Source organism: Hemicordylus capensis, chromosome 6 (assembly GCF_027244095.1).
Source record: "Hemicordylus capensis ecotype Gifberg chromosome 6, rHemCap1.1.pri, whole genome shotgun sequence".
NCBI classification, from domain to species: domain Eukaryota; kingdom Metazoa; phylum Chordata; class Lepidosauria; order Squamata; family Cordylidae; genus Hemicordylus; species Hemicordylus capensis.
Window position 1 is genome coordinate 105,106,692 of NC_069662.1, and position 288,358 is coordinate 105,395,049.

Below are 288,358 nucleotides of genomic sequence, written 5' to 3' on the forward strand. Positions count from 1 at the left end.
CCCCTCCCCAAGTAATGCTCTGGGCAAAGGATGTGACATGGTTTCCTTCCCTGGTGCATTGTGGGCTAGTTGCTGGGGTGGGGGAATGTGGTATTTAATTGGGGTAGTGGTGGTGGGGAGACTATAGCTGCTGGAAGGCAACCAAGTTCTAGTTGGATTCAGGTAAGCCCCCTTTGATGCCCTGATTCAATCCGATGAATTGACTTGAATCGATGCATTCCTCCATGCACTATCAACATGATGTAAAATTAACAGTACTGGACCAGAACTAATACCAATACAGATATTTCCTCAGTGCACAGCAGAGCATACTTTGAAATATCCCTGGAACAAAGCACAGGAAAAGACACCATGAGTTGCCACACCTTCAGATGGCTCCCAGGGCAGGATCTGAGGGCAAAGGATAGAGCCACTTACTGAAGACAAGCAGATCTGGGAACCTGTCTTGGGATCCATGATGGAAGAAAGATGAGATGTAAATATAATATTAGTTGAGGAGAAACAAAATGAGGAGTTTGCCTGAAGATTACCCCATGCATACATACGACATTTAAAAGAAGTTATGATTTGTTTGATCTAAAACAGTTTATTATACAAAAATATGGTAAGTGCTTGAAACATCTGATAAACAAGGGTATATGTTCAGATTCCAATGTTCATACATGTACAGTGAAAGTGTTTCATTGAAGAGCTGAGAAATCCCCTTTAAGTGTAATAGTACAAAATGTTAAAAGAGTTGCCAGGAGCTACTGGATGTTCTCTCATGATACAGTTTCAGAGTGTATACCCAGGGCACATGTCCACTGAACATTCAAGCCAGGTTCGAACTGCTTGTTACAGCTGTCTACCAAGGAACTCTGGAAAGTGTTCTAGTTTGTGCCTTCACAAAACTATGATTCCCAAAGTTCCCAGGAAATCCAAGTCTCACCAGCTTGTGAAGACCAAGTTTTAAAATCAGTGGTATGAAGCCCGGTTTTTGAGCCACTGTATTTAAAGGAGCTTGTTCCAAGGTAAGTGTGCATGAGATTTAAATGTTAAATTTGCTGCACAGACACACCCTCAGTTCCAGTTTGTGATAAAGCTCCTCATTCTCTCCTATGCAGCTTTTTTCTAGGATGCTACCCTGGAAAGTCACCACTAGAGGACACTAGATCCCAACTCTGATTGGAAACCTTATCCCAGTATACTTTTGCCTTGCCAGTAGCTCCCCAGTTCAGTACATAGTTTGTTGCTACTAAGTTGACAGTATGGCCTGAATTCCGTTTTAACTGTTAAGCATCTGTCCCACTTAATGCTTAAATATTTCAAAAATATTTTTAATATAAAAGCAGATGCAAAAAGCTTTTTTTTAAAAATAAATATTTTCACCATAAAACTTTAACTCCTATGTGAAATATGCTCCCCCTGCTCCTATTGGATACACAAAGCAACAATTCCTAGAAAAACAACAGTGTCCTGAATGATAAAACAATTTAGGATTGCACTTTATATACATCTTTTCACTCTGCAGGATTGTTTCTGGTATGGAGCAACTTACAATGTACCAGAGTAAAATTCCTGGTCTCTGGTTTGAAAATGAGGCGTAGATGGCATCTGAAGTCAGACTTCCTGGTCCTCGGACCCGACACAAACTCCACAGTGCAGAGGGGGATAGGATGATCGAGCAAATGAAGTCCGACTGCTGAAATGCCATCATTTAAAATTCCTCAAGAGCCAGCTCCAAATCTAAATATTTTGGAAGACTAAAAGAATGTAAGCCATGCCTGGGGGGACCCGTGGAGGAATGTACTCTTATTGCCAGCAGTTCCGAACGGGCTGCAGATAGGCTACAGCACACACGGAGGAGGACTGATCATGATGCTGATGCTTGCTAGTAGTGTGTGGCAAAGCTTTTCCACAGCATCACAGAAATCCAGACACTTTGGAAGGGATTCTTGTGCTAGCCCTCCTTTTGCACTGGGCATGAAATCAAATGCGCACTTAAGGGCTCAAGAAGCTAGACATGATGTTACTGATCCCAGAAAGGAGGGAGGGAGCCCGACTTCACATCCAAAGGCACAGCAAATGCAAAACATCTGTTTCAGCTATAAGAGTCCCTGCCTGATTTCATAGAGTGGGGGGCTGGGAAACCCATTCTTCTCTCACAGTAAGCAGGCTGCTGACATGAAGTGCAAGTTCAGAGAAAGGGAGGGGATACGTTAGCCTTTCCTTTCTATAGGCATGACAAGACAAAAAGGGTTCTGTGAAGTCTGCATGGAAATCAGAGCAGCAATGGTCCACTGAACCTACATATTATTTTTTTAAAAAAACACATTCAGGAACCAGCTGAACCACCATTACATAGTTACAACAATGTGTTAAAATGGGCTCTAGCATGGCCAGCCCTGGTCAGTGGACAGGGGTTTTTTCTTGTCCTTTGATTTAAAAAGGTAGTGCAGCGATGCACGGTTGGTTTGGGGTGGGGTGGGGGCAGATAAGGCACTTGCTGCTGATATCACAGCTGACATGTTAACAATCCCTTTTAGGGTTTTCCTATTATGAGTTTCCTGGAAGAATCTTTGCAGATCTTTGCAGGGTGTGTGTGTGTGTACGTGCACATGTATTAACACACACAAAAATTTTCTTCCATAGTTACAGGCATTGATAAAGTGCAAACATTATTGGCATTTTGTACAATCTCATTTTCCGAGGAAGCACCAACATAGCTTATCCTATGACATGGTCAAGGCAGTCACTCCAATGACATGACACATTGCCCCATCATGGCTACCTTACAGAAGTAATATCTTGCTCAGGAGCTGCAACGTAGAGGAAGAGGTGGGATCCTCAGTGCCGCAGGAAGTACATCCAAAACTCAGGACCTCTTCTTGTTCCAAACTTGTGCACAAACCCAAAAGCAGCTATTTCTCTGTCATGCAATTTTCGCCTTGCTGGTCTTTACTTGGCACTGTTCACAGAGCCATCCTCAGGAATCTTCTCCTCCGAACTGCTTCTCCCCGACAGTCTGTCCTGGTATTCGAGATCATTGAATCGCTCAGCTACGCACTGCGCAGTAAGCCGGGCCTCAGGGTCATGGTCCCAACACTCAACAAGAGTCTCACACACCTTCTGGATGCCCTGAAAGAGGCAGAGAAAGCAACAGAGACCTGAAAGTTGCAGCACTCGGCAAATGGTAAAAAGCGTGAAATAAGGTATATGTTAATATATGATCTGCTCAGGTGGTACTGGTGTTTAAGTGATGAAAGAATGCTAGCAACACTGATGCAGCTTCAGCATGCCAAAATTACACCATGGGCACTTAACACCATATAGGACGGATTGTGTTTGTCATGGATGGAAGTAATTTAACTTGTTGATTTTTCTGGCCAGTTTTTGCGTCCGAGAAAAGAAGACTGCACTAGAAGCTCCTGAATTAATTTTCCCTTTACAGAGAATTCAGGCAGCTGACAGAAAGCAACTTGGAGGGAGCATTACATTGAGTTGAACATTATATCAAGGCACAGTTTTGATTGGATAGTAAGAATTTTCCAACACACACTCAGTCACAATGAAAAGGAGGTGTGTGTGTGTGTGTGTGTGTGTGTGTGTGTGTGTGTGTGTGTGTGTGTGTGTGTTGGGGGAGGGCATACAGAGCTGCTTGGGAGTTACAAGGTCCGGATCTGTTTTGCCTATTTAATAGCAGGGCCAAAGTAAAGGATATCCAACGATGTCACGGGAACTACACTCAACAAAGATTTGTCTGCTTTCCAGGTATGGAGAGATCAAAGGAGCAAAGAGATGTAATCATTTGGAACTTTTATGTATTTATTTATTTATTTATTTTATTGTTGCATTTATATACCGCCTTTCATTAAAAACAATTGCAAGGCGGTTTACAAAAGTTAAAAAACATACAATAAAATGAAACTTGGGTGGGGGGAGGAAACTATTAGGAAAGACAGTGGCTGATAGGATGCACAATGCAAGGCTGGTGTTGCTCATCAGTTGGCACTGCTGCGCATGTGATAGGCAGCCCTGATGGTGTTGCACAAGCAGGCAGTTGCGCACCTATATAAAACTCCACACTAGGGGTGTGCAAGGTTCGGAGGCCCCCCGGACGGGCACAGGGGGGGCCTGTCGCTTTAAGCGGGGGGGTGGTAGTACTTACCCCCCCGCCGCCGCTCTTCCCCCTCCGGCGCTGTTCCCATCAAGGAATCTTCTTGGGGCGGCGCATACGTCACATATGCGGCGCCGCATACGTCACAGCGCGCGCGCGGCAGCATCAGAGACGGGCGCGCGGCGCGCAGGGCGCATGCGCGCCGCTAGCGCTCGTCTGTGGGCTTTCGCAACAACGGGGGCAGCATTGGAGGTATTTTGAGACAACGACGGGGGCAGGCAGGGGCGGCAGAGAGGAACTCTGCCACCCCAAGAAGATTCCTTGATGGGAACAGCGCCAGAGGGGGAAGAGCGGCGGCGGGGGGGTAAGTACTACCACCCCCCCCGCTTAAAGCGACAGGCCCCCCCTGTGCCGGACCGCCGGACTGCCGGACCTCCGGACCGGTCCGGCGTTCTATGGAATGTTGCCGGACCGAACCGTGCACACTCCTACTCCACACTCACAGTTGCAGAGCACAACTTCCATTGGAAACAAAGGTGCAGGAGTTTGAAGTAGTTGCAAGTGTCCACTTGCACAACACTGTGAAGGCCTGCCTGTCACATGTGCAGCAGTGCCACCTGATGGGCAATGCTGGCATTTGCATAGCACAGCATAGCATGGTGGCCAATTTCACTATCAGCATGACTTGACTATAATGGAGGTCACAGAAACATAGGAAAATGCCTTAAACTGAGTCAGACCATGGGTCTGTTGAGTTTAGTATTGTCTTCACTGACTGGCAGTGGCCTCCCAAGGTTTCAGGGAGGAGGCTGACCCAACCCTACCTGGAGATGGTAGGGATTGAACCTGGGACCTTCTGACTGCAAAGCAGATGCTCCCCCACTGCTGCTGCCCTGTTCTGTAACTCAAGAGTTCCCTCGGTCCTGTTTGAGACTGGATGTAAAACAGGACCTTCACCTTGTGAGCTTTCATGTAGTTTCTTGCCTCTGCTTAGACATATTAATTCATTAGGTTATGTGTTAAGTGCTTGGCCTTTATTTCAACAGAAGAAATTATGCAGCAAAACCTAGCTATTATTAGGAAAGAAAATGGTTCTCACCATGGTCACAAGAAGTGACATTAAACAGGATTAAGATGAAAAATTTTCTGCTGTTTTTAAAAAGCTTCAAAGTCCCGTTTTAATGGCAAAATTCACCTAATGGGCGATGTTGACGGATATCAACAATACAATGATATTGTAGGTATACCAATAATATTCATTTTCTGCTCGCACTGAAATTACTGGCATTAAAGTTAAATTAAATATTAAACATTAACTTGAAATCAGTAGTGCAACAAATCTCATTAAGAGAAGGGGGAGGGAGGAGTGCTGTGTACACTCCATTTCAGAATTTAGCATTATGAATAATGGGTTCATTACAAAAACGCCACTGCGGAGGAGGAAAATGAATATGGAAGAGCTAATACAGCATAAACTGCTCAGGATTTACAAGTTTTGCAAAAGTACTTAGAGCCTTGCGCAATGAATAGCAAATACCAAAGGCCAATTCGCCCTGCGAGTTTGACTGATGTTTGACATGACCAACCACTAAGCTGACCAGCTGCCATCTATGGTCAAGTGCATGCCCTGTAACTGGAATGTAGCAAAACACAAGATGCCCACTCCAGTGCAATGAGACCAACTGGAAAGTGCAGAGCTCACTGAGAAAATGCAGAGAAGAAGGAGACAGGGAGCTGTGGCTTGCAGTCCTGTCACCCAGAGCTATAGCAAGGATTGCTGCAGCCGAATGGGATGCTCTTACCTGATGGTTCAGCCAGGAGTTTGGGATCTCCGGTCGCCCTCTGTCCCGCAAAACATTGTCCTTCATGCTTTCCACACATGGGTGTTCCCGTACTTTGGAGCCAAATGGTGGCTCGTAGTCTTTCACCTCTGCCAGGAGAATAAATGAACACAACCAGACTGAAATCAGGCTTGTGGGCCAAGATCATACAAAGACAGAAGCCAACTCTGCTGGCTGCTCCTCTCCTCCACCCTCTGAAAGCAAAGCACTGTCGTCGTCGTCTTTTTTTTTCTTAGCCCAATTGCCCCCACTTTTAAGATTGTCTATTTCCTCCTCCAGCATTATCTGCCTTAGGGAGACATACTGACAACAACAGAGGTGGGCCGAGGTTGAACTTCCAGACTAAAACTTTGGACCTGGAAGCCACTCTCCTGGGGATACAAACATGAGTTTGGCCTAATCAAGAGATGGATTTTTTAAAAAATAAGAACACACGTGGGACAGAAAAGAAGCCAGGACTCAGCTCGGCCAAAAGCAATCTATGCCTCATTTCTGTTTGCTGAGGGACGGGAGCCGGTTATGACATCTTCTGAATCAACCAACAAAACTAACCTCTAAAACAAGAACATGCCAAGACAAACCCATAACAGGATCCCAAGCAGATTAAAGTCCCAACTAGCTCCCCATGCACAAAGCACTAAATCCCAGCAAAACTGGGAGGTCTCACAGCACTTCAGATGAATGCTAAAGCTTGGGTTTGAGGAGATTTTGCCAAGCTCTGGAACAGCCATCAAAACTAAACTAAGACAGATGGAGCACAAAGTGCTTTTTTTGTTGTTGAATGTTGTTCACCATGCTATGCACTTCATGGTGAAAAAACGGTGTGAGTTTTAAAACAATATAACAAGATTAAAAAACATTTTATCACCGGAAGTGGAGATATTACAGTTGATTTCAATAATCTAGAAATCACTGGGCTCTCTGCAAACACACACAGAACTGACTCACAAGCCGAGTGACTCTCTGCCATTGGGAGCAGATCGGCCTTGTCTACTGCTTATTACTTTTTTCTAGGAAAGAACTGAAGGGAGTTGGAAATGCAAAAAAGAAAAAGAGGACGATGAAAGGGAGCCTTAGGAATGCAGTTAAGCAATAAAGACATTAAAAGGCTGTAATCCGGAATAATTTGTATTGGCAAACTCTTTGTTGGCCAATGCATATCAAACATCCGCCACATATTTTCTTCAAGTCTCAGCTGGAGCTCAGATGAGTATTCCATGCACAGCCATAAGATGTGACCAATAATTTCAAATGCCTAAACTAGTAGGGCTTGAGTCCATTGATCTAGTATGCCGAGATAAACAAGTAGGAATTAGATCTTTCAATAAAATACAGGAGAACTTAGTTACTTGTGTAGGTTCCATTCCTCATCTACTACCATGAGGAACGGAACTGCAAGGAATGAAGCATTATTCCTATGGGGAAAGGGGGGTTCCAGGCTGGAGGGAAAATGGCAAAAAAGGGCAAAAACCTGTACTTTGGCGTACTCTGTAATGCAGGGCTGCTCAGCTTCAGCCCTTGTGCAGATGTTGGCCTACAACTTCCATAATCCCTGGCTACTGGCCACTGTGGCTGGGAATTATGGGAGTTGTAGTCCAAAACCAGCTGGGGGTCTAAGTTGAGCAGGCCTGCCATAGCGTCGCCATATGTCCTGGAATCTCCCCATGTACCCAGGAATGCACCAAAAAGGATGCAATGCTCTCCAAAACGGCAAAAACTCATGGATAGAAATAAACCACAAAATGGCTCCTCCTGTCTCCTCTTGGGCTCCTGCAGACAAAATGGTGGGCGGAAGTGACCTCTGAAGTGTCTTCTGGCCCTCTAGGAACTGTGGATACAAAAGTTTTAATACTTTCGTATCCATGGATACTGGAAACGGGTGTCTATTAGACACCCCGTGGTTACGCGGAACTGCAAATAGCAGTTTCGTGAATAACAAGGTCCTACAGTAGATGTCATTTCAATAGCATTAAAAAGGTAAAGTGTGCCATCTACCAAGATTAAAATAGCACACTGGATCACCCCGAGAAATGCAGAAGACAGCTGCTACAATGGCATCTCTTCTAGGTTAAAGACTTATGGGCAAAACCATTGATCCATTGTGGCTTATGTAAGGAAGGATTGGTGTTTTCTTAATTTAACCCTGTTTTATGCGGTTCCTGTGCATTCACATGATAAAGCATAGATCAAGTCCTATTTTAATTGGCACCATGCAAATACTGCACATTGTAACTGCTGCTGAGTGCTAATCATCTCGGTATCAGGCAGGCTGTGTGAGATAATTCCACATTATTTATTTTTGTCAGGAAAGGACATGGGACAAAACGGAAACAGACTTTGGAGACGGGCAACAAAGACAGACACAACCTCTATTCCCTGGAGCTGGTCTAAGGAAACAAATGGGTTCTGAAGCACAATATAGGGCAATTTACAAATGTCAAGCTTTCTCCTGACACAAAGGAAGATGTTGGTGTTTACATTTTTAAAAAAATTAATCTGCAAACCTGAGTAGAGGTAGTACCTAAGAGTAACTTCCATAGAGCAACGGGGGTTATGTGCAGGTAGCCAGGAGGAGGACTGCAGCTTATGCACTTAAACTGGTCTCAGTTAAAGGCAGGAGTTACACATTTTGAAAACAACATTATGCAGAAAAACTAGTGACTCTGCCCTCCCACCCATCCCTATAATTGTGGTATTGACAGAACTGCTGGACGAACATGTGCGTATTTGTGCCTTTTGTTCTTCTGCCATGCCAGTGCAAAGTCTGGCTGAGCATCTTCCTAATCCTAGAGACAGGCCATTCCATTTGCATCTGAAGATGCGCCAAAAGGTGGCTCTCTCTTTCCCACTGAATCTGGTCCTGGGCTTACTATGCCCAGACGACAACAGTCGCTTTCGCACATAGGAAGTTGCCTTATACCATTGGTCACTTAGCTCTATGGCAGGGTTTCTTAACCTTGGGCCCCCAGATGTTGTTGGACTACAACTCCCATCATCCCCAGACATGGCCTTTGTGGCTGGGGATTCTGGGAGTTGTAGTCCAACAACATCTGGGGGTCCAGGGTTAAGAAACCCTGCGCTATGGTATAGAAACATAGGAAGCTGCCATATACTGAGTCAGACCATTGGTCTATCTAGCTCAGTATTGTCTTCACAGACTGGCAGCGGCATCTTCAAGGTTACAGGCAGGAGTCTCTCTCAGCCCTATCTTGGAGATGCCAGGGAAGAAACTTGGAACCTTCAAATACTCTCCCCATCCCCTAAGGGGACTATCTTATAGTGCTCACACATGTAGGCTCCCATTCATATGCAACCAGAGTGGACCCTGCTCAGCAAAGGGGACAAGTCATGTTTGTTAGCACAAGACCACTCCTCCTCCCAGAAGTGGCTCCCAAGGTTTGAGGCAGGAGTCTCTTGCAGCCCTACCTGGAAATGCCAGGGATTGAACCTGGGACCACTGAGCTATGGCCATCAGTCTTCAAAACTGTGAAGTTCTCTCTCTCTATCCCTGAAACACACCCAAGCCTTTCTCCATTGCCTACGCCTCTTCCCCTCTGAACTGCTATACTTAAATCAAAAGACTTTGTTTCAATCAAGCCAGCCACTCTCCCAGGCAATATGATATTCCTTAGAACAGCTCAGGGAACAGAAGCCATTTTGAAAGGTATGTTCCAAATTATTGCCTGGTAACTCTGCTTGTTTGGACTGATGTCATGTACTGGCAACAAAGGTCTTGAAAATAGGTGGCTTTTAGAGGGCTGTCAGATCACTTAACGCACTTGCTGCTTTCCTTTCTCACAGTATCCATGTCGGTTGCAAAGGCAAAATGCCTGGATGGAAATGAGATTTCTCACAAAGTGTAACATCTGGTACACAGCTGTTGTACCGACCAAAATACCAAGCTAACAGGGTAGTGGAGGAGTTCAAGTTTCCCCCAAAGCAGCATTGCTGAGTTTCTAAATATGACTTCTCAATTATACTCCAGCGAAACATCAAGCAAACTATAGCCTCCTTCCCACACACGCTTCTCGGCACAGAGTTCAACAAGTAACAGGATGGCCTTTCCCTGCCATCCCCCCCCCCCCCAGGCCGACTCTTTACCCACAACTACACTACTATTTACAGCTGCAGTGTGCAGGTTAAATGCCATGTGCATTTTCGGCAGCCAGTGCTGGCTAAAAGGGGCCGAGATATGTGAAGATTGTTTCCAGCATATCTATGCTTCACCCCACAGACTGTGTAGAATGGGGGTGGGCACTGGGAAGCTTGGGACCTGCAGGCAACCCCCAGGCTCAACTGAAGTAGCTCTCCAGGTCTATGGGCTTGTTTCTCTTGCTCTCTCCTTCCCATCAATAATACAAAATGGCAGAATGAGAGCATGGGCACGCCACTGTTACCCATTCCCCCCACCCCGTTACATGGGTTTGCTTTGACTTTCTCTCCCATTCATCTCTCTCTCCATCTGCTTTCTTCACAAAGCAGGACTACCTTGCTCCCCTCCTGTAGTGAAATTATCCTGGAATTCAGGGGGTATGAGGTTGAAAATCCCTTAATCTGTAGATGCAAATTTCTGTACCAACTGCCATTTTCTGACAAGCTTTGCCTCCCCAAATGTGCTGATGGCTCCTAAGACTCTGGCAAATAAAACGTTGCTCCTGGAAGCCTTCAATCTGCCTACCCCTAGTGTAGAACACTTCATAGTTTTGTTCCCAAGCAACCCCTAGAGCCCCTTTTCAGGCAAATATGCACCTTACTGAGAAAACCCAAAGCCATGCACCCTGGGATGACATCAGATACAGGGGGCATGGCCACTGCCCAGGAGAGGGTCTGTTTGGACCCTCTCTCACCCTCCCCATTTAACATTTCATTGAAATGCTGGCTGGGCTTTCCCCCACAGCCTAGCCAGCATTTCACTGAAACATCAGCTGGGGAGGAGAGGGGTGCACCTCACGCTCCCAGCTGGCAAGCGCTTCATTTGAGCCAGTGTGGTGTAGTGGTTAGAGTGCTGGACTAGGACTGGGGAGACCCGAGTTCAAATCCCCATTCAGCCATGATACTTGCTGGGTGACTCTGGGTCAGTCACTTCTCTCTCAGCCTAACCTACTTCACAGGGTTGTTGTGAGGAGAAACCCAAGTATGTAGTACACCGCTCTGGGCTCCTCAGAGGAAGAGCGGGACAGAAAATGTAAAATAAATAAATAAATAAATTTGCTGGCTGGTGCGGGAGGGCGCAATGGGGTACCCAGGCTGAGGGCAAGGGTGTACCTTGGCGGCCTCCCTTCCAAACTCTGGCAGCTGTCCTCCCTTGCTCAATGTTCCCTACACCCCTGGATGAATGATTCAACTGTGTAGACATGAAGACACACACATTTGAGATCTGGGAGGATTCTCTTACTCCACTGGGATGGCACGTTCATTATGTCTCTTACAGTTCACACCAAAGAACATATTCCCAAAGGTTCTACTACATTTTGCATGTGTACAAATACTTCCTGAGAACATACCTTTTCCTAAAACATGCATTTTCCTAAACGTATTACTAAGGTGCATATTCCAAGCATCAGTTTTTATGTGCTGCTGGTTAATATTACAGAGAAGAGTTGAGGCTTGCTTCGTGTTTAATAATCCACACATGATTTTAGTTGTTACTTAGTAAAGCTGTTCTAGTTCGAATATGTTTAAAATTGTCCTCTTCTGTGTATGCTTTGCACACATATTGTGTAATGCGATAGCTAACTTCTACCATAGATCATTTCCACCCAAGAAAGATTGGTAAGGGACTCCACCCTTTTCTTGCTAACATAACACATTTTTCCTTCCTGATAGAATCCTGGCTATATTAATTTTAGGCATCTCTGTAACTTCCTGAGTAGAGCTGCTGCAAGGGTGGTTCCTTCCCTAGGCACTATTCCAGTGTGCTCATCAAACAGCAACAGGAAGAGACCTCAGGCATTAGTAAGGATGAAAGAGTCTTCTTAAGCAGTACATGCTTTTAAAAAGGCAAACAGCTGAATACAAGATACCAAAAGTTCCAAAAAGCCAGTCAAAAATCCTATCAGCTTGTAAATATCTCCCTCACAAATGTTTACCAATCTGAAAAACGTACACAGACATGCAATAACTTCGCACAAACTAAGTTTATTCACAAAGTCCCCAGAACTGATACCATTTAAAAATAAATAAATAAAAATAAAGGTTAAGCAATGGACATACACACAAATGAGCAGAGGTCAAAGGAATCTTTGTAGTGGCCTAGAGTCATATTCCACTGAGGGGAGAAGTCTTTTCTGTGCTATGTGATTCCCCTCCTAGATGCCAATCAAAGGAGTAGACCAACTGTACAGCAACAGATGTCATGGAGATGCTCCCGTCTTCCTAATGTTTCCTAAAGATGTGGGATTCTGCAGCTTCTGGTGTGTCAGCACAAAGTTAATATTTTTTGGCTTCTTTGAGAAATCAACATGCCATACTGGTTGTTTTAGGGTGAATGTATACCACCATAACCCAAGAATGTGTCTGATTAATTCAGATGCAGTTTGTGAGGCCTAAGCAAAGAGATCACTTTCCCATGCAGAACCCAGATGTGACAATTACTGTTGCATCTTGGTTCCCTTTGCTAAGGTTTTGCCAGATATGGAAACAGAAACATAGGAAGTTGCCTTATACTGAATCAGACCATTGGTTCCTAGCTCAGTACTGTGTGCATGGACTCGCCAAGATATCAGGCAGGGGTTTTCCCCAACCCTATCTAGAGATGGTAGGGATTTAATCTAGGATCTTCCGCTAACAAAGCAAAAGCTCTGCCGCTGAGCTATATGGCCCCATGCATATAATCACCCAAACAGACAATACAATTAAGGAGCCATTGGGTATTACTCTCACATCACATTTGTTCTACTTTGCTGCACTAGTGTTTTTTAAGGTAAAGATAATACAATAACTGGATTAAGAAGATATTATAAGTGTAATGGATGCTCTTAGTTCATATTAAAGAGCAGGAGAAAGACTAGAAACAAAACTGTGGAATCAGCATACATCGTCATGCTGAAGCAATCACCAATGAAACCATTAGCATTTGGATATTAGGTAGCAGGGATGTGGGCTGGGACTCCTCAACACACTCCCTTGAAGAGGTCTGGTTGTCTTTTATACTTGGTAGCTTGGAGGTTAGATTGCTTACTACAAGGGGGGGGCTCCTCCCACCTTCTTACTAGAATGCACAACTCGGCTTACTTGTTGAGCCATGCAGAATGCTCAAACTACTCCTCACCTACAAGCACACATCTGGAGTGGCACGGCTCATTCCCTCCTTTTCTTCGTGTGTGGCATATTACAATACAGATAAGGTAAGCTAATCTGTCAAGGGGTTAAGCGTACTGTGGACATTGCCAAATGCACAACTGGCTTATCCAATCAAATTTACACCCCTACCCTTCTTCCAAAGCAGCTGAGGAAATTACACAGGTTTTCCCCACCAGCAGTCTCCTACTCAGGCTGTGCTCAGGATCAGACCTATTTGGTTTTAGCAGTAGAAACACAGGAGGAGTGGTTTGACTAGGTAATAGGGAAATGCATGGAATGGGATTTGTGTCTGTTCTGCCCTCTGAACGGAACACAAATGCCCAGAACGTTCCATTGGAACAATCGGTCGAACTGGTTGTTCCGATGGAATCAGCTTGGAACATTTTGAGTGTTCCAAGTGCCATATCGGACTCCTGGCAGCAGGAGGTGCTTTCAGGAGTCGTTACCTGATTACCGCTCGTACCTGCGAGCAGCAGTGCTCACCCAGCATCTTGCACCGAGGCTGACCCACCTATGGTGCTCTTTTGACCGCTGAACATGCACGGCAGCCATCTGTGTGGTGGTGCTGACTATGCAAATGGATGCCATGCTTGTGCAGAGACCAGAAGAGCACTGTAGGTGTGGCAGCCTCAGGATGAGATGCTGTGCAGGGTGCAAACAGGGTGCAAACGGCCTTGTAGGTGCAAACAGTAACCAGGCAATTACTTTTAAAAGCACCTCCCACCGCCCCTTGCCAAGAGTCCAAAAGAGTGCTTGGAACATTCAAAAGGGGACCATGCTATTCAGAGCTTGAAACAGACCCCTCATTCGAAGGGCGTTTGGTTAGGAGTTCAAAACACTCAAAATGGCCCATCCGGAGTCAGAATGTTTCGAGCTCAAAATGTTCTGCACATCCCTACTAGATAACCTTCTTTCTAGCTGTATGGTGATAATTGGGTAATAACTGAGTTTTTTCTCCAGTTAAACCTCCATTTAAGAAATGGAGAAAGGGATCAAAGCGTAAGTTGGTTATACTGAAATAACTAATCAGGTCTGGTCCTGAGCACTGCCTTGGTGGGAGACTCCAGCAGGAAACTGTATAGAAGTGTCTTTCTAGGCCATTTCCCCACTTCACTACCCAAAGCGGCTTGCAAATGAAATAAAAACAAGTAGCAGAGTGAGCAAGAAACCCCAAAGGCTTTTAAAAGTTTGAAACACAGAGGAGATGGAGGGAAACCTAACAAAATCAGATATAAGTAGCAACAACAAAACAAAGCATTAAACTAGTGTTCAAAATGATAAAACTGCAGGGAAGGGCATTCCACAAAAAAGGTGTCACTACTGAAAAGGCCCTCTTCCTGGTTGCCACCCACCTGATTTCTCAGGGCCTCGGATATAAATCTCACATTATAGGCCACTTCAGGAAATAGTCTAAGTACGACACAGGGCCTCAGGCCATTTGGGGCTTTAAGGTCAGAACTAGCACCCTGAACTGTGCCTGCAGATCTTTTAGAATGGGAGTTCGATGTTCAGAGTGCTGGACTCCAGTCACGTGTCTAGTTGCCATACTCTGAACCAGTCAAGTGCCTGAACAATATTCAAGATAGTTCATCGCACATTACAGTAATCTAACCTGGATGTTACATGAGCGTGGATAACTTTAGCAAAGATTTTTCTGTTTAGAGGTAATTAAAGATAGTAAACCAATCTTTGCTGATGAACACATATGAAACTGCCTCATTCTGAGTCAGACTTTTGGTCCATCTCAGTAAGTAAGCACTGTCTACACTAACTGGCAACAGCAGTGCTGGGTTTCATAAAGCGATCTTTTCCAGCCTACCTGGAGATGCCAGGGATTAAACCTCAAACCTTCTGGAAGTAACACACACAACAATGTACATCCCACTTTCTGATGAAAAGTACTTTGTGCTGCGGATGCTATTTGAGCATCTGCCAAAGTAAGAACTGTATTGAATATGTTGCAGCAGTGTGAACTGGTAACAATTGTATCATGGCTACTATAAAACTGAAGGAAAATTCATTTGTGCAAATGACTTGGGGAGTGTTAAAAGCACATGGCACATTTCTATCCATCCAAAGCTGCTCAGATGAGACACTACCTGGGAACCAGATGTTAACTACTGTAAGCTCCGTGTAGAAAGAGCAGGTATCCACAAAAGAAACACATTCCTGCAGCCTTTAGATTCAAGTAGTATTCAATCACATTTTATGCTTGTGTTTTAATTTAGTTTTTAAAAATCAAATTTTGTTTTTATATTTTTTAGCTCAATATTTTAATGTGTCTTTTTATAATTTTATTGTGAGCCGCCTTGGGAGTTCCTTAATGAAAGGTGGGGTATGAATTAAATAAATAAATAAATAAATGTGCTGGGGGGGAAATTCCCCATGAGTTCTAATACGGTGCATCACACATACCTCCAACACCGTTGCAGCGAGAGGTCATTTCCCACAGAACCAAAGCCATGGAATACACATCAGTCTGCTTGAAGGATTCAACGTTATCCAAGTTCATTCTGGATTCCAGGACTTCAGGAGCCATGTACCTTGCTGTGCCAACCTGTAGGCATTTACAAAAGAACAGTTAAAATGCTTTTGATGTTACTCAGCAATCTAGTCAGGAAGCGAACATAGTATGACAGCTCACAGTAAGGTTTCTGCCACTCTGAAGGTCTCTCTTTATTAAAAAGCTACTTCCCAACATTCCATAGCAAGCAGAATCCATGATGTAGATACACGGATAAGAGGGGCAGCTATGCAGGAGTAGGTTCGATTTTCAATGGCAGCAGGGTCCCATTTACTTTACTTTCTTCCATACAAGTAAATTGTTGACATTCAGTCAAAAATAAAGAGCAGCACTTGGGGAGACCCCTACAGCAGGAGCAAAATCTGCTCTCCACCAGTCCTTACTGACAAGGGTACCACAGGTGAATGCTGCACATCTCCTGCACTATACGGCAATATACAATATGCCCATAATGGTGGGCATTTTGATAGCCTTATTTCAAACACTTTAGCTTTTCTACCAGGCCACAGCTCACCTGCCCACTATTAGCCAAGTCGTCTACAGAGAGAGTAGGATCCAGCCTCAGCGACAGCCCAAAGTCACAGAGGCAGCAGGTTAAGTCATTTTTCACCAGGATATTGGAGCTCTTTAGGTCTCTGTGGACAATAGGTGTTTTGGGTCGGCCACAAGGTGTGTGGTCACTGTGAAGGTGGGCAATCCCTCGGGCCAAAGATCCACCCAGTTTCCAGAGGTCCTCCCAGCTAATGATGTGTTTTATGAGGTATTCCTGCAAGTTGCCCCTGGAGTGGAAGGCTGTGATCAGCCAGTACTGTTTCCCAAGATCAGTCTTGCGCTCCTCTGCTGTCAGGAACTGTAGGATATTCTCATGTTTCAGGTTTATGTCAGAGAAAATGTCTTTCTCTGTCTTCCAGGAAGCATATTCTTCATAGGAGAAGATTTTGACAGCCACGGTTTCAAACTGTTCCGATGTGTTTTGCTTCAGTTTAGCCTTATAGACTTCAGCAAATCGCCCTTTCCCCACAAGAATGTCCAGCTCAATGGGCAGCAGTTCAGTATTATGGTTAATATTGTTGGCACAAGTGGAACTGATATCCGAGCGGTCATCGTCCATCATAATAGCACAGCCATCACTACAGTCTTTATGTTTCTTGGACTTCACATTCTTCTCCCATGCCTTGTTGAGCTGCCTCCTCCTCTGAATACGGTAACAGTAAAAGATAAGGATCACGGCAACGGCAATCACAAGCAACGGGACAAGACTGATTACTGCAACTTTACATATAACATCTTGAGGACTTAAGCTTGAGGACTTATCTGGAAGAAAAAGGCAAAAATAGATCGGCATTTGAAGATATAAACATGAAGCAGCTATGATAGTGTTTTTATTTATTTATCATATTTCTATACTGACTGATACATAAATCTCATTTTAAAAAGAAAAAGAAAAAAGGAGATTTAAAATGAATTCACACTAGCACTGTAGTTCATTTTAACATGGGATGAGTAACCATACAACTACATGCTCAAGGTGCGTAATGACTATTTCTCTGACAGCAGTCTTCCAAACTCCATGGCAATTCAAAATCCCACTTGATAAGCAACAGATGGGCTCACCTAAGTTGGTATTTGGATCCTGGATTTTACAGCTGAGAGAAACACTTGCAGACACTTCAGCAAAAAACCATTTCAGACAATGCTGTATTACTTTCTCACTTCTGCATTTCAGAATTGAAGCACCAAGAGAACTCTTGCTTACGTGTGAATCCTCATTGTGTATGTATGCATGCATATGCATACATTCTTATGCATGCATGCATTCTTATGCATGCATGAGTATGCATGCATGCATGCATGCATGCATAAGAATGTAGTCTGGGCCAGTTTCTTATTTCAGCTCAACCACTATTGAGCCAAAATAATTACTGCTAACACCAGTACCAGCATAGACTACTCACCAGTCTTGTAGCCACAGCCCTGGGGCCTTATTTGGTAAAAGAAGAAAGTGGCACGACTAGACTATGTTTCACAAGACTGGTAAAAATACACAAAATAATTTCAGTCTAGAATAAAGGATCTTCATTTTTATTTCTATTATCAAATTAATATAGTACTATAGAGTAAGATGTATGCTTTCAGACTACTGCTTGCTGATGTGTGTGTGTGTGTGTGTGTGTGTGTGCGTGAATGAGTGACTTGTATAATCATACCCTTGAGTTGTCTGTCTATATAGCAACTTTGTTTACAGCAGGTAGTTCAAATATTGGAGAAAAAAAGAACCACCAAGCAGCTGACAATGGAATCTGTTTTGCAATGTAGGGAGACTATTTCTTTTAAAGAATACTAAATGCACTTTTTAGGAATCCCTTAATGTCACCAAGTCATGGGCGGCGGGGGGTGGGTACTGAATGCCCTCAAATCCAGGGAGTAAAAGTAAATGCTGCCAAGTCTGCAGCTCTCTATACAATGACAAAAATTGGGTCAAAAATTTTATCAACGGCTCTTTTTCATTTTTTTTGTTTTATATGGTAATTAATTGTTTGTATCCAATTGTTCTTGCCAGCCATCCTGCAAGGATTTGCCTTAATGTGCAAGGTATAAATATTTTAAATAAATAAATAAGAAAGGAAAAGAGGAGTCAATCTGTCTGCAGATTAGGGCCAAGTGATGCATCACAAGCACAAAAAATCCCTGCGCCTGGAGAGACAATTGAGAGTGGAGAAACAGGGGGAAGGGTGCTTAACCCTTTCCCAACCCACCATGTTTCAACTCCAAATCCACCTCAATGGCTTTTCCCATTTTAAAAATGCATTTGAAACTTCGTGGAGGAAGAAGCTGCATCGCTTCTCTAGGACAAGAATATACAGATGGTGGAAGATTTCAAGACGATTGCCCAGATGCTGCTGAAATTTCTCACAATGAGAGAGCTCACGCTGGTGGAAGGAAAAATGTTTTTAAGAGTTCAAAGGAGCTGTCAAAGATATAAGCAGGTGAGAGAACAATGGTTAGTAGGGATATGGAAGAAGACACAGAGGAATAGCAATAGCAATAGCACTTACATTTATATACCGCTCTATAGCCAGAGCTCTCTAAGCGGTTTACAATGATTTAGCATATTGCCCCCAACATTTCTGGGTACTCATTTTACCAACCTCAGAAGGATGGAAGGCTGAGTCAACCTTGAGCCCCTGGTCAGGATCGAACTTATAACCTTCTGGTTACAGGGCAGCAGTTTTACCACTGCGCCACCAGGGGCTCTGGAATAGACCAGAGATATGAAAGTTAAGAATATGAGACTAGCAGAGACACTGGAGGGTAGAGAAATGGGCAGGAAAAGGCTGTCAGGGAAGCAGGAAAGGAGATTGGCAACCATCAGATTGGTTAGCAACAGAGGACAAGATCCACCAAAAAAACCACAGCTGGGATATTTTGTAGCATTTGAATGTCATCTAAAAAGTGAGAGTACACAACATTTAAAGGGCTAGTGAACATATTCATTCAGCTGCCTTAATGGGAAGCTTGAACAGTCTAACCTGAGTCTCCACAAGATTTTAGCATGCCAGCTGCTTGAAAAATGCCAGAATGGAGAGTTCTCAACCATCACCATGACATTTGTCCAGTACCAGATGGCCCACAATAAGTAGCCTGCTGCATACAGCCAAGAAATTGTTGGCTAGGCCGAGGACATTCCACAAAACTCATTCTCTTACTTACCTGAGCTTTATGCTTTTTGGGGGCGGGGGGAGAGGCAGGCAGGAAGAAACAGACTGAAAAATAACTCATCAGACAGGAATAAACCCCTACTCCAGTAACATCTTGGAAATATTGAAGGTTTCCTCTACTAATGCTAACTAATCGGCCACAACACCTCATACAGCTAGGATGCTGAAATCCCACTGAATTCAAGGAGACTCAAAGCAATGCAGTTATGGATGATTATAGCTCACTATAAGTCATAATTGTAATGAATGTACTGACATGGATGAAAGGACATGGATATAATCCACAGCAACTGATTATTTATTAAAACATCAAAGGACATTTTGTGAAGGCTGATACAATATTTGCTTGTGTGTGACGGTGGGAGACCTTAATACAAAATAGATCCTCTACTTTTAAGCTGAACATTTAGTATATTTGCTACTGTAAGCTGGCAGCTTTTCTGGAACAAATAAATTACTCAGGCTACATTCCTTCAGACAATACATTATAATATCAACACCATTATAATATCCAGCACTTTGATCCTACCTAAGTGCTCAAATTATTTTGTTGGTACAGTATTAGTTACAGTTTATATCCATGTGCAATTACTGTACTGAATGCTCTTCTTCAACAACTTGATAAGAAGTTGGTCTTGCTCTCACACAGTTAAAATTTAGAATTAGCAATGCAAATTCTAACACACATCAGCCAAGGTAGTAAGATATCAAGGGCACTCAGTTACCAAGCTTAGCTCTAAAGGTAAAGTGTGCCATCAAGTCGATATTGACTCCTGGCGCCCACAGAGCCCTGTGGTTTTCTTTGGTAGAATACAGGAGGGGTTTACCATTGCCTCCTCCCACACTATATGAGATAATGCCTTTCAGCATCTTCCTATATCTCTGCTGCCTGATATAGTACCAGCAGGGATTTGAACCGGCAACGTTCTGCTTGTTAGTCAAGCATTTCCCCGCTGTACCACTTAAGGTGGTCTCTCTGCAAGCTTGCATTTCTAGGACGATAACAATAGTTATTATCAATGAATTAAATGAGAATCTTCATCATCCTCCTTATTTCAGTTTTTATCTACATGCACGAAAGGATTCAGATACACATTGGTACACTGATGACCTAATTCAACAGTGGTCTTCTTAGGGACCTTCTTCAATTATGCCCCATTGTAGACTTTTTAAGATCATCCCTATAGCAAAACCCTATAGGTAACATCCAGACTAAATTAATCATAACTAATGCCCAATCATTACTACCTTGTCCCATTGATTTCAGTGAATCACAACAATTTAGACCAGTTGATACCCAATATTTACCATAAGATTATATTAAAAATTCCTAAATTCCAAAGGTATAATTCCACTCCAGCTATAGAGTAATTTAGAACCTTCCTTAAAAACCAATAGAGCAGAGTTTCCTAAGTTTCTGATTACTAAGGTAGTTTTTCCCCCCTAAATTCCATTCTTATGGTAGATAAACTTTCAACTCAAGGTTATATGCATAAACATCCTCAGAGAAAACATTCCTTAGGTTAGTTCAGTCATAACACGAGGCCATGTTTTACTTAGCTGAACCATGGTTTTGCGGCATGTCTGAACTGAAGTCTTAGACAAACTGTGGCTTATTTGGGGCTGACAAATCAAGATATGAAACCATGATTTGAAACCAGCTGTTGCTTCCCAGGAGATTGCTTCAGACATACTGTAGAACCACAGTTAAATCTTGGCTCCTTGCAAGGTTTCCAAGCTCTGGAAGCATGCACTGCACCCCCCGCCCCTCCTGCTACAGAAAACAACAATGACAAATATTTATATACCACTTTTCAACAAAAGTTCCCAAAGTGGTTTAAATAATAAAAAAAGAAAGTAATATGGATCCCTGACTCCAAAGGGCTCACAATCTAAAAAAATGCCAAAACATAATGTAAATGCCAGTAACAGCCACTGGAAGAATGCTGTGCAGGGGTTAAATAGGGCCAGTCACTCTCCTCCTGCTAAATAAAGAGATCATCACTTTTATAAGTTGCCTCTTTACCCCTTGGAGCCTCTGAAAAATGCTACTTCCAATTGTGGTTTAAAAACAAGTCAAAAACAGTCATGACATCTGAACCAACTGCTCTTGGCTTATTTTAACCTTGAAATAACAACAACAACAGTAGTTATATACCGCTTTTCAATAAAAGTTTCCAAAGCAGTTTACACAGAGAAATAATAAATAAATAAGACAGCTCCTTGTCCCCAAAGGCTCACAATCTAAAAAGAAACATAAGATAGACACCAGCAACAGTAACTGGAAGTACTGTGCTGGGGATGGATAGGGCCAGTTACTCTCCCCCTGCTAAATAAAGAGAATCATCACATTAAAAAAGTGCCTCTTTGCCCAGTTAGCAGGGGTCAAATAAAATCAAGATCTGAATCCAAGGTTTGAAGTGGGTTTCAGATCACTATTTGTTTCAAGGAAGTTGGTTAGAATAAATCAGGATCAGTCAATTTGAATGTCATGACCTTGGTTTTTCAACTATGATTGTAAGTAGAATTCTCCATGCAGGCGAGGGCGGGGGCACACATGCACACTCCTGAGCTTTGGGAACATCATGTGAAGCCAAGATGTAACTATAGTTCTACACATTGTCTGAACTGGTCCATTATACAGTAGCTGAATTTCCAGACCACTGACAAACCACAGTTAGGGCCATTGTTGCCTCAAGATTATTGCTGCACCATAAAGACAGAAGTGAACTTATGAAGCTGATTTCTGAGATAGAAAACAAAAGTGGACAAGAAGCTCTGAAACACTGGCCTGCTTCACATAATAATTTGAATCTAGGTCTAGTGTGGGTTACCAACATTCACATGATTATATGAATCCACCCCAAGTTGGTTAATGGTCCAAGATGAATGCCAGACTGCCATTTTAGGACTCAGATGCACATTTATTTTCTTGATTCTTGTAGTACACTAGGATGCTGTGGAACACAGTTTTGAAATTACTAAAACATAGCGTCACTTAATACAAGTATTCATGGATTGTATTAAAAGTAGTGTTGGAAAGGTTCAAAATATTGGAAGATAGGAGGTGTTCAGAAGTATTTTTCTGAAAGTACTGTATTTTATGAGTTCTCTATGATATGACACTAGACATACTTGGAGAGGAACTACTTATTATGCCCTGCCCACATGGTGGTTTCCAGAAAGCTAGGAATGAATGCGCCTAGGAATGAATGCACACCATAAAATCCAGTTTTGAGAAACATTTTGGTTTGACAGTTTTAAAAGTTAAAAACAACAACAACCACCTGCATACCTACGAGGGTACAGTTTGTGGGGAGAGTACTCATCACTTTCAACTTGTGATGAGCAGACCTCCTGCCATTCTCCTTGAGCTGGTTCAGAAAAGGTTGAGCTATTTTCCCTTTAAAACTGGGAAATAGCTTGGAATAATTAGAATTAAATTGGACAACTGGGGATGCAACAAGGCCCAATCTCTCTTGCTAACCCCCTCAAGCCTCCAGTCTCTTTCAGTTCTTCCTCGTCTGGAAATAGTGTGGTCTGGAGTGATCATTGCTTATGCATATAAGCATGTTCATTTGCACAGATGCCCATTCACAGCATCTGCAAATTTTTTACAGTTGCCCATTGATCAGAAGTAGCATTGACCAAATTTTATTATAACAACTTTCCCCAAGAATGCCATCTTTCAATCATGACGGCTAGATACATAAGGGACAGAGTGGAAGTGGGAAGAGAAAGGCAACAACAACAAAATATTACAGTTGCCCAGATGACCCACTGTTCTAAGTTAAGCTAAGAAAACATACACAAAAGGAAAACAGAGACTTCTAAAACATGATAATTTCTGCTTGTTCATATGTGAATGCAGCTGCATTCAGTTAGCTCTCTCACCAGTGTAACCTCAATTTAACCTTGAGGTTAAATCTTATTTTAGTTCAAGCTCATCAATGAAGACTTTTCTTGTCTTGAGAGTACCAGACAGAACCTCTTGCTTTGTTTACTACCCATTTGTTGTAGGCAGAAATTTTCTTCCTGTACTGATCTTTCCTCCTCCTCCTCAAATCAAACATTTGTATGAAGGGTAACTGAAAGCAGGCTAGCGTAGTATGATCCTCACAGCATTATAACCACACTCAAGTTCCAGTTTATGCAGGCGACTTGCCAGCCTGCCACAATGTCATCTGGCAGAAGGCAACCCATAACCTAACCACCATATGCCAGTCAGTCTCAAATCTGTTTCTTCTCAAAAGTCACCCCCCACCCACAAGATTTTAATTTTAAGTGCTCATGCAAGTTAAAAGAACCTATCTCTGACCCAGACTACGATTCAGAGCTGTAGTCATCAAAATGAATTATATCCATTTTGTCAGACACATAGTGGATTCCAGTGAGGTCCTTCAGTTGTGGATTTGTATTTTTAAAACTGTCAAATGGCAGCCAGGCCCAGGGGTGTGGGGGGCAATATGGCAACTTGAAAATAAAAATCCACAACTGAAGCAGGCTTTGGGTTTAATGCTACCCACTGCAAATATTTTCAGATCCAGGTTTCTCGGGGCTCTCAATAACTACCATTACTGCCAATCCTGTTTAAATATGGAGAAATGTGCCTTTAGAGACTGAGGTTAGCAATCTCAGCTTTCATAAGATTAAGGACGACAGTTCCCTAAACTAACTTGCCTGTAGCTAAGAGCCATTTCATTAGAAGCTAGTGTCTAGCCTCCTCGGGAAATTAGAACCTGCTGCTGCTTTCATGATTTTCTGTTTTCAAGCCTCAAACCAAACATGTCTCTTCTTTGGCTATTTAGATGTAAACCCGTGTTTCAATGAATCCTCAGCACTGGCTGGCATTAAGGGTGTGCACGGAACCGGCTGGTCCAGTTCGGTTGAAGTTCAGACCGGACCCGAACTGCACTGGGTCAGTTTGGTCCAGCACCCCCTCAAACCCACCCACCCCGGTTCGGTTCAGTTCAGTGGGGGGGAGGGTTCCACATACAATTTAAAAAAAAAAATTCACACTTAACCCCTTCAGGGGAGTTTTTGGAGGCATCAGGAAGATCTGTGGAGGTTCCCCCTCCCCCCGCCGGACTCCCTTTATGCCCCCACCGGCCATTCATTCGGGCCTTCCCCCTCTGGCGCAGTGGCCATTTTGGAGGCTGCCACGCCTGCGCAATTGTCCTCTGAATGGCCTGGTCATATAATCATGTGAATGCTGGTAACCCACACTAGACCTAGATTCAAATTATTATGTGAAGCAGGCCAGTGTTTCAGAGCTTCTTGTCCACTTTTGTTTTCCATCTCAGAAATCAGGTTCATAAGTTCACTTCTGTCTTTATGGTGCAGCAATAATCTTGAGGCAGAACAATGGCCCTAACTGTGGTTTGTCAGTGGTCTGGAAATTCAGCTACTGTATAATGGACCAGTTCAGACATCATGTGGAACTATAGTTACATATTGGCTTCACATGATGTTCCCAAAGCTCAGGAGTGTGCATGTATGCCCCCCCCCCCCATCGCCTGCATGGAGAATTCTACTTACAATCATAGTTGAAAACAAACCAAGGTCATGACATCCAAATTGACTGATCCTGATTTATTCTAACTAACTTCCTTGACCCACCCCCCGCTGCCTCCCCCGAAGGGGTTAAGTTTTTTTAAAAAGTAAACTTTTTAAAAAGTTCACGAACACCCCCCGCAATAGTCGGGGGATGTTCGGTCCGGGGTCGGACCAAACAGGGGATGGTTCAGTTCGACCCCAAACAGTCAAACCGAACAGGTTCTACATCAAACACATTTGACGTTGAACCTGTTTGCACATCCCTAGCTGGCATTACAAATGATGGTAAGGGGGTAGGGGTGGGGGTGGAATCTCCTAACCAATGAAAAAAAATCAAGTACATGGGCACAAATTCAAAATCCCTTTACATTAATGCAACTCCTTCTACTGACATCTGTAGGGTATAGCATGGGCCACTCTTATCTCAGTTAAATAGGGCAGGAAGAAAATCTACATAAACATACAGGAAAATCCACACTCCACAAAACTAGAAGCAGCAGCATGCATACATGGGACAAGAGCCACATGAAGGGTGCATCTGGATGGCAGTCCAAAAGACAAAATTATTACAGGCTATTATCTAGTTGTCTGGAGGAGCAGTGGACCAGCTGGCCATGATGTTCTGCTCAGCGTTAAACACAGACAGGAAACCGCATGTCTGATACTGTAAAAATCGTTTGTCTTCCTGCCATGGCTAACCAGGCAAGCAACCCAAAGGGGCTGTTTTCATTTAAAAGGAACACTAATCCACAACAATAAAAAGGGAATGACAATGAGTCAGTTGTGTATGGAACAAGGGCAAGTGTTACAAAAGGAAGTTTTGGATTTTATTTGAACAAGTTCTAACTAGCCAAGTACTGCTTGGGAGGCAGACACCCCACTAGCAGCCACCTCCACTCCAAGTTTGAGCTATGAGGTTTGCAGACAGCAGTTTTTGAGTACAAAGGGAAACATGTAAGAGGACATCCTGAAAACCACCCAGCAAAGGTAACCACATCGTTGAAAACTACCTCAGTTCAGTTAGGTATGCTGGACCACTGCACTGTTTGGTCTAGCAGGCTTTTATATGTTGGAAGGAGGAAGATATTTGGAGGGGAAAGAAAACCAAAGCAACAGTGTGCAATGGATGTGTGCAATGAATCCTGGAGGTCTTGCAAGACTGCCAGTCAAAATGCTGCAACTACTATTTCCCCCTGAACATTATATATCCGGAATGAAAACTGAATGGGGTGGAGCAGATGGTTGATTCTCATTCCACCCAGGCCATCTGTCAATGCCCAACAACCACCCTGTGCAGACCCAGCTCCTGCTGACTATCGGCCCATCACTATCTTCAAACACACTTTTCCTCCCAGGTCAATATCTACTCACCCAGGAGTTGTACTCTAAGCAGAAACAATATATGCTTGTTTCTTTATTAGAAACCTTTACAGAAGTATTGCATTTGAGATATTTTAGATGTAGGTACATGTGCAGGGCAATTCACTACATAGGAGCTACTACTTCTACTACAACAAATATTTATATACCACTTTTCAACAAAAGTTTGAGAAGCAGTTTACAAAGAGAAAATAAATAAATAAATAATACATAAAGATGGATGCTGTACAGGGGATGGGTTGGGCTAGTAGTTCTCCCCCTGCTAAATAAAGAGAATGGCCACTTTTAAAAAGTACCTCTTTGCCCAGTTAGCACTAAGCCCCACTGTGAGCTAGTCTCATGTAAGTGTAGACATGGTACTAAATGATCCTAAATGATCATTTAGTCTAAATGAGTCACTGAATCCTTGCCAACAACAATAAATATTTATATACCGCTTTTCAACAAAAGTTTCCAAAGCGGTTCACATACAGAAATAATGCATAAATAAGATGAATCCCTGTCCCTAAAAGGCTCACAATCTAAAAGAAATGTAAGATAGACACCAGCAACAGTCACTGGGGGTACCGTGCTGGGTGTGGATAGGGTCAGTTACTCCCCCTCCTGCTAAATAAAGAGAACCACCATGTTAAAAAGGTGCCTCTTTGCCCAGTTAGCAGGGGTAAGCCTCTGATTCTGTAAGATCAAACATAGCTTATCAGTTTAGCTATATTGTCTTGACTCTTAAGACAGAACAGAACTTTTTTACTGGACATAAAAATATCATCTTTGGTATATTCCTCTGGCATGAAATGGAATTCTATTAACTTTTGTAAAACCCCTAGAAATAAGCTTTATGAAAGGCAGCATATAAAATAAGCAAATTATTTATTTTTTAATCCATTTGTGCGAGTACAGGCATGACAGTGATCAAGTACAACCTGAGCAACGGGAAAAATTCACACTACATTCAGAGCATCATTAACAAAGGGAAATACATTTAGCAAGTCTAGTCAAAACAGCTTTAACTGTTTTGCTTTAATGCTAAAATCAATATAATCAAAATCAATACAGATATTAAAGCCAATATACAGAAAAACCTCGATTTTCCTGAACCCAATATTCCAGATTTTTCTGGACATCAGTCATAGAACCAGAAGTTGGGCCATTTTGCTTGCTCATTCTGCTTTTGACCATTGTCAAAAGACAGGAGGGGAGAGCTGGTCTTGTGGTAGCAAGCATGACTTGTCCCCTTAGGTAAGCAGGGTCCACCCTGGTTGCATATGAATGGGAGACTTGATGTGTGAGCACTATAAAATATTCCCCTTACGGGATGGAGCCCCTCTGGGAAGAGCAGAAGGTTCCAAGTTCCCTCCCTGGCATTTCCAAGATAGGACTGAGAGAGACTAGGAACATAGGAAGCTGCCATATACTGAGTCAGACCATTGGTCTACCTATTTCAGTATTATCTACACAGATTGGCAGTGGCTTCTCCAAGGTTGCAGGCAGGAATCTCTCTCAGCCCTATCTTGGAGATGCCAGGGAGGGAACTTGGAACCTTCTGCTCTTCTCAGAGCAGCTTCATCCCCTGAGAGGAATATCTTACAGTGCTCACACTTCTAGTTTCCCATTCATACACAGGGTAGACCCTGCTTAGCAAAGGGGACAAGTCATGCTTGCTACCACAAGACCAGCTCTCCTCTCTAATGACTCTAAGACTCCTGCCTGCAACCTTGGAGAAGCTGCTGCCAGTCTGTGTAGACAATACAAAGCTAGATGGACCTATGGTCCAACTCAGTACATGGCAGCTTCCTATGTTCCTATGTCCTGGGCTACGTCATGCAGAAAAATCACTTTCTGTGTCCCAAAGAGTTCTGTGTCCCAAAAGCTGCATGTTTTGTGCTGTGGAAACTTATTTTAGTAATTTGTGACTATGTGCATTTCCCCTTTATTTTCTGGACAATCGCCTAATCTGGACTGACCTTTCCCCGCATTCATTCAGAAAAATGAGGTTTCTTTGTAGTAGCACATCAGCATGAAATAAAGTAGTGGCAATAATTGCACCCAATAATCCAATTAACCCAAGGCCTAATACTACATCCAAGGTTGCAAAGGCCTGGAGGAGTACACAGGTCAACTTTTCACGAGTAAAGATTTACCACTATTGGTAGATGGCAAATGTTGCTGGAGAGACTGGAGAGGCCAAGGTGGCTTGACCCAAGACCTCCTGTTATACGGACCTCACTTATAGGCTGGACCTCAAGTGGTCACTCTCTAAATCACTGATCTGCCACAGAGGCTCAAATGGGAGAATGAAGGCCAAGTTTTTAAAAGAGTTGTCTTTCCAAAGCTTAGTAGGCTAGAAAACAACCTCAGCTAGAATGGAACCATTTTAAAGTAGGTGAGGTTGCAACTGTGCAGAAGGCATCTGTCAACTGTGGCAGACTTTAATTCAGTCAGATTAATTCTATTAACCAAAAGGTCCTCTCTGCATTGCAGTAGACCCTAGAATCACCCTGACATATAGGGGCAACAGAGCAACACGTCCCACACAAAGGTGTTGTCAAAGTCTAAATTGTCATCAATTTTTTAAATGCTATAATTCTCATTAGTTTCTGTAAGCACCTTTCCACTCCGTTTTTGCAGAGGTGAGTAAACAAGGCATGAATGAAGTCATTAGAGTCAGCTCCTACCCCATTATCTACTTGACTGCCCTGCCAGCACCAAGATAATGGACTTCATTAAACAGGCAGACAAGATAAAAATGAGAGTAAAGAAAATTACAGTAAAGATCAAAGCCAAAGCCTCCCTAAGGTAAGTCTCATCAAGTGTCTCTATTGGCTGGGTAAATATATGGGTTTTATACTTCTCTGCAGAAAGCTTACACCAATCCACATAAACCTGACAATTCTCCATTAAGCCCATTTCCTACCCCAAAAATGTAAGTTTACTTGTGATAATATTAGTTGATTGAAGACTGATAATTTATTAGGTGAAAGCTGTGTAAGTCTTTTTTAAATTTTGTCTGTTGTAGACCTTGTACTGTATTAGACTGTTTAACATATCTTGGTCATGATTTCTCTTATTGGAGAAAGAAGTTTTCTTTGGAGGGCATTTGCATGTTTATATTTGAGAATTTAATACATTTAAAAAAAAGTATAGCAGAGTATTAGTCTCTACTAGCCTGTACGGATGTGCACAAACCGGTTCAGCACTCCTTTTACGAACCACTGAACTGGTTAGGAAGTCTGGCGTTCCAGCTGGTGCAGAGGCAGGTGGGACCTTTAAGGGGCAGGAAGGGTGCCCTTACCTACCCCACTGCTTTCCCCTTGCTGGCACTTTCCCCAAAACCACAGGTATGGGGATGCAGTGTACCTCGTTGCAGCCCCGGTCAGCATCATACCGGAAGTGGCCGATACGCATGCATACAGAACAAGGAAACTAGTCTTATCTGGAAAGCTACCTAACTGACCTTCTTTCTATCTTCCCCAATGTTTATACAGTAGTAGGCAGCAATCTTAATGCCAGTCTAGGCCCTGAGGATGATACTCTATATACATGCTATCAGTGCAACCTGCCTAACTCAGAAGTAGATATACTCCCCTTCACACGCCACTCAAAGGACAGGAAGCCAAACTACACAGGACTCTGTCTGGCCCAAATGGCCAATAGACTTATCCTCTACGTCCTAAATGGCTCCCTCAACATTGACCACCCCACCAAATTTACCTTCTGGGCTGGGAACAAATGAGTGTCATCAATTATGTAATAGTCTCTGGAAATCTACTCCATTTGTAGACTGCTTTGAAGTCACCCCCAGTTTTGACGATGACCACTCCCCATCTCCCTACACCTAAAACCCTTTGTTCAGCAGCCCCACACCAAGGCTCTATATGAGCCACCAATTCTACCAGAGGGAAGAGCCTGCCGCATCAAATGGTTCCCCCAACTGGACAAAGCAATAACAGAGCTCACCTCAGGACACTTCCAACACTTCCTCCATTTCCTGCTCTCAGCAGAACCCTCCAACTCAGCCCTAGAGAACTACAGCTACCTATTCCAGATACTATGGAAAATATGACCTAAATGGAATGTCAAATGTCTAATGTAAGAAGGCAGGCACTCATAGACACTTCCCACTCAGAAATTACAAAAGCACCTAACCCACAAAATCCGTCATCACCCCAAAGAGCACCTGTGCCGCTCCCATCCATGGATTGACTCTGAAAGCACTGACCTCCCAGCACTGCAAAAAAAAAAAAAAAGAAAAAAAAAAAAAGCTCATTGCCCACTACAACACCTACAAACCTAATGCAGGACCGTCTTCTGCTCAGGACCTCCTTAAGAAGAGGCAGCAATACAAACAACTTCTCAAACACAAGAAAAGAGATGCCATGAAAGACACCTGCTCACATCTCATACAAGCAGTCAGAACCAATGACTTGGCCCTATTCTGGCAGATCTGATCTATTAAGAATTCTTAACGCAAGATAAAATTACTTTTTCCTTGATGTCTGAGGTGTTCAGTGCTAAAGCAAATAAAAGCAACCCAAGTTGCACACTTCTGGAGATACTATGGAACATATGACCTAAAATGAATGTCAAATGTCTACTGTAAAAAGGCGGGCACTCATAGACACTTCCCACTCAGAAAATGGTGCTTTAAAATTATGTGCAATAGTGGGGCTGGTGGTGGTGACCTACAATGTAACACAGGAAATCACATTTTAACATCAGGTCTTAGCAGACAAGAAAATCCACACTTTCATTTCCATTGCTGGGTGAAAGATTAACATGGGACCAATTCAGGGCTGGTAGGTAGTGAACTCAATTCCCTGTTCATGTAGTGAACTCAATTCCCCGAAAAAAGGCCTATGTAGACATTCTCAGAATGTTCCCCAAATGAACGAGTTCCCCACACAGTTCATCAGCTATTTAAAAACAGGGTATTTCTCAACTAAAAAGAAATAATCTGAATGTATAAGAACCAAATGAAGATTCCATGAATGTTAGGAAATACATGCTTAAAGATGAATTTGAAGGCATTCCTTCCAATAGCAGAATTGGTTGCAAACCTTTAACTGACACAATGACTTATCAACAGGATTCCCTCTAGAAGACCTCTGCCCTTTTTAGCATAGAAAGATCAGCATTTTTCAGAACAGGAAGTTCTATATCAGAGGAAATCTTTTTCCTGGCAACACAAAAAGGAGGTCAGATGAAGAAATGGATACAGACACACGGACAGAGTGAAATCCAACAATACTTACTTTCTGAAAAAATAACTTTATCATTGCATTCCTCTGCATTGCAGGAACACATAAACAGCATTCCACCTTCTTCCTTCATTTCTTTCATCATACATTTATCTGAATTGTAGTCCTCCAGTTTGTGCCCATGGAGCTCTTGTTTGGGATCATGACATATGGTTTCCAAGGTTATGTTTTCATCATTCTTTCTCCTATTGAAGGAAGGGAAAATTAAATGCATAAATAATAAAAAAGGAAGAGAATATGAAATAGGTAGGTCAATAAATAATGCAGGGCAAAACTAGTCCATTTTGCCAAAATGTAGACCTCATTTAAGCTTTGACCCACCAGAAAGTGCAAGCTATTCCTTACGCCTGCCACTAAGCTTTTCGTAGCTTCAGGGAAACACCAGGGCATTTTCCAGATTAAGCGCTGCAACAGTTTCGCAACGTGCCCGCTGAGTGCCCCTCCATATTGCCTGTGTCGCAGTGCGGTCAGCAGAGTGCCATTCATACTTCCCATGCCTTGTTTTGGATTTCATCACTTCAATTTAATGCTATAACATTGTATATCCGTTGCAGGAAAATAGCTGGGTTTTTTCTGTTCTAGGAGGCTTGCCTCATCCTTTGTCCGTTGCAATGAAGTGCTGCATGGTTCAAATCACAGTGTGACAATTTGGCCTCCTCACCTCTTGTCCCTTCCCCACCACCCACCATGGTGGTGGCCCAGCACGCCCTCAGCCTGAGCTCCGGCAGCTCTTCTTGAGTATAAAGCAGCCGCATGGAGATCAGCCGCTTCCTCCCAGAGGTGCCATTTCCCAACAGCCGGAGGTGGCGATCTGCATCCCAACTGCCTTCTCTGGTCTTTGGGCTGCCTTGGATTAGGCTTCACAGGAGGAAGATCCTTTGCTTCTCTCTAGGGTTTCCATGGGCTTCATTTCATCTTTCCCACATTTCATCTTTCCTCCCGCAGCCCCGGGGCTGAGTCTACTGTTGGGGCTGGGTGGGTTGGTCTTGTGGGAGGCGGTGACAATGGCTGTGGTGGCAGATGCTATAGTCGAGGCAGGAGAAGCAGGCTGAGGGCAGGGTGGCGGCTGCGGCGGCTGCTTCAACCTGGTGGTGGTGGCAGCAGGACAGAGCCAGGCACCGGAGGCTAAAAAAAAAAGCGCCCAAGGGCCAAGCCTCCCAGCATGCACGAGCCCACACACGTCCACCTCTCACAGCCCGGCTTTGCTGAAGCCTGACTGAGAGGGAGATGGACGGAAGATGGTGGGGAGGAAACAACAAACCGATGGCGCCAGATGGCTCCCTCCCCTAACCATGTACAATTGCAAATATCCCTGCTCCCTCCTATTATTATGGCCCCGCTCCACCATTGGGTTTATTGCTGCTTTATTGAGGAGAATAAGGATGCTTCCTGCTGGAAAACCCATTGCATTGGACAGAAATATGAATGGCCACCAGCCTGCAATGAAGCACTGAACAACCATTTACTTTTGTTTTAAAAGCACTGCACTATTCCATTGCACTTTGCAACCATTTCACCAGTGCAAATCTCATAGTCTGGAAAATGCCCAGTACTACTACTCAGGACCAAAGGATCTTAAATGTGTCTTTCCAAGGAGCTGGGGTCAACCAGGTGAATATTATTCCTTGAAAGATTTGTCTGCATGGATCTTTGCACTTGGGTTTGAAAGGCAAGATATAAATATACCTAACAATGAGGACATCACATTTATAAATGCATAAAAGATGACATCTAATAAAGCCCGCACATCAAGTGGCTCACCAAGCTAAATAGCCCCAGCCATATATTATGGCCTGCCAGATATTCATTATTAGGAGTTTTAGTCAGCCTTTCATAAGCCATGTACAAGGCCAATGAGCTTCCAACTTGTGCAGATGCGAGGTAACCAACACGCACCCATATAAGGTCACTTCTATGGATAGGTGCTCAACACCAGACTGTCATATTGAAATAAGTTGACCTGTTTCCATCATTGTTTTAGTTCAATATAACTTAGAGGTGACTTTAAGTCAAGTAAAAACCAGCTGTTTCATAGTTATCTAGGAATCCTGAGTTTAGCCATTTGGAGTTCTAGTCACTGGGTTTGCATAATCGCAAGGTTTCTTCAGGTCCAATGGGAGATGTTATACATTTTATGGCAGAACCAATGCATGTAAATTTGAAAAACTAACGTAGGATTTTCTATAATTGTTGGGTGGTGCGGGGGGGGGGGAGTAAATGCCTGAACTGATTCATCTTTCTGTTCTCTGGGATGAAGTTTTCTTAACTAATCCTATAGTACATATGCTGGTAGAACCAAAATGTCGACAGACACACACCCTTATCCTTAACTCCCCCATATAAAAGGCCAGCATTTTAACAGAAATGATCCGTGTGGCTGAGTCTACTCCCATTTCAGTCATCTCTATATCACAGAAGAGGTGATACTGTCTGAAGTTCTGATGTTAAGAACTTCTTAACACATTAAGAAGTTAGCAACATTCTCCCTAGGGAGTCAGGAAGCCTGGGGCTTAGATCCATTCCCCTGTCTTTCTGCCACCAAGCTAGAGGCCAGAATAGCTGGTTGCTATACACTGCTCGCCACTACAGTCTTCATCTCTTGCTCCAAAGTAGGTGTGTCCTGGAGCTGTGAGCATTCATTAGAAGTTGCAGGCCAGGTTTCAGCAGCCTGGCCCCAAGTTTATTTGTGTGATCTGCACTTTGGGGGCCAATTCTTCAGTTGGTCACTCATATCTTGCACATCTATATGGTGTGTTCTTTGATTGGACTCAGCAAAGAGTGTCTAGAAGTATTTTACCTCAGTATTTTATCTACAGAGAACCAGCAATGTTTGCTATTGGGATATAATTTGATTCCCTGGCCTTCTAGGTTAGAGCTGTCAGATTTCACTTTTGTGGAATAGATAACACTATTCTGTGGAGACGCCATGTCTGAAATCAGAATTAGCATTATGTTCTCTCTTTCTCTCTTTTAAAACCACACATCAGATATGTGGCAGTCAAATTCAAATATTGCCATATCTGTTTATCAGAATAGCGGCACCCTAAAATTCTAGTCTTACACATTCTTTCTGTGGAACCAAAATGAAGAATTATTAGTTTTAAAACTAAGCTGTGTGTGCCAAGTGCACACTAGGGGCACTAAGGTAATGATTTCTTGTCATTGGACTGTAAATATTTATTTGATTCTTAGTCTTTTTAATCTCAAGGTAACATATATAATATAGTCACTTAATAAGTCAATATAGTCACTTAATAAGTCATTAAAAACCATCCAATCCTCACCAGGTTAACTTTGGTCACCAAAAAGCATGCCAGATTTAAAAATTCTAAACAGAGTTATACTTCTTTTGTGTTATTTGAATTAACTGAAGTTTTGAGACTTGTGTCCTCATTTTCTAATTTCACTGAATATTTCATTACTTCCCCCCATTCATTCAAATAAGGGTTTACTCTACACAGTTTGTAAAACCTAGAGAAGTGCACTTCTTGGACATCATGCATCTGTGTGCTATCTGCAATAACTACTTCTTCTAGATGTTTTTAACTTCAAATGAGTGCATTCCTATTTAAATCTTTCAGACGTGGGATCAGAAACAGAGAGATTTCTGGGTGCTTGATAACTTTAGAACTCATATGGTAAATCAAAATAAAGCTTCATGTCCAGGACTGATTTCACCTGGAGATTACAGTATGTGGTTACATAACTAAGACAACAATGGGATCATTTTATTTCAGTCATAGATACGGTTTCAATTACTTGATTATTGTATAATTCCCTTAATAATAAAGACCTTCTTATTCAAGATACAGAATTCTAAGGTCTTGTGCAATTTGCTCAGAAATAGTAAACAATCTTGACATAGTTAAACATTCTCCCCCATTTCCTGGTTGTGCCTGAGCTCTGCTCTCAGACTTCTTCTATAGCAGGAATGCCCAGGTGTTGCCTTTAGAACATTTTTCCACGTCCTGGACCTCAGCTCAGATCACAGCCAGCATCAGTTCACCAGAGGCAAGCCAGGGAATCTGCCTAAGGGCATCAATGCCAGTAAGCTGCCCCACCCCAGTGTCCAGCTGAGCATGCAAAGCTTGCATGCACCAACAGCAGCTAGTCCATGCCAGTTCTGAGAGTCTTCCAGCCGAGGCAGACAGTGCTGCAGCAAGTATGCCGCTGTATTTAAGCAGGTAAGCGTGCTAAGCAGGGTGGAGCTGAAAGCTGCTAAGGTTCAACTGGCACAGCAGCACAGGGAATCTTGAGCTTGGTGGTGGTGATGAAAGCAAGTGACAGAGAGACTGCAAGAGTGGGAGGAGGATATGGTGATGGTGGTGATGAGAACAGAGAGCATGTGGCTATACAGGTGGCATGGATCCATCCAACAGTTCCTGTTCCCAGGCAAATGATAGGAGGGAGGACAGACAAGTCGATGAATGGATAAGAGAGAAAGTACGACTGCATCGTGACCACACAGGAACAGGGGCTTGCATTTCATTTCATTTCATTGAATGAAATGAATGCAATTTCATTTCAATGAAGTGGCAATTCCATTAATGCAATTTCATTGCATTAGATGAGGGAGAGGCCTCAGGAGACATAGGTCTGGATTTCTCCTCTTCTCCAGTGGCTGTGGGGAGGAGAGGAGATGGCTCTGACAAAGATTAATGTCCCTCAAAGCCTCTGTAAGTCCCCTGGAGCACCTCTTTAAACTTTTGGCACCCCTGCTCCATGGTCAGTTCTGAGATCTATGCCCATTGATGCCTCCAGCCACCCAGGAAAGAAATGTAAAGCTTATTTGTTGTGGCAGTGGCAGTGGCTGTTGCAATATTGTCTTAGCAAGGGGTGTGGCTATGATGATTGTGGTGAGGAGAACCTGCACTTCAAAATATACATCACTGCATCGCATCAGACATGCAACTCTGGAGAAATAATACAACAGGTAGTGCTAATTTCTTTTGTAAAGGCATTTTAGCCCATTCCCTAATAGTCTTCCAAGACCAAATTCTTGCCGGCTAAGTTCCTACAGATTAGAAAATTGCAGGGACGTCCCCGGAGCTTGCAGCCTCGAGTGTGAGAGATAATTATGTAGACAGGAAGACTCTTCTCCTGAAGGCTTTGTAGGAAACCTATGTGGAACCATGTTCAGTTCTCTAATGATGCATTATGTTCCGCCACAGTTCAGACTTTCATTGCTTCCGGTGTGCTTTTATCAAACACAAACTATAAGGCCCGCATGGTATATAAAACTCAGCAACTGCGCTTTTGGTATCACAAAAAAAAAAAAGGTCGTAATGAATCATCGTGAATAAAACAGCTAGCCTTTTCAGTCAAACAGGAGAAAACCTTTTAAGTTCCATCTGCTCTCCAGATCTCCTCAAAAGTCAATGTAGTTTTTCACACTATTTTCAGCAGTTTGAGTGAACTTCAAATGTTACAAAAAATTACCACCTTGAAACATTAGCTTCTCAATCTGCCTGAAGAATAGTTCTGTGTCATTCACAAGATTACAAAGGTTTACAGCAAAACAAACAGGTCCACCAAGCATTTAACTTATCTGCATATTTCTGAACCAGGTAACTGTCTTGGGGGAAAGACAAGCAAATTCTGATTACCTTTTAAACTGAATGCAATTCAGCATCACTTTGCAAAAGTTGCAGGAAACTGTTGTGGCGCTGATTTTGTACGCTTTCCACGTGCAATAGAACTGGAACTGTACCAGCCACAGGTGCTCATGCAGGCACTTATATGCCGACACAACTGGGACCAGGCCAGCCTTTGCACCTCTGCAGCCACCATTCATGGGTCCACAGGCAAGGTAAGGGCCCTCTGGGCTCACACATCAACAGGCAACACAGCATGCACCCCAGTTTCCAGATCTGCAGCAACCATCACCCCAAACCCAGAACATGGCAGCCAAAGGAACACGCATGCATCATTCAAAACACGCTGTGACCAACACCAGAAAAAGGCCCACTTTTCAAAAAGGCAAGAAACACTCCTGCCTATGTTGTGGGAGGGGGAAAGGACAAAGTCGGATCAATGGAGGTGGCAAGCATCCTCCTGACACTTCCTCAACATCAGAGAAGGCACACATGTGAAGGATCTGTTTCTGGTAAAATGCTTACTCAACCTTCTTAGCACCATGACTTAGTTCTGTTTTTTAATGCACTAATCCACTTCTGTTCTTTAATAGTCGTATACGGTTGTTCCACTCTAGTGTTGTTGAACTGTTTTCACACAAAACAGTTGTGTGAAAACAGTTGCACTATGTAAGGGGCTTCACTTGCAATTTGGATCCTGGTGTTGCATCAAAATGGCAGAGACTCCTCAGGTGTTTTAACGGGATACTTCTCCATTGGTGGTGGGAGGCAGGGCCATGGAAAGGGTATCAAGTTGCTGGGTGCTGCAACCGCCTGCTTCATACCATGGATGAAGAGAGCTGGTCTAGTGGTAGCAAGCATGACTTGTCCTCTTAGCTAAGCAGGGTTTCATATGAATGGTTGCATATGAAAGGGAGACTAGAAGTGTGAGCATTGTAAGATATTCCCCTCAGGGGATGGAGCTGCTCTGGGAAGAACAGAAGGTTCCAAGTTCCCTCTCTGGCTTCTCCAAAATAGGGCTGAGAAAGATTCCTGACTGCAACCTTGGAGAAACCACTGCCAGTCTGTGAAGACCATACTGAGCTAGAGAAACCAATGATCTGACTCAGTATATGGCAGCTTCCTATGTTCCTATGGATACGTGGAGATTCTGCCCCACACAATTTGCCTATTGCTCCAAATGCTTACTTGCCAATTAGGAGCTTGAGGGGGGGCATTCCATAGGGAAAAGCTGGTCAAGTTTTGTGACTGGTTGATTATTTATTTAACTAACATATTTTTATACCATGCAAAACGTACATCTCTGGGCATAGGTTTTGTGAGTGCACGTGGGCAGTGCCATGCAAAGGGGACAAACTTCAAAAGGTGCTGCAGCCATCGGGTTCCCTATGGGGTGTGATGTGCAGTTCATGCCCAACCAAAGGGGAGAAACTGGGGAGGTGCTGCATATGGTTAATTACCGATTGCAGGAGGTGTGGCGGTACCCAACCTCCAAGGTGGAGAAACTGGGTAACCGTTGAAAATGCTCACTTCTTCATCAGGTGTTCTGGGGCAGAAACATGCCGAGGGAATAAACTTGCCAAGAGCTGCGAGTACTTGTTTCCCCATGGGGAGGGGGTCGTGGCCAGTGGTCCCTCTATTTTTTTCATCTCTGTGAGGAATGAGTTTTGTTCTGAGCGGCAGTATCAAGGCAGTGTGCACGCATGTGCATTCAGAATGGGGCCTTTCTGATTCAACCTGAGCAGGATCTAAAATGAATGGAGCAGATATCCAACAACTTTTGAGCGCGTGCATGTGCGCACGCCTTAGAGGGAACAGTGGTTGTGGCTGTAACCCACATAAAGGGAGGGGTTTGGATGTTCTCCAAATACTCTCACACATTGGAGGGGGGGAATCCCGATAAAAAGGGGATGAACTGGGTAAATCCTGGAACTGTGAACTTCCCCACTGGGCTTGCTGCCTGCATTTTTTTCCGCATCCAAAAGGTGAGAAACCAAAGAAGTGCTGCACCTGCTTGCCTCCCAAGTGAGCGGGCATCTTCACACACACCTAATGGGAAGGGACTTGTACACTGTAGACGCAGCAAGAAGCTATGTTCTCTGTTCTTCAAAAGGTGCTCCCTTAATGTCCATCTGCTCCAAAGTTATGAACACAGCAGGGTACTGGGAGATTCAGTAGACAACTTTCTGAAGGGGAGAGGCATTATGCCCCCCCTCCCATGGAAGGCATGCCATAGGTGCCAAAGTTTATAGGCTCATTTTTCTGTGCCCGCAGTATGCAATCATTACCAGGGGGAGTTCTCATGACTGCCCTTTAAAATGCAGCGACCATAAAGTACATGCGTAAATCCCCCCTTTAACTTTGGATGCATAAAAAGCAGGTCACTCCTCCTGACCAAAGGTGGTCACTCCTCCTGACCAAAGACTTTGCCCAGTGCCGCCTTTCTGGGCAGGTAACAGCTCCCAGAAATACCAGCCACAATTAATTTGCATGAGATCCACCCTAGGCTCCAGGAGCAGCTGCGCAGATACAATACAGCATCCATTCTTCTGGTGGGCCGTCCAGCTGCCTCTTGGGGGTTGAGTAGATGGAATCAGACTCCCTTTCCCTTCTGTGCCTTCCAAAAGATGATCAGTGGGATTGGATCAGACAGTTAGCAAGTACACATGCAGAGGTCCTTTTATACAAGAGAAGATGCATGTGAGGATTTGGGGATTGGGATAATTTCCTTTCATTTTACTAGGTAATCATTGCTATTCAGAAAGAAACAATAGAATATATATGCAAAAGTTATGTGTTACAAAATGACCTGGAGCAAGGCTTTTTCCATTCAGAAGCCACCAGAATAATGCATATATTCACTTTGGAATATTAAAACTGTTTCTACTTTTACAATAATATTATGGGTGGATACAGTCAAGTGGCAGTGTTAAAACATTAAATGTTTTAGAAAACAGAAGTTTAAACAGGATTTTCATATCCAACTTTTTAAAAACCTTGCAGTATCACCATTATACAAAGTGCAGACAATATTCAAGATAGGAAAAATACAGTATTTGAATAACTGAAGGAAGTCCTGAAATGTCTTTATAAAATATAGAATTATGAAACAAGTTTATTTCTCTGCATGTAGCCAAAATGAACTTACCACACTGCTGCACATACTTCATTCACATTCTCACAGATCGAAGTGATGTTGCAGCCACTCATGCAAAAGCCTTCATATGTGCAGCTTGTTGATTTAACATCACAAAACTTGCAAAGTGCTGGCAACTTTATTCCTCCACTGATCAGTTCTGCAGCATGACCTTCAGCTGTCAACAAAAAAAAAGTGTTAATAAATGTAGAATTCACACCTATCCATCCACATACTTTGTAGAAAAAACATCCACTTTAGATAATTGGATCACCTACTTCAGACAAGATGGTAATGACCAGGCAGTGAGACTACATTGTCATATGCTGTTAATACTGGTCTAGTTCTAAAATAATAATTCTTCTATTTATGGAATTCATTGGTGGAAAATTGTTTCCCATAAGTAAAAGAATTCTAAATTTGTTCAACTGAAATGCAATTTGACAATATTTCAGAAGCCAGTGAGAATTTTCTAAGAACTCAACTGATCCTAGCATGTAGCATTTTTTATTTTAAAACTACACAAATTACTGGTATTACCGTTTACAAACCATTATATCCTATTATTTGCAAGACAAACATAGTTCACAGTAGCCCTGCTACTATCACCAATTCTACCTCTCTGGAAGATGAGCTACAATTATTTGTGCCAGCCTACTCACTTCCCTGGAAGCATTTTTAAATTTTACTTGTTTGATAGCTTCTGATGAATAAGCTTTTGACAAAGTTCCTCATCAAAGACTCCTGAGGAAATTTAGCAGTCATGGGATAAGGGGACAAGTACATGTGTGGATTGCTAACTGGTTGAAAGACAGGAAACAGAGGGTAGGTATAAATGGAGAATTTTTACAATGGTGGGAAGTAAGAAGTGGGGTCCCCCAGGGATCTGTACTGGGACTTGTGCTTTTTAATTTATTCATAAATGATCTAGAAGCAGGGGTAAGCAGTGAGGTGGCCAGATTTGCAGATGATATCAAACTCTTTGGGGTAGTTAAATCCAAAACTGATTGTGAGGAGCTTCAAAGGGATCTCTCCAAACTGGGGTAATGGACGACAAAATGGCAAATGCAGTTCAATGTTGGCAAGTGTAAAGTGATGCACATTGGGATGAAAAACCCCAACTTCAAGTATACGCTGATGGGATCTTAGCTGTCAGTGACTGACCAGGAGCGGGATCTTGGGGTTGTGGTGGACAGCTCATTGAAAGTGTCAACTCAATGTGCAGCAGCTGTGAAAAAGGCCAATTCCTTGCTAGGGATCATTAGGAAGGGGGTTGAAACTAAAACAGCTAATATTATACAAAACGATGGTGGGGCCACACCTGAAGTACTCAATACAATTCTGGTCACCACGTCTAAAAAGGACATTGTAGAACAGGAAAAGGTGCAAAAGAGGGCAACCAAGATGATCAGGGGCCTAGAACACCTTTCTTATGAGGCAAGGCTACAACACCTGGGGCTATTTAGTTTAGAAAAAAAAGATGACTGCGGGGAGACATGATAGAGGTCTATAAAACCATGCATAGTGTGGGAAAGTGGATAGAGAGAGATTCGTCTCCCTCTCACATAGCACTAGAACCAGGGGTCATCCCATGAAATTGCTTGCCAGGAAATCTAGGACCAACAAGCGGAAGTACTTTTTCACACAATGCATAATCAACTTGTGGAATTCTCTGCCACAAGATGTGGTGACAGCCAACAACCTGGGTGGCTTTAAGAGGGGTTTGGATATGTTTATGGAGGAGAGGTCTATCATCGGCTACTAGTTGGAGGGCTAAAGGCCACCTCCAGCCTCAAAGGCAGGATGCCTCTGAGTACCAGTTGCTGGGGAGTAACAGCATGAGAGAAGGCATGCCCTCAACTCCTGACTGTGGCTTCCAGCAACATCTGGTGGGCCACTGTGCGAAACAGGATGTTGGACTAGATGGGCATTAGGCCTGATCCAGCAGGGCTGTTCTTATGTTCTTCCTTTCTTCTCAGCATTATTTTGGTTCATTCAGGCAGAAATAATGGTATAAACTATAAAAAGTATGATTCCACCCCCATCCCCCCAGAAATATTTTATTTTTTAAATTACAGCTAACAAAAATACCTACTATGAACAATAAAGAGTCCTACAGAACCAGAATAACTAACAAATTTATCACAAGAGAAACTTTCATGGGTCAGAGTCCACATTGTCACATCTGGAAAATGGGTTCTAGTCTAGAAAAGCTTCCACAAGATTATTTGTTTTTGCTGCTATAGATTAGCAGAGACACCACTGAAAAATGCCAAAAGCTTTTACATTATTTACTCAGTTCAAATATTACACTTAACTTTGTGTCTTAATTTTCCCCAGCAGTAGGAATGTGCACAAATCCATTTTTTGATTCAATTTTTGCCCCAAACAAATCACCCCTGATTTGTTTTGTATCCAAATCTACCTCCACAAATCAACCCAGATTCAATTTGTATTTGCTTCCATTTGATATGGATTTGGACCGATTCAGACCACTTAAAATCTTAGGGGCAACAAATTTGGGTGATGGGTAGGTCCCCTTGGGTGCCACCTACCACCCAAATTTCAAGGCAGTGGGACACTTGGTTGATTTTTAATGGGTTTTTAAAAAAGTTTTTACTGATTTTGAACATTTCTGCCATAGGAAACAATGGCAATTCGAAACTGCCATATCCTAAACTTAACATGGATCTCCAGCTTTCATTTTTTTAAAAAAGCTAAGCTCTAGCCCTTGTAGAAATGGAGTTATGGAGCAAAATGTGCAGTCATTATTTTTCCAGTGTTGGGATTCTTTGGTGTATAATAACTTTTCCTCATAATGAATCCCTATGAGGTTTCATTGCACACCTTCATTTCTTCTGTTCATTATGACTGTCACTGAACAGTGCCAACTGTCAACTGCCATGTGCCAACTACAGCCCACCCCGCCACCTGCAAGGCAGTGCGGTACTAATTTTAATTTTTAGGTAAATGTTTGATCTTGATATATTTGTTTTTATGTTTTCTGTTTTTGTGTGTGTTCTTTTTTGTGTTTTTGTACTCTGGTCTTTGACCGTAATAAAGATCGGATTGGATTGAATTAATTTTTAGGAATATTGAAATGTTTAGATTCTTTGGTGTCTAATATCTTTTCCTCATAATGAATTCCTATCAGGATTCATTATACGCCTTCATTTCCCCCCCTGTTCATTTTGACTATCATTGGACAGTGCCAACTGTCAACCGTCATGTGTCAACTACACCACCACACACACTGGGGTACTCAAGTTTATTTTTTTAGGAATTTTTGAAGTGTTTAGATTCTTTGATGTCTTCATTACACACTTTCATTTCGTCTGTTCTTTCTGATCCCCCTGCTTTGCAGGCAGGGGTAGGGAATTAGTGGCATCCTATGTTCCAACTACCCCCCGAATCACAAGCCACTGGGTATTCCGTTTTTATTTTAGGAATTTTTGAGGTGTTTAGACTCTTTGGTGTGTAATGAATCCTCATAGGAGTTCATTATGAGGAAAAATTATTAGATACCAAAGAAGCTAAATACTTGGGAGGGGGGGAATCCTAGAGCATAAACTGAGTAGTATCCCACTGCTTTGCGGGTCGGAGTGAGGTGTAGTTGGCACATGGCAGTTGACACTGTCAAAAAGACAGTCAAAATGAATAGAGGAAATGAAGGTGTGTAATGAATCCTCATAAGGATTCATTGAAGAAAAGTTATTATACACCAGAGAATCCAAATACTTGAAAAATAGTGACCACACATTTTGCTCCATAACTCCACTTCTATAAGGGCTAGAGCTTAGCTTTTTTCTTTCTTTCTTTTTAATGAAAGCTGAGAATCTGGGTAATTAAAAGGAGGGATCCATATTTTGAATCAATTTGAATCAAATCAGGAGCGATTTGATTTGGACCCAAATCTAGCCAATGGACCACAGGGGTGATTTGTTTTGTCTCCAAATCACCCGAATCAGCTAGATTCGGGTACAAATTGATTTGTACCCAAATCAATTTGCACATCCCAACCCAGCACTCATTCTACATGTCCATATACACAGATGTATGTATACCAGCGCTTTGAATGACAATGTCCTATACATTCCTAGTCAACTGATAAATGGTAGGCCTGAGCATATTCAGAATTCTGATTTGGATTCAACCAGATCTGAATTTGACAATATTGGATTCTATTAGATCTGGCAATATCAGATTGGATTTGGAATTCAAATCTGAATTCCAACTAAATTTAGATTTTTCCTCATTGTGATCAATGGGGAAATAAAATAACCAAAATTCACTGGTTGGCCCTAGAGCCTTGAAATTGGCCACAAATGTGGGGAAGGAGGTCAAGGTCACCTGCAGTGAAGAGAATTTGTCAACCCCCTGATTTTTTGGTGATTTTTTGAAATTTTTGTTTAAAAATGTTTAAAATTGTGAAATCTGTCTTGTTTCAAGGAGGGTTGATTTGATTTAAATCAAAATCACGATTTAAAACACTTTATAGAAGGACTCAATTTTAATGATTTAAATTGCAATTTAAATCTTACTTGTCAGGAAGATTCTATTTAATCATCGTTTTCTATAAAAGTACATTCTTGTTGTCTAATAGAACCTTAATTTATTTAGAGATAGACGTAGGTTTCATTTTTAGAAGGCAGATACACACTATAATAATAGATACACACTTCTCATAATACTGTTTCATTTGGGCAAACAGGCCTTGCATTTCGAACATATGCCTTTCCTACTCACAGACAGAGGAACTTCATTAAAATATTCCCAAATGGGGTCACTTTTATGGCCTGCTGCGAGGATAGGATGATGTAGATAGGCTTCTACAATGGAGGATGCGCTCAGAAAAAATTTCCCCCAGGTCTGCATGGATATGTTCTGTTCACTTTTGGTTTCACCTTTTATGCCTCCTCCCCATTCCGTGCAGACTCCATCCCCCCCACCACAATAATCTATTCATTCATTGACCTTCTTTGTCTTTCCACTTTTGGGGATGCGGGGGCAAGGACTTGACTCTGTGTGTGTGCGCGCACATGTGCACACACTGCATGTACATCACCTAAAGAATAGGACTGATCAGGTCTGTTATCTCTCATCCCCATATACTGCTATTAACATGTTTATAGAATATAATTAGAAGCTATGATTAATATTCATGATCTTTGACCTAGGTTCTTTATGAATTTTTAAAATCAGATCTAAATCCCCCAAATCAGCCTCTCTTTTAAAAAAAAATTCAACCCTGGTTTCAAGCCACAACTTTATAAAAACTTCTGAAACTTGGACCATTATCCCACTACCATGTGGAGGAATTTGCCCTTTGCCTTCATGAAAAGGGGTAAACCTTTCATATATGCCCCATTCATATATCCTGAATGAATGGACATACAGTGATGAAATCTGGCACAAATGAAGTCCACATTGGCAGAATTGTGTGTAATTTTTTCAGAGCTACGGGTCAATCTCCTGATTTTTTGGTGAATCTTTGAGCCTTGAAACTTGCCACACATGTGGGGAAGGAGGTCAGGGCACCCTGTAGTGAATCTGAAGAGAATTGGTCGATGCCCTGACTTTCAGTTTTACTTACTGTGTGCTTCTGCAATGGGGAAGACAAAAATTAAGATAAAATAATGGTGTGAGAGCCTCATTTTAATAATTTAATGTAACAAAATATTTTGCTGTCTTACTATAACATTCCAAGAATCCCAAGATGCTGCTTCAGTTGTGCCAGTGCCAGAGGTGAGGCATTCATGGATTTCCCCAAATTAATAAATGCATACCACAGTTTTAAGAGAAGCATGTTGGAATCAGGCAGGAATTTGAATACCCTTTAATATTGGTCTATAAAGTTGCAACTCCCTTAGTTGTAATTTCATTTCCAAAAAGTCAAGGGTCTCACCAGGGTTTAAACTGCACTTAAAATTAAAGCTGTATAATGTTTTTCAACTCCTCTATGGAAAAATGGACAAAGTAATGACGTTTCTGCCATTCGCTCTGGTAACAAGGTCATTCTCACAACCATTGCAGACCAGCAGGGAGGGTGTGGGAGGAAGATAAGATCAAGCTTAACCGCCACCCCCCACGATGATCTTCTTCTTGTCCCAACCATCTCCTGGCCACGAGGCTCGTGCACTCACATAAACAGCTCTCCCATGAGCCACAAAGCTGTCTGGAGGCCAGGAAAATGCATCCCAGCCTCTAGATATCCCTAAATGCACAACACAAGGAGCAGGGTGAACTGAGGGATTTCCCCTCAAGCCAGGTGCTCTAGGCATCTGGCTTTGTGTCCCCTTGGGCTGCCTGCTGTCCAAGCAGACACATGACCCTAGTCCTGGGTAAAAATCCAGGGCTACCCAAGGAGGCAGTGCCAGAATCAGCTTCGATCCTGGCACTTCACAAGAGCAACCCTACCCATATAAGGCTGCCCAAACCTAGGTAGGCTGCTCATGTGAACAGCCTCTTCCTGTCTCAAATACAGCACAGAAACTAACATTTAGAAGGAGACAAAGAACACAATTAAAACAGGCAGGAAATTCAGAGATAAGGTTGATTCTTTCTGTTTCAGTCACAAACCAACCCAACACAGCTGAAAATGGGATGTCAGCCTTAACTTTGAATTTCCTGTTTCTTGTTGGTTTTTCTTGCAACCATAATGTTAAGTGTACGAGTGTATGCTTCATTTCCTGTGCGTTTTTTTTTAAATTCACGAAACATCATAAAAATGCATATGATTTATATTTGAGTACAAAAGGCTTGACAGTTATCTTTACAGTCTCTTGAGAAAGAGACATACACACAGATACAGCATCCATTTGTAAAAATCAAGCATTCTTTCTAAAAGGCAAAATTACTTAACCAGCTAATTTTGGCAGGCATGACAAAAATTTTCCTTGCCCCATGAAGCCAAAGTTTCAGATGACCCTTGGACACCTGATAATTTTATTAAGGGATTCTTTGGAATTATATTTTGTTATTCTGCTCTTCCCCTTAACAATCTGAGGATGCTGCTTTCTTTTATAATCGTAATTGATATTTATATTAAACCTTCCCATAATAAAATGCTTAGTTATATTCTAGAAGGACTCCCCAATGGAAAAGAATTCTATGGGCATTGAAGGATGCAGTTTACCATAGCAAGCAAGCATGTTTCATACAACTGTATAATGTTTACAAATGTTTTTAATTGAGAAGGCCTGTAAAGGGGAAACACACACACGAGAATCTGAACGACACCAGCACATTTTAATGAAAGTTGTTCATAGTGGACTGCTGACTAATGAAGCCTTTTTCTTCTTATTTATTTATTTATTTATTTATTCGATTTCTATACCACCCTTCCAAAAATGGCTCAGGGCGGTTTAAAAAGTATTGTTTGTGAAGAACTTGACATATCCTTCCAGAAAGCTATAGCTTGTCACATGTTTCCTGACAGAGGAAAACAGAACAGATTTTAAGCCCTTGGGATTTGTTCCCTTGAGAGACCATGCCATCTGAAGTTAATGAAAAGTCTACATAGGCAGTAAGAGAAGAACAGAGCTTACATAAGCAAAGTTTTAATAGGACACATTCTTCTCAGGAAAATATTCAATGAAAATACTTGTATTTTGGAGTCCTGTTTTTCCCTGGAGAATTACAAATATACAGTGTCAGTTTTCATGAGACACACAAATTCATGTGGTGGAGATAGCAATATATCTACCACATGTTTGGTTACCTTTTTTTTTTTTTTAACTTTAAGCCTCATTGGTCACATGAGGACTTCCCTTTTCTTTTTGTTTAAAGCCAGTCCTTTGAGGATTCTGACAGAATCTGAATCAACACCATGCAGTACATGGCTGTTAAACTGAAGAAAAGCATAAAGCAGATCTCAACTTAACTACAGGGCACTCATCATTCAAACCCAGCCACTGGACCAAACCCTGTGAGGTAGGATAAGGTGACAGGGGAGAAAAAGAGACAGCAGCTATCTTGGGGCCTACATCACTCATTATCAAGACATCTCAGTTTGATCTGAGTATTGCGAGCCTGGTAGTGAGAGGTGGGGATATTAGTTGGTGCACGGAACGCAGTGCAACCAATCTACATGCTTGGGGGAATGAGGACTTTAGACAGCTGTTTTTCTAATGGGGGCTTGGAATGAATTTGATGTTAATAATAAGCTATCATGTTCCCATAGGATGGCATGCTTCTCTCTCTTGGGCTTTGTTTGAGAAGTAATTGACCAATTATGATTGCTTGATTATGCACTTATTTTGTTTGCCACAAGAACCACCTGTATGGACATGAAGGAACACTAGAAGTATGAGGTATTTGGAAAAGTCCCAGCAGAACTACCTTGATTGAGATGCAGGATGGCAAGATACCAGTAAGCCTCAGTGGCCCAGAAGTGGGCTTAAGATTTAGTACAAACAGAGGCTTCTGGGGGTTTCATAGAGGATACACCTCTCCCCTACTCATTCCCTTTTCAGGGAGCCGTAAGTCACTGGTGCAGCTCCTGGGTGAGTTGAGTTGTGCCAAGAGAACATTTTGGCTGGCTGTGCCAGTCCCCCTGAACATTGTGACAGGAAGAGTCATAACCACTTCCTTGATATGAATAGCTACTTCCATTAAGAGAAGTGTGGTCTGCTTAATCCCAGCTATTGAGGTCATTTCTTTCCTAGTACAATACCCACTGATCACTCAGAGTAAGCTTTTGGTGCAGGAGGAGTTTTGAGGCACACATAGTACTCACTGATCTGGAAAAGCATCCCCATTCATCACCATGGAGAGAAGCTGGCCCCTGCACTGAAATTAATGAGGACACTGTCTCACACAAGATATCTTTATCCTATTTTCATTAAGTGAACAAGGAGCTAACACGACAGACAGCAAGCTACTTCCACCAAATCTGGTGGCATGGCACAACTACTTCTTTGAAGTAACCATAGCCAATTACATACAGTGAGGGAAATAAGTATTTGATCCCCTGCTGATTTTGTCCGTTTGCCCTCTGACACAGAAATGACCAGGCTATAATTGGAATGGTAGGTTTATTGTAGCTGTGAGAGACAGAACAACAACAAACAAACCCTCAAAAGCCCAGTGCCCAAAAGTCAGTGATGGATTTGCATTGTAGTGAGGGAAATAAGTATTCGATCCCCTATCAACCAGCAAGATTTCAGGCTCCCAGGTGTCTTTTCACTATATGCAGGTAACGAGCTGAGATGAGGAACACCCTCTGTAAGGGAGTGCTCCTAATCCCAGCTTGTTACAGTACCTGTATAAAAGACACCTGTCCATAGAAGCAAGCAATCACTCAGCTTCCAAACTCACCACCATGCCCAAGACCAAAGAGCTGTTGAAGGATGTCAGGGACAAGGTTGTAGACCTGCACAAGGCTGGACTGGGCTACAAGACTATCACCAAGCAGCTTGGTGAGAAGGTGACTACAGTTGGCACGATAACTCACAAATGGAAGAAACACAAAATAACTGTCAATCTCCCTCGGTCTGGGGCTCCATGCAAGATCTCACCTCGTGGAGTTGCAATGATCATGAGAATGGTGACAAAGCAGCCCAGAACTACATGGGGGGAACTTGTCAATGATCTCAGGGCAGCTGGAACCATAGTCACCAAGAAAGCAATTGGTAACACACTACGCCGTGAAGGACTGAAATCTTGCAGTGCCCGCAAGGTCCCCCTGCTCAAGGCAGCACATGTACAGGCCCGTCTGCAGTTTGCCAATGCACATCTGAATGATCCAGAGGAGAACTGGGTGAAAGTGTTGTGGTCAGATGAGACCAAAATCGAGCTCTTTGGCATCAACTCAACTCGCCGTGTGTGGAGGAGGAGGAATGCTGCCTATGAGCCCAAGAACACCATCCCCACCGTCAAACATGGAGGTGGACACATTATGCTTTGGGGGTGTTTTTCTGCTAAGGGGACAGGACACCTTCACCACATCGAAGGGACAATGGACGGGACCATGTACCGTCAGATCTTGGGTGAGCACCTCCTTCCCTCAGCCAGGGCATTGAGAATGGGTCGTGGATGGGTATTCCAGCATGACAATGACCCAAAACACACAGCCAAGGCAACAAAGGAGTGGCTCAAGAAGAGTGGCCCAGCCAGTCTCCAGACCTTAATCCCATAGAAAATCTGTGGAGGGAGCTGAAGGTTCAGGTTGCCAAACATCAGCCTCGAAACCTTTCTGACTTGGAGAGGATCTGCAAAGAGGAGTGGGACAACATCCCTCCTGGGTTGTGTGCAAACCTGGTGGCCAACTACAAGAAACGTCTGACCTCTGTGATTGCCAACAAGGGTTTTGCCACCAAGTACTAAGACATCTTTTGTGAAGGGATCGAATACTTATTTCCTTCACTACAATGCAAATCCATCGCTGACTTTTGGGCACTGGGCTTTTGAGGGTTTGTTTGTTGTTATTCTGTCTCTCACAGCTACAATAAACCTACCATTCCAATTATAGCCTGGTCATTTCTGTGTCAGAGGGCAAACGGACAAAATCAGCAGGGGATCAAATACTTATTTCCCTCACTGTATATTTATTATTCACTCTGCAAATATGGACTCAGAACTTCATTATTCAATGCTCAATATTTAGAACTTCAGTACTCAACCAAGTTTCAAGTTCTCAACCCTGTGGCCCATCCTAGGCTAAACAGGAACAGATAGTAGGTAAATACCAGGACTGTGTGTGTAGAAACGGAGTACTTGCCACCAACCTAAGGACACATAGAGAAGAAGTACTCAATAAATGGATAGCAATAGATATAGCTGGGGAGTGGGGGGGAAAGAGAGTGTGTGTGAATGAGTGAATGAATGAGTTAGTGAGTGCAGTTTTAGACACACAGACACCTCTTTATTGCTTGTAGAAATTTCTTTTTGTCACATGCTTTGGTTGTTCAGATCTAACAGGCAGGCATGAAAACCGGATGCCAAGGAGCTCTTGGTGGGTAGGACAGAAATTGCACTGTGGAACAGATTATGCCAATCCCAATAGTTTGGACTGAAAATATCTGAAAATGTCAAGTATACGAATACAATAAATATTTATACACCACTTTTCAACACAAGTTCCCAAAGTGGTTTACAGAGAGAGAAAAACAAACAAACAAACAAACAAAATGGCTCCCTATCCCCAAAGGGCTCACAACCTTAAAAAGAAACATGATAGACACCAGCAACAGCCATTGGAGGGATGTTGTGCTGGGGATGGATATGGCCAGTCACTCTCTCCTTGCTCAATAAAGAGAATCACCACTTTTAAAAGGTGCCTCTTTGCTTAGTTAGCAGGGAATTATAGTAAATTATTCTAGATTATTCATGAAGTGTGGCATTGGATGCTTAGAGAAAATATTCTAAGAAAGCCCAGGGATAAACCACATGACCATGAGCATCACATGACAGCTTTGTTATTTGAAGTAGCTGTAAAGGATCAGGTGCTTTGTGAAAGCATTACCTTCAAATGCGATATAACCTAGGCATAATTTATCTGATAATTTCTAACTAAACTGCACTGCAGACTAGCGTTTGACTACTAAATGTTTCACCTTGATATCCTCTATAGTTCTACTTTACAGCTATATTGATGTGGATGACTATTATGTCCTGATGGAAATCAGTCTATAACTCACTGCATCTTAGACACCAGAACATTTCTAACTGCACAGCAATGAGACACAAAATTGGACAATCAGTGGCTATGTGGTAATCATTTGAAATTTCATTCCACATTTATATACCGCCCTATAGACAATCTCAGGGCAATGTAGAATCCAATCAAACCAAAACTTAAAACCATTTAAACATATTAAAATCACCATTCATTCATTCGATTTATATACCGTCCTTCCAAAATGGCTCAGGGCGGTTTACAACAGAATAAAACCAATTAAAACCAGTTAACAATTAAAATCAAAACTATAAAACCAGAATAAAACCAATTAAACATTCAAAACAGCTAAAAACCCTTGAAAAAGAGGGCAAACATTTAAAACAATTTAAAACAGTTTACAGCAGTTTAAACACCCTGGAAGGCCAGGCCAAACAGATAGGTTTTAAGGCTCTCTTGAAAGACAGTAATGAACTCAAATTACAGATTTCTGCCGGGAGTGCATTCCATAGCCCAGGAGCAGCTACAGAGAAGGCCCACCTCTGAGTCGCCACCAGATGAACCGGTGACAACTGGAGACTGACCTCTTCAGATGACCTTAACGTGCAGTGGGGATCATGCAGAAGAAGGCACTCTCTAAGATAACTCGGACCCAAGCCATTCAGGGCTTTAAAGGTAATAACCAGCACTTTGTATTTTGCCAGGAAATGTATCAGCAGCCAGTGTAACTGTTTCAAGACAGGCATAATATAGTCTCTCCGGGTTGCCCCAGAGACCAATCTGGCTGCTGCATTTTGAATTAACTGAAGTTTCCATACAAAGGCAGTCCCACGTAGAGTGAATTTTAGCAATAGTCGAGTCTGGAGGTTACCAGCTGTTGCACCACTGTTTTGAGGTCATCGTCTTCAAGGAATGGGCGCAGCTGTCGAATCAGCCAAAGCTGACAGAAAGCACTCCTGGCCATGGTCTCCACCTAAGATACCAGGGTGAGGCCTGGGTCCAGGAGTACTCCCAGGCTGTGCACCTGCTCCTTCTGGAGGAGTGTAACCCCATCCAGCACAGGAAGATCTAGCTCACCCCTCAGAGCCCCCACAATGAGCACCTCTGTCTTGCTTGGATTCAGCTTCAATTTCTTATCCCTCATCCAGGCCATTATTGCCTGTAAGCAGGCATTTAGAGAATGAGTGCTATTTCCCAAAGATGGAGAAGTAGATTTGGGTGTCATCAGCATACTGATAACACCCAGCACCAAACCCCCTGATGACCTCACCCATGTCATGACCTCACCCAGTGGTTTCATGTAGATACTGAAAAGCACTGGTGACAAATGGAGCCCTGAGGGACTCCATATAACAGCTCCTGTTTTGAGGAGCAACTGTCACCAAGTTCCACCATCTGGAATCTACCTGAGAGATAGGAGCGGAACCACTGCAAAGCAGTGCCCCCTATCCCCAACTCCCCCAGGCAATCCAGAAAGATACCATACAGAAGAACATGGGCTGAAGTGAGTTGGGAGGGGCACTTAGGAGCAATCGTGTCTACCGTCCTAGTATGTTCATTATTCCAAGTCTGAACCAGGGCATTGGCAGGATCACCGGTGGAACCAACCTTAAAATCCTCCAAGCCTTATTGGGATCTGATTGAGTCCAAAAACCTTCTCAGGTGGACCATCCTAATAGGTCCATCAGGACATATCAGCCCCTTTGAGGAGCCATCCAATCATATGCAGTCACCACCCTGGATCAGGTTTTGGCATACTTTGGCAAACATTCTACATGTGGTAATAGCTGCATATGGCTAGGGGACTACTAGTAGGGAATTGCTATTTGGATAGGAACATAGGAAGCTGCCATATACCGAGTCGGACCATAGGTCCATCTAGCTTTGTATTGTCTAAACAGCCTGGCAGCAGCTTCTCCAAGGTTGCAGGGATCTTTCTCAGCCCTCTCTTGGAGATGCCAGGGAGGGAATTTGGAGGTGTGGAGCCAGCCAAGCAGCAGCCTGGGTGCAGCCCCGCCCGACTGCTCCTCCAACAATGTCCCGTGCGTATGACATCACGGATGTGGGATGTGGCTGAGCCCCAAGAGAATCTCCTCCCTGCCCACAAGTGAGCTCTGCAGCTTCCCCATCCTTTTCAGGCAGTGTTTGAAAGCATCTATTTCCCTCTCTCTACCTCCAGAGGAAGAGAGAAAGGGAGGATAGGTGCTTTCAGACAGCAAGTGCTGCCTTAAGTGACATCACACACAAATGGGGCATGGCCTTGAGCTCCAAAGAGCCCGAGTAGTACTTCCGTGTAATTTCAGGCAGCGCTTGCTGCCTAAAAGCACCTCTCTCTCCCTCTCTGGAGGGAGAGAGAGGGAAATAGATGCCTTCAGGTAGCAAACACTGCCTGAAAAGGATGGGGAAGCACTCACTCGGGGCTCTTAGTAGCCCAGGAATGGATGGAGGAAGTTCGCTCTTCCAGAGCCTGAGCCACGCCCCCTTGGGGGCTTCAGTAGCCCCTACCATTGGCAGCCTGGGATCTTTGAACCCAAGTTGCACAATGGTGGCTACACCCCTGCTTGGAACCTTCTGCTCTTCCCAGAGGGGCTCCATCCCCTAAGGGGAATATCTTACAGTGCTCACACATTAAGTCTCCCATTCATATGCAACCAGGGTGGACTCTGCTTAGCTAAGGGGACAAGTCATGGTTGCTACCGCAAGACCAGCTCTCCTCTCAAATTGATTGTCAAGAGCCTAAGTTGCCAGATAGTTGTGTAAGTTAGCCATTGGTGTGGAAGTTTTGTTTTGTTTGTTTAAGGGAAGGAGAATTCGAATTATTTGAAACCATTATAGACATACAAGAGAAAGACCTCCATTAGCCCATACATACTCCTCTGAAGATGAATGAATCCAATATTTCACATTCATGACTGTCTTCTACTGGAATAATTCAACAATACTAGACATCTGGGCCACCAAAAACACTTGATACTCATTATGCTATATCATTACAAGTTGGCATTAATTTTAAACACACACACACACACACACACACACACACACACACGTCCTGCTGAAAAACCTAGAGCTGGAAAACCTTGGTTCCAGATGGGTTGAGCATATTTCAGAAGAAATGCAACATTTTTCACCAACTATCACCTGGAAAAGTTCAAAATATGTGTAACTAAAGCCAAACAAAACATGCAGAGGCATCATGTCAAACATATTTCCCTCCTCCACATCTGAAGTAGGGGTGGGGTGGAGTCTATTCTTTAAAAAGAAACAAACAATCAGAACGGAAGCAAATCATGGCCCTCATCTTCCTCCTTGTACTCAGTAGCTTTCAGCAATTCTCTCTTGGCTGGGCTCATTTCTGGTATTGGAGCCAGGCAGGGATAAAATTGCTTAAAGCTACCAAGCACAGCAATGCAAGGTGGGAAACAGGTGGGTTGCTCTGCTCTTTCCCACTTTATATGTGAAGAAGGCAATCACATGATGAATATGAATCCCTTGTATGTTTAGTTTGGCCATTGATGTGCATGCATCAGCTGCAGCCCTCCAATCGATTATACTTGTCATTTAATCTTTGAGTTCTGTTGTCTGCTCCTGGCTTTATTCTTTTCTAAAGACCCAACATGCTGTTATTAATAGTACTAAGTTTATTTTGCTTCCAACTCTTCAATCAAGAGCATCACAAGGAGGTTCCTTACAAACTAAGATCTCAGGAGCTGATCATTCACTGAATTCATATGAGTCTTATCTGAAACAATACACCACAATGTTCACAATCTAAAGTAAGAGCATTAAACAGGAGAACCTCAATAATTGCGGACTCCGTATTGTAATTGGTCAGGGGGGTAACTGATACCCGACCTTGATAAATGAGCTGGGGAGAATATGCAAATAAGGGGTTAATTTCACGTAACTGTGGATTGGCAATGGCCGGAAATGACCTCAGAGGTTATTTCGGGCTGCCATTTTGTGTTCAGGAGCCTCAAAATGGCTCCATTTATTTATTTATTTATAAGCCTATGATTTTTGGCTGATTTTCTGCCATATATGGGCACAGGTCAACTAAAGGCAACCAGCGAAGCACAGTAAGCAGCTTCCCACAGTTCCCCCTGAAATTTGGCCAATTTTCAATGGTTTTCCCAACCTCCGGGAACCTAACCCCCACAATCCCATAGCCCCAATGACTAGATATTTGTGGTTCCCATATCTGTGGTTGGAGCGGGGAATGGAACCCCGTGAATATCAAGGTCCTCCTGTATTTGCACATCTATGAAAACCCAAGTTTCAGCTCCAGTTTTGCTCTAGAATAGCAAAATAGCAAATAGAAAAATGCCCTGTCCTCTGCTCTGATACATTCCAGGCTCTCGCATCATGCTTCTCAGTGGTTTTGCCATACATCTCCTGGCATCACCAAGCAGGGCTGTGGGAACATAGGAAGCAGCCATATATTGAGTCGGACCATAGATCCCTGTCTGAAAGCTGCTGCCAGTCACCACAGACAACACTGAGCTAGATGAATCAATGGTCTGACTCGTGAGAAAGCAGCTTCTCATAAGGGGTTGGGTTTTTTTAAAGTGTAACCAGACACAAAATGTGCAGTTCTAAAAGAAAATTTGAACAGTTAAATTCAAATAATGCAAAAGTTGTATTGTGTTAAGAGGATGTAAGAAGTGCCTGATAATGATAAGATAAATAGAGCCAGCATAGTGTAGAGGTTAGAATGTTGGACTAGGACCGGGAAGACCCGAGTTCAAATCTCCATTCAACCACAAAACTCACTGGGTGACTCTGGGCCAGTCATGGATCTCTCAGCCTAACCTACCTCACAGGGTTGTTGTGAGGATAAATAAAATAACCATGTACAGCTCTGAGCTCCTCGGAGGAAAAGTGGGATTTAAGTGTGAAAATAAGTAAATAAATAAATAAATAAAATGAGTAGTCTAAGCTCCTCAAGAACCCAAGAGTACCCATTTCTCCTTTCCCTGCCATAGACATTTACAGGCTCTACTGCTACTCTGCACAGAACCTTCACCAATGAGTATAACACTCTTCTGAATTGTCAGTTTCCCACTTCTGAGGATTTTCACCCACTCTATGTAAGCTTTTAAATACCAGGGACTATGCATGCACAGACAAGGAAAATGCACACATGTGTGTTTTAGTGGTGCATGCATGTGAATTAAACTACCATTGTGCAGTTTTGTATTGTCTTTAATAAAAAAAGAAAAAGAAAGTCCAAGCTTCATATGTCCATAAATCAAGGCATAAGTACTATAGGTTTTTCAGCAGTATTTCTGAATAAAAACATTCTGGGCTTTCAGAAAACTTATTCAGCATCCAAAACCTTCCCTCATTTGTTTATTCATTCATTCATTCATTCATTCATTCATTCTCTCTCTCTCTCTCTCTCTCTCTCTCTCTCTCACACACACACACACACACACAATATTTTTCTCACAGTCTTCCACATGTTATTAAAGAAATGTGGGGGCCTTCTATTGTTGTCACTGATTGAATTCCTCTGCTTTGATAGATACTGTAGTGTTGCATGGCTGAGTTTTATTTCCTTTTAATGTGGCTTGTTGAGCAACAGTTTTGTTTTATCAGCAACGCATCTGCCAGCAGCATAAAACTGGAATATCACAGATGTCAGTCTCCTGGCTGGCGTCAGCATGTTAGGAAAGTGCTCTAAGGAGAATATTTTTAAAGTTTCCTGGTGGCCAATACTGATAATAACTGCTACTGCTGTCAAGTAAAGGAGAATGGGAGGGGGAGAACTGGAAAAAGAGGACTCCAAGCTGTACCTTGGCATGAATTGCATCTGTCCATTTGCGCCCATATTACAATTCCTTTCAACCTTCCATATATATATATATATATATATAGAGAGAGAGAGAGAGAGAGAGAGAGAGAGAGAGAGAGAGAGAGAGAGAGAGAGAGAGAGAGAGAGAGAGCTGTGCAATTTTGTGCCTCAGATGTCAGTCTGACACTCAATAGGAAAGGCCTAGCATCGCTCTCAAATGACTAAGCACACACTGCCAATGACCAGCCTAGCTTCAGATGTAATTACAACTCACATTTAAACTCCGTTCTCTGGAATAACAAATAGTTAAGCCTTGCTGCTAACAAGCCCCCTGAAAGGATATTTCAGATGTTTGTGGGCTATAAAGTTTTGCATTTGAAAAATGTTAAAAATGTCCATCTTGCTGTGGAATGCTTGCTTCTGGCAAAAATTAAAACGTTACTGAATGTAGGAAACTTAACTTTTCTTCTTAGGTTTTGTAAGTCCTTTCTGTTTACATTTCAAATTAATTAATGTAGGTGTTTGGGGAAAAGCTCCAGGTGGATAGTCCGGATATTCACCAGGCACACTACAGGAGGCGAGAAACGGCTGATTACTCACAGAGCAGCTCTGCTCTGGGGATGACCAAAGAAGTTTAAGGAACTTTGCAGGAGATGCTTAAAAGCCCATTTCCAATGCCTACACAATAACTATTATTAAGAATTAAATAAACTTAACTGCTTTAACTAGTACATATACACAATTTTGCCTTCAAAAGGCTTTGTACATACATAACATAAAAACATCCCTGTTGGATCAGGCCCAAGGCCTATCTAGTCCAGCATCCTGTTTCACATGGTGCCCCACCAGATGCCTCTGGGAAGCCCACAGGTAAGAGCAGAGGGCATGACCTCTCTCCTGCTGTTGCTCCCCTGCAACTGGTATTTAGAGGCATCTTGCCTCTTAGGCTGGAGTTGGCCTACAGCCACCAGATTAGTAGCCATTGATAGATTTGTCCTCCATGAATTTATCTAAGTCCTTCTTAAAGCCATCTAAACTGGTGGCATATAATTCCATAGGTTAATTATATGTTATGTGAAAAAGTACTTTTGTCAGTCCTGGCAATCAGTTTTATGGGATGACCCCTTGTTCAAGTGTTATGCAAGTGGGGGGAAAAATTTCTCTCTCCATTTTCTCCACACAATGCATAATTCTATAGACCTCTATCATGGAGCCCTTCAGTCTTTTTTCTAAACTGAAAAGCCCCAACTGTTGCAGCCTTACCTCCTAAGAAAGGTGCTCTAGGCCCCTGATAATCTTGGTTGCCCTCTTCCGTACCTTCTACAGTTCTATAATGATCTTTTTGAGATATAGTGACCAAACTGTACACAGTACTCCAAATGTGGCAGCATCATAAATTTGTATAAGGGCATTATGATATTAGCAGTTTTATTTTCCATACCCTTTGAGAATGACCCCTTCCCACACTGAACCACATTTATTCACCTCACTGATTATCCCAACTTCTAGATCATTTATAAATAAAGTTTTAAAAAATGCACTGGACCCAGTACAGATTTCTGGGGGACCCCACTTCTTACTTCGCTCCATTTAGAAAACTGTCCTTTTATTTCTACCCTCTGTTTCCTATCTTTGACCAGTTGCCAATTCACACATGAACCTGTCTCCTTCTCCCATGACTGCTTAGTTTTCTCAAGAGCCTTTCATGAGGAACTTTGTTGAAAGCTTTTTGAAAGTCCAAGTATGTCAACTGGATTACCATCATCCACACGCCTGTTGATACACTCAAAGAACTCCAAAAACTTAGTGCGGCAAGATTTACTGACATCTTGCACCAGGTCCTGTGTACCACTCAGGATTAAGTCCAAGACTGCCTTTTCTCTGGTTGGTTCCATGACCAACTGTTCTAGGGCACAGTCATTCAGCGACGTATATAAAAAATTAGCCTCTCTGTCATTATTTGAATGTGAATTTACCCAGTCTCTGTGTGGGTAATTGAAGTCGCCCATTATTACAGCTCTGTCTCTCTTTGACACCTCCTTGATTTCCTTCTGCAACTCTCAGTAACTGTCAGTGTTTTCATCAGGAGGGTGATAGCACATTCCTAGTAGCACATTTCCTTTCTGGCCTTGTATTGTCAACCACAGAGTTTCTGTGGAGGACTCTGGTCATCCTACGTTTTCTAGCTTGTTTGATTCTATCCCTTCTTTAACATACAATGATACTCCATCTCCAATTCACTCCTCTCTGTCCTTTCTATATATAGAGTTCATATCCAGGAATAACAGTGTCCCACTGGTTCCACCATGTTCCTGTTACGCGCACTATATTGATGTTTTCATTAGCAGCCAAGAACTCCAGCTCACCTGTCTTGGCTCAGAGGCTTCTGGCACTGGCATATAAGCACCTATTTGCTGAATCTCTTATCTGTTGTGTGCTATCTTTCTTATGGCCATTGGATCTCTTCGATCAGCTACCACATCCTTCTGTCTGCTCTTTACCTGGTTCTACTCTGTCCCCTTCTGGTTTATCTGAAGCATTTACACCCTCACACCTTAAGAGATGACATTTGCCAAACTAGATACTGCCCAGCTCCTGTTTATCCCTCCTGTCGGCTATCATTTTAAAAACTACTCTGCAACTTTTTTTTTTTAAGCACCAGCAGTCTGGTTCTATCTTCTTTCAAGTGGAGTCCATCACTTTTTTACAGGCTCGTCTTGTCCCAAAATATATTCCAGTACCTAACAAATCTAAACCCCTCCTCCCAGCACTACTGTCTCATCCACACATTTGAGACCCTTCAGGTCTACCTGTCTCACTGGCCCTGCACGTGGAACAGGTAGCATTTCTGAGAATAGTACCTTGAGGATCCTGGATTTCAGTATGCTACCTAGATTTTGCTTCCAGGACCTCCCAACTACATTTCCCAACATCATTGGTGCTGATGTACACCACGACAGCCGATTCCTCCATAGCACTGCCTAACAGCCTATCTAGATGCCCATGACATCCACAACCTTTGCACCAGTCTACACGTGTGTCACAATAGGGATATGTTAACTGGCTCAAGGTAGAACTAGTTTGCCATTAAACCAGGCCAGCTCAAAGGTTCGCCCTGGAGCTGGACTGGATTTGGGTTGACCTTGTGCCAACCCCCCGGACTGGCTCAGAGCCAATCCAGGGTTCAAAACTTTATTTATTTTAATTAACTCACCACTGGGCCCAGGTTGTTCTGCTGCAGCTGCGGGGAATGTGTGTCTCTGAAGCATGCCCCTCCTTGCGCCCGTCTCCCTCTGGTATTTTCTGGGCCCATCTGGCCCATTTTCAGGCCTTCCCGGACCTCTCCCGGTTCACGGTGACCATTTTGAAGAACCTGGGCATGCACGACAGTCTGAAAAATGGCCACCATGGCTCGAAAACAGGCCAAAACAGCCCATAAAAGTCTGGGGCAAGTCCATCACATCCCTGAAGGCCTCATTCATGTACCTCTCCAAGCTTCTCCAAATCAGCCACCTTGGCTTCAAGGGAACAGACTTGTTCTGAGAGCTAGTAACTCCTTGCACTGAGCACACACCTACAACTTCTTCCCATCAAGCAGATAGTCATACATGCAACACTCTGTGTAATACACAGAGATTATATTCCTTCTCCTTTGCCAGTAGGTGGTTTATAGCACACCTGATTGTCCAAAACACATGGTACAGATGTGTACCTCTAAGCCAGGGCTACTCAACTTCGGTCTTCCTGCAGATGTTGGGGATCATGGGAGTTGTAGCCCAAAAACAGCTGGGGAGTGGCCTAAGTTGAGCAGGCCTGCTCTAAGCCATATGTTGTGAAGGCATGGTTTAAGATAGTTTTGCCAGCTAAGCAAATGGGCAATTATAATTTGTAGATGTTTAAAGCATAAACATATGCTGCTACTCCGGAAGAAGTGACAAACCCACTCGAGTGGTTGGGAAGTAATCAAATTTTAACTTTTTGCTAGCTCATGTTAATATTGCAAGGATAAAGTTTCACTTTCTGCCTTGTGTAATTGGCTACCCTATTCTAATGAATAGCTCTATCACGAGAAGACAACATTACTAGGCTTGGCAACTACATTTGCCTAAAAGCAGCCTCAAGAGTGCAAACATATAGCGGTTTTTGTCCACCAAAGGCATATTTAAATGACTAGACAACTTGAAAAAAAATTGCTCTTAATTACAGCATATCATACTTTTCCTTCTATGCATTTTTAAAGAAATCAGTTTTTTTGCACATACTCTCAAACTGAGGAACGTGCTGCATAAATGTATTTTGTTACTGCCGGCCCTAAAAATGTTGTTACTGTCAACCCTGATAACCATATATAGGTCTAAATAGTTCCAAAACCATCCAAATTTTAATTTACAAATACACCAAAAAAATTGAGTGCCAGAATTAAAGCGAACTGGTTTTCAGAAAGCAATACCATGTCTTTTGGAAATAGATCTACGAATACACACACACAGGCAGAGTTTCTTCCCTTTTCCCCTCCTAAAAATGTCACCAAAATTGAGGCACTCCAGTTCAGTCACTCTGTAGGAACATTTAATAACTGCTTCCCATTTTTGCCAATTTGAAAGATAATTTACTTGTGAAATACTCTACTCTGCTGCAGTTTATTCCACAATGCTGGACTCAAAACATACATTCAGAACAGGTTTGCTGCAACCCCTGAGAAGAAGAAAATCTAGGTGCAAGATTTCAACATCTTTTCCTCAAGCACAAACCACCAGCCATAGTACAACCCTAACAACGGTGCACAGACTCAAGCCTCTGATACAGAACGAACTGAGTTTCAAGTCTGGAAATGATCTATTCTATGCTCCTACTACTCTCACATTACTTTCTGACATGGAAATGTCACTGCAAGGTGATCTTACCATAGCATTTTAATGTGGTGGACAGATCATTTGACTCTTAAATGAACATAAGCTGCTGCCTTACACCAAATCAGACCACTAGTGCATCTAGCTCAGTATTGTCCACACTGACTGGCAGCAGCTCTCCAAGGTTTCAGGCAGGAGCCCTACTTGGAGATGCCAAGGATTGAACTTGGGACCTTCTTCATGCAAAGCAGATGTTAGAGATGTGCACGGAACCGGCGGGGGCAGGTTTGAAGGCGGGGGTGGGTGCACTTGCCCCTCCCTCTGCTTTCCTCCCGCCATTACTAGCTCGAAAACCAGTCCAGCAGGGCGCCAGCATACCTCCCTGCAGCCCTGTCCGCTCTTCAGACCAGAAGTAGGCAGAAGTAGCTCACGCATGGAACCCCTCGAACTGCCAGTGCTCGAACCTGTTTGAAGGCCTGTAAAAGGGCTTCTGAACAGGAAGGTGCACATCCCTAGCAGATGTTCTATCACTGAGCATCCTTTAAAGTGAACGGATCATTATTAAGCAAGAGACCCTCACTAAAAGCACTCTGATGGGTCATCTCGGAGTGGTGGTGCATTCAAATCAGGGTGGATTTGATTTAAATCAAACTGATTTAAATCACTAGCAGGGTGGATAAAAATCAAAAAAATCCGATTTAAATCAAAAAAATCCAATTTAAATAAAAAAATCTGATTTTTTTATTTAAATCGGGTTTTTTTATTTAAATCTGATTTTTTTGATTTAAATCGGATTTTTTTTATTTTTATCCACCCTGCTAGTGATTTAAATCATGATTTAAATCAGTTTGATTTAAATCAAATCCACCCTGATTCAAATGAAATATTCAGCATATTAAAACAATCATGTAATGAAAGTTATATGAAAAAAGCCCTTAGTGCCTATTGCTGTTGAGCAGTTTCTTTAAAATAGTGGTGAGCAATTAGATTGGCTGGATAGAGCCTGATTAACATAGAGCACAGGGGTAAGGGGAGACCATCCACTTCCCTTCAGACCCTACTTACATGTCCCTGTCAGTGTACTTATTCATAGTTGCCTGGTGCTGAAAGACTCATGGATCATTCACATAATTCTTTGAGGAAGGCAGGTTTTGACAAATCTCCGGTGCCAGGGAGCCATGGTGCCTATAAATTTATGTGCACCTAGACTAGGATATTCAGAGGTAGCGTTATTTAATAAAATCTTTGTTTGTCCCAGGCAGCTCTGTTTCTGTTCTAAGTATAGTAATCTGTTCTGCTCAAAGTTATTTCTAAAGGAGATGGGCCCTTTGCTCCACTGTAGAGCATTTGCTTTGCATGCAGAAGCAGGGTGGATTTGATTTAAATCAAACTGATTTAAATCACGATTTAAATCACGATTTAAATCACTAGCAGGGTGGATAAAAATAAAAAAAATCCAATTTAAATCAAAAAAATCGGGTTTTTTTTATTTAAATCGGATTTTTGATTTAAATCGGATTTTTTTGATTTAAATCGGATTTTTTTGATTTAAATCGGATTTTTTTTATTTTTATCCACCCTGCTAGTGATTTAAATCATGATTGATTTAAATCAAATCCACCCTGTGCAGAAGGTCCCAGGTTCAATCCCTGGCATCTGCAGGTAGGGCTAGGAAAGACTCTTGCCTGAAACCTTGGGGAGCCACTGCCAGTCAGTGTAGACAATACTGATCCAGACAGACCAATAGTCTGACTCACTGTAAGGCAGCTTCCTATGCTCACAGAGGATGAAGAGAAGCCCTTTTACACTCCCCCCCCGGCCCCGCCGCCCCATTCTCACAAGGTCCGCCACTAAGTTTGGTAATTCTGTCAAGTGGCTATTGTCCGGCTCCTAAATTTTTGGGCTGGCTCCTAGATCGAAATAAAATTTGGTAAGGCCTGGACTAACCAGAAATTTAGTTTTTGATCAGCCCTGGCTGATTCTTGTTCATTAGTGTTTTTATTCAATAAGAATACTTTTATTACACTTTTTCTTGTTTAATCTTAACCATTCATGGTGCTTAATCACCAAATTAAACATATAAAACACAACAAAAACTAGCAGAGAAAAGCAAACCGGCAGCAGATTAAAAATACAGAAACAAACTGGAGCCAGCTTAATCAACAGCCCGCAAACAAAACAAAGCAGAATTTCTCAGGAGATGACAGAATGGTAGGGGCGTGTGGGTTGGGGGTGTCTCCATGCTAACAGAAGTTACGGTTAGTACACTTTAAAAAAATATTTCCACTTGAAAAGCAGCAGCAGAAATAGTACTTTCTATACATCTTTTCTATAGGTAATGTCAATTAAACTCATTAATAGATAGTCTCCCCTCCCCTCTCTCTCACACACAAATACACACTTTCCAAAACCATGACCCACAAGATGATCCATTCTGTTTTGTTGCCAGCATCATAAAAGGTAGTCTTGTACTCTGAAGTTATGGAGATGTTAACCAAGACAAGCTGACAATCTTTACCATTGTTAGAGTAATATTCTGTCTCATACAGGTTTAATACACTCTGTTTACAATTCCTCCTACCACAAATGAGAATTATAAATAAAGTTACCCCTGCTCATCATAACCTGTGAGTGAGAGACAGGAAACTTGAGGAAGCTTGGCCTCCCACCCTCCCATTTTGCAATCAGCAAAACTAAAGCAGACTCCCAGAATGCTTTCTCAGACTCCCTTACAGTGGGAAACTCGCCACAGTCTAAACTGGAGACACTCTGACAACTTCTGTTACTGTAATCATAAGATTTGACACATGCAAGCTGGAAGAGTCAAGGATACCTTCTCATATCTCAGAGACATTTAGCTACTGTGAGAACTACCTTCATACCATAACACATATCCACACCACAGCTGAATTTTGGCATTTATAAATTATCACTCCATACTTTTTCAGAGCAGTAAGAGGTTCCTTGAGCAGCACTACCAACTTTAGTTTCTTTTGGGTGAAAGTGTCTTGGTAAATTCTGTTCTAAGATACAGAAGCAGAGAAGAAGTGGGAACAAACTGGTATTTCCTCTGCAAGAAGTTTTTCACATGGGGCTTTTGAAGCCCTTTAACTCACATCTCCTCTGGAATGGAGGGGGTGCATTCACATATCGGCCATATTTACCCCCAAATCCCTGCAAGTTATCGGGGAGCAGTTCACACATAATTTAGGTTTTTCACTGCACCTTAGAGTATAGCCCAATTTATATCCAGGGTAAAAAAATCCACTATGTGTGTCATTTTGGGGAGACAACTTTGAGTTCGCAGTAAAGCCTCCCTATAAAATTGTGGTAAAACCTGTTGTATGTAAAAGTCCCAGGCAGCAAATCCTCAAGCAAGCAACTTAGGCTGTCTCCCCCTCATACTGAATTCCCAGTTTCAACAAACTCTCAGGTCTGTGGCTTTCATCTGTCTCACTTTCTGCCTATTCCAGCTGCAAACTTCTCTTTCTCTCTTTTCCACATTCAGCAGAGCTCTAGACAGATTCCCAATCCTGCATATTCAGAAAATACCTACAGAAATGAAAGTTCTTAAATCCCCCAAATGCCACACATTTCTTTGTGCAAAATCACATGAAGTCAGGACAAACAATATTTTCAATTTCCCCTTTCAAAGCCATTTTCTTTTTTCATTAAAACTACACAGTACATGCTTTCCTTTGAAGCTTCAACCTACTCTGCTGGATACAGTAATCATCATAACATCTCAATCATAAGACTTCTCCCACCCCTTCATCATCACACAAGTTCATTATTACAGAGAGTGACATGCTGCCAGTAATATTCCGTTAACAGTGTGGTTTGTTTTCATCTCCTCCAACTGAGGTTACCTAGGGATGAAAATCAGGGGGAATACCCGCACCACCAGCTGTTTTACCCTCAAAAAGAATCCCACTTCACCCCCTCCTCCAAATCAGTCAAGGCAAAATGTGGTTCAAACTTTAAGACATAAAGTATGTTATCAAGAGCTGGCATGATTTGAATCTACACAAAATAATAATAAAGCAATTATTTATCCATCCATCTTATGTATTTATTATTTCTCTGTGTAAACCACCCTCAGCCATTTTTGGAAGGGCAGTATAGAAATCAAATTATTATTAACAACAACAACATTCAAAGAAGAAGAAAATAAGACAATAGCTATTCTTTTCTTGGCCATATCAATGCCATGGAGTTCCTTGAAATTTTACAATACATGTGATGTGTAATTAATTGGACAAATTGATTTTTAAACTTGTAGAAGGCTAAAAGGTTAGATTCAGGAGGGCTATAAAATGGTTGGAATTCAAGCCTATATAGCAATACAGTATTTTTGTCCATAACTTTAATTATCTAATACAAGATACTGCAAGTTCTGTTTCCATTATGTAGCAGAAACAACAACATGTACTAAAACATGATGGTTCCTGAATGGATACAATCCCACTATGAAAATATGGAAGGACACAACAGATACTACGAAACAAAAGATTCTTGTTTAAATACATATTTAAACAGTCTACAAAAATTGTTTAGGCTGGATTACCCCTCAAAATCTATAAAGATTATTAAATGCAAGCAAAACTGAAGGATATCCACATAGATCTGGAAACTTATAAAAGCAATATGCTGTTTTTCATATGTCATAGGTGGCATGGGAGTGCCCCTTAAGGCGAATAGGATGAAAAAGGTTCTACCATTATAAACCTCAAAATTCTAATCCTTCTAAATATGACAACTGTTGAGCTAGTAACATGAAACATGGTGTGTGTGGTCTACAAATGTGCCTAAATTCAAGGACAGCTGATTTTTAAAAATGTCAGAGCTACAGCAGGTTAAAAAGTGCTGAAAATTGACACTTCTATATATTTCATTCTCTTAGCCGGCATGCGTGTCCTCCTGGATTTGGGGACGGAACTCTCACGAAAGTTCCACGCATTGGGTGAGAGTTGGGGGGGGATTGGCAGCGGAGGGCCGCAAAACTGCCTGAGGAGGCAGCCTCGGCTGGCCGGTGGTGGCGGGAAAGCCTGTTTTGGCCTGGACAAGCTGTCCTGGGGAGGGGGAGGAGGAGGAGACAAAGCCCGGCCTGTCCGCGGGGGGGGGGGGGGCAGAAGCGTCGGAAGGATGGCAGGATGGCCATCCTGGGTAAGGGGGAAGTGGCAGTGGCAGCAAAGTCCAGCCTGTCCACCAGGGGCAGGAGGTGGCACCAGGCCATTCAGGGTAAGGGAGAGGTGGCGGCGGTGGCAAAGCCCAGGAAGCAGCGGAGAGACTGGAAGGGGGTGAGTGAATGGGAAACAGAGTGGGGCAGGAGGGAGGGGAGAAGAGCCGGCCCCAAATAGCGCACAGATGCTCTGTGTGGGTCGGCTAGTGATATATATTTCTTTTAAATTTTGATGAAATGGTTTTGACCAGCAATTCAAAAGTTATTAAGGTTTTCTGCCCCATTAAAGCCTGTGGGGTATAAACCCCTGGCAAAGTTATACAGAGCATGACTATTTTGATAATGAAGCCAGAAAGCTGACACATTTTGCCAATCCTCTGACATAAGCAGTGGGAGCTAGCTAGTGGATTCTATTGCAAGCCCAACGCTTGTTCCATTAGTGATGGAAGGTGAACTCTCAGGGAAGAGGGGGAGGGGAGACACAGAATGGATAGTTGGGGAAAGCCAGGTGGGGAGTTAGAGCAATGGGGGAGCAATATGGGGGCTTACTTCTGACTACGTCTGCCCAGGATTGGTGCATCCTTTCCTTCTCCCTTTCCTACCCTCTCTTATCTGTCAGGTCGAGAGTAACTCCCTCACACGTCTCCAGAATTATCTCAGTTGACACTGTCCTTGCTGTCCATCCCCCAATAACAAAATTTTGACAGGAAAATAGTGGTGTGCATGGAACCGCAGAGCTGCGGTCCGACACTGGGGTGTGTGTGGCTCTTTAAGGGTGGGGGAGGGTGCACTTACCCCTCCCACCACTTTCCCCCCACCGGCGCTCCGTTAATTTGTCAAAATCCATGGGGTGGCAGCGTACCTTCCTGCCGCCCCTTCCCCTGTTGTTGGCTGGAAAAGCAGAAGTATAGTCTGCACTTGCGCCCATCACACACATTGCATGTTCAAACACGCATGTCATGTGCGTGACATGCACACACGACATGTTATGTGTATGGCGGGTGCACACGCACAACAGTGGGCGCACACGCAGACTATACTTCCGCTTTACTGGCCAACAACAGGGAAGGGGTAGCAGGGAGGTACACTGCCGCCCCATGGATTTGGGCAAATTAACAGAGCGCTGGCAGGGGAAAAGCGGTGGGAGGGGTAAGTGCACCCTCCCCTGACATTAAACAGCCACCCTGCCAGTGTCGGACAGGTGGAACCACAGGTGCTTCAAACTGGTTTGGAGGCCCATAAAGGGCCTCTGGACCGGTTCCATGCACATCCCTACAGGAAAACTGCACTTGACGTCTGCAATAAGAATGTCCCAATGACTTCCATGGAGTGGGCCACTTTAATTACAACTATTTCATTTTTTTAAAACCCTAAGGTAACCTCAGCAAAATTTAGCCGACTTACTACCTATTTACAAAGCTCAACTTATCCCACAGTTTCCATATCACTAATGCTGTGTATGCCTTTCAAGCTTCTAGAGGACTTGTGTAGTAGTTCTCTGCCTGTAGGATTGAGCAAGCTGTCTGAGGCGTCCTGTCCACATAATAAAGGAGCCATTACAGTGATACATACTCACAAAGTGTTTGTAAACAGTTGGTTGGTTATTATAGGCCCAGAGGCCTTGCCCAGGGCTAGGCCGGACAAGGCCTTTTTCAGACAGGACACTTCAAACAGCTTGCTAAATCCTACAGGCAGAAGGATCTGCACACCCCTAAAGGCCTGATAGGAGCATAAAGTGTTCCATCGAGTCAGTGTCGACTTCTGGTGACCATAGGGCCATGTGGTTTTCTTTGGTAGAATACAGGAGGGGTTTACCATTGCCATCTCCAGCACACACAACTAATTTTAAAAGTCATGCTGGTTAAAGGCCAGAGTTAAAATTTCATTTTGGCTCAAGTTCCACAAAGCTGGAAATTGGAGGCTGATGCCTTAACAGATATGCCACATGATCAGTAATGATGTTGTGCAATGTCACCAATTCTGCTTGCTTACAACCTGCCTTTGATGCACTCACATGGACACCATCGTGCATCATTGCTGCAGCCAGGCACTCCATCCTCCCCATTTTCAGTCGGCTTCAAAGTCCAAGAAGTGTGGGTGCATGGAGCTGGAGGGCAAGTTGTAAGCAAGCACAATTGATGACACTGCACATCATTACTGATCATATGGCACTTTTGTTAAGGCATCAGCCTTAGCTTCCAGGTTCCCAGCTTTGTGGAGCTTGAGCCAAAATGAGATAGCTTTAACTCTGGTCTCACACTGGCAGGTTTTTTGACTAAAAGATATATAGCTCTTGTATCCACTCTCTTAAAAAGTAGCAACACTGGAATTTGACAAGTTTCCAAAATCTATCCCCAAAATTATTAACCCAGTCAATTTACTCTCCTGGGACACAGTCCAATTAACATCCCAAATAGATGGATTTGTATTTCAGATGATTCATTGAACAAAATACTGGAAGTCCCCAACTTACAAATGGGTCGTGTTCCAAAAGTGCATTTGTAAGTCAGGTTTTTGGAACTCATAACACATTTTCCCATAGAAACAATGTTAGAAATGGTGGTTAGGTTCCCAGGAGAGCCCACAGAAGCTGATTTAAACCATGATGTAGCTGGAAAACTATACTTTTGCAATGAAAAATAGTAGAAAACAAAACTGTTGCAATATAATCAATTAAAGAAAACAGGAAAATAAAAAAATTGATTAAGAAACACTTAAAAAAACTTTCTTTGTATGCTGGTATGGGCGGTTAATTTGAGGGGAAAGAGTACAGTAGGTAGATGGAGACTTTTCTGGAGATTCTGAAGGGGACCTGGGCATTTTGTGGGGAGTCCCAAGCCAAACTCTCTGAACTCCGCTACACACCAGCACAATGGGCTGATTTCCAGTCACTGCTGCAGCCTCCGCCTCCATGTGCCGAAAGGACTTCCTTTCCACATGCTGCTGCTGACACCCCTAGGCGGCAGCAAGAATAGGAAAAGGGCGCACCAAGTGGAGGAGGCGGCAGCAACCCAAATGCAGCCCACTGTTCTGAAGAGAGGTGACTTTCAGAAACTTTGGCTTGGGGGTGTTGCTGCTGAAGTATTCACAGAGCTATTTCAACTCTCTGAAGTGCATGCGGCTGCAAGAAAAGGAAAAGGGTGTGCAAAGCGGAGGAGGCACTGGCAGCCAAAAAGCAGCCCACTGCTCTGAAGAGAGGGCTTGGGGTCTGGGCAGCAATGAAGTGGGGCATGACTGACTGGTCGTTTGGATGGGTATGCACAACTCAACTGTTTTTGGAGAGCAAACTGCTGGCTATTGGGGAAGGGATGGACTGTACTGAGCAGCAGTTTAGCCAAGTGCATTGTCTTTGAAATGAGGTGACAGCAGCTGCCGATAAAGGGGCATTCAGGACTGTAACAGGAGGAGCAGTGCTCCCTCTAAGGCGCGCGCATGCGCTCACACTTTTTAAAAAAATGTCTGCTCAGTTAATTTTAGATCCCACTCAGGTTGAATGAGGAAGGCCCCACTCTGAATGCACATGCACACACACTGCTTTGATGCTGCTGCTCAGAACAAAACTTATTCTGCACATAGATAGAAAAAAAATAGAGAGAACACTGCACAGGAGGCAGTCCCTTTAAGAAGGAACAGCCAAGGCTATGAATACAAATATGAATACAATGAGTATTTATATACCGCTTTTCAACCAAAGTTCCCAAAGTGCTTTGCATACAGAAAAATAATAAATTAATTAAATGGCTGCATGTCCCCAAAGGGCTCAAAGTCTAAGAAACATAAGGCACCAACAACAGCCACTGGAGGGATGTTGTGCTGGGGTTAGAAAGGGCCAGTTGTTCTCCCCCTGCTAAATAAAGAGAATCACTACTTTTAAAAGGTGCCTCTTTGCTCAGTTAACAGGGGTGTATGCCATGCTGTTATCCCGTTTCCATTTGTATGTGCGAGCTGGTGTTCGTATGCCAGGATTCCTGTACTGTGGAGCTGCATTCATAAGTCGGGGAGTCCCTGTATCTTTTCAAAAGATCTGTCATGTCAGTTACAAGCTACACATTTGCAGTTAAACATGTATTTTAAAAAGAAGGAAATCATAATGTAGTCATGATGAATGGCTTTCAAACATTTTTGCAGTGCAGTTACAAGATGCACCCATGACTTTGCCAAATAGCTAAAATAATGGTTGTTTTCTCATTTTTGTCTACTACATATATTTTAAAAAATGTCTTATTTTTGTAGCTATCATTTACTTTAAGCTTTCAAAGAGATACAAATAAATAAAACAGGAGTTAAGTGAAGGAGGGTGGAGAAAGAGAAGGGAGAAAAGTAAGTATGTATTAAGTAAACTTTTCACTTATTCAAGTCAATTGAAAGTTGTTAGATGCCACATCTAAGATGACACTGTAGATAAAACCAAGAGAGAAAGTCAAGTAGGTTCATTATAATACAGTCACCATGCTTAATGACTGTGCCAGCTCTCAAACACACAGTCTGGGACCCAAACAGTTCTATGCACAAAAGAAAATACTACTGCCATATTGAACACATAGTCCCACTGACATTTTGACCTATCATTCAATTATGTAAACATTTGCAGGATCAAAACATAAAATGATACAAATACAGCATGGCTGTGATCTAGGCCAAATTCATTTTCTACTGTTCAGCTATAAAGCAAGTTTTGTTTTGTTTTTAAAGTCCCCAATCAATGAATTTTAAGTTGCATAACTCATACAGGTTTCTTCATCAAAAGTATCTGTTGTAGCTTTGTGTTGACAATTTATTCACAATTACAAAAGCAAGTAGAGGTTATGTTACTTATACGAGAAAGTAATTTTATACAAGAAAATTTTACTAAATCTGCAGGTGGGCAATGTTCTTCATTTAGCACTATCGAAGTACATGAGAGATTACTCTGTGAAAATGACTAGGTTTCTGCAGCACAGAGCTTACAATCTGAATTTCTGTTTTGGAGGGAGAGGGAGAATGGCAAGGTAAAGGTAATGGAGAATGGCTAGGGTAAAGGGGAAATTAAAAAGCTCAAATGCTGTTACATGTTCCTAGGTTTCAAGCAGGTTTCGAGGAGGAATCTGAAGAGAGGGAGAGATAACACACATAGGTGTTGTGGGAAGGAATTCCAGGCATAAGAGGGAGAAAGGACAGCATTATTTTAAGAACATGAGACCACTTGGGGCAGTTGCTATAGTCTCAGGCTAAAGAGTGAGATTCCTAGTGCTCCATGTTTGAAATTGTACCTAAAGTGTTTTGCCCTGAACTATCTGAAAAAGTGAAAAAGTAATTAAGAACAAGGAATGCGCTACAAACAGTTACAACTCTCTCCTGCCACTCACATAATGCAATGAAAACAGTTAAGCAATGAGTTAACTTTTTAGCAGCTTAAATACTGTCATCATATCATTAGTTCAAAGTGCTGGTGCCCACAGTCAGTACCTCTTTTATGCACTAAAAAGGCTTTACACATCATTCTTTCCTTTGAAACAATCTGCCCAGAAATGTATTAAATGTATTCAAAGTTCCACAAACAGACAAAACAAAGAACCCATGCGCACAGTCATGAGACAGCCCAAACATAAATCCTGGTCTACTGATTTCCACAGAAGTGCACGTCCCTCTAAGTGTGCTTAGTTATCACAGTTTTTAAAATGAACTTGCCACCATACTGTTTTTGATAACCCTTGCCCTATCATCTCATGTTTGTGCTGCCTGCTTGCCCTTCAACTATGTTTGTCCCTATTAAAGTAGCAAGTTTAACATGCCATAATTTTAAAAAACATGCTAACGACAGGCAATGCAGCCTGTGGTTTGCAAGGGAAGAGTTCTTAGGTTTAGGGTTGCAGTCACATTTACAAAATTAAGGAAACGGATGCATTGTGACTCAGAAACCATTAGCACATGATCTAGCACACGATCTAACCATTTGGCACATGGGATCCTTTACCCTATGGTACTGTACCCCAAACTACCATCCGCCTGCAAAATGCTGTGATGCTATGCACACAATCCACTGAGCTCCAAACAGTAGCTCATCCTAGGCCAGGTGTGGAGACTGCAGCCTAACAGATAACCTCAGGCCAGGATTAAAACTTCTGAGCGACACCTTCCTGGGGTGCAGTATCAAAGCCATCCCAGAGGCACAGGTTTTTGGCACAGAACATGCTGTTCTTCAGGAGGATTCAGAACAATTCACCACCCCCACCCTCAAAACTATGAGGATAATTCCCTAAGAAGTTATGAGGCTCTTTGCCCACGTAAGGGGAAGCAAATAAAACAACTTTGCACCCTCTGGAGCTTCCGCTGCTGCATCTCTGGAGTGGTATTTACAAGTGCCGTCTCCAGGCAGGGCAACTTTCGAGGGGAAAAGAACAGCGAGGGGAGGCCCTAGAGAAGCACGCGCGCCCCACGGAGGAGGGCATCAAAGGCGAGGCTTACCTGTACCCCGAACCAGCGGGTGAGCGATGCTGTTCAGGAGCGTCCACACCAAAACGTGCTTGGGGATCGAGCTCATTGTAAATCCGGTCGCTGCAGCTCAGAGGCGACAGCAGCTCATGGAGGGGAGCCAAAGCTCCTCTGCGGTGGCGAAGGGAGGCGGGCAGGATTCAAGGGAGGGGGCGGCAAAGTGACTGTGGTGTGGGGACAGAGGGAGAGGCCCCGGCGGAGGCAGCCAGAGCAGCTGCAGCTCGACTGCGAGTCCTGGGAGTGCGTGTGACTCACTCCCCTTCGCTTCAGCCCTGCCTGCAGGGGAAACAGGAAATCTTAAAAGTTCGCAAACAGCTGGGCAGGACTTGCTTAACTCTTACAGTAGTTCCTTCTCTGGGCCGCTGCTGCTGCCGTCGCCGCCGCCCTCCTCCTCCTTCTCCTCCTCTTCCCGGGCTTCGACATGAAACCTCCTCTCACCCGGCTCCGTGTCAATCACGGGCCTTAAGCCAACCTCCCTCGCCTAGGCTCGCGTCCTTCTTCGCCCACTGCGAAACACGGGGAGCGCTCGCTGGACATTCAATTTGCCACACAGCTCGGTTTCTCTGAGGGCATCTTTTTCACTCTCCCGGCAGCTCACACACACACACAGACATTCGTTATAGTGTGGTGTGGTGTTGTTTTTAACATCCTTGTTTTTTGCATTTCCCGCATTTGTAATGGTAACTGGAGGGTCGTTTGTCACTACAGGAGGCAGCCTAACATAATGATATGCGGTGGACTGCTGCAGAGGAAGCCAGCCATCTAGGGTTGCCAGCCATCTAGGTTGCCAGCCCCCCAGGGTTGGCCTAGGAGTCTCCCGGACTCGAAATCGGTCTCTACGTGACTACTGAAAACAGTCTGAAGGTGTTAGGAGCTTGATGTTGTGCAAAAAATATTGGGGGGTGGGGATCTCCCGCAATAGTTTCAGTCAGAGTTCACAACCCCACATACAGCTATCTCATAGTGGCCGATCAGGGATGATGGGAATTGTAGTCCAAAAACAGCTGGAGGCCAAAGAACCTATGCATGTTTATCCGTATTTACCCAAATCGAAGGTGACTCTGAATTTAAGACAATCCCTTAAAAATAGAGATTAAATACACGTTATACCTGTATTTACCCCAAAGAAAGTTGACTTGAATTCAAGATGAACCTGCTCACATATTTAACATTAAATAATGAGGGGAGGGCCTCATCTTGAATTCTGCTAAATACAGGTAAGAATGTGCATAGGTTTGCACCCATGGACTGGCAAGCTCCCTCCTCCTCCATCACACGTCCTCAAGCTGAGCATCTGGTTGGCCACTGTAAGAAACAGAATGCTGAGCCAGGTGGACCTTTGGCCTCATCTAGCAGTTTACTTTTTCTTTTCTAAATAACATGATGGAGCAACCTTACTGAAGGAAAGCAGGTATCCCAAGTGCCTAGATGGCAGACCACCTAGAAACCCTGCATAGGCCACCTTGAATTTCATGGAAGCAAGGGAGAATATTGTATTAATAAATAAATGCACAATATACCTTGTGATGACGGAGCCTATACATATCTACAAGCCTGGATGCACCTTTGTGACCACACTATCTATTCACTCTTTTGGGTTTGCTCACACCTACTGTATATACTGTTAGGTTTTTCTGTGCTTGTTTATTGTATACTTGAAGGTTGTCAGTGAAATGTCTCAACTAAAAGGCATTGCATTCTAAGTAGACAGGGAAATTCTATTCATGATGTTAAATGGCTCATTCACACACATGTAATTTTATATTATGGTCATCAGGTGATTAATGTGTGTGTACCAGCTCCAGGTGGGAGACAGATCGTGAGTATGTATGGAAAGTTATATGTATATTATCACCAGTATGTTTTATATTTTATGTGGTGTTCTTAAGCTCTGGAAACTCATTCCTGTGTCCCACCAAGTGGGCCAGGGGTGTAGTGGCTATTGGACAAGGGGGACGATTGTCCCGCAGCCCAGATAGTCAGAGGGCCCCCACAAGGCTCTCCCTGGATAGGGATGCAGAACTCCCACCAAAGGCCAGCCCCTTGGGAACAAAGGCAGCAAGTGGGGATGCCCGAGGAGAAGAACAAGCAGTAGGGAAATGGTGGGAGCTCTGCCCATGCCTGGCTCCTCCTCCTCTGCAGCAAAAGCCTCAAAGTTTGCACTGAGCTGCTTTGGCAGGGACAAGGCAAGTGGATAGTTAAAGGGAGTGAGAGGCGAGTCCTAGAGCAGCCTGGAAGGCTGTGTAATAGAAGAGTCCCGTTCCCCTATCCCCCCACCGGAAAAGAGACTTGGTTTTCCCCTCTTGCCTGGATCAGCATCGCCGGGAGATGCAAAGGGCTGCAGCAAGGGATCAATGCAAAAGGGGTGGGTAGGGATGTGCATGAAACCAGGCGTGGGTGGCTCAGTGGTGTGGCGGGGGTGTGTGTCTCACTTTAAGGGCAGGGGAGAGTGCACTTATCCTTCCCTCTGCATTTCTCCTACCGGAGCCCGGTATTTAACAGGTCCTACAGGGCGGCAGCATACGATGCACGTGCGCCAGCTACTTCTGGCCACTTCCAGCTGAAGAACAAACATGGTGGCAAGGAAGTATGCTGCCGACCTGTAAAATACCGGTGGGGGAAGTGGAGGGAGGGGGAAGTGCACTCTCCCCTGCCCTTAAAGTGAGACCCCCCCCATTGTCTGAATCTGTTCAGAGGCCCGTAAAATGGCCTCCAAACAGGTTCATGCACATCCCTAACAGTGTGGCTAGGAACTGCCCAGGAAGAGAACTCTGGAGTGGTGATGGTGGGATAGTGGAATAGCAGTTAATTGCCACGCCCCTTGCATCTGACATCAGGAACAGGGGTGTGGCTTGGGGTGCACCATGCTTTGTGCATACCTTGGAAAAATGGGGAGGGCTGCACTTTGTCCCCCAGCCACGTGTAAGCAAACTACGCAACTGTAGATGGCAGTAAAGTGCACAATCTGCAAAGCTTTGGTGCAACTTCTAAGAGAGAGCTTACTCCCTGTATAGACACTCCTGCTGGCTTCTGCACACCTTCCTAGTGCGATCTGTATACCCGCTGTATATCTGCTGAGCAGGGACCTCGCCCAGTTTTCATAGTGCCACCATCCAGGCAGATTTGCATTCTGAGAATAACCCATCCTTTCCCCAGTCACTAGAAAAGTAGTAATAAAAAAGGGGGATTCTTCTCAGAATGCCAGAGCTGATCAGCAGCTGGAGCTGTGAACATTCTGTGGGGTCCCTGCTTAGCATGTGTACAGATGCTAGGAAAAAAACATGGAAGCCTGAAGGTGCATCTATGAAGTAAGTTAGATTGCACTTGGAACTTGCACCAAAACTTTCAAATCGCACACTTTATTGCCATCTGGAGACATACACATGCACCCCAGGTCTACATTCTGTCTGAACTGGCTCTACAAGCATTTTCCTTCCTCAGTCCCCTGCTGACTGAGCAAAGAGGCACGTTTTAAAAGCAGGGGGAGAGCAACTGGCCCTATCCATCCCCAGCACAGCATCTCTCCAATTGAGCCATGTTAAAGGACCATTAGTGTATGAGCAAAACATGCAAAAGAACTCAAATGTACATGGTTTCTATATATATGTTATTGCTGGGTTTAAGACAGGCCAGGACTATCTATATGGTGAAATTCTGCGGGATCACAGGTCTGGCAGCTGGCCTAGACTACAAAATTCTAGCCAGATGGCAACCACAACAGAAAAGGATTTATACCCATTGGGGGGAAATACCAAGGAAAATAAAGTAAACTCCTGCTGAGAACCCACTGTAAGGGAGTGATTCACTGGCCATTTATAGTGGTATAATCTGTACTTTCAATGACACACTGTCCTAGAATTGCAGCTTCATCTCAGCTTGATTCCTCCCAGCTATATACAACTTAGTTGTAAATTATTGTTTGTCCTATATTTCTCTTAAATTTACTCAGTTCCCAATTTTACTGCGCCTACTTACTTGTGATTCAACATACAATAGGCCCTACAAAATGTAGTTCATAGCCTTTCCATTTTCTTATTGATATAAATATATAAGTGAAACAGGTAGACTTTGTATATGATAAATATTGGTACTCATGATCAAATTATACTACAATACAGAGCCATTAATTTTGACACATCACTTTCTTTGCCTTAAGCATAATCACTTCCACTAGTTCAGACTTGTTCCTAGGAATTCATTCATCCCTGTAAAAAATGTTCAGCCTCAAGCAAGGGCATTTACAAAAGGTTAAATGCTGGAAAATTTTTAGAAAAAGTCTAAATTCAAATTGTCAGTAGCACACACTGTATTAATCTGGTTTCCTAGATATAATTAAACTAGAACATCTATTAAGTGAAATCATCCTTCACATAGAGGCAATCAGTGTTTTATCATCATCATTATATTATTATTAAAATATTTATATATGTTTCCCCCCAAGAAATGTTCTCTATTTTATTTATTTAAAATATTTATATTCTGCCCTCCCAGTTCAATACTGCTCAGGCCAGGTCACAACAAGAAATACTTTGGTAAAAACAGATAAAACTCTAGATAGCATACAATAAATTGATTTTTAAAAAACAATTAAAAATTTTTAAATCTATCAGACTGTACTAAATACATTACAAAGTCTGTCTAAAAAGTGATTTATCTACCAAAAGATAATACTACTACCGGTACTAGTTTGCAAAGTGGTTTACACAGAATAATAAGTAATACATAAATAAAATGGCAATAGCAAATGCTTCCCTGTCCTAAAAGGGCTAACAATCTAAAACAAAACAAAATTACAGGTGACACCGGCGGCAGCCACTGAAGAGACACTCTGTTGGGCTGAATAGGAATAGTTATTTTACTGCTAAATATAAAAGAACCAGTTTAAATGGTGCCTCTTTATCCAGTTACAGTTTTAGAAGAAAACTGTTTCTGAAGTCCAGTTTATTCTTCATAAACCACTGTATTATAAAAACACTTGTGTGTTGTGGGGGTGTGATGGTTACAATAAAATGAGGAGGGGAACTCTTGAATTCCTGCATAGGCGATCTGCACACCTGAATGGGAAAACAGCTGAACAGTTCATGTTTAATTAAAAAACAAAATAAAATCCCTTAAAATTTTAAAATTCTTAAAAATTAAGAATTCACCTGCAATCTGAAATAGTACAAACTAGGAAGGACTGAATTCACGTGTAATTTCTCCATGTTCAAATCTGCCCTTGGCATCTTTTGAAATCGCTTGTTCAGAACTTAGGGCATCAATGGAAAATTCATCATGAGATAAAAGAAGCAGCTCAATTAATTTGAAAATTACTTAGTTAATAAAAGGGGGTTAGATCTCCTCTTCAATTGAAAAGCATAGGGGTTATATAAACTTCACATTAATTGTTTACTGTTGTTTGTTGTTGTTTCTCCTCTTCCTCCTCCCCCTTTATCGTGAAAAATTGATGGCAGGAATGATAACTGTTCTACTTTGTACTCTTCATATATGCCAGGTAAAGATGCATAATGTATAAAGTCGGTAGAATTATAAAAAGATGGATGGTACTCAAAATCTCTTGAATATTTATGAGACTCTAGGGATAATTTGTATGCATACATTTTTCTCTTATTCTCAGATTCATTCATTGAGTTATTGAAAAATAATGTGGTTCAACATAGAGATATTTTTTTAAAAATAGAATTTGGTGAGTCTAAGAGCCTAGTCCCATATTAATCTGGCAACCTTACTGGGATACATATTTAGAAAATGATTGTTCCACATATGGAAAACTGAGGCTTATGTACAAAAATAATGAAATGGGCTTTCATGTAATTTGAAAATCAGTTCATTAGGCCTTCTTTTTTCCTCTCTGGTTTCTGAGCCCTTGTAATATTATGCACTGAAACCTGGCCTATAGGAAGAGTAAGAGCAACCCTGATCATCAAAAAGGCAAATATAAATTTTAAAAACATGAAATAATGAACATGTATCTATCACATTTTCAAATGTATCTGGGCTGCAACTGACACACAAGCAGCAAGATGGGGTTGGGAGAGCTCTTGGTCTCCTAGCCCCGTTTTGAGGGGAGGCCACTGTGGTTCACACATGCATGCAAAATTGGGCTGGGCTCCCTTCGCCCAGTTTTGCATGTGCACGTGAATAACCTCTTATGGTGGCTATAGAATAATGTACAAAGCAATAATGTACGGGCAAGGTAGTCTTGTGTCAATCAGTTGTATCAAGCAGCCAGAGCTGTGTCAAAGAACTGAGACACACAGTTTTATATATTTACTTTTTAAGTTAAGATGAAACAGCATTTATGTTTTAATACAAAAACATGCACAACTGCTACAGTATCACTCAGTAACCTATTCTAGGGCCTTGGCCAAATTGCCTCCTTCTTAGTTCGTATTTCAGACCACAGCTCCCAGCAAGCAGTGCTTCAGCTCTGTTCTGTACAGGCACTATAACAATTTAAGAACCCAACAGGTAGGTATTGCAGAGGCATAGAAGCAATCAAACATTCAGAGACAGTTCTAGATCTGATTCACAGCATCATCAATCCAGTTTACTCAAATTCCCAAATCACCTCTATCCCCCTAGAAACCTCTTACATATATAGCCAGCTGAATCCCAGCTGTGACTATTCTGTAAAGTAAATCCTCTCCTGGACAATTTTCAACTGAGAGATGTGTATGGAACAACCTGGTGTCGCACTAGGGCCCACAATAAGAGAGAAAGTCATACTAAATTCATGGAGGTTTGAATAACAGTGGATATTGTAGGGAAGAACAGCAGTTCAATCCCCAAATAGCAGACCCAAACCAGTTTGGTGAGAAAGCAGCAAAGCAAGAGGTCTTGAGACAGTTCTTTAGTATTGAAGAACTACAAGGATTTATTTAGAAGTTACAAAAGGATAGGAAAGCTGTGCTTAAAGCTGAAAGGGGAGAGAGACACAACAAACAGCCATCTCTGGAGATACAAAATGGAGACTAAAACTGGAAGAACAAAGAGGGGCGGAGTCCAGCACTTTTATCCATAACCCTAAACATTCCTAGTGGTCACTATGAGACATTGCAGCTGAGAACTGATGCTGCCAGGTTCCTAGCTCCAACAGATCTAATATTACTCTTTCTACTGAATCCCAGGTCACTCAAGTTCCATGTCTCAAGAAGATCTGCTTTCAAGTCAGTATTCAACGTGGACATAAACCCTCTTCAAACGTTATAGAGCACAGCGATGCTCATGGTTACAGCTTGTAAAGCAGGGAAGAAATCCCAGTCTGGAGCAGTCACCCCCTCCAGCTAGCCACTCATGGTTATGGCCCCGTTTATCTGAAGGGGGAAGCACTGAAATTGTGATGGCTGGCGCTTCCATGAGCAGCAATCTGGATCAACCAAAGTTGGTGCTCACAGAAGTACTGGCCATCACAGTTATGGCACTTCCCCCTTCAGACAAATGAGGTTGTAATTGTGAGCTGGAGGGGGTCAGTGACAGCTCTGGAGTGGGACCTCCTCGCTTTATGATCTGTAACCGTGAATGCCACTGTGCTCTGTAACATCTGAAGAGGGCTATAGGCAGGCTGTTCTACATCTGATTCACAGCATCAAGAAGGAAGGTCCTCTTCAGACCTTCCAAAAAGGGATACCGTAATTATGTACAGTGTCCTGAGAGTGCACAATCAAGCTCTGACCCAGTGTTGATGCACTGAGAAGCCTCGCACTCTCCATGCTTATGTCTTAAGAGGCAAATGTTCTCAGCACGATGGAGCTTGTTTCTGTGATAGGGGTGTGCACAGAGTGGTTGCCAAATTCAGGCCGAATTCAGACCAAAACATGGGTACACACATTGATTTGGTCACTGGCTGGGCCAGCTGGTTCAACGAACCAGTGCAAAGTGGTTTGAATTGGTTCACGATTGAACTGCTCAAACCAGCCTAGTTCACAGCGGACCAGTTCGCTCTCTAACTGGTTCTGCACATTCCTATTCTATGATCAGTAGGAATTCTGGGCACACCCTCAGTTTGCTGTACACAGCTACAGCATCCCTTTTCCTGGAGGTCCAAAAAGAGCTGAGAAAGTTTATAAAACAGCTTTTAAAAATGGACCATTGGAGCATAACAAACTTGCTGATAAAGATACAGCTACAACTCCCAACTTTAGATGGCTACACACTATATCTAGCAAGTATTATCTATCTATCTATCTATCTATCTATCTATCTATCTAGCAATCAGTCAAATTTCTTTACCACCCAAAACTTACGTCTCTGGGCGGTACACAATAAAAACACAATTAAAACAAAATTTAAATAGTAAAACAATTTAAAACTTAAATCAGCAAAGGACATCAGCAAAGGGCCTCCCATTGCAACAAACCTAATAATCAACTCCCAAATTGAAAGCGTTTCACATTATAAATACTTGAGGACATGGTTAAATGAACACGATGACAGAACACAATAAATAAACACCAGGATTGGAATGGTAAGAGCGGCTTTTGTAAAAATGAAATATCTGCTCTGTGATAGGGATTTCAGTATAGAACTGACAGTTCATATGGTGAGGTGTTACTGTACATTTATTCAGTCTTGCTTTACGGAATGGAAGCTTGGACACATAAAAAACAGAATATGAACAAACAATCTTTCAAGCTCTGGATATATCGATGTATGTTAAGAATATAATGGGTAGATAGAATTACCAATGAGGAAATTTTGAGAAGAATGGCAAAAGAGAAAGAGCTAATTAACATAATTAAGAGAAAAAAACTTGAATGTCTTGGCCATGTTATTAGAGGGGGGAAATACTCCTTAATGCAGTTAATCAAGCAGGAAAAGATTAAAGGAAGAAGTAGTGTCAGAAGATGAAAAACATCCTGGCTGAAGAACTTGCAGGAATGGTTTGGATGCACATCCTTACAACTTTTTAAAGCCACGGCATCCCAAGTCAGAATAGCCTTAATGATAGCTAACCTCCAGTAGGAGATAGCACCTGAAGAAGAAGAAAACAAAACAGTTTTAAAAATATTAAAACAGTAAAACTAATTAAAAGCCTGGGTGAACAGATGTGTCTTGATTGACTTTTTAAAAGTTGTCAGAGATGGGGAAGCTCTTATTACAACAGGGAGTGCATTCCAAAGCCAGCACGTACCCATAAGAACATAATGTAGCCATAATGAACATAAGAACATTATGTACCCAGAAAGTACATAAGAACATAAGAACAGTCCTGCTGGATCAGGCACAAGGCCCATCTAGTCCAACATCCTTTTCCCCACTGTGGCCCACCAGATGCCTCTGCGAAACGCACAGGCAAGAGACAAGGGCAGGAAGTGTTGTAAAATTGAATGGCTAACTCTAACGTTTTGAAGCTGGTTAGAGTTAGCTTCATTGGATTTACACTACTTCCTCCTGTGCTGAAGCTTTGAGGCGAGAGAGAGGACGGAGAGGAAGCAACCCCCTGCCACTGGATCCACACACAGGGCTTTTCACTGAGAGAGAAGAGGAAGAGGGGGACAGGTGACATAATGGCTTTCCCTGCTCTCCTTCCCCCGATCCCTTGGTTAATTTGCACAAGAGCAGGCTCTTGCCAAAAAAAAAAAAAAGGCAATTGCAATGGACATACACACACCTCTAAAAGCAAGCCACACTTCTACAGCTGCAATCCTATGCACTCTTACTTGGGAGCAAGCCCACTGAACTATATTGTTTACTTCTGAGTAAACCCAGCAAGCCTGCAAACTGTTTTCAAAACTTTTTAAAAATCTACTATTTTCTCGTGCACATAGAATACTTTAAACCCGAAATGAATAGGCACACCAAGCCTATTCATAGAGAAGCAATTTTAAGTTGCCATCTGGAAAGCACCCTGCTGTTTCTCCCCGGCAACTGGTATTTAGAGGCATCTTGCCTCTGAGACTGGAGGTGGCCTATAAAAGTGACTAGTAGCCACTGATAGATATGTCCTCCATGAATTTGTCTAAGCCCCTTTTAAAGCCATCCAAGCTAGTGGTCATCACCACATCTCATAGCAGAGAATTCCATAAAATAATTAAGTGGTACTTCCTTTTGTACTTCCTAAATTTCCTGGCCATAATTTTAATGGGATGATCCCTGGTTCTAAGGTTGTGAGAGAGGGAGAAAAATTTATCTCTATCCATTCTGTCTGCTCTATGCATAATTTTATAAACTTATATCATGTTAGTAACAGAGGGAAATGGACTGTTCTATTACAGCCCCCCTCAGTGGTACATTCCACATACCACAATGGAGTTGTACAATTGCTCTTTTTTGTTGCTGCTATTCTTGAAAACACTGCCGCAAATTGTACCTTGAGCAAACCAGACAAAGGGAACCATTAAAAATGTTCTAATGTGATGCATGGGAGTGTTTCTTTGTAGTTCCCTACCCATTAATGGAAGCTCTAACAGTGATGGATTTGAAAGGGTATATCCTTCATACTAACATAAACAGTCTTTGGACTTTAATTAGAAGTCTGCCAGCATCTCCGGACTATTGTTTCATCTTGCCCTGCACTCACTGGTGAATGGAGCAGAGAGTGGTGATGCTATCCTGACTCATATAACTGGCTAGGGACACAAATATATACTTATGAGTCAATGGTTGTTTATCACATCACATCAACCAGGGACACGATTTCAGATTATGGAATGGGAGAGATGTTAGTCAGTAAGAGGCTTAGATTCAGGAATGACCAAAGATTTGCTTTTAAGTTATATAAATGTTAAATTGTCCCCAATGGGATTTATTTAAGAGCATCTTTTAAATTCCTAATGAAATTACAGCAATATTATCAACTAGTGGGCCCAGGCACAGAGCATCTGTGCCTCTAGTGCGGCCGGGCCCACCGCCTTACTTCCACGGCCAGGCCCGAGAGTGCCGCCTCCGGGCCCGAGAGTGCCGCCGTCGCGGCCGGGCCCGAGGGTGCCCCCGCCGCCGCCGGGCCGGAGAGTGCTGCTGCCGCCGCTGGGCCCGTCGCCGCGGCCGGGCCCAGGAGTGCCGCCGGGCCCGGCCAGGCCCGCCGCCTCGCCTCCGCGGCCGGGCCCGGCCAGGCCCACCGCCTCGACTCCGCGGCCGGGCCCGGCCAGGCCCGCCGCCTTGACTCCACGGCCGGGCCTGCCTGGCTCCCCGGCCATGGCCGCCGCCGTTCTCCTGGGTGCGCCAGGACCAATCAGGCGCCCGCGCCGGGACGCATTTCTCCTGGGCACACCCAGGAGAAATATATATATAGATAGCACCCCCCACCATTTGCTTTCAAGTAAAGAGATTTGTAACTAATAATGCATACCTAACAACAAGTCTTACAAATCACTTATAATAAGTACCCTGGTCACAAGTCATTTAGAGATTTCAAACTATTAAAACCAGCACTTTGAATTGTGCTTGAAAATGTACTGTACCAGAAGCCAGTGGCTGTCTTAAAAGCCACACTGATTCATATGCTGAGAAACATGTTCCAACCACCTGGTTCCAATTCATAAATGTTCAGCTGTATTTTGCACTAATTGTATTTTCCAAACATTTTATTATTTCTTGTTTACACAGTCAGACAAGTGTTATTGACTGGTTTGTTTTATCCAGACATCAAGTCCTTCCCAAGGACCTAGGGTGGCTGAATTTTATTATCAATATTGTTGTTATTATTATAGATATTGTTGCAAAATATAGGCTGTTCCCAGTAAAGTTGTTTTTTTGTAGTTGGCACATGGTGATTTCTGTGGCCCCTATGGTGTTGAGGTGCTCTTCAAGGTCTTTTGGAACTGCACCCAGGGCGCCAATTACCACTGGGATGATTTTGGTCTTTTTCTCCCACAGCCTTTCAATTTCAATTTGTAGATCTTTGTATTTGGTGATTTTTTCTATTTCTTTTTCTTCTATTCTGCTATCCCCTGGTATGGCTATGTCGATTATTTTCACTTGTTTTTCTTTCATCTCAGCTACAGTTATATCTGGTGTATTGTGTGGCAGATGTTTGTCTATTTGTAGTCGAAAATCCCATAATATTTTTACATCTTCATTTTCTTCAACCTTTTCAATTTTATGGTCCCAGCACTTTTTGGCTACAGGTAGCTTGTATTTTTTGCAGATGTTCCAGTGTATCATCCCTGCTACCTTGTCATGCCTTTGTTTGTAGTCAGTCTGTGCAATCTTTTTACAACAGCTGATTAGGTGGTCCACGGTTTCATCTGCTTCTTTACAAAGGTGGCACTTGCTGTTTGTGGTGGATTTTTCGACTTTTGCTCTTATTGCGTTTGTTCTTAGTGCCTGTTCTTGTGCAGCCAGTATTAAGCCCTCTGTTTCTTTCTTCAAGTTGCCATTCTTAAGTCATTGCCAGGTCTTGGTGATGTCTGATTTTCCACTTATATTGTGCAAATATTGACCATGCAGTGGCTTATTTTTCCATTTTTCTGCTCGGTTCTTGACTTGTTCTTTCTTGTAGGCCTGCTTTCTTTCATTGGTGTTGAATAGTTTCTCGTTATTGACCATTTGAAGTGCATCTTCTTCACTGTCCTTTATATATTCTTCAAGGCCTCTTTTCTCCTCCTCTACTGTTTGATGGACTTGCAGCATTTCTCTTCCACCTGCGCTGCAAGGGAGGTATAGCCTATCTACATCACTGCGGGGGTGCAGAGCATAATTGATGGTCAAGATTTTCCTGGTCTTACGATCTAGCATCTCTAGCTCTGCCTGGGTCCAGTCTATTATTCCTGCAGTGTATCTGATAAGAGGTATAGCCCAGGTGTTTATGGCTTGTATGGTGTTCCCGCCTTTGAGTTTGGACTTGCGGATTTTTCTAACTCTCCTGATGTATTCACTTCCAATTTTTCTTTTAACTTCAGTGTGTGCGATGTTATCAGCCTGGAGAATGCCCAAGTATTTGTAATGTTCTTTCTCTTCCAGGTTCTTGATGTTGCTTCCATTGGGCAGTTCTATTCCTTCTGTTTTTCTTATTTTCCCTCTGTTCATTATTATTATTATTTCTTGTTTATACAGTTAGACAGGTGTTATTGACTGGTTTGTTTTTTCCAGACATCGAGTCCTTCCCAAGGACCTGGGATGCCAGAATTTTATTGTCAGTTGTTATAGATATTGTCGCAGAATATAGGCTGTTCCCAGTAAAGCTGCTTTTTGTAATTGGCTGATGGTGATTTCTGTGGCCCCTATGGTGTTGAGGTGCTCTTCAAGGTCTTTTGGAACTGCACCCAGGGCGCCAATTACCACTGGGATGATTTTGGTCTTTTTCTGCCACAGCCTTTCAATTTCAATTTGTAGATCTTTGTATTTGGTGATTTTTTCTATTTCTTTTTCTTCTATTCTGCTATCCCCTGGTATTGCTATGTCAATTATTTTGACTTGTTTTTCTTTCATCTCAACTACAGTTATATCTGGTGTATTGTGTGGCAGATGTTTGTCTGTTTGTAGTCGGAAGTCCCATAATATTTTTACATCTTCATTTTCTTCAACTTTTTCAATTTTATGGTCCACCAATGTTTGGCTACAGGTAGCTTATATTTTTTGCAGATGTTCCAGTGTATCATCCCTGCTACCTTGTCATGCCTTTGTTTGTAGTCAGTCTGTGCAATCTTTTTACAACAGCTGATTAGGTGGTCCACGGTTTCATCTGCTTCTTTACAAAGGCGGCACTTGCTGTTTGTGGTGGATTTTTCTACTTTTGCTCTTATTGCGTTTGTTCTTAGTGCCTGTTCTTGTGCAGCCAGTATTAAACCCTCTGTTTCTTTCTTCAAGTTGCCATTCTTAAGTCATTGCCAGGTCTTGGTGATGTCTGATTTTCCACTTATATTGTGCAAATATTGACCATGCAGTGGCTTATTTTTCCATTTTTCTGCTCGGTTCTTGACTTGTTCTTTCTTGTAGGCCTGCTTTCTTTCATTGGTGTTGAATAGTTTCTCATTATTGACCATTTGGAGTGCATCTTCTTCACTGTCCTTTATATATTCTTCAAGGCCTCTTTTCTCCTCCTCTACTCTTTAATGGACTTGCCGCATTCCTCTTCCACCTGAGCTGCGAGGGAGGTTTAGCCTATCGACAATTTTCTAAAATCATTTTGTAAATCAGCAGCTGGTCTTTTGTATCTCTGGTGTTCGGGCAATTTCCTTTCTGTTCAACTGGAAGCTGTTTGTTAGTTAATAAGTGTTGCATCACTTCATCTGCTATTATTCTAGTTAATAATTTGAACATGGTTGACAGACAGGTTATCGGTTTATAATTACTTGGAACTGCACCTTTTGCTGGGTCTTTCATGATGAGATGAGTTTTCCCACTTGTTAGCCATTGTTCAATATCACCTCCTTGCAAAATGTGATTGAACTGTTTTGATAGTTGTTTATGAAGGCTTGTTAGGTGTTTAAGCCAAAAGCCACGCAGTTCATCGTCGCCTGGAGCAGTCCAATTTTTAATTTTCTTTGCTCCTTCACTTATTAATTCTGGTGTTATTATTAGATCTTGCATTTGTTGGTTCCATTTTTTGACCTCTTTCATCCAGCCCGCTTTTTTATTATAATCTATTGGATTGTCCCATAATTTCCCCCAGAATTGCACTGTTTCTTCTTTATTTGGTGTTTCTCTGTTTCTTGCAGTTTCTCCTTCTATGCCTTGGTAGAAATGTCTCTGATTCGACTAGAATTGGAGATTCTGCCTGTGTTGTGTAATTCTGGCTTCATATCTGCTAATCTTCTTTGACACTGCTGTTATTTGCTGCTTTATTATTTCCAGGACTTCTCTAATTTTCCTTGAATCTAGGTGGTATTTTTGGATCAGATACTGTATAGTGCTTTCATTCTTCAGCTTCTTGTCTTTCATATCTTTCAATTTACTAGCATCTGATCTAAGCCTGGAGATTTTATTTTCTAATCTAATCTTCCATTTAGGTGATGTACTGCTTTCTTTTTTGACAGGTCCATTGATCTTATATCCGAGCTCTTGTGTTGTTATTGTTGCTTCACTGTACATTAGTTGGTTTGTTTCTTTCAAATTATTGGTTGTTATGTCTGCAAGTGCAGCATTGACATCTTTTAATACCTGAGCAAGTTGTTTTTTGGCAACTGTTTTTAGAGTGGGAAGTCGAACCCTGGTGGTTGTTTGGTTCATGTGCTCAGTTATTTTTTGCTTTAGTTCTTGTTGCTTTTCTGTTAAATGGCATTTGGGTTTTTGAGGTGAAGGCAAAGGGGAGGTTGCCTGGTTTTGATTTTGAAACAGTTCAGCACAGTGGCATCCTCTATTTCCAACACCTCCTCCACCTGCGCCTGAGCAGCTGCTTCAGTTGGTGGTCATTCTTCTTCCATGTCTTGAGCCTGTGTTGCTCTTTGCAGTTCTTCCAGCTCAACTCCTGTGAATACTTTATTTCTTATTATGAATCTTCTCTGGTCTGCTAGTCTTTGTTCTGTTATTTCTGTATCTGGATGCTTCTCTTTCCAAATTTGGTACATTCTTCTTAAATAACCTCTTCTAGTTGGACTAGACTTGTAATAGCAGATCATTATTTCCTTGTTGGAATTTTTCGTATATTTTTTTCGGTTAAGCAACATTTCTTCCTGTAACTTTGCTGTCTTCAGCCCTGGTTGCTCAACTGAAGATCCTGAGTCCTTTTGCCCACTTGCCACCAGATGTCCAGGGACTCCAGCACCTGGCGCGGTCCTTGTTGACCTGGGCGTCGACCGATCTGGTATAGATTTATTAAAGTTACATCTCACCATATTGTTGATGGGAGAGGTACTCTTTGTCTGGCTCCTCTGGTGAGACCTGTCCAGTATGGTTGGACCTCTGGCATAGCTCTCACCTTCCTCAGAGCACGGAAGCCCCACAACCACGCCAAGGTAATGCCTCACTGGGTTTTTGTTTAATTATTATTATTATTATTATTTTATTTTATTTTATTTTATTTTATTTTATTTTATTTTATTTTATTTTATTTTATTACACACAGTCTACCAGATGTTATTGATTGGCTCTGGTACTTTAGTTATCAAGCCCTTTCTAAGGGTCTAGGATAACTAAAGAATTATTATTATTATTATTATTATTATTATTATTATTATTATTATTATTATTATTTTATTACACACAGTCTACCAGATGTTATTGATTGGCTTTGTTACTTTAGTTATCAGGCCCTTTCTAAGGGTCTAGGATAACTAAAGAAGAATTAAAGATATTGTCATAATATTTGTGCTGTCTCGAGTAGTGTGGCCTTGATGTGTTGTAATTTTATTGATCCCCAGGGTATATATATTTATTTATAACCTATGGTCAGCTTACAAGTCAACTAGAAATGGTGGAATAAAAGGAATCCTACAAGAGATTAACAGTTGCTAGAAAGTAATAAAACATCAATCACATACAGTACCAATCAAAGACTTAACTAGCTATTGCTAACAATAAAATATAAATATAAACTAAAAATTCAGGAAGAACATAAGCATGAAATAGAAAACTGACATAACCACGTAGCATTAGAACAAAACTTTGTCACCTTATATGTAATAGATGGAGACTGATCTGCCAGAAGATGAGAAACACAAAAATCTTCTGAGCATCCTGGAAAGGATGCCAGACAAGGAGATATCAGGGAGTGTCTTAACTCTTTATGAAACAGGCAACGGAGTAATACATGTTGGATGGTTCCAATCTCCCTAAAACCACAAGGGCAGATTCTGTCTTCCCTAGGTATACTCTTTATTCTCCCCGCCAGGACAGCCAACTGGAGCAGGTCATACCTTGCTCTAAAGAAAGCCCTCAGATAGTGCGGGTTCTCTAGGGTATACAGATAAGTAGTGGGACATCTGATAGCAATGCCCAGCCTCCTTCTCGAACATTCAGGGATCATGGAAAGCTCGTGTTGATTTTCAGTATCCAGGATTCTCTGCTTCAGAGCCTGGAGAGCTTGATTATGGCTCAACATAATCAGATAATCCATGGAAAATCCCAATGGAAGAATTTTAGCATGGATTGCCTGGGAGGCCCAGGGTGTTGAGATGGTGTTCAAGTCCTTTTGGTACGGCACCAAAGGCACCAACAACTATTGGCATCACTATTGTTTTCTTCTTGCAGAGCCATTCAATTTTAATCTGAAGGTCCTTGTATTTGGTTATTTTCTCCAATTGTTTTTTGTCGACTCATATATCCCCTGGGATTGCAATATCAATTATCAGAACCCAATTCTTCTTGATAACTGTCAGATCAGGTGTAATATGCGCTAAATGCCTATCTGTTTGTATTTTAAAATTCCAAAGGACTTTTGCCTCTTCATTTTCTGTGACCTCAATCAGATGATTCCACCAATTCTTGCTTGCTGGCAATTTGTAATTCTTGCAAATGTTCCAGTGGATCATTGCAGCAACTTTGTTGTGTCTTTCCTCATAATCAGTCTGCACAATTTTCTTACAACCACATACAATGTGCTCAACTGTCTCATTATTATTTGCTGCTTTTCAGCAATACAATAAAATAAAATTTCAAAGCAGTTTATATAGAATGAGGAGATGGTTCCCTGTCGCAAAGGGGCTCACAGTCTAAAAAGAAACACAAGGTAGCAACAGCTACTGGAGGGACACTGAACTGGGATTGAATAGGGCCAGTTGCTTTCCCCCTGCTAAATATAAGAGAATCACCACTTTGGAAGGTGCCTCTTTGCTCAGTTGGCAGAGATGAAACAGTTTTCAAAGGCAGATCCATATACATCACATTGCAGTAATCTAAATATATTACTGGCACATGATAATTGTGGCCAGGCTTTCTCTCTTTAGGAAGGATGTTAGGTGGCACACCAGCCGGAGCTGATAAGTGATGTTGCATGCCACCAAAATAGGGCTGTGTCTGATCTACAGGTCGAAGAGCAGTTCAAGCACCTTTGGGGTGTGGTGCGGGGTAACTTCAAGAAAGAGGAGAGCAGTTCTTTACCTGCTCTCTGCCACCCCATGCAGCTTGCTACTGGGGTGGCACTCAGCCCCTGCACAGGCGCCATGTATGTGCTGGCACCGCATGGGGGTACTTGGGCCAACTGCCTCCCCAGCAGGAAGTTGCATGGGGCGGCAAATAACAGGCAAGGAACTGCTCTCCTCTGTCTTAAAGTTCCTCCATGCCGCTCCCAAAATGTGTTCAAACTGCACTTCAAACCACAGTTCAGGCACGTCCCTACCAGGGGCGTAGCGAGACCCCTGGGGACAAAATCTTGGCAGAGAGCCTGCCCTATCACACGCGCAAAGTGTGTGTGCCCCAAGTCCGTCCCCCTCCATCTGATGTCAGATGCAAGGGGCAGGGCAGCCAACATCTCCCTGCCACTGCTCCTACTTCCTGTTGGCTGCCCCCAATGCCCCTACCCCACTGCCGCTTCTTATCTTGGCTCCCATGGCAGCAGCAGTGGGCACTGTGGCTCTTGGGCCTCTCTGGTGGGCCTGCACACCTCTCCGACCAAATTGTGCACCTGAGCAGTTCGACTATGGATGTTGCATGCCCGTGATGTCATGCAATATCCATGTCATGCAACATCCATCCGGCATGCAACATCGTCGAATGGCACAGGCCAGTTGGAGAAGCCTGACAGTCACAGTGCCCCCCCACTGCCACCACGGGGGTGGGGGATGGGGTAGCCTGCCCCACTCGGCTCACCCCTGACCCCTGGAGGCCAAGATAAGAAGCGGTGGCGGGGCGGGGCAAGGCAGGGGCAGTGGGTGGTGTGCTTGGGGGCCCCTTTGGGGGTCTCCTGACCCTCTGGGCCCAGGGACATTTGTCCCTGCTTGTCCAATGGATGCTACACCCATGACCCCTACACTAAAAACCACTTTGTAGAGTAATTTTCTTCCAGTGGGAGGTTATCATTCTCAACCATGGAGTCCATCAGGAGAAAAGCATTGCTTACAAATGATTTCAGGGACAAAGCATGCCATTTTATAAGGATTTGGTAGCAGATCTGATTCTGCTCATGGGTCTGCTGTAGTCACATCTAGTTTGACTCTCTGCAGCCTGAAGGAGGTGTTGGAAGTTAGAGGACTTTGTGCTGTCTCTTGTCTCAGACAGTGGAGGACAGACTAGTGAGTCAGAGGGCTAGAGGGTCAAGACATTGGTCACCTCTTCTCCACTGCTCTGACACTATCCTTTTGGATATGTAGATTGCTAATCTCAGGGATTAACTTCCTTCCTCTCTCTCTTTCCTTCCTGCCCTTCTACCTTGCAACATGGCAAGTCTCTCTCCCTGCACCATGTGTGCAGAGAAGATGCAGAATCCATCTGCATCCAGCTAGATAGATAGATTAGAGATCCTAACTCCTCACTTTCCTATCTAGAATGGAGTTCCTTAATAAATGCCTTATATATTGATTGGAAACTATGAATTGGCTCCAAGTTACTTTACTCTCAGCATACATGCATGCCTAACTAAATTCCGCTGTGTTGTGCCTCTGTGCACTCTGCTATAATGAAAAAGGGATTCTCTCACCACAGAGAATTTCCAACAGGAGGAACACTGTATCCAGATGTACAAAAAGTGCCTCTGTCAGTCCTCTTTTTTTTTTTAACCTTAATGTGAATATTTTATTGTCACATTACTTGGTAGAATAAAATAGTTATTAGTAATAATTAGATACATTATCATAAAGAAAAAGAACTTGGTTCTCCACAGGATTGTTGCAAGATAACACAATTCATTTCTATCAGGGAAGAACAAATCTAATTCAGCAGTCTTCACAAATCAAATTTACATCTGAATGTGCATTAAGATCTTGCCCAACCCATGGGCAAGATCTAAAGCTTTTCATTACAGTAGGAGTTCTTTACCACTAAGCTTTATTGAAAGAAAGAAAAAATAGACTGGGCTCCAAATTGCTACTTAGTTTCATGTAAAAGGCTTACATTAGCCCAATGGGATTTTTGACTTTTGTCCATTGGAATAACTGATCCCCATTCAGCTGTTCCCCATTTAGATAAAAAAGTGTTTTTGAAATGCTTCCCACTGTCTATAGTGCTTTGCCATGCAATATAGTGGGAAGGCTGGAGGGGCGGGATCTAAAGCCCATGGAACTGTGAAACTTGTTTCATAGTTCTTTGGATCTTGGCCAGTCACGGTTAGGAAAACCAGAGCTCTGCTTCTTCAGCCTGTTACATTTTCGAGGATGTGGTCAATAGTGAGCTCATGTTGTGAATGTTCCACATCAGACATGGTAGTATTGCATGGCCTTACTACTACACTCTGGGGCTAACTATAACTAGCCACTCAATCTGAAACATACATATTTAGCTGGGTCCCTGACCAATTAAAGAATTATGAATTAATAATAGATTTGAATCAGCTTTGGCTGATATGCCAGCTACATCCATTTCTGGAGATAAATGACCTTAAAACAGTGGTGCATAATCTGATAACATCTAGGCTTGACTAATGCAATGCGCTCTCTGTTGGACTGCCTTTGTACGTAGTCTGGAAACTGCAGTCGGTCCAGAATGAGGTAACCAAGTTGGTCTCTGGAGTTACCTGAAGAGACCATTACTTCTTTTCTTTTCTTTAAAAAAAAAAAAACACTACATTGACTGCCACAGCATTTAAGAGAGCACCTACTTCATCTATTAAGATCATCAGGAGATGTCTAATTGCATTTACCACTAGCTTGTTGGGTGGTGACCCAAAACCTGGCTTTTTCTCTAGGGTTGCCTCAGGGTTCTGGAGGCTCCCAAACAAAACCAGAAAAAACATGCTCCCAAACAAAACCAGAACCTCCTCTCTATGGCTCTTTTAAAGCAACAGACCTTTAGTTCCTTATCTTTTAAAGTTTTATTGGTAGCTGTTTTAAACTGTTTTAAATGATCGATTGTTTTAATGGTTGTTGATGTTTTGATCTGTAAACTGCTCAGAGATTTGTATATGGGGTGGTATATAAATGTGTGGTGGGGGGGATGAATAAAAATAATTAAATAATGGAATTTATGAGCATGTTTCAATCTCATCTACAAGACAGCTCCTGGAGCAATGCCTGGGCAAAGCCACCATTGTGCGGGGGTGTGTGTGTGTGTTTCTTTCAAAGAACCTGGGCTGTTTCAGGGGCTGCGCCTGGCGCCCCAGCCATGCACCCTGCATATGACATCAGTTTTTGAAAAGCTTCAGCCAGCGCTGGGCTCCTAGCCTGGCTGGGAACATGTTTCTCTGCCTTTGCAAGCAGGGAGAGGTGCTCCTGGCTGTGCTGCAAGTGTGGCGACGGCCGAAGTTTACTTGCAACAGGCAACGTGGCCCCGTTTGCTAACGTGGCCACACCCCCTGTGTCTGATGTCATATTCAGGGGGCATGGCTTGGGTGGAGGGGGGCTGCTGACAGGGGGCTGGATAGGGGCTGCCGGTGTCGTCGTTCCACCACTGAAAAACACAGGTGGGAGGGAAAGTGTTTGGGACAAGGAGTAGGGCCTCTTCTGTTGTTGGCAGAAGATCACAACACTGGTTGATTTAGGAAATCTGGACAATTAGTAATATCAGCCAGTTTGTCAAAAAAGAAGTTGCACATATAAATATTTGTTATCCTGGCCCAGAGAAGATGACAGTAATTCAGGTGAGGGCCATTCCTGAAAATCTGTGGTCTAAAAGTAGCAAAATTAATGAGGTAGCATTTTTAACAGTCAAGCTGTCTGAAAGTGCTACCTTTTTGGATCCCTTACCTAAACCACTCTCTTCTTTTTCTTGGGATAATAAACAACTGATTAGACACAGTGAAAGAACAAAGTGGAGGTCTGGATGGGCACCTGGCCCTAACTAATTGAGTCGGCTACTCTTGGGATTAGGCTGGATGTTTGGTATCGCACAATGGTCAGCACAAATGCTCTCTGTCAACATCTGTTGCTGGAGCACACTCTTATTTTTCTTGATAATAAATTAGAGAGTTTATGTACTGTACTGATTATCAAATATTACTATTTATGGGAACATCTCCCTTTGACCACTATCTGCCAACCCCAAATAAGCCTGGTAGCAGCTTTAGGCCAACTAGCTGTCTGCACAGAGAGATCACACAGTTCCCAATTCTCCTTCTAGTTTTCGCATACATTGCCTAGATATTGAGCCCTTTCTCACGATCCAGTGAGAGGGCTTGAGGGCAGGAGCCAGAGAAGGCAGCAGAAGCTCAACCTTCCCCTCAGACGATCCTCTAGGAGTTGCTGGGCATGCTTATTGCACATCCACAGCTGCCATGGGCAGCAGGGAGGCATGGGGGTCAATATGCATGGTCCTGTCCCCTGCAAGTGTGTGGTGCATTGTGGGGATCCTCCTGGTTACAGCTGGGAGCCCACTACTGTGCCAGCATCAGCTGGGAGCAGCCGGTGCTGACACACAAAGAGTTAGCCGAGGTTAAGGGTGCGCTTGTGACCTTAACCTTGGCTAACTGGTGGGCTCCCTAGCCGGGTGTGCCACTGAGGCACTGCCAGAAGCCTCACAGGGACCAGCAGTTCTCATGGGCAGCCAAATCTGGGCTTAGCTGCCCTAGCCTGGTCTTGGCTGCTTGTGACAACAGCCTCATTTCCTACTGTCCTCCTGGCCAAAAATAAGTCACTTTGAGGTGAATAACAGTAAGATTCTTAGTCCAGACTCTCCATGATGTTCAGAACATCTGACATTTTTAGCTTATTGGTTGTGTTGAAGCAATAACAAAATATTATTGTACTGTCCTATTGCAGGTCTCAGTTGTGACTTCATATTTTTTATTACTGACGTGAGGTGTGGCAGCATTCTCATGAACTGAATCTGCCATATTGGGAGTAGTCCTTGAATTTTAAAGGGTGCAGAAACCAGCTTGTTTGGGGCTATTCAGCTCTTGACAGTCAATTCTGTCCAGTAGCTGGTCAGTGCTGCTACAGTACAGCTTCTCTCCTTTCCCCAGGAACTCTCAAACTGTTTCCTGGGGCGCACAGGTGTGCTGTGGAAAAACTGCTAGTGTGTTGTGGGAAGTAAACTGATTTATGAATGAAAGGCTCCTGTGAGCACAAAGTACACAGCCTCCACATTTCTGCATTGTGCATGAGCAATTGCATCATTCAATTACTCCTGACACAATAGCCTTCAGGCATTATGTCTGCTATGTACAGAACTGCCTGAGGGGAGCAACAGGAATGCAGCAGATGGTCACCTCACAGCACTTTACTCACGGACCATACATACTGCTTTCATTAGGGTGGCCATGTGTCATCTTTTGAACTGGACAGTCTGGTATGTGAACGGCTGGTCTAGTTCTGATCTGGTATTGGTTCATGATGTCTGGTAAAACAGGACAATTGATCTTTTCCCCATTTCTCCTTGCGCACCACAAGTACAATGATGTTCCATTCGGGCCACCAAGGGGAGCTTGCATTGATTTGCAAGCAGTATGGCCATCTTCAGCTCCCATAGCTTTGTAAAATGTAAATGCAGCGGCCTACACAGAGGGGCCTGAGTTGGAGAGGCTTGCTGAATTTCCAAGCTGAATGTGTATGAACCATTAAATGGCCCTATGGTGCTTTAAGTGTTGACTGGATGCCCAATAACATGAAAATAAGTCCTATTGAACTCAGTGGATCTTAAGTAAAAATGCACAGATTGCATGGCTAATTGATGAAGTAACCTACCTTACTGGGGTGGGGTGGGGAGGAGAGTTAAATGAGCAAGAACTGTATTGGTGTTTCAATTAGGGTGTCCTAATGGCGCAGTGGGGAAATGACTTGACTAACAAGCCAGAGGTTGCCGGTTTGAATCCCTGCTGGTACGTTTCTCAGACTATGGGAAACGCCTCTATTGGGCATCTGCGATATAGGAAGTTGCTGAAAGGCATCATCTCATACTGCGCGGGAGATGGCAATGGTAAACCCCTCCTGTATTCTACCAAAGACAACCACAGGGCTCTCTGGTCACCAGGAGTTGACACCAACTTGACAGCACACTTTACCTTTTAGAGAAGAAAGGCACATGCAAAGTACATATGTGTGTGGGGCTATGGTGTAGCAACTGAGAGACAGAGAGGAAGGAGAAAGGTAAGAAAACAAAAATAGTGTAAGTGGAAGAAAAGTCTTCATTGTACTGAGTTGTGTTTATATTCAAATTGCTTTATTTCTAAATTTACATCTATAGATATAAATCAATATATGCAAATTTTATGCAAAATTGTCCTCTCCATCCTCCTTTTTGGTGATGAATGACCTTGTTCTAGTTTTTGGTGACAAAGTTCCGAAGTTGTTGATGGTGTGTACCTGGCCATCCTAGCCTCCATACTTTTGGTGCTCTTTTGCAGAAGGCAGCCCCAGGTGCAAGGAGAGTTCATTCATTCAACAGGGTTTCACTTTCCTGTGTCTAGCAACATGTGTCTAGCCAGGGTGCTCTCATTTGTCCTTTTCACAGTTAGGCAAAATTTATGAAGAAGCTAGCAGTATTAGGGATGTGAAAACAGGTTTGACCGTTTGGGGTCAAACTGAACCCTTCCATCTGTCCGACCCTGGACTGAACACCCCTGACTGTAGCGGGGTTCACAACCCCCACGAAAAACATTTTTTTAACCTGCTCCCCTTTGGGGGAGTTCCTTGGGATGGCAGGGGGGGGGTCCACAGAGGTTCCCTTTCCTCCCACCAGCCTCCCCCTGCCAACCTCCTCTGGCCAGTTCAGCCAATTCTTCAGCCCATTCGGGCCTGCAGAGCTCAGTGCAGTGGCCATTTTGGATGCCACTGCGCATGCGCAAATGGCCTCTGCAAGGCCCTGGGTCATGCCACTGCACCGAGCTCTGCAGGCCTGAATGGGCTGAAGAATTGGCTGAACTGGCCAGGGGAGGGCTGCAGGGAGAGGCCGGTGGGAGGAAGGGGAACCTCCACGGACCCCCCTGCCACCCCAAGGAACTCTCCCAAAGGGGAGCAGGTAAAAAAAAATTTCCCAAAGGAAAAAAAAATTGCAAACCCCCACCCTGGGGGGCGGTTCAAGGGGGTGCTGGGCCAAACTGGTCCAGTCAGGTTCGAGTCAGATCCGGACTTGAACCGAACCGGGCCAGCTGATTCTGTGCACATCCCTAAGCAGTCCCCTTCTGGATAATCCCAACCTTCCCAACCCAGCCTTCACCCATCTAAGCTAGCAGGCAGACCCATCTCAATCCGACTTTATGCCGATGATGCGGCTGTACAATCAAGGACATTGGTTGGCATGAGGAGAATGCTACAGTGTTTTGCAAAGCTGAGTTCCAAATAAGTCATAAATACCAAAATAAGTCATAAATACCCAAAAGACTAAGGTCATGGTCTTTGCCAAAAGACCAAAATAACACAAATGGCAAATTAACGGGTGTAGGGTTGAGCAGGTTAAGAGCTATAAGTACTTGGGCATAGTTTTCCACACAAATGCTACAAACTATTATACTTTTTTTTTTTAGGTGTAAGAATGAAGCATGCTTCCAATTTTAATACAGGAGAAAAAGTGTGCCTCAGCTCAAAAATTTTTGGCAAACACTGTCTAAGACTCAGTGACTAATAGAGAGAGCGATTCAGCAAGAACTAGTGATTTCAAAGCCCCACTGAAGTCAATGGGAGGGCTTAACTGTACCCTTCATTCGGGGCAAGTTTTTCCAAAGCGCTTCTAGGTGGTATTGAATGAGTGGCATTCGTCATTTGTGCAATGCAGACAATGCTCCAGCTGAAGAAGCTGATGGTATAGGGACTTATAACAATCCATTTAAGAGGAGCTGGTTTCTGTGCAGCAGACGCTAGAAAGCATGTAGAACAAGTTCCAGCTGGAGGCCAAACGGAGGTTGGAATGGACTGGATGCCATTGTGAACAATAGGGCCTCTTGCTACTTTAACTTAATGGTTTTGTTGTTCATTTGTTTCCCTTGCTGTTGGCATTTGGATCCAATTAAAGAGACAGCATTTAATTTAAACGGCATGATTAACTGATTGGATTTGGACAGATAACACAGTGCTAGGGCTGGGATGTTTCCAACTATCACTACCAATTGGACTGAGTTAAGATCAAGGCACACTTCGGATCCCAACACTGTTTATGCTTCTTTGCCTACAACAAAAAATTCACCCTGCTTTACATAATGCTACTCTTTGCAGTACAGCAATTTCAACCTTCCCTGACACAGATGACACAGAGCTCTTTAGAGCAGAGGAGTACCTATCCTTATCAAGGGAAATCTATCCTTACTTTATCTTAGGATCAAGCTACACATGATGTAAAATGGGTCATTTTATTTCCAGCTTCCTTTAAAAAAAACAACAAACCAGCTTCAGGGAACCCTAATTTGGATCAGGGTCATAGTAAATGAGTAGGCTTTAACCCTTTCTTTCCATGCCATTTTACAACCAAAGCCACCCACTGGCATAGTCAGCAGAACGGAGGCCCATGTTCCACGCCGCCAGCAGCCTGCCCTTTGAATGGGTCCTGCCCTTTGAAGGGTCTGGGCTCCACAGAGCCAGTGTGAGCCCTCCTGAAATCATTTGCAGCCAACGTTTGCTTCTGGCTGCGTTGATTTCCCTTCCTCTCCCTCCAGTGAGGCAGAGGAAGGGAAATAAATGATCCAGCCAGTGTGGAGATTGGGAGGGTTGGGGCGGGCCCTCTGGCAATCGGGCCATGCCCCCTTTGTGCGTGACATCATGCACAATGGGTGCTTTGGAGGCCCTTTCCATGGGCAGCCCGGGTTCTTTGAACCTGTTCGCTCAATGGTGGCTCCATCACTGAAGCCACCCCAATCCGAAGCTGCTGTTTGCTCTAGGAGGGAAGCTGCTAACCCTAACCCATCTTTAGCTAATATTACAAACCTTTTGAAAATCACAGTTTGCATTATGGATGATGTATGGATTAGAGAGGAGTGGTGGTCTTATAGTAGCAAGCATGACTTGTCCCCCTAGCTAAGCAGGGTCTGCCCTGGTTGCATATGAATGGGAGACTAGAAGTGTGAGCACTGTAAGATATCCCCTTCAGGGGATGGAGCTGCTCTGGGAAGAACAGGAGGTTCAAGTTCCCTCCCTGGCATCTCTAAGATAGGGCTGAGAGAGATTCCTGCCTGCAACCTTGGAGAAGCCACTGCCAGTCTGTGTAGACAATACTGAGCTAGATAGACCAGTGGTCTGACTCAGTCTACGGCAGCTTCCTATGTTGTTTTCATTTGTTTGGATTTGTTTTCATTTCCCCCCACTCAAAAAATCATTTTTAAAAAGTATTTTAAGGCACCTTTAAAAAACCACACTACTTGTTTTAAAATACAGCAACCTCATCTGCACTGACCGGCCATTGTTTCAGGCCAGAGTCTCTTCCAGGAGATTGCAGGGATCGAACCTGAGACCTTCTGCATGCAAAGCAGGTGCTCTGTCACTGAATATTCAGAATGCTGAACTAGATGGACCAATGGTCTGACCTGGTCTAAGGCAGCATCCACTGTCCCTATGGTATTTTATTTATTTATCCCTAGACATTCATATGCTGACTTATGCGCTCGCTCTCTCGCTCTCTCTCTCTCTCTCTCTCTCTCACACACACACACCAAAAAACAAAAACAACCCAGGATGGCTTATAACCATTATAATTTACAATACATACAAAATTAAACAAGAATAAAAATAATAACCAGTGCAAGAGAAGGAGAGAAAACAGGTCTGTTAGGAGACTGATGTTATTGATTCAATTTTGGAAGAGCAATATGTACAGGTCAATATTCACCTGTATTTGTCCCCCCCCCGATTTGTGGTAAATGCTTAAATGTATCATTGTAATATAGTGAAAAGGGGAATTGAATATGATCATGATTGATTTTTGATATCATGATGCATGCATGTATTTTGATATTATTAAAAAACAAAACCCAAGAACAACAGCCAAGAGACAAAGCAGAAGTAAAACATCCAAGAAGGGAGAGATCTATGCGTGTTTGTATAAATTGCCACATTGATCACAGTCACAAGGCATTAAATTTAGTACTAATGCTTTAAACCTAAGTGCATGCCACCATCAATTCATTTACCTTTAAGGTGCCCCACATCTGCTTTTGTGAAAGCAGGTAACAACCCATTTCCTTCTAGAATAACAATGTTGATAGCTGTTTGTTTGTCTTTTAGATCAGTAGTGTTCATACGCACTCTAAGATTTTAGTTACTTTGAATCCCATTTATTGTTTGCCTATGTGCTTCCACGCAGCAGCAAGAATACAGATGGCGACATGCCATGGAGAGATCTGAATGATTGCATGAGGGCCCTGATCTACTAGCATGCTCTCTCAAAGACAGTTGTGTATTGGCTTAAGTGTAGTTCAGGATCAAACTATACATGGTGGCCGACATGACGGGCTGTGTTCCATCAATTTTAGGCACCTGCTGGGCCTGCTGCGCACACCTTGAAAGACAGCCCTAATGGTGTAGCGTGACAGAGCTGCTGAGGGATGCCTTAGAATTGCTTCCGGGCAGCAGCACAATGCTCCATCCATTGGATGGAACGCTGCCCAGAAGCGGTATTAAGGCATTCTGCAACAGCCCCATTGAGCAACACTGTCAGGACAGCCTTTCAAGCTGTGCAGCAATCCTGGCAGCAACCTAATGTTGACAGAGCACTGCCTGTCATGTCAACGAATGTTAATAACAATGTTGCAGCCATGCCTGGGCTATTTTCTCCTGTAACTAGCACACTTACAGTGATCCAATCGGGATCAGAACTGTGGCTGGGGAGGGGAGGAAGAGGCTGTAACACTTCCCACCACCACCACCCATGGTTCCAATCTGGATCAACACCACACAGATGGCATCTTACAAGGGAATAAGTGCTTATTGGTGCCAATAGAAGATTTTCTTTTTCCTCGTAAAAGATCACCCAATCTGGATTGTGGCCACAGTGAAGTCAACTTGTGCCCTATCCCCCACAATGGCCCTGATACATATCAGCCCCCTGTGCACATGCTATTTACAAAATAAAATAGCCCTGAAGTGCTTATAATGATGTTATTAAAGACGCATGTAGTTTGGCTCTCAGTAAGGGCCAAACAACACATGACACTTAAATCATCATTAGCCATGATGGACCTAAGTTTTAATTTAGTCAATAGCAGCCATATCAGGCTCCCATGGGGATGGGGACCGTAGTGGGGATAGGATTGCCCTGCAGTCCCCAATCTGCAGGGCTCCAACCTGACTAGAGAGTCTTGTGGTAGCAAGCATGACTTGTCCCCTTAGCTAACTAGGGTCTGCCCTGGTTGCATATGAATAGGAGACTAGAAGTGTGAGCACTCTAAGATATTCCCCTTTGGGGTTGGAGCTGCTCTGGAAAGTGCGTGCGTGCAGAAGGTTCAAAGTTCCTTCCCTGGCATCTCCAAGATAGGGCTGAGAGAGATTCCTGCCTGCAACCTTGGAGAAGCCACTGACAGTCTGTGTAGACCAGGGCTGCTCAACTTCAGCCCTCCAGCTGTTTTTGGACCACAACTCCCATAATCCCCAGCCCCACAGGCCCATAGCCAGGGATTATGGGAGTTGTAGGCCAACATCTGCAGGAGGGCCAAAGTTGAGCAGCCCTAGTGTAGACAATACTGAGCTAGACAGACCTATGGTCTGACTCCGTATACAACAGCTTCCTATGTTCCTATGACTGCCATTGACTAAAGAAAAACTAATTCCCTAAGGGTGTATTATGCTTTATATATCATGGCTGAGTTCAGATGTACAGGATAACCATAGTTATAGCTGGCCGAGGTTGTAACTGCAGTATGCCCGAACACATGAAACTGCGGTTATGGGCCAAATCTAACTCTGGTTTGCCTCACCATATTCCAGTTGGAACCTTTGGTTATCTCTACATTTTGCCTCCAATAACCGAGGTTTTGCCGCCAAAGTGTCACACCCAAATGCTGACTCAGCTATAACCACAGGTTTGTCCTTATTCCAAACTCCAATCATAGAGGCAGTGGAGATGTGCCTCAGCGGCTGGGCAGCAGAGAAGGACTCCTCTCTCCTTCTACTGGGAGTTTGGCTGGCCACAGTTTGGTGAACATCTGTGGCATGATTTGGAGTTAAGAATTGAAACCTCAGCCATGCTTAACTCCAGTTAACCTGTACATCTGGACTGGGCCATAGTGTTGTTTCGGTCTCAGTGAGTTAGGGAAGCAGATAACAGGAGGACTACCTCAGTAACACAGAGGGAAGACTCAGATTAAGGGGAAAGGAGCTAAGAAGTGAAGAAGACACTGGGTAGGGGAAATCCAGTAAGCTTGTTAACGAGAAAAAGATTTGTGGGTTTTTTGGGGGAACTCCTACTCACACTTCATTGGTAGCAATCACCTCTTGCAAAAGGTTGCCCTCTTGATGAAGCCAACCAGTCAGCTATTCACACAGGCCCCACATGTGCAATAGTAATATAATCCAAACAGTTATTTTGACCTACCAGCACTGCATGTCAAGGAAAGGACAGGGGAAACAGAATGAGGTCATTGCTACTTTGCACTTCCAGTGGTGTATGCCACCAAAGAGTTAACACACTGCTTGGCTGATACTGCTACTGTGCTCTACATTTTTAGTATTACGGTTCCTTTGAAAGTTGTAAAACACATTCGCTTGGCCATTTCCTCCACGGAAACATAACCGAGGCACAATTAAGACTGAAGCCCAAATCTTTGCTTTTTGTTTGTTCCAGGTGTTCAGTTCTGTTTTGAAGGTAAGGGAAAGAAAGGCCTTGTGTGTAGTTGATTTCTGCATGTGGAGGGCTGGAACAGTTATTCTGCCCTGAAAAGCAGCCCAATGGACAGCATACCAAACCATGGATTGGAAAATTGGAGCTCACTGTTATTTTCAAACAAAAAAACACAAATAGGAGAACTAGATTAAATGGTAACTCAGACTGATGTTGGGGGCTGCTCAGATGCCCAGCACATATGATAAGGCTGGAGTCGCCCCGAGAGCCTGCCTGCCCTGATGGCACTGTAGGGCATCCTAATGTGCTGTCATTGGGGAGTCCTTTAATTGCACACGAGGGCTGTTCTTCTGAATTACCCCTCTGCATGTGCTCCAAAACTACAGAGGTTCTGGATGAATGGACCCCTCATGTGATTATCGGACTCCCCAACAGCATGTCAGGATGTCTTGCAGTGATATCAGGGCAGGCATGCTCTCAGGGTTTCCCCAGCCTTATCACATGTGCCAGGCAGTATTCATCTGAACCAGCTCACTGGCATTGTGTAGTATGAGTGTACAAATGTCTATGCACTCATACATGTTTTTGTGTGGATGATTGTGCCCGTGTTCATTTCAAACGTTAACTTGGGTACAGGCTCCTCAAATGATGGGAAGGGGACTTCTGTACCTGTGTTGATTAACACAATAAGGTTATTCACACAAGCAGCCCGACCCGGACTTGCACAGTCCTGCCCGGGTAGGGCTGCTTGTGCAGAGTACCAAGGTTGGTCCCCATCCCAGCGCTCTGCACTGGAGTAGCCCGGGTTTTGTACCCAGGCTAATAGAGAGGTAGAAGGATGCAAATAGTGGTAGAAAGGCCCTTCTACTCCACTCCCTGGTCATATGAATGCTTGGGCTGTCTGGGTGGCAAGAGTGCCGGGTGGCCAGTGCACCCAGCAGAGGGGAAATCCCCCAATACACTGTGCTCCTCTGGATTCCTGGAGTCTGGGCTTCATTGCCCCGGCCTCCAGGTGGCTGTGCTTTCTACAACATGGCTGATGTAGGCACACAATGGCTCCGGGCGCACGGAGGGTGTGTGTGTAAGGGGGCCAAGTGTCCTGCAGACATTTGCCCTCTACCTGCCCCCATTTCTGTTTCAGAAATCTAACATATGGGACATAGCTGAGCCACCTCAAAACTGCCCCTTCTTTGTCCCCCCATCCTCAACATTTTTCAAGTGCTTAGTACTCTTTCTTCCACATTTTCATCTGATATAAATTTAAATATCCTTGTTGTCTGATACAACTATAAATATCCTCTTCCCCCCCTTTTTCCTGCTCCCCAGCCAAAATCAGGTTAGTTGATTTTCCTTCTGCTCAAAAGCCTCCTGGCTGGCTTCCAGTTTCTGAGGCTGAGGAGCTCCTAGCAGACTTCTTGCCTCTTTCCTCCCAGATTGTGTGCATCTCTCTCTCTCTCTCTCTCTCTCTCTCTCTCTCTCTCTCTCTCTCTCTCTCTCTCTCTCTCTCTCTCTCACACACACACACACACACACACACACACACACACTAGCTGTGGCATCTCTCTTTTGTCTCAGTCTGCCTCCTGTCACACCTTCTCCAGCGACCTTGCTTTCCCCTCCGCCTCTACATTCCCGGTTGCCTCATCCTGGCAGAGTTGCAGCAGGAAACCAACCAGGACGGGTCTACGCTCTGCCACACAAGCATGGGATTATTTTAGTGCATGTTTCACACACTTTCAACATTCCATGTTCTTATATATTGACTGGTTTATTGCCATCCCTCAGCAGGATTTTTTTAAAAAGGTTATCTGATGAGTTTAATTAAAAGAATAAATTTAATTATGAGACTAAACAAACATGACCATGATGCTTTGCTTTCGTTATCAGGAGTGCAAGCTAATCTTACAACATTATGTTGAGAGGAAGATAACTTTACCACTGTACAGCTGCAGATGCTCTGCCAAAATAAGACCCTGACAATATAGCATCTAAAGCATAGCACTGTCCCAATTGTGGTAAAGGAAAACAATTTTCCCCCCGTTGCTATGTACATTGGCACATATTAAACTGTGCTCAAAGTACTCTGGAAACACCTGCCAGCAGACTGTTGGGAAACATAAACTTTGTTTAAACAAACCTATCTGCCAACTTTCCAACGCTATCAATTCCACAGTGCCAAAAAAACTTGGATTATTTTAAACCAGACGTGATGGATAACAGGAATTGGGCTATAGGGATGAGGCATGGAATGGTCTTCAGATCTTGTTTATAATCACTCACAGAACTGTGGCAATCTAATTTATAGCTGCCATGGTAAGCTCTTTCTCATGATTAGGGAGAAATGGCTCTATGCTGCAGGGGAGGGAACCTTAAAATGCTTACCTCCCCTGAAGATTATCCTTGTCTTCTGGCTGGGTGAGCAGATCGAGTGTGCAGATGTTCACTGGCTGCTACTGGCAGCTGGGAGGTTTGAGGGCCAGGAAGCCCCTGGAACTCCCATAATGCACTGTGCAAGTGCACAATGCATTATGGGGAGCCTCAAAATGCAGGCCAGGAGGCTACTCATGTGGAGAAACCATGCGGAGCCTTGCAGCACCAACACACGATCAGTTAGCCAGGTTTGAGAGCACACTTGCGCCCTCAACCCTGGCTAACAGCCAGAGCTCCCTACAGGGTTTGCTGCCATGCTGCCACTGGGAGCCACATGGTAGTTCTCACGTGCAGGCAAAACCCAGCTGGGCTTCCTTAACCCAGTTTTTCCTGTCCGTGAGAATAGCCTCAGTGTCTGACAGTGTTCTTCAGATACAGATGCAGTTCATTAGATAAAGCTCTGATGCCCAGTCTCTGCATTTGGATGGTGGTCCATCCTCATCCTCTGACGTGGTTGTTTTTCCTCAGGTCCTTGGATATACCCAAAGAATAAAAGGTTAGCTGCATGGAGACACATTAAAAGGCAGCCCTTAGTGACACAGCCTTATTATCCAAAGTCAAAGACCTACAGTCCGTATGACTGTCTTTAAACTCTACCTGAAAGCATGTTGCATAACCCTGTTCCATACCAAACATTATTGTGAAAATATGCTGAAACTTCCATTATTTGAACTTCTCCAAATTCATTATGCAGCCCCATGCCACTTCAGATCTCTGTGATTATTGGCGACCAAAGGAACCATATCTGCATGCACGTGTGTGCGTGCGCGCGCGCACACACACACACACACACACACACACAATTTTGAGTGTTTCTAAGGCAAGTCCCAAAAATGAACCTGGCACAATATCCATTTAATATAGTTCATGATGCAGTTGGCCAGTGAAAATGCAGAATTTAAACATGAATTCAGCAGCTCTGAAATGTAATGCAACAGAGCTGGATTTTAGTGCCTTAAAATGTAAGCTTCACAAAGCAACACAGGTTTTAAAAATTATTTAATGGGGCTATGAAAAGAAAGACACACAATTCACAGTATCTTTGTCCCTTGATACATTTTTAAAAGAGATGTAATTCAGGAAAAAGAAGAGCATTCTGACCTGACTCAAAAATGTAAGGCACTGGGATTATTCTTCATGCATTTTAAATTAAACAGATGTTTAGGCAAAGAGATGTTTGCAACGTTAGGTGCCAAAACGTTGCCAAGTTCAGCACATTTCAAGATTCAAAAGCAAGCTTCTACAATCTTTATCTGCAAGTTATTCATTGCTATATGAAATATACACAGAAATGGAAAGCAAAGTGAGGGCAGGTTTGCACAACATGGACAACTGGTGGCTCAGCCAAACCCCATGTTCTTGGAGCATGCCCACAAGCCTGACTTGTGATGCTCAAATGGTTATGCTGACATTGGGTGTGTCATCCGAACCTGCTAACATCAGCATATTCTGCCCTAGTTGTGGTCTGGTGCTGGCCTCTGAAATGCAAGTAGGACAGAATATCCCATCATTGGCAGGTTTGGACAACATGCCCAATATTGGCATAGCTGTCCTGGCACTGGAATTTGGGTTCATGGGCACACTCAGGGAAATAGCAGTTTGGCTGAGCTTCTTGTTCTCCATGTTGTATGGACCTGCTCTGAATGGATGGGAGTTGCTATTGGGGTCCTCCATCCCTGCCTAGATTTCTGTTTTTCAGTTTATTGCATCTGCAACCTGCATGTCTGGTTTGAAGCTTGGCTTGGATCCAGAGCTTACTTGAATCACACATGTATTTGCTTTTATTATTGTTGTTGTTTTATCTAGTACATATTGTTTTGACAGGTTTGATTTTGTTATATTTTCAGTTGCTGATATGCAGACTAATGCTGTAAGGGTACAGCGTGCTGAGTTCCAGACAACTGCTTCACTGTTGGGTGAATGGGGGATGTGTTATGGGCACCACAACATATTAGACACAGAGGTACCAACCCAGAAGTATATGGAATTCAGGCCTGTGTCTGATTTCATTTTATATTAAGAGTTCAATTAATGCCTGGGCTCAGGGTGAATTGACACCCCAGATCTCAATTGGTCTGTGAGGGAAGAGGCGATCCAGCATTGTATTGTGAGATGGGTACTCAAGGAAGCACAAAAGCCAGGCCAAAACAATCCAAATGCTAAAATGTGACTCACTATCAGATAATGTCTGTGGAAGAGGCCAGAGGCTGATCTCCCTTCTCCTGTTGCAAGAAGTCCATGTTAATCCTTGTCAATGATTGACTCAATTGCTCTCTATAGAAATTCAACATAGGTAGATGCATACAAAGAAAACACCTATAGACTTTAATTCTGACTTTACTAACACTTTAACACCTTCTGGGACCAGGCCCAAATCTGGGGACAAGAGAAGATGCCCATTTGCAGCTCAGGGATGCAGATTTGCCTTGGGCAATGTCGCCTCCTCAAGATAGCAGCTAACAGAAGATGGGATTAAGATCTCCCTGGACTAGGCTAATATCCTGAATAATTAAAAGACATTATCCAGAAGGTAGCAGCAAGTTGTCACCTTTTGGGACCCAGGAAAGATGATGGGAGATCAAAGGAAGATACAACTATAAAGAATAGCTTACTGGACAGAGAAGTGGCAGTCTTGTGCCTACAAGCAGTCATGTGCCTACAAGCAAGATCTGATCACGAGCAATCCCAGAGTTTGCTGCTAAGCCGTGGGGCAACAAGCAGGAACTCTGTCTATGGACAGGAACTGTCTGTGACTTCTACTGTGCAGTGAGAAGTCAAGACTTCCCCAGCCATGGTGCTCTAACTCTCAGCCGTGCTCTGAGCAAACTGCATGCTTGATCCAAAAGCTCCTGTCTCCAGCCAGAAGCCTCGCTCCTTCAGCTGAAAGATCCACCGCTCTCAAGCCTCTGATCCTGGTAATATGCTGCCTCTACAAGCCTTGGATCCCTTCATCCTTTCCCCTTCTTCTCCCTTCCCCTCATCCTTCTACTAATTCCTGATCTCCTCAAACCATGCCAGTCTTCAACCTTCCTTACCACCCCCCACCCTTTTTCTGTCTATATCTGATTTATATTAGGCTTTAGGAAGATTTAATACACACACATATGTTAGTTAGGAACACTGGTTGAATATTGGTGCTGGCTAGGGTTTAAATACTGTTAATAATATTGATAGAGTGTTCTGCTTTCTGCTCAGCTGGATTGATGTTGTTATTCTGTTATACTCAATAAAGCCCATTGAATCATTTAGGATTGGTTTGATCTCCTTTCTTCCTTGCGCCCACATGGTCACTATATAAAAGAACTTGGTCACTTGGTGACACTATGGCACAGGCCTAATTTTGTATGCTAGCTAATGAGCATATTTAGTATATAAATCAGGCCTGGACCGTAACAGAAGAGGCCATTTCTGCCCATCTCCCCTTCCCTTCATACCTTCACAGTGCTAGTCTGGATGTCAGCCAGTTTTTGTTAGCCACCTTGAGACTAACAATAGGTCCTTGTTGGGAACAAATGGTGGGAAAGAAGAATCTGGGTAAAGTAAAATTAAAAAAATGTCTTCCTATGAAATCTGTTCTCAGTTCATTCTGTCTCCAAGAGAACCACATTCTCCTGGGTTTTCCCTTGACACATCATGACCTGATCCCTTCACTCAAAACTTGCAGTTTCTCTCGCTGATTTTATACCAGACATAGAACACAAAACATGATTTTGTGCTAGATATGGAACACAAATCCACATGATATGGGCTGTCCCTCTCAGTCTTTTGGGGCTCCTAACATTATGTATGACATTTTATCCCACCATTTTATCATCACAACAAATTGGACACTTTCACATGACCAGAAGGGACTGGATTGAAGCTGGGAAGGGACCTTACCCTATTGTAAGACGAGCAGAGGCTTCTGTCGGTTCTGCAAGCCCTGCTCCCAGACAAGCACCACATCTGCATCCTCCATTGCTACAGTCGGAGAAGGGACAATCCTGACATGATTATCTGCCCTTTGATTGGCCACGATGGGGCAGGAGGCGGGCCCAACCCTACTCAAGTCATTTCCATCAAAGGAGAATAGAGTGTGCTGTGCAGAGCAGCACATTCAGAGATGGCAGCCCCTATAGCGGCAGTGCTCTATCACAAACATGGCAGGCAGCTATAAGGAGTTGTTTAAACTGGAAAATCCAACACATGAGCAGCAAGGGGTTTTTTTTTGGGGGGGGGGTTCCTCTCTTTCACAAACCTGGGTTAAGAGCAGAGTTTATGGTCTGGGTTGCACTGCTGTCAGCAAGCTGGGCTTCTGGGATTCCCATGGGTTGTCATGACAGGAATCCCGGGAATACTGCCTCTAAGTGCTCCTTTCATGGTCGTGAGAACGAGTTACTTGTGAGGTAGGTTAGGCTGAGAGACTGACTGAACCAAGGTCACCCCATCAGCTTCATCACTAAGTGAGGATTTGAAGCTGGGTCTCCTTACTTCAAGTCTAATACTAATAGCTACACCTTGTCCTTCTTTACATCTGGTCATCCTAGGAAATACCTATCTCTGGCAGGGGGTGGATCTACTGCAGCACCCTTTACCTTCATCTTAAAGGCACTGTTATTCTAGCCTGCTTGAATTATTATTCTGGACTTTTAATTCTATTATCTCGGACTGAAGTAAAGCCTTGAAAGTTTGTGCAGATCTTCCATATCTCCACATTCACAGGATCATATTACAGCCTGTAATATTACAAGTCCTTGCGCCACACATTTGCTCTTCAACAGCTGTGATGTGCAGCTCCTCATAGCCCTATTCAGACACTGAAGTCATGCATGTGACTTCTCTGGGGAGGTCAGGGAGGGGGATAGGCTCCTGGCTGCCTCCTCGCATATGATTACCCTCCCCAGTTTGCTCTGCACACGAGAGGTGCTGCGGCAAGCAGGAAAGCAGGGAGCAAGAGGAGGACGTTCTCCAGCATCCCTCAATCTACCATGCCAGATGTGTGGTGCATTGAGGGATTCCCCCTCAGGCACATGCTCTAGCCACCCGGCTCTGTGTCTGCTCGGGCTGCGGGACCAGGGACCTGGGTAAATGTCCAAGTAAAAACCTCGGGCTACCCGAACAGTGCTGGGATTGGCCCCGATCCCAGTGCTATACAAGCTTGGGTAGGGCTGCTTGTATGAACAGCCTTATTATGTTGTATGAGTGTACAGATGTCTGAGTACTTGAACATGTTTGTGTGTGATTAACTATATATAGCATTCATCTTAAAAGAGAATCTGGATCCAGGCCTCTCAAATTTATGGTACAGATAGGAAATGTACTTGCTCTACCTGGGTTCAAAGGATGTGTGAAGAATTGTACCTATATACAGATCTGTACATGGTACACTCATACAAATGTTCAAAGTAATATCTGAAGTCTCTTTTGCATCCGTAATAAGAGTTGCATTTGCTGTACTGATGCAAAGTGGCAATGTATGGTACTGTTTCAGTGCAAGCCATGATCATATATTTCTTGACAGAGTGCACAATTCTGATCCAATTTTGTTCTGATGCAAAGAGTTGTAGAATCATGCATCTGCTGTGCCAGCCTGAGTAGAGTTGCTCAATGCATTGTTATCTAGTCAGTGCATCATCCCCTAGGAAATAATTGCCCATAGGAAATGATAAGAAAACACAAACAGGTTTATAAAGATATTGTAAGTCAGAATGGGATGAAACTTCCAGGCAACCTTTCTTAGTGTTGATAGTGAACCTTTGCTAGTGAACCTTTGCTAGGGCTTGAAAGCACCCCCATTCCATGAAGAAGTGCCAGGGTTTCAGAGAAGCAGGAAAATCTGACCCCACTTCACACTTGTGCTTGGAATATATACATTCAGATGAGTGTTGTGACATTAGGACTTAGCCAAACTAGGACCGACCTGGTCTGTATTACGGAGACCTGGGTGTGGGAGCCAGCAGAGATTAGTCATTCCCAGCTGTGTCTACCTGGATATTTAGTACAGAATCAGCATAGGTTGGAGGGATGTTGGGGGGGTCACTGTAGTTTTTAAAAGCTCTATTTTATTCTATAGGCCCTTTGTCCAAGTGTGTGCTGGTTCGGAGCGTTTGTACCTGGTTTTGGGCTCTCAGAACAGAGTGGGGTTTCTGTTGGTGTACGGCCCACCCTGCTGTCCACCCTGCTGGGTTTGGTGCTGAGGAATCCCAAAATGATTGTTCTGGGTGGCTTCAAATTCCATGATGAGGCTGCCTTGTCTGGGGTGGCTTAGGACTTCATGGCCATCATGATAACCATGGGGTTGTCCAAACATGTTGTTGGCCCAACACATGAATTGGGGCACATTCTGGATATGGCTTTTTCAACTGGGCAGGAGGATGGTGATTTGAAAGTGTGTGTTTGTGTGTGTGTGTGTGCACACACGCGTTTGCGGGAGGTGTCATCTGTGTCCTTGTAATGGTCAGATCACTTCCTTCTGAGGCTTAGCGTTTCAGCAGCTATATCACTTTGCAGTAGTGGTGTACCAATTAAAATGAGACTGGTGGACTCCAATGGATTCCTGAGGGCTCTGGGGAATTTTCCAGCTGGAATTTCCCAGCTCCTGTTGAAGCTCTTTGCTCTCTAGAATGGAGAGATAGCTCGGGCAGTTGACATAATCATTCCTCTCTCCTGGAAAACAGAGACTGTGCAGCACCTTGGTATTCACCTGAGTTGAGGGCAATGAAGCAAGATGGGAGATGGCTGGAACGTACGTGGAGGAAAACTCGGGGTGATTTTGAGCAACCACAGGTTAGAACTCACTATTGAGCCTATTCTGCGGCAGCGATGGAACAAACAAAATAATTGGGGTGGGGGTCCATCAATGTATCCTCTCAATGTCATCCAGTGGGGCTTTTCCAGGTGGTGTGGGGCCTCTTGAAATCTGACCTCGGGCAAGATGTATTAGAACCCTTGGTAGCACACTGACACATTTTCACAGCACTTTGAGGGTAAAGTAGCTCACATTTGCCAGGAGTTGGACTCTCCTGTGTCAATGGGAGATGTGTCTATACCACATAGTCCAGTTTTGCTGGAACAGTTTCAGTTATTGGCGCCTGAGGATGTGGGCAGTGTGTTCAGTCAAGTTCAGTTGACCACATACATGCTTCTCTTGCTCTTCATGGTGTATTAAATCTAGTAAGGAGGTAATTTTTATCTGGGTCCAGCAGGTTCTAAATGCCTCATTATAGATGGAGCGGTCCCAGCTTTGTGGAAGAAAGCAATTATTTGACCACTCCTAAAGAAACCTAGTTGGGACCAGGAGGATGTAAATAACTATAGGCCTGTGGCCAATATTCCCTTCCTGGGCAATGTGCTTGAGCATATAGTGGCTGACCAGCTCCCGGCACTCTTGGAGGAGATGGATTATCTAGATCCATTTCAATCAGGCTTCAGGCCTGGCGTTGGAACAGAAACTACTTTGGTCACCTTGTGGGATGACCTGTGTAGAGAGACAGGGGGACTGCAACCCTGTTAATTTTCTCAGATCTCTCAGCCGCTTTCGATACCATTGACCATGGTGTCCTTTTAGATAAGCTGGCTAAGAGTGTGGGAGGCATTGCTTGGAGTTCTGCTAACATTTCTAAAAGGTGGTGCTGGGGGATTATTGCTCAACCCATTGGCAGTAGTGTTTTCGGATTCTGCAGGGTTCCATTATTTCCCCTATGCTGTTTAATATCAACATGAAACCTCTGGGAGATGTCCTCCATAGATTTGGCCTGAGGTGGCATCAGTATGCAGATGACACTCAGTTGTATCTGATCACTGATTGTAAATAAAGTTCTTTTTCTCTCGTTTTCATCAGGTGAGGCAGTGATTGTCCTGAATCAGTGCCTGGATACAGTAATGGACTGGATGAGGGTGAACAAGTTGCGACCCAATTCAGACAAGGCAGAAGTACTGCTGGTCAGTAGTTCCTCTCCCCAGGTGATGGTGTTCAGCCTGTTCTAGATGGGTTGCATTCCCCCTGAAGGACCGGGGATTCTCATTGATCCTAGAGGCTCAAGTGGCCTCTGTAGTTCGGAGTACTTTTTATCAGCTTCGGCTGATACGCCAACTGCAACCTTACCTGGACAGAGATAGCTTGGCCACATTTACTCATGCTTTGGTAACCTCTCACTTAGATTACTGCAATGCATTGTAAGTGGGCTGCCTCTGAAAACAGACTGGAAACTGAAGTTGATACAAAATAGGGCTGTGAGATTATTAACTAGGACTGAACATTTTGATCATATTACGCCAGTGATTCATCAGCTGTACTGGCTCCCAGTCCCAATTCCAAGTGTTGGTTTTAACCTTTAAAGCCCTAAATGGCTTCAGACCGAGTTACCTGAGAGAGTGCCTTGCCCTATATGTCCCAACACAAACCTTCTTCAGATGCCCTGCTCCAAGTGCCCCTGTCAAATGAGGTGAGATGGGTGGCCACGAGTGAGAAAGCCTTTTCAGTGGTTGTACCCCATTTATGGAACAGCCTCCCCAGTGAGGTTCGCCTGTCACCATCACTTTGTTCTTTCAGATGCCAGGTGAAGACCTTCTTGTGCACTCGGGCTTTTTAAAATTGATTTTAAAAATTGATTTTAGAAAGAACACATTTGTACTTGTGTGTGTGTTGTGATTTGATGTGTTTTATGTGTTTTCATTGAATGTTTTAATGTTGTGCTGTGAGCTGCCCAGAGAACAACTTGTTATGGAGTGGCTAACAAAGTTTATATTATTATGATTATTAGCAATGGAGAAAGGCATGAAAACAACCATCCAATCATGGAATGAAATTCAGTAGCATCCAATATGATATGGAGAATATTGTACTGGCATATTAGCTTTTTGCATCAAAAGGATACATTGCAAAATGCTGCTGATAGGGCCTGTATCAAATTGGGTCCAATTATTGTTCTGATTCAATGCAAAGCCCTATAGAGTTCATGCTTGAGAAATTATAAAAGGCAGCTAGTACAATCTTGATAGATAAAGCCTTGCTCTGCTTTGCAAAAAGAAAAAAGAAAAGACATGGTTAGCTAGTTGGTAAAAGGGCAAGTTTTTCAAGTGTTTTTGAGACATCTTCCTCCAGCTGATTTGAGTGCTATATCTGCCACCCCCACCAATATTTGACATTTAATGGAGTTTTTAAATGTGTATTTACCAGCTATACTACAAAATGAAGATGAATTGAACGTCATGCCCAGAACAAAAAGAAACACCCTGTGGCTTTTTGTGAGTATGTAATTTCATCTGGAAACATTTAGTTTTGTCCCATCCTGTCCAAGTAAAATCAATAGGTTTTGACTGTTGACTTCAGTGGCAGCAGAATAAATCTCCAAATCACCAGCTGAAAAGCTAAAGACTCCCAAGATTTAGCCACAGCAATTCCATGCTTCAGCATTAATGCAACATTATTTATACTGAGGACTGATTCTATGCCTGCTTGTAAAATATGTACTAGTTAAGTCATAGCAACATTCTTGAGCTGTTTTTATGATCCGACAATATCCACATGTTCAATAAAACCACTGAATCATGCACAAATGCAATTGATTAGTCCACGATTAATAGGAATGTCCACGATAAATATGAATGACCGGGATGGTTCAGATTTATTCCTGGTCCCATAGCCATCACATAACAATTTTGAAACCCAGTTTTTAATATGAAATATATTTTGAACGTGTGATGAAGTTAAGCTTTTGAAAAATTAACTCAATAAACTGATTATTCTTTCCTAGTAGTAATCATAGAGCAATGCATACAGTGTGCCCAAAACAGTTCAGTGATGTGAAGAAATGGGGAGAAATTGTACTTTAGACACAACAAACGAGGTAACACAAGGAGGAAGATGTGCCAGGGCTAGTCCTACTATGAAGCAGGATGTAGCTAGGTGCTTCAGGTGGCAGTCAGATTTTAGGGGTGTCACGGTAGCCCGACTAGCACATCCCCATGGATGACTTGCAGAGAAAGTCTGGGGTAATGATTCCCACTGACATCATGACTAAAGCTACCATGTGTGCAGCCAAGGGATGCATATCTGCAGTGGTAGGCTCCCTGCTTCTGAACTCTGGCTCACATGAGGGAGGTGGTATGTTCACTGATCTCTTCTTCCCCAGTAAGTGCTCTGAGCAACATGCAGTTATGTCTCCGGGGTGCCGCAGCCCTCAGGGACATAGGTGCACATTGTTCAGAATAATTGTGTGGGGAAGGAAAAGAAGCACATCCTCCCCAACTATTGTTGCTACCCTTGATGCTACAGGAAGCATAACTAGAGCCATCTATATTGATATGGAATGTGCATCAGTGAACAAATGATAGCTTCAGTCATAACAACAAACTAAGCAAGTGTACCCACAACATAATAATGAATCTGCAGTATTTACACATTCACAAAGATCAGTGTTATTATTATGGATATGTATGAGCAATCCTGTAACATGTCAAGGAAGCTGTAATAACTTTTTTAATTGTACTGAATAATGAATATGAAACTGCTGCAGGCTTATGTAGTGAAAGTGAATAAGTAAAAGTATGGAATACAGGCATACCTCGTTATTTGCGGGGGTTCTGTTCCTTGCCTACAACAATGAGTAATGAAACCGTGAATAACGAGTCACTGCACCTATGGGAAATGGGGGGAGTACATTCCTGCAAGGTGGGGGAAGTCCAACAAACAGTGAAAAACAGTGAAATTACTTGGGGGGAGGGAGTGCTAGACTGTGTTCCACAGGTCTTCATCTGTCCAACAGTGCCCCCCAGCCATCAATTTGACCGTTTCCGAGCAAAAATTGTGGAAATTTTTCTCTCCCCCCCCAATGGCTCCTTTACACAAAATGGCAGCCAGAAATGGCCTCAGATGTAATTTCTGGCCACGTAGCAACCACAGATATGCAGGTATGAACCCTTTGTATACCCATGTATGCTGAGGTTGGGTGGCTATTTGTGGATCATGGATACACAAAACTGCGAATAGTGGAATCACATATAGCAAAGTTCCATTACAACTTTATTCAAATTCAGGGGATGGGATGCAACCCAGTTTCATTGAGATGGAGAGGATCCAAAATGGTGGACTGGAGCTTCAGTCAAAAGGGTATACATCAGCATATATAACTCTGGGGGCAATGCACATTGCCAGAATGATGGAAATATGAGTCTATAACAAATCTGGAATTTATCTGGTAATTGCCTTTCTGAAATGTTTGGAACCACTACCATAGTTTCTCTTTGAATATTATATCATCATCATCATCATCATCAACAACAACAAATTGAAATTGAAAGGCAGTGGCAGAAAAAGACCAAAATAATCCCAGTGCTAATTGGCACCCTGGGTGCAATGCCAAAAGACCTTGAAGAGCACCTCAACACCATAGGGTTCACCATCAGCCAATTACAAAAAGCAACTTTACTGGGAACAGCCTATATTCTGCGACGATATCTATAATAATAACAGCAACAACATTGATAATAAAGTTCAGCCATCCCAGGTCTTGAAAGGACTCAATGTGTGGATAAAACAAACCAGTCAATAACACCTGTCTGACTGTGTAAACAAGAAATAATAAAATAATAAAAATAATATAATTATTATTAAATATAATAATAATAATTATTATTATTACATTTATATCCCGCTTTTCCTCTGAGGAGCTCAGACATGCTTATGTTTACCCTCACAGCAACCCTGTGAGGTAGGGTAGGCTGAGAGATACATGACTGGCCCAGAGTCACCCAGTGAGTTTCATGGTTGAATGGGGATTTGAACTCGGGTCTTCCCGGTCCTAGTCCAACACTCGAACCACTATGCTATGCTGGCTAGTTGGGTGATACAACTAGTTAGAACTAACATAAACAAGTATCCTATGGGCTGCATAATATGTTCTGGAATAAGTGTGTTCACTGATTATACAATATCACATGCATCTATTGCACCAGGTGTATGCATGGCAGAGACCTGAACATTCCCCAGAATGTGATTGCCTATGAATCCTTGTTAGTAATGGGATGGAACACGAAACAGGCAGCACTAGGCACTAAACAGGCAGCTGCTAGTTTTCTACCCGCTGCATCCAATTAGGATTGGATCCAGACTCTCACATCTGGGCCAGAATCTACACTAGTAGGGATGTGCAGAACATTCCGCAGTTGGAACATTCCAACTTGAAACAAGCCATTTCGAGTGTTCTGAGCTTGGAACAGAACACCCTTTGACTCAAGGGTCTGTTCTGAGCTTAGAACAGAATTACCCTGTCCCGAGTTGTAACATTCCAGTTGTTCCAAGCACCATTTTGGAATCCAAAATGGCACTCTTCTGGCCTAAGTGAATACGTCACAGCCATTTGTGTGGCCAGCACCAGCTCGTAAATAGCCTCTGCACACACATTTTGGATTCTAAAATGGTGTTTAGAACATCTTGGAATGTTTCGAGTGATCCAAGATTGTTCTGTCAGAACCACTGGCTCAACAAGTTCCAATGGAAAGTTTCACGCATTTTGCATTCCATTCCAAGCTTGGGATGGAACGCAAACTGTGTTTAGCGCACATCCCTATCCTCTAGTGCCCAGCTAATTTCTCTTGTTGCTTGCAACTTTTTTCTCTGCTTACCAAGATTGGAGGCCACAGTGATGACTTATGCTGAGCCCTTAGTTGAAGTCACTCCATGGCTCCATAGACGCTATAGTGCTTTGATAGGGCTTGTTTTACTATTATAACTATTACTACTACATTATTCACTGCAGATCCAGTTCAGAGTTTGTTGAACTTCTGTCAAATGTTCAGCAAAATAATACAGTTTACCCAGATTATTTTTGAAGCAGACAGGGTGGTCTACACATCACTATTTCCTGTATACAGTATATACAGTGTTCTGTACCTGAGGTGAAACCCATGCCTGTTTCACTATACGTACATACGTTGGTACATGTACTGGAGTGTCTACAGATGATCATATCTCCCTGCCATGTGTACACATGACAGAATAGATGCATGTAGTCATTTCAATGTGATCACCATGATGTACACTAAATGTGCACCCCTAACAAATTGTATTGAGTGGCATCAGATGACAATGTTGGCTGGAATAGTCAAAGGATCATAATATAATTAAAGTACTGAGATCCTACATTAGATGCCTATTAGGGATGTGCATGGAACTGGTGGGGGGCGGCTAGAGGATGGATACCTTTAAAGACTGGGGAGGGTGCTCTTACCCCCTGCCGCATTTCCCGCCCCCGGCACTGAAGTTTAAAAGGTCTGGCAGGGTGGCAGTGTACCTACCTGCCACCCCGTTGCCCCCACACATGCCGGGTACTTCTGGCCATTTCTGGTCTAAGGAGGCAACGGGGCGGCAGGGAGATATGCTGCTGCCCCGCCTGACACTTTTAAACTGCAGTGCCATCAGGGGAAACATGGCGGGGGTGGGGGGTGTAAGAGCACCCTCCCCAGTCCTTAAAGGTATCCCCCCGCCTTCAAATCGGTTGAACTGCTGGTCTTTCAAACCTGTTTGGAGGCCAGTAAAAGGGCCTCCGAACAGGTTCATGCACATCCCTAATGCCTATAGAGGTTTCACTGTCATATGACAGAGACTAACTAACAAATATGGATAGTTCTGATGACTCTGTTCTCATTAAATATATTGGGCACAGTCCAACAAGTTGGTTGCAGCTAAGTTCCATTGAAATCAATGGAAATAAAGTGCACATTAAAATGCTTAAAACCATGTTCTTAAATGGGACTTCAAGTAAATGTTTATTTTATTTTATTTTTATATTGTACACTGCCTACAGATAGATAGATAGATAGATAGATAGATAGATAGATAGATAGATAGGATAAATAAATAAATTTAGCATCCAGTTCTAAGTCCCATTGATTTCAATGGAACTTAGCTGTGACTGCTGGTGGAATGAGCCCGCTAACAAAAATGTGTGCTTTGGCAATAATGTTACTGCCAATACCACAGGACAGTATTACAACTGATATAGTAGGTTAATGTACACATTCAGGGGTTAGTGACCATTTAGCAAGGGGGGACAATTGTCTCCAGGCCCCAAGGGTCTGGGGGCCCCAAAGGCTCACCCTCGGCCAAAGCACTCGCTGGCTGGGAGTGTGAGGCACACCCCTCTCCCCTCCAGCCAGCATCTCATGGGAGGGGAGGGATGGGCTCTCCTCTCCCCCTGGGCAGTGGCCCCTCCCCTGCATCTGACATCAGATGTAAGGGGGAGGGGACAGTGCAGAGAATGGGGCTGCCACAGTGCCAGCACAGTTTCATTTCTTCATTTCCCATCAGCAGTTGTTGGAAACATTGAAAGGGCACTCCTTTCCAAGGAAAGGAGCTCCCTTTCAGCGATTCCACCAACCGCTGACAAGGGAAATGAAAGTATGCTGGGGCTGTGAGAGCCGCATTCTCTGTACTGGCCCCGTGCCCCTTGCATCGTGCTTTGCATGTGCTAAAGAACACCCAGGAGGCAGGGGAGCTGCTGGTCAGATTTCGTCCCTCGGCCTCCGCAAAATTCTCTACACCCCTGTACACATTAATGTTTGTAAAGCTGTGACATCTAAAGAAAAAACATATCTGTTGTTCTAGGTACAATATGAACAGGTTGGAAGTCCACAGGTCTTGACATGCAAATACTAGGTATGTTACTTTACCCAATATGTACTCCTTAGGTGGGCAGGAGGGTTGCAAAATCATGCCAAAGAATTTGAGACACCCAGCTTTTATGTAGCTGGATGAATGCCTGTATCCAAACTCACAATGTTTACATTTCCTATCTCAAAAAGCTGGAAACTGTGATTAAAACACTAATTGATACATGTTTTTTGCTCAGCAATCAATTCAAGATAACAGAGCACTTCATTCCTATGGGTCACCCCTCTCTCTTAAAGGGGACAGCAATTATTTGTATTATGTCTTTGTCTGCAGCCTGAGGGGCGGGGAGAGGACGAGAACCATCAGGACCAGTGGCCAGAGAGACCAAGGGGGCAGGGGAGAAGCCGCTTAGGGGGCAGCATCAGGCCTTGGGGCAGACTAAACCCTGCTTGTGTGTTCAGCAGGATGAGCAAAGGCTTGTGGGGAGCAGGGAGAGGCCGGTTGGTGGCCTCAGGGACCAGCCAAAGCTCTGCCCTTGGATGACACACTCATCACTGGGTCACTTTCTGTTGCCCCTCAAAGTTGGGGGGTAAGTGGCTAATGTGGTTCATGGTCTCCATCAGCTCCTGGAGGTCAGGCTGGATCTGAGGAGGAGAAAACAGCAGCACCCATTGTCACCTGATGCTCCTCCCACATCCCTTCAGGTGCAATATCTGATGTCTCAGCAGACTAGTGGACAAAAGTCACATCCCATCTAAGCTTCAGCAATGCCTTTAAAACACACACACCGCCTGGTTTAATTACATTCATGCAAACCTGTATCGTTTCAAATTTGGTTTTGAGCTCATTCCCCCTCTTACACAATACTGCTTTTCCTTGCAAGGAATGAGCTGTGGGGAAACCCCTGCTGCCCATCAAACCCAGCACAATCATTTGCATCATTGTACTGGGGCTTGAGCGGTGGGGGCGACGCATCATCCACTGATCCATCTCAGAGAGCCTTTACCCCAGTTGGCTGCAGTCCTAGTTATCCGCAGGACTCTACAGCGGGCGCTAGTCTGTGCTGTTCCAGGCCTGAGATGCCCCCAGTCCCCGCAGCTGCTGTGCCCTGGCCCCTGCCGCGAGGAGTCACACGGCTGGGCTCTCAGGCTCCTCATGTGGTCTTCTGACTGCAGCGTCTTCGGTAACGGTTTCTCAATTCCCATCCAGCCTTGCCTCGCTGACAATGGAGCTCCTAAGCCTGCATTCCAGTATGGCATCACAGGCCTGGCTGCACTCAGGCTCCCCCCAACAGTGCATGCCGCAGCAAAGAGACTCGGCCACTCACCTCATCCCTCGCCCGGATTTCCAAGCGCAGTTTGTCCATCACTGTGATAAAGAGCTGGAAGGGAGAAGAGACCCCTCCGTTCAGACAAGGCAAAACAGATGCGTACTGGGGAGGGGCAGGCGAGGGGGCCCAGGGCAGACCACCCCTCCTCTGCGCCCCCAACCCTACCGACACAATGTCTGCAATGCAGCGGTTCAGGTTGCCCTTGTCATTCTTGATGGTGATGGGCCGGTCTTCCTTGATTCTCTCCATGGCCAGCGGGCAATCCAGCTAGGGGGCAATGAACTGGCACTCAAACACAAATAGATGAATGGCACCTTTTTATGGGGACCTCCTGAGCACATTCCCCGGGTGAGCCATGTTCTAACCCCCACAGGCCCCCTCCCACTTCATCCGCATTCCAGGATGGAGGAAAGAGCCCCCTCCCCGTCCCACAGCACAGAGGTCCTCAGCCACTTGCACCCAGCCAGAGATGAGAACTTGGGTGGCTCATCACCCCCACTGGGACTGAAGACCACACTGACTGGGCCCCCACACTCTCCAAGTAAACTGCCCTCCATGTCCTCAGCACTGCTCACCCGAAACTTGCGGCAGAAGTCGTCAATGGAGTTGATCTCCAAGCCCTGCACCTGTTTGAATGCAGCTTTGTTCTGGACAAGGAGACGGGAGCAGGCCGCCGTGTACCTGAGGAGCCAGGCGCCAGGTGAGAGGGGCCTGGAGGGCGGGGTGGAAACACCACCAGGCCCAACCCCGCCTCAGAAGGTGCCGGCCTCTTCCCCTCGCAGGGCCCATCTCCACACCTCTCCCCAGGGGCCCTGCTGGCTGCTGGGTATTCTTACGAGGCTGCAAGTGCCCCAACAGCTGAGATCGGGGTGTCAGAAGCAGGCAACGCAGAGGAACCCGGCCCTCAAAGGCAAGATCCGCCCTTCAGAGGCCTCAGGAAGGCCCCCAGGCAGGGGAGGAAGGCAACAGCCCTCTCCTGCGTCCCTCCCAACTATCCAGTCCTCTGATCCAACAGAACGCTGCCCCAACACCAGCACCCGGCTCTGTGTGGCTGGTTTCCTCCACCACCCCCTCCTTTCCCCAGGCATTTTGAGGGAGCAAAGCCTGGACTGGGGGAGGACAGCCACTCGCCCATTGGGGGTGACACAGTCCTTGATGTAAGCTTTCTCCAACGCTTGCATTGTCTTCACCACAGCAAAGAGCTTGGCCATGTTGTCATACCTGGAAGCAAATGGAGCAAACTCTGTTCGGAAGGCCCCCTCGCACCCAAACAAGTGGCCACCCAAGAAAAGAGGTTCTGATGGGGAACGAGAACCCTCCTGCAGGGCCAGGTGTGCTCACCTGTGGGATGCCTCACAGACATGGACTCTGGAACTTGGTGCAGGATTGGGCGTCTGAGGAATCACCCCTTTCCCTTTTAGGGGCCAAGTGTCTGGTCCTCATGATACAAGAAAGAGAAGGGCTGAGGAAGGACTGACTGAGCCAAAGGCATTATGACCACCTTAGTGCCTAGCACAGTTCCTCAGCCATCCCTTATTGCCACCATTGCTTAGCAATCGTGGGAGAAGGGGACGGGCTCATGTGTGGATTGGTCACTGGTTGGCAGACAGGAAACAGAGGGTCGGAATCAATGGACAGTTCTCTAAATGGCCGTGAGTTCCCCAAGTGATCTGTACTGGGACTGGTGCTTTTTAGTTTATTCATAAATGATCTATGAATTGGGGTAAGCAGTGAGGTGGCCAAATTGGCAGATGATACCAAACTATCAGGAGAGCTGGTCTTGTGGTAGCAAGCATGACTTGTCCCCTTAACTAAGCAGGGTCTGCCCTGGTTGCATATGAATGGGAGACTTGATGTGTGAGCACTGTAAAATATTTCCCTCAGGGGATGGAGCTGCTCTGGGAAGAGCAGAAGGTTCCAATTCCCTCCCTGGCAGCATCTCCAAGATAGGTCTGAGAGAGTGCAAGTCTTTATAAATATGTGGCATCACATATTTGATGTCATAGTTATGGTTTTTAGGTCTTTAATATTTCCTCATAGTGCCTTTTGACAAGCAAAACTTACTGGGGACACAATACTAGCTAGTCTTGAAATTATCTTGGCTCTTTAAAAATGTAGTCTGTAATCATCATAGATATTGCTTTAAGTTAATTGGACCTCCTAACAAGGATTTTAAAAAGGACTAGGAAATGACTGATGAGTATGGAATGGGTGTGGATGGAAATGGGTATTAAATGGGTAAGGAATGGGTATGGATGGAAATGGGTATTAAAAAGTAATTCTTGCACTTCTAAATTCTTGATTTGTGGTACTTTTCATAGGCTGCAGTAAATGAAAAAATCTTGCAGCTGCTGTACAATGCCTTTATAAATTCTAGACTAATATTAATAGGAATATTTATGCCACAACACAGAATCATTTCTAAGAAATTGCATTTCTTGCATTTTTTAAAAACTATCAGCCAATATATACATTGTGTGCACTTTGGTTTCCTCATTTGGATAAGATGCATGGAACCGAAAGAGCTCTGATCTGCTGTTCGCTTTCTTTCTTTCTTTCTTTTTTAGTGGTGCACACAGAGTCATATATTGAAGCAACTGCCAAGCCTCTGGGAAATCATGGGGCAGAGAGTCTTGTCCCACAGGATACCACTTCTGTGAACTCCTCAGGAACATTTGCAGGCTGGGACAAGGACTACTTTATTGAAGCCATCCGTGTGTGACTAGGTAGCAAAGAACACTATGTGCTTAAGCAAAAACCAATCCCCCAAACTCATTTTTCCATAAACACGACTGGGCAACAGAGACATAACTCTGTTTAATGCTGTCTGGATGACTTCATTTGCTAAACATTCCAAAGCTCACCAGAGATCATGTGATTCACTCTGCTTCATTCACTCTGGAAACTGATCTATCCCTTTGATTCTGTTAACAGCAGAAAGGTCATTTATCAAACATTCGTGAGGAGCGTATCTATTGGGGCATTACAGCCCCGAAAGAAGATTTTGTTCTTTTCCTTATCATCTTCTCCTCTTTGTTATTGTGTTCCCTTAAAAATATCCCTGTATATTTGCAACATGTGCTCAGAGGCACTTTCATATGCTACTATGACAATTATATGCATAATCTCTCTGTATGCAGACATCTGAAGCAGCTTAATACTGAGACAGATAATTAGCCAGCCTAGCCCAGTAGTGACTACTGTGACTGGCAGTGGCTTTCCAAAGTCCCAAGTAAAGGAACAATCTCCAGGTCTTTCTACCCATGCTCCTTTAATTGAAGATGCCAAGGATTGAACCTGGAACTAGGAATGTGCACGAATGGTTTGTGCCAAACCAGTTCGCCTTGAACCGGGGCCAGTTCAGGTGTTCAATCATGGACTGAACCGGGGGTGGTTTGGTCCATGATCAAACTGAACTAGACCCAGTTCTGGTGAATCAGTTCAGCATGATAAGGGGGCAGCCGGGCAGGGGCGGTGAGAGAGGGATATGGGCCTGACCTGGCCACTGGTGCCACTGCTTACCCTTCCTGCGGCACCAAGCATGCTCCTCCCCTCTGCTATTGAGCTGCTGCCAAGCCAGCAATTCAATAATGGAGGGGAAGAATGCACTTGGGGCCAAGCTAAGGGTGAGTGGTAGCACCGGCAGCCGGGTAAGGACTTTATTCCCTCTCTCTCACCACCCGAACCCGGCCATTGCTTATCCCTGGAAGAGTTCCCTACCCCCTGTACTTGTAAAGGGGAATACCAAAGTCCCCTTTACAAGTATATCCCCCAAACAGGTTTGGCCCAGTTGAATCACTGGACCAGACCCAGTTTGGCCAGACCCAGAACTGGACTGGCAAAACTGGTTCCATGCACACCCCTACCTGGGACCTTTTGCATATAATGCATGTGCTGAACAGTAGTTCAGCTACTGCTTTTCTGAGATACACTAACCAGCATTAGTACCTAAATCTTCAGGCCTTGTCTAGTGCAGTGTTTCTCAAACTTTTTGGAGTCAAGGACCGCTAAATTCTTCGTGCAGAGTTTCAAGGACCGCTACATTCTTCATGCGCAGTTTCCCGGACCAGCAGTTAGTAAAGGGGTTTCAAGTCTGTCTGTCTGTCTGTCTATCTATCTATCTATCTATCTGTCTATCTATCAGACTTCTGTACTGCCCAAAACTTGCATCTCTGGGCAGTTTAGAATGAAAATAATATAAGCATTAAAATAATTAAATTTGGAATCTTTTGCAAACATGGAATATTAGGGGTTCTTAACCTTGGGTCCCTCAGTTAAACTCCCATAACCCCCAACAACAATGGCATTTGGCCATTATGGCTGGGGATTATGGGAGTAGAAGTCCACCAACGTCTGGGTACCCAAGGTTGAGAACCCCTGAATCTAAAAGCCTGGGTGAACAAATTTGTCTCCAGTATGTCTGGAGTGGAGGTGCTTGTGATTACTCAATGGAGAGGGGATGTTGGGCCATTAGAAAAATTCAAAAGCTACATGGGGCCAATGAAAACAACATACAAGCAAGCCCCACTGATGCAAGAGGGAAACAGCGTTCCCTCTCAAGGCGCCTCGACCACAACAGGCAGCTTGGTTTCAATCAACCAACCTTTGGCTGCAAACAATGAGCATGCAAGAACCAGCAGCCCTTCAAGTGGCGCCCACTGCCATACTTTTTCCTCCATGCCCCCGCACCGCATACAGTTTGAAGCTGTAAAGATAGGGAATAAGATAGCTGTAGGAAGATCTCAGCAGCACGTGGAGGCAAGGCACAAGAAGGGTCCCATGCCTCCGTGATACTCTTCCTCTTCCGTGCCATGTGCAAAACTGAGGAAGTGAGTGCCTTGATTTCAGTTGGGGGGGGGTTGACTCCCAGTCAGGGACCGGCACTCAACCCTTCGGGGACCGGCAGCGGTCCAGGGACCGGTGGTTGAGAAACACTGGTCTAGTGTATCAGCTATCCCACTGTGATATTTAAAAATACAAAATAATTGTGTGCCACAACTATATGACAATATTCCCAGCTTCTCATGACATTTGTTATTTCACCACTGCTCTGTTAAAGTTCTTTTCTTGTATTCCCCCAACCTTTTCGTATTAAATGGCACTTACTTCAAGTGGATTCCTATAGTGGGGTTTCACAGGACGATGATGATGACCACAACAATCAAGGGTGGATTAATGGAGAGGCAGAGTGGGCATTTGCCTACGGCGGCAAAATTTGAGGAGCAGCAAATTTTGCCCCTCCTCAGATTTTGCCACCCCTCTCTGTGGGAAGCCATGGCTGCAGAAAGGATGAAGTGGGAGAGGAGGAAGTCCCCCTCTTTTACCTTATATAAAAAGGCAAACCTTTTTTGTTTAAGGTAAAAGGGCGGCAAAAGCCTTTTTGCCTATGGGTGGAAAAAAGCTTAATCCGCCCCTGACAACAATACTGTGGTAGACTGTCTGAAAAGCCTGTTAAAGGAGAACGACAGTATTTACCTGAATAGAAGACCACTCTGAATTTAAGATGGCCTACTTAAAAAATAGAGCTTTAATACAGGTTATACCCATATTTACCCAAAAGGAACAGCACTCTGTATCTAAGAAGACCCCCAATTTCTGTCACCAAAGAACCTGGAAAAAACCCTAGTCTTGGATTCAGGTAAATACAGTATAAGAAAAAGAAACTTTTCACCATTCATACAGAAAAGGGAACATACAGAAATATGTGATGATTACTATACAGCCACAATCCACTATTATTTCCCCATGTTCAGTGAACATGGGGAGGACAAGAATTGCAGCACACTGCCTAGTCATACCTCCAGACCCAAAATGCAAAAACACAGGGGTGTAGCCAGCAAACACGTTGAGGCAGAGGACACACGTTTGCATAAGGGACACCAGGGGTAGCTGGTGTGCTCCCACTCCCTCTCTCCCTGTGTTTAGGGTAAGGGAAAAAGAACTGAATACAGTTTGTATGAACTAGTGATGTGAATGCAGCCATATGGTGTGTGTCAGTCACTAGTGATGTAAATCCATCCATACTGCCTATATCAGCCAACAGACAATTGTTATACTGTACAAAACCATACTGAGAGGTGCACTGCTCTACGATTTTTGAAAGAATAAAAGTCGGCATTTTTAATTATTTCCTACTATCGGCTTAATTCACATTGTATTTCAGTGGGGCAAAGACGATTTGATTCTTCTTCTCATATAAGAGATGATTGCAAAAATGCACACTGTTGAAATGTGCTTCCTTTGGGGGGATCTAAATAGTCTCCCCCCTCCTGTAGACAGCTAGTCATTTATAAGTTGAGCTTCGAAACAGGTTGGGCTGGTTCTTTAATTGGGTTTGGCCTAACAGCAGCTCCAAATCAAACAACTCCACCAGACGTCCAATGTACTCTTTTGGTGGTTTTAAGTGTTGGCCTGCTTCATAATTTAACCCAATTCATTTTTCCCTCAGCAGGCAAATAGTTGGCAGATATGCACACAAGAAGCACAATGTTGCTAAGGTCCGTCATGGCTTGAGCCTATGTTACCACTGAAGATGGCCTGGTCTAAGGAGCATAATAAATTTACTTACTACTTATTTACTGAAGATGGGATCTTTGAAAATATGGGCCTTGCTTGCTTGCTCAGATGTCTTAACTACATTATATCTAATGGGGGCAGTGAATCCTTCTGGAGTGTCTGAGAGGGTTGGGAGTGGGAGGCAGTGCTTTGCAGTGGTTCCACTCCTACCTCTCAGGCAAATACCAGATGGTGGAGCTTGGAGACTGATGTTCTTCAAAATGTGATCTTTTTAATATAGTGTCCCTCAAGGCTCCATACTGTCTCCAATGCTTTTTAACATCGACATGAAACCGTCGGAAGTGATCATCAGGAGATTTGGTGCAGAGTGTTATCAGTATGTTGCTGACACTCAAATCTATTTCTCCATGTCAACATCATCAGGAGAAGGCATGACCTCCCTAAATACCTGCCTGGGGGCAGTGATGGGCTGAATGAAGGATAACAAACTGAGACTGAATCTAGATAGGATGGAGGTACTTATTGTGCAGGGTGGCAACTCAGGAGTCAATTTTGATCTGCCAGTTCTGGAAGGGGTCACACTTCACTCAAGCTTTTTTACTATACGTGATTTTAAATTGTTTTAAAGGTTTTTATTTCTATTTTAATTTCTTTTATGCTATTGTAAATCACCCAGAGATGGAAGTTTAGGGTGGTATACAAGCAAGCAAGCAAACAAACAAACAAATAAATGGTTTCCAGAACTATATTGCTTCTGAACATAGAAGTTCAAATGAGTTTCCACAGCTACTAGTCAATTGACCTATTATCAATGAGTTTCTTAAATCCCCTTTCAAGTGATTGGCCATTCCTTGTTCTTAACCATATTTTTATCCTTCCCTTCAGTCCAGGAACTGAGTGTGGTATATATGGTTCTAATCCCAATTTTATCTTCACAACAACCCTGTGAGGTAGGTTAGGCTTCATAACCAATGAGGGATATGAAGCCAGATCTCTCTCCAATCTAGCTTAAACACTCTCTGACCATTATACTACATTGGCTTTTGTCATAATGACCTTCCTTAAGTGACTTGAAAGGAAGGTTAGTAGACTTATTAATCGGTATTGTTTCTCCTGCTATGACACTTACACAGCCAAGACTAAAAAACTGTGAAGGTTTCATCCTGCCCTTTATGATTGAAACGATTAACTTGTCTGCATAAATATTTGTCGTATTTGTATTCCTCTGCATTAGTAACTCATATGAAAGATATTTAATTGATTTCCTGTGCTGTTTGATGGCACATTATGCTTATCCTCCCCAAATACAGAAAGGTGGCCTAGCAGAAGATACATGCTTGCTGCTTGCACAGCACTCACCAGCCTCTCTCCACTCCTAGCAGAAACAAAGAAGGTTCTGGATCCCCCCTCACCTGTGCCAGGAGTAGCGATGGGCTGATAAGTGCTGTGCAAGCAGTGAGCATCCCTCTGGGTGTGTCGCTTGCTCTGCAGCATCTAAGCCATTGCCACGACTCTTTCCATTATCCCACTGCCATTACATTTAGCATGGTTGCTTGACAAATAACTCATCATCCTGACATGTCTCTTGGCTAGAGGTATCAATGGAAACCTAGAACTATATTTTTTTAAAAAATGAGTTGCTCCTTCTCGGTGTCTGCGTTGTGTCTTGCGGCTGGAAACTGTTGTACTTGGGTCTTGTCCCTAATGATTTTCATTTCCTGCATAGTGGAAAAAAAATTCCTTACATCTCTTGGCTTCTTTAAGGAAACACAAAGAGGATGTACGGTCTAAGTAACCACATTTAGGTTAGAATATTGACATCTTGGAAAGAGGTGAGGTGAGATGGTACCATATTAAAAAGTGAAAGCCTTCCTGTTGCTCAGCTGGGTTGAATAATGACGCGACGGAGAGTTACTAGCAGCTGCTAGGGAAACATGAGGAGGTGGTGTAAACTATTAAAACTTTCTCTGGAAAACTGCTTTGAAGCCAGGAGGTCCAAACTAAATCAAGCATTTTTTAACAGTATGTTTTGAATCCTAGGAGGATGAACACTGCATGAAGTTACTAATGAAGGAGGGATTAGGATAGAGCTAGGGTGTCAGGAATGAGTGTGTAGGTGCATCGTATTGGGACTGGCTATCAAGGGGAAGATTTGCAGAATACAGGCTGTTCCTGGACTTGATGGATGTTTCTGAGGCACTGTCAGAAGCATGCAAAGAACCACAGACCCAAAATCAGAGAAAAAGGCAGAGGTAGAATAAAAATGATCATGGATCAATGCCTAACAGGAGTTTGTTAGTGGGGTGTGTTTTTTTTTCTTTTTTTAAAAAAGGAAGAATTGTAGGCAAAGATAAGTTAGTTATCTGGTAGTAACAGACTAGAAAAGAGATTTGTTTAGAGAGTCAGGAATCAGGGGAAAGGAGGAAGTTTTATACTTTTCTCAATCGGTAGTTGAGTTGCTGGACTGTGGCTGTATCAACAGGAATGGTGTCTCCTTCTGTCTCTTGGAAATGATGGTGCTAAAAATAAACCTTCCACCTCTGAGGTGCAGGATTACAGGTTGGGACCAGCGCTGCCTGGCTTGCAAGCAGGTTAAGGAGACTGTACAATGTATAAATTGACAAACACTGAAAATCAAAAGGCAATCCTGCACTTCTGCATTTATGATATCAATTTCAACTTTCATCCCCACATTGTTTCCAGTAGAAATAAATTAAGGTCATGCTTTTAACATAATCTAACAAACACATGCTCAAGTGAATAGTTGATGATTACTCCAGATTCCAATGGCATGTCTATAGGGGCAGTTGCCCCATGGAACAAACGGAGGCAATTGTCTTTGAGGGCCCTTTTTGGAAGCAGGAGACCCTGCCTCCTCCCCGCCCCCGCCCCCGATTGTTGGTGCTGGCTCTGGGCCAGAGCCAATGTAACCCTGCCCCCTTGCTAACTCCACCCTACTCTCGTCTTCCAAGCTTGGGTGCCACTCTCTATTCTTTGCCAAGGACATTGCCATTTTAAGGCTCTAAAACAGAAAATGGCAGCTGGAAATGACCTCTGCAATCATTTCCAGCCACCTCCAACCTGCAGATACGCAAGGTCAGTGTGTCTCCCCACCCTGTCCCCCATGTATGCTGGGCTCAGGTATTACCCACCCGTGGATACTCAGATAACAAATCCATGGATATCGAGGTTATCCGGTATTGTACATTTTATGATGACTTCTGGGTTGCTCTTATTGATCCATATCTAAGAAATTGTTATGGCCATTCAGATCAATCTTGTATTAGCTATTTGCTTACGGATTGAGATGCTGGGGTTATATATAACATTATAACCCTGGGGTTACATATAACATTACATATCACATTCTTTTTGTTAGTTACTTTAGTTTTTAATCTAGAATGTAATTTTAATGCTGTCTTGCTCTGTATGTTTTTGTACACCGCCCAGAGTCTTCGGAGTGGGCGGTATATTAAATGTTTCAAATAAACAAACAAACACACGCTTGCCAAAAGGCACCTGGGCTTTCCCACACTGCCTCACTATTAAGCAGCAGCGGTTGTGGCAGCAGCAATATTCTCCGGGCTTCCCTTTCTTTGGGTCTCCTTCCCTCCAAGCATGGAAAGGAGAGCCGGTGGAAGTGTGGGAGGTGAGCCCTGCTGCTGCTGCTGCCACTGGCTTAATAATAAGAGCTCAGGCAGCTGCTGTTCTAGTGAGGGGGTGGTGCAAGCATGGCGGGGGAGCAAGGTTTTTTTTTTTTTTGCTTCAGACATAAACAAGCATTGGACTAGTACTGCATATCTATCACGTTAACCCTATTTCTAATTTTACCGCAAACCTACAAGGTCATCATCCTTGAACTGCTTGCAGTAGCTACATCAGGGAGGCAGACAGATTAAGAAGAGTGGCACATATGATCTGAGGAATGCTTCCTCATTTATTGTTAAACTACATTATGGGTAGCCAACTACCTCACTGAAGGTTCTGGAAATGTCAACCCTAAGTTCAGTCATAGGATAAGAACAATTGAACTCTATCTTCTGTTTAAGCCCTGATGGGAAGAAATGTCACAGAATGATCTCTGTCTTCTGGTCTTGCCAGGTGCATAAAACACTACAAAATTCTGCCTGTAACTTTAAGAGCTCTGTGGCAATGTGTCAGTATGTAGCAGTGGTGGAAATGATCTCTGTATGTAGCAGTGGCAGACATTCTGATGGTACCTGAAACAGGAAATCCAAATAGCACCCTGGCTACACACACACACTCTCTCCCCCCCATATGTGTGTGTGTGTGTGTGTGTGTGTGTGTGTGTGTGTGTATATATATATATATATATATATATATATATGAATGATTCAATTCCCCTGCCTTTTAATGGTACATTTAGTAGGGCATCTTACTCTGGCAAATGGTAGGGTTGAGTGAGTCTCTGTTAGTGGTGCTTGCCTTAATGAATTGTCAGTTTGCTTATCCTTCTCCGCTGCTTGCTGTAATCAACACTACTCTGGCTTTAACACACAACGGTGGGAGAGAAGGCTAAGTGAATGGATTATTCAAGCATGAGGCAAGAAGACTCACTACTGCATACAGTCTACAAGTCTGAATTTGCTCTATTTTCTTTCTTTCAGCAATATAGGAATATGCTGAAAGGCATCATCTCATACTGCACGGGAGGAGGCAATGGTAAACCCCTCAACAATAAAGAGACCCAATGAACAATAAAGGAAATACAGTGTCTGTTTAATACAAATATGTAAATAAACCACCAGTATAAAACACAAAAGCTATTGTGTTCTACCACTACTCAGGAATCATTTTCAGAAATTGATAAAGCAATGTTACATTTTATTTATTTATTTATTTATTGTTTATTTATTTCTTACATTTATAAACCGCCCCATCCAAAGGCTCTGGGAGATGTACAACAAATTTAAAAAAAACCATAAAAACACACACCATTTAAGACACAGCGCTAAAAACAATATAAAAACAATTAAAAAACAATTAAAAACCATTTAAAACAAATTAAAATACTTGAAAAAACAATTTAAAAACCTTGGAAGGCCAGGCCAAACAAGTACGTTTTTAGGGCTCTCTTAAAGACCAACAGCAAGCCTAAACTGTGGATATCTGCCAGGAGAGCATTCCAAAAGCCAGGAGCAGCTACAGAAAAGGCCAGGTTCCAAGTTGCCACCAGACTGACCAGTGGTAACTGGAGACTGACCTCTCCAGATGACTTCAACAAGCATTGGGGATCATACCGTAGAAGGTGCTCTCTAAGGTAGCCATTCAGAGCTTTAAAGGTAATAACCAGCACTTTGTATTTCGCCCGGAAACATATCGGCAGCCAGTGCAACTGTTTTAAAACAGGTTTCTCCGGTGACCCCATAGACTAGTCTGGCTGCCACATTTTGAACTAACTGAAGTTTCCGAACTATTACAAAGGCAGCCCCACATAGAGCGCATTGCAATAGTCGAGTCTGGAGGTTACCAGCTGATCCACCACTGTTTTGAAATCATTCTTTTCAAGGAATGGACGCAGCTGTCGAATCAACCAAAGTTGACAGAAAGCGCACCGGGCCATAGCCTCCATTTGAGATACCAGGGCGAGTCCTGGATACAATAGCACTCCCAAGCTGCAGACCTGTTCCTTCTAGGGAGTGAAACCCCATCCAGGACAGGAAGATCTAGCTCTTCCCTCAAATTCCGATCCCGCACAATGAGCACCTCCATCTTGCTTGGATTCAGCATCAATCTGTTATCCCTCATCCAGCCCACTACTTCCCATAGGCAGGCATTTAGGGAGTGAATGCCATTTCCTGATGATGATAAGGAGAAATAGATTTGGGTGTAATCAGCATACTGATAACACCCTGCACCAAATCTCTTAATGACCTCACCCAGCGGTGAGGGCTCACAATCTCGAAAGAAACATAAGATAGGCACCAGCAACAGTCACTGGAAGTACTGTGCTGGGGGTGGATAGGGCCAGTATCCATATAATAGCTCCCGTTTTGAAGAGGAACTGTCACCAAGCTCCACCATCTGGAATCTGCCTGAGAGATAGGAGTGGAACAACTGCAAAGCAGTGTCTCCTATCCCCAATTCCCCCAGGCAATCCAGAAGAATGCCATGGTTGATGGTATCGAATGCTGCTAAGAGACCCAAAAGAACCAACGTAGTCATACTCCCTCTGTCGATTCCCTGGTAAAGGACATCCATCAGGCTGACCAAGGCAGACGCAACCCCATAGCCTGCTCTAAAGCCAGTTTGAAATGGGTCTAGATAATCAGTTTCCACCAAAACTGCCTGGATCTGGTTATCCACCACTCTCTCAATCACCTTGCCGAACCATGGGAAATTGGAAAGTGGTCTATAACTATCCATCACTGAGGGATCTAGGGAAGGCTTCTTAAGAAGTGGTCTAATCATTGCCTCCTTCAACAATGAGTTAATGATATTAGCTAGGTCATCTCCAACAATTTCCCTGCTAGACAGAAGCAGCCAAGTTGGGCAAGGATCCAGAGAACAAGTTGTAGGCTGTTCTCATATAACACTGCATTCTTTCCATGCTAAACAGGTATGGAAAACAAAGAAGTTTTTTTGTCTTTTATTGCTGTGTTGGAACAAAATATATTTACAACTGTAATCAGTCATCATAACTCTGTGTATTAATGCTCACAATTATTACTGAAATCCTTATCCCTGCACAGGGGCAAAACACACACACACACACGTCAGAAAACAAGTTTAAAATGAGTGTGCATGTTTCAATTTGCCCTAGAACATGATCTCTTGTCATTTTTATTTAACTTGGTTCTTTAAATGCCCTCCTCCCAAAAAAGGAGCTCAAAGGTGACTACAGGAACCCGTTATTTGCGAGGGTTACATTCCGTGATACTGAATCCGCAAATACTGAATCTGCGAATAATGGGGCTTTTCTGTGATACTGAAGCTGCGATACTGAACCCACAAATAACTGGGCATTAGAGCAATGGGAACCAGGGCTTAGCTTACTGGGTGCAAAAAATCAGATGGAAATTGGCTGAAAATTGCGGGGTTTGTCCCCATTTTTGCCCCAAATCGCCTCCAGATGACCTCCTAAGGTGCCCTACCATGCTGAAACCTGGCTACCAGATTTAAGGTTGTATTTTGACACTGTTTGTGTGACATGGTTGAAGGAATGGATAACATCAAGAAATTCAAGAATACTTGACCTGGAAGGATTTGACAGAAGGTTTGGCTGGCACTCATATTTGTGGTATGATAAAGTGCATAAAGACTTTCTTAATTATTATGTAAGAAAGAGACTGATGGGAGTATGGGTAAAATATAAAGAACGTTTGGAGTGCAAAACTCCATTATGGGTATCCCTGATTGAGGCCCTGGCACGTAAAGAGATACCTTCTGCTGGTTAGTCAAGCATTTTCCCCGCTGCACCACTTAAGGTGACCTTAAAGACATACCTGTTCAACCAGGTATTTGGTCACTTCTAATGGTTTTAGTTTTTAAAGCGGTTTTAGCTCTTCAATTTGCTTTTGCTGTTCATTGTTTTAATTATCTGTAAACCACCACGTGAGTTTATGAATAGCGGTATAGAAATGTAACAAACAATATTTGATTTTATATGTTGCTTACCACTTTGGTTAACTTTAAAAAAATACATACGGGTAGGGGTGTGCATGAAACCGCCTGGCCCGGCCTCAAACCAAACTGGACCGGCCTCGAACAGAACTGGGCCAGTTCGGTCTGGCCCCCATCGAAACTCCCCCCCGGTCCGGTCCAGGACCGGTCCACAAACTAAAAAAAAAAAAAAAGAACTTAAAACAAGTACCTGTAGCCCCTTCAGGGGGTCTTGCTGTAGCCACGGGGTGGGGTTCCGTGCAGGTTCCCTCCCCGCCGCTGGCCTTCCTCATCACTGCCAGGTAAGCAAAGCCTTTTGGGCCCTTTTGGGCTTCCATACAAGTGAGCAGCCGCCATTTTGGTAGCCACCGTGCATGCGCAAATGACCTCTGCGATGCTCATTTAAAAATTTAAAAAATAAAAGTTTGTGGATGTGCCAGATCGGACCCGGTGGTCTGGTTCTGGTCAGATGGAACCGGGGGTGGTGGTTCAGTTCGATCAAGAACCCCCGGACCGAACCGTCAGACCGCGGACCGGTTCCGCACATCCCTACATATGGGCAGTACCTAAAATGTCAAATCAAAATTTCCCCACCCCACCTCCACCATCTTATTGTCAGCTTGCACTTGCTGGGTCAAAATTCCCAACTCTAACGTTTGGCTGGGAGGCATGAAGCTTTCCCTGCTGAGTGTCTGCTTCACCAAGGTTGGTGAGGAAATTCAGAAACCAAAATTCACAAATATAAATGCAAGCTGCTTCACACAAACCCAACATGCACGCTCACTTCCATTGACTTATAGTTTAGTAATGAGACTGTTATGGTTCCCCTGCAGTGTTGTTGTGTACTGGGTAAACAGATCACTGACACAATTGACATTCCTCCAATTATTTACACCAAGAAAAATATGTAAGTGTTCCAAGGATGCCATTAGCGCTGACATGTAATGTAAATCCATCTCCAGGCACTTTTGAAAAAACAAGTTAGTAATGATATTTAGCATGTTAGTAGAAAGCATTACACATATTCATGAACTGAGCATTAAAAAACCCAGCTCTATAATGTAGGTACTTAGGGGGTACTTTGTAAAAAGGCCCCCTGTCAGAAACACTTAATCATTTGTCTTGATTTCAGTTGTAATAAAGATATGGACACTTTCAAGTAATATGTTTGGGCACAGGAGACCCAGATCCTAATCTCTTTTCAACTGTAAAAGCCATTTGCCATGGTAAAGTGAATTTTACCCAGTCAAAGCGGCCTCTCAGCACTTTTCTGAGGAGAAAAATGAGACAAGAATGTATTGTAACATGCTCTGGTTATAGGACTGCAACAAACAGCACAAGAAACACTCTTTTTGGACACTGGGATATTGAATTACTTCACATATGAGACTTTCATGTGATCTCATGCATGGTTGTCCTTGAGGGCACATGGAGAATGTGAATAAGTATAGCTGTACACCAGGCATGTCAGTGGGGGTGGGCCATGGGGTAAAGGTAAAGTGTGCTGTCTAGTCGGTGTCAACACCTGGCGACCACAGAGCTCTGTGGCTGTCTTTGGTAGGAGGGGTTTACCATTGCCATCTCTCGCACAGTATAAAATGAGTCTATCTTCGTCTGCGTAGCAGTCAGCGTTATGCCAAGACTTGGAAACCTTGGATACCTTATTGTGGCCTTGGAAGCCTCAAAAGTTTTTATTTCTGGATTTAAATTGTTTGTTCTTCATTACAGCTTTCCTTATGGAAGCACTGCCAAGTCCAATAGGTCCAATAGGTCTTATCTTAAAAATACTCGGTCTTCTGATTGCAACAGCCAAAGCACAGACCTCAGCCAATTATTCCATTGTTAACCTGCTCTATTATGAAAAAGAGATTTTCAGGGCAAATGCCTACTAAAACAAATAAAAAACAAATAAAAGCAAAGAAAGATACTAACACAATAAAAGGAGCTGAAGAGAAATGCTGCCGCCCGCCATCTTATCTAACCGGAACTTCCTCTCTCACACAGTATGAGATGATGCCTTTCAGCATCATCCTATATTGCTGCTGCCCAATATAGATGTTTCTCATAGTCTGGGAAACATACCAGCAGGGATTTGAACCAGCAACCTCTTGCTCTCTAGGCAAATCATTTCCACACTGCACCATTAGGTGGCTGGCCCATGGGGTACAGGATCCCAATGAACTGATCAGAGCCCTGAATATAATCAGTCACCTCCCTCCTCCACGACTTCTTCCAAAAAGGAAGTGCAGCTATGAAAACACCTGTACCAAGCATGGCATCTTAGCCTCCCACAGCTCTCTGCTGCTTCCACCTTCCTAGGTGTTGTATTATCAGAGATGTATATAATTATTCTTGGGGGGTATGATTGAGCTGAATTATCAGAAGGTGGGTTGTTGGCCTGGGGCCTTGATCTTTTAAGTATCTAAGTCCCTGTTCTACACCAATACATGTGATGTCTGTTATCAAGGAGGATAAAACGTATACATGCCACCATTTATTTATATATATATTTAAAATATTTCTATACCGACCAAAACTTGCATCTCTGGGCAGTTTACAAATATATATCCCTTTGGTTAATACAACAAATCTTTCACATAACTCCAGGACTGCATATAACTGGACCACATGTCCCAGATGATTATGTCAGTGGGAAACTGTGAATAAACTCTCTACATTATCAGTGTGGATGGGGTAACACATTCCAATTTCTTTGGAATGCTCTTCTGATATGGTGAGATCAATACTGATACACAGTTCTTAAGAAGTTTAGTTTTCCAGGACATCTTCTATCTATCTATATAATTCTCTAAGGTGTACCCATGGCTAATCCCATGTGTGGCAGCTCTCATGAGAGTTCGCAAGCAGAAGCACTTGATGGGGCAGTGGAGATTCCATAAGCAGATAGGGAGGAGGAGCCTGTGAGAGCAGAAGCACCATGGTGATTTGGCAGTGGGGATTCCATATGCAGTTAGGGAGGAGGAGCCTGTGGCACCATGTTGATTGGGCAGTAGGGATTCCATATGCAGATAGGGAGGAGGAGCCTGTGATGGTTAAGGACAGCTGGAATGCAACTGTTACTGGTTGGAAGATGTACTTGATTGTAGAGGAGAGGAATCTATCTATATATGGATAGTGGGCAGGGGTCTGCGAAGAGAGGGATCATGAGGAAGGAAAGAGCCCCTTCAGGAGAAGGAGGCTGCCACTGTGCAAATTAGATGAGGAAACAAGATGAACAAAATCTGTTAACTCAGGAGGGGAGGAGAGAGAGGGAAGAAGGGAGGAAGGGAGGAAGACATAGGGGAAGAGCGAGTGGAGGAGAGAGAAAGAGAGAAAAAGAAGTGAGGGAAAGAGAGAAAGAAGAAAGGGTGAGGCATGGGCCCGAACCTGTCAGTGGCCGGAGGGGAATGAGCGACCATGGCAGTGCCTATTGGCAGCAAGAAAGGACCCAGTCAACCACTGCTGCTGTTTGGGGCTACTGAGGCCATTGGTGGAGGGAGGCAGGCAAGGGACGGGCCCAGGCCTGTCAGCGACCTGATGGGAACAAGCAGCCATGGTGATGGCGGCAGCAAGGATGGGTCTGGCCAATCGCTGCTGCTGCTGCTCCTGTGGGGGAGAGCAGGAGCGGGGTTCAGGTGAGGATGGGGAGGTATTTGGGGATAGGGGGCTGCAGCTTGGCCAATAGGCGCCAGCAATGCAGCAGCTGTGACCAAGAGGGATGAGAGGGATGGAGAAAAGGGATGGAGGAGTGACCAAGAGGGGTGAGGGGGATGGGAGCAATGGGATAGAGGAGAAGCAGGAGTGTGGCTCAGGTGAGGGTGGAGACATCTCTGAGATGAGGGGGGCTGTGGCAGTGGGTGAGGGGAGCAATCAAGTATGAGTGCACAGATGCTCTTCATGGGTTAAGCTAGTATTAAAATATTTCTCTTTGGGTGCAAAATTCTTCATCACATGAAAATGTGGGAAATGTCACCATTTACACAGTGCCCTAGCCCATGTACAGTCAGTTCTTACAGGAAACATGTTCGTTTGAAGAGAATCAGAGATTCTGGCACTACACATGCTACCACAGAGTATGCCATGACAATCGGGGAAACGTAGATGATCTCTGGTTGGCAATGTGCCAACCCAAGATCAAGCTGACATTTATAATCAAGACCTGAAGTCTGCTTGACATTTTGGGTTGGCATGTTGTCAACCAAAGTTTCTCGACATTTTCTCCAGTTCTCATGACATGCTCCATGGGGGCATGCATGCCATGAGAATATCTGAATTCTTCCTAACGGACATTGCCACAATAGTGAGAATCAGCCCATAGTGTGGTGGCTAATTACATATAACACAAATGCATTAATCTAAGCCCCCAATGCATACCCTCCAACATTTCAGCAATACCAACCACATCATAAGCCACCTGCCTCCATTATTAGACTTTGTGCAGCATCCTGATAATTAGTTTTATGAGTGGGAAAAGTTTCATTCATGCAAGAGGAGAGCAGTGACTCCCCCTTCCCTCTGCTACCCTTTAGATCCTCAGAAAAACCTGCTCTTGATGTCCTCTCATCCTTCAGGGACATACTTTCAGGAGCACAAGGAGGGATGAAAAAATGAAAATTGCCTCTTGTGTGAGCAGAATATCTTCTGTTCACGGAGTCACTGGTCAGGATGCTGTCCATTGTTGAAGGCTATTCATTGCCTGCTGTATGGTGCATTCATTTCTTCCATGACAGCCTGTCCTCAGCTGACTTTAATGCCAAGAAGGCAATTGTTCTTTTGTTAAATATATACTAGAAAAGCATCATTATCCTACAATACGTTATCAACAAATTCAATACATGTACAGCACAATGTCTGCACTGTGTGAAATGTCAGGCTGTGCATGGCTTGGTGCCTTACTACGCATGCAAGTGCATTTACTTTCCTGTGTGACTCTCACAAACAACATTTTAACAAGGCATTCCCAAAATGTAAGAATAGGGACAAAATAGAAGCAACCATTTTACTAGGGACAGGTACCAGAAAAGAGGGACTGTCCCTGATAAATAAGGACAGTTGTAGGATCTGCCAATGCCATTTAAAAAGAAAGAAAGAAAATGCATGTATATGCCCTCCTAAATCTGCACTATACATTTCAAATTGAAGATTTGTAGTGCAGATGCAGCAGAGGAGGGCATATGATTCCCCGATCCTAGCTAGTAATCCTATATACTGGAATATTAAGTATGAAGATCTTCTTCAGATTGTCTGGATACCCCTGACATTTTTAGTTGAGCAGACTTTTAAAGATCTTTTGACGTGTGATTTTTAATCACGGTTTTAATGCAGAATGGGCTTCTTCTCCATTTTTAATCTTTCGTTAGAACAAAAATATAAAATATATTAGTATTAAGAATATCTATATACTGATTTTCAATTTTAAAAAACAGTTCTCCGAGTGGTTTACATAGAAAACAGAACAAGATTGTTCCCTGTCCCAAAAGGACAGACAGCCTTAAAAATGTCTTGCTGGCATAGCTGCCCTTCTCAGGAGCTTTTGCACACAGCAGGTTTTACCATGGGTTTATGGGGTGGCTTTATTGCAAACTTGAAGTTGTCCCCCAAAACCCGACACAAATAGGGGATTTTTTTTACCCTGGATATAAATTGGGTTACACTCTAATGCGCAGTGAAAAACCTGAATTGTGTGTGAACTACATCCTGATAACTTGCAGGGACTTCAGGGTACATCTAGCCGGTATGTGAACACCCCCACCTCCATTCCGGAGGAGATGTGAGTTAAAGGGCTTCAAAAGCCCCATGTGAAAAGTTTCCTTGTTAAAGAGAAGAGTCATCACTTTAAAAGGTGCCTTTTTATGACGTTAACTGGAGGGGTGTGTGTGTGGGGAGGGGAGATATTGTTTTATTGCTGTTTTAAAACCCTATTTGGAACAAAAGTGTAAAATACTAAGGCCCGGTTCTTACGATCAATCTTATGTTAGGCAGGAATCTTAGATTCCTGTGGCTCATGCACTCCCATGGATTGTATTGGGAGAACTCAGGATTTTGCCCCGACAAAGCTGACATGAAGCTGAGATAATCAAGCTGCCATCAGATCTGGATCCTGGATCCTGGCTTCATGTTGAGTTGGTATGTTGCCAACTGGAGACCAGCAATTAATCCTGAATTCTCACAACATGCTTCACGAAAGAGTTTACCTGCCACAGGAATCTCAGATTCCTGCCTAACATTAAACTGATTGTGAGAATCAGCCCTAAATACCCTATACTAAATACATACACCTACCTTAAGAAACTGAAAGGGTGAGTTTATTCCAGCTATTATGAAGAGCTAAAAAGTCAGGCAAGTACTATTAGAGAGTGGTTCTGCTGGCTGCAGTCTTAAATTCAGCAGTCTTGTTGGCCTTTTTAAAGCATCAATCCTCACACCGTGCTCAGGCATTATAGAAAGTGGTGATGCTGTGCTGTACTCCTGTACGGTACTCCTGAGAGAACATGAGGAAGTCCTGCCCCCAACACTCTCTGAAGTCCAGCCCCTCCAATCTCCACACTTAGATAATTTGTCTGAAGGGTCAATCACTGTACTTGTGGGGAAATCCTCCTGTGGCGTGGGATGTTGAGCATCTCTTTGAGTACTGCAATTCTTTCGTCAGACAAATGATGTAAATGTGAAGAGTGGATGGCAGACTTTCAGCATGCATTGTGCTGTAGGTGGGGCTTCCAAGCTCACTTGGGACACAAGTATAGTGTTCCCACTTTCTAAAACACCTGAACAGGGCTTCAGTATCTGTTATTTCCAAGGTTAGGGACATAGGAAGCTGCCTTATACCAAGTCAGACCATTGGTTCATCTAGCTCAGTATTGTCTACACGGATGGGCAGTAGTATCTCCAAGGCTGCAGGTAGGAGTTTCTCTCAGCCCTGTCTTGAAGATGCCAGGGAGGGAACATGCGTCTTCTGCATGTTCTGCATATTCTCTCCAAAGGGGGATATCTTACAGTGCTCACATGTAGTCTCCCTTTCAAATGCAAACTATGGCAGACACTGCTTAGGAAAGGGGACAATTCATGTTTGCTATCACAAGACCAGCAATCCTCCCATATACAGGAGAACCTCGTTATCCATGGATTCAGTATCCACGGATTCATGTATCCACTGTCAGGTAAAAAACACTACAACTCGGTAGGGATGGGTTCGGACCGGTCTAGACGCCATTCTAAAGGCCTCCAGACTGTCCAGACCGGTCTGGACCTGGCCGGTTCGGTTTGGAAGTTGGGGGTTCCTTTAAGGGCGGGGGAGGGTTTACTTACTCCTCCCGCCGCTTTCCCCCCTCCAACACTCGTATTTCTCGTAGTAATGCAAAAGGCTCCGGCAATTGAAGAGGGAGAAGGGGTGGCAGGGAGGTATCCTGCCGCCCCAATTACTACGAGAAATATGAGCGCTGGAGGGGGGAAAGCGGCGGGAGGGGTAAGTAAACCTTCCCCCGCCCTTAAAGGAACCCACCCCACAGTACCTGACCGCAGCTCTGCGGTTCCGTGCACACCCCTACAACTTGGCATATGTGGGGGGGGAGGGAAAAATGCATTGACCTTGTGTATCGGCAGATCGGGGGGAGGCTGGAAATGACCGCGGAGGCAATTTCCGACCACCATTTTGTTTGTTGGAGCCACAAAATGACTCTATTTAAGTAGAAAGAGAGAGAAAATCAGCGTTTTTGGGGCGATTTGGGGGCATTCTGGGACACAGCACAACTTGGGGAGCAGCAAGGCAGGATAAGGAGCTCCCTGCTACATTTCCCCCTGAAAATCTGCTGATTTGGGGCCATTTTCAGCTGACTGGGAACCTAACCCCCGCAATCACACAGTCCCAATGCCTCAATATTCGCTGTTTCCATATCCATGGCTGCAGCTGGGAACGGAACACCCATGAATATTGAGGTCCACCTGTACCCTCCTCATATACAGGTACACAACAGCTTGATTTTAAGAAATAACATGCCTGACAACCCTTGTTTCCCTTGAGGATTACCTGTGCAAGGAGTGACAAGAAGGTAGTTGCAATTCTTAATGCTGTACTCAGGCACTATTCCAGTCTCAGCCATTTTTCAGGTTTTGGAAAGGGGGAAGATGCATGTTTAGGTTCTTAGATAATGAGGCAATTGTAGGAGTGGCTTAGGACGGTAGTGATAAAGTGTACATCCAAGTTCAGTCAAGTGCATCTCAATGCCTATAGCCCCAAGCATGCCTTACAACTGAAAACGTTTTGCCAAAGATTGTATGCCTTAGCAGGGAATAAAAGAAAAAAATAATTTTGACAGAAGCAGTTCAGCCTTACAGCATATAAAAACCACCAAAGTGACAGATGAAGATGAATAACACAAAAATAGAAAACTCTGAATCTCACGATTTTTTAAAGATGTAATTTAAGCCTGGGCCCTCATATTATTTGGATGTGAATGAATTGAGTTCTATCATTCAAAAATGTAATATACGAAATTGCGCTTTAAAAAAGATATGAAAGAACTGGAAAAATTAATATTCATATGCTCGCAGATCCTAATGATAAATGATGCCTCAGATGTGGATTGAAAACTGACTTCCATTTTCTTATGATGGGTTTTATATTTGACGTTATTGGGAGAAAAAGAAAGGCATGCCCTGTAATATCTGTTATTAGGCGAGTTGCTGTAATTGGAAAATGTATCCATTTCCTTTACTTGTCTCTTACTAGTTTTGTGAATGACTCATAAATCATAGATGCTAAATCCAGTGGGTGTTGAGGATTAATAGCCATCCGGCTGAAATACACACATTATTACAGGCCCACTGCAGTAATTTCTGCAAAAAATAAAGTAGAAGCTGGAACATATTGTATGTTTCCCAATATCTTACAAAACAATTTCCTTCTACAACATTACACTGTAATATGCAGAAGAGAAGGGCTGAATGAACTAGAGCACCCCAATCCTTTCTAAGGGTCACATGGACCCCAAAGCATGAATCCCAAAGTTTTTATACCCCACCCCTTCAGTACACTACTGCTTACAACATTAATAAAATAGATACAATATAAAGTTTTAAAAAATCAATAAAATTAAATGACCAAGATAAAACCACATTTAAAATAACAAATTTTTAAAAGTTTCAAATTAAACATTATTAGTAAAAAGCTAAAAACTAAGAACTAAAAAACTAAAAAGCTAAAAAACCTACCAGAGAAAACATTAAGAGGTCCTCTAAAAAGATGTGTCTTTCTTTTTTAAAAACACTGAGGGAGGGTGTTCTAACATATGGATCTGCTGCCATCACATTTAGTCTGAAGTCTAAAGGCACTGCAACTATATATCAGAAATTGAGGAAAGAAGCCTTGTAGTGGTGCTGATGAAGTTTGTAGATAACCACCTTCTAATTCAAATTCACCTAACCTTTCAAATGGATGATGAAAGACTCATTTTTCAAAAAGAGCAGGAAGTACAATCCACTATCATGAGCAGGACACTACAGCCCAATTCAGATATTATGCTGTATGAGTGTACATATCGTACATACAGTGAGGGAAATAAGTATTTGATCCCCTGATGATTTTGTCCGTTTGCCCTCTGACACAGAAATGACCAGGCTATAATTGGAATGGTAGGTTTATTGTAGCTGTGAGAGACAGAATAACAACAAACAAACCCTCAAAAGCCCAGTGCCCAAAAGTCAGCGATGGATTTGCATTGTAGTGAGGGAAATAAGTATTCGATCCCTTCACAAAAGATGTCTTAGTACTTGGTGGGAAAACCCTTGTTGGCAATCACAGAGGTCAGACGTTTCTTGTAGTTGGCCACCAGGTTTGCACACAACCCAGGAGGGATGTTGTCCCACTCCTCTTTGCAGATCCTCTCCAAGTCAGAAAGGTTTCGAGGCTGATGTTTGGCAACCCGAACCTTCAGCTCCCTCCACAGATTTTCTATGGGATTAAGGTCTGGAGACTGGCTGGGCCACTCCAGGACCTTCATGTGCTTCTTCTTGAGCCACTCCTTTGTTGCCTTGGCTGTGTGTTTTGGGTCATTGTCATGCTGGAATACCCATCCACGACCCATTCTCAATGCCCTGGCTGAGGAAAGGAGGTGCTCACCCAAGATCTGACGGTACATGGTCCCGTCCATCGTCCCTTCGATGCGGTGAAGGTGTCCTGTCCCCTTAGCAGAAAAACACCCCCAAAGCATAATGTGTCCACCTCCATGTTTGACGGTGGGGATGGTGTTCTTGGGCTCATAGGCAGCATTCCTCCTCCTCCACACGCAGCGAGTTGAGTTGATGCCAAAGAACTCGATTTTGGTCTCATCTGACCACAACACTTTCGCCCAGTTCTCCTCTGGATCATTCAGATGTGCATTGGCAAACTGCAGACGGGCCTGTACATGTGCTGTCTTGAGCAGGGGGACCTTGCGGGCACTGAAAGATTTCAGTCCTTCACGGCGTAGTGTTACCAATTGTTTTCTTGGTGACTATGGTTCCAGCTGCCCTGAGATTATTGACAAGTCCCCCCTGTGTAGTTCTGGGCTGCTTTGTCACCGTTCTCATGATCATTGCAACTCCACGAGGTGAGATCTTGCATGGAGCCCCAGACCGAGGGAGATTGACAGTTATTTTGTGTTTCTTCCATTTGCGAGTTATCGTGCCAACTGTAGTCACCTTCTCACCAAGCTGCTTAGCGATAGTCTTGTAGCCCAGTCCAGCCTTGTGCAGGTCTACAACCTTGTCCCTGACATCCTTCGACAGCTCTTTGGTCTTGGGCATGGTGGTGAGTTTGGAAGCTGAGTGATTGCTTGTTGCTATGGACAGGTGTCTTTTATACAGGTACTGTAACAAGCTGGGATTAGGAGCACTCCCTTACAGAGGGTGTTCCTCATCTCAGCTCTGGGACCCTGAAATCTTGCTGGTTGATAGGGGATCTATAGACCTGTGTCTAACCTTCCCTTTTTGGGCAAGGTGATAGAGCGTGTGGTATGGTCTATATAACTATAGACCTGTGTCTAACCTTCCCTTTTTGGGCAAGGTGATAGAGCGTGTGGTCGCATCCCAGCTGCAGAGGATCTTGGATGATACGGATTATCTGGACCCTTTTCAATCTGGCTTCCGCCCCGGGTATGGGACTGAGACTGCCTTGGTTGCTCTAGTGGATGACCTACGCCGGTGAACTAGACAGGGGGAGTTGGAACCCTGTTGGTTCTGCTGGACCTCTCGGCGGCATTCGATACCATCAACCATGGTATCCTTCTGGGCCGCCTCTCGAGTATGGGAATCGGAGGCACTGCGTTGCAGTGGTTCCGGTCCTTTCTTGGGGGGAGGGTCCAGAAGGTGGTGCTGGGGGACTACTGCTCGGCCCCGTGGCCGTTGGCCTGTGGGGTCCCGCAGGGATTGGTCTTGTCCCCCATGCTGTTTAACATCTACATGAAGCCGCTGGGAGAGGTCATCTGGGGACTTGGACTGAGTTGTCAGCAATATGCGGATGACACTCAGCTCTATCTCTCCTTGTCATCTGATCCTAGGGAGGCGGTGGATGTCCTGAATCGGGGGCTGGAGGCCGTGATGGGCTAGATGTGGGCTAATAAACTGAAATTGAATCCGGATAAGATGGAGGTACTGTTGGTCAGTAGGAGAGCCAATTGGGATGTGGAGATTTTACTGGTTCTGGATGGGGTTGCACTCCCCTTGAAGGAGCAAGTACGCAGCTTGGGGGTACTACTGGACCCGGCTCTGCTTTTGGAAGCTCAGGTAGAGGCGGTGGCCAGGGGTGCCTTTGCACGGCTTCGGCTGCTGCGCCAGCTGCGTCCCTTTCTCGAGAAAGCAGATCTGGCCACGGTTACCCACGCCTTAGTCACGTCACGGCTGGATTACTGTAACGTGCTCTACATGGGGCTGCCCTTGAAGAATTTCCGGAAACTGCAGCTAGTGCAAAATGTGGCAGTGAGGGTTTTATCCGGAGCTGCCCGCTGGGAGCATATCACCCCCATTTTGAAAGAGCTGCACTGGCTGCCGGTTCGTTTCCGGGTCCAATTCAAGGTGCTGGTTTTGACCTTTAAAGCCCTAAACGGTTTGGGCCCGGGGTATTTGAGGGACCGCCTGCTCCCAAGGGTTGCTGCCCGCTTGACGAGGACATCTGAGGGGGCCCTGCTCCGGGTGCCAACAATGAGGGAGGCCCGGCTGTCGTGCACTCAGGACAGGGCCTTCTCTGTTGCTGCTCCTAGACTCTGGAATGCTTTTAGAAAGCCTTTAAAGACTTGGCTTTTTACCCAGGCTTTTACATAATCGTTTTTACTGCTGCTTCTGTGTGTTTTTATCTGTTGTCTTGTTTTTTAAGCTTGTTTGTTATGTTTTTAGCTTGGTGTTTTTATTGCTTGGTGTTTTTATTGCTTTTATTGTATGTTTTAATTTTTGTAAACCACCTTGGGGTTTTCTTTTAACGAAAGGCGGTATAGAAATGTAAAAATATAAATAAATAAATAAATAAATAAATAAATAAATAAATAAATAAAATTATACACACATCTTATATGTGCATATTAGAGATTATTTATAAATAAGGTACAAAAATATTGGCCCATATGTTCTGCAATGGGTGGTTCTGAAGCACTCGCACTGCTGTCGGCTCCTGGTGGAAGTGCTGGTGGTCATTTGGAAGCACTGCTTACATTATTTCCAATAATTGTAATTATTTCCAAGTCCGCCTGTGCTTCCTTAGGAGCCGGCAGCAGCATAAGACCTCAGAACCTTCCCTATTATGCTGTGGAACATGTCGGTCATTTTGAATAAATAAAATACTGTTGTTTTTCCTGTGGATATTTCACAGCAAAACAATACTGAAAATTAATCCCTTCCCATAACCAAAGACTTAAGAAGAATTAAATGAACATAAAATGACTTGCCTAGCGAGCAAGAGGCTGCTGGTTTGAATCCCTGCTGGTATGTTTCCCAGAATATGGGAAACATATTCCAGAATATGGGAAACACCTATATCGGGCTGCAGCAATATAGGAAAGTGCTAAAGGCATTATCTCACACTGCATGGGAGGAGACAATGGTAACCCCCTCCTGTATTCTACCAAAGACAACCACATGGCTCTGTGGTCCCCAGGAGTCGACACCAACTCAACGGCACACTTTACCTTTATACCATCACACCACTAGAATTTCAGTCTTGAGATCTAAAAAGAATCCAGTTGCAAGCAAAGAATGTAAAAAGTGGGCTTGAGAGATTGCACCCTCCACCTGCAGTCTCTCAACAAAGCAGATATAATTCAGTTCTTCACATGTGTAACTTGTGGCAATTTAAGAGAACAGAAAGAACATTTTGGCAGCATTGAGAATGTAGTTGCTCTTGTTTTCTGGAATGAGTATTTTGTTTTTTCAACAGAATGTTTAGTCTCTTAAGAATGATTGGACTGGATGTTTCTGGTGCCATGAAAGGATGAGATTGTCTGTGTTCTGAAAATGGCTTTTTTGCAGTCAAGAATGTGTGCATTATGGATTCGATCTCTTTCTATTTATATCTTTTACTTAAATAAAAGACAAAACATTCACAAATCACACCCTCTGGCACCATTTGGAACTGGACTGAGGTAAAGCCTTATTTTAAAAAGGGGGGGGGGGATGTATGATGATTTTGTGCTTGTCTCTAAAATGCACACCTTCTTTGAGTTTTAGGGAACTCTCCATTTCTCCATATATTACTACTGTGGCTTGTGTTAGGTTGCAGAGTCTCATTATTAAGTTCTTAATACGGCCATTATTTTCCACTATTCCAGAATGAAAATAAAATGACATCACTGAACTGGCTGTTGGTTTCCAGTTTCAGTCTCTCTACAGACAACTTAGTTGTAAGGGTTTATGGTCCTTTAATAAACCCATTATTGGTCTCCTATAAAACTCTTCATTTTATTTTATTTTGTAGATTTACAAAATTACAGTTTATCCATAACACCAAGAAATTATAAGTGTACCTCTGAATATTGGTTCTTTTGCTACCTATTACTATCAGCTGCCACTGACCTACTCTTTCTTTTCCTTTATTTTGGATCGTTGCTGCAGATTCTATACCATATGTAGGCCATGGCTAGCTGAGAATTTATTTGTACATTACCATCATGCCCCACATTCTGCAGTACTATTCAGGGGCGTAACTACCATTAGGCAGGGGGCGGCAGTCGTCTGGGGGCCCCACTGCCTTGAGGGGCCCCCCAGAGACACCTCACATGACTCCCCATTGCCCCCTGCCCAGCCCCAAGACCCTTCAGCCACTTGCCCTGTTTGCCCTCTCTCCTGCTTGTCGTCCTGGTCGGCAATCAAAGCAGCAGGCAAGCTGCTTTTCTCCCCGCCTCTCAGCTGATCGGCGGGTGGGCGGGGCTTCCAGGGAGGCCTCCGTGTAGGCCTCAGTGAAGCCTGAATTCGAGTAGGCTGGCAAGCCCCAGGAAGAAGGCTGGCAGTCAGAGTGGCCACTACAGCTCTCTGCAGCAGACCCTCTTCCCAGGCCAGACAGCTCAGCCTTTGCCAGGTAGAATATGAATTCCTTTTTGTGGTTACACTCCCCCCACCCCCTATATAGGGATCTGCTTGCCATAGGGCTTTGATGGGTGGGGGGGGACTGAGAAGTCTCTGAATATTTAATTTAAAACTGATTGGAAAATTTGCTGGCTTAAAAAAAACCCTCTAAAAAGTCCTATAAGTGGCTTGTTTCATGGCAGGAAATTACAAAAACTTCTGGAACAGATTTATTTATGTATTAATTAATTAATTCATTCATTCATTCATTCATTCATAAATACACTTATGTTCAAGTTGTTTTGCAACCCAGGTCTGAGTGAGAACTGAGACGTGAGTGAGAACTGTGACGCATGTGTTGTGTTTTTATATTTTTTCCCCTTAGGGTAAATCTGGCCAACATGTGAATGCAGCACCTCCATTCCAGAGGAGATGTGTGTTAAAGGGCTTTAAAAGCCTCTTGTGAAAAACCTCCTGGAATCAAACTTTACTGAATTGGTTCAGAATTCTGAGAAAACAAACATAGGCTCACCCTGCATGGTTGAAAGTCTCCTTTGCTAATCTGCAGCAAGGGGCCCATTTTAATAATTAGTGTTTCTAGTGTCTTCTCATTTGCTCAATTTTGTACATCTGTTTTTTGTATGTTTTGAATGAGGACAGAAATGTGAGAATAAAAGCCCCCCGCTAACTGGGCAAAGAGGCACCTTTTTCTCTTTGTAAACCACCCTGAGCCATTTTTGGAAGGGCAGTATAGAAATTGAATTATTATTATTAATTATTATTATTATTAAAAAATTTCTCGGCGGGGGGGCCCATTTAAGAATCTTGTCTCAGGGCCCACTCTAACCTAGTTACGCCCCTGGTACTATTCAACTGTTAGGGCCTTACTCTTGATCATAAGTCGAAGAACTGGTTGATCTCCAGGCCTGGTCTAAGCCCTTCCAGCAACTCAGGTGGCATAATGAGTTGCTGTTTCTGTCCTCACACTGTGTTCTATGCACCTTGCACTACCAGTCTCCTTACTACACACCCGATTTCTCCACCCGTTCCCACAGCAATCTTTCCTCTCACATCCCCAACCTTCCCTGCACCCCCGTATCTCCTTACCCGCCCACTGAAAGTGGAGATAGAGGCTACTGCTCCTATTGCTCCTCCTTGTCCAACTTCCTATCTACTTATGTCTGTATATATTTATAAATACAACCTTTAGTCTGTAGATCCCGTGTGGAATGCACATTTCCTGCTGTTCCATTCCACATGTCTGCCTTTTCAAAAAGACGAAAAGGAGTAATTGGTCGCTGTTACTGCAACTATTAAGTTGGGTGTCTATTAAGTTGGCTATTAATTAGGCTGTCTGGTGAGGCAGCCAGTGAGGTGGGTGGCAGAACTGGATGAAGGGCATCCACTGCCATCTTTACAACCTTCTTACCTGAGGTGGTTGCCTCATTGCACCTCACTGGTGGGCCAGACTGTTGTCCTCTAATACTGCATGCTCAGTTCATGCCCAAGGTGTCCAGGAAATGGGCACTATGTTTCTTCCAGTGGGGAAGTCATAGCTGCTGAAATGGTTATCACATTGCTTTCTTCACAATATTGCCATAGAATATTGTGTTTTACCCCACAGCCTAGACCATCATTACATTCTGTAGGTTCTCTGAAGCTGTAAATCCACTTAGCCCTTGGATTTGACTGATTAAATAATTCTCAACAGAATTCTCTTTGAACTTTAGTCACATTTTACTTTCAACATAAGGACCTTGTTTTGCTTCCTTAAAGAGAATACATAAAGGCTTATAGACCAGTGATCTTCACTATTTTTCAGGCAGAGGTCACTTTGGCAAAACAAAACAAAACACCATTCATTGTGAGAGCCATTTCTCATTGCTCTGACCTCTGCTTTCCCCAGTGCTAGGGAGACCTTTAAGACAAATGGAGCTCTGGCAAGCCCCAGCAATGTCCGTGAAGACGCAGAGATGTATGGGGAAAGCAGCACTGGGAAGAACTATACTTCTTAGCATTCTGTGCGTGCTTTCCAAGATGGCTCTACGACTTGACAGGGCTCGGTTTCCCTTAGAGGAGACCCACAGCATCGGGCAAAGCACAACACTTGCAGTAAAGAACACTGCTATAGACTATGGTGGGAATAATGTATTCAGGTTAATTTTCGTCCTCATTGTACAGGCACAGTTAAAACATGCTCAAGACGATCATCTGTTTTGTGAACTATGAAAATGCAGCCACCACAGACTTGAGGCTTATATACCAAAATAAGTATGTGTATTTAAAATAAGGTTGGCTTCAACCTCTTCTTCATTCTCTCTCTCTTTTTTAAAGCATGAAGCATGTTAAAACAGGAAAACCTGGTCATGTGTAAGGAACTGCTGATGAAGATTTAAAAACAAAAAACCCATTAGAGCCTTAAATCACTTCAGCTAGTTGGAGGGAAGAATGTTTAAATCTCTAAGTGGTAAAAGAGAAAGAAAACTATTCGAAGATCTTTGAGTATCTTCCTGATTGCAAGGGAAAATCTATGAGCGCTCAGCAGCAATTTAAATTTGCATTTTCAGTTATCCCTGCTGAGACCATCGAAGATGAAACAGTAGGGTTGAATGTAATTTACTGCAGGAACTACTCAAGACTGTTCTAGCAATACACATTGTACTTGCAATTATTTTTATGAATACTCCTTTGCCAATTGCCAACTTATTTTTTTTAAGGGAAAAAACTCCCTAACTACTTTTAAACCTCATTCCCAATCAGCATATAAGAAAAAGATGGCAAAACACATGTCCAAAGAAGTATATACCCTGACAGTTCTGCCCACAGTAAGCAAGATGAAAAGAAAAGTATAACATCAAACCTTTATGAGGTATGGCTTCCAAACATGTATAATTACGACACCAATGTGATTTTCCCAGAAGGCTGTGCACATGTGTGTGTTTTTCTTTGCACAGAGGTTATCTCCATGTAGGAAACAATCATAAAAAGCAGTCTTGAAGAGAGAGAGAGAGAGAGAGAGAGAGAGAGAATGTGTGTTTGAAGCAAAGACAGCACCAGCGTGGTAAGTCACAGGTTTTTGAGCATGGCACTCAAAGAACAAGACAGGACAGAAAAAAAGCCTCAAGAAGAAGCAGAATGGGCAGGTGGAACAAGTGAGAAGTGAGGGGACTCTGCTTTCCTAAGTCTACCATCCTAAGACAACCATCCTACACACTGCATTTCAACCAAAGTTTGGGTGACTCTGGATCAGTCATGTATCTCTCAGCCTAACCTACCTCACAGGTTGTTTTGAGGATAAAAATTAAGCTCTGAGCTCCTCGGAGGAAGAGCGGGTTATAAATGTAAGTAAGTAAGTAAATAAATAAATAAATGATTTACATAGAAAAATGAAAAATAAATAAATAAGATGGTTCCCTGTCTCCAAAGGGCTCACAGTCTAAAATAAGTATAAGGTAGACATCAGCAACAGCCAGGGAGATGTGCTGTGCTGGGGTTGGATAGGGCCAACACAGTAGGAAGCTCCATTGTACCCAACAGAGTTGAGTCAATGGGCATTGGATCATTCTGTAAGCATTGCTGTAATGACTGAAGGGACTTCAGGCAAAATGAAGTCCAATCTTATGCATGCTTATTTAATTGTATGAAATAGTCCTTGGTTCTGGATGCTGCTAAGAAGAGCTATGCTGCTAGTGGAAAGGCAAGGCCATCCTGAATGAGTCACAAAAATGAACCCATCCACAAGTCATTCAGACTCATTCAGCGCTCTTGTAAGAAATTCATTCATTCATTCATTCATTCAGTCAGTCAGTCAGTCAGTCAGTCATTCAATTTCTATACCACCCTTCCAAAAATGGCTCAGGGCGGTTTACACAGAGAAATAAGAAATAAATAAGATGGAGCCCTGTCCCCAAAGGGCTCACAGTCTAAAAAGAAACATAAGACAGACACCAGCAACAGTCACTGGAGGTACTGTGCTGGGGGCCGATAGGGCCAGTTACTCTCCCCCTGCTAAATAAAGAGACTCACCACGTTAAAAGGTGCCTCTTTGCCAAGTTAGCAGAAATGACAAGTTGTTCTAGTAAGAAGCAATCAGCCTACTCTGCTTTTACAATCTCTACAACTGGACTACATTTGGTTCAAATGAGGCCCACAAGTTAGATCTCTTGCACCTCAAATGTTCATGCATCTGCCATCTTGGATCAGGGCAGATGACATCATTACAAACTATACCATTGAGGTGTCTCTGTGTGTCACTCACTACAGCTGTACCATATTTGGTTCAAATTGGTTAGAAAGTCCTCAAGTTGTGCCTCAAAAGTTCACATGTCCACCATCTTGGATCGGGGTGGATGACATCATCAAAAACTACACCATTGGGGCATTCCTATGTGCCCATACAGCTGTAGCAAATTTGGTTCAAATCGGTTAGACTGTACACAGGTTAGTGCACTTGTGCCTCAAAAGTTTACATGTCCGCCTTCTTGAACTGGGGTGGATGAAATCATCACATTCTTCACCATTGAGGTGTCCCTATATGTCCCTACAGCTATAGCAAATTTCATTCAAATCAGTTAAGGCGGTTCACAAGTTAGCTCATTTGCGCCTCAAAAGTTTATGGTTCTGCCATCTTGAATCAGGGTGGATGACATCACCACCACTGATGACATCACCACCACACAACACCACTGAGGTGTCTCTGTGTGCCACTCACGACAACTGTACCTAATTTGGTTCAAATCAGTTAGATAGTCCACAGGTTAGCCCACTTATGCCTCAAATGTTCATGCATCCGCCATCTTGGATTAGGGTGGATGACATCATCACAAACTATGCCATTGAAGTGTCCCTACAGCTGTAGCAAATTTGGTTGAAATCGGTTAAGTGGTTCACAAGTTAGCCCACTTGCACCTCAAAAATTTACACGTTCGCCATCTTGAATCGGTGTTGATGAAATCGCCACAAACTATGCTGTTGAGGTGTCCCTGTGTGTCACTCAGTGCAACTGTACCTAATTTGGTTTAAATTGGTTAGATAGTCCACAAATTAGCCCACTTGCACTTCAGATGTTCACATGGCCGCCAACTTGAATTGGAGTGGATGACATCATCACAAACTATACTATACAGGTGTCCCTACAACTGTACCCAGTTTGGTTCATATTGGTCCAGGTGTTGTAAATAGTGGGACACACACACAGAGAGACACACACAGAATGCCGGCTGATCTCATAAGCCTACTGGAAAGTAGGCTAAAAAATGAACCAAATCAGCTCAGTATAGTTCAATTTTTCATTCACTTTGAAATGAGTGCACACCCTTAATAAACTCTCTTTTATATGCATTTGTGTATTTAATATAACCATATTCAGCCTGTGTGATGTAGTGGTTAGAGTGTTGGAACAGGACTGGGGAGTCTCAAGTTCAAATTCCCACTCAGCCATGAAACTCACTGGGTAGCTCTGGGCCAGTAGCTTATCTCTCAGCCTAATCCCCCTCACCGAGTTGTTGTGAGGATAAACACAACCACATGCACCACTCTGGGTTCCTTGGAGGAAGAGTAGGATATAAATGTAAGTAAGTAAATAAATAAATATTCTTAGGTTAAAATAGAATCTAATGCATAGTTATTTAGGTACAAAGTGTTGATTCTCCCCGCCCCCCGCCAAGAAAGGCATCATTTGGAAGCATTAAAAAGGAGTCCTAGATGCAACAGGGATGAGGCCAGATTGGCACTAGGATCCACTCTCCAGGGTTCTCAGCCATGACATTTGAAATATGCTGAGTGCAGTCAACTGCCTTGCACAGCTGTTTATACATAGACCTCCGTGGCTTTGTTTGGATAAGTAGTATTTGACTAAAAAACTGCCCTTTCTACGAGGCTGTTGATGTAGCTCACTCCTTCACTGTCAGCAGGAAGTCATGGGCAATGATGCATTTTAAAGTTCACCATTTTGGGTCCTGCAATGAACCATAAATATTCAAAGCATATAAAAGAGCACAGTTAGAGCAAATCAAGCACAGAGCTTATAAGCAGTACTGCAGAAAGGCCGGACTTCATAACACCTGCAGTGTATGCAGATACCTAGCTATTTCCTCCGCTTTTCAACGTATCAGAGGTCTCCTGAAACCCAGTAATGTGAGAATTATCCCACATAATAATTATCCCAAAAGAGAGAGGAGGAATGTGGCAAGGCAAAATTTGCTCCATGTTCTTTTCCCAAGAACATGTTCTCAATGCCTAGAACATGTGACATGATGTTCACTTGCCTACAGCATATGAAATAGAATAGTGCTTCTGAAGATGTAAGGTAAGATAAAATGTGCCATCAAGTCAATTTCGACTCTTGGTGCCAAAAGAGCCCTGTGGTTTTCTTTGGTAGAATACAGGAGGGGTTTACCATTTCCTCCTCAGCATCTTCCTATATTGCTGCTGCCCGATATAGGTGTTTCCCATAGTCTGGGAAACATACCAGTGGGGATTCAAACCAGCAACCTTCTGCTTGTTAGTCAAGCATTTCCCCACTGCACCACTTAAGGTGTACACCATATATAATGTGGTGTTATGATTAGGGTGTTAGACTAAGAGCAGGGAGACTTCGGCTCATATCCCACTCAACATGATACTCTTTGGGCGATGCTGGGACATTCACTCTTTAATAGGGGTGTGCACAAATTGATTTTTTAAATTTTGATTTGTACCTAAATTGAAACAAATCCTTCACAAATCAATTTGTTTTGGGTCTGAATCTAACCCCACCCACCCCGAATTACCCCAGATTAGATTTGTACCTGAATTTTCTGAATCTGAATCCAAATGGATTCAGATTTTTTAAAAGGGTCTTGGGGCCAAAAGAGTGCGGTGGTTGGTAATGCCAAATCAGTGGCCTGTTTATGAGGCTGATGAAGGTGGAGTATTGGGAAAACTACTGAAATGGTGAGGGTGGGCACTCTGTGCCCACTGTTTACCTGTCAGCCACCTCCATTTCCAGCCAGTGCCACCACCACAGGTGATACGCTGAACACTGCTGCTCCCCCTTCTGCTCTTGACTGAATTTTAAAAATGAAATTAAGTGCAGAGGAGAAGAGTGGTAGCCTAGAGTACCTCCTGGGAGATGCTCTATGCCAACATTCTTCTTCTCCACACTTCTTTAAAAAGGAAAGAGCAACAAAGGAGTAGGAGCAACAGACACTGAAAAGAAAAATACAAGGAGTTAGGGGTAGGGATGTGCACGGAACCAGTCTGTACAGTCCCAGGAGAGTGGGGGGTCACTTTAAGGGACAGGGAAGGTTATTCCTACCTGCCCATCCCACACACGCACACACGCATCGGCCATGTGCATGGCAACACTGAATGGGGCTGCAAGCAGGAACGCTGCAGCCCCGTGCCCACACTGTTTAGGAGAGCACCGGCAGGGAAAAAGCAGTGGGGCAGGGATTTGCAGGTAGGAAGCACCTTGCCTGTCCCTTAAAGTGACCCCTGCCCTCCTAACAGGCTCAAACACCGGACCTTCAAACTGATTCGGTGTTCCAGAAAAGGAGTGCTGAACTGGTTCCATGCACATCCTTAGTAAGGGGGTGCCCACTGCATGCTTCTGGGGAAGAGAGCAGTTCCGCCTTGCTCCACTGTCTTAGACACCAGGGCGGCTTGAGTCATCACGGAATAGAATCACTCCTCTGCCCCACTGTCCGTCAGACTCATTCTGGCACAGCACCTATGAAAGGTGGGTGTGGGTTTTCTCATCCACAGACTTGACAGTGTTGCTGTCACATGGTTTGGGCCAGTGCAGATCGGACATCCATGGCAAGCAAGTGCTGTGGGTAGCCATATCATGGACCTCATGGATTATCTGGCTGTGCTTCAAACCATATACAGCCGTACAGCAGGTATGTACAGGATGTTGTGTTCATTTCAATGAGCTCATGGACACAATGCAACTGGAGAAAATACCTCTTTTGCTTCTATATTTGTGCCATATGGTTGCCTGACCACTGTATCCAGAAAAGGGGCGAAAGACTGAGAAAACAAAGCAACGTGTCGGATTTGTGGGGGTTGGTATTTAATATGCTCAGTGGGGAAAAAATATTTCAAAGCATTAAAACAATAGTAGTATTGTTTTCAACAGTCCTGTCAAGGCAACAGTGATATTTATACATATGCCTAACAACGTATTCATCAAACTGCAAAACTGGAGCTTTGTGCAACTGAAAAGAACTCTTATCAAAGTAATTGAGCAAGTGTCCTCCCCACCCACCACGGTCCCTTTTTACAGTGCATTCCCTAGGGGTCTGGAAAATGGCAAAAGGCTACATATTTTTTTCGTGTATCAGCAACTTTTTGCATATGCAGCACTACAGAAATGAAAACATAGCTTTGTTTCACGAGAAGTTTCCTCAGCCCACAGAGTAATAAAGCAATTCTTCAGTCCAACAAAGATGTAACATTCTACCAGAGAAATGAGCAAATTCCTCAGGGATGAGAATCATGGCAGATTAGAAAAGGCCCATTTTGCAATTAAAATGGTGCAGCCAATTTACAACTTGAAATATTTTGGAATTGTATCACAGAAGGCACAGAGCAGCTGTCAAGTAGAGATGGGATTTTCTCATAAAGGCGTCCTTCAGAGTATGAGCCACCCCTCTAGTTCTCACACACTTTTGCCTAGTTGGAGATTTTTAAATGCTCTTTAATAGCCAGTATAAATCAGAAAAATTCATAACAGCACAGACAACCCAGGGTTACTTTAGCATGTACAGAGCAGCAATTATTTGCTCAGCAACCTTTCTAAGGCATTTGCATAACTGTTTTTTTTAATAAGTTCATGCCATATAACAATAATGGATCTTTAAAAGTGCTAGCTCTTTTGTTTCTATAATAGATTTAATGTCCCGTGTTTGGAGAGACTTGAAAGCCTACAGTAAACAAAAACTCTCAGTTCCTCCCAAAACGTTCATGATTAGCACTAGGAATACTTGGAAAGCTATGTTGGAAATATATGCTGAATGACCCACAGCTCATATTGATAATTTATTAGCGTAATGGAGTACTACCATGTTACAACAGGTAGGGCAGGACTTGTGTATACTATGGGAACTTTGCAGCAAGAGCAAACCTGTGTGCAGATGTGGGAATGACACAAATAGAAAGATTCCAATGCAAAATATCCAACATATCCAACATTAAAAGCAATCAAAAATATCCAACATAAAAATAAAGGTAAAGTGTGCCGTTGAGTCGATGTCGACTCCTGGTGACCACAGAGCCCTGTGGTTGTCTTTGGTAGAATAGAGGAGGTGCTTACAATTGCTATCTCTTGTGCAGTATGAGATGATGTCTTTCATCATCTTCCTATATCGCTGCTGCCCAGTATAGGTGTTTCCCATAGTCTGGGAAACATACCAGCAGGGATTCAAACCAGCAACCTCTGGCTTGCTAATCAAGTCATTTCCCTGCTGCGCCATTAGGTGGCTCAACATAAAAATATCCAACATAAAAAGCAATCAAATATACAATCTCATTTGGGGAATCAATAGATTAGATCTGTAATTGTAATGCTAGTAAACCAAACCATTAATGGGGAATTTGAAAGACTAAACTCACTTGCATGAACATTAACACAGAAAAGTAATGTATTCAATAATAACGACTGAAATGGCTGTGGTAGCAATAATGTTTTGGGAGATGCGCCTCCTAGTGAGTCTCCTGGCTGTAAAATTAGCTGTCATTAATTTTACTCCCAGGGTCTCCCCAAGTCATTTTATTTAATCAAAGACCTGATCAGCCCTTTTGTATCAAAAATGGGAGAGGGGCACTGATGCCAAACCTGCTCTTACATTCAATTGCAAAATGTCTTTTTCTCTTTGGTAATGCCACTGTGGACTTGAAAGGTTCTGATACTGCCTGAGATACTACATGCCATAAGCATGTAGTTTGGGCTGAAAAAAGGGAGTTACTCCTAACAGACACTCCTAACAAATATGTGGTTTTATGTCAGAGGGAACCCCTTTTCTTAACTAGTTTGTCTTCTATGGAAGGCTCATGGAGAACAGAATGCCTTCTTCTCCATGAGCCCGATGACATACTAGAATCATCTAGGGAAACCTGTCTAATGTTGCCACCAGCTTGTCTGGTGACAACTCAAGATCAGGCTTTTTAAATAGCCATTCCAAGGCTTTGGAATGCATTTCCCACCAGAATAAGAGCTTGAACATCTTAGGCAGCACTTAAGACGCACCAGTTTCATCAGGCTTTTGGTTAAATTTTTTTAGAGTTTTAAGATGCTTGTATTGTTTTTAATGCGATTAAAATTATGTTTCAGAACTGACAATGAAGACATTGAAGTGGAAGATAGCTTCTGCCTTTACTGCATCAACAGTAAAAGATCTAACAGTCAAGAAATACGCCACAGACTAGCACTTGGTAGGGTTGCAATGAAGGCCTTGGAAAGGATATTTAGATGCTGTGATGTGTCTAAACCTACGAAGATTAGAATCGTTCGGACAATGGTTTTCCCTGTGAAAACTCTATGGATGCAAAAGCTGGACTTTATTATTTATTTATTTATTTATTTATTTATTCTATTTCTATACTGAACTTCCAAAAATGGCTCAGAGCAGTTTACACAGAGAAATAATAAATAAATAAGATTTATTATGTTATTTATTTATTATCTTATCTTATTCTGGCTCACCACTGAACTAGCTACAGCCCTTTAACAGTATGCCAAGGCATCGCTTTTCTACAATTAGCTACAAGTGGAATTAAAATGGAGTTTCCACACAGCATTTAGCATAGCACTATATTAAATAGAAATAGAAATGACATTTCTCACTACAGCACCAGGCTAGATTATTGGGAGATGAGAATTAAACCTAGTGTTCACTAAGGTGCTTAAAGAGCTGCACCATTTCAGACTTTAGGTGATGACTCACATGGAGGAACATTCTCCTAAAAAAAAAAAATCCTACGTGTAGAAAGCTAGCATGTGAAGGAGAAGGCTAAGCTAGGGCATCACATATTATATATGGATGGGTTTTTTGTTATTGTTTGCATAGAGGTGTATTCAATCATGTGAACACTCATCTTCAAGCAAAAGTGGTCAGTAGTGGCTGATGAGTGCCACTTTGGGGGGCGGCGGCGGGCAGTGGCAGTGAGGACGGGGAAATAGCTCTTTAACCGGCAGCAAACCTACCTGCTGCCAGTACCTGGAATGCTTTGTGGGGTGCCTGATCTGGCATCCCGTGGGGAGGCTGTCTCATCCCCGCTGCTCAGTTGGCCTCTGCTTATGCCATGTTTGTTTTCATGTGTTTTTAATTGTGTAATTTTATTTCACAGTGGTTTCATTGTTTTATTTTGTAAGCTGCTGAGGGGAAAAAATTGTTATGGGCCAGCCATATAAAGTAAGTTGTTGTTTTTGTTGACAGCCATATAAAGGTGGTTGTTGTTGTAGTAGCTGTTAAAGGTAAAGTGTGCCATCAAGTTGATTTCGACTCCTGGCACCCACAGAGCCCTATGGTTTTCTTTTGGTAGAATACAGGAAAGGGTTACCATTGCCTCCTGCCTCACGGTATGAGAGGATGCCTTTCAGCATCTTCCTATATCGCTGGTGGCCAATATAGTACCAGCAGGGATTCAAACTGGCAACCTTCTGTTTGTTAGTCAAGCATTTCCCCATTGCGCCTCTCATGGTGACTGTAGTAGCTGTTACAAGCTAGTAATCACAGGTCCAGAAACAGAAATGTGCTGGAGTGCAGTGTCCCACCACCTCCAGGCACTAGTTCAGATAGACTTTACCTTACCACATGTTCTACTCAGCCAATAGCGGTGACTGTGCAAATTTTCCACTACAGAGATGGTAGAATTGCGAGAATCTTTGGACATGGTTCTATACTTCCAGTTAATGTTGCATAGGCACTTGTAAGCCTATCGATCTAATTAGTTGCAGAGTATAATGAAGTACCAAATAACTTTCCTGGGATTGCAGCCAATGAACAAATTTTCTCTGGGTTGTGAAATGAGAGTCATTCTGCAAGAGGGAAGAAGATAGTGGATGAAGGAAAGTGAATATAGCAACCGAGGCCTGGTTTTGTGAAACTTTAGCATCGCAGCAGAGATAAAGTGGGATAATTAAGCTCTGCATTGGGGCAACTGTGGAAAATCTGGAATCTTAGCTTTGTGCTGTGCCTAGTTATATGAATGACTATATGACTGAGCTCATAGCTGGCAGCTGCCTCAATTCAGCCAATTACTTTAAGCAAATTGTGTGCTGTTTCAACATTTGACCTTGGATATGTTTTTAAGAGGTAGGAATGAAAAATCCATTACATCTGAAATGTGGAAAAAGGCACTTTAAAGTTTTGGGTCTTTTTTCTTTTTTTAAGCTAGTGCAGGAAATAGCCTACTGAACAATATACGTTCAAACCACCCAATGCTAATAAACAATCATTAGGCCAGGAAGTGAGTTATAATTTTAAACACCATTCACAGAAGACAACATCCATAGTTTTTAATCAATTACTAAATCAAAATTAACTACTGCTACTACTACTACTACTACTACTAATAATAATAATAATAATATTTAGTAGCCTACCTCCTTAAGCTTCAATTGATTTTTCCTCCCTAAGCATGTACATGATGAAACTGAAAAGCAAACAGAAGTAATAGAAAATCTTTGCTTTTTCTGATCTTCGAAACACACAGTGCTGTGACCTTAGGATATGAACAAGAAAACTAGATGTAGAGGAGGAGAGGGAAACCAGACATGAGGCTGCTTTTTTGCTGGCAGCCATATTGGTATCATAACTTCTAGTTCCGGTATTAGTTTCAAGAGTTTACATGTAAGATCAGAGCACTGATTAACCCTTTAGACTTGGACCTCTAAAAGAATCAGGCCAGCTGCAGAAATCTTCCCTAATTCAAAAGCATTATGAAACCTTGAATCAGCGTGATTACTTTTCTGGGGCTGCTTGACAGCCCATTTGCAATATTTGAGAAATGAAGATGTTTGTGCAGCTCTGAGGGGGGGAGACCCCAATTTCTACATGAATAAAAGGAAACCAGAACTGGCAAAAACATGATGGATTTCTGTGAGACTGTTGTGTGGCTATACTATTCCACCTTAATCAAAGTGAAAGTTTCAAGCTAAATTGCTCTTTTAGTGCAACTCATTAGAAACTGCATCACACTAAAACACTTGTTTCTTACTCCTATACTGGAGTCCATGCATATACAAAAACACTCATTTGCAGGTTATTTTTAAAATTATACTATAAAGACTGAGATCTTTCAAAATGGATGCCCATTGGTAATTGAAGGGTCAATAATCTAGGATAGTAATTCCCAACAGTGCACTGGGTACACTAGTGTGCTGTGTGAATCATACCTTTGGAAATCAAGTCATCATTGACCACTGGCCACTCTGTGGACCTTGGAGTAGGGAGGTTCCACGTCATGTCTCCATCTCTCTGACAATATATAGGTAATGTTATTGTAGGGATGCCATGTTACCTGATTACCTGCATGGCCCTGTGCAGTCCAGAAGAGGAACACAGGAAGTATGGCATTCCTCCTTTGGGGTTTCTGTTCCCTTCAGGGGATGGCAGTGGTGAGAAGACTGGTCAGGTCCCAGTGGGGTTGAGAGAACAAGGCAGGGAGAGCTGCAAGGAACAGCTCCGGGGAGACAGCTAGGTTGGGTGGGGAAGAAAACAGGAAGCAAGGTCAGGAAGGGGGCGGGGCTGGAAGTAGGCTTTAAGCCCTGTCAACTCTGCACTGGGGCATTTAAAAACACGGCAGGGGATAATGAGGGACTGCTTCTGAGTATGGGAGCTGGGAGTGGGAACTGACTGAATGCAGCAAGTTAGGAGAAGGGCAACTCAAGTGACACACTCACCTTCTCCCCTGGCTGTTCCTGAAGCTGACCTTGTCTGTGCCTACCCAGTCATTCTGGAGTTCAAGAAGGGCCAGGAGCCCACCTCATTTGCTGGGAGTCTGACAGTCAGCATTCTAAGGAAGGAAGGAAGGATGGAAGCACTGTGATTCCCTGATGCAGCCAACATGACAACTGACTGGCATGGAAGAATTCTTGAAACACTACTATAGACCAGAAAGCGCAGACCCCCTGAGTCCTGACTTAATGGGCAAAAGATGGGGTGGTGTGAATATTGATTGGGCTATCCCACAGTTTGCAAGGAAGATGCGTACCCATATCTATTTTGATATACATATGGATCTTCTTGACTGTGCCCCCAACTTTACTCTAGAAAAACTGTGCCATAGGTTTCCAAATCATAAGTAATAGTTCTATTTTATCTATTATACATGTGTAAAGTGTGCCATCAAGTCAGTTTTGACTCCTGGTGCTCACAGAGCCCTGTGGTTTTATTTGGGAGTATACAGGAGGAGTTTACCTCCTGGTGCTCACAGAGCCCTGTGGTTTTCTTTGGGAGTATACAGGAGGAGTTTACCATTGCCTCCTCCCACGCAGTATGAGATGCATTTTCCTATATCGCTGCTGCCTGATATAGTACCAGTGGGGATTTGAACTGGGAACCTTCTGCTTGTTAGTCAAGCATTAGTAGTCAGTGGATAATAGTTCTAGTTTTGCACTAGTCAGACCTCATTTGAAATTCTGCATCCTGTCCTGGGCACTGCATTTTAAGAAGAATGTAGAGGTAGACAAATTTGTATGAGTTCAGAGGAGAACAGTGAAGATAGTTAGGGGTCTGGAAAACAAGCCCTTTTGAGGAAAGGATGAAAGAACTGGAGAGGAGAGGAAACTGAGGAGGAACAAGCATTCTTCAAATCTTGAAAGTCTGTCACGTAGAAGAGGACAAAGATTTGTTCTTTGCTGCCCCATGAGGCAGGACTAGATCCAATGGATTTACATAACAGGAGGATAGATTTTGTTTAAACATTAGCAGAAATGTCTGAACAGTAAGAGCAGTTTAACATCTTACCATAAGAGACTTTCTCATCAGTTCTCATTAAGCAAATACCTATCATTTTTGACACCAAGCACCAGGCTATACAAAGATCTAGAAACAGCAGAACAGCAGGGATTTGGCAATAAAGTAACTGCAAATGCAGTGGGCAATATGAAATATACTGCAGTCTTAGATCATCCATTCTAATACTTTACAAAGAGTTTAGGTTTTTAGTTTCAATTCAAAATACATTTTAAAATCCAGTCATTGGCGACCTTTGCTTTTAATCAAAGATATATCTGCTTTTTCTCTCAGTTAAGCCTGTAGCTTCACTCAACATTTGAATAAAGTGTAAATGGTATGGAATGTGTTTGATTTAGCAGATGGTCAACCAGTGGTAAAATCTAATATTAATTGCTTCTGAGAGAGTCCATTCAAAGCGAAAAAGACAAAGCAAATACTGTTGTACTATATATATATTTAAAAAAATATAGCTCCAAATCTTTGACATAGCATTCATCCATTTAGAAGACAATGATCTAGTTTCTTCGATATGGAAAAAAAACACACTATTTAAGCCAGCTTATGATTTAAAGATATCATTGTTCTTCTCACATATGCAAAACTGGAATGAATGTTATTTAAACAGAAAGAGCACCAAATTACAATTCACAAACAATTCATGGAAGTGATAAGGAACCACTCGATCACTATCATCGCAATCCTATACAATATTAGTGGCACAGTATAATCATATCATAACCCTGGAATGAGCCCATCCCAATGATACCAAGTGCCAGGGACCAGGGGCAGAGCCTGACCGCCACCAGTTCGTGTGCGGCCGCGGTGGCAGCCCCACTCACCCTGTCCCCAGCGTCTGAAATCAGACATGAGGGCTAGCCACGCCCCCAGCGTCTGACATCAGACGGGGTGTGTGGTCTGGCTCCTGAATGGAACCGCACAGCTCCATTTGGGAGTTGGAGTCCGGCCGGCACTGCATTCACAGTGCCGGCCATTTAACTCCCGAAGGGGCTGTGCGGCCCCTTCGGGAGCTAGACTGGAGCTGGCGCTGCATTTGCAGCACAGCCAGGAGCGGCTCTTCCCTGCCTTAAAGGCAGGGAAGAGCCGCTCCTGGCTGTGCCGTGAATGCAGCGGCCATTTAATTTCTGAACGGGGGCCACATGGCCCCCGCTCAGGAGCTAAACCAGCATCCCCGCATCTGATGTCAGACGTGGGGGGCGTGTTGGGGCTGTGAGGCATGGCCCCTGATTGGGCACGGCCTGGGTTCTTTGAACCCGTTTGCCCAATGGTGGCTCCGCCCCTGCCAGCAGGGACCCAGGGTGGTGACATCATTATACCATGTTGCAGTGGTATAATGGCAGGCCATTGGTGGCAACAGGGGCAGTGAGCAGGAGGGGGCACTGCAGAGGCCAATAGCGGGTGGGCAGCAGGCAACCAGTGGCAGTGTGGGGTTTGCTGGGTGAAGGGCAGGTGAGAATGATAGCTCCCCCTGGCAGCCTGTGTGCAAAGCACTCATTGGCCCAGTTCACACGTACACTTTAACTTCAGTAAAAGCTGGCAGAGGTTGTAACTGTAGGTTGTGACCTGAACGTGCAAACCACTGTTAAGGGTATAACGTTAACAGCAGTCCCCCCCCCCCAAAGTCCATTTGGAACCTGAGGTTTTCCCTAAAGTTCACCGCCAACAACCACGGTTTTGCTGTCAAACTGTTACGCCCGAAGACAGACTCACCCATAATCACAGTGAAGTGCCCATTTCCAAACTCCAGTCATAGAGGCAGCAGTGCAGACCCACCCAAGGACGCAGCTGCTCTATGCTTTCAGCACTTCTTGCTGGCAGCTGCTCAGAAAATCAGCCATGCCTCTCCTGTCAGCCGTGCAGCTATGGAGTTGCCAGGTTACAGGGACACCAACATGCCCCATCCCACGCTGGCCAGCCTGTCAAGCTGCTCAGCCACTTGGGGGCAGCAGTCATGCGTGTCCACAATCACAAACACCCCAAGTGGCAGCACAAGCAGGCCACCCCTTCACGGCACCAGGAGAGGGAAGCCCAAAGGCAGGCCCAAGCAGGCAAGCTGAAGCAGCCAAGTTTCACACAGAAAGGGTCGGGAAGGGGGCCCAGCCCCTTCCCTGGGAATTTGCTCCCTAAGTCTCACTCATGAGAAGAACCATCTGATGGTCATGGATGCCAAATGTATGAGATGGTACTCCTGTTGCATGAGGTGGTGCTCTCTATGTACAATGGAACGCCAGCTCATTACCCATGGATTGCTCTCTCACGAGAGTGGAAGACTAGGGGGAGCAAGGGAAGATGCTCTATGCAGGAAAGCTGTGGGGCCAGGCCCTTGAGAAAGTGCTTTCCTGGCCCTGGCAACTACCACCGGGCCACTGGCAAACCCTGCACCCCACCAACCCATCTGCCAATGTGGGACCCCTACCTACAGCCCTCAAAGGGTGATGCAGCCATCCCAGGGCTCTCTACTCTTGGGAATCACTGCGGAGATCTACATATGCCACAATGCCGGCCCTGGCCCAGGAGTTTCGAATGGCTGGAAGGTTCCACTCCGCAGACCAGTGCCCACACCATCCATGATAATTGTTTGCGTGGGGGTGCTGTTAGCAGGGTCTGAAGGGCAGACCCCTGGAAGGGATCCTGGAGCAGCCAGGTTCTGTCTTTCACACAGAGAAGGTGGGGAAGGGGGGATGTTTGCTCCCTGAATCTTACACATGAGCAGGACAGTCCGCTGGTGAAGCCACTGTGGTTCGGAGTGCGATGGATTTGCCCATTACTGCACGGATCACTCTCTCACAAGAGTGGCAGACCAGGGGGAGTGAGGGAGGATGCTCCATGGACGAAAGCTGCGAGGACAGGCATTTGGGCAAGTGCTGCCAAGCCATTGTCAAATCCTGTGCCTTGCCAATCCACCTGCCAGTGGGGAAATGTGCACCCTACCCGTGGCCCCCAACATGCGAAGCAGCTGTCTCAGGGTGGCTGGAAACCAGGGCTCTATACTCCTGGGAATCACCATGCCTCAAGATCTACATACATATGCCACAACGGTGGCCCTAGACCAAGAGTTTTGAATGGCTGGAAGGGTACGCCCACTACCGCATTGTCCATGCAAATGGTTTATGGGGGAATGCCACGGGCAGGGTCTGAAAGGCAGACCCCCGAGAAGGGATTCTGGAGCAGCCAAGTATTATTTTTCCAGTTTTGAGGGTTCATGCCCACAGAGACTAGCTCATAAGCAGGAAAGGTCACTGAGGACAGTCTTGGGTCAGCTGAGATGCTTCTACAAGGAAACCAACAGCCCCATTGCTCAGTGGCTGGGCATGAGAGTTAGGCCACAAAGACACCCCCAGACAGTTCGTGAGAGGGACCTTCAGAGAGGAGAGGTCAGAAGTAATGTGTCCAGGAAAAGCCTAGCTGATTGAAGAGGGTAATATATCCTCTTCTCCACCTAACACCTCCCTCATGAGAGCGCCCATAAGCTCTTGTGAGGGAGGATGGTTTCTGGCTCACGGGGATGGTTCCCCGGGTCCCATAGTCCTGGGGACCATGGACGCGCTGCCGTGATTCTGTGCTCCCTTCCTGCCTGCATGTCCATGTGTTCAGGTGTACCCTTTACAGCGGCCTGGAAAGGCCACCCCACCAGGGGCGTAACTACTATTAGGCAAGGGGAGGCGGCTGCCTGGGGGCCCCCATGCCTCGAGCCCCCCCAGAGGCAATTCACATGAGGCAAGTCACATGACTATATATTGTGAAGTGTGTGTGTATCAGCGAGGGGCCCATTTAAAAATTTTGTCTCTGGGCCCACTCCAGCCTTGTTACGCCCCTGCACCCCACTCTCCAGCATTGTTTGATGACTGGGTGTGTGTGTGTGTGTTGCCTTTCCTATACATCCTTGCACTTGCAGATCTGCATATGGAAGGAGAGCGGACCAAGAAGCAGGAGTTCTGAAAGGCTGGAGAGACCCATGCCTGTGTCCAGCCCTCCACCAACACTACACACCCACCAAGATGAGGGGAAGCGGGGGGTGTCTAGATACCCTCTGGGTGCTTACAAGTATGCCCAGAGGAAGAGAGTGGGAAGGTTTGGGGGTATCTGCTCTATTTTTCATGAAGAAAGGATGGGGAAGTGAGGCCCAGCCACTTCCATGGAGAAGGGATTAGAACTCAAGAACAAGGCCTTTTTCAAGCAGTTTGGTTTCATAACAATTTGATCCCCGATCAATTAAGCATGCAAACTCACAGATTACACTTAAGGCACGTAATGCTGTGGCATATCGATCAATAGATCCACCAGACACAGTTGGGATCTAGAATAGAACTTGTAATGTTCAACGGTCACATTCAAAATAGGGTTGTAATGATCATCTAAGGCTTGAAGAGCAGCTTCATAAGGGCTGGCATCCCCCTCCAAGCACAGGCTCTCTTACCCCCAGACCGGGCCCTGTTCCATGGCCTCCAAGGTCTAGGGTCCTGCCGCCATCCCAGCCCACACCCGCTCCCCCTTTGCTCTGTGGCACCGAACCATGGCACCGAAAACGTCAATAATTCTAGCTGCCATGTGCAGGGCCGGGTTGTGTGTGTGTGAGCCAAGCAGGCCTCCCCCACCCCTATAGTGGCGGCGGCAGCAGGCGGAGTAGGAGCTGCCGCTGGGCCTGACTCTTCATTGCAGCGGCCCTTGAGAGCTGCGAGGTGCTCCTGCACTTGCGCAGTTAGAGTGTTGCAAGCCCATGACACCCCACCCCCAGCCGTGCACATGGCGCCTGGGCCTTTGGAGGCCCCCCCCTTTTGGTGCCACGGTTCAGCATTGCGGGGCAGTGGCAGCATGCTTCTGGGGAGGCCCTCCACGAGAGGCCTTTGAGAAATGCAGGTTTAACTTTTAAAACAACCTTTAACTGTTTTACTTTAACTCACAGAGGGCCCTCCGAAGCCCTTCAGGTCCAGGCACCCAAATTGCCTAGGTGTGCCCCTGCCTCCAAGTTTGTAGGAAACAGCAAATGATTATATATTCTTTGGCCTTCAGGGCCCAGGAAGTGAAGCAATATAGCCGTCTGCTTTGCAGGAGTAAAATCACGGGTCTGTACAAGTGAATGGGTAATTGCAGAAATAGGACCGCCACTGTTTCCACGGAAGAGCAGGTTCTCGTGGGCTGGAGCAGAAGAAAAAATGATGGCGGGATTTGAGCCATGCTGCTGCAGTAGCCATCCAGTGAACAACAGAGTCCAGGATTGATGAGGGGAAAGTCCCTTCAAGGGTTGTGCAGATCAGGAAGCTGGAGAAACAATCAGCCGCAGCGGTATTAGAATGCAGCAATTCAGGAATAAGCAAGCTTTGGAGGCTCACACACACAGCTGGTTCAAAATCTCGTTGCCAAATGTTTTATAGCTGTTTCCCTCATAAACGCAAAGCAAACTTATGTTTGTTTAAATAAGCTTTATTCAGATACAATTCCATTTTTCTCCTCCTCTTCCCTCCCTTTCCTTTCTGACTCCACCCCCAACACTCTCTACGGAATCCTCACTAGGACAAACTTCTAATTAACAAAACAAAAAGGACTGAAGACAGAATACAGCACCTCCACCCCCATAATGTGTGTTTGTGATCTGAAGATAAAGAAGCTAGCTATAGGTTTTGTAAAAATATGAATTTATCCATTGTAAAACTGAACAAACGCTTTCACTGAAGCAAGGAATGCTGCACTTAAGGAACTGGAAACCTTTTAAAAAAAACAACTGTCAAAATAATTTCCACTAAATGAGCTAGATGTAAATAAGACAGAAAAAAGCGTAGCTACACAGAACGTACTATATGCAAATATCAGGCAGAACAAAGATGGTGAGTTTTTCTTAAGTCTGAGACTATCTCAAGGGATATGGCAACATTATGCATTGCACAGCATGGGGCCTGCTTAAGTAAGTTCATGCATTAATGAGTCCTACTTTGCAAAAGCTTAATGAATAGTAAGTTGGTTTTTAATTGTGGACAAAATACTTGAATGCAGGCTTTTCTTTTCTTTTTTAAGGTTTCTCAATTATGAGAGTTACTTCTTTGTAACAGTTAATTTTTCAGGTCTATTGTTGATATGTTCATGGCACAGGGTGGCCTCAATGTAAGAAGATGCAGTAATCTGCCCTTCTGCATACAGGTATGTATTCAGTTAAGAAAATGAATAAATGTTTGGCAGCACAGGTCCAGTGGAACTCTTTCAGTGCATTAAGCGACAAGTCTGCAGGATTCCTAAAAACTGGGCCTGTGTAAACAATTTTTTGATTCACTATTCAGATTTGGGTTATTTCTCCCATATAATGGGGAGAATCACTAAAAACTAGGAAGGGTTTTTGCCTATAATGTCTTTGGTTCTTCACAGAATAGGATGAAAACAACAGGGTTGGTAGCCCCTTAAGTGGAAATGAAGCTTGTAAAACTTCAAGTAAACAGGTAAAGGGGCTTCCTGAAAAAATACTTTTATGTGTTTGCTGGGGAAAGCCTTATAATTCATTTTTGTTATGCAGCAGTGGGATATGAAGAGCAGGGAATAGAAGCCCTTCTAAGGTTATTATGCCTGCAACATTGCAAGTAAATACAGGCAGGCGTTTGTGTGTAGGAATACTGTTTAAACCTGTTTAAATACTGTTTAATACTGTAGTTTGCCTGCAGGTGGAATGGGATGAATACAGCAGGGATTTTAACTCCTTTTGAGAGCATTATGCCTGCAAGATTTCAAGCCAATAGATTCAGGATTTTCTGTATAAGTAAACTTTGAATTTTTAGGGTTTCACATTTCTCCTCATTTAAAAAAAAGTAGAACCCTCAATGTTCAACATTTACTCATGACAAAAAGTCATTGGCCAGCTTGAGATTTCAAATGTCAAAAGACTCTCTCACCCACTCCCTCCATATTTTCCATAATAACACCACACCTTCCCCCCTCTTATCAGTTTCAATAAGGCTTGTTCACATGTTCCTCATCTGGGTAGGAGGAGTGCCCAGCCAGGGTAGGAGAGCCAGCCAACCACCAAACCTCCCAATTGATGGTTGCGTAAACCCAAACCACAAAGTAGGAGGACAGGAAAGTGATCATGTGGGAGTCAGGAACTGGGTATGACGGGCATTTGGGCATTCTACCCAAATTCTCTACTGAGCATGTTACCAAGATTGGGAAGAAGCTGTCCTAACTGCCTCCCGCATAATGACTCTCCTGTCCTTGTACCTTGTTTGGGTTTACATGACCACCAAACAGGAGTGTGCCCAGCTCTCCTGCCCTGGCTGGGCGCTCCTCCTACCCATATGATGATTATGTGAATGAGCCTATCTATACATTTATTTCTCCTAGGTGTACCCGTTGCTAATCCCATGCATGGCAGTTCTCATGAGAGCAGCTGCCTGGGAGATAGTAATGGGATGGGAAACAAGGGATGGGAGAGAATGCCATACAGCGTGGGGAGAGAGGGAGAAGAAGTGGGCCGGCCAGCCAGCCCATCAGAAAACATGGGGAGGGGGGCGAGAAGCTGGTGGGGGTGGGGGAGCAGACGCGTTTGCCGGCGTGTGTGTGGGGGAGAACAGCGGTGGTGGTTGGGCCGGCTGGAGGTGCAGATGCTCGGCACCAGGCCCAGCTAGTAATGTTTATTGCCAGTGGAGGAAGAACCAAAAATTATAATCTAGCCCTCGATCTTCATAATAATCAAATATTTTTAATCAAATAAGAGCATAGAATAAACAGTGTCGACCCACAATCCATGAATCCACAACAGAAAGATATATCACATGTTGCCAAATATTCCATACTGGATGCTGGTGGTCACAGCAGCACCAGGAATGGGCACTCCTCTCAGCACTAGGGCCATTTTCCATGCCCCACCCTCTTGATGCCCAGCCACCTGCCGGGTCCTCATTCTCTCATGATGGTGCCTGTCCAGCTTGGAAAAGTAAAAAAGGGGAGCAGACAGCCCAGGGACAGCAAGAGGTTGTGTTGCAGTGATGTGCCCGGACCGGTCTGGAGGCCATTCTACTGGCCTCCGGACCGGTCCGGACATGAGTAGTTCAGAGTTTGAAGGGATTGGGGCGGGGGGCTCCTTTAAGGGCAGGGGAGGGTTTACTTACCCCTCCCGCCGCTTTCCCTCCTCCAGCACGTAAATTCTCTGTAGTAATTGGGACGGCAGGATACCTCCCTGCCGCCCCTTCCCCCACTTGACTGCAAAAGGCTGCAAAAAGCCTTTTGTGCATGCGCAGGTCGTGACGTGAGCACGCAGCCACACACACACACGCATGTCACGGAGACGTGAAGTGCATGCGCGACCTGCGCACCTGCAAAAGGCTTTTTGCAGCCTTTTGCAGTCAAGCAGGGGAAGGGGCGGCAGGGAGGTATCCTGCCGCCCCAATTACTACAGAGAATTCACACGCTGGAGGAGGGAAAGCGATGGGAGGGGTAAGTAAACTCTCGCCTGTCCTTAAAGGAGCCGCCCAGGCGAGTGCCGGACCGCAGCTCCATGGTTTCGTGCACACCCCTATTGTGTTGCAACAACACTGGTGTTCCGATGGTCCATTTGCTTACCCATCTACTGGGCAGTAAAACAACTGACCAAAGAGACAGTAGAAGCCGCAAGGAGGGAAGCATGACTCTCTCATTGTTTCTGAGTTCCCAGAGTCAATTGCTGGGTTCAGCTTGGTACCCCTACTACATTAAAAAACAAAAAACAGTTTTCGAGCAGGGGCACAGCAAGGTTGGAGTGGACCCTAGGACAACCAATGAAGATGAGTTCCTGTCCCACATTTCCCAGCCTTTTTCTTCGGAAAGGTGGGGGCATTGAGTGAAGAGCAAACCATCTCTCAGCTGGTGGGCCCTCTCTCCCTCAGGGTCCCAGGTAGGGATGTGCACAGAACCAGGCAGGGGTGGCTCGAGGGAGTGGGTGGTGCCACTTTAAGGGGGGAGGAGGGTGTCCTTACCCTTCCCCCTGCCAGCGCTTGTTGCTCATAAAAGCCTTCTGGGCGGCAGTGTAATTTCCTGCCGCCCCTTCCCCCTCTTTGGCCGGAAGTGGCTGGAAGTACCAGGTGCGCATGCGCCTGTCGTGTGCCTGCCCATCTGACATACACACACACATGTGTGATGTGCACACGTGCAGCTGGTACTTCCGGCCGAAGAGGGGGAAGGGGCTGCAGGGAGGTACACTGCCGCCCCAAAGGCTTTTATGGCAACGAGCGCTGGGGGGACGGGAGGAGGGGTAAGTGCACCCCCTGCCCTTAAAGTGGCACACACCAGCCTTGAACTCCCCCCACCGATGTTCGAACTTGTTCAGAGGTTGTAAAAGGCCCTCCAAACAGGTTCGTGCACATCCCTAGTCCCAGGTACATTTGCAGTCCCCTGCTCTTCAACTATAGCTATGCCTCTGCTTAGGGCCTACCAAGCAATTTGGGCTGCTGCCTTAAATATCAACAGAAACCCAGGAATGAGTTGTTTGAATCTTGTGTTTATTTCTCAAGCTGAAACATATAGCCTGCCACCTGCTGCATCTCTCCAATTCCATTCAGATGTAAACAAGATATTTGAACAATCTGGCTGATAAGAGTTTAATCCGCACAAGCAAAGGCTCGATGTGTGGGTCTTGGAGTCTATAAGGGGTTCATTACCATGATGCAGCCTAGGTCTACAGTTATTACAGTGTACATACAAGCATGAACAACTAGCCTCAATTTAGGAAAACAGTTTTGCTCAGATCAAATGAGAGCTGAGACAATTGAAAGATGCTCCCACAGCCCCAACAAATGCAGTGTAACATATTTTAACAACTGGATATTTAATTTAATAGCTACAAATACCCATTTTCTTACAAGAATACCAGCTGTTGCTGTGTTCTTAACTTGTACCTAAGGCTGCCACCTTGATTCTGTTTATGTGCTAGGTGAAAGGCAGAAATTTGAGCTTCACCTGTTGAATTTCTTTCTGCCACATAACTGTTAAAAATACAGTGTGTCTGGCGGGGGGCGGGGGCGCGGAGGGGGTGGTGAATAACCTTCCTTTAGAAAGGAGGCTAAGGGTTTGCTAGTATATACTGAGCCCTGGAATCTAAAAATCGAATCTGGGAGAAATTAAAGGAGAACCTTCTTGGGGGGTGGGAATGAAATACATTGAACTGAAACATAAATGCTAGCATGATCCTGAGAGTGCTATGAATGTTTTGGGGTGTGTTAGCAGAGGAAACAGCAGTTGTCCTGAACTATAGATTTTGTCAGGAAATGCCAGTGTGCCCAGGAAGGATGAGATAAACAACCCAAAATAAGAATTGTGGGAAAACTTTGCTTAAACAACACAGAAGAGCTGAGAACAGCAGAAACGTTCCAATTAAAGGAAATATTCAGAAGTGTTCTTTAGCTACCTTAAAATGTTTTGCATGCCCAAATAGCTGACTCTTTGAATTTTTGCCATAAATTAAAAAGAATAAATATGCACATTTGTAAGACACTCACACATGGATTGCTCTCTCTGTCTCTCTCCCTCCCATCTCCTAGCATTATTTCTGGGAAACATAAAAATTAAGCTAAAACAACATGATAACAATGATGCATTTGAGACCATCTCGTAAGAATCCATTTTTAAGGTACAATCTATGGAAATGGAAATTGTCTGGAATTGTATTTATTAATGCTACTAATTAAATAACATTAAATGAAAGGCATTCTCGGTACAGGAGAACCTCATTATTCAAGGAACTGCTATTCACAGTTCTGTGTATCCACAGGGTGTCTAATTGAAATCAGTTTCCAGTATCTGCAGATAGAATAGGGTTAAAACCCACGTACCCGTGGTTCCTAGAGTGCTGGAAGTGACCACAGAGATCACTTCCGCCCTCCATTTTGTCTAAAGGAGCTATTTTGTGGCTAATTTCTTTCTTTTTTAAAAAAGGACTTTCCACCATGATTTTTCACTGGTTTTTGAGCCATTTCCTCTTTTGTGGGGCATTCCTGGGCACATGTGGGACCCACAGAGCATGCCACTGTAAGTTTTTTCAATGTTCTGGGCCATTTGGGGCTGCTTTTTTTGCTTTTTCCCGCCACCCTTGAACCTAACCCCACTTTCCCCATAGACATAATGCCTTGTTAATCACAGTTCCATTACTTACAGCAGTAGGCAAGGAACAGAACCTCCACGAGTAACAAGGTTCTCCTGTACATGGCATTACATCAGATGCCTTCTGAATCATTTTAAGACTTCTTACACACACATTTATAGAGAGTAAATTTTCAGTTCCCTTCCTAATGATTCCAAGCATGAAATTGGCCTTTTCCACAGCTGCCGCACATTGAGTCGACACTTTCAACGAGCTGTCCACCACAACCCCAAGATCCCTCTCCTGGTCAGTCACCAACAGCTCAGATCTCATCAGCTTAAATGTAAAGTTGAGGTTTCTTGCCCCATATGTATCACTGTACGCTTGCCAAGATTGAACCACATTTGCCATTTGGTCACCCACTCACTCAGTTTGGAGAGATCCTTTTGGAGCTCCTCACAATCTGTTGTGGATTTCACTACCCTAAATAGTTTGGCGTCATCTGCAGATTTGGTCACCTTACTGCTTACCCCAACTTGAAGATCATTTATGAATAAATTAAAGAGCATTGGTCCCAGTACAGAACCTTGTGGAACCCCACTTCTTACCTCCCTCAATTCCGAGAACTGTCCATTTAGACTTACCCTCTGTTTTCTGTCCCTCAATCAGTTATCAATCCACGCATGAACCTGTTCCATTATCTCATGACTGCTATGTTTTCTCTTTGTCAAAAAGGAACTTTGTAAAAAGCTTTTTGAAAGACCAGGTATACTATGTCAATTGGATCACCTTTATCCACACACCTGCTGACACTCTCAAAGAACTCCAAAAGGTTAGTGAGGCAAGATTTACCTTTGCAGAAGCCATGCTGGTTCTTCCTCAGCAGGGCCTGTTCTTCTGTATTCTTAACAATTTTATCCTTGAGAATGTTTTCCATCAATTTGCCCACAACAGAGGTTAAGCTAACCAGCCTGTAATTTCCCGGAATGCCCCTGAAAATTAGTGTTACACTGACTATTTTCCAGTCCTCTGGTACAGAGCCTGATTGTAGGGATAAGTTATATAATTTTGCAAGAAGACCGGCAATTTCACATTTGAATTCTTTAAGGACTCTTGGGTGGATGCCATCTGGCTTTGGTGATTTGTAATTTTTAATTTTTCCCCAGACAGTTTAGAACGCCATCTCTCATCACTCTGTCTCTTTGTTCTTCAGCCTCTGTCCCTGAGCAGCCCCGTTCAGGTACAGGTATATGCTCAGAATCTTGTGAAGACAGTTGCAAATAACTCACTCAGCTTACCTACAATCTCCATATCCTCCTTAACAATCCCATTCACTCCTTCATCATCCAATGGACCATCCACCTCCCTGGCAGGTTTTCTGCTTCTGATGTATTTGTTATTCCCCTTGATGCTTTTAGATCATTGTTCCTCAAACTCTCTTTTTGCCTCCCTTGTTGTCGCCTTGCATTTCTTTTGCCAGAGTTTGTTTTCCTTTCTCTTCTCTTCATTTGGGCAGGCCTTCCAGTTTCTGAAGGAAGTCTTTCTCCCCTTTATAGGTTCCTTGACTTTACTGTTTATTTTTTATTTCTCTATGTAAACTGCTTTGGGAACTCTTGTTAAAAAGTGGTATATAAATATTCACCATCATTGTCATGGTAGTAGTAACAGTAACCATGCTGGCATCCTTCTAGACTTGGTGGTACCTTTCCTCCTTTGGGGTATACATTCTAATTGGGCTTCTATTATTGTGGTTTTAAATAAACTCCATGCATTCTGGAATGATAGCTCTCAGGGAATTCGGGGTAAATCTGGCCAATATGTGAGGCATACCCTCCATTCTGGAGGAGATGCAAGGTAAAAGGCCTGTGTGAAAAACTTCCAGGAGTGTGCATGCCGATGCCATGCAGAGGCTGCAGGTAATAGCAGCGCAGCTGTTAACAGGCTTTTGGAGTGTGGATGCCACTGCCAGAAAAGTGGTGGGGCGGGGATGAGCAGGTAAGGAGTTCCTTACCTGCTTTTTAAGGGAGCCGCTTCCGACCCCTCCAGTGGCTGCCTGAGCCATTCATGCACATCCCTACTAACTTGCTCTGAAGTGTATCTATTATTGTAAATACAGAAATGAAATTCTGTATTCAAGTCAAGTTTGTAGTTCTGAATTGTAAAAGGAGCACAGTAAATTCTTCACAAAGGAGATAATTCAGACACAATTTTGTGATGTGCAGAAGCAAATGGTGCCCTTAGTAGCTTAACTATATGGCATTCAGGTGCAATTCCATATTAAGCTGTGCCAAATTCTTATTCATTTGCACTAAAACACAAATTAGAAACAATGCATCTTCAGAAATCTGACAGCAAATATACATTAAACGGTACTTGGGATTGTTAATTTCCTATCCCATATCCTAGGACTGCCAGGTAGTAATTCAGAGATTTTCCCTTTACATTTGCTGCTGAAGGATGGACCATAGCTTTTATCACCTATTCCTTCCTGGGCCTTATATCTGCCCCTCTCCCCATTGGTTGGCTCACCTGGAACTTTGATGATTATTGATGTTGCCAAGGTTTTTAATAATTATCTGGCTAGGAATATGAATTTGTCCAGCTTATAATGCTTACCTGAGTTACAAACCAGATGGCATTTCTCCAGAAAGTGTTTCTTGGGCTCAGAATGTAAAATGAGCTTCAAGCCAGAACCCCAAACCAGTTGTCTTGTAGGTATATGTGCAAGGCTGTATTCCCTGTAACAGGGATTCCCAGATGTGGTTGACTCCAGCTTGCATCATCCCCAGCCAAAGCCCATAGCATCTGGGGATGATGGGAGTTGGAGTCAACAACATCTGGAAATCTCTGTTTCAGGAAACATTGGTGTAAGGTTTTTTGTTTGTTTGTTTTGTTTTAAATGCTAGGCTCTTCCTCCTCCTGGTGCTGTGGACTGTATCAGCAGACCATCCAAATAAGGCAGACTTTTCTTTGCTGAGGATTTTCGCTCTTTGGGTCAATGCTTGTGATTTTGTCTTGCTAGCATTTTATGTGGCTGTTGCCAACTTGCCACCCATCCAGATTGAAAGACATCTTTTGTGCTTGTTTGGGGTGAGTGAGGTTAGATTGCATTTCAAGCAGCACTCCACCATGTGCAGTACAAAGCACGTGTACAGCACCATCAATATGCAAGTGTCAACATTGCAAGCCAGGAGAGAACTTTCAGAAAACAGGCTTTCCTCCCCTGGACAATTGATGAGAACATTCATATTTACTGACCTGATGCCTAATGGAACAAGGAGAATTTGTCTATCACTATGACCATTAAAGAAGAAGGACTGATAACAGAATGGCAGGAAGATGGATGGGAGAAACTGTTGCTGCCTTGTCTATTTCCCAATTCATCAGCAGACAAAAAAATAAAGGGAAAACCTCTAAGTTGCAACTTGAGAGGCCCATACCTCTCTCATAATTTTTATAGTCCAGTCCTATGCAGATTGATCCAGAAGCAAGCGCCACTGCATTCATGGGGCTTACTCCAAAGTAAGTGCATGCGTAGGACCACCCCCAGAAACGCCACACACTGGCTTGTCCTTATAGAGACCAACTCATTTTCTCTTTTGGAATGGTCAGCGTTATTCCCACAGATAGTCATGTTATTTGTGTACACCTAGGCTTTATTAGGATTGCTTCCAAACAGAAGGTTCTCCAGGAATTAGGCACATGAGTAGCACTAGTAAGCCCCACCTGGCTCATGTTGATTTGACTCTGAAATAGGCTGAGCTCTCCCTCCAAATCAGGAAATAGTTCAGTATATTTCTGAGGTTATCCAATACTGGAAATAAGCCAAGGCCTCTGAACCGCCCGCCCCACCCCGCTTCTGGCTTGACCTCCCAGTTCTTGCTCAGTGTCTCTTTACAATGCAGCAATACTGATAGTATTTTCTCCATATGGCAGGTGTGGGGCTGAGTGTTTGTCCCCTGAGTTTATAAATAAGGTGAAATTCAAACTATGAACTTCTGGCTTCACATTCTTAGATTCAAACAACATGATGGGTAGAGGAGAGCCACTATAGCATACCAATATACAGATACCAGGAGGCTGAGAGGCAGTAGATTGCCTAAAGCCACTTCAGTGGTGATTCTCTTTATTGTGCAGGGGGAGAGCAACTGGCCCTATCCATCCCCAGCACAGCATTCCTCCCGCGGCTGTTGCTGGTGTCTATCTTGTGTTTCTTTTTTAGATTGTGAGCTCTTTGAGGACAGGGTAGCCATTTTATTTGTTTGTTTATATCTATGTAAACCACTTTGGGAACTCTTGTTGAAAGTGGTATATAAATATCCGTCACATTTGTATTCAGTTTATGGGTTAAGTAAGATTTGAACTAGGGACTTCCCATTTGCCACATACAATAGTAAATAATAATGAATGACACCTTTCAAAGAGATTTTACCAACAGTGCATAATATACCAGTACTGAAGATATTATGCAATGCTGTATTTTAGAGATGTTTCCTTCCTAATATTTATTTGCTCTGCTATTTGCTCTTTCCAGTATTATTTTTATTACTTGTTTCCAGCAGTATATTCAGCCTGCTGTGCCCTTCCAGAAATACAAATTATCACTGCCACTGCCACAAAGAGACCTTTAGAAATGGCTGGACTTCTACTGCATGAAAACATATGCTTCAAATGAATGCTGAGTATTGGGTGCCAATGGAAGCAAAGTAATGGAATCCTGCCAGATGGGAGAGGTTGAAACTGTGGACCATGTGATATTATACTGCCAGTTTTATAGAGAGATTTGTTTTCTTTTCATAACCCCAATTTTAAAGAAATTTCCAGGTAGGTCAGATAAATTTTATACCTCTCTACTTCTTTCAGACTCCAACACGGACATTACTCGTAAAGTTGCAAAATATTGCTCCAGGACCTGTTGTCATGAACCCCGAGTCTGACACAGAAGAGTCCCAGAATAATGGGGTAATGATCCATGAGCTGGACACCAGAAGCTCTTGAGGGAAAGTGGTGGTGACCCTGAGCCTTACTTTGACCGACAGGACTCACAGGATGAGGCAAGCTTTGAGGGTCCCTCATCAATGGAAATGCCACTTGCTGACACCCTCAGTACATCCTTGCCTGTGTGCTTTGTGTCAGAGGATGAACACGAAGCACCCAAATCCCCACCAGCAGCCACCCAGCTATGCCACAGCAAGCGCTTAAGAAATAGATTGCAGCCCTTTAAGACATTCCAGGCTTGGATGGGCTGCAGTGCTGGCTTTGTGTTTAAGACCTCAGTTTGCCTCCACCATTTGCTGTAGTAGTTTTGTTGTGGGTGCATGCTACCTTGCTCCTGCTCCCTGTTCATGGTTTTTCTGGCTTCTGACCTTTTGCTTGTTTTTGGACTTCACCCCTGCATTGGACCAGTGTTCACTGGCTTTGGACCAGTGTTCTCTCTCATTTTTTTCATCTGTGTGCAGAATGAGTTCTGTTCTGAATGGCAGTATTAAGGCAGTGTGTGCGCACGTGCATTCAGAGTGGGGCCTTTCTGATACCACTTGAGTGGGATCTAAAATTAGCTGAGCAGATGTCAAAAATGTGTGAGTGCACACTTTAGAGGGAACAGTGCTCTGAAACTCCTGCTTGTTTGAATTTGCCTTGCCTGCCCTAACAGACTGATCTCTGGCTCATGACCAGTGTTCCTTCTAATTTTTCATCTGTGTGTGGAATGAGTTTTGTTCTGGGCGGCAGTATCAAGGCAGCATGTGTGCACATGCATTCAGAATGGGGCCTTCCTGATTCAACCTGAGCAGGATCTAAAATGAACTGAGTGTACATCCAAAAATTTGTGAGTATGTACACAGCTTAGAGGCAACACTGCTCCTGACCTCCTGCGTGTATGACTTTGCTTTGCCTGCTCCCACAGTGTGCTTCTTGCCATACCTAACCTGCCCATCTGGCTCCATTAGGAGCCAGGTGGTTAAATCTGTAATTTGATTTCCCAGGAAAATGTTAGTCTCTGAGTACTGATTTAGTGTATCCATAGGATTGCAAATGGATATGATGTAAGCTGTATTAGTTTCTCTGAATTTTTTTCTTGTTCCTGTTTGTTTTCTGGTCTTGGACCATAATAAACTTAATCTGAAGCTAAGTAATGGAGATTTTCATCCAGTCCTAAATACATGATGGCAAATCACCACCAATGTCATCACCACCAATGGAACTCCATTCCAATGAATATATTCGTAATGTAATTGTATGTATTATTACTACTACTGCATATACAGCTTTTCAACATGAAGTTCACAAAATGGTTTATGTAACAAAAGATATGGGGAAATGGCATCTTTTCCCATGTGGTTCACGGTCTAAAAAGAAACAGAAGGGAAACACGACCAACAGCCAATGGAAAGATGCAATGTTGGGCTGAACAGGGACGGCTGCTCTCCCTATTTAAATATAAAACAGTTGCTACTCTGACAGGTTAGGAGGGGTTAACTTACTTAATAACCAATTGGAGGGGTTAGTTTACTTAACAACGTGATAACTTACTTGCACAGTAAACCACATTCCAGTCTTAGTTGATATCATAGCAGCCAAAGGAATCTGTTCTGAGAAATAGCTATGGCTTCCTTCTGAGTCACGCCTATTACGGGATTTTGCTGCTGACTCATCTTCAGCACGCGAAAAAGTTTCCAGTGATTTGTTTGTCCTCCTCCACCATTTGGATGGATTTCAGCTTCAGAATATATTAGGAAATGGCTAATAACACAAAGTGCACTTAATTAAGTCAAATACTACAAACTTTTGTTTTAACAAAATTGAATGTTACTGTCTTTATTAAGGGTTCACACACTCATTGAGTGGTTCTCTCAGCCACTGAAAAGTTATCTTGATAAGAACTGTGGTTGATTGACAGTCTACTCCCTTATATTTAGATGCCTAAATTCTGAAATGTTACCAACCTGAAGATTATACACACTGGCACACTCTAATAGACCCTGATCCAATTATAGTTAGTCACCTTTCCCATTAAATTCAATGGGATTTAAGTTAGTTAAGGTTGATTAAGTTCCATTGAAGCCAATGGGAATAAATGTGACTAATGTTATTTGAACTGGAGCCTATGGGCTCACACTTGACACATCTACAGCTCCCTGCCATGCATGTTTTCTTGAATGCAAGTCCCATGGTGTACAATGCAGACTGATCCCAGATAAGAGTGCATATCATGCAAGGGAGCAACAGCAGGAGAGGGACATGACTTCATCTCCAGCTTGTGGGCTTCCTAGAGGCATCTGGTGGGCCACACTGTTCTTATGTATTTAACTAGTCTCGAGAAAGCAGTGATCCAGAACATTACTTTGGTCTGACTGGGTCTCATTCATTTCCATTTTCCCTCATGCCACAGCCATGAAGTAAGGTAGAAGAGAAAACAGGGTGGGGGGAACTGAAAGTGTAAAGCTTGAGAATCTGAATCCTATCCAGGTGCTTCCTCCAAGGCTCGTGGTAGGGCTCATTTTCCTTTGCTGTCTGGCATCAGTTGAACTAAAAAGAGCACAAAAAGCCATGTCCTAACTTTGTGGATAGGTTGGAAGAGAGGGGCAATGACAGAGCGACTCTCTTGGCTGTGAGAGAGTTTGTTGCTCCATCACCACTGCATGAACCAATTCTCTTGGTTGCTCCATCACCACTGCATGAAGGGCACAGAGGGATTGGCATTTGGCCATTCTTAAAGCCTTGGGTCTTCCAGTACTACCTGGAAGTAATACCTACCCCTAATACCAGCCCTACTCTCCACTCCTCAACTAAGGGGCTGGAGCCTAGATTCAGAGCATCAATTGGAGTTGGGATTCTGTTCAAGCAAGTTGCTCACTTAGAGCTCTTCAAGATCTGCGATTTTCAGTAGCCTTGCTATGCCTTCCATATGCTCTATTTGGGGTTCTCATTCAGGGACTGGACAATTCCCATTGCAATATTTGATACAAAACACATTGATCCCAGATGCTAAATACACATAAAAGCACAAGTGTGTTGCCATGGTAGCATCATGTTTTTGATATATGATGTTTTTCTTGAGATGGTCCATCCTAAATGCTGATATGGAAGCACAGCATTTGCTTTGCCAGTCTAGGGAAAACCAGTCTTATCCCTTCATTTCTGCCTTGTTTGTGTTTATTGCTTGATAAAGTTAGATTTATTATTGTTTAAGGCTATTGAAATGAGATCTACACTGATATTTAAATAGGCACCAACTGAGGTTTTATAAATATAAGGCAATCTAAATGAATCAAGGCCGCATTGTATATACCTTTCATTGTGCAAGATTAAATGTGTGCTTAAGTTAAGAACAATAGGTATTCATAAATCAGCATGAATACTCATGAGAAACTAGTCTTCTAATTAAATAAGCAGCAAATTGGCACTTCTTCTTCCAGGAATTGTTTTGTGGCATCACAACTAAATGTATATTGATATCTAGTGGAGAAACGTTTTCTAGATAGGATAATAATTTATCATCTTTAACATTATTTCATAAACCCAATCCCCATACTAGAAAGATACTTTTATTAAGGCAAAGTAACATATTTTTTTCTACAAATGCTTTCCTTAAAATGTACCTCCACCAGCAGTTTAAACAAAAGCAAGCCTCAGACTTACAAGAAGAGGATCCAAAGAAAAATGCAACCATCACGTACAAAGAGAAGTATGATTGGCTGGTTCACACATGCAGTATATCACTTGATTTGTCATTTGTTCACTCAGCTAGACCTGCAGCTAGATTTGCAAAGCATTCTGTTTGAGGTCAAATGAGGTATTCTGAAAATGTTTATAGGGTGGCTTATTCACATATGCTTGTCATCACAATACTTAAGAACAGCCGTGCAGGATCAGGCCCAAGGCTTATCTTGTCCCACAGTGGTCCACCAGATGCCTCTAGGAAGCCCACAAGCAGGAGATGAAGTCATGTCCCTCTCCTGCTGTTGCTCCCTTGCAACTCATATTCAGAGGCATCCTGGCTCTGAACCTGGAGTTAGCCTATAGCCATCAAGACTAGTAGCCATTGGTAGACCTTTCCTCCATGAATTACCTGCTTAAAGTCATCCAAGCTGGTTCATGGTCAGTTGTGCTCAGTTCAGACAGATGCCAAATACATCAAACTGGGTCCTGCTCATTAGATTTTGCGGTATATCCTGAAATAAATGCACACCCTTAGTAATGATGGTTTGCACATAGACTTCTAGCAACAGACATTTGATCCTCTGAAGTCAATGACAAGAGTTTCTAATAACTGAATGATATTTGATTTAATTAAATGCGCTTTGTGTTATTAGCTGTTTCCTAACATGTCCTGAAGCTGAAATCCATCCAAATGGTAGAGGAGGACAAACAAATCACTGAAAATCTTTTTGCATGCTGAAGATGAGTCAGCAGGAGAATCCCATAACAGGCAATGGCTCAGAAGGAAGCCATAGCTATTTCTCAGATCTGTCCTCCATGAATTTATCTAAGCCCCCTTTAAAGCCATGCAATCTAGTGGCTATCACCACATCCTGTGGTAGAGAATTCCATAGATTAATTATGTGCTTTGTGAAAAAGTACTACTTCCTGGCCTTCAGTTTCATGTTGTTACTCCTATACTTCCTGGCCTTCAGTTGCATGGGGTGACCCTGGTTCTACCATTGGGAGTGAGGGAGAAACATTTATCTCTGTCCACACGCTCTGCTCTATGCATAATTTTATACACTTCTATCATGCCTCCCTGTAGTCACCACTTTTCCAAAATAAAAATCCCCATATACTGTAGCCTTGCTTCATAAGGAAGGTGCTCCAGACCCCTGATCATCTTGGTTTCCCTCTTCTACACCTTTTCTAGTTCTACAATGTCCTCCTTAAGATACAATGACCAGAACTCCAAATGTGGCCACTCTATAGATTTGTATAAGGGCATTTTAATATTAGCATTTTTATTTCCAGTCCCCTTCCTAATGATTCCTAGGATGGAATTTGCCTTTTTCGCAGCTGCTGTGCTCAGTCAACACTTTCAATGAGCTGTCCACCATAATCCCAGATCTATCTCTTGGTCAGTCACTCACAGCTCAAGTGCACTGCAATAGTGTATTTGTGAAGTTGGGTTTTTTGTTTTGTTTTGTTTTGTTTTGTTTTGTTTTTTGCACCAATATGCATCACTTTACACTTGCTTACATTGAACTGCATTTGCCATTCTGTCACCCACTCACCCAGCTTGGATTACATTTAGTTGAAAAGCAGTACAATAATATATGTACTCTCTGTGTCTCTCTCACCCCAATCCCAGCTGAGGGGATGAGGAACAAAGTGAAGGAACAAAATAAGCAGTTTTGGGATAGTGACAGAAGCAGAGGGAGAGAGAGCTGAAGGCACCGTGGGATGCAGATCTCTGTCTGGTAAGAGTGTATATTCTAATTGCCTCGACTTATGCTTGACTTGTGTTTATAAATAAGACAATATTACAAACATGCCAGAAATGTCCAGTCCTCTCTCCTTCAAAGGAAGCCAACCTTGGATAATGGTGCCTTTGGAATGGATCACTCAGGGAAGAAAATAATTTGAAACAAAAATGTTTCAAACAGAAGGTTTCACACACCCAGCCACTGAATTCCTGTTCCAGCATTGCTTGTGATTGATGTTCATAAGCTTTATGTACAGCATAAGCTTTGCTGTACCTTCAAGAAATAGAAGTTCCATGGTTTAAGAGCAGCCACCAAGTACTTGTACAAACAAGATATACAGACAGAATAGTTAAGAATGTAGTCTGTGCATTTAGATTAGTACTCCAATCAGTAATATAGAGAATTTGTCTCTGAGAAATGTCTCACAATACTTTCATTCCAGCCATTTGCTAGACCAATTTGATGTGATCTGTGTAAGTGAGGGACAAAGGGAGGGAGAAGTATGGAGGGCGATTTGCTCTTTGGAAAATACATCCTATGTTAGCAAGACGATGTGCTTCTCTGAGAACCAAACTAGACTTCATAGATAGTCAAGTCATGTGACTCTTCCATTTTTTAAAAAAAATATGAAATGCAGCTCAAGGTCTGTGATTAGGAGCAGAATAACGCAAGGGAGACTGCTCAACATTTTATCCTCGAAACACTGATCTGCTCAAAATCACTTTCCCCGGTGGGTTCTCCCTCTTCAGGGAAGGACAGGTGGAAAAGCCACTGTGAGGGGGTGTTTCAGCGGAAAATGGCCAAAGCGGAAAACAGGAGCCAGCCAGCCACTGCCTTTCTTTCACTCCAGCCAGGCCTAGTTTGGGCCTTAGACAGTTGTTTGTCAGGTCTGATTTGGTCCTTACAGAGCATTGTCTCTATATATTATGCAAAGTTTTCAGGGAAACACATTAGGCATAACAGAAAGTCAAAGTATTTTAAAAAGATAAATCACATTATTTTCTTCAGTGCCTTGTGAGGTCTAGCCCGCCTGCCCACCCCCTTTGAATATTAAATCCCCAAGGAACTATTGGATTTACAATACTCTTCCGAGGACTTGTGCATTAAACATTGAATTGTGATTGTTCAAGCATACAGTTCTGCCCATTTTAATCCCATTCCTTTAATGGTGTTCTTTTAACTGGCCCACCTTCCTTTAGTGTTCTCAAATAAGAAGTTTCCTGATTGCAACCTATTTGATCTCCTGGATAAAAATGTGTTTTTGTATTATGTTTAATAAGCTGATTTCTCATGATGCTCTATGCAGAGTGACTGGCATCCACAGTGCCTTATGATCAGCAATAAATCTCACTGAGTCAGAAAATCTGAGGTGTGAATTCTCATTCTATCATAGCAAATGAGATTTTTTTCAATTAAACAACTCTCATGACCCCACTTTCACTTTTTCACACTTTCCTTTACTATGAATAATATGAGGAAGTAATCAATTTAGCACGCTTCACCTTATGAAGACAAACCTCATAAAAATAAATTCACCAAAATTCACCCCCTGCCCAATCACTCTTAAATTGGGGATGGGTGGTAGCCTCCACCCATTAGACACTATCTACCAGCCCACCCCACTCCTTTGGGGCAGATCCACTTTCTGCCCCCAACCTGCCCCAAAGACACCCAAACTTCAAAAATTCTCAAAAAATCAGCCCTCTGCCCAATCTCCCTAAAATTGGGGTGGTAGCTTCCACCCATTAGGCACTACCACCCCACCCCACTATTTTGGGGCAGATCCACTTTCTGCCCCCAAACTGCCCCAAGGTCACTAAAACTTCAAAAATTCTCAAAAAATCACCCCTTTGTCCAAACCCCCTGAAATTGGGGTGGTAGCCTCCACCCATTAGGCACTACCACCCCACCCTACTATTCTGCCCCAGGCCCCACTTTCTGCCCCAATATGCCCCAATCTGCCCGAAAGACATGAAAATTTCAGAAATTTACCAAAAATCAGCCCTTTGCCCAATCCCCCTGAAATTGGGGTGGTAGCCTGCACCCATTAGGCACTACCACCCCACCCCACTTCTTTTGCCCAGCTCCCATGCTATACCCCCGAACTGCCCCAAAGTCACTAAAACTTTAAAAATTCGCCAAAAATCAGGATTTTTCCCAATCCCCCTGAAATTGGGGTGGTAGACTCTACCCATTGGGCACTACCACCCCACCCCAAAATTTTGCCCCTGGGCCCCTTTTTACCCCCCCGAATCGATTCAGATTCAGATTCGGATTAAATCCGAATCCGAACCGAATCAAGGGTGATTCGGGTGACCCAGATTCGGGCACAAAACAGAACAGGGGTGATTCGGTTCGGGTCCGAGCCGAATCACCCAAAAACCTGAATTGCACACCCCTACTATCTATTCATTATGTAGCCTTTAGATATGATTAGGTATTTCCTATTTCAATGTACTTCACCAATAAATCAATTTAGTTTAGACTCTAGTGATCTCCATGAATGTTCCTTAAATAGCTGCAACAGCTAAACTCCCAACTCTGTAACTGGAGTGATAGCTTCCTTGGCACTTTGCTAAATAATCACAAACCCCAATACTCTGTTCTGAGATGAGTGGGATTTCTTAAGTGCGGGAGCAGAGACAGGGGCAGTGGTGAAAGGGGAGGGTCTGATAGAGCTGTTGGATCTCTGATCCAACATGATACAATAGCTGGGAGAGGCTGACACAATCCCTCCTAACAGTGACACTGTCAGATTGGGTTGGAATATGACATTTTTGGTGGTGTACAGACCAATTCTTTATTACCACTTTTTTCCATCTTGGGGGAAAAGATGAAAATGTTATTGTGGCATGCATGGAGCTTCCCAGAAGGCATCCATCCAGAGACTGACCATACCTAGACCTGCTAAGTTCAGCAAGGTAGCTTGATCATGTGCCCTCAGATCCTTTAGAGTTTCAAAAAATGATTCCAAAGGCCATCATTTTGCCAACCATTTTCAGAGTCCAAAACACTGGTATAAACCCAATAAAATAGGGAAGCACATCAGTTACTACCTGGATATACTTTAGCATACTCAATAGTTATACTAAGCATGTGTAACTGCTTCTAAGATGGTGGCAATTATGGGATATACAGCTTCAACCAGAAGCTGTTGGTGAGGGCGGTGCTGGGGTGGTGACGAGAGGTACCTTTAAAAGAACATTGCCGTTCATACCACTGGCACCTGGAAGCTGCCAGGAGCAGCGGTACCCCACCCAGCATGCACAGCAGCCATTTGCGTGATCATCACATTGCTGACCACACAAATGGCGACCACGCAAGTACAGAGGCCAGGTTGGTGCGGTAGGCAGGGCAGCTGCTGCATGGTACCGCTGTTCCCAGCGACTTCCAGGTGCTAGGCGTATGAACGGTAATGTTTTTTAAAGGTACCCCCCCTCCCCCAGCACCATCCACACCAGCCACCTCTGGCTTCAACCATTTTGAATGTGACTGGAAATGACAAGCATGTTAAATATATATGATGGACTTTTTTTTTTTTTGGTATACAGAATGCAAGTCTTCATGTTGCCCAGATGTCCCTACAATCCCTGACTGAATGTCTGATAGTGTGGGCCAAATTCAGTGTCAGCCCATTCTGGTGTTAATGCTCTCTCTGAATTCATTTGGTTAATGTTTTGTCCATGTACAAGATTTCTGTTTAAGATTTCTGATTTGCTGTATATTATCTGGTATATGAAACAACGGGGCCTACTTTTTCACCCATCACTTCCAGTTAGTTGTTCATTTTTTGATTTCAAGATACCCACCAAGTTTCAGCTCTGTTTGATTTTTAGTATGAAATGTTCTGGGGCTCAGTCATTCTTGGAAAAGATGCTTGCTAACCTGCAATCCCCTTTCCCTAATCACAAATAGCAGACGTGTCTGTAACTTCCCAGTAGTGAGGGAAATAACACTATACAAGCTCAAAAACAAGCATATCTTTCCTACTAGCCTCCCTGCAAACTGAACAAGGAGACACTTTTTAAAGTGGTGACTCTTACATTTCGGAGAGAGCAACTGTCCCTATCCAGCTCCAGCTCCAGTGGCTGTCGCTGGTGTCTGCCTACCTTGTGTTTCTTTTTACTGTGAGCTCCGTGCAGGGGCAGCTGGGATATGCCCTACTGGCACGTGGGCATAGCCGTGGGGAGTACTGGCAATGGTGGCAATCAAAGGAGGAGCAGGTATGGATGGACCTGCTCTCCTCCACTTTAAAGGGGCTTTGTAAGCCCTCATTTTTAAAGGAATGTGCCTGCAATTTGGATGCCGAATTGGGTTTTGGTCCCTTGTGGCTCTGGTGAGATTGAAACGAGCCATGTGTGCAGCTCATGTACTCTTGTACTGTCAATATTACCATGATATTCGGCGTAAACTTATCTTTCCATATATTAGCTCATATCCAGGCTGTACTGATTCCTTTTACCTACATTTCCTCTTGACAGATGAGAATTACTCTAGATCCTATAATGAGGCTAAATTCTGCCTTATAGCTAGCAAAATTCGTTTAGAGTTCATTAAGAACTAAATATTCTATGTATGTTGCCTCCACTTGCTGGATATGTTGTTGCCATACATAGTGTAGAATACAATATGGTAGGAGATTTAACACCGTTACATAATTTGCTGTCTTGCTACCTTTGTACTCAGTTGCATTCTGATATTAGTGTAGATTAACTTATATATATACTTTTATGTTCATAGTCTTAACTTTTAGCTTCTTCTACTTATTATATTAAGTAAATTTACAGAGACTTTATTATTTTGTAGGAGTAGATTGAACTGTTTTTGTCTATTTTGCTGTTATGCTGGTCAAAGACTGCAATAAAGACTATGCTAGGCTTTTCTCTCTTGGGGTTTGGCACATTTCTAGAGTGTTGTTCCACCACTATCCTCACATAAATACTGAGGGCATGGAGGTGGTCTTAGGGATTGGCAGTGGCCCTTCTGAAGGTTCTGAGGCCTGAGCAGTTGCTCAGTGATGCATGAGCTAGGTAAACGGACTTCACTCTAGCTCATGTTTGGACTTCACTCCAAATGGACTTCACGCCAAACGGACATCACTCCAAACAGACTTCACTCTAGCAGGGCCAGCATCATGGGTCAGCATCACTGAGCAACTGCTCAGGCCACAGGGCCTTCTGAAGGGCCCATTGCCAGTCCCTGAGACCACCTCCATGCCCACAGCATTTATATGGGGATAGTGGTGGAACGATACTCTCAGCCAAGACAGTTGCTCTTCTTTTCCATTCCACTCACCAAGATAAGCCCCACCATTAACCTTAGAGACTGAAACTTCCAAAATGCAACTGACTGCAGCCACACTATTCAGATCTTAACACTTTAATACTTTTTAGGTAAATATGCCACTGAAAAAGAACTTTGGCATGAATGCAGCTGGATTTGTTATCCCTCAGTTAGTCTGATTTAAAGGCATCCAGAAGAGGTTTTTTTAATATAGCTACAGACTAAGATCTACACATATTATAGTGTTTATAATAATACTGGGACAAAACTGCTGTCTTTTGGGTAGCAGATGAATAATCGATGTGTGAGATGAAACAGGGAAAATGTACCTTTCTCTGTACAGTGACTGATTAATCTGTCTTGTTGCATTAAAATGAAAATGTATTTCAATATCATATTTATCTCAAAGCATTACATTTGGCTCACAAATTAATGTGCTCTTCTGTGGTTTGGAAATGAATATGTGGGAGGGGAGAAGTTGGTTTTACATTTTTTTCCCCTTCCTACCCTCCCACATCATATTATTAGATTTTCTTCTTCTGCATATTTTTCAGCATTTCCTTCTGCTTCAGACTGCATTACAAAAACGATTTCTACAAAGTAGGCACAGGTCAATAGGGATGTGCACAAAACTGGTTTGCCCGGTTTGGTTTGAATCCAAACCAGATTCGAACTGGACTGGGCATGTTCGGTTTTGGCACCCCTTGAACAGGGGCCTAGTTCGGTTTGAATTAGAACTGGCTCAGGCCCAGTTTGAGGGCAGGGATGTGTTACATTTTCAGTTTTTTTTAAAAAAGACTTACTGCCCAGCGAGGACAGTTGTGGCCTTGGGGTGTGTGCGTGCTGCAGTTGCCAAGGTAACGTATTTGCGTACTCATGCAAATAGGTCACATGCATGCGCAGCAGCCTTGAAAAGGGCCACTGCGTGCTCACAGAGGGCTGAAACAGCCCCAAAATGGGCCGGGGGAGGCAGGCAGGGAGAGGGGGAAATGCTGGAGATCTCCCCGCAGCTGCCACAGCACCTCCCTGCAGCACCACCAGGCAGTAATTCATTTTTCAAAAACTGTAATTTAAACATCCCACCCACCCTCAAACCAGGCCCAAACCAGCTGGAGAGGTTTGGTCCAACCTCAGACTGAACCAGATCCAGTTTGGTTAGAGGTTGAACCACTCAAACTGAGCTGGTTAGAGTGTGAACCAATTTTAATTAGAACTGGTTCACACATCCCTACAGGCCAATACATATTCAAGCAGATTTGTCCCCCATTGACTTCAATGAGTCATATAAGTATATACATACTTATATATGTATAGGTTGGGTCCATGATTATTTGGATATAATGTTATATTTATTTAAAAGATTTAAGTCCTGCCTTTTGGTTTAAAAGAACTGAAATAATAAGGCTCTCCAGATCTTTGCCCAGGTCTGGAGATCCAGAGGTGCATGGCTTGGGCTGGAAGCCTAAGTAGGGAGAATTGAGGCTATACTTAGATCATGCTTAAGGATGTTTATGAAAATGTATATCTTTTGAGATTTACTGGTACCAATCAGAATCAGTGTTAGGTGAGACAAGTAGCATTCTAAACTGTGAGCTGCTGGCCCAGGCTCTCCTCAGACTTTCATAAAGCAGAGGCAAGCAGGGACAGGTAAGGAGACCCTCACTAGCTACCTCTGCTCCCAATGCCCTTAGTGATCATTAGGATAGTTGGTACCAAAAGTCAATATACTGGAACTCCATCTCCAACATCTGTCAAGGTTGGGCATAGTGTGTGAAGAAGCAGTGATTAAACCGGGACGAACTTCTAGGGCTGTGCGCGGTGCTCATGATCATACTGTCCTGATCTCAGTAGTGATTGAATTGTGTACTCAGTCATCATGGAAGTCCACATCTCATGGAGCCAATATATAAGTATTGGCTCAATGTATTGGACTGAAGGTGGGGGGATGTTACCTTTAAAAAAGAACTGGTTTTCTCTTAAGAAAGTGGCTGCTCAGAAGGTAGCCACGATGGCAGCAATTCAAATTGCCACCTTTTCCTTCACTCTACTGTCCTAGAATGTACCAGGCCAGGAAGCAAAATCACTCCTATGCATCGTTTTCTTGGTGCATTACTGAGGGGAAATGGTCATGTGTGGTAACTATAGGGTCCAGCCATTTCCCCCCAGTAATGCAGGCAATGGATGCAAGTAATAATGTTGCTTCCTGTCCTGGTGCATTCTCGAGTGGTAGAGTGAAGGGAGAAGTAGTGATTTGGATATCTGCCACTATCACAGTTTCTGAGCAGCCACTTTCTTGGCAGAATGCCAGATCTTCTTTAAAAAGAAGCCCCCTGATCCTCCAGTAGATTTGATGCAATGCTTATATGATGCCACATTGCATGGAATCTATTGCCGATATTGGGGACATTTTTCATCTGAATCATTTTGGATGAAAAATACCTCAATATGGCTTGCATTGCATGGGAACCAATTATTGTTCCTATTCAAGGCATAGTTCTACCATCTACCTAAGGTGTAGATAGTACTGGGGGACAGGGGCTGTTCACATTTTGTTTTCAACATATCAGATCCACCTCCATTATTGAACAAATGCATGGCAGGAATGCACACCTTGACTAAGCCATTTGTGTTCTAATGGATAACACATGTTCGACTGCCAGTTCTGCATGTGTCAAATTGATTATACAACCAGTGAAGGGTGTGATAGCTCCTGGATGTGTGGTAACTAACACATTCTATTGTAGTTGCATTTTTGTATCCTTTAATCCAAGCTCTTTATAAAATTCTTTCACCCTGAGTTTGGGTTTGTTTGCCTCTTTTCCCGAAAATGCTTTTCCTTTTTGCAAAATGGATATAAATTACAAAGGAACTTCATAGATAGATAGATAGATAGATAGATAGATAGATAATCACACACACACACACACACACTTAAATGTGCATCGTCTCCTATCAAAAAGCTTCAGGTTGGACTTCAAATTGGGACCTATTTGTTGTTAAGTTTGCCCCTGATGATTTGATGTTTTCATCCATAAATGTATACCCTGCTTATCCTGTGAATTACAGCCGCATTATAAACATATAAAATACAATTCACCTAAAACTGCATATAACTATACTATTACTATAACTACGGATATTTATATACTTCAACCAACGTTCTCAACATGGTTTACATAGAAGAATAAATAATACACAAATGAGATGGTCCCCCTGTCCCCAAAGGGTTCACAAACTAAAAGTAACATTTAAAAGCACCAAGCAAAAAAAAAGAAAAGAAAAGAAAAAATAATAAAAACAATGGTGTGCTCTGTAAATGGTTTTCAACTGTTCTGAAGGTCTTGGAAAAACTTTGGCTTCTAACTTGATCTGTTCAAGATAAAGATTAAAAAAACCCTTCCTTAACAAGCAGTCTAGTTTCTGCTAAAATTAAGGGGTTCTTGTTTGTTGAGGTATGTGTCTCGAACACTGCATTTCCATCTCTGCTGGGGCAATGCAGCCCTGCCATTGATTTGAAAATAATTAGATAGTAGCAGCAAGGGTATTTTTCTTCCTTGCTCTTCAAACTAACAATTCGCCTCCCTTAAGGAGCATCAGCCTTTCCAACTGAATAATGATGGACTTGAAACAAATACCAGTATGGATCTCAGCAGCAAGCACTCAGCTCAAAACGCTGTAATCTAGTTTTCCTAGGTGGGAGAGTCCTTTGTTTTAAAGCCACAATCATCCTCTCTCACACATATGATGTAGTAGTGTGTAATTAAATGACGTTAAGCTATACCTTAAATTTCTGAGCTAGCCCTGCCTTTCAACACAAAACTGGTCAGGAAGATGGCATATTCTCTCTCTGTCTTGCCAAACTAGACTAGAGGGAAATTTAGAATAGAGTTATATACTGTTTATATTGTATTGTTTAATTTCTTTTAAAATTAGTTATTGGAGACTGTATCAGGACTTTAGCACTGACTTTCCACTGTGCCATTTCCCTGGTCTCGTCTTCCAGCTGCTATTTGCCCAGTTAGGAAAAATATATTATTCACCAACATCTGTCCTAACTCAGCATTCATGCTCCTAACACTGTACTGATCCTAGAGGGGAGAGATGATTTTCGTCATTCCCTCCTTTGCTCTGAAACTCACTGTACTTACAAAAAAATGTCCCCGAGGGTTGTGTGTCTCTCAGGGACATATTTTCAGAAGTCACAGTCAGATTCAGAGAGAAAGGAGGATCTGTAAAAATCTCTTTTCTGCCATAGCTTGCAGTGTCTCTGCACCAGTTCTTCTTAAGTCTGAATGTCAGCCATTTGGTGATTAACATCTCTTGAGCACAAATATATGGATAGGCTCCTGCTTCTAGAGAGCTTGTAAGTTTAATTTAGATCTATTTTATGAGATAAACTTAAAATTAGTGTTTTTGAATTTTCCCATATTTGCATGATAATATACTGACCCACATAATCTTAACTTTTTTTGAAACATCTTAGAAATATCCCCTTACAAGAACAAAACTCCTAGAAGAGTGACTGATGGCTTCCAGAGAAATTTATTTATTTATTTATTTATTTATTTATTTATTTAACATATTTTATACCGCCCAAAACTTATGTCTCTGGGCGGTTTACAACAAAATAAAAACAGAAAGTAAAACATTAGTTAAAACAAAAACAAAAAGTTTAAAACATTACAACAATTTTAAAATTTTAAATAATATTTTAAAACAGCATTAAAACCAGTAAAACAATATTAATTAAAAGCCAGGGTGAACAGATGCATCTTTAAAGACTTTTTAAAAGCTGTCAGAGATGGGAAGGCTCTTATTTCACTAGGGAGTATTCCAAAGCTTCTGGGCAGCAGCAGAGAAGGCCCGTCCCTGAGTGGCTACCAGACGAGCCTGCAGCAAATGCAGACAGACCTCTCCAGCAGATCTCAGTGGGCGGTGGGGTTCATGACAAAGAAGACGTTCTCTTAAACACCCAGAGCCCAAGCTGTTTAGGATTATAACCAACACCTTGTATTTTGCCCGGAAACATATCGGCAGCCAGTGAAGCTCCTTCAGTATAGGAGTTATATGGTCTCTGCGGGATGACCCAGAGACCCACCTGGCTGCCTCATTCTGGACCAACTGTAGTAAATATAAATTTTGTAATATAAACAAAATCAATTTACTATCACTGTAGTAACAAAATACTTCCTTGCATAAGAGGAAAGCCTGGATTTACAATTTAAAATTGAAACTGTGGGTTTGCCAAACTTCAGTTTCACGTTATGTGTGAATGCAGCCAGTAAGGCATCTGTTCAAAGAAATGAAAGACCATAGTCTACCAGTTCATTTTAATTAAATAGATAGTGTTTCTAAGAGTTATCATTTGACTTTGAAATACCCAGCTCCCACATTTCATATCTTATTGACTCTGCACAAGTTTAGTAGCGGCGGCGGGGTGGGGGGTGGGGGTAGCAGCCTTAAAGATGAAAAGAGGTTCTTAATATCACTTCTGATAATGACCAAATTTAAAAAGAGGGTGGAGGGGAAAGCAAAAGAAAAGGTGAGACTCAGAAGAGATTCCTTTTACTTGTGTTGCATGCTAGTTCTTTCCTGCTACCATTCACCAGGTCTGCTTTCTGTTATCCCCATGTCCTCTGTTCTGTTAACAGATCTGTTATCTTCATTTCATTGTTTCGTTCAATGTTTATCTCTCCCACATACTCAGCAAAAGGGCCACCAAGAGAAAGGTGTGTACAGGGACAAGGGTGCTCAGTACTTTCTTGGTAGAACTTGTAGTCAAATTTCTGCCAGATACAGCCTGTGGCTCAGTGTAGTAATAAGGATCACAGCAGAACCAATATCACTCCAAAGGATGAATAAACTATTCATAAAGTGATCGTGCTACTGGAAAACAGATTTTGGACAAGTGTGTGTGTGTGTGTGTGTGTGTGTGTGTGTGTGTGTGTGTGTGTAATGTTCAACACTTGTTTTTTTGTATCATGACTAAGGCTGTAGTTCTACATACACCACCTAGAGAGTCAGTTTCACTGAACTCAGTGGGGGTTACTTTTGAGTAAACATGCTTCAGATTACACTAAATTTAGCAGAGTCGGGGGTGGGGAAGCAGAGCAGATACAGAGGTGTAGTTATATGCAGCAGGGTGGTTACCGGGAAAACGGTCTGATTAGGCCAAGAAGAGCGCTCTGTGGAGCCCTGTGGTGAGGTATTTAAAAAATAAATACCTCAAAAACTACAGTTTTTCAAAAAAATAAATAAAACAAAATGTTATTGGGAAGAGCGAGAGATCAGAATACAGAGGCAAGTTAAGATAAAGTGTTAGGGAGACAGACCAAAGGAGCATGACAAAAATAATGAAGGGAACAGATAATATAAGCGCACACCATCTATTAAGCACCTGATTCTCAGGAAAGCTTTAACAACTACCCTTGAGGGATATGTATCTTGCCAGGGTTATTATATGCAGTGACTTTCTTGGGGAAGGAAATTCCTTCGGGACTAGTTCCTTCCTGGAACCTGCAGGTAAGTACTGGAGTGTTTACTGGTTATAGCCCGGAAGGTAAATCAGACTCTGGCTCAAGGTTCCTGGTTCAAGCCTTAGCAATTCTCAAAGATAACCTAGATAATGTCTGGTCCCCATAATTATTCATAGTGTCCTCACATTACCCATATACAGTGTAGGGCTCTTTTGCTCTTTTCCATTCTTAGAACAGGATTCCAGCACCAGCTTTCATTCCTTAGTTACTGCATTTTGCTGCAACAAGCAATTACATGTAAGGTCGGTGGCAACTTCTCAACTTGTTTCTACAAGGCATTGCTAGTGACCCAAATCTCTTTTAGGAAAATGGTATTACTGACATAGCGAACAGCACTGGCAGGCATTAATATTGCTGTTAAATGGAACATGTACACTGATCATTATAACTACACTATCTGCTCTTGCAGGTGTAAAATGTACAGCTGTGGAGGGATGGAATGACACATTAAAGGCATTTTATTTCTTGAGAGGTGTGAGACTTTTTGAAAGTCTATGCCTTTGTCACCTTCACCCAAGAATATTATGATCATTCCTGACACACACTGTATAATACAATGAGGAAGCAGGAAAATTGAGTCATCTGTTGCAAACATACTGCAGATAATACATCATTTGTCAGAGTTATCAGACGACATTTGCTAAACCTATTTTCATCCAGCCTAAGCAAATAAAGCTCAGAAATTGCATACAAAATGGAGACCATCTTTCAACAGGTATGTGTAGTGTTTTAAAATAAAGAACATGATGTGGTGTCCAAAGGGGCCTATTCTAGATCACATTGGACTATATGCCCATATTTACTTATTATTATTATTTCTTGTTTACACAGTCAGACAGGTGTTATTGACTGGTTTGTTTTATCCAGACATCGAGTCCTTCCCAAGGACCTGGGATGCCAGAATTTTATTGTCAGTTGTTATAGATATCGTCGCAGAATATAGGCTGTTCCCAGTAAAGCTGCTTTTTGTAATTGGCTGATGGTGATTTCTGTGGCCCCTATGGTGTTGAGGTGCTCTTCAAGGTCTTTTGGAACTGCACCAAGGGCGCCAATGACCACTGGGATTATTTTGGCCACAGCCTTTCAATTTCAATTTGTAGATCTTTGTTTTCGGTGATTTTTTCTATTTCTTTTTCTTCTATTCTGCTATCCCCTGGTATTGCTATGTCGATTATTTTGACTTGTTTTTCTTTCTTCTCAACTACAGTTATATCTGGTGTATTGTGTGGCAGATGTTTGTCTGTTTGTAGTCGGAAGTCCCATAATATTTTTACATCTTCATTTTCTTCAACTTTTTCAATTTTATGGTCCCACCAATGTTTGGCTACAGGTAGCTTGTATTTTTTGCAGATGTTCCAGTGTATCATCCCTGCTACCTTGTCATGCCTTTGTTTGTAGTCAGTCTGTGCGATCTTTTTACAACAGCTGATTAGGTGGTCCACGGTTTCATCTGCTTCTTTGCAAAGGCGGCACTTGCTGTTTGTTGTGGACTTTTCTACTTTTGCTCTTATTGCATTTGTTCTTAGTGCCTGGTTCTTGTGCAGCCAGTATTAAACCCTCTGTTTCTTTCTTCAAGTTGCCTGTTTTGAGCCATTGCCAGGTCTTGGTGATGTCTGATTTTCCACTTATGTTGTGCAAATATTGACCATGCAGGGGCTTATTTTTCCATTTTTCTGCTTGGTTCTTGACTTGTTCTTTCTTGTAGGCCTGCTTTCTTTCATTGGTGTTGAATAGTTTCTCGTTATTGACCATTTGAAGTGCATCTTCTTCACTGTCCTTGATATATTCTTCAAGGCCTCTTTTCTCCTCCTCTACTGTTTGATGGACTTGCAGCATTCCTCTTCCACCTGAGCTGCAAGGGAGGTATAGCCTATCTACATCACTGCGGGGGTGCAGAGCATGATTGATGGTCATGATTTTCCTGGTCTTACGATCCAGCGTCTCTAGCTCTGCCTGGGTCCAATCTATAATTCCTGCAGTGTATCTGATAACAGGTATAGCCCAGGTGTTTATGGCTTGTATGGTGTTCCTGCCATTGAGTTTGGACTTTAGGATTTTTCTAACTCTCCTGATGTATTCACTTCCAATTTTTCTTTTAACTTCAGTGTGTGCGACGTTATCAGCATGGAGAATGCCCAAGTATTTGTAATGTTCTTTCTCTTCCAGGTTCTTGATCTTGCTTCCATTGGGCAGTTCTATTCCTTCTGTTTTTCTTATTTTCCCTCTGTTCATTATTAATGCAGCACACTTGTCTAGTCCAAACTCCATTGCTATATCGCTACTGAATATACGGACAGTGTTTAGCAGTGATTCGATTTCTGACTGGGACTTTCCATACAACTTCAGATCATCCATGTATAGCAGATGGTTGATTTTACTTGATGTTTTAGATGCTTGGTATCCGAGGCCTGTTTTGTTTAGTATTTGTGAAAGTGGGGTCTTGGCATCATCATCATAATCATCATCATCATCATTATTATTACATTTATATCCCACTCTTCTTCCAAGGAGCCCAGAGTGGTGTATTACATACTTAATTTTCTCTTTCACAAAACCCCTGTGAAGTAGGTTAGGCTGAGAGCGAAGTTACGGGCCCAGAGTCACCCAGCTAGTTTCATGGCTGAATGGGGATTTGAACTCGGGTCTCTCCGGTCCTAGTCCAGCACTCTAACCACTACACCACGCTGGCTCTCTTAGGTACTATATCCCCATATTTACTATATTTCCACATTTACTTAATTGCCATCATAGCAACATTTGCTGTAGTATGCCTGCACAAGATGATGGAGCAATGCCCTTGTTGTCCAAGCATTAGAGCATGATTTCTAGCAGAGTAGATGGTATTACAGGGGGAAAAACTGTGAAGAGATTTGTGGCGCCATAAAGACTAACACATTTGCTGCAGCAGGAGCTTTTGTAGGCAGAGGGCTGCATCTGATGCATGATTTCTTAAGGTTGCTGTTGTTTGGTACATCCTTAAGAAGACAGGTAACATTTCAGTACCAGCTATGTCATTTCTGAAGCAATTCTCATTATCTTTCTCTCCTCACTGAATTGATGAAATAAAAAATTTTCTCCACTAAAGGGAATGGGCAAGCCTGTCAGAGGAGCTCTGTGAATGTATTGCAGAATTCAAGATGTGTGAGTAAGCCTCACTGAATTTAGACGAGCCCTATTCACACATTATGTTCAACACAAGTAATCTATGCGTATACAGATCAGATTCACATATTATGTTCAATGAATGTACAGTAGTACACTTCCAGTCTGTACCCTGCCTTTGAGGGGGCCTGTACCCATGTTTACTTTTAAAGTAAAGCCTATTCACATGACCCTGCAGGCGGGCGGGTGGGGGGGAAGGCTGTTCAAACTTACCTTCACTCCAGATGACTGCTGTCCTCTTTGGGTGCGCTATCATGCACTCATGCAATCCGTGCTGCCTGCCACCAGCAGCATGGATCTCCGTAGGCTGGGACAATATGTTCCACTCTCTGAATATCAAACAATGCACCACACAATGATTGTGGTGCATTGAGGGATTCCCCCAATAGACAGGCGCTCTAGGCATCTATCTCTGTGTCTCAGGCTGTATGCATCCTGAGGAGACTTGTGATCCCGACAGCCAGGTTAAGGGCCCACCCGCACCCTTAAACACGGTGTGGGAGTGCCTGGATCAGGAGCTAGGATGGGCTAAGCTGGGCTAGGCTGCCTTATTGAGTCATTCACAAGAACATGGACATGAGTACAAGCCTGTACACATGAACAACGTGCTGTCTGAACAGTGGGGTCAGCTCATTCAGTCAGGCCTACTCAGCAGACCTGAGTGGGATTTGTCCCCAAACTGGGAAGTGTCAGGATTCAAAGTGAGCCACACCGCCTGACCTTAATGGCTTTTCCTCAAATCTCAGATGTGAGAGCTGCTGTATGAATAATATCCAAATGTAGTCTGTAAATGCTCTGTAAACTTTATCCTTTGTTATCTCTTCACTAATGTCTAGGCTGAATCTTTCTGTGCACAAGTAATTTTTAGAGGCCTGAAGGCACTATGGTAGAGCCAGTGTTACACATAGTACAAAGATGTCACCATAATCTGCCATGAATATTGTCATTTCATTCAGCTAGTGTGAGCAATGATTCAAAACATTCTTGGGTTTTAGTTATATGTTATTTACTTTCTCTATGGGGGAAAATTGATTGGCACCTGGATGTTAGATAGAAAAGTAGGTAGTACAGGGGGAAACAAAGGTTGACTGCACATCAGAATGTACATTGGCATATGCATCCAACTGCAGATGTCTTTCAGTCCTGCATTACTGTCAGTGGGATGCACATCCCATATGCATTTGAATGCTCAGTATGCATGTATTAGCTCACTGCTATTATCTGTAGCAATACAAAAATCTACTTTTTCAGGAAGACAAGTCTCACACATGTAGTAACTGCATGGAAAAGCAAGGATATCAGAGGGTTCTGTGGACATTTCATAGATCTCCAAGAGTTAGAAGATAGGGATGTGCCCAAACCGTGATTCGAAGTGTGGTTCGAGCACTTACAGAGAAATTCAAAAGGTAACTTTAAGAGAAAGGAGAGCAGGTGCTACTGCTTACCTGTTCTCCGCTGACCCTTCCAGCTTCCTGCTGGGGCAGTGCACATCCCAAAAAGCCCCATGTGCCATCAGCACGCACATGGCATCCCTATTAGGAGGGCAAAGCAAACACAAACACCAAAAAAACCCTTTTGAACTATCTTACTTGGCCTACATGCTCATTCTTTTCTGTCTTCTTGTGGCTAAATCGAATGAAGCACTGCAAAATCCTGCTTGACTATACTGCAGGCCTGCTCAACTTTGGCACCCAGCTGTTTTTGGACTACAACTCGCATAGTCCCCAGCCATAGTGGCCAATAGCCAGGGATTATGGGTGTTGTAGGCCAACATCTGCAGGCCAAAGCTGAGCAGCCTTGCCATAGTGGGACAAAAACCAACAATACCTGTGTACCACAAGGATATTCATCTCTCATGTTATCTTCAAGTGTCTGAAAAACTCTGTAGAATTTGTGAGCCCTACCTCAAATTAAACAATGAGAATTAATCTTCATTCTTTGCCTTGCGCTAGAACTGAGTTCTGAATAGTTTTAAAAGGTCTTGCCAGAATCAAGATATTCTATGGAACTCTATGACTGGCTGATTTAAGATAACACTTGCACATGATAGCATGAAGGGCAGCAAGATGTCCTAGGAATTCAATAATGTTTTCATTTAATCGCTTTCAAAAGCTTAGGGATCAGCAATTGTAGGTGATCGTTTTCACAGACACAAATCAAAGCTTTGCACTTCTGGGAAGAAAACAAAGACTGGAGGATCTCTGACAGCTGTGAAATGAGTTGCACTTGTGGAGTTTGTTGACTCACAATGAGATAGACACAGTAAAAGCTTTTTGAATACTTGGCATCTTAGCAGCAGGGAATGACTCAAGGGTTCATCATTATGAACCTCTCTGCTCATCGAGAGTAAAAAGGAATGTTCTGCAAACAAAACCCCCCAAAGCCCCGTATTGTCACAAGAAGTTGAAAACAACTTTTGTGGCAACCACTCCAAAGTCTGTTGCAACTTAATATTCACACAGTTGACTGACCTTCCTTCCTTTCTGAAGTTTCTAGCCCCATTTGATTTGCTGTTTCAACTGGGAGATGGTCGAGGGGTGGGGCTGAGAGAGGGTTAGTATGACACACTAAATTTGCATGCCCAGATTATCACTGAGAATGGAAAAAGCAAATTACTCAGAAATGCTGCAGAACATTCAGGCATGTTCAAACCTGATTGCATTTTAAGGGATCAGGCATCAAGATCGCAGAACTAAGGATTTATTGCAAAGAGATGAATGCCCCCATTTCCCCTGAAGACAATGGATGATCAGGTCACAGACAGAAAGCAACAGACATGGACCTCAGTGGTTTCCCTGACCAAAGTGGTTCCCTGATTAACGTTTATGCATAGTTCATTCAGTTTGTCTCATGCTCTGTTGCACAAGATTACTCCAGGTCTTGTGTCAACGTCATGACAAATCCAGGATTCAAGCTCATAGCAATTTGTGTAAACATAACTGCTTCCATGTACAATAAAGACACAGTTGAGTTCAGTTGGTCCAAAACTTTGTTAAAACAATAATTTGGAACCTGCAGTGGGCTCTTCTGTCCTATACTGCTAATATTCACCCCATCCACAGTTTGAACACTTTAGTTCAGAAGGGAGTCAGGATAGCAACATCCTTCACTCATTCTGGCTCCAGGCAGTGGATCAGGCACATCTGTTCCCAGCTTCTCCTGGCCAACCCCTTCCTAGAATGTTCCTGGCTTCACTGTTTTCTCCAAGTTGTCAAGACAGCACCTAAAGGAGGCTTCATCCCATATCCTTTATCCCATATCCTTAAACAAGCCTTAAGGGCCTTAAGTACACCACCTAGAGATGTACATATTAGGCAGTATATAAATATGATAAATAAAATAAAATAAATACAAATAAGGGGTTGTTTGGACAATCTAGAACGCCCCTCAAAAATCTTATATAAATATTTGTCGTATATTCAACTAATATAAATATTGGTCATATTCGTATCTTGCCATTTCTTCTCCTACCCACACTCTGTCTGCCAGTTGTGCTCTAACATGCACTAGTTAGTGTAACCACACCCATTCAAAACAGAATGATGAAGATATGGGTGTGCATTGGCACAAAACTGGTTCGCCTCGAACTAGGCTGGTTCAGCGGCCCGATTGTGGACCAAACTGGGGGCAGTTCAGTCCATGATTGAACTGAACCAAGTCTAGTTTGGTTGGACCAGTTCAGCGGGCAGCTTAGTAAAACTGTGTGGGCAGCTTGGTAAAGGACAGAGGATTGTGCATGCTTTGGATATGGGCTGCGCCAGGGAGATGAGCAGCAACACAGACAGCCATGCTGGACAGTGCAAGAAGTAGATTAAGGATCTTCTTATCTTCTTAACTTTACTTGTGAACCCCAACTGGATTCCCCTTTACAAATATTAGCTACCAAATTGCCAAACTGATTCAGTCAAATGGACCAGTCCAGCCTGTTGGTTCAACCAAACCAATTCAGCAGCACGCACCTCAAATTCAAGTTCAGCTAACATTCGATTTGAATTTGAGCTGAACCACGACTTTTGGTTCATGCACACCCCTAGAAGAAGGTGATAAAACATCCCAAGCAATAGTCTATCACGTAGGGAAACAAAATTTCCTTACACAGAGCTACATTAGGTTCTGTAATCTGGGCAAAGAAGTACCTTTTAAAGTGGTGATTCTCTTATATTTAGCTAGAGAGCAGCTGGCCCTATTCATCCCCAGGACAGCAGTCTTACAGTGCCTGTGGCTTTTTATCTACCTTGCATTTCTTTTTAGACTGTAAGCCCTTTGAGGGACAGGGAACCATCTTCTTATTCTTTTTCTATATAAACCACTTTGAGAACTTTTTTTACTGAAAAGCAATATATAAATAATAGGAGTGAGTGAGTGAGTGTTCAAGCCTAGCAGCATAGCATTTCTCCAGTGGTTGTTGCTGATGTCTCCCTTGTGTTTCTCTTTAGATTGTGAGCTCTTTCAGGACAGAGAACTATCTTCTTCCTATTATCCCCCCCTCCATATTAACTGCTTTGAACTCTTTTCTGTTGGAAAATTATACATAAATAACGAACAATCAGCTGTGGTCCCTTCTCTACTCTGCCTTGTGCTTTCTTCCCCACAACTAAACTGGGGGTAGGGAGATTTCCTCCTACACCCAAAAAAGACACATGGCATCCAACTGGGTGCAAAAGAGGCCACAGCTTACATACCAGGAGGCTTTAAAGACAGAGCTGTTACCCTGAATCTCCTCCAGAAGAAAGTGTGTGTCTCACACCAGCCAAACTTACCCCAAAGTTCATTTGAGATCCTTGGAAGCACTCCACACACAAATTGGGCATTGTCTTCAAATTCTTGCTTATCTCAATGTATTTCCAGGTTTTTAAAATGCTGGTTTTATGTGACTTTTTCTGAAAATGCCGGAGCAAATAGGGAAAGGCACCGATGTAGAACCATTAGCATGATAAGAGGGAAATAGAGATATAGCTCTCTCTCTATATATATATATCCCCTGACCCCCAATCAGCGAGAAGGAAAACACGGAGGCATGTAATGGGAACCTGCACCAAAAAAACCCCTGCGAACAGAGGGGAGGGGCTTCTTCCCTCAATGCCGCGGGTGTGATTCAAAGTGGCTTTGCTCAACATTTACTCTGCAGCATGAAGCCATGTGTGAATAACTCCCAAGTGGTGCCAGGGATTGAAACTGGTATTTTCTGCATGCAAAGCATGTGTTCTGCCCCTGAGCTACAGCCCCACCAAGCCCAGGTGCTCTTGAAGAGCAAGGTGGGATGGAGTGGTGGGAGTTTCTGATGAATGCTGTGGCATCTGGTGGGCCACTATGAAACAGATGCTGGACTAGAGAGGCCTTGGGCCTGATCCAGCAGGGCTGTTCTTATGTTAGGCACTGGACACTGGTGAAAAGGATACTTTGGGATGAGCCGTGTTCCTGCATTACTGGAAGCCCACCCTGCCACTCTTTCCCATGTCATTTGGGCTTGGGAGTGGGGAAGGCAGTCAGCAACTATGCGCTGGTTTGAAGCAACATAGGAACATAGGAAGCTGCCATATACTGAGTCAGACCATTGGTCTATCTAGCTCAGTATTGTCTACCCAGTGGCTTCTCCAAGGTTGCAGGCAGGAATCTCTCTCAGCCCTATCTTGGAGTAGCCAGGGAGGGAACTTGAAACCTTCTGCTCTTCCCAGAGCGGCTCCATCCCCTGAGGGGAATATCTTGCAGTGCTCGCACATCAAGTCTCCCATTCATATGCAACCAGGGCAGACCCTGCTTAGCTATGGGGACAAGTCATGCTTGCTACCACAAGACCAGCTCTCCTCTCCTGACCAGCTCTCCTCTCCTGGTCCTGGTTAAGATACCCTTAACCAGGGTTAAGGGTCCTGGTTAAGGGACACTGAACCCTGGTACAATTTTTGTGTACCAGGGTTAAGGGTCCCAGTTCTTACTTTGAAGTGAGTCCAGTCCAGGGTTCAGATGAATTTCCAAACAACCGGAAGATATAATCTAGAAATGTAAATGGGTCTTGTGAAAGCTTTCCTTTCAGTAAGTAAGATTTCTTTGTTCATTCATTAGTACTACTGACTATGTGCTATTTCATTCTCAAACAACTGCATGAAGAACCAAATACACAAATAACCTTAAAACAGGAGGATGTAATGCAGAAATGGCAAAAAGTATTCAAGCACCTCTTTATTTTGCCTAAACATGGATAGGCTGCTTATATCCCCAGAGCTCAGACTCTACTCTTATCCATATCCACGTTTCCTAATTAAGCTGCAGCTTTCCCTGTTATCACATGATGAAGTAATTTTCTATAGAGATAATTTTGCTGACCCAGCAAAGCATGAGGAAGAGCTGTTGCTTCATTCTTCCTTCCAAATCCTCCAAATGGATTATGTCTCATTAATTACTTACTGCTTGAATTGCTTGTCAAGGCTGTGGACTTGGGTTTGTGATGCATAACGTAGGTACAACTCACTCGCATTCCTTGGATTACAGACCTAAAGTGGTAGAGGTGGATAGGCACACGTTATAGCAATGCCTGGAAAACCTAGGACATGTTGCTAATGTGCAGAAAACCCTGGCTGGGAAAGTGGCTAAGAATTGATATGATCAGCAGTTTTTGAGAAAGTTATGCCATAACCACCCTTCATACTGTCCTCTGAGTCTAACATCTTACTCCTCAAATCCTATTTCCATTGTGTGTTCCAGACCTCTCTGTCAAATAACTCTGCTATACTATAACACATATGACAAAACCAAACACCTTAGCAAGCAAGACATTCTGCTCTGCTATGGCACATGGAAGTAAATAATCCACATTGTATTTGAAAGTTTCTTTTGCTGCAGGAAACCGCTAGGGGTGTGCACGGAACTGACTGGTTGGGTTCAGTTCAAGTCCAAATCAGACCGGGACAGTTTGGTCTGGCACCCCCTTGACCCCCCCCACACCCCATTTGGTTTGGTCCAGGGGTTTGTGGACCTTATTATTATTATTATTATTATTATTATTATTATTATTATTATTATTATTAATTTAAAAAATTAATTTACCCCCTCCAGGGATCTTCTCCAAGGTGGCTGGGGTGGTGGTCCGCAGAGGTTCTCCCCACTGCCAGCTTTCATTGCTTCATAAACAGCCCCTTTTGGCCATTCTTCAGCCCATTTGGGCCTTTCCCCAGAGCAGTGACCATTTTGGAGGCCACCGCGCCTTCGCAATGGACCGCTGCGTGACCCAGGCATCTGCATGCTCCAAACGGGCTGTGGGGGTTCTGTCCCAGGTCAAGCCGAACCTGAGGTGGTTTGGCTCCACCCCGAGCCTTTGAACTGAACCAGTTAGACTTTGAACCAGTTCAGTTCCGAACCGGCTCATACATCCCTAGAACATCTTGAAAGTCCCTGTTGTATGTATCTCTTCCTTCAGAATTGCACTGGATGACCATGTGAGAGAGCCTTCTTGGTGGCTGGCTGCCTCATCTTCTGAAACTTCCTGCCAGGGCACTTCAACTGGGCCACTCTTTGGGGGTATTTTGAACAGCCAGAACCCATCTTTTCCAGTTAGCTTTCCCTGAATTTGTGTGATGTCTGTTTTTGTTCTCTCCATTTTTAAAATTCTTTTTTGTCCAGCAACCTTCTCCTGTTTTTTTAAAATGTTAATTGTATTTTCCTGCTAGTTGAAATAGGTTTCTAACTTTTGCTTTTGCAAGCTGCCTTGCATTTATTTGGGAAGAAAGGCAGGTGTGCATTTTTAAAGTAAATAGATAAATATTTCTCCCAAAGCAAAGTAGGTTTGAAACAGCACTGTACCTTGGAGATGTAACTCCAGTAGGACCACTGATACTCTCAGGGGGGCCCCCCACCAACACTAGAGCTCTATGGAGATGCTATGTCTGCTGTGGAAGCCAAAGCATGAATGGGGCAAATGGGAACATGCCAGTTAGCAACACCCACCCACCCACACACTGCACTGGCATGTTCACTGAGCACACCCCCGAGCTTCCATGTGTTAGGCACTTGTCTGTGGAGGGTAGCATTGAACATAGGGAAGGTTCCTCCCTCATTTAGCACTGCCCTCTCCAGATAAGCAGTGAATGCACGAAGGCTCAGGGTGTGCGGCCAGCAAATATGTTGGCATGAAGCATAGGGTTCATGCCAACCCTATGACTGAAGTTATTTCTAGACATTCCCACCCCACCCCCAAATAATTTTTCCTGCTTTTTTTTTTTAATGATATGAAGCCATTCAGATCTTCAGGATTGCTTTCAATAGTCTTCTGGGGATTGGTTCCAAGCTGGACACAGGGAAACTGCTGCCCAGGCTTCACCTCCATGGTCCACTTCTGACATCAGAAATAAGTCCTTTTTAAACTTCCCCTGCACAACAGGCCCAATCCAAATTCCTGCTCTCACCAAAGTGATTATTGCTTATTTTATGTATTTTTTATATGTTTATATTGCCCTTCATCTGAAGACTCCAGGGCAGTTAACAAGATAAAAGCAATAATAAAGGTTCAATAAGATAAACAACCTCAAGGTAAACTAATATTAGTGCAGAGCGAAAACTTGAGGCACCAGATTTGTGCACATAAAATTTCCCATCCATGGCTAATAGCAACTTTGCAGGGTGTGTGTGTGGGTGTGTGTATGGTGGGGGGTGGATTTTGCCTTAGGAATTGGCATAGGATAAAAAGAATAACCCCCTACTGCTGCATCATGGCCCCAATCCAAATTGACTCCCATGTCTGTCTTTTGAGAAAGAAAAAGATTTGGGAAAAGTCTAAACATGAAGTTTGGAGTTTTCACACCTAGTCTGGCCCTCAGAAATGTAGCTTCCAGAGACCAGGAGGAGGGATCTGAACCCCAAAGAATGACAACTTAAGCAACTCACAGTAATAAAATTTTAACAAGACACAGAAGGTAGAGTGATTTACCAAGAAAAGGTAACAAAAATAGGGAAAATCCCTGGTATTTAGTAGGGATGTGCAATTCGATTCATGCTGAATCAGGGGCGATTCAACCATGAATTGAATTACCCTTTAAATGAAGGAACTGATTCAAGATAGAATTGAATCAGCCCAAATTTGGCGTGAATCGATTATCACAATTCATGTGGCGATTTTGGTGGACTTTCCCCTCAGTTTTCTGGCACTAGCTTCCGATTAGCTTGAGATTTCCTTGCTTCTTGGTTAGCTTGTTGACATTCAAATCAAGAGTTGGCATGAGCAACTGTGCCCCCATTGGCTAGGGGAGGAAGGAGGGAAAACGAACAAAATTATGGAGGGAATTTCAAAATGTATGCAAAGGGACTAGGTGTCAGCAATCTGGTCACCCAGAAGGGAAGTCCAGGAAGATAGTCCACAATACAAACTGGGCTGCAGAAATGAAACATGGCTCAGAATAATTCTCTATATCAGGCTTGGGCTGAAAGCTGTCGACACAAGGGTTGACAGATGTTGTCTTCCAGCAGCTAACAGAAAGCTTTTGACGTGCTTTATAGTCCAAGCTGATAACTCTCAGCTGGCAGGGATTCAAGGCTTATCAGCCCTCTGCAAGAGGTGTTTACTCCTCCTGATAGTTTCCAGCTGTGCTCTTCGTCTTGTGACACGCCGTTGCTGTGGAGTCAGTGGGGGTTGCCTGCACAGCTCATCCTCTAGTCTGTCCGTCGCTGTCTCTGCTGCCCCAGACTGCTGTGCCTGCTCTGAAACACCGGCCGGACCCTCCTCAGCCTTCTCTTGGGAACTGACAGCTGGGCTGTGCCCCTCAGGCACCCGTGCATCGGCTGGAAGGCTGTCAGCTTCCCCTTCCTCCTCGCTATCTGAGACCAAGGGCGTGACACTAGGAAGCAGAGAGAGAGAGTCCTTATGAAAAAGAGGATACATCAGGAGAAGGAAGGTTTGATTTTGTGGTTTTCTTTTCTCAGCACTGAGTATATGCTGTGCTACCTGTTGCAGCTATAACTGATTGTTGGATCTCTGCTTGACAAAGGAAGAACAAAAAAGGAGGGACTTACAAAATGTATTCAAAGGGACTGGAAGGCAGAGAGAGCCCTTACAATTAGGAGAGGAGCAAGGAATCATGATTTTGTGGTTTATTTTCTTACTTTCTTTTTCAGCATTGTGTATAATAATATATACTTTATGTATAATAATATATATAATAGCCACTTTGGGGGAGAACGAGGGCGAGGGCTAGAGGGCTTCTGTTTAATTAGTTTTAGCTGTTTAGGAATTGGGTTGAAGTTGCTGCAATGTGTTTGGGTGCATCTGGAGATGGGGAAACAGGGAGCGCCTTCGTTGACTATGGGGCAGCTATTCCGGTGGTGGTGGGTAATAGAAGAAGAAATATTGGCAGGTCAGCAGGTTGCTCCAGGGGAATGGTAGTCAGAACTTTATTAGCTGTCTCTCCTTCTGGCTGTCCTGCCAGCTCTTTGACCTCGGGGAGCACTGCCAACAACCCACATAACCTTACCTTGCTCCTCTGCAATGCCAGGTTTGCCCAAAATAAACCTGAGCTCATCCATGATTTGATTATGGATGAAAGGCCCAACCTGGTGTGTATCACTGAGACTTGGTTGGGGGAGGCTAGTGGTCCAGTCTGGTCCCAGCTTCTCCCTCCAGGATATTCTGTAGAGGAGCAGGTGAGGGGACGTGGGCGGGGAGGTGGAGTGGCTGTGGTCTATAAGGGTAACATCTCCCTCACCAGGGTCCCTGTTAGGGTATCGGACCATATTGAATGTGTGTACTTAAGTTTGGGGACCAGAGATAGATTGGGACTTCTGTTGGTGTACCGATCGCCCTGCTGCCCAACAGAATCCCTTACTGAGCTCATGGACTTAGTTGCAGAACTTGCATTGGAGTCTCCTAGACTTTTGGTGCTGAGGGACTTCAATGTTCATTTTGGGACCAATTTGTCCGGGGCAGTTCAGGAGTTCATAGCGGCCATGACAACTATGGGCCTATCACAAGTGGTCTCTGGACCGATGCATATTGCAGGTCACACACTTGATTTGGTCTTCTACCCTGATCAGGCTGGTGTTCCGTGGGTGGGGACTCCTTTGATCTCCCCGTTGTCATGGACGGACCACCATCTGGTTAAGGTGGGACTTACAACCACTTCCCACCTCTGCAGGGGTGAGGGGCCCATTAGAATGGTCCACCCGAAAAGGTTATTGGATCCAGGAAGATTCCAAGAAGCCTTGGAGGGATTCAGTGTTGGCTTTGTTGGTGATCCTGTTGATGCCCTGGTTGAGAACTCGAACAATTCATTCACCAGGGCAGTAGACACTATTGCTCCCAAGCGTCCCCTCTGACCCGCTTCAAAACTGGCTCCTTGGTATACGGAAGATCTGTGGGGGCTGAAGTGGCAAGGTAGCCGACTGGAGCGCAAGTGGAGAAAAACTCGACTCGAATCTGACAGACTACGACATAGAGCACATTTAAAGATCTATGCTCAGGCAATATGTACTGCAAAGAAGTGTTTCTTTTCTGCCCGTATTGCCTCCACGAGTTCACGCCCAGCGGAGTTGTGAGGGTTTGTGAGGGGACTGGTATCCACCCCCACTCCCTTGAACCAGAATTTGGAGTCATCAGTTACCTGTTGTGATGTGTTTAAAGAGTTTTTCGCAGATAAAATCTCTCTGATTCAGGCTGATCTAGATGGAGACTCCACAGTTAATTTGATGCCTGAACTGGAGGTGTCCAGCAACTCCTATTATATGATTCGACTGGATCGGTTTCAGTTTGTGACTCCTGAGGATGTGGACAAGCTGCTTGGGGCGGTGAGGCCTACCACTTGTTCTCTTGCCCCTTGTCCAACATGGCTTGTTCGATCCAGCAGGGAGGCTGTTGTAGACAGCCTGGTAGAAATAATAAATGCTTCTCTGAGGGAGGGCAGGATGCCTCCTTGTCTTAAGGAGGCAATCATTAGACCTCTTCTAAAGAAGCCTGCATAAGATCCCTTGGAGTTAAGCAAATATAGGCCTGTTTCCAACCTCCCATGGCTGGGCAAGGTAATTGAGAGAGTGGTGGCCTCTCAGCTCCAGGCGGTCTTGGAGGAAACTGATTATCTAGACCCATTTCAAACTGGTTTTCAGGCGGGCTATGGGGTGGAGACTGCCTTGGTGGGCCTGATGGATGATCTCCAATTGGGAATTGACAGAGGAAGTGTGACTCTGTTGGTCCTTTTGGATCTCTTGGCGGCTTTCGATACTATTGACCATAGTATCCTTCTGGAACGTCTGAGAGTGTTGGGGTGGGAGGCATTGTTTTACAGTGGTTCTGCTCCTACCTCATGGACAGATTCCAGATGGTGTCTATTGGAGACTGTTGCTGTTCGAGATCTGAGCTTAAGTATGGCGTCCCTCAAGTCTCTGTACTTTCTCCAGTGCTTTTTAACATCTACATGAAACCACTGTGAGAGATCATCAGGGGATTTGGAGCTGGGTGTTAACAGTACGCTGATGACACCCAGATCTACTTCTCCATGCCAACTTCTTCAGGAGCTGGCATATGCTCTCTAAATGCCTGCCAGAAGCAGTAATGGGCTGGATGAGGGAGAATAAACTGAAGCTGAATCCAGATAAGACGGAGGTATTATAGTGCGGGGTCAGAACTCCAGAGATTATTTTGATCTACCTGTTCTAGATGGGGTCACACTTCCCCAAAAGGAACAGATTCGCAGTCTGGGAGTACTTCTGGATTAACACCTCTCCCTGGTTTCTCAGGTTGAGGCGGTTGCCAGGGGTGCTTTCTATCAGCTCCGGCTGATACGCCAGCTGCGCCCGTTTCTCAAGATCAATGACCTCAAATCTGTGATACATCTGTTGGTAACCTCCAGACTGGACTTTGGAAACTTCAGTTGGTTCAGAATGCAGCAGCCAGGTTGGTCTCTGGGTCATCTCGGAGAGACCATGTTACTCCTTTACTGATGGAGTTACACTGGCTGCCAATAGGTTTCTGGGCAAAATACAAAGTTCTAGTTATAACTTATAAAGCCCTAAACGGCTTAGGCCCTGGGTATCTAAGAGAGCGTCTTCTTCATTACAAGCCCCACTGCCCATTGAGGTCATCTGAGAAGATCCATCTCCAGTTACCGCCAACTCGTTTGGTGGCTACACAGAGACGGGCTTTCTCGGTCACTGCCCCGAGATTGTAGAATGTGCTCCCTGCTGAGATACGATCCTCCTCATCTCTGGCAATTTTCAAAAAACACCTGAAAACCCATCTCTTCACCCAAGCTTACTCAGTATCCTAAATTTGGGGAGTTTTAAAATCTGGTTTATTTTAAAATTTGAAACCTGATTTCAGGGTTTTTAATTACTGTAATGGTTTAATTGTTGTTTTAAAATGTTTTTAAATTGTTAGTTGTTATATTGTTTTTAATGTGTTTTAGCTCTTTACTGTTTTTAGTGGTTTGTTTTAACTGTAAACCACCCTGAGCCATTTTGGAAGGGCAGTTTGGAAGGAAGGAAGGAAGGAAGGAAGGAAGGAAGGAAGGAAGGAAGGAAGGAAGGAAGGAAGGAGGAACCCAAGTTCTGCCTTTGTCAATCTGAGATCCAGCAAAACAGCTATACCAGCTATAGATAGCACAGCATTATTTTATTTATTTCTTTATTTGATTTATAAATTAGATAATGCTGTGCTATCTGTAGCTGGTATAGCTGTTTTGCTGGATCTCAGATTGACAAAGGCAGAACTTGGGTTCCTTCCTTCCTTCCTTCCTTCCTTCCTTCCTTGAGCTGTGGTTTGGTCTGTTTGAAGGATCGTGTTGTGGCAAGAAATAGACAGTAGTGGCTCAGCTTTATGTATCTGTGTGTAATAATTCTTGATGATTGCTGTGATGAACTCCATGTCTGGCCTTGACTAACTTGTGCTTCACTCACTGCTCTGCTCTGCAAGTGCATTCTGCATTGCAAGGTGTACTCAGTCAAAATGTGGCTGAAGACGTTCTGGTTGAGTTTATGGCTATGTTTGCTGGCCGCTAAGGTGCTGTGCTGTGGCAGCTGTTGCAAGTAAGGACATAATTGTGTGTGAGAAAGCAACTTGTGCCAATGATGTTACTACAGCACAGGCACTGTGGCTGGTAGTGGATTCTGGATCAGTGATTCTTTTTTGGTCATTTTTGGACTGTGCATTTGGCAATATGTGCTGTTTTTTGCTGGTCAAATGACCGTAACAATAAAGATTTGATTTTGATATGTGCTATTCTGTGTTGGGAGGGACTGTGTGTGCTTCTGTTCTGCAGTGTTGTTTCTCAAGGCAGGGTTGCAAAATGTGTACTCTGCTTGTTTCACTCATAGGGAACAATGAGGAACCCAAATCACCCAATTTTTCCTCATGGGTTGGTCCTAGGGATAGCAAAGTGTGTTGGGTAGTACAGCATGATGGGTGCTACCTACCACCTAACCCACAAAAGAAATGAGCCAGCGGGAGATTTTCAATTTTTTTTAACCTCAACCCCCATAGGATCCTATGGGATTTGGACAGTAACTTTTTAAATTAATCACCCACTTGTCTGTTTGTCTTATAGGTTGGTTGGTCGATATCACCCATCATTCCCTACCATCCATCCCACTTTGGTTTCCCTAGGACCTACCCATGGGGAACAATTTGTGTGATTAGATTTCCCCATTGTTCCCTATGGGTGAATCACATTTTTTTTTAGAATTCTTGATTTGATTCATAGAACCAGCTGGCAATGGCTGGCAGGTTCAACTAATCAGTTCAAATTTTTGCAATTTGATTTGAGGTCACATCAATTTGCAAAAAAACTATTTGTGACACCTCTAGTAATTAGGGAAAGTTGACGTGTATGAGCATACCCTGTGGGATGGATTGGCCCAGCCAGATAAAAAGATTTACAAATTTGGGAATTATTTTTATAGGATAATACCTCAATGGAGTCATACTGTTACAACAACAGTATGTTCTTTCAAGACTTTCTCTTTTGGCCTGAGGTAATAAACAAGTCAGATTCCACAGCAGTATCTTCTATTTATATCTAGAGCTTAGGTTTCTCTTTTGTCATTTCCCAGCATGATTTTAGTCCTGCGGTCTTTGTATGTGAGCCTGAACAACCGTCTATTTAAGTTTTACATACCATTTTTATGGTTTCCTCCCTTCAGAAATGTAGCTGCCACATTTTCACCTAACCTAGACCGTTTGTTTAAAGGGGATCCTGCCAAGAATCACTTCAGACATCATCAGGATGCAACAAGTCAGTCTTCCATTTAACATCAGCAAGACTGAAACAGAATGTCATCACACACACACACACACACACACACACACACACACCTTTAGATTTTTTTATCCATTTAAAAAAGCACTCTTTTTATTGAAGATTTGACAGTTTTATTCCACATTAATTTAATTTAATTTAATTTTTTAATTTAATTTATTTTAAATTTAATTTAATTTAATTTTTAAAAAATTACATTTATATCCCGCTCTTCCTCCAAGGAGCCCAGAGTGGTTAAAATAATCATTGAAATAATCACCATATCAAGAAAAAGAGAAAAAAGTGCTGTAATATGGAATATGGAGAAAACAGGAAATTGGAAAACTAAAATTTGCTCTGTATCGTATTCATTTAACTTTGGATATGATTCTAAAGGAATCTTGCTTAGTAAACGGGGACCAGTGTTAGAATTAGAGTCTGCCATGTCCATGTTTAAGCAGTTAATGTGTTTGGGATCCACCCATCAGATCCAGCTGCTGTGTAGTTCAGGACCCAGAAAAGCAAAGAGAGCTTAAACCTAGATATCACTTTAAGAAGGTGTAGTAGGGGAAGTCTTCAACCCCCACCCCTGAACCTTCTGGCAGGCCCTGACTGGTATACTGCTGCCACCACCTCTTCACAACCTGGGAAGGTTTTTTCCAACACTTTCCTTCGAGGGTGTACCAGACTGGGTTGAACAGGATACCCAAAGTCCCTCACAGTTTCACCAAAGACTTGAAATTTTAAAGTGACCATTTGGGAAAGAATATTAGAAGACAGTGGTATCTCTTAGTACCCATCAGTTTGCCAGCGTGGTGTAGTGGTTAGAGTGCTGGACTAGGACCAGGGAGACCCGAGTTCAAATCCCCATTCAGCCATGAAACTAGCTGGGTGACTGTGGGCCAGTCACTTTTCTCTCAGCCTAACCTACTTCACAGGGTTGTTGTGAAAGAGAAACTCAAGTATGTAGTACATCGCTCTGGGCTCCTTGGAGGAAGAGCAGGATATAAATGTAATAATAATAATAATAATAATAATAATAATAATAATAATAATAAGGCACTACCTTGGTGTGGTTGTGGGGCTTGCGTGCTCTGAGGAAGGTGAGAGCTATGCCAGAGGTCTAACCATACTGGACAGGTCTCACCAGAGGAGCCAGACAGAGAGTGTCTCTCCTATCAACAATATGGTGAGACGTAACTTTAATAAATCTATACTGGATCGGTCGTCACCCAGGTCAACAAGGACCGTGCCAGGTGCTGGAGTCCCTGGACATTTGGGGGCAAGTGGGCAACAGGACTCAAGATCTTCAGTTGAGCAACCAGGGCTGGAGACTGCAAGGTTACTGGAAGAAACGTCACTTAACTGAAAAAAATATATGAAAAATGCCAACAAGGATATAATGATCTGCTATTACAAGTCTAGTCCAACTAGAAGAGGCTATTTAAAAAGAATGTACCAAATTTGGAAAGAGAAGCCTCCAGATACAGAAATCACAGAGCAAAGGCTAGCAGACCAGAGAAGATTCATAATAAGAAATAAAGTATTCACAGGAGTTGAGCTGGAAGAACTGCAAAGAGCAACACAAGCTCAAGATATGGAAGAAGAATTACCACCAACTGAAGAAGTTGTTCAGGTGCAGGTGGAGGAGGTGTTGGAAATAGAGGATACCACCGTTGCTGAACTGTTTCAAAATCAAAACCAGGCAACCTCCCCTTTGCCTTCACCTCAAAAACCCAAATACCATTTAACAGAAAAGCAACAAGAACTGAAGCAAAATATAACTGAGCACATGAACCAAACAACCACCAGGGTTCGACTTCCAGCTCTAAAAACAGTTGCCAAAAAACAACTTGCTCAGGCATTAAAAGATGTCAATGCTGCACTTGCAGAAATAACAACCAATAATTTGCAAAAAACAAACCAATTAATATAAAGTGCAGCAACAATAACAACATAAGAGCTTGGATATAAGATCAGTGGACCTGTCAAAAAAGAAAGTAGTACATCACCTAAATGGAAGATTAGATTAGAAAATAAAATCGCCAAGCTTAGGTCAGATGCTAGCTAGTAAATTGAAAGATATGAAAGACAAGAAGCTGAAGAATGAAAACACCAAACAGTATCTGATCCAAAAATACCACCTAGATTCAAGGAAAATTAGAGAAGTCCTGGAAATAATAAAGCAGCTAATAACAGCAGTGTCAAAGAAGATTAGCAGATATGAAGCCAGAATTACACAACACAGGCAGAGTCTCCAATTCCAGTCAAATCAGAGACGTTTCTACCAAAGCACAGAAGGAGAAACTGCAAGAAACGTAGAAAGACCAAATAAAGAAGAAACAGTGCAATTCTGGGGGAAATTATGGGACAATCCAATAGATTATAATAAAAAAGCAGGCTGGGTGAAAGAGGTCAAAAAAATGGAACCAACAAATGCAAGATCTAATAATAACACCAGAATTAATAAGTGAAAGAGCTAAGAAAATTAAAAATTGGACTGCTCCAGGCGACGATGAACTGCATGGCTTTTGGCTTAAACACCTAACAAGCCTTCATAAACAACTATCAAAACAGTTCAATCACATTTTGCAAGGAGGTGATATTGAACAATGGCTAGCAACTGGGAAAACTCATCTCATCATGAAAGACGCAGCAAAAGGTGCAGTTCCAAGTAATTATAGACCGATAACCTGCCTGCCAACCATGTTCAAATTATTAACTGGAATAATAGCAGATGAAGTCATGCAACACTTATTAACTAACAAACAGCTTCCAGTTGAACAGAAAGGAAATTGCCCAAACACCAGAGGCACAAAAGACCAGCTGCTGATTGACAAAATGATTTCAGAAAACTGCAAGAGAAGAAAAACAAATCTAAGTGTTGCATGGATTGACTACAAGAAAGCCTTCGATTCATTGCCTCACACATGGATACTAAAATGTTTAGAAACAACTGGTGTTAGCAAAAACATTCAGATATTTATTTTAAAAAGCAATGAGCATGTGGAGTACACAGTTAACAATCAATGGCGAGACACTTGGACAGGTTAGCATTAGAAGAGGCATTTTCCAAGGGGACTCACTATCCTCTCTATTGTTTGTAATCGCCATGACTCCACTTTCACAAATACTAAACAAAACAGGCCTCGGATACCAAACATTTAAAACATCAAGTAAAATCAACCATCTGCTATACATGGAAGATCTGAAGTTGTATGGAAAGTCCCAGTCAGAAATCGAATAACTGCTAAACACTGTCCGTATATTCAGTAGCGATATAGCAATGGAGTTTGAACTAGACAAGTGTGCTGCATTAATAATGAACAGAGGGAAAATAAGAAAAACAGAAGGAATAGAACTGCCCAATGGAAGCAACATAAAGAACCTGGAAGAGAAAGAACATTACAAATACTTGGGCATTCCCCAGGCTGATAGGGTTATTTGCTTTCTCTGGTAAACAAATGGAACAAAATGCCATATTCAGCTTTTATGTTCAAATTAAACACATGCATTCTGCAAACCATTTTTTTTAAATTTAGAACGATATCTCTTTTCAAATCACTCAGATGGAGAATGGTCAAAAATGAAAATGGATGTGGCATTTTGTTCCATTTGGTTGCTATAGAAAGCAAATGAAAACACTGATGCCAACCAAACAGCAAAGCAAAGGACCTTACTGTCAACCAGATATGTGGTCCCCCTTAGTCTTGTTCCTATTCCTCTATTCCAAATCATACTCTTCTCTTTTATTTCATGGTCTTCCTAATGATTTTTCTCTATCCCTTTGATGTGGCAAATATTGATGGCTTCTTGAAGGAGGCATTCCAGTTCCACTCTTCTGTGCTCTGTAGTAATTCCTTTTCACATTGAGTTTCATCACCCCTTCCATATTGCCAAATCTGTCGTCTTCTTGTTTACCAACAGTTAAAGTAGTCACAGTACTGCAATAATTTCAAGAGTTTTGTTCCATAAGTTCCATTTTTTGGAAAAATGGTATTGCTTCCTTTACTGCTCAAACGTCGAAGTTACATACACTGAATTTCAAGTTTGAATGTGACATGACATGACAACACAAACTGTATGTTTTAAAGTCCGGGCTAAAATGCTCTCAATTTCCTGTTGACTGCCAACAGTCCCTGTTAAAAGAGGGACTGAATATGCTTGAATATTCAGATATTCAAAGCGGGGGGGGGCAGAGGAAATGCTGTACTCATGTACATATTCTTAAGAGTGCACTCAAAAGCCAGCATCGTGTATTGGTTAGAGTGCTGGACTTGGACCGGAGAGACCCGAGTTCAAATCCCCATTCAGCCATGATACTTGCTGGGTGACTCTAGGCCAATCACTTCTTTCTCAGCCTAACCTACTTCACAGGGTTGTTGTGAGGAGAAACTTAAGTATGTAGTACATCGCTCTGGGCTCCTTGGAGGAAAAGTGGGATATTAAAAATGTTAAAGAAGAAGAAGTCCTGCTTTAGCACTGATGCTCTGAGAAGCCTCACACTGCTGCCTTATTCACACGGCATTTGTCTAAGAGGCAAATGCTATAAGCATGACAGAGATTGTTTCCTCGATTGAAAGGCTGGGACATCCCAGTCTTCCAATCACAGAAACAATGTCCATCATTCTTAGGGTGTTTGCCTCTTCATACAAACACCTCTGAGCATGTCTGAGCATGTCAGCCATTCTTACTTCCGATGGCATGAATTTAAGCAAGCTCTGGGATCTTCCTAAATATATTCATAATAATGGTGGAAAAGATTACTACATAACTGAGGTGGGGGATTAAAGAGGAACATGCATTCCAATCCTAAACCCAGTGCCTCAAGAAAGTAAGCCCATCTGAGGAGGCGGCTTTTCAGTTTTGTATGCCACACAACTTTCTTATAGTATGCTGTTTCCCCTTCTGCATTTATTTTGCATGGATGAGATATCAATCACACTATTATTGCTGGATCAAAGATTGCAAGAATACCTTGGAAGATATTCCTGCAATCCCTAATCCAGCAACCATAATATGATATCCTATGGGACAGAATGTGTATAGGGGCATGCTTTGATTGAGGATGTGGAAAAGTTCTTAGACCACTAGTAAGTTATTTTTATTTCTTATCAGAAGGTACAGTTTTCCTTTTGCACAGGGGAAGGATATTGCAGAACCTTCAGAAAGTTAATAATGAACTACTTAAAGCCCTGGTGATTTGTGAGACATTGGTGGATGAGATTAAAAATGTTTATCAAATGAATGACACCAAAGGGATCTTAAAGAAAACTGTTATAAGAAACCTTGAACGTAATCATAAGAAGCAAATTAATCAACTGTGCCCTATGTAGGAGGAGAACGTTTAACAGGCAAAAACAACGGCTTCACTGAAAAGGTTCAAAGACACACACACACACACACACACACACACAGAAACCATGGAAACACAAAGAGCCACAAAATATAATAAAAGGACTCATTTATGTCTGAAGTAAATATATTTCATTGAACACAGTAAGAATACTATGAACAAAATTAACAATGAACTGAACCTACAGCATATAAATTATGAACTCAAGAGGGAATGACACATTATTGCCACACTATAACAAAGGGAACATTAAAGTTGACCTCTGTACCTTTGGGAAAAACTTAACAGATTTTTTAAGGAATGAAAATGAGTCAAGAACAATACACATTTGATTAAAAGATTGTTTAACAAAGTGCTAAGCAGCAAAAGAATGAAAAATACAATTGAATACAGTATGTACACCTCTCACTGAAAACAAAGAGTGGAAATTTGTAAAACACTTTACAAGTGTGAAAACCACAGGACTTATGCCATGGAGCTGGGTTCCAGGTTCATGGTCTCCTGTACCTCCCAGGTGCATGTTGGAAGGTGGACTGGTCTGTCTTTTATGATGGCAAAATTGTATATAATAACTCCATTATTATATAACCAATAATAATGATGATGATGATGATGAGTAGGGCTGTGCAGTTGTGTCTGTCTGTCATGTATGTCAGAACCAATATGCTCTCCATTGGGCATTATTGGAAAGAGATCCATTAAAGAGAAAATCCTTTTAACTTTTAAATCCCAACCAGATGAAAAAGAGGACCGAATAGGAGATGGTTCAGTCTGACCCCAAACCTTTGAACCGAACAGGTTTGACGTCCAACGCCGAACCTGTTCACACATCCCTAATGAGTGGCAGCCAAAATTTTATTTATTTATTTATTTATCAAATTTATGCCCTGCCCGAACTTAAGTCTCTGGGCGGCCAACGACAATTAAAACACATATAAAAGTTAAAACAGTTCAACATATAAAACATAAAGTTAAAACAATACAATAATTTTAAAACCATAAAATTAAACAAACAGTATTTTTTTTTAAATTAAAAACCTGAGAAAGCTTGGGTTAAAAAAATGGGTTTTCAAATGTTTTTTTAAAATAGCCAGAGATGGGGAGGATTGTAACTCAGCAGGGAGCACATTCCACCATCTCGGGGCAACAACCGAGAAGGCCCGTCTCTGTGTGACCACCAAACGGGTTGGCAGTAGCTGGAGACGGACGTCCTCAGACAACCTCAATGAGTGGTGTGGCTCATAGTGAAGAAGACACTCTCTTAAATACCCAGGGCCTAAGATGTTTAGGGCTTTATAAGTTATAACTAGCACTTTGTATTTTGCCCAGAAACCTATTGGCAGCCAGTGAAGCTCCATCAGAAGAGGAGTAATGTGGTCTCTCCAAGATGACCCAGAAACCAGCCTCGCTGCCTCATTCTGAACCAACTGAAGTTACCGGAATACATACAAAGGCAGCCCCACATAGAGCGCATTACAAAAGTCCAGTCTGGGGGTTACCAACAGATGTATCACAGATTTGAGATCATTGATCTCGAGAAACGGGCGCAGCTGGCGTATCAGCCGGAGCTGATAGAAAGCACCCCTGGCAACCACCTCAACCTGAGAAATCAGGGAGAGGTGTGAATCCAGAAGTACTCCCAGACTGCAAATGTATTCCTTTTGGGGAAGTGTGACCCCATCTAGAACTGTTAGATCAAAATCATCTCTGGAGTTCAGACCCCGCACAATACGTACCTCCGTCTTATCTGGATTCAGCTTCAGTTTATTCTCCCTCATCCAGCCCATTACTGCTTCCAGCAGGCATTTCGACAGGATATGCCAGCTCCTGAAGAAGTTGGCATGGAGAAGTAGATCTGGGTGTCATCAGCATACTGGTAACACCCAGCTCCAAATCCCCTGATGATTGTTGTAAATTCTCTGTGGTGAGAGAATCCTTTTCTCATTATAGCAGAGTGCACAGAGGCACAACACAGCGGAAATTTAGTTAGGCATGCGTGTATGCTGAAAGTAAAGTAACTTGGAGCCAATTCATAGTTTCAAATCAATATAAAAGGCATTTATTAAGGAACTCCATTCTAGATAGGAAAATGAGGAGTTAGGATCTCTAATCTATCTATCTAGCTGGATGCAGATGGATTCTGCATCCTCTCTGCACATATGGTGCAGGGAGAGAGGCTTGCCATGTTGCAAGGTAGCAGGCAGGTAGGAAGAGAGAGAGAGGAAGGAAGTTGAATCCCTAAGAGTAGCAATCTACAGTTCAAAGGGACAGCATCAGAGCAGTGGAGAAGGGATGACCAATGTCTTGACTCTCTAGCCCTCTGACTTACTAGTCTGTCCTCCACTGTCTGAGACAAAGAGAAAGCACAAAGTCCTTTAACTTCCAACAATGATCTCTTCCAGTGGTTTCATGTAGATGTTAAAAAGCATTGGAGAAAGTACAGAGCCTTGAGGGATACCATACTTAAGCTCAGATCTTGAAGAGCAACAGTCTCCAATAGACTGAGAGATCCAAAAGGACCAACAGAGTCACACTTCCTCTGTCCATTGCCAATTGGAGATCATCCATCAGGCCGACCATGGCATTCTCCACCCCGTATCCCACCCAAAAATCAGTTTGAAATGGGTCTAGATAATCAGTTTCCTCCAAGACCGCCTGGAGCTGAGAGGCCACCACCCTCTCAGTTACCTTGCCCAGCCATGGGAGGTTGGAAACAGGCCTATAATTGCTTAACTCTGAGGGATCTAATGCAGGCTTCTTTAGAAGAGGTCTAATGATTGCCTGCTTGAGACAAGGAGGCATCCTGCCCTCCCTCAGAGAAGCATTTATGATTTCCACCAGGCTGTCTACAACAGCCTCCCTGCTAGATAGAACAAGCTATGCTGGACAAGGGTCAAGAGAACAAGTGGTAGGCCTCACCACTCCAAGCAGCTTGTCCACATCCTTACAAGGATTACAAGTAAAGGGGTGGGGGAATCCACTGCGCAGTGGGGGAGTGGTGATAAAGGTAGTCTAAAGTGCTTACCAGCTGGTGTGGCTGCTGGTGGCACCACCACTCACCCCCCCGCCCGCCAGTGCAGCCCAAGCACTGCTGATCTGTCTTTAAGAAGGCTGCCCATGCGGCGATGGCACAGTTCCGGCCTCCGTGGATGCATCGAAGCCACACAGATAGATTCTCTCCAGAATAATCTGTCTTCAGCTTGGCCTTTAAGGTCTCGCAGTGGTGCATTCATTGCTGTCGTAATCAAGTCCATTCAGCTTGCTGCTGGTCATCCTCTTCTTCTCTTTCCTTCAACTTTTCCCACCATTATGGACTTCACAAGGGAGCTAGGTCTTTGCATAATGTGTCTGAAGAATGATAGTTTGAGCCTGGTCATTTGTGCCTCTAGTGAAAATTCTGGATTGATTTGCTCTATGGTTCATTTGTTTGTTTTCCTGGCTGTCCATAGTATCCTCAAAAGTCTTCTCCAGCACCAAAGTTCAAAAGCATCAATACTTTTTCCAGCTTGCTTTTTCAAAGACCAGCTTTCACATCCATAGAGTGTCATGGGAAAAACCATTGTCCGAATTATTCTAATCTTTGTAGGTGTAGACACGTCGCGGCATTTAAATATCCTTTCCAAGGCCTTCATTGCAACCCTTCCAATTGCTAGTCCACGGTGTATTTCTTGACTGCTGGATCCTTTACTGTTGATGGTTGATCCTAAAAGGCAGAAGCTATCAGCCACTTCAATGTCTTCATTATCAATTCTGAGGCTTGACATACAACCCTAGGGATGGAGAATTCCTCTCTTGCCAAATGTTTTTATGGAACACATGGTTCCAGACCCCACCTGCTCCTCAGTGGAAATATCTGTGGATTATATACATTCCATATATTTATGGATAAAATACATATTTAAATGTGTGCTTTCCAATGTATTATCTCATCAGCTGTTTGTGTAGGAAATACGTGAAAAGCGTTGGAAAATATGTACTTAATATGTGCAAATTTGTTTTCAGGGTCAGAAGAAAAACAATCCAACTATTTGTAATAGAAGAAACCAGAATGGAAACCAAACGAAAATGGCAAAGTTCAGGAAACAGAAAGATCCATTCATCCCTATGAGCCACCCAAAACAACAACAAGAGAACCGCAAGGATTAGATAAAGACAGCAGAGGCACCAGATGAAAAAGCAACTATGGAAAACTAATAGGATTTTGAATACCAATACAAACATGAGTGCACAGGATTGACTACACCTGATGCCTTTATTGCACCAGGTAATAGGGACAGAGTTTTAACGTCTGGGCTCTCTCCAGTAGTGACCCACTTGATTGTGCCAGTTCCCCGTTTTCCTGCTAGATTATTTATTGGTTGGTTGGTTAGTTGGTATTTCTCAAAGTGGTTTACCTTAGAAAGGACATGAGAAGGGAATAAGAAGATTGTTTCCTGTCCAAAATAGATTCACAATCTAAAAGTAACACAATGGAAATTTGTATTATTATTATTTATTCTGTTTCTATACTGCCTTTCAAAAAATGGCTCAGGGCGGTTTACACAGAGAAATAAGAAATAAATAAGATGGCTCCCTGTCCCCAAAGGGCTCACAATCTAAAAAGAAACATGAGTTAGACACCAGCAACAGTCACTAGAGGTACTGTGCTGGGGGTGGATAGGGCCAGTTACTCTCCCCCTGCTCAGTAAAGAGAATCACCATGTTAAAAGTTGCCTCTTTGCCAAGTTAGCAGGGGCAACATACCAGCAACAACCAGCAACAACCAGAATGATGGACACTTATACTGAGCTGAAGCAATTGTGATATCACTCCCTGCTAAATATTAGGGATATGCACAGATCAAAATACTAGATCCAATCCTATTCAGATCTGATTCAAGAATTTATTGTGTATTAGCAATAGCAATAGCACTTACATTTATATACCACTCTATAGCTGGAAGCTCTCTAAGCGGTTTACAATGATTTAGCATATTGCCCCCCAACATTCTGGGTACTCATTTTACTGACCTCGGAAGGATGGAAGGCTGAGTCAACCTTGAGCCCCTGGTCAGGATTGAACTTGCAACCTTCTGGTTACAGGGCGGCAGTTTTACCACTGCGCCACCAGGGTAGACCTCTGATACAGGTCAAATCAGTCTGAAGTACTGTATCAGAATGATGCATCATTCCATATGAAATAATGGCTCATAGGAAACAATGGTAAACAACCAAAATGGTATGTGTGTGTGTGTAAGTTTGTAAGGCAAAATAGGATGAAACTTTAAGAGATGGCAAAGCCTTCTTAAAGTGAACCCTTAGAGTTTGATACTTAATTTCACAAAGAGATGCTAGCGTTTCTGAGAAGCAGGCGCACACACCTTTTCACATTTTGATTTTGCTTAGATGCTTGGACTGGTGCTTTACTTGGATACATGAAGTGGTTGTTAGTCCCTTCTGAGAGGACCCTGCCCCCAAAGTGTGGGCTGATGCATACTAGGTTTTCTAATAGGAGCTCCCACCTACCCCCACTTTCACATTTTTGCTTTGCTTAGATGCTCTGCTTCTGTGAGGACTTCCTTCCTTCTATATCAGTAGCAAAAGGGCAAGATCAGAATCTAATATATTAATTCTACATCCTTCCCCCAGAACACTGTGATTAAAAGGAAACAGAGATGCATATGAACCAATTGCAGCATGCTTTTAGCAGCTGCAAACTTGAAAAGTCATTCAAGCAATGGTCAACTAGAGAGGTCAATCAGAGCCATACCTCCCCACCCATGTTTTTCCCCATATGTGGAACATTACCAGATTTATTTTTTTAAAAAATTCACAATTTGGAATAAATCAATGGAGGGTGGGAGGGATCTGATCCTCCTATACAATATAAAAACATCAGCCAGTATTGTATCAGATGGGACTTGCTGTTAAGAAATTTACATTGGGAATTATACAATGCAAAAACCACATGATACAGGCTGAATTGAAATGGAAAGAATTATTGTTCACAGCCCTACCAAATATAATTTTTTATTTTATTTATTTATTTATTCGATTTCTATACCGCCCTTCCAAAAATGGCTCAGGGCGGTTCACACAGAGAAACAACAAATAAATAAGATAAACAAAATGGATCCCTGTCCCCAAAAGGCTCACAATCTAAAAAGAAACATAAGAGACACCAGCAACAGTCACTGGAGGTACTGTGCTGGGGGTGGATAGGGCCAGTTACTCTTCTCCTGCTAAATAAAGAGAATCACCACATTAAAAGGTGCCTCTTTGCCAAGTTAGCAGGGGTATATCAGAGAACAACCACCACTTTAAATGGTGCCTCTTTGTCCAACAAAGATAACTAGCATTTAGCATTGTTAGAACTGGCACAACCACACCATACTGTATCTGTGCTGGTATCACTTCAATCAACTAGTTTTCCATATGAAAAAGTACCCATACAGTGGTCCCTCGACTTACGAAGATAATCCGATCCGAACGCACGTTCGTAGGTCGGAATTTTCGTAAGTCGAAAAGCGCATCCACGGAGGTCCGGAACACTCGTAAGTCGAGGACACCGCATCTAAAAATTCGTAGGTTGAGGAAGCCGCATCTAAACCGGCAACGACTTCCGGTATTTTTTTATTTTATTTATTTATTTATTTATTTTTGCATTTATATACCGCCTTTCATTAAAAAGATAACCCCAAGGCGGTTTACAAAAGTTAAAAACATACAATAAAAACACAATAAAAACATCATATTAAAAGTACAAAAACATATAAAAACAGGCATAAAAACAACACAACAAATACAACAAATAGAAACACAGAGAAGCCGCAGTAGAAAACAATCATGTAAAAGCCTGGGTAAAAAGCCAAGTCTTTAAAAGCTTTCTAAAAGCCGTGATGGAGTCCGAGGAACGAATGGCCACTGGGAGAGCATTCCAGAGTCTGGGGGCAGCAACAGAGAAGGCCCTGTCCCGAGTGCACGACAACCAGGCCTCCCTCATTGTCGGCACCCGGAGCAGGGCCCCCTCAGATGTCCTCGTCCAGCGGGCAGCAACCCTTGGGAGCAGGCGGTCCCTCAAATACCCTGGGCCCAAACCATTTAGGGCTTTAAAGGTCAAAACCAGCACCTTGAATTGGACCCGGAAACGAACCGGCAGCCAGTGCAGCTCTTTCAAAATGGGAGTGACATGTTCCCAACGGGCAGCTCTGGATAAAACCCTCGCTGCCGCGTTTTGCACTAGCTGCAGTTTCCGGATATTCTTCAAGGGCAGCCCCACGTAGAGCGCGTTACAGTAATCCAGCCGCGACGTGACTAAGGCGTGGGTAACCGTGGCCAGATCTGCCTTTTCGAGAAAGGGACGCAGCTGGCGCACCAGCCGAAGCCGTGCAAAGGCACCCCTGGCCACCGCCTCCACCTGAGCCTCCAAAAGCAGAGCCGGGTCCAGTAGTACCCCCAAGCTGCGTACTTGCTCCTTCAAGGGGAGTGCAACCCCATCCAGAACCGGTAAAATCTCCTCATCCCGATTGGCTCTCCTACTGACCAACAGTACCTCCGTCTTATCCGGATTCAGTTTCAGTTTGTTAGCCCACATCCAACCCATCACGGCCTCCAACCCCCGATTCAGGACATCCACCGCCTCCCTAGGATCAGATGACAAGGAGAGATAGAGCTGAGTGTCATCCGCATATTGCTGACAACTCAGTCCAAATCTCCGGATGACCTCTCCCAGCGGCTTCATGTAGATGTTAAACAGCATGGGGGACAAGACCGATCCCTGCGGGACCCCACAGGCCAACGGCCACGGGGCCGAGCAGTAGTCCCCCAGCACCACCTTCTGTACCCTCCCCTCAAGAAAGGACCGGAACCACTGCAACGCAGTGCCTCCGATTCCCATACTCGAGAGGCGGCCCAGAAGGATACCATGGTCGATGGTATCGAACGCCGCCGAGAGGTCCAGCAGAACCAACAGGGACGCACTCCCCCTGTCTAGTTCCCGGCGTAGGTCATCCACTAGAGCGACCAAGGCAGTCTCAGTCCCATACCCGGGGCGGAAGCCAGATTGAAAAGGGTCCAGATAATCCGTATCATCCAAGAGCCTCTGCAGCTGGGACGCCACCACACGCTCCATCACCTTGCCCAAAAAGGGGAGGTTAGACACAGGTCTATAGTTGTCCAGGTTGGAGGGATCAAGGGAGGGCTTTTTTAATAGAGGTCTTACCACCGCCTCCTTGAGGCACGATGGCATCCTGCCCTCCCTTAACGAAGCATTAACGATCACCTCCAGCCATCTACCTGTCCCCTCCCTGGCAGCTTTTATTAGCCATGAAGGGCAAGGGTCAAGAGCGCACGAAGTCGCCCGCACACTGCCCAGGATCTTGTCCACATCCTCAGGCCGCACCAACTGAAAAGAATCCAACACAACGGGACCAGATGGTACCAGAGGCACGTCTGCCGGAACTGCCAAAACTCTGGAGTCCAGGTCAGCACGGATGCAAGCGACTTTATCTGCAAAGCGACAGGCAAACCGATCGCAAAGAGCCGTAGATGACTCCTCCCCCATTGTCCGGGGGGATGTGTGGAGCAATGTTTTCACCACACGAAACAGCTCTGTTTGCCTGCACTGAGCAGACGCAATGGAGGCGGAGAAAAAACATTTCTTCGCCGCCCCCACCGCCACGGCATAGTCCCTAAAATGGGCTCTAGCCCGTGTTCGATCGGATTCGTGACGACTCTTCCTCCAGCGTCGCTCCAGCCGTCGTCCGAGTTGCTTCATCGCCCTAAGCTCCGAGGAAAACCAAGGAGCAGAACGGGCTCCACCAAGCCGGAGAGGGCGCTTGGGGGCAACCGTGTCAACAGCCCTGGCCATCTCTCCATTCCAGAGATCAACCAAGGCCTCGACAGGGTCACCAGCTCTGGACACTGGAAACTCCCCGAGGGCCGTCTGAAATCCAAGCGGATCCATAAGCCTCCGGGAGCGGACCATCTTAATCGGCCCACCACCCCTGCAGAGGGCAGACGGAGCAGTCAAACTAAACCCCACCAGGTGATGATCTGTCCATGACAAGGGAGTGATCTCAAATTCCCCCACCTCCAGATCATTTATTTCCCGATCGGCAAAAACCAGATCCAGAGTGTGTCCCGCCACGTGGGTAGGGCCCGATACCAACTGAGACAGGCCCATGGTTGCCATGGAGACCATGAAATCCTGAGCCGCACCCACTAAGGGGACCTCAGCGTGGACATTGAAGTCCCCCAAGACAATAAGCCTGGGGGAACCCAAGGCCACCTCCGAGACGACCCCCGCCAGCTCAGGTAGGGAGACTGAAGTGCAGCGGGGTGGTCGGTACACCAGCAGAATCCCCAGCCTATCTCGGAGGCCCACCCTCAAGGACAAACACTCGAAATTCTGAGATTGCCTGACCGGGCACCTGGAAACGGGGAGGGTCTCTCGAAAGATGACCGCAACGCCTCCTCCCCGACCCTCGAGGCGGGGCTGCTGCACGATCTGGAAACCTGGAGGACAAAGCTGAGAGAGACCAACCCCGCCCAGCGCATCCAACCAGGTCTCCGTCACGCATACCAGGTCAGCACGCTCATCCACAATCAAATCGTGGATGAGAGATGTTTTTGCATTAACTGACCTGGCATTTAGCAGCAGCACCCTAATCCTCGAAGGAGTGTTCTCAGAGCTCCCTAGGGTCAGAGGGTTGGGGGAAGGGCCGGAAAAAGGAACAGGCCTCAATTGCCTGGACCGTTTTCCCCTGTAACGGCCTGCCCAACTCCCACCGCCATACCTCCCTCTGCCCGCTACCCGTGATATTGCCGCCCCCACTCCAGACCCACTTTTTTGCTCTCCCAGACACATCCCCCCAGACTATTCCACCACGGCTACTTGGCTTAATTTAAAACCAAGACCAGACTCATACAGTCCCTGCTGACTTCTTGCTTGGTGGAAGATGGATCGTCAAGGCAGGAGGAGAAGATCTTCAGGGCTCCAGGCAGCTCGCCCCACGGCTGAGAGCCACAAGGACGAGAGCCCTTATGCTCTCGCCCTTCGGCTCACGCCAAGAGGCTCACGCCCCTGGCCCAGCCCCAGCTTTAAAGCCACAGAGGCTGAGGGTAGATGGCACACACCTGGAGAAAGAGGTGGGGCAGAAGCCCAAACACAGTCACTGCCCTGCCAAGATGTTCCCTCTTCCCTTCCTCAGTCCCTGGCCCAGCCCCAGCTTTAAAGCCACAGAGGCTGAGGGTAGATGGCACACACCTGGAGAAAGAGGTGGGGCAGAAGCCCAAACACAGTCACTGCCCTGCCAAGATGTTCCCTCTTCCCTTCCTCAGTCCCTGGCCCAGCCCCAGCTTTAAAGCCACAGAGGCTGAGGGTAGATGGCACACACCTGGAGAAAGAGGTGGGGCAGAAGCCCAAACACAGTCACTGCCCTGCCAAGATGTTCCCTCTTCCCTTCCCTATTTTTTGTCGTTCGTATGTCGAAACATTCGGATGTTGAGTGCTTCGTAAGTCGAGGGACCACTGTATTTGCAGTGACTACCATGACACTATAACAACATATGAAATTGACTTAAATCATAATATATATTTAATTTATTTATTTTATTTATTTAAAATATTTCTATACTGCCCTTGCGTCTCTGGGTGGTTTACAGTTAAAATCATTTAAAACATTATATCAATTAACAATTAAAATCATTTAAAAGATTTAAAACCCAGTGTTAAAATTATTTAAAACTATAAATCTAATTAAAAGCCTGGGTGAATAAGTGCATCTTCAGTGCCTTTTTAAAAGTTGGCAGAGATGTGGAGGCTCTTATTTCAACAGGGAGCACATTCCAAAGTCCAGGGGCTGCTACGGAGAAGGCCCGTTCCTGAGTAGCCACCAGACGAGTTGGCGGCAGCCGCAGGTGAACCTCTCCAGATGATCTTAGCATAGGGTGGGGCGAAGAAGACGTTCTCTTAAATACCCAGGGCCTAAGCTGTTTAGGACTTTATAGGTAATGACCAGCACCTTGTATTTTGCCCGGAAATGTATCAGTAGCCAGTGCAATTCCTTCAACACAGGAGTAATATGGTCACTCTTAGATGATCCAGAGACCAACCTGGCTGCCGCATTCAGAACCAACTGCAGTTTCCAGACTACCTACAAAGGCAGCCCCACATAGAGCGCATTGCAGTAATCCAACCTAGAGGTTACCAGCAGATGTACCACTGTTTTGAGGTCGTTCATCTCAATAAATGGATGCAGCTGAGAAATGAAAGGAAGAAGTCCTGTACTTTCTTCTCTAGATCTGACATGCATGACATATTTCATAGGGATGTGCATAAAACCGGTTCTCCCGGTTCGGTTCGGGTCCGAACCGGGTCCGGACCGGACCGGGGTGGTTCGGTTTTGGTTTTGCCAGACCACCCCCCCGGTCCGGTTCGGTTTCGAACCGGTTCGGATCCGAACCGAACTGGTTCGGATCACAAAAAGTGGCTGGTTTTGAAGGGGACATTGTGTTCTACCTGCCACCCAAATTTCAAGTCGATTGGACCTTCCTCTGATTTTTTACAATTTTTTTTCAAAAAATAAATTTTTGCCCATAACTCACAATGTGGAGCCCTTGGGGCAAAAAAGCTGGGGTGGGTGGTAGCCACCCATGGGTGTCCTCCACCCCAAAAATCCCAAGGCAATTGGTGGCTCCTAGTATTATTGGTGAATTTCTGAAGAAAAATTTTTTTTCCATTGGCTAGAATGGGGGTTTGGGGCTGCCCCAGACCCACCTCTGTGGGGTGGCAGCACCCCCAAAGTGGGTCCGGGGCCATGGCAAAAATGCCCTCAGTCCCTCCCAGCAATCCCCGTAGAGATAGGAGTGATGGTTCTGTTGTTTTTCTGAGGTATTCTGAGTGTAGATTCTATGATAGCTTATGAGATTTCCAATGAGACACCATGAATCCACTCTCATTTGCTATCACAGAATCCACACTCACTCAGAACACCTCAGAAAAACAACAGAACCATCACTCCTATCTCTACGGGGATTGCTGGGAGGGACTGAGGGCATTTTTGCCATGGCCCCGGACCCACTTTGGCGGTGCTGCCACCCCACAGAGGCGGGTCTGGGGCAGCCCCGAACCCCCATTCTAGCCAATGGAAAAAAAATTTTTCTTCAGAAATTCACCAATAATACTAGGAGCAACCCAACAATTGCCACCCCATCTTTTTGGCCCCTCTCTCTGGGCGCCCTAACACGTAACACCTAGTCAGTCCATCTTAATGCCTACCTACTACCACCACTCCTATCCAAGCAAGTAAGAGGAGGACACTCAGAGAGACAACACCCACTCTCTGATCTAACAAAAAGGCCACTGCTGTGCTGCCTGCCAGCACAGCAGCAGCAGTGGAGCAGCACACTAAGCACAAGAGCAGCACACACAGAGAAGAAGCAGGAGGCGGAGCAGCAGAGCAGCAGACCTGCCGCTCTGCATGATGGGTGACGTGATGCCCAAAGAAACCACCGCCTCACTCAGTGCCTGCCACTGACTAGGCCCGACAGACAGAAGCCAGCCAACCTGCTCTGCTCTGCTCTGATGCTCCCCATGGATGATGCACACACACCCTACATCTGCATCCCAATGACCAGACCAGACCAGACCAAGTGCGCAGAGTCAGCACAGGCCAGCAGCCACCAGCCCAGAAACAACAACAGCTACTACTGCTACCACCACAACCAGTGTTGCCGCTACAATAACATTCCCAGTCCAGTCACGCGCACCACAGCCTGAGCCTAGCACACAGCCAACAGCTGCTGCCAGCCAGTGCCTGGCAAGCCCAGCCAACATGAGGAGGAGAGAGCTAACAAGTAGACGGCGCACGCACATCACCAACCCATCACGACGGCGCAACTGCAAGGGGAGAGGGCACAATTACAGGCAGGAGGAGGAGGAGGAGGCAAGGCAATCCTAGCACAGATTTGAAAGTTTAAAATCCACCAGGACATCTTCTAGAATCTAGACTTCTGTTTTTTCTACCACCAGCTGTAGTGTCTAGTTAGTCAGTGTGCTGTGCAGCTGAGCTGAGCTGAGCTGAGCTGCATGTGAGGAAGGGTGATTGTAGCTAGTTCTTTAGTTTCAGCAGACTGAGCATTGAGCATGGGCAGTGGCCTTGGGAAGCAACACAATTACACGACACTCACCTGCTGCTGCTGGTTCTAGAAGTTGCCTCTTCTCGTCTTCACCTCTTCGTGTGTGTGTGTGTGCAGTGAGTGCATGCCTTTTGCCTTGCTGGAAAGAAATGCTTCTCTGGTCCACCACCACATATCTGCTCAAGGACAAAGAGGCCCAAGGCAGAGGTGGTGGCACCAGTGTGAGTGCATGTGTGCTGGTGGTGTTTGCCACCACAGGTGTTTTGTGTGTGTATGTGTGCGCTGCTAGCTAGGAGGGGGAGGGAGGCAGGGAGGGAGGCTGGGAGGCAGGGGGGAGGAAAGGGGAGGGGGAGAGGGATGTAGAGGGGATTGAAGGGGGGAGGGTCCGGCTCAGAGTTGGTCAGCCACATATTTGTGCACACACGTGCTCACGTGTGTGCTTCGGTGGGAGAGACCAGACTCTCATCATCTGCCAGACCGGGGTTGGGGGCAGGTGAGGCGGTGGTGGGCTGGAAGGGAGGGAGGATGGAAGGTGGTGAAGAGGAAGGGGAGAGGATGAGAGGGGAAGGATGGAGGGAGGCGTGGGGGGGAGGAAAAAAAACATGTAGACAGACACACACCACACTACACACAGAAAGCATCCACACACAGAGACAGTGCTAGGCATCCATTCACACAGACAGACAGACAGACAGACACACAACAGGAAGAGACAGACTGAGCCTGCACCACACACACACACACAGACCCAATTCCCCCCCTGCACAGTTATCAATCAATATGTTGTGTTGGCAGCCAGTTCATTGCTATTCTGATGGTTTTGGGTTTTTTGCCATCAGCCAACATCAACAGTGACCACAATCAAGATGAACATAAGATGATAATAATTCATTCGTTTCATTTCAAAAAATCACCCAATCATTTTCTCCATGTAAACCAAGCCCCCCACACATGATTTCTGGTGACATTTTCAATAAAATCAATTCATTTGGCATTCATCATTTTGTTCTCCCTTTGTCACCTTTTTTTCTTTCTTTTGCATAATTTTGAGGCTTGATTTTGACATGGGGTTTTTAAAGAAAAAATTATTTACATGTTTATTTACATACAGTATTTACATATCTACACTGCATTTTTGAACGTATACCCGCCGCTGCCGCTAAGTCTAGTACTCCGTGGGCTGTGCTACTTTGGGGGGGTGTGCCGTGCCCACGCCAGGTCCCCAAATGCTGACAGGTGGATAGATAAAGGGCCTGTGCTGGTCAGCATTGGGTTTCTTTTTAGGTGGGCGTGGGCATTGTAAACATCTGGCCAGTCGCAGCACTACAACTACTACTACAACTGCATCTCTGTGTGGGCACACTACACGCTGCGACTGGCTGGCACGGCTCAGCATCTGTCACGTCAGCTCAGCTAGAGGTGGAAGGGGGGAGGGTAGGGATAAGCACAGAGTTCGAGCCAGGCAGGTGACCAACCATGGGGCAACCCACGGTAATCACTCGCCCGTCTCAAACTGCAGCTTGGGGTAGCCCAACAGGGGGAGGTTCACCTTAAGGAAGACCAGCTGCTCCACCAGACCAGGGTCCAAGCGGGAGCGAGAGGGTTTCACCACGTCCCCGGCACGTGAAAACACCCGCTCGCTCTGGACACTGGTTGGGGGGCAGGAGAGGAGGCGCACAGCCACCACCGCCAGGTCCGGCCAGACTTGGCGGCGGCTCGCCCAGAACTGTGCGCAGTCCACGCCGTCTCCCTCCACAGGCTCCTCCAAGTACTGCGCAACGCATTGCTCAGCACTGGAGGGGGGCCTGGCAGGTCGAGCCTCCCGCATACCAGGCATGGCGCCATAGCAGAACCGCTGAAACCACTGGGCGGATCTCGAGTCGGTAGCAAATGGCTGCTGCGATGGCGCCGCCTGGGATGCCGCGCTGCTGGACTGGGAAGAGGGAGGGGAAGGGGAAGCTGACGCCGGCTGGCCGCCCATGCTGCTGCTGGGTGCGGGTTGGGCCGCGAGGGCTGCCCCCGCACCACTACCAACACCCTGGTCTCTGCGGGCCCTAGCGGCCTCCTCCTCCCTAACCTTCTCGACCAGGATGCCCTTCCACCTGGGCAAGTCGTCGGCACTCACGGCATTGCCCTTGAGGGCTGGGTGACAGAGACAAGCGAGGACATACTCCTCCCTGTCTCCCAGCACATCAACGAGCCACTTGTCAACCCCAGACCTCAGCCTCCCAGCCAGAGCACGACCCTCTGGCGTGGTCAGAGAGATATGGAGTCCACCCATCAGCTTCTCGAGACCAACAGCTGTGGGCAGCGCCTGGCTCAAGGGAGTGGTGTCGCCACACAAGCCCTTCGTGGCAAGCTGGAAGGGCTCGAGTGCCGACACCGCCTCGGACATCTGCTTCCACTCTGCGTTCGAGAAGTCGCAGACATCCAAGGACTCGTCCCTCGCCAGGGCGACAAGGGCTCTCTCCTGCTCCAACAGGCGCTGGAACAGGAGGAAGGTGGAGTTCCACCGCGTCTCCACATCCGTAGGGATGAGATGGCGAGGAAGGCCAAGGTCATCCTGCTTCTGGCGAAGCAGTCTCCTGGACTTCTCGCTGCGGTGGAAGTGGGCGGCCAGCTTGCGGGACTTATCCACAAGCGTGGCCGTGGCAGCAACAGCACCTGCGATGGGGCGGGCCCCCTTCTCCTGGGACGCCCTCAGCTCCTTAAGGCCAAGGGCGTCCCTGACGGTCAGATGGAGCGTGTGTGCCATACACCGTATGTTCACACAGTCCATGACTGTCTCGACAGCGGCGGTAACGTTGGCTCCATTGTCGGTGACAATGAAGCCGCTGGAGAGGTGTGGACACCCGCCAATCCACTCCTCTATCTGGCGGTCGAGTACGGCCGCCACCTCCTCCGCGGTGTGCCTCGTGTCCATCGTCTCCACGTGCAGGACGGCCCACCTGTGCCGTAGTGCATCGGGAGCCGCGCCGGACCCGGAAGCATCGCCCGCGGAGGTCCCCTCACTCTCCGGTCCCCACCAGTGGGCAGTGAGGGCCAGGAAAGAAGCGTGCATCCCACTGACACTGGTCCAGAGGTCAGTCGTGAAATGCACGCTTGTCCCGGCCGGAGCTGCACGCAGCTCGGCCGACACGAGCTCCCTGCACCGGCGGTACAGGGAGGGGACCACGTTCCGGCTGAACGTCGTCCTTGAGGGGATGACGTATTCGGGAGCCAGGTATTGGAGAATCCGGCGGAAGCCGTTGTTCTCGACCACCTGAAACGGCTGGTCATCGGTGGAAATCATCTCCCCTATGAGGCGGGTGAGGTGATGATGGTCCACGCGAACAATACGCTGGCTGCCCGAGGACTGCGTCCACCGCTGGACGGGCAGTGTAGCCTGCCTGCTGGCTGGCACACTGCCGCTGCCCGCCCTAGTGGCAGATGCACAAGGCGCACTAGCGCTGCCAGCCTGTCCCCTGAGACCTGGGTGGTGACGCTCTAGGTGTCTCCACATAGGCGTCGTACCCAGGTGCGCAGGGTCCCTTCCACGGCTGACAAGCATCCTGCAGTGGACACAGCGGGCGTGGAATGGGGCATCTTGAGGGACCTCAAAATGCACCCATGCACCACTGCCCTTGGCCTCCTGCGCCCTGGGCGCCGTCCTAGGCCGTTTCTCGCAGGGTGGCTGCAGTCCTAGGGGGGGGGCGGCCGCCGCTGCCTGCCCACTGCTGCCACCCAACCCGCCCCTTCCGCCCTCCACAGCGGAGGAAGGGCCCGGCTCAACTGGCATCGGAGAGGCAGGCCTCTCCTCCACCACCTCGCCAGACCGCTCCCCACCAGAGTGTCGGGCTTCACGAGGGGGGGCCCCACTGAGCGGCGAAAGGATAGGGGGAAGGGGCCCCAGAGGGAGGGAGAACCTGGCTGCATCGCTGCCAGCCGCACGGTCCTCACCGCCCTCTACCTGCTCTTCCAACTCCACAGTCTCCTCCACCTCAACAACTGGCGGTAGCTCAGCAGCACCTGGTGCCGCCGGCGAGGAGGGACCCGCCACAGCCCTAACAGTGCCTCTGCCTCTGCCGCGATTGGCGGCAGCAGGCGTGGGGAACTGAATCCTGCGCACCAAAGATGGGGCCGGAGCAAAGAATTCTCCAATGGGGAGAACTGGGGTGTCCTCAGGCTCCCCGCGTCCTCTCCCTCCCCGTGCCGCAGGCGCACCCCGCACCTGGCCTCTCCCACCTCTGCCTGCCAGCCTTGAGCGAGCCCTGCCCGCCACACGGCGCTCAGACATGCTGCTAGGTCAGAAGGAGGGAGACTTTAGGAGGAAGGCCAGACAGGGTCAAAAAAATAATTTGGAGGGGCTTAGGGGCCAAAAAAAAGGCAGCTGATTTGGAGGCGGCGGGGGGGAAGTTTGTTTTCAAAAAAGGAAGCCAATTGGGGGGAAAGGAAGACTTTTTGATATGGGGGGGGAAGCCAATCGAAGTGAGGGGGAGGGTGTCCTTTTTGAATTTGGGAGTCAACCACCAAGCCAATTGGGGAGATGGGCCTGGGAGGGGTTTTTTTTTAGAAAAATAGGGGGTTAAAGGGTGGAACCCCGGTGTGGGAGGGTGGCACGGGCAGTTGGGTGGAGTAGTTGTGGTGTGGGTGGCAAGTTTTTAGCTTTTGGGGGGGGGGAGAGTGGATGGGGGGAGGGCACAGCACCTACCGGGGGTGGGGGAGGGATGCAGTCAACGCTTGGGAACCTGCAGATCAAAGGAGGAAACCCTTATTTAGTGAACTGGAACACAAAGTGTGGGTTCTGGGGGGTGGTTCTCAAGTAATGCTCCTGTGGGGGGAGCATCAAACTCAATGCAGCCTATTTAGTGACTCTAAATTGCACACAACCAAAACCAGAACCCAGTCACACCAACACAGAGGTTGAACCCACCCACTCTGTGACTCTGCCTGCCCAATGCCATGGCAAGCAAGCAGCAGCAAACACTTGATGGCAGCCTCATGGATTGAACATCATGATCATCATCATACGTGTGTATTGGCCCAGCATGTAGTGGCAGCATCAGAGCCCAGCCAGGACCCCACTCAGACTGCCCCAGAGGCAAGGAAGCACTCTGGCATGGCATGGGCCCAGCATGTAGTGGCAGCATCGCATCAGAACCCTGGACCCCACTCAGACTGCCCCAGAGGCAAGGAAGCACTCTGGAAGGCACCTGTTCAAAAACCACCTGCAAGACGCATGCAATGCAACGCAACACACAGCAGCAATTTCTTTACTGGGCATGGGCATGAAGACACAAGTTTTACAACAGTACATCTCCTCTCCAAGGTTCCCTCCCTCCTCCCCACACCCAAATGCATTTCAGAATAGGGGTGTCCCTATTTAAAACCGCCAGCTAGGGAGAGAAAGGGGCAACAAAAGGTGCACAATCGCACACGCACTAACCCCTCTTCTTCCGGTCCTTCTCCTGCCGCTCACTGCTGGTCACGGATTCGCCGCCGCCAGCCAGCCACCCTGGGCTGAGACACAGCAGGGCGGCCGCACGAGGCACACAGGCAACCGGGGTAGTTCAACAACGATGGAGGGGCAGAAGTGAGGAGACAACACTATTTGTGTCGCTCAACTCACCCCCAAGCAGAGACAAAATCAACCAAAAACTATAAAAAGAAAAAAAAACCCGATGGCAGCCGCCAGGTGGGTAGGCTACTGTGTGTGGCTGCAGCTGTGGGAGAGGAGGTGGAAAGTGAAGGGGAGCAGAGAGAGAAAAGACTAAGAGAGAGAGAAAAGAGAGGGGGGGCAGGGACAAAGAGAAAGAGAGGAGAGAGAGAGAAAAGAAAGAGAGAGAGAGGAGAAAGAGAGATGATAGAGAGAAAGAGGAGAGAGGAGAAGCGCAGCGCAGCAGGGAGGGGGGATTCAGGTGTGGGGGGAGGACACAGCAGTAGCAGCGGTCCAAAGAGGTGGGGGGAGCAGAGAGGGTGTGTGTGGTTGGGGGCTAGTGTGTGGCAGGGGGCCTGGGGTAAGTGGAGAGAGTCGGGGGCAAGGAGGAAAAGAGGTGGGGTGGGGGGAGCAGAGAGGGTGTGTGTGGTTGGGGGCTAGTGTGTGGCAGGGGGCCTGGGGTAAGTGGAGAGAGTCGGGGGCAAGGAGGAAAAGAGGTGGGGTGGGGGGAGCAGAGAGGGTGTGTGTGGTTGGGGGCTAGTGTGTGGCAGGGGGACTGGGGTAAGTGGAGAGAGTCGGGGGCAAGGAGGAAAAGAGGTGGGGTGGGGGGAGCAGAGAGGGTGTGTGTGGTTGGGGGCTAGTGTGTGGCAGGGGGCCTGGGGTAAGTGGAGAGAGTCGGGGGCAAGGAGGAAAAGAGGTGGGGTGGGGGGAGCAGAGAGGGTGTGTGTGGTTGGGGGCTAGTGTGTGGCAGGGGGCCTGGGGTAAGTGGAGAGAGTCGGGGGCAAGGAGGAAAAGAGGTGGGGTGGGGGGAGCAGAGAGGGTGTGTGTGGTTGGGGGCTAGTGTGTGGCAGGGGGCCTGGGGTAAGTGGAGAGAGTCGGGGGCAAGGAGGAAAAGAGGTGGGGTGGGGGGAGCAGAGAGGGTGTGTGTGGTTGGGGCTAGTGTGTGGCAGGGGGCCTGGGGTAAGTGGAGAGAGTCGGGGGCAAGGAGAAAAAGAGGTGGGGTGGGGGGAGCAGAGAGGGTGTGTGTGGTTGGGGGCTAGTGTGTGGCAGGGGGCCTGGGGTAAGTGGAGAGAGTCGGGGGCAAGGAGAAAAAGAGGTGGGGTGGGGGGAGCAGAGAGGGTGTGTGTGGTTGGGGGCTAGTGTGTGGCAGGGGGCCTGGGGTAAGTGGAGAGAGTCGGGGGCAAGGAGGAAAAGAGGTGGGGTGGGGGGAGCAGAGAGGGTGTGTGTGGTTGGGGGCTAGTGTGTGGCAGGGGGCCTGGGGTAAGTGGAGAGAGTCGGGGGCAAGGAGGAAAAGAGGTGGGGTGGGGGGAGCAGAGAGGGTGTGTGTGGTTGGGGGCTAGTGTGTGGCAGAGGGGTGTTGGGGGGAAGGGGAGGGGGCAACAACAAACAGCAAAGGAGAAACTGGAACAACTCGGGCAGCAGCAGCGATTAGGCTGGATGGGGTGGTTGGGGGAGGAGCTGGGCCTGGGCTAGGGTAGGGTCTGGGAGGAGGGAGGGTGGGGGGGCAGGCAGGGGGGGGAGGAGGAGGAGGAGGGTAGCAAAATATATAAAGCAATATATATCAAGAGAACACAAGCCAGAAGTTTAAAAAAAAAATTAAAAGAAAGACTATAACCAGCAGAAAAAACTTGGGGGTGGGGGTGTGGGGAGGGGGAACCAAACACAGACTCTGAGGGGGGCCACTAAGTGAACAGAGACAATGAAACCACAATTGCTGCAAATTAATAATAGCAAATGAATAAGTGGAACCAAGCAAAGAAAACTGGACTCGGTTTGGCAGCAGCAAACTTGGGAGAAGGCTGGATGGGGTGGGGTTGGGGTGGGGTGTGGTTGGACTTGGAGGGGCAAGTTTGGAGCAGGGAACCAAAACTGATTATATGGGACAACAAGAAACAACAACAGAATCCTCTGGGGGTGGGGGGGGAGGGATTCAGGGAACCAACTCACAGGGCAGCAGCAGTCAGCAGAAACAAACAAAATGGTACAATTTAAGCAAAACCAGCAAGCAATATATAAATGAAACCAATGGAATGCAATGTGAAAATCAAAAAGTTGGACAACAACAAGGCAGGACAAAGAGCAATAATTAATGGAAGAAGATTTAAAGCAATGAGGATGCAGTGGGTGGGAGTGGGGGAGGGGGAGGGTAGGCCCAAAGGATGAGAAGGGAAAGGGGGGGAGGGGGGGAGAAAAGCAGACAGACAAGGAACAGGGAAAATTGGGGGAAATTAAGAAGAAAGTAAAGTGAAGTAACACACAGTATACAGACAAGAGACAGACAGAGAGAGGAGACACACAGAGAGTCACAAAGGGCAGGTGGACAAAGGATTAGACAGAGCACACACAGAGAGACACAGGACACAGTCAGGACTCACAGAGACACCAGAGCAGCCAGCAAAGGGCAAGCAGGTCTCAGAGATGATCCCACAACTGCAGCCAAGAGAAGTTTCCAGAGAAGAGGCTTGGGTTTATATAGGTTTGAAATTCCCTCCTTTGGGAGCCCCCACCTTTGCACTCCCCCCACGGCCAACAGGGTGCCAGCTCTCAACAGTGCAACAGCCAAGCAGCCTACCAGACCAAAGGACTCATTCTGGCCAATCAAGGATCAATAGCGCAGCCAATACAATGCCTGGAAATAGCATCACAAAATGGATGCAAGGAGGAGCAAAAGTTTCGGGAAGGAGACACAAAATGGAGGACACACTTGGAACTTTAAAGAGACACTCCAGAGACTCAATTTCATTCCCGAACCGGTTCGGGAAACCCGAGCCGGTTCGGTACCGAACCGGCTCGAATTCGGTCCGGCTCGGTCCCCGGAAGGGCCCGATTCGGTCCGGGATCGAGCCGCCGGATCCGGACCGGTTCGGACGAACCGGTCCGGATCCGAACCGAACCGCACATCCCTAATATTTCATTCACTTCTTACTAATCTCTGGTCATAGCTGCATACTGATTTTGGCCACAGCTAGACCTATTGATATATTACTTCACAGATCCTACAGATTCAACACATTTGCTTCAGGTAAGAAAATATAAGTCATATCTTTAAATGCTCTCCTGAAAAAGTCAGGCTAGTTGATGGCCTAACCACACAACCTCTTTTTGCTAGGCCTATCAGATTTCCAACCCGAATGACAATCTCTGTTGCTGACTAGTTCCAGGCAAAACTGTTCAAGAAAGGTAGTATGAGCATGTTTTCAGTAGGCTATTAGAATTCAAGCATGCCCACTGTAAAACACCTCTCCTAGGAAGAATAACATGCTTCTACCGACGTCAGGCAACAAGGAAAAATAACAAGCAAGTTCCTGAACCTTGAATCTCAGGTCATAATGTTCAAAGGAAGGTGGGGGAGAAACTTTCACTGAAACTAAAGGAAACAGCCTAGCTTTGCAGAGTATGGAAACAAGAGTGTGACTAGGCATGTTTGTACAACATACCATATATGGAGACAGAACATGTAAAAGCAGGCATTGAAAATAATCGGAGTTGTAAATTTTAGTAACTCTTCTGGATTGCCCAGAATCAAAGAAGGTGCCTTTGCTTTGAAAGAACCCTTGACTAAGTGCTGGAACCTTGTATGGGAAATCACTTTTCACGTTCAGATGGCACTTTAAAATGCATTTCAGCATGCAGATCAGTTCTGCTTTATCATTGTGCTATTTTAAGAGTAGCTTATTGGAGCACTTTGCATTTGGTGAAAGCAAACTGGCAATTTTAAATGATGCTGTATAGTCACTATGTAACAAAACAGTATACGATGTAAGGTTATTTGCCAAGGATATAAAAGAGTAAATAAAACATCAGAGAAGCAAAAGAACATGTGAATACTGTATGTCTGGAAAAAAGAGAAAATTAAAAAGATGCTTCTTTACAACTGTGTGGCTAAACCCCAATGACAAGATGATTCTTGAAAGGATCCAATATGTGCTTTACTACATTACATAGTCATAGTCAGTTCACAAGCTGAGACTATGAACAATCCTATGTACAATTACTTGGGAGTAAGCACTGTTGAATGTAGGATTGATGGAATATGTGAGGGCATTGTCTCCACATCAGTAGTAAATTGCAGGACATCTCACTCTTATCGTGCAATTTACTTGTTCCTTTGTTCCAGACCAGGGGTGTAGCTATAATTGAGTGGATGGATTCAAAGAACCTGGGCCCCCCTATCTCCTGAGGAGCCCCGAACTCCACCGCTCCCTGTCTTCTTCGTTCTCTCCCTCACTCTGAGGGGCCACCAGGGAGAGGGGCAAACACGGGCCCCCTCTCCTCTAGCTACAGCCCTGTTCCAGACTCATTAACTTGGCATGCTCTCACTAATCAGTAACATGGATTATATTTTAAATATGGAAAAAGTCAAGACTGCAAATGGTTTATGACTAATCTGCACTAATGCTTTAATCAGCCTGATTGTGAGAACAAAAGGCTAGTTAGTGTTTGTTGAAGTGTAAGTAGGTTGTCTTCCAGATGGAGGTTTATTCCACCATGGACATTCATTGTTAACAACAGTTTTGTGGCATGTCCAGATTATGTTCTCTACATTCCATGAGAAATGTATTCCTGCTTCTGTGAAATACTTGCTTCTTTTCGGACCTAATTTATTTTGCTTTGAAAATACTAGCAGAGTGAAGAGCAGTCCATGATACCACTTGCTCTGGGTTTGAGGAGAAATGAGTTTCTGCATAAGATGTATCAGAAAATTGGTTTCCAAAGGTATATATCCCCCCACATCTTCCACACCTGAGTGGTCTTTTCCCTTTTCCTGTCATTGTCCTTTTAACTGAGGTCAGTACAGGAGAACCCTGTTGTTCGTGGGGGCTCTGTTCAGGGGGCGTGCATAGTGAATCCGTGGATAGTGGAGCATTAGGGCTATGGGAATCAGGGCTTAGGTTTCCAGACTGCCCCAAATCACCCCTGATTGGCCCCAGAACCAGTAAAAAGGCCAAATAAAGTGCCCTTCCATGCTCTAGAATCACTCACGAGCAAAAATGGTGCAAAAGATCAGCCAAAAGTCATAGTCCTCCCCCACTTTTTGGAAGTAAATGAGACATAAAATAGTTCCCAAAACCAAAATGGCGGCTGGAAATGACCTCTGAGGTCATTTCTGGCAACCCTGACCTGTGCATTCCCTGGTTTAACCCTTTCCTCCCATTTTTTCATTTATACCAAGGGTGGGTGTCCATTACCTGACTGTGGATATGCAAAACTGCAGGTGCAGGACCCACAATTAACAAAGTTCTCCTGTATTATTGCTATTCCAGTAATATTACTATTATGACAAGCAATTCTATTTAATTTATGTTTTTGTTTTATTTATACACAATGAATAGGGAGTAAGCTCCTTTGAAATAAGTGCTATTTGCATTCATGTCATGGGCTGTATGCCACTTACATTATCTTGTTAATATCCCCTTCCTGTTTATACTCAAGTGATTGATTGACTGATTGATTGAAGCTTCTGGCAAATATTTTTATGCAAGTGTTTGTGCAATGTTAAAATCAGATAAAGATTTGTTAAATCTCTATTACCAGATTTCCTGCAATCATACACAAGGAAAAACAACTTCAGATGTCTCTCTGAAATCCTCTAGCCACTTCCAGTAAGATCCAGGACAGACACTCAAAATCCATTAATGATATATATCCAAAGCTCCATGTTTATGGGCAAATGATCAATTTGTCCTTCCTGTCACTGAAATATATAATTGTATATCACACACATTGTATATCACACATTCTAAGCATAGTAAAATGAAAACAAAGCTAGATTTCAAATATCAGCAAAACTGTAAAAAGTAATGAGCTGTACTTCACATTACTGGCATATGATGGACATCTGCCAGCATAGTTTTAAAACTTATTATTTTAAAACCCAGCTGTTTGCAGTGATTCATTTCCTTAGATTTCCCAGATGACCCATAGGAAACCAGAGTAACCACTTTGAGAGCACCAGTTGCCAATGCTAGTACTGAAATAGATTCTTACTTTTTCTATGGAATCTTAGGACTGAATGCATTTGACAGATACATTCCACCTATCTAATTGCAACTATTCCTACTAAAAGTAATAGAATTACCATTAGACACATGTAATAAGTGTGCAAATAGAAAACACAGTGAGATTCCAAACACACAGCCTTTGGGGCCCTTCACATCTTATCTTTCAAAACACATACTTTCCTGTGAGTACACACTGCAGCCAGTTAGAAACTCTATACATCATGATTCATATGTGTATTTTAAAATATATTCTGGAACACCAAATGTTGCATTTTTGGTATATTCAAAACAGATTTACTCTGGACCAACACTGAGCCAAAAGGGGTGTGTCTATTTCATGAACAAAACACACCCTTCTTCCAGCAAGCATTCATTGAAATAGTATGAAAGTGTTTGCCCATTGAAAGATATAGAGGCTATTCACACAATGGGGCGAAATGGGGCTGGCAGAGGCTATCTGAGGCTATCACACGTCCCATGGTGTGAACCATCGGGTTCGGCTGTGAGCCCGGTGGTTCCTAAGCGGGTAACCCGCATAACTACCCCTGCTCTTAAAAATTAAAAAAATCATGAGTAGCCGCAATGCGGCTCCATGCCACAGCTGCTCACAAGGAGACCCCCCGGAGGGGAGGCAAAAAGCCACCTCCTGGCTCCAGGGGTCTTGCCAGCATGCCCTGTGCACTCATGCAGGGCATGCTGGGGCTTCCGGGGGCCGATTGGCACCCACTCCCCTCAGCACCCGCCAGCTCCGTAATGGAGCCGGCTGTTGTGTGGACGGCTACTTCAGCCGCCCAGAGCAGACTGTCTGCTCGTGTGCTGGGAAAGCGGGCTAAGCCCACTCTCCCAGCTCACCCTCCCCAGGCAGGTCTCATTGATCGTGAGACCCGCCTCATAGAAACACTTGCTGAAGGCTCCTTCTTTTGTATTTAGTGAGCACATAGCCAGATTTTTCTGGTTATATCTTTTTAGATGCATCATAGTGAGATCTTCCCATTCACTATGAGATTACTGGAAGAAGACCCAGTAATCACAAGGAAAACTGGCAGCAAGCAGCAGCACATTAAGGAAACATTAGCAGTCAACAGACTAAAAATGTGAATATTTTCATTATTAGGGTTTTCAGGGGAATATTTGGTAGGCCTCTGAAAGCACTCATGTGGATCTTCAAATCTAAATGAACAAACATTTCATGCAGCTCTACTCTAAATATGTAACTTACAAAGTGACCTTTAGAAAATAGAGTTATCTTTCAAAAGAGCTCTTAGTACAACAAATTTTCAATTTTGTTATAGTATAAGACTCCTATACGGAAGGTGATCTCCTTCATACTTTCCCCTATTTTCACTTTGCTCTCAGCTTATCACACGGTGAGCAGCAAAGGATAGATCTTAGTCTCTCTCCATATGATGTGGCTGAATTCTAAAAAGACGGAGAAGCCTCATTCCTCAGCAATAGACGTGATCACTCCTAAGTGCCCTCTCCAACCCACTTCAAAACTGGCCACTTGGTATACAGAAGAACTACAGGGGCTGAAGCAACTAGGTAGACTACTGGAGTGCAAGTGGACTCAAATCCGACATTTTACATCACAGAGCACACTTGAATACATGCAGCAAAGAAGCGATTCTTTTCTGCCTGTACTTTATCTGCAAGTTCACATCCTGCGGAGTTGTTCAAGGTTATGAGAGGGCTAGTACGTGACTCTCCTCCCTTGAAACAGAATTTGGAACAATAAATTACCAAATGTTACATTTTTAATGAGTTCTTTGTGGATAAAATCTCTTGTATTTGGACCAACCTAGATTCAAATCCCCAATTACTGCAGTGTCTGATGCAGAGGTGTCCAGCAAGTCCTCTTATGTAGTTAGGCTGGATCAGTTTCAGTTTGTGACTCCTGTGGACAAGCTGCTTTGAATGGTGTGGCCTACCACCTGTTCTCTTGACCCTTGTTGACTGGCTTATACTATCTGGCAGCGGGGTTGTTGTAGAAGGCCTGATAGAGATTATAAGTGCTTTTGTGAGGGCGGGCAGGATGCCTCCTTGCCTTAAGGAGGCAATCATTCGACCTCTTCTGAAAAAGCCTGCATTGGATCTCTCAGAGTTAAGAAATTATAGATCTGTCTCCAACCTTCCATGGTTGGGCAAGGTAATTGAAAGGATGGTGGCCTCCCAGCTCCAAACAGTCTTGGAGAAAACTGATTATCTAGACCAGGGATTCTCAACATTGAGTCCCCAGATGTTACTGGACTTCAATTCCCAAAATCCTCAACCAAAGGTCACTGGCACTGGGGATTATGGGAGCTGAAGTCCAGTAACATCTGGGGACCCAACGTTGAGAATCCCTGATCTAGACCCATTTCAAACTGGCTTTCAGGTAGGCTATGGGGTGGAGACTGCCTTGGTTGGCCTAATGGATGATCTCCACCAACTGGGAATTGACAGAGGGAGTGTGACTCAGTTGCTCCTTTTGGATCTCTCGACAGCTTTTGATACTATCGATCATAGTATCCTTCCGGAGCATCTGAGGGGGTTGGGAATGGGAGACACTTCTATGTGGTGGTTCCACTCCTATCTCTTGGGCAGATTCCAGATGGTGTCACTTGGAGACTGTTGTTTTTCAAAATCTGAACTTTTATATGGTGTCCTCCAGGGTTCCATATTGTCTCCAATGCTCTTTAACATCTGCATGAAACTGCTGGGAGAGATAATCGGGGATTTGGTGCAGGATATTATCAGTATGCTGACACCCAAATTATGTCTCTATGGAGGAGGAGGAGGAGGAGGAGGAAGAAGAAGAAGAAGAAGAAGAAGAAGAAGAAGAAGAAGAAGAAGAAGAAGAAGAAGAAGAAGAAGAAGAAGAAGAAGAAGAAGAAGAAGAAGAAGAAGAAGAAGAAGAAGAAGAAGAAGAAGAAGGCATAATCCCCCGCTAAATGCCTGCCTGGAAGTGGTGATAGGTTAGATGAGAGATAACAAACTAAAACTGAATCCAGATAAAACAGAGTGTGCCGTGTTGGAACTTGGGAGAAAATTTTGACCTGCTGCTTCTGGAAGGGGTCACACTTCACCAGAAAGAACAGGTATACAGATTGGGGGTCCTTCTGGATCCAAACCTCTCCCTGGTGTCCCAGGTTATGATGGTAGTCAGAGGTGCCTTTTATCAGCTTTGGCTGATACTCCAGCTGTGTCCGTTTCTTGAGATAAACAACCTCATGTCAGTGATGCATATGCGGGTAACCTCCTATTGCATTGTGCTCTATGTGGGACTGCCTTTGTACATAGTTCAGAAACTGTAGTTGGTGTAGAATGTGGCAGCTAGGTTGGTCTCTGGGTAATCTTGGAGACTCCATATTGCTCCTATACTAAAAGAGCTACATTGGCTGCTGCTAAGTTTCAGGGCAAAATACAAGATGCTGGTTATAACTTATAAAGCCCTAAAGAGCTTAAAGGTAAAGTGTGCCATCAAGTCTCCTGGTGACCACAGAGCCCTGTGGTTTTTCTTTGGTAGAAAAAAGGAGGGGTTTACCATTGCCAACTCCCATGCAGTATCAGATGATGCCTTTCAGCATCTTCCTATATTGCTGCTGCCCGATATAGGTGTTTCCCATCGTCTGGGAAACATACCAGCAGGGATTCGAACCAGCAACCTCTGGCTTGCTAGTCAAGTCATTTACCCGCTGCACCATTAGGTGGCTGTGTTCTAAACAGCTTAGGCCCTGGATATTTAAGAGAATATTTTCTTAACCATGAGCCCCACCACCCAATGAGATCATCTGGAGAGGTTCGTCTGCAGTTGCCATAGGCTCATCTGGTATTGCTCTTCTGTATTCCTCTTCTGTATTGCTGCCCCAAGACTCTAGAATGTGCTCCCTGCTGAAATATGAGCCTCCTCATCTCTGACAACTTTTTAAAGGTCTCTAAAGACTTAATTTTTTTTACCCAAGCTTTTTAACTATACCATGGTTTAAAATTATTACAAGTGGTTTACGCTTTAATCTTGTTGTAAACCGCCCAGAGACAGAAATTTGGGGCGGTCTACACATTTCTATAAATAAATGGGCAATATGTATTTAAAACTCTGCCAGGAACAAAGCCTGTGAGTGGCTATACAATTCTATCACCACAGTTTAAAATGACTTGGGGGATTTTGGATCAAAATAATATTTTTAGGCAATCCCATCTTCTTGATCATTATGAATAGTTCTTTTCAGTGTGTAATGATGCAAATGCATGAAATAGACACCTGGAAAAATAAACTTAGCAAAATAAGCAGACTTGATTCAGGCCACATTTCAACAGAGCTCATGTTTCCTTTTTTTTAAAAAAAAAGGAAAAAGAAAAGATAGAGAAACAGAGTGAGAGGAACAGTATGAATTTATTTCACAATATGTTATTCAAGTTCTTTCATGGTGGCAATAATATAAAATACTCTTAAATGGGCATCTTTGGAAAAATGCGGCCAAATTGCATGCAGTAAGAGAAGATGTCCTAGTTCTCAAGTATTCATGCACAGTGACTTAGTGATAGTGCTTCTTATAAATGAGAATGATATATTCAGATTTTAATATGTTGCTAAATAAGTAAATTTTTATTTAATTCTATAGAAATTCTGGTGGTAGTGCTTATTCCATTAAATCTTACCCTAAAATCTTACCTAAAGCAGGAAATTGATTAATTAATTTGATGTCTGTTGATGTTTCTTTTAATTGTCTCCACAATTAATTTGATGTCTGAACTGGAGGTGCCCAACAACTCCTGTTATGTGATTCAACTGGATCGGTTTCAGTTTGTGACTCCTGAGGATGTGGACAGGCTGCTTGGAGCGGTGAGGCCTATCACTTGTTCTCTTGACCCTTGTCCAACATGGCTTGTTCTATCTAGCAGGGAGGCTGTTGTAGACAGCCTGGTGGAAATCATAAATGCTTCTCTGAGGGAGGGCAGGATGCTTCCTTGTCTCAAGGAGGCAATCATTAGACCTCTTCTAAAGAAGCCTGCATTAGATCCCTAAGACTTGAGCAATTATAGGCCTGTTTCCAATCTCCCATGGCTGGGAAAGCTAATTGAGAGGGTGGTGGCCTCTCAGCTCCAGGCAGTCTTGGAGGAAACTGATTATTTAGACCCATTTCAAACTTTTTGGTTTGGGGGCGGGTTATGGGGTGGAGACTGCCTTGGTCAGCCTGATGGATGATCTCCAATTGGGAATTGACAGAGGAAGTGTGACTCTGTTGGTCCTTTTGGATCTCTCGGCGGCTTTTGATACTATCGACCATAGGATCCTTCTGGAACGTCTGAAGATGTTGGGGGTTGGAGGCACTGTTTTACAGTGGTTCCGCTCCTACTTCTCAGACAGATTCCAGATGGTGTCGACTGGAGATTGCTGCTGTTTGAAATCTGAGCTCCATCCCTCAAGACTCCATACTTTCTCCAATGTTTTTTAACATCTACATGAAACTGCTGGGAGAGAGCATCAGGGGACTGGAGCTAGGTGTTACCAATACGCTGATGACACCCAGATCTACTTCTCCATGTCAATTTCTTCAGGAGAAGGCATATCCTCCCTAAATGCCTGCCTGGAAGCAGTAATGGGCTGAATGAGGGAGAATAAATTGAAGCTGAATCCAGATAAGACGGAGGTACTAATTGTGCGGGGTCAGATCCCCAAAAGGAACAGGTTTGCAGTCTGGGAGTACTTCTGGATTCACATCTTTCCCTGGTTTCTCAGGTAGAGGTAGTGGTCAGGGGTGCTTTTTATCAGCTCCGGCTGATACGCCAGCTGCGCCCGTTTCTCGAGATCAATGACCTCAAAACAGTGGTTCATCTGTTGGTAACCTCCAGACTGGACATTTGTAATGCGCTCTATGTGGGGCTGCCATTGTACATAGTCTGAAAGCTGCAGTTGGTTCAGAATGTGGCAGCCAGGTTGGTCTCTGGGTCATCTTGGAGAGACCACATTACTCCTCTTCTGATGGAGCTACACTGGCTGCCAATAGGTTTCTGGGCAAAATACAAAGTGCTAGTTATAACTTATAAAGCCCTAAACGGCTTAGGCCCTGAGTATCTAAGAGAGCGTCTTCTTCACTACGAGCCCCACCGCCCATTGAGGTCATCTGAGAACAAACAAACAAACATGGAATTGGGTCAGACCTGTTTGTTAAAACAGGTCCAAATATCTTGGTCAAGGTTGCTCATGGTAGGGCTGGTCACCACGGACGTTGTTTCCTGCACAGACCCACCTTTCAGGCTGCTCTTAATAGGCAGTGTGCTGAGAGTCCCACTCATCAATGCAGCTGAGCCTTGTCAGAGAGATGCGACCAGGCCAGAGCTGGGTCACCTGTTCCTTCTGGCCAGCGTCTCCGACCTACAGTGTTTCTCCCTCTGAGCCTTTACTCTAGCCAAGTGTCGCTGTCGGGGATCTGGGGCAGGCACCTCAACTTCAGTGGCCTCAAAGGCTTCATCAGAAGGAGGGAGCAAAAGAGGCAGAGGGGCCTGCAAGCCTGGCAGCTCTGGCTGTGCTGAGTTGACTGGAGTTTCAGCCTGCTCCTCCTGCTCTGGGTCTTCATCTGAGGAATCCTCCTCCATGACCCCCATGGGAGTCATCACAACACCAAACAACAAAGTGAGTCTTCATGAGATCATATGTATGATTGCCTCAAGATGATTTTTCTGAGGTGTTCTACCTAGGAGCACATGTGGTCCTAGTACATATGAAGGTGGACACATGCTATTATTATTATTATTATTAGTAGTAGTAGTAGTAGTAGTAGTAGTAGTATATTATATGAACATTAGTACATATAAAGGTGGAGCCTCACAGCGAGGTTGAGACGGAGTTTGGCCTGTACATTTGTTTATTTATTTATTATTTATTATTAGATTTATATACCACCCCTCCAAAATGGCTCAGGGCGGTTCACAGCATGATAAAAACAATCATTTGGAGCTGCTTTGTCATCTGATGAACCACCTTCATCCTAGGTTGTTAAAATCTACTGTAGCTAGGTCACTGGCCCTGTGAGATGTTTATTGATGGTCCACCTGTTTGGCCCAGAGTGGAAATTGGCAAACAACCTAGAATGAGCCTGTGACGGGTGAGTTGTGGGGTTCCTTTTCCTTGGAGTTTGTTCTCCTGCTGGGCCTTAGCATTCCTCAGGGCAGTTCCTACTGTTTCTGATTTCTGAAGAGGAGGTAAACATTTCATATGACATTTAGAATTTGCTGGTCTCATTTTGGACAAAGAGCCACTGACCCAAATTTGCTCTTGCCACTTGGTGCAAAGTGAGATCTACCTGCACCTAGTGGAAGTTTCATGCTGGCATAAAACACCCTGCATGCCATCTCAAGACTTTAAGGACATCTGCAGATTTTGGGCCTTTTACATTATGCTCCACTTTTTCTATTCCTTCTTACCTTATTTTCCTTGTCATCCAGCCTGAAGAAGAGCTCTGGAGAAGTTTGCTGACTACTTTATGATATTTCCACTGGGCCTAATAAAGGTATTACCCTACTCTGAATTAAAAAAAAGAATTAGACCTCAGTTCCAAATACCGTCATTATCATTCTGATGATTGTAGCTAAGTGCATGCATTGTCATCACACATATTAACTAAAAGATAATTTAGCCAAAGGCACATTAACAGATGGCCCAAATAAATAGGAGAAATAAGCAGAATATGGATAGAGAAGATAATATTCCATTTCAGAGCTTTCCTTTCCCCCCTCCTGTAATCCATTTAAACTATGCAAAACTGTGTTTAATCTCAAATGTTTCTCAGAGGGCATGAAGGGGTGAAAAGTGGCCTAGAGCAAAAATCTAGTTACGTTGTCCCAGTAGGCAATAAGATCTCATTATTTCACTATTACAGTAATAAAATGCAGAGCTATGCATACTGAACTTCACATGCACACGGGACTGTAACACAATATCACTATTTTATATTTTTGTATGCAGGGGGGCGGGAATGAATTTTTAGCTTCAAACTGACTTCCTCCAGTATCTTTAAATCCACATGTTTTTATTTGGGGGTGGTGCATGGCATAATAGAAGCATGGGCAAAAAAAAAAAAAAAAGTAGATTATTTAGAATGAGTGATTCCTAAATTGTGGAGTGGACCTCCTTGGAGGGCAAGACGTATGGCGGAGAGTATGTGAAGTTCTATCCAGAGCACTTTCTTTTACAGCAGCAGAGCTATGGGATCTGCAGACAAGCAGAGAAGCAAATGTTACTGTTTCCCCCTAGGCAAAAAATCTGAGAATTTTCAAGGGAAGCTAAATGAGTTTCTATAAGACAAGTGATGGGTGGGAGGAAAGGGATTGCACATCCCTATAATGGGCTAGTCTTGTGGAAGTGAGCATGAATTGTCCTTTGCTAAGCAGGGTCTGCCCTGGTTTGCATCTGGATGGGTGACAACATGTGAGCTTTGTCTGCTGTGAATTATTGGGCTTAAGGGATGGGCCTGGAGCTCAGTAGTAGAGCATCTGCTGTGCATGAGATCTCAGATGCCATATAAATGTGTATGATTGCTAACTGAGCAAAGAGGCACCTTTTAAAAATGGCAATTCTCTTTATTTAGCAGGGGAAGAGCAACTGGCCCTATCCAAACCCAGCACAGCATCCCTCCAGTGGATATTGCTGGTGTCTGTCTTATATATATATTTTTAGATTGTGATCCCCTTGGTGACAGGGAGCCATTTTAATTAATTAATTAATATCTATGTAAACTGCATAGTTGAAAACTTTGGTTGAAAAGCAGTATATAAATATCCTTCGTATTCGTATTCAATTGGTACCATAACAATGGTACCAGTACCACCATCTGAGAACTGTGTTAAACCAACACAAGGGAAATGATTTGGCATTTATTAATTTTAGTTTAAAGCATACACCAAATGTTCCCATCTATTTTGATCTTGTTCTCCATCAGACAATCCTGAACTATACCGTCAAAACAGTACTAAGGCTTCTGAAGGCGATCACATTACATGTTGTATTTGTTTTACTATAATGTCAGGACTTTGGAAAGTTCTCAAGGTCGTTCTCAAGGTCATTTTCTTTCTTGAATGAATGAACAGCGTTACAATCTTCACTGAAGCATTGTACAGGCAGCCGAATGAAATGTAAGTAAAACTTCAGCCCCCCTCCCACATTCTCAGTTTATACATCTAGGCCAAAACTATTGCAAAAGTGATGTACTTGGAATAATGCCTACTTCTTCTTTTTTTAAAGCAGCCACTTTGCCAAATCCCTGTACACTGCAAAGAAGGATATGGAATAGGTCTGTGCTTGTTGGTGTTCATATGGAGAGCCTCAAAGTGATCCTGATGCAGCATTTCACAATCACCACTGACTTCTAGAAGTCATTCAGTGTGTATGTGTTATGTGTGTGTATGTTGTATGTGTGTGTGAGAAAGTATGTGTATGTATGTATAGTGTGTATGTGTATGTGTACACACACACACACACACACACACACACACACACACTAACCTTGAATAAGTCACTGGGTACCAAAGTTAAGCATAGTTAAATTCCAGTAGGTTATATGTCCCACAGCATAATGCAGGCACCACCTCCTGTGGTGCTCTAACACATGCAGCGAGGCTGCTACACAAAAGGGAAGTAACCAAAACTACAAACCTCTTGTGTAATCACATGTCATGCAAAACTTCAGTCAGGAATAATGGAAGTTGTGCATAATGTGTGATGTGCAAGAGGGCAGTAGTTCCACTACTGCCCTCTTGCGCATCACCATCGCCACATGTGTTAGAACCCTGCAGTGGCGCAGGCAGTTCTGCAATGCCTGTGTTACACTATAGAACATATAAGCCATTGATTTTATGCAAAAGTTTGCTTAACTCTTCCCCATTAACACAAAATGCTAAACTTTGGCTGATCATATCTTCTTGTTCCTTCTTGGCTACTGTGAAGAAAAGATAAGGTAAATATATAGTGTAACCCATCTAATAGCCATATTGGCAAGAATTGGGGGGGGAATAGCCCCATCCCATATGAGTAAATGAAACATTATCTCAGGATCAAAGTTGAATGACACATTGAGGATGTTCTCATGCACAGCCTAACTAGGGACAGCCAGCCTGGGTTAGGCTGTGCCTGAGAACCACCAGGATCAGGCCCGATTCCGGTGGGGCAGCACTGCCTAGCCCCGCTTCTTAGCCTGGCTATTAGCCGAGGTTGAGTGCACCCTTAACCTCGGCTATGGGTTTGTGTGCAAAATACGAGCTACTACTAGCCTGGCCGCATACAGAGACGAGCACTCAGACTGCCTGTCCCATTGGGGAAATCTCCCATTGCATTGCCCGGGTCACATGGCGTATTGTGTGATTCATGGAGGTTGGGGCAATGAGTCTTGGCCTCTGTTTACCAGCACTGCTAGAAGCTGAATGGAGATTCATCCACGCTGCTCTCAGCAGTGCTGGTTGTGTGGACGCACGGCTTGCGCACAGCGCAGGCTGGAAACAGTCATCTAAGGAAAGGTAGGTTGAACCATGCCTTCCCCCCCACAACTGACTGACTGTGCGTGCATGCAGTCATGTGAACATCATGTGAACCCATCATGTTCTGTGGTGTGTCTGTCACCCCAACATGGTATGAACCCATTGTGTGGACAGCCCCATTATTGACTCCTTAGTCCTGCTAACTAGGTAAAGAGTCCCCTTTCAAAGTGGTGATTCTCTTGCATTTAGCAGGGAAAGAGCAAATGGCCCTGTTCTACCCCAGCAGAGCATTCCTCCAGGGGCTGTTTTTGCTGGTGTTTCCCTTGTGTTTCTTCTTAATTGTGGGCTCTTTGTGGACAGGGAACCACCTTCTTCTTTTTCTATATATTTGAGAACTTTTTCATTGAAAAGTGGTATATAAGTAGTCGTAGTTGTAAATAGCAGCCATGGGGTGGGGTGGTGGATCCAGATCAGGACTGTGGAATAGGGGGAAAGGGGATTTAACCATTTGCCTCACCCCATCCTGATATGGGTTTTCCCCACCTCCACCCCGATAATGGCTGATTTTTGCCCTGGGAGAGAAGTTGCCATCCATCTTCAGTGGATGTGCATTGTTTTCAAAAATTCAAATGGAACATTACAGCACCCATAGTGACAGGATGATTTTTTAAAAAACCCTGCAAGTGCAAATAAGCAGCCTAACATTAGCATTTTAGCTAGCTATAGTTCAGGTACAGAGTTAATGGCCACCAGGAATAGCATCAGGGGCTTCACATGGAAGCAAGAAATTGGGATGTGCTGGAATGCAATTTGGGTGTCCAAATCATGGGCACGTCCCTTTAAAAATGAGGGCTTACTCATTTAAAAATGAGGCCATATGCGTGCCGGCATCGCCCAGAGGCAGTTGGTAAATGACCTGCCAATGTGCAGGAATAGCTGGGGGTGGCGTGGGGGGCGAGCGCCAGAATTACAGCAATGGTGGCCATTGGAGGAGGAGCAGGTATGGACCTGCTCTCCTCCATTGTAAAGGAGCTGTGTAAACTCTCATTTTAAAAGGGATGTGTCCACGATTCAGATGCTTGAATCATGTTTCAGCACATCCCTAGCAAGAAACGCTGCCAGTTGTTTTGTCAAGAGCAGCACTACATTACTGTTTTGTTTTAACATATTTGTGTAGTCAGGGTGTCGGAATTGGGGGGGGGGGAGGGACGACACCACAGAAGGAGGAAAGGACTGTAACTAAACTAATAAGTGTGTGGATGTGGAATGCTCCAGAGGCAGAAGCCAATGAAAATAAGGGATAAGAGAGACCAGGGCAGTTAGGTGACCAAAGGTCTGAGGAGGAGAAAAAGAGAGAGATGGGGAAAGAAGAAAAGGAAGGAAAGAGAGGAAAAGATAAGGGAAGGGAAGGAAGACAGAGGTGAGAAAAGAAGAAGCCAGGAGAAATAGAGGAGAAAGGAGTGAGTCCTTCTTTGAGGCTGTAACAGACAGCATCTGAACCCGAGTCAACAGCATATCCAAAAATGCACAGCTTTAAATGACATAAGAGTCATCATATCATTATCCAAGTGCTTATGATTGTCTATAACCAACTATGGAATGTTTGTAATTTTAATGTACATTTTAAATCTCTCTTTTATTCCTGTTACCCCCTTTCTATTATATGTTTTTTTTTCATAATTTAACTAGTAAATCTATTTATTTATTTCAGTGATTTGTATCCAGCTTGTTCTTAAACCAGTCATATGTCAGGAAATCTATAGCACTCATTTCTATTTGGAGGGCGAATTTAAAGTTTATAAACAGAAAATTATAACCAGACAGGTTCTAGGGAAAATATCTTCCCCTTACAGGAATAAAGAACTTGGGACTCCTAATTAGGATTACATCCCACTAACAAGGGTTACACATGGATAGCGTTTACAGTAATCTATGACCAGCAACAACTCTATTGTGTATAGATATTGGTTCCATATCAGAGTAGACAGGATGAACTTTTTGTGCCCTTCCAGAAGTACAGTAATTTGATTATATAGCCCCCCTGCCCCTACCGCTGTACCACAGTTAGGTCTTATAGTACAGAGAAATCACACTTTTATTATAGTAGTAATGGGATGTTTTATCTGATAGCCTGGGATTTTGTCTGGCTGTGAATTCATCACGATAGTACAAATACAGTGGCTTTGATGTACAGTTGTTTCAAATAACGTGTCACAGGAAGAGTTTTATAGTGACAGCTAATAACAGCATACACATAATCAAAGGGAATGTGACATTTTATCGTGTCCAGTAATCAGTGTTTCATCACAACACAGCACTGAAGGGAAGGGCATATGACAGCCACGTGATTTGAAAATGAATCCACTAGGATTGGTGGTATTAAAATGAATACCAGATGAATTAACAATGGTCTGTATTTTTAATGAAAAAAGGCTGTACAAATATTTGCATTGTGATCCCAGTTAGCAAATAAAGTCAGCAGAATGTGCTAATTTAATTACTTTGCTGTTCTCATCACATTCTAACAGAGCACTAATAGCACATTGTATCCATATCACATCCAACACAGGCCATTTGGCATCTAGATATATGCTGAACAGTTTTTGATTGTAAAATTCCCTGTTCCTTCTTTCCTTAGGCATCAGTTTTCAGTGCTGGATTTGAAGCAAGGGAACAACAACAAAAAAGCCTTCCCACAGATCCATGCATTTCTCCAGCTGGTGAAACTTAGACAGTGCAGCATGCATTTAGTGTGTCACAGGTGCTGCTATGGGTGTCTCCCTAATGGCAGTTATGAAAGTGCAAACTTGTGCAAAGGTGAAAATTGCACAATGGAGTTACTCAGTCACATGACCATTGAAAATAATGGCCATGCAATCATGCAACTCCCTTACACAGTTTTAGCATTTATGCAAGTTTGTGCTTTCCCGGTTGCCATTAAGAAGAAACAGCAGCATCTGTGGTACACTAAATGCATGCAAGATGCTGCACAGTATGCAAACCATTATGTGCACACCTTGCTATCGCTGGACTCTGAAACAAGAGGTAGAACTGTCTGGGGGACAATTAGGGGAGATTCCTATCTTGTATTTCCTTCTTTGTGGTCAGATCCACTCCTCAGCAGGGGTGTAGCAAGGTTGAAGTGGGCCTGGAGACAAGATTTTAAAATGGGCCCCTCACTGCTGATTAATAAATGAGACTTTCAACCATGCAATGGGATCCTGTGTATGTTTTTTCCCATAAATCCTAACAAATTCAGTACACTTCTTTAAAAATAGTGTTTTTTATTTTTTAAAAATTTTAAACCAGCAAATTCCTCAGTCTCTGAATTAAATATTCAGAGTCATTTCTATCTGCCCTACATCCCCCTCCTGCACAGAGCTGCCCTACATCCCCCCACCCGCAGACCTGTGGTGGGCAAGGAAAGCCAGTGCTGGCCATCCCTCCCTCCTTCCTTGCTGCCTGCTGGCACTAGAGTTCCGGCTTCAGTGAGGCCTGCATGGAGGCCTCTCTGGAAGCCCCACCAAATAGCTGAGAGGTGGAGACTGGAGGGGCTGCAGCCACTGGCAGGCTGCTTCGCTCCCCTGGCCAGAGCAGGAAGGCTAGCAGGAGAGGGGGCCAGCAGGCAAGGCAAAGGGGACTAGCACAGGGGACTTGGGGGACCCTCCAGGCCCTGTGGGCCTAGAGGCATTTGTCTCCCTGTGCCTAATGGAACTTATGCCCCTGCTCCTCAGGCTGCATTTAGCCCGAGGAGACACAGAGATATTGCCTAGAATGCCTGTATCTTAGGAGAATCCCCCAATGCACCATGCTAAGTGTACAGTGGACTGTGGGATACCCGGAGGCTGGGACACATCATCCCAGCCTGGTGCAGTAGTAGATCATCTGGGAGCGTGGTTCGTGCTCCCAGGAATGTTCCATGGCTTGTCTGAAGGGAAAGGTAAGATTCATCCGGCTTTCTCCCTCCCACCCGCTCCACCCGCCTATCTGTTCCCACCCACCTACCTGCTCCCACCCACCTGGTTGTGTGAATGGCCCCAGTATCTACAATAAAACAATAAAAACACCATAAAAATGCAATAGTATTGATATCAGCTTCTCAATGTGTCCCAGATTGCCTATTTACTTTGTTTTGTTTTCTTAATGAAAATTAGTGAAAAAACAAATCTGCTCATGTCTGCATGGCATGCCATTCGTCTGTAGATCTGTTTCTTGGTCATACTACAGTATGCTGGAACTTTGAGAACTGGAATTTTAAAAGATCAGTTTCTAACTTTACTGAATCCCTAAGCATCTCAAAACGTGTCTTATTTGAACAGAAATAGATTAGTGTGAGAGTTAGGTAATCTGCAATTTTTTGGTCTTTACTCTTACTATCTATTGTTGTAGGACATATTCTACCCATTCTGAACTTTATCATGAAATATAGTTTTGATAAAATCACATCATCCTATTACTGTACTAGCTACACAGCGTAGCAGCAGTGTGATAAAACAGCAACCCTGGTTACCAGTGTATTTTCTGGTCCAATTCAAAGTTCTGATTGTTACCTTTATAGCCCTAAATAGCTTAGGGCAAATATACTTGAAGGGTTGCCTATTCCCACACAGTTCTGCCTGCTCCATAAGACACTTTGGAGAGGGTGGGTTTGGACAGTTGCTGGGAAGTCCTGTTCCTGGGAACTTCTGGTTCTCAGGAGGAGCATGCTCCCAGAAGGCATGATATCCAAACTAACTAAAGTCTGGTTCCTGAGCTTTCCTCTGATATCCACCAGACATTCTCTGACCATTTGAATGCTGACAGTTCACACCCCCAGATGATTTTCACTGCTCCAAGCAGCAAGGATCTCCAGAGCCCGCAATGATGCATCCTGGCTTCCAGATATCCCAGAATGCACTGTGCAATAAGCACAGTGCATTGTGGGATACCCCCAGTGAGATGGGCGTTCTAGGCCCATCTCTGTATATGGGTATCTCATTGCTGGGGTTAAGAGTGTGCTTGTGCCCTTAAACCTGGCTAAGGACTAAGGTTGTCAGTCAGAATATCTGCAAGGGCAATGCTGGGATCTGGGTTTTACTGAGTTAGGGCAATGCCAGGATCTGGACAACAAACCTAGCCTGGGTTTTGCTGCTTGTGTACATAGCCTCCGCGTTGCCATCATAGAAGCCATGCAAGCAAGGCTTCTCTGCAGTGGCCCTGGTTCTCTGGGACTCCCTGGTCCCTGATCCTCAGATACTCCCTTCCCTAACAAGTTTTAAGTGGAAACTAAAGACATTCGTGTTTCAGCAGCCAAGTTTTTATAACTGCCCCCTGCTGGTTTTGTATGTTTTACTTTTAATAATGGCTGACTTCTATGGCTGGGCCATAAAAGAATGCTTTTATTGCTGCACTATGTTTTTACTTGTATTTTTATTGTAATTTTAATTCCTTATTGTAAGCACCTTGAGTTCAAATGTGAAATGAGATGACGTACAAAATTTTAAAATAACTAAGTAAATAAATGCTCTACCAATGGAAAAGAGCAATGACAGCAACACCTTATTTGTTGACTCGTGGTATCCAAAGTATGGTGCAGGAGACTTGGCAAAACAATATGAAACTAGTCTTCCATTCTTCTGATAAACTACTGGCAACCCCGAAAAGATGTTTTAACCAAAACCAAGTTTCTAATCCAAGTTTCAGAACCAACTTAAGCATTTGAGCTCCTCACTAAATGCTTTAATTTTGCAAGAGGACACAGTTACTTTCTCCCACTTTCAACTAAGCAATATTTATGTTTCTTGGCTGCCAGGAATTAAAGTTGTTTATTTGGAGTGAAACCCAAGACCCTGAAAGAGTATACTCAATGAATACTGCCATTGGCTGCATACATCAATAGGCCTGCAAGGATTATGCTCAAGAATTCCATTTTGGTTGGAAACTGCCAACTGTTTAAAGAAGGAGGCCTGAGATTTGAAACTCAGTTTATAGATTAATAGTTGCAGTGCCAGGATTAAAAACCAAAACCAGCAAGTTGTTGTTGTTTGTTTGTTTGTTTGTAAATAATGTGATAAGAAGGGCTACTTGGACTGCAAAACCAAGATCTGTAATTTGGTAGTTTCAGATATGGAGCCATCTTGGAATTCTACTAACATTCTACTAATAGCAGCCATATAGAAATGCAACTCTTCCCCCAGGCCCTCCATCAAATCTTTTTCATATCATATACTGGAATGTATTTGGTGTCATTTCTGTGCTTTTTTGAGATCAAGGAATCTTTTAGAGAACATTACAATAAAATATTAATAACATTTACCTGTGAAGAAATATTGGCTGACCATGATGCACAAGGAGCATCATGGCGGGAGCATTGTGATGGGAGGCTATTTTGGTGCCACTGCTGTGGACACAGAAGCAGTGGTGCCACTGGGGAGGATGGTAGCTGAGCTGCTATCCTTCCCAGCAGCAATACTGCTTCCATGTCCACAGCAGCAGTGTTGGAAAATATCCTCTGATTCCCATCACCCTTGCACATTAGGTCAGCCATTTAAAGTACATATGGTGGCTGACATACCACACAAGGGTACATCAAACCAGTAATGTTACATGTATGCATGTTGCACAAATCATGTTACACAGAGTAAATTCATTGGAAATAATGGACTTACCCTTGTGTAACATTGCACAGTTGTGCAACTTGCAAGCATACAACATTACTGGGATGTACAAGGGACATACCCTTGTGCAGTATGTCAGCCTATATTATCAGTAAATAATGTCAATGTTTCATTTCAGATGCACTAGATAAGGTTATAACCCTCCAAAATTGAAAGAAATAATTCCAAAATGCTTTAAGCTGCTCAGTAAATGCAATCTGAAGGATTTCAGAAATATAATGAGCATCACAGGACAGAAAATTTAGGAGTGACTTTGGCATTTTGTGGAATACAAAATAAAATCAACCCTGAACCCTCCTTTATCTTAAACTTTCATTTTCTCTGTGACTGGCAATTTGATCTTAGGACAGGAAAACAGGAAAGGGTCACCTGGTTATCTAGGCAATGTGGGGATACTTCCCTGTCTTCGCACACTGTTCTGTAGAGTATGGTCCTGGAAAGGCAGGAAAGACTCTTCAAACCTTTGGATACTATGATTAAAATGGATGTGACCATTGTGGCTGTTGAGCCACAAAAAGAGAGAGAGAGAGAGAGAGAGAGAAATGAACTTAGGGGGTAGAGATGTGAAAAGCCAACTTTGAGTGCCCTGGAGATGAGCCAAAATTGTGGGTGCTACTTTATAACTGGAGTACAAGGCTGTAAAGTTATGTTTCAACTCAGATCTACAATGAAGAATTCTACTTGTATAAACTAGTCATTTGTCAAGGACAGTAGTGGGGCTCTATGCCCTTGGCAGCTGCCCATCAATGCTTTACCCTGACACTGGTCAAAATATAGATACAATGACATATAATGGACATTATTAAATGTATAACATAACAATTGACAGAACTGAGGTTCCAAGAATTGCAAAGGATCTTCCTCTGTATGCACAGACGTAATTGGTGGAACTGGTCTGGAACTAAACTGGGGGGGTGGGGGAGAGGTTCTCATAGCATTTGGTACTTTGCCTATACAACAAGCTTTGCTCCAAGACGTTGTTCCACAGATAAAAAGATTTTGGTAGTATCAAAAGTGCAGGGCTGCAGAGAGCACAGGATCCTTCTAGCGGTTGTTGCTGGTTTCTACCATATGTTTTTGTTTTAGACTGTGAGCTCTTTTGGGACAGGTTACCATCTTATGTATGTAAGAATGTTATGTAAATTGCTTTGAGCACTTTAGCTGAAAAGTGTTAGTTGAAAATATAAATATTTGTAGTTGTAGAGAGGTAGTCCACGGCCCAGTGTAAAAAATACCCTTGGGACTCTCCTCTAGGGATGTGCACAAAGTGTTTTGTGCATATCGAGGGGTGGGGTGGAGAGTGGGCACTTTAAAAGGAGAAAGGCAGGTCATACCTGCCCCTCCATGGCCCCTGCACTGCCCCCTGCCACCCCAGAATAGCCCTGTTGGGATTAAACTCCCCGAGCACTGCTGCAGAGCTCCTCCCAGCAGCCCGTGGGCAACATCGGCATGGAAATGGTGTTGGAGCATGCGCGGATGCCATCTTGAGTGGTCAGCAACACCATGCTGACTCCTTAAGAGGGCATCCATGCATGCTTAGATGCCATTTCCATGCTGATGCCACCTGCGGGCTGCTGGGAGGAGCCCTGCACACACAAGCTGGGTGTTTAATCCCAACAGTGGTGGGGCAGCAGCAGAGGGGGGGGGCCATGAAGTGGCAGGTAAGACCTGCCTTTCTCCTTTTAAAGTGGTCACTCGTCCCCACCAAAATGATTCAGAGGGGGCAGCTCGAAGCATTTCAGCGCCTCGAAATAGAGGCACCGAGATACTTTGTGCACTAGGGATATGTGGCCCAGTCTGGCGGTCCAGTGGTCCGGTGGCTTGGTCCGGGGGTTTGGGGGTTCGTGGTCAAACCGAGCCCCCAACCACGGTTCTGTCAGACCGGAACCAGACCGCTGGGTCTGGCCTGGCAGGTCTGCAAACTTTTTTTAAAAAAATTAAACATCAAGGAAGTACCTGTAGCCCCTTTGGGGGGGGGCTTGCTGTAGCCACGGGGGGGGGTGTCCACATGAGTTCCCTCTCCCCCCGATAGCCTTCCTCATCACCGCCACGGCTGGGTACGTGAAGGCCTCTGTAAAACCGAGGGGCCGCCATTTTGGCGGCTGCCACGCATGAGCAAATGCCCTCTGCAAGGCCACAGGTATCCTGCCTTTGAGGCTGGAGGTAGACTATAGCCCTCAGACTAGTAGCCACTGATAGACCTCTCCTCTATGAAGTTATCCAAACTCCTCTTAAAGCCATCCAGGTTGTTGACTGTCACCACATCTTGTGGCAGAAAATTCCACAAGTGGATTATGCATTGTGTGAAAAAGTACTTCTGTTTGTTGGTCCTAGATTTCCTGGCAATCAATTTCTAGTGCTATGTGTGTGAGAGAGAGAAATTTCTCTCTATCCACTTTCTCCACACCATGCATGATTTTAAAGACCTCTATCATGTCTCCCCACAGTCATCTTTTTTCTAAACTAAATAGCCCCAGGTGTTGTAGCCTTGCCTCATAAGAAATATCGTCTAGGTCCCTGATCATCTTGGTTTCCCTCTTCTACACCATTTCCAGTTCTACAACATCCTTTTATAGATGTGGTGACCAGAATTGTATGCAGTACTCTAGGTGTAGCCACACCATAGTTTTGTATAAGGGCATTATAATATTAGCAGTTTTATTTTCAATCCCCTTCCTGATGATCCCTGGCATGGAATTGGCCTTTTCCACAGCTGCCACACATTGAGTCGACACTTTTAATGAGCTGTCCACCATGACCCCAAGATCCCTTTCCTGGTCAGTCAATGACAGCTCAAATCCCATCAACGTACACTTGAAGTTGTGGGTTTTTGTCCCAATGTGCATCACTTTACACTTGCCAACATTGAACAGCATATGCCATTTCATTGACCACTCCCCCAGTTTGGAGAGATCCTTTTGGAGCTCCTCAAAATACATTTTGGATTTTACTACCTGAAAGAGTTTGGTATCATCTGCAAGTTTGGCCACCTCACTGCTTACCCCTACTTCTAGATCATTTATGAATAAATTAAAAAGCACCGGTCCCAGAACAGATCCCTGGGGGACCCCACTTCTTACTTCCCTCCATTGTGAAAACTCTCCATTTATTCCTACCCTCTGTTTCCTGTCTTTCAACCAGTTAACAATCCACACATGTACTTGTCCCCTTATCCTATGACTGCTATGTTTTCTCAGGAGTCTTTGGTGAGGAACTGTCAAAAGCTTTTTGGAAGTCCAGGTACACTATGTCAACTGGATCACCTTGATCAACACATTGGTTGACACTCTCAAAGAACTCCAAAAGGTTTGTGAGGCAAGATTTACCTTTGCAGAAACCATGCTAGTTCTCCCCCAGCAGGGCCTGTTCTTCTATGTACTTTAGAATTTTATCCTTGAGATTGTTTTCCATCAATTTGTCTGGACAGACGTTAAGCTAACCGGCCTGTAATTTCCCAGATCACCCCGGATTTTTTGAAAATCGGTGTTACATTTGCTACTTTCCAGTCCTCTGCTACAGAGCCTGATTGTAGGGATAAGTTATATATTTTAGCAAGGAGGTCAGCAATTTCACATTTGAGTTCTTTGAGGACTCTTGGATGGTCCTAGTGATTTGCTAGTTTTCAGTTTTTCCAGACAGTTTAGAACATCAACTCTTGTCACTTCTGTCTGATTCAGTTCTTTAGCCTCCATCCACGAAAAGCCTGGTTCAGGAACAGATATATGCTTCGTATCCTCTGCCATGAAGATGGATCCAAAGATCTTATTTAGCTTCTCTGCAACCTCCATATCCTCCTTTATAATCCCTTTCACTTCCTCATTATCTAATGGTCCAATCAATATCTTAGTGTGAAGCAAATAATAAACATTAAGATTGTCACCATATTATGTACAAGCCATATAATAAAGAGTATGTAACCAATTGATTTGGTATAATATTATAATCAAATATACTCTCAACCTAAGATAGAACAAAGAAAACAATTGGAAATCACATAGATGAAGCTAAATGTATTGCATTGGAGAAATAGTGAAGTCCTTTGAGTGGAGAATAATGTAGTCTGTTTCAAACAAATTCAAAATGGTGACCCTGTGACCCCCATTTCACTCTCAGTCTTTGTCAAGTGGAGAACAGAAAAGTTCAATAAATCCTTAATATTGTTTTAAGTGCCTTGGGTACAGCACCTATTATTGTATAGCACACCCTAAAGTTTTTTAGATACAGAAATGTTATTGATTTTCAGCTGTTTATAGGTTCACATATAAGTTCTGCATTTTTAATTTGCACACTTTTGTTCTATCTTAGGTTGAGAGTATCTTTGATTATAAAATTACTAGTATTTTTAAGCCCGTTATGATAACGGGCGCTAGCTTTCTATCCCGTCTTTTCTGTCTCTCTCTCTCTCTCTTTCTGTCTCTTTTTTCCCCCCTTGTCCCCTCTCTCTTTTTGTTTTTTGTTTTGTTGTTGTCTCTGTTTTTGTTCTTCCTTATTTTGCTTATACTTTTTTTGGGGGGGGTGGATGAATAACGGCCAAAATGGCCCATGAGAAGGTGGCCGCCCCCGCCTATCGCCCTCCCGCGCCGGAGCCCACCTTACCCGCTCCAGCCCGAAGGAGAAGAGAGGAACTCGGAAACAGAGCTATTCTCTGTGTTAAGCTGCTGCCCATACTGTCGCAATGGACGCAATAGGCGTCCTTTGCGTCCATAGCGGCAGTTTGAGCAGTGACTTAGCACAGAGAGGAGCTCTGCTCGTGAGCTCGTCTCTTTTCCCTCGGGCTGGAGCGGGTAAGGTGGTCTTCGACAGCTGGGAGGGCGATAGGCGGGGGCGGCGACCTTCTCATGGGCCATTTTGGCCCTTAATCTTTTTGGGGGGGAGCGGGGAAGGTGATTTTGGGCAGCTGGGAGGGCGGGTGAGCAGGCGGCGGCGGCGGCTGTGAGCGGGCGGGGGCCTCATTGGCGGCTTTGCCGCCACCTCGCCCAGCTTCATTTTGGGCAGCTGGGAGGGCGGGTGAGCAGGCGGGGGCGACGGCTGTGAGCGGGCGGGGGCCTCGTTGGCGGCTTCGCCGCCACCTCACCCAGCTTCCCTGTCCCCCGTCTCGGTCTTCCCCCGCCGCCATTGCCCTCGCCTTTTTCAGGGCGGCCGCTTCTGGTTGTCTCGGCCTCCTCTCGCTGTGCTGCAGCTCATGGCCGAGGCGGCGGCTCTGCCGCCGCCTCGGCCACTTTCCCCCGCCGCCACACACCGGCTAATGGCCGCCCGTGGCTGTGGGACACTGGTGTCTGAGGTCCTGTGTCCCTTGGGCTCTTCTGGGCCTGCACTTCGCGCAGGCCCAGAACAGCCCAGGGAGGCAGGGACGCAGATCCCCAACATTCCAAAGCCACGGCCACTCACTTAGCCTTTTATTATATAGGATACTAAACCAATTTGTTATTATATGGTTTATACATAATATGTTGGGATTATTTTGGTTTCTTATTTGCTTGATTTAAGAGATCCCAGTACGCATTATTTATCTTTAATATCTTAGTGTTAACATTTAACAAAGAAATAGGTCTATAGCTAGTACATAAACCAAGATATTTACTGGGCTTAATGAGAACAGTTATATAAGCCTCAATGACAGAAGGAGGGAAATACTTACTAAGTAAAGTGTCATTATAGACCTCCAATAAAATTGGAGCCAGGAAACTGATATACTTCTTGTATAACTCTACCAAAAATCCATCTAGCCCTGGGGCCATTCTGGATTTCATTGATTCAGTTGTGTCCATTATTTCCTATAGAGAAAGAGGGGCTGCTCGATGATTGATCTGATCTTGTGCTAGGTGTAGAAGATGCACCTTTTTCAGGAAACAATCCATGTCTGCATCAATATTTGATGTACTGAGACTATATAACTTAGAATAAAACTCAAAAAACCCTGCTGATTTATACATTCAGGGTCTGTGTGGACATTGCCTTGAGAATCACAGATAGAAGATATTACACCGTTCAATCTGCTTCAGTCTACAAGCCAAGAGTTTGCTATCTCCCCCCTTCCCCAAGATCTTTGCCAAGTACAACTCAACAAAAATTCCACTTCTATGGAGTATAACTTACTGAGTTCATATTTAGACATAAGTAAGGTTCTGTATGACTCAGAAGAGTGCAATGCATATAAGGTTAATAAAAACTTACTTGCTTTTTGAGAGATACAGTCTGAGCCATTAGTTGCCTTTTTAAATGTGAAGAATGTTATGACCTGCCCCCTGCAAAAATACTTTAAAAGTATCTGAAACCACAGATAATGGTGTAATAGAGTCCTTGTTAAAGCAAAAAAAATAAAAAAAATAAAAAATTCCTTCATCTCATGTTCCATTTGTCTAGTAAACTGCAGATCATTCAGCAAGTATGTATTCATACACAACCTAAATGAAGTACTAGATAGGGATGTGTGAACTGGTTCTGGGGTTTGGGGTTTTGGGGTTCAGATTTGGGGGTTTGGGTCCCAGGCTGATTTTTGGGCCCGTTCGGGCCTACAAAGATCAGCACGGTGGCCATTTTGGATGCTGCCACGCATGCTCAAATGGCCACTGTGCATGCTTAAATGGCCTCTGCAAGGCCCTAGTCCATGGCAGGCCTTGAAGAGGCCATTTGAGCATGCACAGCAGTCTCCAAAATGGCTGCCACACCAATCTTTGCAGGCTCGAATGTGCCCGAAGATCAGCCTGAGATGGGCTGCGGCAGTGAATTAAGAGGCCGGTGGGGGAGGGGGAACCTTTGCAGACCCCCACCTTGTGGCCTTTAGGAAACCCACCAAAGGGGCTACAGGAGATATCTATATATAAAGATTCATGAACCCTCCCCGGACTGAATCGAACCGGGGGGTTGGGGGGTGCAGGACTGAACTGGCCCAGTCAGATTCAGGTGCAGTTCACCGGACCTGCCGCCTGCTCTCAAGATCCTCCTTCTGCTCCCGGTGATTGACCTGCCGCCGCTTCCTGCTCTGGGTGGCTAGGCCTGGCCAGCCTGCCACTGCCTCCTTCTTTCAGTGGCCAGCCTGTTGCTGCTTCCTGCTCTGGCCGGCTAGGCCTGGCCAGCCCGCCACCGCCTCCTTCTGGCAGCGGCCTGGCTGCCACCTCCTTGTCCCGGCGGCCTGGCCAAGCCAGCCTGCCGCTGCCTCCTTCTCTCAGTGGCCGACCAACTGCCTCCTGGCGGGAACTCGTGCAGCTCCATTGCCTACCCAAACTGTTTGCTGCCGCTGTCGTGAGCTCTCGCAGGATTTCCCCAATGCTCACAAGATTTCTGCCATGCATTTTTTCCTGGCACGTCTTAGAGAATTAAATATTTAGATAGATAGATTATCACCAGCAGAGTCATGGGCAGGCAAATGCTCTTCAGGCTGATCTTCCTGGGGAAGATAACTCATACACCTATACTATCTGTTCTCCAGTCCCAACTACTTCTGAACAAAAAGGCCTGCCTCATCGCTATGTTTTCATAGAAGGAGGACACTCACGAAAGTTCTCCAGATCACTACAGCAGAGGATGCCAATCTGAAACAAGGTTGGCACCCTCTGAATTTGTTTCCTACACAGCTACAGGTTCACTCCCCACCACTCTACTGGTGTCACACCAGCTACCCAAACAAGTTTGGACAAAATTCACTCAACTTCACACTCTATGTTTGGACACTGTTTTACATCAATGCGATGAACATGCGAAGAAAGTAATGAAACAGTACACTGATCAATGCCATCGAGCCACTATACGACCATTGAAAGTGGGTGACATGGTTCTCGTGAAAAACCTTCAGCTTGGAACAAACTGTCACAGCCTTTTTATGCTGCACCATATCAAATATAACACAGATAAAAGGTACTTTGATCACAGCACACTCACTTCAAACCAGTGCAGAGCACACATCAGGCTTCAAGCTCAGATTCATTCATTCATTCATTCGATTTCTATACCGCCCTTCCAAAAATGGCTGAGGGCAGTTTACACAGAGACATAATAAATAAATAAGATGGCTCCCTGTCCCCAAAGGGCTCACAATCTAAAAAGAAACATAAGATAGACACCAGCAACAGTCACTGGGGGTACTGTGCTGGGGGTGGATAGGGCCAGTTACTCATGACGATGACTCCATAACAGTGACAATGTCATCCCATCCAGCAATCCTGATCCACCAGAGTATGTGGCCCCGTGTGATCCTGAGCAGCGCTATGCCATTCACGTTACCCGTAAAGGATCAGTCGCCAAGCTACAAACTAATTGCAGGTCTTTACTACACAGCAGTACACAGAAACATAGGAAGCTGCCATATACTGAGTCAGACCATTGGTCTAGCTCAGTATTGTCTTCATAGACTGGCAGCAGCTTCTCCAAGGTTACTCCTGCTAACTTGGCAAAGAGGCACTTTCTAACGGTGCAATTCTCTTTATTTAGCAGGGGAGAGCAACCGGCCCTATCCACTCCCAGCACAGCACAGTAACTGCTCATGAATCTGTGAACCAACTTGTGATCTGTGTTCTTGTTTTATGTGTGTAGTTTTGTGTTCCAAATTTCATTAGTATTTTGATGGGACTGGTCTTTTATTTGGGGGGAAAGGAGGGATTGCCCCCCGATCCCTCCTTTTGGGGGGAAAAGGAGAGAATGTTTTTGGTTAATCCATTCCTTGGTCCAGGCCAGCTTTTGAATGGTGCTTCACAGGGATGTAGCTGTAATTGAGCAGATGGGTTTAGAGAACTCCCCCCACCAGCTTCTGAAGGCTCCAGCACTCCCTATTTTCTTCATTATCTCCTCACTCCAAGGGGTTTCCAGGAAAATGGGCGAACTTGGGCCCCCTCTCCCCAAGCTACACCCCTGATACTTCAGTTACTTTTGGTACTGTCCTGGAGTAGAGGTGGGGCTAACAAACAACCAGCAGCAAGAGCATTAAAAGCAGTCTGCACTTGCCTCTCTGTAAATATTATCTATCTATTTCATTAAACCATTAATATTCCTGATTCTATTCCACTGCCTTGTCCTTGAGTGCCACAACTCTTTCCTCTGGATTCACTACACTTACTACAATCATTGTTTTCTCATCAGTAGTTTCAGTTAGCATACCAACTGCAAAGAAGACAAGTTTGGATAAGCAATTTTAAAATCTGGGTTTGTTTTCCCCCCTGCTTCAAACCTTTGAACTTTTAGAGCTTTGAAATTCATCCATTACTTAACCACAGGTATCTATTCACTTGTACACAATGAATTGCTTCTTTATTATAGGATATTTGAGCTGGGATTTTCCAGATAACTAGGAAAGGATTTAAATTGTTTGGAATGCTTAGGTCCTCCCCCCACCCCCGCATTCATTTCTGAAATGTCAGAACATCTAAACACCATTCCTTTTCTTCTATATTGCTTTCATCTTAAACAAGCATTTTTACTTCAAGACGTAAATAGGCCGTTTGAGCCTATTGTCACTTGTGACATTCTCCACCCTTCTGCAAATTGTTCGGCAGATGTTTTTCATGTAAAGTATAAAATGAGGTTCTCTCTCTTTTATTATCGTTCATACTTCTTAACAATGAGCTCATTTGGCTTTGTTTCAACATACAATATATTTCTCAGCTTTCCCTTATCCTAAATGCACTGATGCTTTTCAATGTTAAGTGTCTTAGCACAAGTGGAATTTAGATTCCAATATTTAGATTCCAATAATAGCCAATATAGGTAAATAACGTACCCAGTGAGAGAAAGAGAAGAAAGGCAATTAAGCAGAGAGGAAATATAAGCAGCAGCAGATAATACAGTATTTATCAAACATTTATTCACTGAAATATAAAATAAATGTGTGATCTCATTTTTATGTTAATAATAAATACTAGCTTAACCCTCACAGAACATCTGTGTGCTAGTACTTGATTGCTCCCTCACCCCCTGCCACAGCCCCCCTCATCTCAGAGATCTCTTCACTTTCACCTGAGCAGCATTTCTGCTCCTGCTCCTCCACTTGGTTGCTTCCATCCCCCTCACCCTTCTTGGTCACTTGTCCACCCCATCCCCTTCACCCCTCTTGGTTGCAACTGCAGCATTGCTGGCACCTATTGGCCAAGCTGTAGCCCCCTATCTCCAGAGACCTGCCAACCCTCAGCCAAGCCCTACTCCTGCTCCTCTCCTCAGGAGCAGCAACAGCAGTGCTTGACTGGGCCCTTCCTCACTGCCGCCGCCACCATGGCCACTTGTTCTCCTCAGGCAACTGACAGGCCATGGCCCATCCCTTGCCTACCTCCCTCCCTCCACTAATGGACTTGGTAGCCCCAAACAATAGCAGTGGTTAACTGGGCCCTTCCTTGCTGCCAATAGGCGCCATCATGGCCGCTCATTCCCCTCAGGTTGCTGACAGGCTCAGGCCCATCCCTCGCCCTTCTTTCTTTCTCTTTTCCACACCCTTCTTTTTCTCTCTTTCTTTCTCCTCCACTCGCTCTTCCCCTCTGTCTTTCTTCACCTCCCTTCTTTTTTCTTTTCCCCTCTCTTTTTCTCTCACTCTTTTCTTCTCTCTCTACCTTCCTGAGTTAACAGACCTTGTTCATCTTGTTTCCTCATCTAATTCATACAACAGCAGCCTCCTTCTCCTGAAGGGTCTCTTTCCTCCCTCATGACCCCTCTCTTTGCAGACCTCTGCCCACTATCCTTTTATATAGAGAGATTCCTCTCCTCTACAATTGAGAACATCTTCTGACCAGTAACAGTTGCTTTCCAACTGACCTTAACCATCACAGGCTCTTCCTCCCTATCTGCATATGGAATCCCACTGCCCAATTGCCATGGTGCTTCTGCTTTCACAGGCTCCTCCTCCCTATCTGCATATGGAATCCCCACTGCCCAATCGCCATGGTGCTTCTGCTTGCAAACCTTTGTGAGAGCTGCCACACATGGGATTAGTCATGGGTACGCCTTAGAGAATTATATATGTATATAGATGATCAGTTGCCTTTGGTTAGGCAATCCATTTGCCTGCTTACTTTTGCTGCTATAGCTGTTGAACTCTAGTGCTGAATATATTGCGATCATAGGCAATTTCTGCTGAAATTCTATGTAATACTGGAACAAGGCTTAGTAAGTATAGAAGCTCCTTGGTTACAAATTAAAGAAAGTACATTGTGATGTTTGAATAATCCCATTTAGTTAGAAAGCTTTGTCACTTACAATCATTTGCCAGCTCTTTTTGCCTTGATGGAGGCACTGTACTGGTCATAGCTTTCACAAGTTGCAGGAATTCATCTGGTCCAGCTTCCCCCTCACTGCATCTCCATCCTGGTAAAAACTGGATCTGTTGAATGTGTTTGTAATACATATGTATTTTATTTTATTGGAATGATGACCACTGTTATTTAGCTAGAGGCTGAAGAGCATATTCATTAGGAGTTTTTCAGTAATGTGAAATGCTTTCGCTTGGCTTTCTCCTTCTCCACTTGCCTCTTAATTTCCCCTCCCTCCCCCAATCCTTCACACAATGCTAGTCTCCTGCTGTGGTGTCCTTTTCACCCCTTCTTGTTTTTCTGCCTATTTCCTTTTCTTTTAAATGTTGTTTGGAGTGTGGGTGGATTCTGAAATAGGGAAAATGAGGAGAGGAGAGAGAGTAGGTCAGTGTGCCAAGTGGGTGACCACCCCCACCTCTTTTTTTCCTCAGTGACTGACTCTCCTGGCTGTTTGAGTTTTAAAATTTTGTTCTCTCCACTCCCCCCCCCCCCGGTCCCATTTTAACTTTACATATAAAGGAAGCACTTACAGTAAAGTGCTTAAAGAAGAAAGGCCACCTAATGGCGCAGGGGGGAAATGACTTGACTAGCAAGCCAGAGGTTGCTGGTTTGAATCCCCACTGGTATGTTTCCCAGAGTATAGGAAACACCTATATCGGGCAGCAGTGATACAGGAAGATTCTGAAAGGTATCATCTCATACCTGAGGATTGAGGAGGCAATGGTAAACCCCTCCTGTATTCTACCAAAGAAAACCACAGGGTTCTGCGCTCTCCAGGAGTCATGGTCATCAGGAATTGACATCAACATGATGGCACACTTTACCTTTAAAGAAGCAAAAAGAAAATAAGCGTTCCTGATGAGGCCTCCACCTTGCCTTTCTCTTACACGGCACAGGCGTAGTTAGGCAGGGGAGCAACTCGAGCTCAGCAGGTGCCCTCGAGATCATCATGATGATGACGATGATGGCGAGAGGGCAGGAGGGAGCGAGCATGTGGCCGCCACCACCCTGTAAGCCATGCTCACTCAACAACACAGCATCAGCAGTGGACTGGCCTGGCAAGAGGTGGCTGCAGTGAATCTCCCTCAGTCTCGGGTGCAGCTGGGGTGTCCAAGCAGCGAGTGAAAAGCAGCATCATATGCACACCCCAGGCACCCTTCCGCACTGTCAGGCCCTGGTAATTTGTACTGGCTTCTCTCTGCCCCACCCCCCCACCCCACCCCGCTCGTCAGCCCTGGGCCTACCTCTACTACTGCCTATATGCAAGGGAAAGTGAGGGCTTAGGTGGCAGAGCCTTTAAATCAGTCCTTTCCCTTGAGAGTTTCTGTGTGAGTCACAAACTTTGGGCAGAGATCTTAAATGAGGGGAGATACCCTAGAACTGCCAATGACAGACAGACGTCGAGGGCCTGTTCAGACACAGTGTGAAACCCCTGGTAGATGAATCTGTGAAGCCAGGAATCATTCCACAGACGATCGTTCAACTGTGGTTCCACAACCTCTGGCTTATGGGTAGATGAACCCCTCCCACTTCCTGGTTTGCCAAGGCTGCATCCCAAGAAGCTCCATACCACTCACATCGCCAGACTGTAGACAAGGCATCAGGACATCAGTAAAGTGGTAACCATTGGCCATAACCTTTGTAGGGGCATGCTCAGTGTGACCGTGCCTTTTTGGCATCGATTGCCTGCCCTCAGCGGGGGAAAGACATTTCAACCCTTTTCTCACACCACTTGCACCACTGTCTTTGCAAGAACCGCACAGCTATTCAGTCTTGCACAAGCCCAATTATTGATACTGGGAGATGGCGAGGGGCACTTGAAGATGGTGATGGGGTTTTGGAGGAGAGAATGAAAACAGCAACTGAGAAATTGGGGCAAGGGGAACTGGACTGGTGGTTTGCATTGTTCACAGTGGAGTTTATATTACAATGTAGCTTTGATTCTGCAGTGTAAATGTATATAGAAGTGGGCGAACCAGATCTAGGAATGTGCCAATGAAGCCTGGGGGAGGACCCAAGGTGCTGGACCAGAGGAAGGTCCTAGGCTAGTTATCTGTTATTCTGGGAAGGGATCTTTCTGACTTCCTAGGAGGGAATATGTATATGAGGGCAGGCAAAGGATCCTGGGGTTCAGTTCACTGTGACAAAGAATGCTCTTGCATTCGCAGACCCAGGTCCAGCAGTCCAGGAAGCTACAACATACTCTTGCCCATGTACTGGCTTGCTAACCGGGGATTAGCCCTTTCACAAGAGAGCCAGTCCATTGCAGGAAAACAGAGGCACCCTGTGTTTCGGCTCTCTGTTGGACTGCACTCTCATAAGGTAGGCCTTCCAGCTATAGGAAGCACCACTGACGTGAGGCTCCCGGTATCTCTGGTTAATAACAAAATTCATACTCTGTACCATCCCCTCTCCCCACAACTCTTCCAGATTTCCCAGGAATCCAGTCCACTGAATGTGAGCAGTTTCAGGTGAGCAGAGTTAGGAAAGACTGGGGATGGATACCTCGACCAGAGCTAAACAGGTTGGGCTGGTACTGGTGCTGCAGCGTATGTAAATCAGCTGCCCTGGGGCATCATGGGCAGGGCACCTGCAGAATTAGAATGATTCCTGGCTAGCCAGGTGGCCATGTGAGGCAGGAGGAGGAGGAGCAGGAGGAGGAGGATATGTATTATGGGGAGACCAGGCTGTCAGAGAGAGTGCTCACACTCTTTGTTTGTGGCAGTCACTGGGACTGGGAAAGGTGTCGCTGAAGGACCCTTCCCTGGCGCTTGCATGGAACTAGCAATTGGACTGAGCAGCAACAGCCCTCTGATGCCCATTTATGTCTCCATGGCTAGGCACTGTCATGAGGGAGTGCCCTTTGGGTATGTAAACTGCTTTGAGAATGTATGTTGAAAAGCAGTACATAAATAGAAGTAGTAGTAGTAGTACCAAATTTGGCTCAGATTGGTTAGGTAGTTCACAGGTGAGTCCTCTTAAGCCTCAAATGTTCTTGTGTCCACCATCTTGAATTGGGGTGGATGACATCATCACAAATTATGATGATGAGCTGACCCTATGTGTTACTAAAACTGTAACAAATTTAGTTCAAATTAGACCAGACACTGAAAAGTTGATAGGGACACACACACAAACACACACACACACAAACACACACACAGACACTCAACACAGAAAGCTAGGTGATCTCGTAAGTTTACCTTCCTTAAGGAAAGAAGACTAAAAATAGGACTTGTCCAGTCACATCAAAGGAGGAAGTGGGGTCTAATCTTAATGGCACGAGCTGCCCATGAGTGAGAGGCACTGAACCCTCCCCCAGCCATGGCTTCTCTCCTCATTAACCCTTCTGCTTTCTGTTAGAGAAAATTACTTACATAGCAGAGTATTTCAGGAGCTACTCACTCCCATTACAGCAGAAGTTAACAGAGTCTCAAGGGCAACAGCTTGGAAATGATAAGCATGGAGATTTATGTAAGAATGGAGATTCATTAAATTAATCTACTTTATTCAGAAGCCCATTCTAGCCTTAGAGGGGTCACAGAGGCAGAGATAAACAGAAAGAGAAGGAGACCTTAACTATCTATCTCTACTCCCAATGCCCCTAGTGGCCATTAGGGTTGCTGGTGCAAAAGGTTGATGCCATCTGGAGCTGGATCTCCAATACTTTCTTGGTCACCCCTCGTGATTCTTAAATATAAGAGACTCCTTTATCAGGGGTTTAGTATTTCTCACAGTCCTTTGTTTGTTCATGCAATCCCTGAGGAGAACCACACCAGCACTCTATTATTTGTTCAGTATTTGCATTTTGGGTACATTTAATCACATATTTTAAATCTCACATCTAATAATCCCACAGATTCATTATTCACCACTTTGCACCTCATTATAAAAGCTTGCTTCGAGAGGGGCAGTGAACAGCAAGAGTACCCAAGAGAAATGATCGTACATAAGACATTACAAAACACAGTGAGGATGTCAGATTCAAGATAATGCTGGAATAATGGTAGCAGATGTATGCCAGGGAATTCAGAAATAGGAAAATACCACAGTTGGCTGCTTCTCTGAATTCATTCCAGGTGGTCAGCTCATCACTAATTATGAGAGGACCCTTAGTAGGAGACGTTATTGAGAGCAAAGAAAAAAGCCTGATGGAGCTCAATTTTCATCCTATCTATCTCAATCCAATCTCAGATTGGATAGAATCCTGTCATTAGGTAAAATAATCGGAGAAATTTATTTTAGCTTTCAACAGCAAAATGGGAGTCAGGTTAGTCGGATTAGTTTGGGGTGAGTTTGTGTCTTCCATGAAGTGACAGTCATGAACAGCACCCTTAGAAGACAATAGCAAAAAAGGCAGTAGAGACCGCAGCTTGAATGTCACCAGACATTAGGTCTTAATTAATATTTGGCATAGGAGGCAGGGAATTAATCTTTATTCAAATGGCATGAATAAGAAAAGGGCATATGCGCTCCCTTGTCACGACTTGCAGCTTTTGATCTGTTTGGAAAGCTGTGGGAAGACTTTGAATCAAACTGGAAGGAAAGCCTCTAGAGGGTTGTTCTACCAACAAAGGCTCCACATTTTTATGGTAGAGTCTTGTGCCCTAAACACCTGTACGACAGGCATAATTTTCAACATGTGCCTTTTCTCATTGCTATAGCTCCACATTCTGGAGTGTGGCACCTGTTTAGCTGCTGCCTGTTAAATGGCTGTTCAAGGTACATGAACACCACTGGGAAACAAAAGTTTGCCTCAGTACTGCCGACTGAGAGGTGGACTTTGTCAGGGGGGCTTTGGTATAAACTTCTGAGGAAAGCTTGGGCAGCTTGGAGCAAAACTTTACCAAACTTGTCTCGTGTACAGGAAAATTGGCTTCATGGTTACAAAAGTAGGAATCAGGAGGCTTGGATGCATTCCTAGCAAGACAGCAGCATGGCTCTGAAACGTTTGCATAGCAGCCATATCAACACTAGAAGAGGACCTCAATCTTCCTGTCTTGGGGTATACTGGGAGGTGTAGACCTTTCAAGCACTAGAGCTCTATGGGGGAAAATCTGCATTTTCAAGCATTTCCTGGGACACTGGCTGGTGCCTCAGGCACACTTTTCCAGCTATTGCTGGGTCAGCATAGGGCTCCCCTTCCTATAAGGTAGGTCTCAACACTGGATGTGTGCATTATTCTGCAGAGATGGCTATGCTCGTAGTGGCCACCTCCATTCACTTCCAAAAGTTGGGTGCACAATATTTGGTTCCAGACTCTCTAAAGCACAGTCCTAAGGTGAGGTATTGTTAATAAACAATACCCAGTATCAAACATCTTAATAACATGATTGACTCACGTTTTCTTTAAAGAGAAATTTCAGCCATGTTCTCATGTCTTGTGCGATCATAGTTAAAGGGTTAACTACGATCAGCGAAGGGCATGTACTTCCCCAGAGCATTATGTGAGAATGCATGCTTTAGCTTCAATTGTAGTCCTCTAACCACTACACCATGCTGGCTCTGCATGGTGTAGTGGTTAGAATGTTGAACTAGGACCTAGGGATGTGCACAAAACCAGTTTACTCGAACCGGACCAGGCATGTTCGATTTTGTGCACCCCCAAACATCCCTGAACAACCCCTAGTTCGATTTGGGTTTGGGGATTTGTATTAAATTAATTTAAAACTTTTTTTAAAGTAATAAAATTCACCACTGCTGTTCTGGGGGCTTGTCTGTAACTGCAGGGTGTGTGTGTGTGTCTGGAGGCTCCCCCTTCCCCCGCTGGCCTCCATTTAGTCACAAATTGCCTGGTTCGGGATGGTTTTCGGCCCGTTCCTGGCCTCTACATGCTGGTGGCCATTTTGGAGGTTGCTGCTTATGCCCAGTGGGCATAATCCAGCCATGCAGAGGTCCAAGGTTAAACACTTTTAAAAACAAACCCTCAATGGACCAGGGTTTGTTTGGTCTGAGATCAAATTTGAACCCATTCTCACATCCCTACTAGGACCAGGGAGACCTAAGTTCAAATTCCCAATCAGTCATAAAAAACACTGGATGACACTGGGTCAGTCATTTATCTCTCATCCCAACCTTTTTCACAGAGGTATTGTGAGGATAAACAAAACCATGTACACCACCCTGGGCTCCTTGGAAGAACAGCAGGCTATATATGTATGTATGTACATAAGTATAAAATAATCAGTGGCAGAATCCAGAAGACACCACCTTTGTGCCTATGTGGGTTTTACAGGCAAAAAGGCTGCAAAACCTTTTTTAAAATGTTAATATGGATATGCAGAGGATATACTGGGGTGAAGATGGGAACATGGGCTGTACATATTCCTATCCCCAAGCTATTCATACAAATTTGTCTCTGCCAGCTTTACAGTGACGCTGAGATTGCCTTAAGACACTGGGATCATATTAGGCTATTTAAGTCAGGAGACAACAACATGTTAGCGAGAACCAGTTGTTTATTATAAGGAGCCAGCATTGTGTAGTGGTTAGAGTGCTGGACTAGGACCGGGAAGACCCGAGTTCAAATCCCCATTCAGCCATGATACTTTCTGGGTGACTTTGGGCCAGTCACTTCTCTCTCAGCCTAACCTACTTCACAGGGTTGTTGTGAGGAGAAACTTAAGTATGTAGTACACTGCTCTGGGTTCCTTGGAGGAAGAGTGGCATATAAAATGTAATAATAATATTTTCATACCTTTTCATTCCCATATGTGTCTCATGATTGGGACAGTGTATTCAGCAGTGAACATGAGAAAACAAGTTAGTCAAATATATTGATGAAGGTCAAATTGCATTACTTGGTGCACTGGCAAAAATATAGCAAAAAACTCTTACCAGTTCTTTTTTAAAGCAAAGCTAGTAAGGAATACTCATTGACCATCCAGTGTGGCATCAGTGAAGTGCGCCTAGGACTTAATTCGACACATCACTTTGAAAGACTTACCTGCCAGTACGGTTGCTATGTCAACACAGCAGACCAACAGAAACAGTGACACTGTTTGACAATGCCAAGCTTCCTACATACCTGCTTCCTGCCCCAGGCAAACTTTCCGAGCATTAGAAGCTGTTATGGCAGTGCAATAGATCAAAGGCCTTGCAGCAGGTGTTCCACCAGCTGTTCCTGTCCAAGTTCTGCAGAAACTAATCACAGCTGTCTTTGGAAAAAATGAGGATGGACACTACAACAAGGAGTAAGTCAGAGAGCTGGGAGACAGAAAAGAGAACAAGGCTTTAATCATAAATGTACTCATCACACTGAATTTGGTGGGTCTAATTTCCCAATAAAAATGTCTAGGATTGGGCTGTTAATGACATGCAATCATTTTATCCTGTTTTATACTTGTATTTTAACATGTACAATGTCTAGGGATGCATATGTCAGGAGGTACATAAATATGATAAATAAAACAAATAAATACATCCAAATTATTCCCCATATATCATGAATATTTTGGGCAGCATTGGAAAGCATCCTATCTTTTGATTTTTCAGTGTGATGCCTGAAAAAATATTTATCTGTTCAGTTAAAGTGTTCTCACTTGCTTTACATTTCAACTGACAACATTTGCCCTCAGTCATCTTTCTGTTACGTGATTTATGCAGTTTTTCTGACATAATCTTTCTTATTACATAATCCCTCACTGGTTAGGATCATCCAGGAAGCTTTGCCCTTACTCTCAATTGACTTTGCCCTCAGTATTGTCATGCAGCCAAATCTGATTGGCTACAGAGTGTTGTGGTGTCATCTTGTTCTCTAAATGTTCACCGATTGGCTAGATTCATCCATGTAACTCACAGTAATGGTTGGTGCCTACAAAATTGGTGGTCCACCAATTTGCCCTACATATCTTGACAAACTGTATGTATTCAAAGAGTTACCCACCCTATGATCCACCCTCACAAACTGCAATAAAGCGATGTGGTGTGTGCTGCTTAACACTGCAATTTGGAGCTCATTTGATTTCCCCCACAAAAAACTTCAGCTGGTTCAAAATGCTGCCGCAAGGATGCTCGTGGGTACAAGTTGCCAGAGGCGTAACTAGGGGAAATGGTGCCTAGGGCAAGCACTGAAATTGTGCCCCCCCCCCCCCGCCGGCACCCTCTCCCGTCCAAACATCTGACACGCATCTTTTCCAGATCGTCATATAATTCTGGTTTAAAGTACAAATTATTGCAATAAACAAAAGGAGAAATCAACACTAGGTACAAAAATGTGTGATATTCTCAGTGCCATCTGCTGCCAATATGCGCCAATCCACAAATAAACTGTTCCCCTACCCCCCAGGTTAGAATAAAAGGAGTTTGAAAAGAAACAGTTTATCCACAGAAATTATGATCTCTTGTAGGCATGGGTGAGGGCCAAGCACCTTCCAGACACCTTCCTATGAAGAAAAGGCACTTTAAATATACACAAGAGTATTTTATTTATTATAATCAATTCATCTATAACACATCAATAAACAGAACATTTCCCTATGGGCTCAGTTCTATTGATGTTTAGGATGGGAGCATGATGCATGAGAACTATACTGCTGTTTTTCTTTCTGATAACACATGGGACAAAGTTCATATTCCCCAAAATGCACTTTATCCTTCCTGTGTGCCACCTAATATATTTTTTCTGGTCCTTTCTCTACTTGTAGATAATAAAATTATGCCCAAAGAATCAGAGAAGCTACTCTTTTTTTTTATAACCTCAAAACCTCCATAAAAATACAAGTCCTGTTTGCAGCAGACTAAGAGGAAGTAAAACACATCTGGGACCAAAGGCAGACTTTGTTGCATACTTGATCAAAAATTCAGTTTTGATTGAATTAAAAAGACTGCTATTTTGAAGAAAATGTCACATTTATCGAATAAGCAAACACAAGCTTAGTTTCCCCCTAACATGGCAAGAAATGATCCATAGCTGCTTAATTTACCAATCAGAGCCCTACAAAATTGCTGTTGTAAAACCTGACGAGGTTTTGGGGGGTGGGGAGACAATAATATCTCAGTTCCATCCTGGGAAGCTGATCGTTTCAGTATAACTGAAGTTAATGGAACGAGGTTTGCAATACTTTAGAAAAAGTGCAGTTATTTTGCCCGATCCATGGTCTGTAATTTTCAATTTTTATTGAAAATAAAGAGAGAACAGAAGGAGCAAGGCGGGAAACGGAGGACTCGAGGCTTGGCTTGGGAAAGAGAGAGAAAGCGTGAGATAGGGAGAAGGCAGACAACTTAGCAAAGGGCCGAGACACTCCGAAGGCAGATAAGAGAAAGGAGGAGGGGCACAGCGAAGGGGAAAGTTTCTCTCGCTCAGCCTCAGAGTGAGGACGCCTGCAACTTTCCTCCCCTTACAGCCACTCATGAGAGCCGCGAGTCCCAGGGGCTCACTTCCCTTCGGCTTCACCCCGCCCATGCAAGAATGAGAGGGTGCTGCTGCTGCTGCTGCCGCTGCTTCTGCCTCTGCAGGTTGGCTGCACGAAGCTTGGGAGGTTCCTGTCTGAGTCACTGACCCTCAAACTTGTGCCAGGAACCGTGACCACCCTTCCTCCCGCTCCAGTTCCTCCTCCGTCTGGTCCCAGACCCTGTCGGCTTTCCCTCTTGAGGGCAGCCTGCTGAACAGCCCTCAGCTCCTCCTTCCCAGCCAGCAACCCGCCTCTCCACCCCATCGGCTCAATGAGTTCTTCAGGTTGCAATGGGAGAGAACTGAAGGCGTCAAGAGGAAGAAGAGCTTCACCTGCTGAAGCCAAAGCAAAGGCGTGCTGCTGCCTCCACCCGCGTCATCTGTGCTTTTAAACACTTTTAAAGTTTAAGCAAATAAGGACCAACTCCCTGGCGATTAAATCATCTTTATTATGATAGGATAAAGAAAACGGGTAGAACGCGAAGGTGAGACCCCTTTGCAAAAAGCGATCTGTTCCTATGTTCTAATCTTCTTACTACTCCCTCCTGGTGCTGCTTAACAATACGCCGCCCAGCACTGCAGAGTCCCCCGTTCCCCGGTGACGCTTTCGCTCCCCGCCAGGCTCCCTGCCATTTTTGCCTGCCCCCTCTGCCAGGGGCTGCCGCCACGCGGCCACCGAGCTCCCTCGGGCGCGGCGCCTGTTTAAGCTCATGATCATTCACAGAGAGGAACTTCATTTTACATAGCCAGCAAGCACAGACAGCAGGGGTTTTTTAAAACTTCTCTTCCCCACCAAGCAGGTTCCCTTAATGCATCCCCGCCCCATCTAATGCAGGATTACAATTGCATGCATCAATGTAAAAAAATCAAAGAAGTACCCCACCATGGTTTTTGTTTTCCGACTGCAGCAGTTTACTTACTGAGTGATGGGGCAGGCAGGCAGTGGCAAGCAAAAAACAGCACACACAGCTCCTCCGCTCGCCAGGAGCCAATGGAAGAGTGCCCGCCCCACCTGGACAGATCTCGTGACTGGTGAGTCACAGGCATGCCTGCGCCAGGGAGGGGGGAGGGGGTGCTGCCGTTGGCTTGGGCTTGAAATTTTTTTTTAAATTAAAGAAATGTGGTGGTGGTGGGAATGGGGGTGGGGCATGGCAGGCACTTTGTGTGTCCCCCAGTGGCGCCTAGGGCACGTGCCCTGCCTGCCCCACCCTGGTTATGCACCTGCAAATCGCTTCACTAGTATTACACCCATCTTGTGTCAGCTGCATTGTCTAGCGGTCCGCTTCTGGGCTAGATTCAAGGTGCTGGTATTGACCTTTAAAGCCCTACACGGCTTTGGGCTGGCGTACCTGTCGGACCACATTCACCCATATGAATCTGCCATGGCCCTCTGCTCATCATCTCAGGCCCTGCTCATGACTCCTCCACTAACAGAGATCCAGTTGGCGGGGACTAGAGACAGGGCCTTTTTGGTTGTGGCCCCTCGGCTTTAGAACTCCTTCCCTGAAGAGCTTTGCCATGCTCCCTCCCTCAGTGTTTTTAAAAAACATCTTAAAATGCACCTTTTTAAGGAGGCTTTTTAATACTCAATTTTTAATTGTTTTTATTTTGGTTATATCTGGTAGGTTCTTTAGATTTTTATAATTTTCACTTTTAATTTGAACCTAATGATTGTGGTCTTTAATCTGGCAACTTTTTTTGTTTTTAATTTAGTTAATTTTATTACTTTTATTGTATCTTGTGTCTATCATATGGTTGTAAGCTGCCCTGAGCAGTAGTGTACTGGAGGGGTGAGGTATAAATATTCTAAATAAATAAATAAATAAAAGCAATCCCTACATGTAGTAAATTAGATTGTGAGAGAGATCGCTTAGCAAGAACTGTCTCTCTGTATCAAAGGATCATTATTATTATTTTTGCATGAAGGAGGATTCAGACCAGGGGCGTAGCAAGGTTGGAGTGGGCCCAGAGACAAGATTTTAAAATGGCCCCCCCCCCAAAGTCCAGGG

At 44.1% G+C, this 288,358-nt stretch overlaps 2 protein-coding genes and 4 long non-coding RNA genes across 9 annotated transcripts; 3 read left to right on the forward strand and 3 right to left on the reverse strand.

The window, feature by feature from the left end:
• Window positions 1–560: 560 nt before the first annotated feature.
• On the reverse strand, window positions 561–123,288 carry TGFBR2 (transforming growth factor beta receptor 2). Of its 3 annotated transcripts, none has more exons than XM_053263170.1 (7): window positions 123,268–123,288; window positions 40,416–40,581; window positions 31,668–31,858; window positions 16,278–17,077; window positions 15,655–15,796; window positions 5,899–6,026; window positions 561–3,117 (listed from the first exon to the last, which is right to left on the reverse strand). In XM_053263170.1, the coding sequence occupies exons 2-7, from the start codon at window positions 40,475–40,477 to the stop codon at window positions 2,938–2,940; spliced, it is 1,503 nt and encodes a 500-aa protein (XP_053119145.1). In that variant the 5' UTR covers window positions 40,478–40,581; window positions 123,268–123,288; the 3' UTR covers window positions 561–2,937. The 3 variants fall into 3 exon arrangements, with proteins under 3 accessions (XP_053119145.1, XP_053119146.1, XP_053119143.1); XM_053263171.1 differs by lacking the exon at window positions 123,268–123,288 and adding an exon at window positions 117,895–117,911; XM_053263168.1 differs by lacking the exon at window positions 123,268–123,288 and adding an exon at window positions 74,294–74,720.
• On the reverse strand, window positions 122,433–141,599 carry LOC128331357 (vacuolar protein sorting-associated protein 28 homolog). The gene is made up of 6 exons (XM_053264700.1): window positions 141,424–141,599; window positions 124,402–124,491; window positions 123,846–123,951; window positions 123,436–123,537; window positions 123,268–123,321; window positions 122,433–122,584 (listed from the first exon to the last, which is right to left on the reverse strand). Exons 1-6 carry the CDS (start codon window positions 141,597–141,599, stop codon window positions 122,492–122,494), a joined length of 621 nt encoding a protein of 206 aa, XP_053120675.1. The 3' UTR covers window positions 122,433–122,491.
• Window positions 141,600–151,763: 10,164 nt separating this feature from the next.
• LOC128330377 (uncharacterized) lies at window positions 151,764–165,005 on the forward strand. Of its 2 annotated transcripts, XR_008310061.1 has the most exons (3): window positions 151,764–151,942; window positions 152,315–159,812; window positions 162,245–165,005. It is a non-coding gene; the product is annotated as an uncharacterized LOC128330377 (long non-coding RNA). The 2 variants fall into 2 exon arrangements; XR_008310060.1 differs by having other exon boundaries at window positions 151,764–159,812.
• On the reverse strand, window positions 163,878–172,354 carry LOC128330380 (uncharacterized). Its single transcript, XR_008310064.1, has 4 exons — window positions 171,794–172,354; window positions 165,818–165,930; window positions 164,519–164,568; window positions 163,878–163,951 (listed from the first exon to the last, which is right to left on the reverse strand). It is a non-coding gene; the product is annotated as an uncharacterized LOC128330380 (long non-coding RNA).
• On the forward strand, window positions 171,847–178,751 carry LOC128330379 (uncharacterized). The gene is made up of 4 exons (XR_008310063.1): window positions 171,847–172,714; window positions 173,247–173,317; window positions 177,383–177,471; window positions 178,657–178,751. It is a non-coding gene; the product is annotated as an uncharacterized LOC128330379 (long non-coding RNA).
• Window positions 178,752–181,798: 3,047 nt separating this feature from the next.
• On the forward strand, window positions 181,799–228,255 carry LOC128330378 (uncharacterized). The gene is made up of 3 exons (XR_008310062.1): window positions 181,799–182,745; window positions 188,219–188,327; window positions 227,876–228,255. It is a non-coding gene; the product is annotated as an uncharacterized LOC128330378 (long non-coding RNA).
• The last annotated feature ends 60,103 nt before the right edge of the window (window positions 228,256–288,358 follow it).

Bases quoted from the DNA above. Each gene is read 5' to 3' on its own strand.
- TGFBR2 (XM_053263168.1), bottom strand. From the start codon at position 74,369: ATGAGCTCGATCCCCAAGCACGTTTTGGTGTGGACGCTCCTGAACAGC. The intron at 31,859-40,415 runs GTAAGTTCATTT...TTCCTTCAATAG, and splicing joins GAAGTATGTGCAGCAGTGTG to GAGAAAGAATGATGAAAACA. The intron at 6,027-15,654 runs GTATGTGTGATG...TTCTCCTGGCAG, and splicing joins TCGCTGCAACGGTGTTGGAG to AGGTGAAAGACTACGAGCCA.
- LOC128331357 (XM_053264700.1), bottom strand. From the start codon at position 141,599: ATGCCAACCCAAAATGTCAAGCAGACTTCAGGTCTTGATTATAAATGT. The intron at 123,952-124,401 runs GCGAGTGGCTGT...CTGGCTCCTCAG, and splicing joins GACTGTGTCACCCCCAATGG to GTACACGGCGGCCTGCTCCC. The intron at 123,322-123,435 runs GTAGGGTTGGGG...TCTCCCTTCCAG, and splicing joins GCATTGCAGACATTGTGTCG to CTCTTTATCACAGTGATGGA.